The sequence below is a fragment of the Epinephelus fuscoguttatus genome, linkage group LG7 (assembly GCF_011397635.1).
Source record: "Epinephelus fuscoguttatus linkage group LG7, E.fuscoguttatus.final_Chr_v1".
Taxonomy (NCBI): Eukaryota; Metazoa; Chordata; class Actinopteri; order Perciformes; family Serranidae; genus Epinephelus; species Epinephelus fuscoguttatus.
Genome location: NC_064758.1, coordinates 13,081,839 through 13,370,196, shown reverse-complemented (window position 1 = coordinate 13,370,196; position 288,358 = coordinate 13,081,839). Strand labels below are relative to the sequence as shown.

At 41.4% G+C, this 288,358-nt stretch overlaps 13 protein-coding genes across 23 annotated transcripts; 9 read left to right on the top strand and 4 right to left on the bottom strand.

Annotated features, from left to right (window-relative positions):
• Window positions 1-3,119: 3,119 nt before the first annotated feature.
• On the top strand, window positions 3,120-7,278 carry pim1 (Pim-1 proto-oncogene, serine/threonine kinase). The gene is made up of 6 exons (XM_049581090.1): window positions 3,120-3,503; window positions 3,779-3,885; window positions 4,004-4,054; window positions 4,175-4,538; window positions 5,130-5,306; window positions 5,417-7,278. The coding sequence occupies exons 1-6, from the start codon at window positions 3,422-3,424 to the stop codon at window positions 5,629-5,631; spliced, it is 996 nt and encodes a 331-aa protein (XP_049437047.1). The 5' UTR covers window positions 3,120-3,421; the 3' UTR covers window positions 5,632-7,278.
• A 28,039-nt stretch (window positions 7,279-35,317) lies between these two features.
• On the bottom strand, window positions 35,318-54,572 carry LOC125891574 (glutathione synthetase-like). The gene is made up of 13 exons (XM_049580951.1): window positions 54,486-54,572; window positions 51,208-51,389; window positions 48,398-48,543; window positions 48,150-48,225; window positions 45,557-45,696; window positions 42,825-42,941; window positions 42,434-42,514; window positions 40,880-40,957; window positions 40,500-40,566; window positions 38,631-38,825; window positions 36,383-36,464; window positions 36,054-36,243; window positions 35,318-35,921 (listed from the first exon to the last, which is right to left on the bottom strand). The coding sequence occupies exons 2-13, from the start codon at window positions 51,340-51,342 to the stop codon at window positions 35,798-35,800; spliced, it is 1,431 nt and encodes a 476-aa protein (XP_049436908.1). The 5' UTR covers window positions 51,343-51,389; window positions 54,486-54,572; the 3' UTR covers window positions 35,318-35,797.
• Window positions 54,573-56,412: 1,840 nt separating this feature from the next.
• LOC125891572 (glutathione synthetase-like) lies at window positions 56,413-75,467 on the bottom strand. Of its 3 annotated transcripts, XM_049580947.1 has the most exons (13): window positions 75,395-75,467; window positions 71,335-71,537; window positions 64,363-64,508; window positions 64,122-64,197; window positions 63,470-63,609; window positions 61,983-62,099; window positions 61,586-61,666; window positions 61,409-61,486; window positions 60,946-61,012; window positions 59,339-59,533; window positions 57,859-57,940; window positions 57,530-57,719; window positions 56,413-57,411 (listed from the first exon to the last, which is right to left on the bottom strand). In XM_049580947.1, the coding sequence occupies exons 2-13, from the start codon at window positions 71,467-71,469 to the stop codon at window positions 57,288-57,290; spliced, it is 1,431 nt and encodes a 476-aa protein (XP_049436904.1). In that variant the 5' UTR covers window positions 71,470-71,537; window positions 75,395-75,467; the 3' UTR covers window positions 56,413-57,287. The 3 variants fall into 3 exon arrangements, with proteins under 3 accessions (XP_049436904.1, XP_049436903.1, XP_049436905.1); XM_049580946.1 differs by having other exon boundaries at window positions 61,409-61,666; window positions 71,335-71,486; window positions 75,395-75,452; XM_049580948.1 differs by lacking the exons at window positions 63,470-63,609; window positions 64,122-64,197; window positions 64,363-64,508; window positions 71,335-71,537; window positions 75,395-75,467 and adding an exon at window positions 62,389-63,266 and having other exon boundaries at window positions 56,415-57,411; window positions 61,409-61,666.
• A 3,011-nt stretch (window positions 75,468-78,478) lies between these two features.
• On the bottom strand, window positions 78,479-94,366 carry gss (glutathione synthetase). The gene is made up of 13 exons (XM_049580950.1): window positions 94,103-94,366; window positions 93,168-93,309; window positions 91,483-91,628; window positions 91,298-91,373; window positions 89,237-89,376; window positions 88,700-88,816; window positions 88,140-88,220; window positions 87,464-87,541; window positions 87,251-87,320; window positions 85,612-85,806; window positions 85,362-85,443; window positions 83,583-83,772; window positions 78,479-80,411 (listed from the first exon to the last, which is right to left on the bottom strand). Exons 2-13 carry the CDS (start codon window positions 93,297-93,299, stop codon window positions 80,288-80,290), a joined length of 1,431 nt encoding a protein of 476 aa, XP_049436907.1. The 5' UTR covers window positions 93,300-93,309; window positions 94,103-94,366; the 3' UTR covers window positions 78,479-80,287.
• Window positions 94,367-94,497: 131 nt separating this feature from the next.
• Window positions 94,498-102,834, top strand: zgc:103759 (U8 snoRNA-decapping enzyme). Of its 2 annotated transcripts, none has more exons than XM_049580321.1 (5): window positions 94,498-94,566; window positions 96,542-96,673; window positions 97,150-97,190; window positions 101,900-102,140; window positions 102,270-102,834. In XM_049580321.1, the coding sequence occupies exons 1-5, from the start codon at window positions 94,504-94,506 to the stop codon at window positions 102,510-102,512; spliced, it is 720 nt and encodes a 239-aa protein (XP_049436278.1). In that variant the 5' UTR covers window positions 94,498-94,503; the 3' UTR covers window positions 102,513-102,834. The 2 variants fall into 2 exon arrangements, with proteins under 2 accessions (XP_049436278.1, XP_049436279.1); XM_049580322.1 differs by lacking the exon at window positions 94,498-94,566 and adding an exon at window positions 96,299-96,381.
• Window positions 102,835-102,959: 125 nt separating this feature from the next.
• arhgap4b (Rho GTPase activating protein 4b) lies at window positions 102,960-146,220 on the top strand. Of its 3 annotated transcripts, XM_049580319.1 has the most exons (25): window positions 102,960-103,984; window positions 104,643-104,718; window positions 114,822-115,176; window positions 117,606-117,777; window positions 117,888-118,050; window positions 120,965-121,027; window positions 121,127-121,300; window positions 121,550-121,678; window positions 122,045-122,266; window positions 122,618-122,719; window positions 125,616-125,801; window positions 126,268-126,352; window positions 127,640-127,667; window positions 127,946-128,042; window positions 131,226-131,286; window positions 131,463-131,540; window positions 132,869-132,997; window positions 133,740-133,845; window positions 133,955-134,182; window positions 136,333-136,388; window positions 136,596-136,767; window positions 139,059-139,154; window positions 139,387-139,494; window positions 141,442-141,544; window positions 143,416-146,220. In XM_049580319.1, the coding sequence occupies exons 3-25, from the start codon at window positions 115,107-115,109 to the stop codon at window positions 143,614-143,616; spliced, it is 2,829 nt and encodes a 942-aa protein (XP_049436276.1). In that variant the 5' UTR covers window positions 102,960-103,984; window positions 104,643-104,718; window positions 114,822-115,106; the 3' UTR covers window positions 143,617-146,220. The 3 variants fall into 3 exon arrangements, with proteins under 3 accessions (XP_049436276.1, XP_049436277.1, XP_049436274.1); XM_049580320.1 differs by lacking the exons at window positions 102,960-103,984; window positions 127,946-128,042 and adding an exon at window positions 128,556-128,583 and having other exon boundaries at window positions 104,461-104,718; XM_049580317.1 differs by lacking the exon at window positions 102,960-103,984 and having other exon boundaries at window positions 104,462-104,718.
• A 1,096-nt stretch (window positions 146,221-147,316) lies between these two features.
• On the top strand, window positions 147,317-151,873 carry cav4b (caveolin 4b). Its single transcript, XM_049580923.1, has 4 exons — window positions 147,317-147,565; window positions 148,122-148,375; window positions 149,535-149,722; window positions 151,357-151,873. The coding sequence occupies exons 2-4, from the start codon at window positions 148,127-148,129 to the stop codon at window positions 151,538-151,540; spliced, it is 621 nt and encodes a 206-aa protein (XP_049436880.1). The 5' UTR covers window positions 147,317-147,565; window positions 148,122-148,126; the 3' UTR covers window positions 151,541-151,873.
• A 628-nt stretch (window positions 151,874-152,501) lies between these two features.
• On the top strand, window positions 152,502-166,621 carry fam50a (family with sequence similarity 50 member A). Its single transcript, XM_049581940.1, has 13 exons — window positions 152,502-152,762; window positions 153,120-153,204; window positions 153,400-153,499; window positions 155,891-156,012; window positions 159,256-159,332; window positions 159,530-159,596; window positions 159,872-159,933; window positions 160,149-160,225; window positions 161,504-161,558; window positions 162,516-162,564; window positions 162,711-162,781; window positions 163,168-163,278; window positions 166,364-166,621. The coding sequence occupies exons 1-13, from the start codon at window positions 152,652-152,654 to the stop codon at window positions 166,370-166,372; spliced, it is 996 nt and encodes a 331-aa protein (XP_049437897.1). The 5' UTR covers window positions 152,502-152,651; the 3' UTR covers window positions 166,373-166,621.
• A 130-nt stretch (window positions 166,622-166,751) lies between these two features.
• si:ch211-207e14.4 (interleukin-17 receptor D) lies at window positions 166,752-182,709 on the top strand. Its single transcript, XM_049582151.1, has 12 exons — window positions 166,752-167,202; window positions 171,694-171,778; window positions 176,237-176,395; window positions 176,838-176,956; window positions 178,810-178,933; window positions 179,717-179,755; window positions 179,876-180,021; window positions 180,156-180,230; window positions 180,752-180,818; window positions 181,152-181,298; window positions 181,463-181,635; window positions 181,860-182,709. The coding sequence occupies exons 1-12, from the start codon at window positions 167,080-167,082 to the stop codon at window positions 182,403-182,405; spliced, it is 1,803 nt and encodes a 600-aa protein (XP_049438108.1). The 5' UTR covers window positions 166,752-167,079; the 3' UTR covers window positions 182,406-182,709.
• A 1,212-nt stretch (window positions 182,710-183,921) lies between these two features.
• On the top strand, window positions 183,922-194,179 carry sars1 (seryl-tRNA synthetase 1). Its single transcript, XM_049581004.1, has 11 exons — window positions 183,922-184,109; window positions 185,161-185,231; window positions 185,352-185,432; window positions 185,591-185,749; window positions 187,009-187,152; window positions 187,350-187,505; window positions 189,576-189,797; window positions 189,990-190,119; window positions 190,270-190,427; window positions 190,566-190,695; window positions 193,104-194,179. Exons 1-11 carry the CDS (start codon window positions 183,974-183,976, stop codon window positions 193,262-193,264), a joined length of 1,548 nt encoding a protein of 515 aa, XP_049436961.1. The 5' UTR covers window positions 183,922-183,973; the 3' UTR covers window positions 193,265-194,179.
• A 1,698-nt stretch (window positions 194,180-195,877) lies between these two features.
• LOC125891802 (PTB domain-containing engulfment adapter protein 1-like) lies at window positions 195,878-198,829 on the top strand. Its single transcript, XM_049581321.1, has 7 exons — window positions 195,878-195,958; window positions 196,039-196,121; window positions 196,252-196,323; window positions 197,428-197,526; window positions 197,634-197,771; window positions 197,878-197,982; window positions 198,224-198,829. The coding sequence occupies exons 2-7, from the start codon at window positions 196,074-196,076 to the stop codon at window positions 198,296-198,298; spliced, it is 537 nt and encodes a 178-aa protein (XP_049437278.1). The 5' UTR covers window positions 195,878-195,958; window positions 196,039-196,073; the 3' UTR covers window positions 198,299-198,829.
• Window positions 198,830-199,336: 507 nt separating this feature from the next.
• tmem106c (transmembrane protein 106C) lies at window positions 199,337-208,106 on the top strand. Of its 2 annotated transcripts, none has more exons than XM_049581319.1 (8): window positions 199,337-199,391; window positions 200,827-201,098; window positions 203,234-203,297; window positions 203,462-203,621; window positions 203,771-203,911; window positions 204,482-204,531; window positions 205,193-205,246; window positions 206,456-208,106. In XM_049581319.1, exons 2-8 carry the CDS (start codon window positions 200,885-200,887, stop codon window positions 206,583-206,585), a joined length of 813 nt encoding a protein of 270 aa, XP_049437276.1. In that variant the 5' UTR covers window positions 199,337-199,391; window positions 200,827-200,884; the 3' UTR covers window positions 206,586-208,106. The 2 variants fall into 2 exon arrangements, with proteins under 2 accessions (XP_049437276.1, XP_049437277.1); XM_049581320.1 differs by lacking the exon at window positions 199,337-199,391 and adding an exon at window positions 200,414-200,543.
• A 14,853-nt stretch (window positions 208,107-222,959) lies between these two features.
• On the bottom strand, window positions 222,960-288,117 carry tns2a (tensin 2a). 5 transcript variants are annotated; one of them, XM_049582483.1, is made up of 28 exons: window positions 287,342-288,117; window positions 264,682-264,787; window positions 263,928-263,965; window positions 246,610-246,648; window positions 246,159-246,200; window positions 244,633-244,682; window positions 243,922-244,105; window positions 243,563-243,613; window positions 243,337-243,459; window positions 240,817-240,881; window positions 240,236-240,319; window positions 237,910-238,022; window positions 236,175-236,235; window positions 235,692-235,767; window positions 235,203-235,332; window positions 233,278-233,343; window positions 233,051-233,167; window positions 230,776-232,350; window positions 230,318-230,483; window positions 228,513-229,753; window positions 228,246-228,377; window positions 227,964-228,059; window positions 227,730-227,807; window positions 226,746-226,823; window positions 226,480-226,648; window positions 226,285-226,353; window positions 225,938-225,967; window positions 222,960-225,585 (listed from the first exon to the last, which is right to left on the bottom strand). In XM_049582483.1, exons 1-28 carry the CDS (start codon window positions 287,468-287,470, stop codon window positions 225,447-225,449), a joined length of 5,247 nt encoding a protein of 1,748 aa, XP_049438440.1. In that variant the 5' UTR covers window positions 287,471-288,117; the 3' UTR covers window positions 222,960-225,446. The 5 variants fall into 5 exon arrangements, with proteins under 5 accessions (XP_049438440.1, XP_049438441.1, XP_049438443.1 ...); XM_049582484.1 differs by having other exon boundaries at window positions 246,159-246,197; XM_049582486.1 differs by lacking the exon at window positions 287,342-288,117 and adding an exon at window positions 274,701-274,814.
• Between the last annotated feature and the right edge of the window lie 241 nt (window positions 288,118-288,358).

The window sequence follows — 288,358 nt, the reverse complement described above, 5'->3', positions numbered from 1 at the left end:
AGTACAGGTCTTAACAGGAATCTGCTTTGCCACATGGGGAAAGTGAATCATCTCCCAAGAATAAACTGTGTGCAGAGGTGGTTAATGTATTACATGTGAAGTGTTATGACTTTGTCATCAAGGGTGGAGGTGGAGTGCCAGGTCAAGGGTGTGCTGAAGGGTCAGGGAGATAACAGAGTTTATGGGAAGCTTCACTTGGCATTGCAACATCAGTTAAGTCACAATGTTGCATAAAAGGGAAACCAAATTACACTATCATGATCAAGTGGAACAAGAATTGCATAGAGTGGACAATATCAGTGGTGTAGTGGAGGGTATATGGGGCATACCCACCTCTTTACCGATCAGCTGAAAAGTCATAGGAATATACAGGCGAGTGTACCCACTTCCTCCTCAGTAATAGATTCATCTTCCCAGTGGACCAGCCTCAGCAACTACCTCTACACCACTGGAGAATGTGTGTGTGTGTGTGTGTGTGTGTGTGTGTGTGTGTGTGTGTGTGTGTGTGTTTTAAAGTCACAATTTATGCAACCATCAAATTTGCTTTCATGCAATAAGCACAAATAGACATTACAATGCAAAAGTCCATCACAACCCAGCAGAGTATTATAAAGTCAAAATAATAATAATAATAATAATGGTCTCATAAACATTGTCAGTATTTATCAAATTAGCAAAAATGTGAATAAATAAATAAATATGATATAATAAAGGAATAAAAAATAAATAATGTCTCAAATTCATGGATTGTATTGTGCACATATTGATTATAGTCCCACAGTCTACATTGAGAAACTTAATGTGGTGTTGTGAAAGCTTCCTGTGGGCAGAGTTTCTATTTATCTAGAAAGAGGAAGTAATTCATAGAACTATTATGTAAGCCAAATCTTTTGCCCCGTTGCTATTTTCCCTTGTGGCCTCTAAAGTTTCAGCGTGCAGTACACTGCAGGACCGATACCTAAAAGAAAAGGTAGCAAAAACTTGAGTGACTGTGGCAAAAGCTCATCAGATACGGGGTCGCACTGTGGATCTCTTCTGCGCTCACTGACGTAAATTGTGATGCCCTGCTTTACAGTAAGAACCTGTTGCCCTCTCCTCGGAGGAAACTGAGACTTCCAGAGATTGGAACGAGCAGCTGGCCCCGAGGAGAGGGGTGCAACTAATAATCTGTCCTTCTGACAGATGGGGTTGGATAGCTGTCATTTGAGCCCTGCTGATCATGCAGGCAGGGATATCTGCAGCCCCACGGAGAGATGCGCTCACTGGTGGCATTTCACAGGCCTGCGGTCAGTGTCACACTCATTGCTTTAGACCTCTCCGATTTCACACACCTCTCCTGTGCTTCTGACTGAGCCTGAACTTGCGCACGCTCCTCTCCGGAACCTTCAGGACACTAATTAATCGCTCATGCTTAAACTACTATTACTATAGTGTTACTCCTGCAACTTAACAATATCAGAGATGTTTTGCATACTAAGATGTAAAGTCAGTAACATGAAGAGCAATAAGACACTCCTTTACTTTTACACACACATACACAAAATTAGAAACTAGAAAAACAGGGTGTGCTTTTCAGTGTGCAGTCTTTTTCATTTACTTTAACAAACACTTTCAGTCTTGATGACTGATGTGTTATGTAGTTCAGCAACTTTGCATATTGCCTTCAAACATTTCAGAGGCATTAGAGGAATTTGCCCAGGGCACAGAGAAAGCAAGTAGGAACACTCCCATGCTGTCATTTTCATTCCAGTCAGCCGTGGTGACCTGCAAGCAGTTTGCAAAATCAACAGGTTCCTCTTTTATAACCAAGATATAGGTTAATATTAAACTTTTGTTTTTGTTTGCAGATCTCATTGGCCCAGTTGCATTTTAATACTTAAACATGCATGCAAAAGGATTTAAACATTGGACTACTGAATCTTAATTTATCTTAATCTTTATCTATTTTATTGGATTTCAGTCAGCTGCACATTTAATAATAAATATGCATTAATGAACTTTTCCCTACTAATCCCATTTTCCTCCAGTTTGACGGAGAGGCATTGCCACATTGCACATTTGTAAAACCCATCAGCACTATGATGGTTTACAACTTACCATGAAATTTTAAGTAAAACAAAACTGCGTTTAGGCATGGAGGGAGAGGTAGAGGGAGAGCATGCCATTCAGACAATAACGTGCGCGGGAAAAGGAGGGCGGAGAGAGGAGGTGCAGAGAGAGGAGGAGGGGGAGGAGAAAGGGGGGGTAAATGGAAGTCTTTTTATCTCCAGTTTCCCACATCCTGTGAACGGCTGCAAACGCGGCCACCCAATTTGAAAGAATGAGAGGAATGCGCCTATTCTCCCCAGCGCGCTTTGATGCGCAGCCAGTGGAGAGGCATTGTCAGGCAACTCAAATAAAGCCCATAGTCCTGGACTTCACTTCAGCCAATAAACCTCTGTGTTTAATGTGAAAATAATCAGGTAAATGGCAGAGGGGGAGAGTGGCTGGAATGTGATTGATGAACTGCTCTCAGGTTGTGTGTGATCTCCTCCTGTAGACAACGTCTTTATTAAGCCATGTGGTCGTGGATGCTTTAGTGCAGCCAGCAGCAACAGTGTGTTTCTGTTCTCACATGTAGACACAAGTTGAGAACAATTAAAAAGCACCATAACAGAGACGTTAATATCAAATATGGCCACACTGTATCTTTAGGAAGCGAACAGAATAGAGTAGCTGTGCATCCACTTTCAGTAACTTGATGCACTCTTCCAGTTATGTGCAGCCTATTAATAATAGTCTGATCAGATCTTCTCTTCCCTGAGTCAGTTTCCCGCGAAGAGAGGAAACAGGGGGGAGGCACTTGGCTTTGAATTTGCATTTCCCTCCAACTTGAATTCATAATTACTACTTTGTCTCCCCCCTTTTTAGCGCGTTTTTATTCCCGCCACGTCTGTGTCTGGCCCAGCCGGTTATGAGGTTGGCTGTATTTTCATCCGGTGATTGACGTGCGTTTGGAACGCGTATCTGCGCTCCTATTGGTGCAGAGAGCGGAAGGAGGCGGTGAAACGCAGACGTCAGACCGCGCTGCCCCGCCCCTTACTACTGCCTTATAACCGTCCTCCCCCACATTACTCCTTGTTTCCAAGAGCCGGTGTCTGACAGAGGTATTGCCCTGCACCGCCGTCCTCTCTCTGTTTATATTGCTTAACTGTTTACAAAACATTGCGGGGGAATATCCGTGGTCTCTTCTATCCGGATGAGAGGATTCTTACCGCCTTTTTGTTCCTGCTACGTGGACTTTAAGCTCTTCGCCGGAGACGGGAGAGTCGCACTAACGGGATAAAAAACTGCCATTATAAACCAAAACAACAAAAACGAAGAACACGTCCTCGTCGTCTCGTCGCCTGCCTGTGGTGGATATATATACACACCCAAAGGAATGCTGCTGTCTAAGCTCAATTCTCTGGCCCACATCTCCACCGTAGACATGCCGGCGAAGATCCAGCTCCAAGTTCATCAAGGTTAGACGCCCTTTTTCCACCGTGTCGTCATGGAGGACGGGGCTGCAGCAATGGCTGGCAGCCCGCTTATCGTGCCTCCGTCCGCACATGCTACTACTTGCTAATGTCTCAAGGACGGCGGCTCATTTAAAGCTTTATTACATTTAATAACCAGATTATTATGTTCAGATATCTTCACACTGCCTGTATTTGCTGTGCTACATGAGCCGGTGTGTACAGAGGGACTAGCTTAGTGAGTTTCCCGTATTTACCGGCTGTGTTTATGTGTCTCACAGTGAAGGAGAGGGAGCCTTTCGAGAAGCTGTATCAGGTCGGCGCGGTGCTGGGCAGCGGCGGCTTCGGCACCGTGTACTCCGGGACGAGGATATCCGACGGAGCTCCGGTTAGTATACTTTATGTGTTATTATTATTATTATTATAGGACATGTTGCATGTTGAAGCAGCTGCTTTGTATTTTATTGTACATGTCATTTGACGCGGTGTCGCCTTTGCTTTGCTAGGTTGCTGTCAAACATGTGGCCAAGGACAGAATCTCCGAGTGGGGGGACCTGGTAAGAAACCATTTATACTCCTAACTATATCAAGGAAACATTGAATTTTTGAAAGTATTTGGGCATTATTTGAGCTTGTATTTATGTAATAAAAGCTAATATTTATCATGGTGTCTCCAGAATGGCTCCCGGGTCCCAATGGAGATCGTGCTGTTAAAGAAAGTCGGGACAGGCTTCCGTGGCGTTATCAAAATGCTGGACTGGTTTGAGCGGCCGGACAGCTTCATCATCGTGATGGAGAGGCCCGAAAACGTCAAGGACCTGTTCGACTTCATCACGGAGAAAGGTGCCTTACCGGAGGAGCTGGCGCGGAGCTTTTTCCGCCAGGTGCTGGAGGCTGTGCGGCACTGCCACAGCTGCGGCGTAGTGCACCGGGACATCAAGGACGAGAATATACTCATCGACCTCCGCACCGGGGAGATGAAGCTCATCGACTTCGGGTCCGGAGCCCTGCTGAAGGACACCATATACACAGACTTTGATGGTGAGTCATCGATGCTCCAAACAGGCTCTGATGTGTTATAATCTGTTATTTCACTGGGTGTAATAGAGAGGGGGGATTTTTACCGTCATAGCCACATGAATAGCCAGGTGAAGGTGTTTTATGATTTGTGCCCACACACCCCAGCAGGAATTCCTAGGTTGTGTCATCTCTAACACCCCCCCTCCAACACACACACATACACACAGCAGCCTATTAATACTGGCTGAGCAGCATTGCCGTTGCTTTGGCGCCCCCTATGGGAGGGAAGCTGCATTTTTACAACTCAAAGTTTGTAAACAAAGTCACATGTCCACTCCCCCTCCCACACACACACACTCCTCTCTCACACACACACTGCCTGTCACGCTCCCTGGCACCTGAGCCCAGATAATAGCCTCGGAAACAGCTCAGCTGATAAAACTGAACTCTGTTAATCGCTTCGCCCCGCCTGCAGTGCTTTCATTTTCAGTTTGACCGCATAATACAATAACAGATGGAAGATATCTCTGATAGTTGTGTTCATTTGTGCATTGTTATTAAACATGGAAGCAGTTTTTAAAGATATTCTTTTTCTTCCCTCCCACCTGACAGGCACAAGAGTGTACAGCCCGCCAGAGTGGATCAAATATCATCGCTATCATGGACGCTCTGCCACAGTTTGGTCCCTGGGTGTCTTGCTGTATGACATGGTGTGTGGGGACATTCCGTTTGAGCACGATGAGGAGATCACAAGGGGGCAGGTCCTCTTCCGGAGGAGAATCTCCACAGGTAAATTCACATGGCAATGCATGCTGTAGCTTCTGGGTGACAGGTGTGTAATATTTCATGCTCAGTTTATTGCTCCAGACTTATTGGTTCTCCTCCCCCTCCTCCACCAGAATGCCAGCAGCTGATCAAGTGGTGTCTGTCTCTGCGGCCAGCTGACCGTCCATCCTTCGAGGACATCATCAATCACTCGTGGATGCAGAGCACACCCTCCTCTTTAATCCCATCCACAGTGCAGACGGAGAAGACGACCACAGAGATCAGGCTGCACAGCATCAGCCACGAGCCCACAGCCTTCACACCCACCCCTGTGGCCGTGGCTCAGTGATGGAGACGAACAGTTCGCTCTGGGCTGCTGGGTCCGAACTGGACTGCACTGACATAAGAGACTATTAATAAAGACTTATGTAACAGACTTGAAGCAGAGAGGAGGGGAGGGCAGCGCACAGGCCGGCGGTCCTGACACAAGCGAGAGCAAGGTGTAAAGGACTAAACACAGAGGAGACCAAGGTCACGACAAAACTATCACACCTCGGTTTCAGCCTGGCAGGCCAGACCCTCTCCGCCCTCACCACCCCAACTACTTGATTTCCCCAGCTGTTGACCCACGTCGGTGTCACAACAACATCCTCGCTGGATCTAGACAACGGGTGTTTATCAGTCTGTAGGGGGCATGCTCTGTATGCACGGACACCTGCAAATACAGTACACAAGCTCGCTGTTCTGCTGAATGACAAGCAGACATTCTGTGTTATGTAACCTCTCGCTGCACTGTACTCTGCTCCCTCCTTGTGCTCTCTGTGTCACAGCAGAGTGGGAAGAGCAGAGGTGTTGGCGACGAGGAGCGCGGTTTTCAAAAAGTGCCTTCTGTGAGATTGTTGGGGGACCCTGAAAATACTTGAATTTGTGAAAGCAGAGAAGGCTCTTCTTCTCTGAGACCTTTCTGCTCCTTACTCTGTACAAGGCTTTATATTGTTTATTGCTGTTTTTTCCTCTCATGGGCCTAGATCAGTAAAGCCTATGCCATCTACAACCACTACTATCACAACTTCTACTACTCCAATGTCATTAGCAACCAGACAACCTCATACCTCTGGCAGCAACCTGTGCAAACACATCATAAAGGAAACACTGGACTTACCTCACACTCTTTACTACAGCATCCACCTCTACTCTACAACCTCCGCTTCCTCTTCTTCTCATGTTGTATACAGACATGAGGCCTAGGCAACCGCTCGTTCACATCCACCTGAATGCACACCACAATGCAAACCATACCGAAATACAACATCCTCTGCTCTTCACTTCAATTTTTTTTATTTTATGTTTAAACAGTGCCTCACACAAGTCTTAAAATTTGGTGGGGACAAGAATTGTAAATAATGATGATATTTATTATTGTTGTGACTTCTTTCTCACACTCAATGAGCTCAGAATTTATTTATTTATTTATGAGAGAATTTCGGCTGTTTGTGTGTATTTCATTCCACAGTCACTGAAGGGCCCACAGATTATTTAAAGAGACGAACAAAGACGAGATGAATCTTTTCTGACCATATTTATGGCTTGAAATTTAAAAAAAAAAAGAAAAAAGAGCAGATGCGTGTGTGTATGTTTGTGTATGTCCTGTAAATAACGTGTAAATAGTCCCCGAAAGCACTTCCATCTTAATGTATCTGAACATGAACGTCTACTGATGGTAACTGGTTTTGTGTAACTGGTCGCTGTTGTCTGCTGTGGGAGCAAATGAATTCTGAATGTTGGATGTTTGTGTGTAAGAGTGTATGAATGTATTTGTGTGTGTGTGTGTGTGTGTGTGTGTGTGTGTGTGTGTGTGTGCGTGAGAGAGAATGAGAAAACTGTTCTGGTTTCATGATTGCAGCTTGGATTGTTTTTTCATCCATTCAAATTAGAATTGTAAATTATGTTAGAAACTATTTTTATACAATTTCAATAAATATTTTTTTAACTATGACACGTGACTCCTTTGTATTGCTTCAAGTAGCACAGTGGGTTGCTGTGACCCCGTGTAGCTCAACATAATCACGTTAAAAATGGTACTGTTGGTGCTGCAACACACATCACATCAAGGTGAAAGCAAATGTCATATATGTGTTAGAGTAAGAAAACATGCTAGGATAAATTCTTATTGAGAGAGAATTTACTTATAAGGGAAGTAAAAACAACAGCAACAGCAGTGCACAGAGTATGTTAACACAAATAGAATTTACTAGGTCAGAGGGCTTTACTGTTTTTTTCCATTCAGTTTCCTGTTTGACACCTTTATAGAAAAGCAGAGCAGATGAAGAGATAAGAGCAGACGGGCGAAGGCAGATGGCAACAAAAAGGGGCAGGGGTGCTTACATATAGAGAGGAAAATGGGCTTAAAACATTCCCAGAATTTACTTTCAACTACAAATTCGGATATATAGCAACAGCACTAACTTCGTTATTCGTAGAAAATCATTCATTCATGCAGAACATGAAGGCCGAGAAGGTACTCGATTTAGAAGAGTTAATATACTTACAGTATATGAGTTAAATTTTGTCAAGGTGATCTAACTGTACACACATATCCCACAAAGTGATATTAGATATCAGGATTTCAGCTTTATTAAACCACTGCTAAATGCTTAAATGGGTATTTGTCGATGTGTCTCTGAATTACACATGGCAATATATTTAGTGTATTATTATGGGTTTAAATAACCAAGCAGCACAGTTGGATTAACCTGATGGGGGGCGCAGGGGGGGTGGGGGAGTTGAGGTGGGGGCATAGGTGTAGATTTTGGGGGGATGCAGGAGACACAACCCCCTCAGTATTAAGCACATGTGCACTATTCCCCCTCCCCCCAATAAATGACATCAATGAGGGCTTTTATGTGACAAAATTCAAGACAATTACATCATAAATTGATGTAGAAAAGCCACAAACTGGAACATACAAATTACCAGAATACAGTAAATTAAGTGTTTGATGCTCAATTTTTTTTTTTTTTTTCGGAGGACCTCCAAACCCCATCTATATAAATGAAAAGCCAAGCCCTTGGGTGGGTGGGTGGGTGGGTGGGGCTGGGGGATGAATTTTGGGCCTCTGTTGCCTCCCTCCCCCATTAGACCCAGAGACCAGCCAGTACTAATACACTGGAGTGTGACCTGATCTCAAGTGAGCGCTGTGTAACATTAAGTCTTAAAATTAGATTTTGACTCATGGCCACAAAGATGAGGTAATAATGTGGGATGCCTTAGTGGATTTTGTACATCTTGAAGAAGTTTACAGTGAATCAAATTACGTATAGGAGTCCCAGGCAGTCTCCTTTTTGCCCCATAAGTAAGTAAGTGAGCATAATGTAGTGAAAAAAGCTCTATCTAGTCCAATTATGACATTAAATCTTACATATTTATGTATAATTTCACTGGAACTGTACCATATATGATGTGACAAATAAATTCATTAATTGATCGATTGATCAGTAATAATACACACCCCACAACCAATAGCATAAGGCATAAAAAACACTTTTAGTTTTGATACTTTAAGTATATTTGCTGGTAATTATGAACTTCAGTAACGTAAAATGTTTAAAGGAGCTGTAGACAACATTCAGAGCATATCAATGATTCAGCATCTTTGCTGGGATTGCCTGCACATGGCTCTCAACATGGAGGTGGCTGAGTCGGCAGTTAACAGTGCTGACAGAGTTAATGGTGTTAACCTTGCAGGGAAGCTGGGCATTACGCTTCCACACCGCCATTGTTTCGCCTAGTCCGAAACATGCTTGGGAGAAAAAATGTGCATCCCATTGGCTAGCTTCGCCCCACCTTACCTCTGATAACACTGTCCTGACCCAAAAACATAACAACAGTGAGATATACACAGAGACTCACATGCATGCCCGGCTAGCACAACATAGAACAGGGAAGCTTAAATTAAAACACACATAGAGAGAGTGTGTAATGTAATGTTTTCACTTAAGTAAAGGATATAAGTACATCTTCTTGCATCAATTGTAAGCCATAATCACCCTCTGCCAATTCACATCCAGAATGTGGACCACTGCTTGTCTTTATCCGTTTATTCCCTGTAACAACTTGCAGATGTTCTTAAGGGTTAATCTTGACATTTTAGTGGTGATAGTGACCAGCAGGCAGCAGCCCATCATGGATCTGCTCTCTCGGATAGATAAGAGTTGTAGGTTTAATCAGTTGTGATGCTCCCGAGAGACACTTGGCCTCACAGCTAATCTTCCTTGAGACAGCGCTTCTGCAACCCCACCTACAGCGAAACAAAGATTTACACAACAGCAAATTACATGGAGGCTGGGCACGCTGCTGCTCCCATCAGCCTCTGTCAGGTGAATACAATGCGTGTTTAGCAGCTGGGATTTGAGCGGATGGACGGGGACTGAAATTAAGGGATGCAGATGGAAGCCATAATACCCGTCTTTATTCTCAGACATGCACGTTTCAAGTCATAAATATACCAAATCAAAGTGCTGAAGTGGCTCTGTGCAACTCACTGTGTGTATTTTTGTATCAGATAATAATAGGCAGAGGCCATCAAAGGAAACCAGCCCTAAAAATAAAATGCCATCTCCAGCATGAATTCAGACTGTAGTGTCAGTCATCAGTAATCCCTCTGATCTGCTGCTGGCTTTCTTCTGCAGGTTCTCAGACAACTCAAAATTTCCCTGAAGAGATTACAGTGTATCAGCGACCACAGGTAGTTTCCGCGAATGACATCGCCGTTCATTTCCCTTCTCGTTCTAAGAACCACATGCCACATCAGACTCTGCATGTCGGCCGCTGGTGTTATGAGCATCCTAAAATGCAGCCAAGTAGCTGTGCTGTTCCAAATGTTCCAAGTATTTCAGCTGGAGAGCAGGAGTTCTTAAGGTGACCTGCCTCTTCTGCCTTTATTCAGTTGAAGATGCAAAGTGAGAAAACTAAAGATAGGATCTATTTTTGTCTTGTTTGTAATGATGGTTGTCACAACTGAGAAGTTAAAGAGGGTATAATCTTTTATTCAGAGTATTAGGACTGGGAATGGGTGATGCTTTAATAGCTCGGGATAATTTACTTACCAATGAGCCTGTGTTTTTGTTTATTAAAAGAAGGTATGCATATCCATGTCTGTGTTTAAATATGTGTATTGAGACATGTGATTATGTCTTGATATGTATATGTGTAGACATCTAAGGGGACTTCTTTATATGTTTGAATGTTCTTTCATGCTTTTAGGTTGAAGAAAGTCGCCTTTACAAAAAGGTCTTCTTTAGTATTAAGGCTTGGTTCGTACGTAGAAAACAAAACACTGTCACAGGAAGAGACGAAGATGCCTCTGATCAACATTTCAGTAGGAGTAGAAGGAATCACCAGTCATTTGTAAAAACAAAACTGGAAGTATTATTGACCTGGTTCCTGTTTCAGTGTCAGGTGTACAATAATGCCTTTGACAAGTTGGGATTAACAGACGTGTTGCTTTAGCAAAGCTGTTCTCCAAACTGCAGAGGTTAGTCTAGGGCAGGGATACTCAACTAGCTTTTCATCAGTATGCATAATAAATTATTGTTTTCAACATTTCGGTGTTTGCTGTCCCCACTCATCTTTGTCAAGAGGCAAATGGAGGCCCAACAGTCTTGGATAGGTCAGGTGTATGCAGGGGCATTTCTAGGGTTCAAGGAAATTCGGGGCTTGGCCCGGACCTCTAGCACCTTTGTTTTTTTTTATTTGTTTGTTCAGATAAACAAGCTCTATTTTGATACTTTATCTGTGCACCTCATTTACATTCAAAGAACAAAAATAATTCACAATTACTTTTTTTTTTTCCCATTTTGAATTGGAGAATGGTCGGTGGGCCACCTGGCACCGTATCTCAAGCCAGATTTGGCCCACAGACTGTAGGTTGAGTATCACCGGTCTAGGGTTAGCACAGGAATTTTTTCTTCTACGCTCCACCAGCGAGATATGTTGCCTCACAGTGCTGAACTTAAACACACAACAAGAGCACTCTGAATATCTTTATATCATATTTGCCTAGTTTATGTTCGAGGGGGAGTGTGTCTATGTTCCCTCACCATATGTTCCCTGAATCTTGTGTTCCCTGAACAGGACCTACCTACAGGAGAATGGCATTATCGAAACATTTCAAATAATTTCCTTAGAAAAGGAAAGAGGGTGTTAACACATACATAAGATTAAGTACAGTTTAGAGCCTCTCTTGCATTGAGGCTGACCTTGGCAAGGGACTTTTCTCAGTGTCAGCTGCCCCTGATATTCCTTGATTTTATCAAATTTTAATGAACTTGTGAGACTTAGGGATGGGTATCGGTACTCGATACCTTTAAGGTACCGACCAAAATAATCCAGCATGAAGTAGTCTCAAGAATTCTCTAGCCAAATAATACCTGCAATCAATCCATTTCCTTCACAAATCTATATAGAAATGACTATTTGTATGGTTTTCCTCACAGCTAATCAGTAAAAGTGTTCTTCTATTTAATATGGCATGTGACTGACCCACTACTGAGCAGCTACAAACCATACTGTCCGTGGTGTGGTGAAGTGGGGCACAGTGTATTTGATGGAGTTGGCAGTCCAGATGCCACCAAAACATTTGAAAGTATATCAATACTACACACCTGTAGCGTCTGGTAGCAATTTACACAACTGATTCGCATGATAGGCATCGAATGAAGTAGAAAAAAGAAGGTATCAAATGAAGTACTCTGTAGGTATCACTTCATTTTTGTTCATTTTATTGCATATGAATGATTGAAGCCTTCTCTGTGGACACACTGTTCAAGATGTAGTGAGAAGAAAACAAGTGTCATTTGATATAACGATTAAATGAGACTGAGGTTGGTAAATTGAAATCACTGCAATGTGCGTCATTTGTTTTGATCACATCACAGAGGTTGTGTTGTAATATGTTCTCAGCTACACTCTACTCACCCTCAGTGGGTGTTAATGACCTGAGACTACCGCCTCACCAGTAAGAGCCGATTGGCTCATCTTTGACTTGTTCCTGTAAGTCTCGGGCTACACTTTCTTACGAAGAAAAAACAGAAAGCCCAGCTGTTGCATAATCACCCTCCTCCCTGTTCTAACTGATAGACAGACTCGAAGCTGTTGGGCAATGCTGTCAGAAGCTTCCTGCAGTACCATACACCCACCACATCCACCACACCCAACTCTCACAGTGTCAGTGTCTCCATCTCCCTATTTGCCATCTTGACAAATACACTACAGGCAGTGACACATTCTTACGCACACAGGGGCAGGGTTTGCAGCATTATGTTCATAAAATAACAGAGGAAGTCAGAAGAAGAAAATGAGTTTATTATGTTTTAGGACCTTCATCTTGTCCATAGGCATAGTAACACTTCTTAAGACAGCAGCTGGCTAGCTTGACCACGGTTTACGGCTCAGTACCACAGTGGTAGTTCTCAGCAGAACACTAACGTTTTTATCTTTTTTTTTACACTTATCAATTTTTTTCCTCCTTCATGTCCCCTTAAGGCTTCCGCAGAAATCATTGCACTTGTTTTTCTGTAAATTATTGATGTTGAGAAATGGTCCGACACACACGGACTATACACTTACCAATAATAGAGAATGGGACTGGTTGTCACATTCATAAAATCTCACTCTCTATAAGGGGCTTTAGAAAAATGTTGATACTGAAATTTTCAGAACTGGGGTCAGAGGTCACCTCAGAGGTCATGTCAAAATGTAGATATTCAGTTCTACTGTGTTTCTCGTCTAGGCTTATACACAGTGGGTCAATGATAAAACAGTATTATGATTAAAAAGTATGAAAGGGGAGATAGTTGAGATGTTTTTTTTCTTAGCTAGGCTACAACATGTGGTTGTTAGCTTAGTCACTGTCAAAAAAATTGCAGATGTGGATGCTTATCATATTGTCTTCAGGGTTGGCTGTCACATGAATTGTTCTTTCTTTGTTCTTTATAATGTTATATAAAAATGAAAAATGCACTTATTTTCCTGCTTATGCTCTTTTGTTGTGTGACTTAGTTAGGTTGTTGTATTTCAATGAAAAGTTTCGATGTCGTAGTCAAGTATTCATTCATTCATTTTCCATAACCGCTTATCCTGTTAGGGGTCATGGGGGAGCTGGAGTCTATCCCAGCTTTCACTGGGCAAGAGGTGGGGTACACCCTGGACAGGTCACCAGACTATCACAGAGCTGACACATGGAGACAGACAACAACAGCTACAGCCAATTTAGAGTCACCAATTAACCAAAACTGCCTGTCTTTGGATTGTGGGAGGAAGCTGGAGTACCCAGAGAAATCCCACACTGACATGGGTTTGAACCAGGAACACCCTGTAATACAACAGTGCTAACCACTGCACCACTTTGCCACCTTGTAGTCAAGTATTTTAACCTTAATGCTTCTTACACCACTGCTTAATCTAAAGGGGTATTCCAACATTTTAAAATGGGGAACTTCGGCAGACAGAATCAAGAAAGAATGTCTGGAATCAAATTCATCCCTAATATGAGTCAAACTCAAAAAAAACCCTGGATCATACAGTTCCACCAGTGCAACTCAAGAGGGTCTTTCATTGGTTCCTCCTTGGCTGCTTAAGTACCCGCATCATTCAAACATCATACCTCCAGTTTATAATTAAGCCGAGAAGACATTAAACAACTGTTTTCAGACTGAGCAGTCTCTGATCTTCTTGTATAGAAAATTGGTGGACTGTCTCTTTAACTTCCCACACAGCTTTAAACCTAAACTAATCCTCAGTAGAGCAAGGAGCAGCAAAGTTTCCCTCATCCTCCTGTCTTGATGAGGTCACTACAACCTCATAAAGGCATGAGTGCATGAATACACCCAGACTCACACACACATTAAGTGTGTAATGGCTGCTGGCCAGCTGTGTCTGTGTCACTCCTTCCAGCAGAACCAAGGGTGCGATGCTCCAGTAAAGGTCGAGCTGAGCTGCCTCCTTACGGAGCAACACTGTCTTCCAGATGTCACGGTTTGGCTCCGACCCTGCTCTTCTTCACTGCTCGTCTAACAGACTGTCTGTGTGAGTGTGTGTGTGGTAGGGAGGAGGATTTTGGGCACCAGACTGTCGGGCCGTCCTGGCTGCTATGCTCAATCAAATTTAGCCTCTAAGGAGTATTTATCTGTTGCCAGAGTTAAAAAATGACTCTCCACAGATCAGCTCACAGTTTCCATCTCTTCACTGTGGGGTGATTCACACAGTGATGTAGCGGTAAAGGTGGGTAAAACTACGGCCACCAGCTGCTGATTGTCGCAGGGACACAGTCACCAAAACTTCAACTTATTCCTTTGTCCTTTATTTGTTATTATGTACACAGTCTGTTCTTATTATGGAAGAGACAAGGGGTAAACACTACTCTTTTTTTACTGTATTTAGTAGTGCTGTAGTCAAGACCAACTAAACTGAGACAAGATCATGACTAAGACCAGAGTGTATTAAGATCATCAAGACTGAGACATTACCAAGACTCTGCGGGGTTGAGACTGAGTCAAGGCCAAGACCAGACCTGTGTGAGTCTCACACCTCATGACACACTCAGGATCAAATGTGGAAAATGGAAACCATATGCACTCCTCAAATTAATCTGAAAGATCCACATTCCCATAACAACTAAGAAGCTGAAATTATCTTAACCATCTTTATGTAGTACCAATTTTTGCACAGACACTTCAGTGATATCCCTGCAGCTGTGGTCTTGGAATAAAATCTAGAGCCTTCTTTTTTCTGAGGCGAGTAAAAATGCAGTCAAGTCCAAGACAAAGCCGAATCCTTCAAAAAGTGATCTTGAGACCAATCTCGTGTACTACAAGATTTTTGTTGTCTACATGGTCTCTTTTGTGAAGGGGACAGAGGTTACCTACAGACTCCTGTTTAATATTAATAATTATGTTATACATTGCGGCTTTTTGTTTGTTTGTTTGTTTTGTTTGTTGTGGGTTTGGATAGGTATGGATGTCAGGATGGAGGGCAGTGATATTCAGCTTACGGCTTGTGGGCCAAATCTTGCCGACGATAGGGAGCTGTGTTTTCTAATTCACATAATAATGGTAATAATTTATTCACACTTGGATTGTTTTAGGACTTTGAATGTAAACAAGGTGGCAGAGGGCATTGAAAAACATCCAAATAGAGCTTGTTTATTTAAAAAAAAAAAGGCCCAGGGGAGGATCACCCAGATGCCCCAACAGAGGTCCAAGCCAAGCCCCGAATGTCCTGGATTCTAGAAACGCCCCTGCGTACACCTGACCTGTGCAGGGCTGCTATGACTGGATTTACCTCTTGGCAAAGATGAGTGAGGACACTGGACGTTCAAAGGTTGTAAACACGCAATTCATAGGTTATGTACTGATCTTCTTCTTGTCTTTTGGCTGCTCCCTTCAGGGGTCACCACATCGAATCATCTGCTTCCTGATGGTCTTCGACCAACAGTCATCCAATTTCCACCGGCACCCTGCTGGTCAACAGCACCGGAGGCAGTCTTTCTTAACCCGGGCCTCGACCTATCCAGTATGGCAGACATGTTTGTTTTCTGCAAGACTGTTTTGACGCAAGTTTTATGGCAGATGCCCTTCCTGATGCAACCCTCACCATTTATCCGGGCTTGGAACCCGCATCAGGAGTACACAGAAAGTGGCCCCCCAGTGGTCCCTGGGCAAAGTAAGTTGAGTATTCCTGATGACTGAAAAGCTACAGATGAAATATTCCACTTATGTATTCAATGGAACTGCATCACTAAGCGCTAAAAAATGGCAAATGGTAATGGTAAAGTAAACACACAGTGATCTAAAGGCAATTTGACTTCTGTAAACAATTTTTTTATGCAAATTTCAAATTAATTTTACCTGTCTGCATGTACATTGCTGTTGTTGTTCTTAAGGAATACAAACAATGTCGTCATTTTGTCTGTCAGCCCTGTCTCTTTCAAAGGGTGCACATCTCTTTAATAAAGAGGCTTCTCCTCTTACAGTAGATCACAATACAACACCAGCATAATACACTGTACTAGGACGCAGTCGGTTATCCCCGCCCATCTGCTACTTTAAGTAGGATACAACAAATGAACACAAAAAGACAACAGCATGTACAGTCAGCAAATTAAAAAACTATGATTTACAGAAGGTACAGAAGGACATGCAGTAGGCCTATCTGTCCTGTCGTCAATTATTGTGTGTTTATGATGATACATCTGTAGATTCATCACTGTTCAGTTTAATCTGCATGAGACGACAGCCAGCAGTCATTCTCTCTCTCTCTCAACTTGTAGTCACATGAAGGCAGTTATGCTGGTGACTTTGTTTTCACATTTTTATGAATGACTCAGAGCTCATAATAAGACAGAAAGAGCGAGAGGGCGGACAGCTCCCTGCCCCACCTCAGCACTCTCTCAACAGCTACGCTGGATCCCACGGATTGTGGCTATCCCGGGCCATGTTACACCTGCATGACTAACAAGCCTGGACACGGTGGGAGCGGGGAGGCTAAAGGTATGAGAAGGTTTGGCTTGGGTAAACTACATAAACACACAGGTGCCGCCATGTTGTGCAACCTGCAGCCTTTTTCCCACCCAAACTGTCAACAGTTGAAGTTCCAAGGAAAAAATACCAGAATTGCTGAACTTCTGCATTTGGATAGCAATGTGGGAAACTGCAAGATTGTAGGTGCACAGTTTTATCTCTGTCAGACTGACAGTTAAGTTCTTTCTCAGTTTCTTACCTCTTATAATATTCATGCCCCAGATCAGACAATCCCCTTTATCCAATTGGTTTAACATTTGAGCATTTTGCAACAATGATATCATTTGACTAAAAGGGCATCTCTGATTTAATATAACTTGGCTCTTAGTTTTGGCCATGATATAACTCAGTTATAACATAAATCAACATCCCTACGACAAACCCCCACACTGCAAGAAACACAAGCAGTCAGAAGATCAGACAAGATGCTAACAAGCTAACAGTTTAAATGGGACCTATTATATGCTTTTATTTTGTGTCTTATATATTATGTTACAATAAAGGATGTTCATATTAAACGTGGCCGAAGCTTCAAATAATGAGGTAAAGTAATCCCTGTGAGGTAAACCTTAGGTTTCCTACCGTTTTGAGCACTCCGTTTCTGACAGTTTTTTTTCTACTCCGGCTACAGTAGGACATCAGAGTGTTCCAGATTTCTTTATATGGTCACCTGCTTCAGACACACCACTACAAGTATTTACGTTACATAGCGTACACTGTTAAATGTAAGATAGCTACATGCTATTGAAAGGAAAACATGCCGGTGTTGTAAATTTCTCCACAATTTCGGACCAGATTGAACATATCCGTTACTACTTTTTTTTAAAGATATTTTTTGGGCATTTTTAGCCTTTATTTGATAGGACAGAGAAGTGTGAAAGGGGGAGAGAGAGAGAGGGAGCGACACGCAGCAAAGGGCCACAGGCTGGATTCGAGCCGGGGCCGCCGCGGCAACAGCCTTGTACATGGGGCGCCTGCTCCACCACTAAGCCACTGACGCCCCTGCATTACTACTTTTAATGAAAGATCTGTACCTCTTCCACCTCTGCATTAGTTTAAAATCAGGTGTGGACACCCACTAATTACACTTGATGTCTCACCTAAAGAGCCATTCTCCAGAGCTATGACTCGCCAGGCAATGTCTTATTGGCTATGGTCTTTATAATGACTGGTTTATGGATCATTTAGCTCGGGATATTTTTCAAACTTAACAAATCTCTCCTCACCTATTCTCCGTCACAAACGAGACAGCAACAGCAAGAGTTCTCTTTATGCATCAAAAGTGAGGAGAGGAGTCGAGCTGCCATAGGAGCAGAGAAAGAGAGCTGCTACAGGAGCTGGTATGCACAAGGAGAGAGAGCGAATGGGGGAAAAATGCATTTAATTGCAGGGGCAACGAGGCTGGAAATTGAACAGTGGCATAAAGTGCCACGGGGCGGTGGTCCAGGAGCACCAACATGCGTCTTGCTGCCACCGGTTTTGTACATTGAAAATAATAGGAGCGTATTTTTCGATGCGTGGCAGTCACCGCCGCGTGTTTTTGTTAAAAGACAGGCGCTAAAACACATAATGCAGGTGAAATACAGGTGTTGCAGCACAGACGGCAGGTCATGACAACAAATTCCGGGTCCTATGAATAAGCAGTCTCTGTTGGCCCCCCGCTCTTTGTCTCTTGATCCATGTCTCTGTCCCTACCTTTTTATTTTACAAAGTCAGTTTGCTTACTTTGCCCAATTTCCCTTTCTTAGGGGAAGATGCTGGATGCTCCAGCAGCATAAGCAGTCACTCACTTGACTCTTGCTGCATTTTGCACAGGGGCGGACTAAACCATTTTGCTCCTTATGTAAAAATAATGAGTTTAAAGATGCTATAAGAGTCAGGTGATAATTCTCTGTAAGCCCATCAAATCATATATAGTCATCTGTCCTATCAACAATGTAAAAAACTTTATCTTTATTACAGAAGCTTTAACATACTGACAGGCAGTGTACCACTGAGCTGGGAGGAAATGCATTTGGATCGGGGCCAGAAGGACAAATAAGTATTCAAGCATCTAAAGATGAGCTAAACTTCCCTCCTCTATCCACACAGAGGAAACAACAGAGAGGGCATTCAAGCTGAGGAAGAAATTAGGAGTCCTGAGCTGACACAGGCCAGTTGGAGCTTCTCACCAAACACACTTGAACAGCCTCTTCTCTTTTATTTGCCTTAGTTAAAACATTTTCAGTGCGTATTTTTCCCATGACTGACTGGGAACTGTGGGAGTGAAGGAACTCACTGTGGTAGCTCAGTGGCTCTGTGTTTGTCTCCAGGATGCCTGTTGGGTTTCCAGGGTAGTGGGAGTAAGCTGTCCGAGCAAGGGGTGACCCTGACTTTCTCTTCGGCTAATTCCCTGAGCAGCTGATAGGCTGTGGGAGGGGGAGGCAGCAGATCCTTGAATCTGAAAGGTTATGGGAAGGGGAGGTTGAGGAAGCTTGGAAGAATGGATTTGGACAAAATCGCCCAAAGAGGGTTCTGCTCTGCATTCATGATGGTGTGTGTTTGAGTTTGTGTCATGACCTGCCCCATGTCATCCTTTTTCTTGACCCTATAAATGTCCTGTTAGTTCACTCTGTCACCATAAAGAAATAGTGATTAACATTTTAGGGAACACACTTATCTGCTTCCCTGTAGAGAGTTAAATCAAGTCACGTCTCTTTTATCTAAATACTCCAAAATCACACATTTGCCCAGAGCAAGAAGACTCTAGCGTCTGTGCTGGGGCAAGGAGCGAGTTAGCTTAGCTCAGCACAAAGACAAGAAGCAGGCGGAAACAGCCATGCTGCATTCAAAACCACATACTATACACTACATACTCAGTGTGTGTACTACCATTCAGCATATTGTTCTGTAAATAAACAGTAGTGCGTGTCTTTTCGGACACGCTGAGCTGTAAGTACCACATCAGCTAGCTGCAAACATGGCATTAGCTAATGCGTTTTCAAACTAAAACATAATAGTGTGTATGTAGCCTTAGAGTTCACCTATACATGTGAGAGTGGCATCAATCTTCTCATCGAACTCAGAGTGTAACTATTATACAAACTATTTTGGAAATCAATAAATAAAGCAGCGCATCTCAGTATCACTTGCACACTGGCTGCATTGATGCAGAAATATTCAGACAGGAACTCCTCCTTTGAGCTCCACTGAGTTTCAGCGTAATCATCACGATTGTTTGCCTCAACAGAAGCTAAGCTGCCGTTGGTATTTGGTTCCTGACTTGCAGAATGAGGTTAGACCTGACGTTAAGGGAACGGCAATAGCTGAAGGGCTAAACAAGCAGGCCTCCGACCAGGTCGACCAGGTTAGTCAGGTTCAAATTTCTCATCAGTTGGGGGAATCTCAGTGCAGCTACTGAGTTTCATCTTGAACAGTGATTATATTCAGTGATGATATTAAATGCCTTTTGGACAAACAGGACATGGACTGTGTTAGTTCAAAATGGAGAGAATACAGAGTGTGTTTGCTGAAGGTGCTTTTTAGTTTTGGGTGATTGCTGATCTTCTACAAGGAGAGAAGAACACAGAAAAAACGCTTCTACAGACATTTAGCAGGAAGACATCACCAGATGAGTCTAAGAAGAGAAAAATGGGTTATGACAGAGTCACTGTCTAAACTCTCCATCTCTCTGTGAGAACCTGTGCAGGGTTTCCAGGAGATGCCATGCTGTGGGAGAGCAGCATTGGCTGACTCACCGGCTCACACATTGCGCCGGCTGCTGCCACGTCCTCTGAAAGAAAAGGTCAGCCTGTTCTCCCTCTCTGTCAGTGAGTGAGAAAATGAGCACAGTAACACCAGATATGGACCTAAAACTACAGTCACACACACACTGCAATGCAAAGCAGAGTTCTAACCATGCAGTTGCACAAAATGAAAAAACACAGCCCTGGTACGCCGATCAATAAGGTGGTGCAAACACGTGCATGTCACTGACTTGTGAGTCACGCTCCTTTATCTGTATTCACAGTGTGTTTTCTACTACCTTGTTGTTGGTGTGTGTGTGTGTGTGTGTGTGTGTGTGTGTGCACTGTCTGTCTACATATGCTTTCTTTTAGCTGGAACACATTTCACCAACTTTTCGGGACATTGTGAAAGAGAACACAGTGTATCATTGCCCCAGGCTAACATAATTCCCTCTTTGTATAATCCTACAGTTTGCCAAAGAAGACTCTGGTATGAAATTTTCTTTCACAATAACCACCACCTTTGCCAAGAAGTTGCAAGTAGTAACAGAGAAACAATGATAATTCAAAGGCTGGGTTGGCACAAAGAGACCGACAGTGTCAGATGAGAAACGTGATTATCCAGCATAAAATATAATTAAAATGCTTTCCACCTTTGCCCTTTGTCTTACTTCTCATCCCTCTCTTCCTGTCTAACTTAAATATTTGTCATACCCTCCCCTCCTACATGCATTCCCATTAGCCCCTCCCACACACACTGCCTTCCCGTAAAGATGCTGCCTCACACTTCCTCATTCCTGAAAAACCAATAAAGAACACTGATGTGGCAACGCTCAAGCTTCTGCTTGTTAGTACTGGCTTCAGGGGCTTTGATCCTCAGTGAGTGTGTGTTTGGAGATCAGATACTTAGAGGTGATGATGATACACTGCATTTCTTAACTGTTTTGTTTTGGATCATCACTTGCAGGTGACTATTCTGTGATGATTTATGATGAACACTGCTGCATGAGAGTAATGTGGGTGCAGTAAACAGGTTTTATTGAGTTACTACTGAATGTGTCACAGTGTGTTAGGACTGGCTTGACAAGTAATGGAGGACAGACACAAGGAGGCAGGGATATAATCTTCACCTGGTGTAGGGCTTTGTTTGCTCTTTTTACCAAACAGAAACAAGACAGTTCAAGCAGATTTGGTGTGGTTGTGAAATATTATGAAAAAAAGCCAAAACAGAAAAATATATAGCCGTTTTTTGAGTCAAAAGTGGCCACATGTGGACAAGAGGGTGGAGCTGTGAAGGAGTCAAGGATGGATCTGACTGAGAACCGGAATACGCCATGCACGCCCACCAACACCAGCCCAACAACCTGACTGCACTCTGTGAAAAGGTCAAATATCTAAGAGAAAAACACTGACGACAACCAAAAAAGGGTTCATGTTTGTTTAAATGTGAACCATTGATATGCACTACTATGCCTCTTGCCGAACTGACTTGTCAATCACAAGGTAGCCATGCCCCAAAGTATACCCTGCTTTAGTGTCTGTTTTACTCTAAACTGGACCATATTTTAAGACTTGATACAAGTGATTAACATGATAAACTCATTAGGAAAATGTTTACTGAGGTGAAGCAGGGTCATTTTCTCATAGTACAGAGTTCTGTACAATCTTATTTTTGCAAACAGTGGAGTTACCCCCTGCTGGCCATTAGAAAGAATGCAGGTTTAATGCATTTCCACACTGGCTTCACTTTTCAGACTCATAGGCTACGTCCACTTCCTTTATACAGCCTATGGACTGGGTCCAAGGTTACTGAGCATGAAAGCATGCTGCCTCCAGCAGGAATGCAGCTAACCTGACTGAATTAACCTTATACCTCAACAAGCAGTCATGAGAGTTATTAGCTACTTCAAATTTCTGAAAATTGGAAAACAAAACAAAAAAAGTATACCACAAATACTTTGAATAGTTATATTATCTTTTATTGCATATATTTAATCATATATAAAATTTGAATTCTATCTTTGCACAACACACTGTTGAGAAAGGCTCTATTTCAGGGCTGTATTTTTAGTTGTTTTCATCATTACGAATGTCAATAGGATTTTGAGTGCCATTTTGTTACTTCCGGAACAGAACTCTAAAATTACAGGTTCACTTCGAATCTGCATTGCTAACTTTATATCAGCACAATTTTGCTTTAAAGCCTCTGGAATCCACAATTCAAAGGTCAAGTGTGTAGGATTTAGTGGCATCTAGCAGCGAGGATGCAGAACTAAAACTTCCTCTGTGTGCCAAAGAGGAGAATTACAGTGGCCGATGCCAAAACAGTCCTATCTAGAGCCAGTGCTTGGTCTGTGCACTCTGGGCTACTCTTGAAATAACATGGCGGACTCTGTGGAAGGGAACCCACACAGATCCTTTTAAGATTATGAAAACACAACGATTGTTAGTTTCAGGTGATTATAAACTAATGAAGACATAGTTATGAATGTTATATACCATCTCTGCCAATAGATGCCCCTAAATCCTACACACTGGACATTTAATGAAAGAGTGGTGTAGCAACAATTTAGCCCAACAGAACTAGACTAGGGCAGCATGGTGGTACCAATTCCTGGTTCTTAAGGTGGTTTGCATGTTCTCCCCGTGTCAGCGCGGGCTTTCTCCGGGTACTCCGGCTTCCTCCCACAGTCCAAAGACGTGCAGGCTAGGTTAATTGGTGACTCTAACTTGCCCATAGGTGTGAATGTGAGTGTGAATGGTTGTCTGTCTCTGTGTGTCAGCCCTGTGATAGTATGGTGACCTGTCCAGGGTGTACCCTGCCTCTCACCCATTGTCAGCTGGAATAGGCCCCTGCCCACCGCGACCCTTAATAGGATAAGCTGATCAACTGAATAAATGAAACAACTAGACTACAACCTTATGGAGTCGGCAAGAGGGAATATAATACATAGAAATGTGGTAAGTCGTGTTTTGGCATGTGTTCATCCTACTCTAGAGGGCATGGGTTATCACACTTCCAATCATCTTCCACACAACCCTCTCAATGTTGCTGGCATTTGCACACTGTCTTAACCTTTAAATGAGCTGTATGAACAAGCACATTTTAAACACCTTTTGTTCCCCTCTTTAAATGGCTCATTTTCCAGCAGTGAATAAAATAATGTAATGAATTTCCCGCTCTGGCACTGTTGGTGAGTACAGGCTTTCCGGCTCCAGCCTGGCTGATAGTAACTGCTGAGTAGGGAGAGCCTGTCAGTAGCCACTGACCATCCATTACATAAAGCTCCCCTGACTGCACTCCCTGAACTTTCCATTGGGCTGTTTGTTAATCACTCATTAATAGCAAAGGAAACTGGGGATTATGCGGTCTGCAGTTTATAGTAATGAAGAACTCTAAAAGGTACAAAAACAGGAACTGACCTTGACTCTTCCTGCAGGCTGTTTGTGTGAGTGAGGCTTTACACTTCTGCTTCCTGTGAGCCAACTCAGGTGGACAAAGCTTTGTGTGTGTTGTATTTGGAATGTACACGGGAGTCATGGGAGTTCCTATGTGTTGAAATTGTCTGTCACTGCCTTGACTGGTACTGGCTCCATTCACAACAGTAGACAGGATATTATCATCATGCAGTGGTGACAGAGCAGAAGGTGATAATTAACAACAAACCATGCAAATAGGCCTAGTGATGATATAATCACTACAAATATGAATGTTTGCACACTGTACTGTCAGACACCGGGAACAGTGAATGCAGACACACACACTGTGCATGCAGACAGTGATAATGAGAGACAGATATAGAAGTGAAATACTCAGACCTTTATTCTGATAGAAGGCTGAAATGAATAGTATTATCAGTGCACAGTAATGTCTCCACTGAGCACATGAACACAACAGTCTCATCTGGCAGAGCACAAATAAAACACAAATGCAGATTATACAGGAAAAGTGCTCGTTTTCAAGCAAATCAAACACATGTAATTATTTGAAAATACTTTCAGGCTCAAATGTTAAACAGGAAAATTAACCAATAACCCACACCCTTTTTTTCATATTTTATATGTTTTTTCCTCTGACACTGATGAATCATAACTGACACATGAAGTAGTCATTTTTTAATTTGCTGCCACTGCAGATGTGGCCTTTGATGTGGAGAGTCAAAGTACAGTTCTGAGTATATCAGTGGTGTTGTTAGGCCTGGGCGCTTGAGACTTCAGCCTCGAATGTTTTATGAATATCCCCGGATCTAAATATGTAGGCTTTATGCCTATATATGTTTGAAAAATAATAATATTTCAAAAAGAACCCTGCATCTATTCATCTGTCATTCCACTTATGTATCTGTATTTATATGAGGCTGTACTTATGGTGCGTTCATTTGAACTAGGAAGTTGGAATATCCAAGTCTGAAGTTCAAAATTTCAACTGGGGCGCCCCCCTCAGTCAGACTTCTGACTTGGAAAGTCTTATTTGTGTCTCATTAAATCTATTGTGCACACAGTCCTGTCCAACCTCTATCTGTGGACATGCTGCTACTATGTTTGTATCCACAAAATACCGCATAATGTGTTGTTATCAATGCCAAGCGAACATTTGCACTCAAAGATATCAGTAACACTTTCTATGAAGACCATAATGCATTATAAGGCCATTCATAGTGAATTATAATTCTCTACTACGACTACACTGATAAACACACATAATGCTTCATGATCCACTGTATCAACAGTCATAAAACATTATAGCTGTGACCTATGATGAATCATAAGTGTCAAGTTTTTTTTATGGATGCTCCTGACTAGTTATAAACTAGAGGTTGACTGAAGGGGCTTATAATGCATTATGAAGACCTTAACTCACCTACACACACCTCAAAAATCAGCTGTAGTAAGGACTGTATGTTATAATAGTCCATGCAGTATCATAAGTCATCATTAAGTAAAGTGAAGTACATATTGATGCATCTATAATAATGCATGTTTCATCATAATGCTTCATTGTTTTTGTTAAGTGTGATGCATTTTCATGTATTTTATAGAATCTACACTTCATCATAAACGATTATACACTAGAATACTTTGACCTGATGTGACTTTTGAATTTGGCAGGCTTCAGCTTAAACATCAGTCACATCAAAGTGACATCAAAGTCACATTAGGTAACCATTTATATGAGAGAAGCTAGAGATCATCAGCTGACAGTTAGCCTGACAGTTACAGTTAGGCCATTGCAAACATTTCAGTAGCTAATGTTAGCTTACAGGCAGCACTGTTTGGAGAAAGTTGTGAGCTAGCCAACTAGCTATAGCATAAAGCACATAGTATTATATTAGCTATTATAGCATACTAGTCCTTACTACAAATGGTTGTTGTGTGTAGGCAAGTATAGGTATTCCTAATGCATTATAAGCCCCATCAGTCATCTTCTAGTTTCTGACTAGTCAAGAGCATCCATAAGACACTTGACACTTATAATTCATTTTAAGTCACATCTATAATGTTTTATGACTGTTGAATGCACCAGGAAGCATTATGTGTGTTTATGAGTGCAGTCATGGAGCATTATAATTCACTATGAATGGCCTCATAACGCTTTATATGTGTGGTCTTCATACAAAGTGTTCCCAAGATATTTATAGCTAAGTCAAGAAAAAGAAGACTCGCTTTAGATTGTTGTAGTTTTTAATATATTTAGTGTTAGGTGAAAAGTCAGGAGCTCATTAAAGTTATGACAGTTTGTCCTGAGGGAAACATGTAAGTGTGTAACAAATTCCATGGCGATCCATCCAATAGTTGTTTGAGTTAGGCCCAATCCCAACACCCCCCCTTGTCCACTACCCCTTAGCCCTTGGCCCTACCCCTAGCTCTTGCCCCCTACCCCTTGGCCCTAAAAATGAAGCAACGAGGGGTAGGGGTAGAGATCTTTCCCTAGGAACTGGGACACCACTCACTACGTCACCGTGTCGGTTACGTTCACGCATGCGTAACTATTTTAAACAGGAAGCTGCGAGCCATCTACATTTCCAACCGGCATCTACAATGCAGTGTCATTCATCCTACCAATCACATTTGCCTCATTCATTATGCTTCCTTTGATGAACGACAGATGACAGGGGACTTCTGCTAGCTAGCTAACCAGCTAACATTACGAGGCAGCAAAGTTATACTAGCTGGCGTGTTATCGTAATGTGAAGAGTCTGACAATTTTGCAGAACAGGACAGATGACAGACGCCAGAGAGTGCGAGCTAGCTAGCTAACAAGCAACCTGACGACGGTAACATTAGCTATGTATGAACTTTTTCCCCGTCTCTTGCTCGGTGGGAGCCATGGTGACGTCTACCCCTCGCTGGCAATCAGTAAGCAGCATCTGAAATCCCTCGCTCCAAAGGGCTAGTTTCATACCCACTACCCCTCGTTATGCCCCCTACATGCAAAAAGGACTTGGGACAGCACTAAAATGTAAGGGTAGGGCAAAGGGGTAGGGCTAAGGGTGGGTATTGGGACGGGCCCTTAAAGTCAGGGGATTGCCGCTTGTTGGGCTTCATCATCTGGAGATCATAAATGTCTGTACAACACGTAATATCAAGCAGTCCAACGGATGCTGAGATATTTCAGTATGGACCAAAGTGGTGGACTTACCGAACAACTGACTGACACAACAACATCCCAGCAGCCTGGTCACTAGCATGGCGGAAAACAGGTTTATTTTTGTTTCGATTATTTTTAGTATTTCCTTGTCGCGATTTAATTTTAGCAATCAATCACTTCAGTGAGTGTTTGTTCAACTTAAGGGAGTGAGGTTTATTTTAGCACAGTTATGAGTGTCATGCCAGTAATTCGGCATGTTCCTGGACGGAAGTTAATAAAGGTAAACTGACACCAGCTGTTGGCTTGATTCATCAGTGTTTTCTAGTGCTCGGGGAGGAAAACCAACACTGACACCACAATAGGAAATTGGGAGTTGTTGTCTTAGCAGAGGATGTAAAAAGCAAAAGGACAATGAGAGTCAGGGGGCACGTTTCAGCCACTGACAGCGGTGCTTTTCCTTCCAGCTATTCTTGTTAATAGGATGTAGTGTATATGGTGAAAAAAAAAAAACTCTTGCATGCTGCAAATCGTCTCTGTGTCTCATCATATAGAGCCAGATGATAAGTCCACACACATACCCTACACAGAGTCATGCATTTTACAAGGAGCTGTTTTTGATTAACTTCATCAACACACATAAATATCCAAATCTTGCTGATGTCGGAGCCGGAGCAGAGAAGTGCAGGGTGACTCTGACCCATTTCCACCCTGCTATGACCCACTTCCTGACTCTCTTCCCCTGTCCTATGCTTGTGCAACACACACTCTAATCCACACACTCCCTACTCGCACTTAAGAGAGAGAGGTCACTGGCTAAGTGGGCCAACGCTTGCATAACTGGCTTATTACACTGCAAATGTTTGGTCTGGAGCTGGATCGTGAGCAGTTAGAGCTGTGTTTTGGGATTTCAACAAAAAACACAACAGGGATTTGCTGGTTTCACTGAATTTCTGCTGAACTGCCCTATCCTAACTGTAAATCTAATAAAATGTAAATCAGGAGGAACATTATTCAATCCATGAGCTTTAAGCTTTTACCATCATTGTCCTAGCTTGCTATCCTCATACAATCGTATGATAACCTACAAACCAGCACTCCATGAATGATGTTACATACTTAGCAAAAAGTTACGCACTTATGGTAAAGTTAAGAAGATTACGTTTAGGAAAAAAACATGGCGAGGACTTATCTTAAAATGACTCAGAGTTTACTCAAAGTCTGGTTACGAACATCAGTCTCCCGGGGAAAGTCCTGTGTTTTGTGACCCATCCACCTCCCCAACTGACTTCCTTTTGAGACCACTTCCTGCTTTCCCGGCACGTGAATCACAGCCTTCCATAGCTGAGTGAGTTATGCAGAAATTACTGGCTCCTCGTGTATGTGGGATATGTACAAATTTTGGTGCGTTAACTTTATAGGGAAACATATGACCATATATTGTGAACAATTCTATGGGAACAAAGTAAATAGTGACAATCATGTGAACAATCATATGGGAACAGAGTAAATAGTGACAATCATGACAGATATTCAAGTGGATATTGGTTTAAATATTCCATAATATTCATGTAACACTGCACATAGAAAAAAAGGATTGAGGCGATCCTAATTTGACAAATGTAAACTAGGCTAATTGCCAACTTCACATCCGTAACCTCACATTCACCCTCTCCCCGGGACAACAGCTTCAGGGAACAAAACACTGAGGTATTTTTCTTTAGCTGTTCTGGCAGTAAAACAACGAGTGCTGGAAAGTTTCCTGTGGGAGATTCTCTGGTGCCGACGGTCGTCACTGACAATGACCCCGTCTCTGTTTTATGACTCAGGCCACTTACTGGAATGTGTCACATTTGCAAGTCAGCACCAAAGATTGCAGGAACAAAAACAGGAGGTGAACAAAATGATAGAACTTTTAGTTAAAAATAAATGGTAGTGTTTGAGGCTGGAGTGTACTGTATTGGATGTTATGTAAGAGATAATGTTTTCCATGATGATGCAAAGTAAGATTCTTTACTACTGACAATTCTCGATCAGCCGAAAGATTTGGATCCATTTTAACTAACCAGACAGTATAACCACACACCTATGATGCAGGTGTTTCCATTCCAAATGAATTTGACCATATTAAACTGTAGGTAATCATGGCAGCAGCACTGAAGCTTCAGTACAACTTAGACAATTCTTTTTTTAACACTTTGGAACAAACAAACATTTAATCTGTATGGTGCACCTGGAACTTCTGAAGAACGTAAAATAAATAGGAGTACTAAAAAAGTTACAAATCATGGTGTCAAAACAATAGAGTGTGCGAGTAAACCCGGAACTTCATTAGCGCTTTTAGCACTTCCGGTTCTCTCGTCCAAAAGTCAATACGTTTTTTGAATGGGATTTTGGTAAAATGCCTCAAATAAGGTCTGTGGTTAACAAGGGAACTGCCCATTGGTTTGACAGCCCATTGGTTCGACATCCCATTGTTCCGCCCATATTAAACTCATTGTTCCGAAGTCGCGTTGTTCCGAAATCATCATGATGCCCTGTGGTTAAGGTCTGGTTAGGTTTAGGCACAAAAACCACTTGGTTAGGGTCAGGAAAAGATCATGGTGTGGGTTAAAATGAAAAAGAAAGTGACAAACACATAAGCCGTGAGCCTGCTCCGCCTCAAGCCGGTCGCAGCGCACCATACGCCCGCCGCGAGCCATTCAGCACCGCGGACAGTCGGACTAATGGGATGTCGAACCAATGGGTTGTCGAACCAATGACATGGACCCGGTTAACAAAAGCTTAAGCGAATTTCAGGTTTTGTTCTACGACATAAAACACGTAAGTAAATACCCTACTTGTGAATTTTGAAACTTTTACGTGTCGTAAAAAAGGCGGTTGCTAACAAGTTGCTAAATATGACTGCAAACCCTGTCGGGGACATTAAACGTCATCACCCCCGAACAGGCGAGAGTGCTGGCAGTCCACCATTACAGCTTCTTATTTAGCTTAAACAGTCCGATTTCCCCATAATGTTTTTAAAATAAAGCAGCCAAAATCAGTTGAAAGCTTCGTGGCGGTGACATCAAGAGTCATGTGACCGTGGAGTAGTCATGTAGTCCGTTAAAGCCTAACGTTAGCTTTTTACTTCTGGCGATCGCATTTAAGCTTCAAATACGGTATGAAAGGTGTTCATATGTGAAGATTATCTCGCTGAACAAAACCTGTAAGTATCATAAACTTGTGTTAGCCACAGAGCTTATTTTCTATCATAATCCAAAACGCAATGCAAAAATCACATTCACTTTCTCTTCCGGGAACCAATAATAATAATGGATAATGGATTTTCTTAAGGGGAAAAAACACAGACCTGCAATACTGTCTGGTTCCTAAAAATTAATCCACAGTTTAAGGCCCAAATGCACTGAAAGCGACATGCCCCATTTGACGCAGTAGAGGACTATTAAGTGTAGGCCTACTTCAACCAGCAGTATTTCAGGAAAATGTCGCTATTTATACGTGGCTGGCACAAGTTCGTATGCTTTACAGACACCTCACATAAATTTTATTTACATTCAACTTCAAAGTGGGTGAAGGTCATGTAAAGCAAAGCTAATCATAACTTTATACCACCTTAATTAATTGCTGTTGTTGGGGTTATGTAGCAAGTTAAGTTTTATGCGCAGTAGATGTCAGTAAAAGTGTCATGATAGATGACAAGGGGTGGGTCTTTTATGCTAACGTTACTACCAAAGGTCTAAGCTTTTGTTCTTATTTTTTGTAGGCTATCTGTGAAAACACAAGTTAAGATCAATAGTAGTGTAGCTGTTGGCAATGGTAGTTGTTTTCGTTTAATATTGAAGAATTACAATTGAATAATTGTTCACAAGATTTGAACTAAGCTAACCGAGCTAACGTCAGCTGTCGCCCAAAACTGGTGTGTGCTCCCGCTACCTGTCTTCCTCTCTGCCTCACTGACTTTGGTTGCTGGGTCCACATACAATTTGTATTATATCCTACAAAAATGCACACGCAACAGTTCATGAGTACCGTGGTTAGGTTTAGGAAAAGAAACATGTTGAAGATGTACCTTAAAATGACTCATATTACACATGGTTCCAAACTCCAAGTCTCAGAGCAAAGTCCCGTGTTTTGTGACCTATCCACCATCTCGACCTGCCTCCTAACTGGATCGTTAAATTACTGGCTCATCATTATGCAGTATAGCTATGTACCAATTTTGGTGCATTGCTTTTTGTAGGACAACATACCAACAGTGCATGAGTATAGCTGGCCTCATGACACAAAATTGAAACAAGGTCGAATTGGGGTGTCAAAGCAATTTGGCACACCTCTGCTTGTTCAACCATTTTAAAACAATAGTGTATTTCAAAACATGTGCATCAGATGCTTTCAGTGTATTTGGGCCATTACAGCCAAATAAGATTCTAGAATTATTGGTGGCCATGATATAACGCAAGAGAAACTGTGCTTTTTGTTCATACAGGACATGCACAAAGTGTAAACTGTAAACTGTATTGCCTCACAGTAAGAGGGTTTTGGGTTCAAACCTGTATGTTTTCTCTGTGTACGTGTGGGTTTCCTCCCATTTGGGTTCATTGGTGACTCTAAATTGGCTGTAGGGGATTGTGAATGGTGTTCTGTCTCTATGTATCAGACCTGTCTGGCAACCTGACCACGGTGTACAACGCCTCTCTCAATGTCGACAGGGATTGGCAGTGATATCATATTAATCATAATGATCACATATTGATTCAGTAAGGGATACTGCAATTTATTTTTCACTATGGGATGATCCTGTGTTATGCCTTAAAAGTAGTGTTTTAAGTTAAGTATTCCACCTGCGATGAAGAGCAGTGCACCGCCCTAAACTCTTCCAGAGAGAGTCCCTAACAGGATTCTGAGTCTGTCAGACAGTGTGAAGGGGATACTACCATATCAGCAGAGCAATTATGTCATGCGCAGCGACTTATAGGGCAGGTAGATTTTTTCCGATACATTATCCATGTTTATTTTCATAATATTCCAACTTTTTTCACTCAAAATATTATAACATATTCTCGACTTCTCAGAGAACACATGTGGGAAATGTTTTTAATTAAACATGAGCAGAAATCTCTCTGAAACACATGAGGTATTAAAGTTCAAGGGTTTATTCATTCATTTAAATTAATTAATTTATCACTGGTGTATACGTGCCATGTTGCCATTCGAAGAGGTAAGTAAGTAAGTAAGTAAATTTTATTTATATAGCACTTCTCACAGAGAGGACTCACAAAGTGCTTCACAAGATAAAATACAAAAAATACAATAACAGAAACAATGCAAAATACACAAAGACAAATAAAAAGTAAAGTGCAGTGAAATACAGAGATGATACAATGGACAATTAATGGAACGCAAGCCTAAACAGATGTGTTTTTAACTGCTTTTTAAAAATGTCCACGGAAGAGGCCGCTCTCAGCTCATGAGGTAGTGCATTCCACCATTTCGGTGCAACTCCCTCAAACAAAAGACACAAGGAAGAATGGAAAAGTAAACTGTGCCTAGATGTGTGTTGACTCAGCAGAAATAACATTAAACGAGAGAAACTGATCTGCAGGCGGCATGGTGGTGTGGTGGTTAGCACTCTCGCCTCACAGCAATAGGTCTCCTGGCTCGATCCCGGGTGTGAGAGCCCTTCTGTGTGGAGTTTGCATGTTCTCCCTGTGTCAGCGTGGGTTCTCTCCGGGCACTCCGACTTCCTCCCACAGTCCAAAGACATGCAGACTGGGGACTAGGTTAATTGATAACTCTAAATTGTCCGTAGGTGTGAATGTGAGCGTGAATGGTTGTCTGTCTCTATGTGTCAGCCCTGTGATAGTCTGGCGACCTGTCCAGGGTGTACCCTGCCTCTCGCCCAATGTCAGCTGGGATAGGCTCCAGCCTCCCCGCGACCCTCAAGAGGATGAAGCGGTTAGAAGATGGATGGATGGAAGTTGATCTGCAGGAGAATAAATATCTGATAAAGAATGCCTGAGAGCCTCACTGCTTTAGCATAGTTTTATATTTTGAACTGTCACCCATTGCTTGAATTTTGAGTTTTTCTTTACATAAATAAAGATATTTGCAACAAACACTGGTGCTTAAAACTCCAAACCCCCCCCAATAAATATCTGTGCCCACCTACGTTGATATAGACACTTGTTCAACTGCTTATTAATGCAAATAGCTAATCAGCCAATCATGTGGCAGCAACTCAATACATTTAGGCATGTAGACATGGTCAAGACAACCTGCTGAAGTTCAAACTGAGCATCAGAATGGGAAAGAAAGGTGATTTAAGTGACTTTGAACGTGGCATGGTTGTTGGTGCCAGACAGGCTGGTCTGAGTATTTCAGAAACTGCTGATCTACTGGGATTTTCACAGAACCATCTCTTGATGCCAGAGGTCAGAGGAGAATGGCCAGACTGGTTCAAGATGATAGAAAGGCAACAGGAACTCAAATAACCACTCGTTACAACCAAGGTCTGCAGAAGACCATCTCTGAATGGACAACACGTGGAACCTTGAAGCAGATGGGCTACAGCAGCAGAGGACCACACCAGGTGTCACTCCTGTCAGCTAACAACAGGAAACTGAGGCTACAATTCACACAGGCTCACCAAAACTGGACAATAGAAGATTGGAAAAATGTTGCCTGGTCTGATGAGTCTTGATTTCTGCTGCGACATTCAGATGGTAGGGTCAGAATTTGGTATAAACAACATGTAAGCAGCGATCAATCTTGCCTTGTATCAACGGTTCAGGCTGGTGGTGGTGATATAATTGGCCACTTTGGACCCCTTAGCACCAACTGAGCATCATTTAAACACCACAGCCTACCTGAGTATTGTTGCTGACCGTGTCCATCCCTTTATGACCACAGTGCACCCATCTTCTGATGGCTACTTCCAACAGGATAACGCACCATGTCACAAAACTCAAATCATCTCAAACTGGTTTCTTGAACATGACAATGAGGTCACTGTACTCCACTGGCCTCCACAGTCACCAGATCTCTATCCAATAGAGCACCTTTGGGGTGTGGTGGAACGGGAGATTCACATCATGAATGTGCAGCTGACAAAGCTGCAGCAGCTGTGTGATGCTATCATGGACCAAATTAAGACAGTTCTGAAGGAAAAAGGGGGTCCAACCCGGTACTAGCACAGTGTACCTGATATATATATATGTATATCTTGATGATCTGTTGAATGGAAACATCTGAGAAGTTCATAGAGGACATCAATATTTATAGGAACAGCTCATTGTGAGCTCTTTTTATTCACTGAGTATACTGTCAGATTTTTCTGTAAAAAAAGAAATTCACTTCTGCCCCTCTGGTTCTCATCCCTCAGTGCAGTGTAGACAAACTCTGTAGCCTTGGTTACCTGAAATGAACTCTGCAGATCTGCTGGTGTTTTACAGTTTTTCTCAATTGTTTACATGCAATTTTGAAAACAGGGCTCCTTTCTTCAAAATATTCACACAATTATCCAAACACCACACTCAATTTGCATAACTCCTAGATTGTTTGCAAAATGACACACTTCAGTCAAAACATATACACTTCAGTCAAAACATATACACATATTTATAAAAATGCTGTTTTGTTTTCATCTCACTAACACAGTCTTCAAATGATCAGACACTATTGCAGTCAGTTACACACTACAGTGATCAATACAAAATACATTTGTAAAAAACCCTATTTTAGGAAATAGCTGGTCTAGTGCTAGACTTTTTTGCCAGACATTTTTATGTAAGGGATAATTAGATGACAAAAAGATATTGTCAAACCCACAACATTCTTCATGATTACTTTGAGGTATACAGAGAAAGTACACAAATACAACAAACAAACACAACACTGATTGCAGACTGCTGCAGAATGAAAATATTTATTTCTTACCATACTCAGTTACAGTAACAGATCAACAATGAAAATCAGAACAAAATAGTAGTTTTTCTTACTACTGTAAAGTGTAGACAGATAAAAATTCCTCTATTGGGTTTAGGAATGGGGAGTATGGTGGAAGGTATAAGACTGCAAATTCAGGGTGCTCATGGAACCAGTTGTGGACCAGAGCAGATCAATGGAAAGATACATTGTCCCAAACGACAATGTACTGCATGTGGTCCACTTGGTTTACACTAAGCACCTGTGTGCTTCCACACCAGGTGGATGTGATTATCCAATTCGTTCATTAGTGTGGTCGTTGGCAAGCAGGGGCTTTGTAATGAGAAGGAAGTAACCTCACAATCCTTATCTGTGTCTAAGGTGTGACAATGCGTGTAGAGTTTTGCAAATCACTGTGTGTAATGTTTTGCAAAAAGTGTGAAGCTGTGAGTCTGTGCTTACTGTTGTGCATCTATGGACAGGTGTTTTGCTTCTTGAGTGTAAAGAGCTGTTAATTGTGTGAAAATTTTCATTTTAGTTTGTAAACAACTGTAAAAAAAAACTGTAACTGTATTTGAGAAACATGCCTTTGGTTTTACTGCCACCTAGTGTTCAGCCTGTGGAACTGCAAACTGCAGCAAAAAAATAATATTAACTTCCTTGCAATAGATCAGGGGCCTCCATAGATACCAGGAGGAGAGTTCAGATGACAAACGGACTGTCATATGTGGTAACTCCACGGAAAGTCCCTGCATCATTGTGCTCGGTGCTCTTTGTCCTCAACATGTGTCCAGCAGCCTCATTGAGGACCATTTTTCCTCCGTGCCTGTGCATGGAGATACAGATACATCATGATAAATGCAAATAAGAATTCATGATTATCAAACAATCTATAAATGTATGATTTTCATTTTCATTTTCACCACGTGCATGCTGTACAGCTCTGTGTATACTGTACCTCACATAGGCTCCATAAACTCCTATTTCACTACAAACAGTGGAGAGTTTGAGAGGAAGTCCTCTCCTCAGCAGGATGTTTTGTTCTGTTCTGGGTCGGATTCTGTCCATCAGAATATAAGCAGCTCTCCTTTTATCGCCTTTAACCTCCTGTAGTACTCTGACCATGTCCTCTCCAAAATAATTGTTCCCTGAAGTGGTGAAGCAGAGACATATGAGGTCATGTAGTCTTAATTTTGGCAATAATAACTGACACATTGTAACATTAGGAGAAATACCAATGCAACTCCTAAGCTAACTTTTTCGGGGGGTATGCCAATGTCATCTTACCTCCTCCTTCTCTCTGAGGCTTCAGGACAAACTTATCTGGATTGGCCAAAGCCATGGCCACTGTCTGGTCACCCTCTGCACCCTGGAGCCCAGAGGAGTTTCAAAAATTATTCTCTAATTATTCTCATTTTTATTCTGGGATAAATAGAGACATTCAGAAAAACTACAGTAACAAATACACCTAGCTAAAACTGATGTGGTTTAATACAGCCATCTGCGATAAATCTACTGACACTAAAGTTATAATGTCCAGTTTTTTAACATATTTGAAATTTACAGAATGTATTAACAATAACGAGAAGAACTTCTGTGAAGTAAATTAAGTATTTTATGAGCTATAGCGACATAAATTCTCATAGTCTCAGTTTTATTTGACCTAATTACATAAATTGTTCGTATTTAGTTTATGCCAGAAATACTTGATTCAGTTGAAATACGTAAACCTGACTAAATAGGCCACAACAGAAACAAAAAACAAAACAACTGTAAAAAATTCAACGGCACAACAAACTGCAGCTGCAGATCATAAAGGTAAGTTGACATCTCTGTAAAACAGTCTGAAATAAGATGTTATTTAGATCATGTATAACTGATTTCAGGCTTTTTTAAAAAAAAATGTTCTGTATAAAATTTCCTATGTGAAGTAATGCACTAATATTCGTACATGTCCCACATAATCATGAGCCAGTTATTCATGTGTAACCCACTATTTGGGAAGGCTGCAATCACATGATCAATGCACTGATGAAATAAAGAAGGAAGGGATCCACTTAAGGAGAGAGATTGGTGTGGTGGATGGGTCAAAAAACACAGGACTTTCCCCAGGAGACCAGTGTTCACAGACATGTTAAAGTTACAGTTTTTCTCGATTGTTTACACACATTTTCTGAAAGCATGCCTCATACTGTCAGAACTCTACACACAAATCAAAAAACACACACACAATGGGCAAAACCCCTCAATTCTCCTGTAAAATGAAACTTTACATTCAAAACAATGTTATTTCTTTTCAAAATGGTATTTTGTTTTCAAATGACACACACAAACCATCATATGAATAGACATTTGTAAGAACCAGTTGAACACTGATGTGCTCAATGTAAAACACTATGATGAATGGAAAACACTTCTTCTCCATTCATCATAATGACTTAGGCCTTTTTTTTGTTCATTGTTATACTTATTACAGACAGTACATACATAAGTGTGTTGTAAAATATTTTAGAATATTGTTTTTATACTTAGAAAACACAAATATATGGTAACAAATATATTTTATTTTTCCCACAAAAACAATGTACACAGTGTACATTCTAACCAACACAAAGTTGCACCTACAGTGGTCTACATACAAAACAACAGAAGAATTTACTGTGTACAGTTACAGTAAAAAAACAAAACTATGCTGCATCCTCTCTTCTGTTTCGGTCTGGCCACAGCACCTCATCCACATCACAAGCAATGTTTTTCCTGGCCAAGCAGTGGGGGAAATATCGCCTAGCATGGCGAATCCAGCCATGAAAAGCATCAACTGCTATATCTCCACATGCGTCTTCCATAGCTTGGAGAAGGGGTATACACGTGTGTGGATTTCGGTCATGCACTTTCCATCTCCAGGCAGAAAAAGTGGCTCGGATCTCATCAGAGATTACGGTCCTTGGCCTTTCTCGTCCTCGTTTTCCCCGTCCTCCTCCTCTTACTCTCACTCCTCTGGCTCTGGCTCTGCCTCTGTTTCCAATGTTGGCATCCATTGCTCCAAAACAGAAAAGCTCACCTGTTGCCCTTTTATGCTAAAGCTCTGATTGCTAATTGTAAAACTGTGTGACAGGTGTTTGCCAATGTGATGAGTCAGTGTGCATAGTAGGGCAATTAACTTTAGAATTTTGAATGACAATGTGTTCTTTGTGAACACAAGAGCTTTTCTTCATGAAAACTGAGCCAAATGCAGAGAATTGTGTGTAGTGTTTTGGAAAAAAATGTGTTTTAGAACTGCAATTTGAGTGTAAAGCAGGAATTGTGCTTATAGTTTAGCAGAATTGGTTCAGGGGGTTGGTGCATGAGTTACATGTTGTGGTCATTGTGTCTCAAGTACCAGTATTTGTGTGTAAACAATTGAGAAAAACTGTATTATAAGGTAGGTCGATGAATAAAATGCATTCATGACATTTGTTAGGCCTTAAGGATAATGTGTGTCAGTGACACACTTAAAGAAAACTCATTTACAGCTTTGCAGTATGTTTTTTCTCACCATGTCTAGAGTATAGAGGCCAGCGAACGTTGCTCTGATCTGCTCCACTACTTGGGGCTGGTCTGGGAAGAACTTCTCCAGAACACCAGGTCTGGCGAGCACCTGCTGGACCTTCTTGGTTCCAGCCAGGTGAGTGCTGATATCTGGACATTTCACAGCCAGAGAGCGCTCCATCAGAAGACGAGCATCCCAAGTCTACACCGTACATGAAATCTGTGTTAGAAATGATTCACAACTGGAAATATTCTTTTCCATTAATTCTATTCAATTCAATTGTTGTTTTTAAGAAGTAAGAACTGTTAATCAAGAAACACACTAAGTCATTAACAAATATTGAAAGTTATATGACTGGATATTTCTGTGATGCATCCTGAAAATACTGTACATGAAAATGAAAAGTCCTTTTTTTCCCTCCATATAGTGTTTTGAAGACTTTCTACCCATTTGTAGTCAAAATGGTTTAATGCAACTTTGAAGCTGCTCTGATTAAAAAAAAAAAATAAAAATTACACTAACAATTGATGCGTAATGTGAAAGTAGTCAGTGGTAGTGAAAGCCTACAAATAATTATCACTCAGCTTTGCAGTTCCACTCAGCACTTTAGTGTCTTTTAACTTGTACTGATTTTCCAGCCCACAACTTTACCATTTCAGTTCATTCTGAGCACTCTCATTATCAGTGAGCGCATTTACATGCACACTAATAAACCGATCATTATCTGATTTCTGGAGTTATCTGATTATTAAAGTGGTCATGTAAACAGCATAATCCGATAGGCTTTATCAGATAAAAGCCATTATCTGATTATGAGAAATCAGATAAACACACCTAGCTTTTTCCCCAATAGTCAGATTATTCGGTGCATGTGTACCCTTTGATCTGGTTTCTTTCGGGTTTTGTTATTTTATACTCCCACTCCACTACATTTTAGAGGGAAATATTGTACTTTCTACTCCACTACGTTAATCTGACATCTTTTGTTTCCTTTCAGATAAAGATGTTACATAAAATAATATGTTTTTATATTCTCAAATACATGCTCTCACATGTATTTGTTAATGATAAAAACAAACAGTACTGTAAGAATAAAAGCTGTCAGCATGATGAGTGCTTTATTTTGCAAATATATGACTTGCGTACTTTTCAAGGTTTTTCAAGGATATGAGTACCTACTGTAACAGGAAGTTTGAGTTATATGTCATGTACTTGAGGGGAAATCCAACTGAAGGACTGAATCATGTAAACCAGGTTTTTCTGATTATCAGATTATTGAAGTGCACGTAAACGCGTCAAATCGGATTATTACCATTACCTGATAATTCCCAGTTATCTGATTATTGTGCGCATGTAACCGTGCTCAGTGTGCTGTTCAGTAAAAAAAAAGCTCTGACAAAACGACTGTACGTCACTTGGCCAGCAGCACACAACAGTCAGACAGAGTTAGCCACTAGCTGATGAACACAGTGGAGCATTTAGAAGCTAAAGAGCCAGATATCACCTGGTTCGAATGGTGCCCCTAGGTTAAATGGCCATTGGTAGTGGTTATCAGTGTTATAGCTATGAGTTAGTAAGGTCCTGCTACAGCAACTGCATATTCAGAATGCCATAATCAGCATGTTAGATGGTCGTATTTATTGTTATGCTGCGACAGAGGAAGTCAGGTGACGGAATGGTAGTCGGGTATATATATTGATCAGGGTGACAAATGGCCAACATTGGTGTCCCATGTGAAACCAGAGGTTGAGTTAACAGTGAACCATTTAAGGTGATCGTTTGTAGATTTTGTGTTTACAGCTTGTCTCTGCTGCCTCCAAGTGGCCAAATGAGGTATTGCAGTTTTCAATTAACGTAAGAATATTAATTTCTTACCTGTTCAGTGTAGTTACCTGGCATGTAGCCATAGCGGTAGTACACTACAGCTACCTCCAGCCCATCTCTGCAGAGTTACAGTTAGACAGCATTAACTGAATTAAAAGAACTTACATATTATCACTTGACCAAAAGAATGTCATAAATACTGTGAGGTTTCAAACGTGATCAGCCACCCTAGCTAGTAAAATTATCGCAGGTAAAATAATAGTTCCAGTATGTTGTGAAATATCCCAAATAAATAAATATGAATAACAATTTCATGTATGTGCATTAACATTACATCATTACATTTTTGCCCTCTACATACCACAATCACTCTCCATCGTTTACAATTCAACTACAAATTTTACAGATATAAATACTAAATGAATACTTACACAAACAGGTTTTGGTTGGCATCTAGAAATCCTCTTCTGGACACCTCCTCAAACTTTCTGCGGATAACAGGAATATTCCTGCATGGAGAGAAAATAATCTTCATACCAAAAAAAACATGTTTTTTTACTTATGTTATTTAACCCATATTCAAGTCCCATTGAGATCAACAATCTCTTTTACAAGGGAAACCTGGCCAAGACAGCAGCACACAAAAAGTTATAGCCAAACAACAACACAATAAGGAAACATAAAAGATATAAAGTAACATGCAGAATTATTAGAACACCTAAGCACAATGACAAGAACCAACTGATTCATTCATCCTTGTACTTGTACTTCATCCTTGTACTGTACAGTTTGGCTTTAAAGTCAGGCAGAGAGACCAATTCACTCTTTCTGAAGGTTATACCAGCTGAGAGGAGCACAGCACATAAAAGTTTTCTTTCCCAGCTCAGTCCAAGCACCAGGAACAGACAACTAAACTAAATCTAAAGATCTCAGACTACAGCTACAATCAGATCTCTGTTCTAGCAAAGTATAAATGTACAAAGGAAGCCTAATACAAAGATGTTTGTAACAAGTGACAACCTCTAACTTCTGTCCCTAAGCAGTAATAACACAGTGGGTAATAATAATCACAGGCTTCTTCCTAGCATTGAGAAATCCATAACCTTGGTTTCATCTGCATTTGATAACATTGAAAACAGCCTGCACTTAGGCCACAGCCTCTGTGATGGATGAGCTGGCACAATATATCAGTGTCATCGGCATAAAAATGAAAACTGGCACCAACCATATTTTGACCAAGACTATCAATTTAAAAATAAAAAAAATCGGGCCTAACACAGAACCCTGGGGTACACCATTGCCAGTGTTGAGCCAGTTAGAGGTGAGTCCATCAAACTAAACACACTGAGACCTTTCTGAGAAGTAATTCACAAAGCAGCCCACCGCCTGATCAGATATACCAATAATAGTCAACCTCTGTTTATATAATAAGATGGTCAACAGTATCAAAGGCTTTGGACAGGTCAATAAATAGAGCTGCACTGCACAGCTCTGCTTCATGTCAAAAACGCCAATGATACCACTTGCCAGCTTCATGGTTGCGGTAATGGTGCTATGTTGCTTTCTGAAGCCAGAATGATGTTTAGATAGAATGGAGTTATTACAGAAAAACACCTTCAACTGCACTCATTAATCATTCAAGATCTTTGCTAGAACTGACACCTTTGAAGTGGGCCTATCAGCAGTGGGGGAACATACTAGGCTGACTTTCATATTTTTGGAGTCACCTTAGAGCTTAGAGAGAGGTTGAAAATATAGGTCAAGGGTTGAGCAATAAAATCTGCAGCTAATGTTAAGAAAATGGTTCAGAGTTGTCTATACCAGCAGGTTCTTTACTAACTTGACAAAGTCTTCATGCACTTCACAAACAGAAAAAGGAAAGAAACAGAAAAGTTGATGTATACCAGGTCTGCGTCTGAAGGTTGATGCAAAGTTTCTGTTTAAGAAATTCAGTTTTTACATATCTTTAAACCCTTTGCCCTTACCTGTTCCAAAGCTCCTTTTCAATGGAACGATGATTGAGTTTGGAAGTCTGGACATCCTCAACCAGAAACAGGATTACTGCCCTGCAGAAGGCGAATCAAGTTTATTACCAATTGCTTATTATTCAGTCAGTGTAAAACGTAGTAATCAAAGGTTTTTCTTGTAGGATAAATTCTGCACCAAATCAAGTTAAAAGAAATTGTGAAAAACATGAGAAAAATTCTGATTCCTTCATATTTTTACAAGCTTTACACAAAACAAAACTGTTATGATATGTATTTATCATATGTAATCAACCAAAACTTGCCATTCATAATGTCCAGGAGATCTTCTTTCCTTATAAATTTTTTATTGATACTACATTATGTTGACCTCCACCATCACTACACTTACTTCTGTTGGCCGTAGAGCTCCCAGGCCTTGGCGAGAGCAGCCATCATTCCAGAAGTCCTGTTGGTATCCTGAACACACTGGCTCTCTTCCAAAAGACCAACTGACCTCAGTACGTGCCTGACAAATCAGAGAGAGCCATCTGCTATTTTGCATGAATTGACGTTACAGATGTAGCAAAAACCGAGCAAGATAAGTTGTGAAAGTGAATGTTTGTGCCAAATTTGAAAAAAAATCCTCAAGGCGTTCTTGACATATCACGTTCACAAGAATGAGACAGACAAAGTCACAGTTACCTGACTTTGACCAATGACCACCAAAATCTAACCATTTCATTGTTGGGTTGAAGTGGAAATTTGAACCAAATTTGGCGAACTTCCCTTGAGGATTTACTGAGATATCACGCCCACAGGAATAGCACCGATGAACAGAAAGATAACCTGAAAACATAATGCCCCCTGCCATGGCTATTACTGGCGCCGATTATACAAGTCATGTCTGGTGCACGGGAGTGACCGCAGCTGCTAATCATCTTTCAATCAATTCTGCTTCATATACCAAGCTCCAAGTTCAGAACGCCACCAGATTGTAGACTCTGCTTACCAGTCAGTCATGGTCAAGCCACCTTGTTAATCCTGTACTTTTGACTTGCTTACTAATACCTGTTTCTCTGTGCCTGCAGCTTTATCCCAGCCTGACTCCTGCCTCCTGCTCCACTCCTTCTCCCCCTGTTAACCAACTGTCGTCACTTCAGCTTTCCACCTGCACGGAAACTCCTGCTCAACTCAGTAACCACCTGAACCTCATCTGCTCCTTTCACCTCACTGCTCTGGAACCTCTTGGCTAGTCTCTATACAGACTCTACATTCAGTGAATGTAACCCTGGAGATCTTGCCACCGGAAGAAGAGCAGAAGAGCCCTGGTATAATTGGCGTCACTGCAAACTCTGAATCCATCGCAATGGTTCAGCATATTTACTTAAATGGAAGTCGGAAAGGGAAATTCGCATCTTCCGCCCAAATCAAACCGGAATGCCAAAAAATCGGGGGTCTGCCCTCAGAGGCTGTATCGCCGTCTGCCAGAAGTCAGACGCCAAATAAAGCCGATGGGTTCCGAGAATGCCTCTTGGCCAGCTTCCCCAGTCAGCTCCCCTGCTTCACTCCCCAACCTCAGACTTTAGCCTCCCAGTACTCCTCCACTCATTTTTATTGATAATAAATCACATACTAGAAACTGCTCCTGATCTATGTTTTTGTCTGATTTTGGGTTCACTTGTCTAGTCACAGTCTCTCTGGTTAATTTAGCGGTGGTTAATAATCTTCTTGAGAGAAATATTTACTGCAATCACCAAGCTGTGTCAGTTTTCAAGGTGAAGTGTCGATGTATTCAGTGTAAGTAACCACAGCTGTTTTCATGTCTTTAGAAAAGTGAAGTTTCCTTAAGCTGAATTGCACAGAAGCACTTTCTGACCCCAACAGCTGAGTTGGGCGTTTTTGCGTAGGAATATGGAGGTTGTATGGCTGAGAAAATGTAGCATTAAAGGAAAGGGCTGGCTGATGGCAAGGTAAAGCAGAAAAAATAAATATAGCATCCACTTGATTTTTTTGTTTTGTTTTGTTTTTTAAGGTAGGCTTTTTTGAAGTTGCTAAAAAACATTTTGCTGCTAACCACAGTCCATAGCAATGCAGTGCTAATTGTCTGGGGCACTAGTCCCATCTGGTTCTCCAAACAAGAAGCACACTGCCATCCACTGTATGTAATACACTGACGGTAGAAAAGTATCTCATACAGCCCCACTTCAAAAACCTGAACTATCTCTTTAAGCCTGAGCAGTAATCCCCTGCTTAAACTGATGAAAAGTTAAAGCTCTATCTGTTAACTTATACGAATGTCATATTTGCTGAAACACTAGACAATATCCACGCAGTAGTGCATGAGAGAGTCTGTGAAACAAATCATGTTCCTCTGCCATCACATAGTGCTTCTGATGGCATTAGCAAAAATTCACTGTGGCTGAAGGAAAACAACTCATCAGAGCCCAGGAGTCTCTAACGCAGTTATCAATCATGTCAGTTGCTGCTCCCGAACTGTGATCAAACTGTCAAACTAGGGAGTGCTGATCAAGATTCTGCATTGCCCATTTCTTGCCCCAAATGTTTTCAGAAACATTTTTTAGTGTACTGATTAGCTGTAAAATGAGAAAGCTTGTGACTAAGCTGCCATGTTGAAAACAGTCGAGCCATAATGAAGCACAGCCCACCAGCCGAAACAAACAAATCCAGAGATCCAATCAGTGCCGCCTGTGTGACATCAGTCTTCGTCTGAATGTCAAATTAGTTTCCTTTTCTCTGGATTTGCACTTGTTTTTACAATTTCATCACCTGATGCTCTTTACTGTTTTTTGTTCAGCCATAATAAGTGCTTGCTCATGTTAGCAGCAAAACAATACACCGCTTAACACTCAAGTGAGTTAAAAAGTAAATCTGCTGTGTTAGCTCCTTCTATTCTCTCTGGTTGACCAACCACTGTTGGGTGGCGGAAAATGCATCACTAGCTGAGTGTCGCTTGTGATTTTTCCTGTGAATGTCACCATAGACACCTGTAACACTGCAAATGCAAGGGCTTTCATCAGTGGACCATAGACTCTACACCATTGTGTTGCCTCATTCAGCAATAGATAGTGACTTCACAGAAAATCTTCGATATTATTACTACTCCTACATGTTCTCAGATACCTGTGCACCACAGGGAGACAGTCAGACACGCCAAAAGCACCAGCAGCAATAGTGTTGATCTCTATCTGCTTCAGGGAAGGAGTCCCATCCTCCCCCTGATCCACCATGTAGTCACACCGGTTTAAACCCACCACTATGGACTGGAAAGAAAATACATAGTTTAAATTTCACTAATTTCCACATACTAAAATCAACCACAACAGACCCACCTGTAGAAATAATCATGTCACTACAAATATAACATAGCACATTATAATAATCACTAAATCACACAAACCTGTATCACCTCATCTTCATCACTAGGGAGTGTCTTAGTTTAGTTTCACTTAGTTTGACAAATAATCTTGCACTCATTTTATTTATGTTTTTTAATATATGGCTTACCTGAAAAAAAACTTGTATAGATATTTAAATAATACAATATATATAATACAGTATATAGACCAACTTTCTCATTTTATAAAAATAAATGCCTTATGCTTTAAGAGTGCAAATAGACCTGTTCTTAGTGGACAGTTGCACGTGCACACTGGTGGCAGAAAAACAGCAGACACAAATGTGAAACGGTTGAGACACCCAGAATGGAAATTTTAAAAAATTTACAAATTACAAAAAAAAGATAACCTTTAGTTTTATTGAAAACCGTCGCTGAGGATGCCATTTGAAGCTAAACGAAGACCTTAATGGGTGCTAGAATTTATTGTAAACAAAAAATCTACATAATATTCACATACGCAATTCATAGAGCCCTACAGTTACAGCATGAAATTATATTTAGGCTTATATTCGCATACACCTAGTGGCAGCAGTATTTACATTGTCCTAAAATGCATTAAAAAAATTAAAACAAGTTAATGTTAACTGAGCCATGAAGTGCAGTTTGCCGTCAGCAGCCTATAGCTGCCTGACTTGTTTAAATGTCTTATAGCTATAGCTTCGTTTTATGTCCTTGTCGCTTGCTCTGCAGCACGTCTGTCCATAGTAAACAAAAATCATTTGACAGATCTCGGCATTAAACATCCTGGACGTCACCGCAAAGTACAAAACTGTATGCATCGAGAGGTTTATGTCTTGAGTTATTCTTTCGTATGGATGCTGGGTTTTTCCACAAGGTAGGCTATAAAGATGTCCGACCACTGTAACGTTGCATTGCTCAGGGTTAGTTTGTTAGTGCGAGACCATATGTATACACATACATACATCTACGTGTAGAAAATAAAGTTTTGTCTCCAGTTAATTAGAATCTTGATATTTAGGCTATAATCACTGTTGGACGCTCAATAGAGGAGTGTGTGTTTGGCTTACATGAACTGACTTCCTGACATGGTGAAAGATAATTCATCATCATAAGGAACTGCAAAAACTCACATTTGTCAAGTATGGATTTGTCTTATTGTCCCTGGTTAATACTTGTAGAGACGCCCTCATGTAATAAAATTTAATGTGAAAGTAACATTAGACAACTTTTCAACTAGCTAGCTGATGCCGTCTGTTTATCAGCTCCTTGATTATAACAGAGTAGTAACTTTCACCACTGCTCATCCTAGAAAGGACACCACAATGTATGTTATTTGTTTGGATTATTAAACGTATGATGGATCATGGATGTTTGTTTCTACCAGTCAGCTATCAGCTATAGCACATTAGCTACATCGCTAACATTAGCAAGCCTTTAATTTTTAGGAACTGCCCATTGGTTCGACATCCCATTGTTCCGACCATATTAAACACATTGTTCCGAAGTCTGTTCCGAAATCATCATGATGCCCTGTGGTTAAGGTCTGGTTAGGTTTAGGCACAAAAACCACTTGGTTAGGGTCAGGAAAAGATCATGGTGTGGGTTAAAATGAAAAAGAAAGTGACAAACACATAAGCTGTGAGCCTGCTCCGCCTCAAGCCGGTCGCGGTCCACCATACGCCCGCCGCGAGCCGTTCAGCACCGTGGGCAGTCGGACTAATGGGATGTCGAACCAATGGGCTGTCGAACCAATGACATGGACCCTAATTTTCCCTGCCTGGATGCAGATGGGAACCGATCTAAACACACATTCTAGTCTCTACGTTGACATAAACAAAGAATGTGTTTTCTTGTGGCAAAGAGTACTTTGTTATGATCAAGGTGTTGATAAGCAGGCAGCATTAGCTAGCTAACGCACTAGCAAGTCAAGTTGAACTTCCACATTTAATTATATTATATGGGGAAGTCTCCACAACTATTAATTAAGGAATAAGCCAAATCCATGCTTGACGATGATGATATATCTTTCACCACATAAAGGATTCAGTTCATATGAGCCTAACACACTCATTTACTAAGCATTGAGCAGCACTGATTAGCCTAGATATCCAGGGACAACACTTTATTTTTTTACTACATGTAGATCATACACCCATGGATATAAAAACAACTCATTGCAATTGGTTGAGAAATATAAACGTGCTTTTTACATTTTACTCAGCACTCACACTGAAACCACTACTGTCCCTTTCTGCCACCAGTTTGGCTCCACCCACTAAATAGCCTACATCATCTCTGTTAACAAATACAAAAAGGGTCTATCCTGTTTCACAGCAGGTTATCTACATCACTAACCTGTTTCCGACCTTCCTGCTGCACTTGTCTGTATATGCCAAACAACTTAGCTGTAAAATCATCTGCCTGGATAGTTCTGTGATGTTGAAAAAGACAAATCATTAAACCTTATCAGTGATGGAGCCCTTTTGAGCTTCATTCTGTTACACTGTGCTCCCGTCAAAAAAATTTCACAGGGTTTTATAGAAAATAAAAACTTAATCATTAACAAAATGTTGTCATCCATGTGACCAACATTCCCTTTGTACCCTGCAAGAGCCTCTTCTAGAAAGTCTGGGTCCTGGCTGATCTTGTCCACCAATGTGTTGAGGTGAGTCTGCACATCCAGAGCCTGGAGGAGGGCGGCTCTGGGCACAGGAGTGGGGAAGAGTGTAAATGGGGCGTAGGTGACGACCTGAAAGCAGAATACAAATGTGGTGACTGGCTGCTGTTAGAAAAACCAAGAAAGATAAAGATATCACCAGTGCATTCTAGAAAAACCTTTCATTTGCACACAAAATGTACATAATGATATTTTTGTGTGTGGCAGCTCTCCTTTTAAGATGAATGCTATATGGTGGAAGGGCAGTGGCACACAATGTTTTCTTTATACCAAGACACCCCTTCTTTGTTTTGTTTTTTTCCCCTTTTATTTAAGGCAACACCACTCCCCCATAACATGCACACATAATTCACACATTTTTTACAGGCCAAAAAATAATACTGATGTAACATACTATGATATTTGAACTAATATCAGTTTAAAGTGAAGTAATTAAGGCCTGCTCTCCACTCAGGAAAAGAAGTCATCTGATTTAAGGCCAGGACACATGTGAAGTCTTAAACACTTTTGTGATGCTACGGGGGCTGATTGCCGACGATCAGCTGTTAGTGTGGTAGGACGCAGTGCTGAAGGACTGTATTCTCACACACAGTACGGTGCACCTAGTAATCCATTGTTAATATAAATATATTGATTATAGCCTTCTTGGTATAAAATGTTCCTGTAAATATTGCTTTGTTTTTTTAACGTCGTATAACATTATCGAAAATGCAATACAAAATGTAAATGAATAAATCTTGCATCACCCTCGACCCCTTCATAAAGCATCCACTCTTTAATCACAGATTTATGGGACACTCAACGTTTGTGGCCAACAGAGTGTAATGTAAAATAATTAATCCACCTTTTATCCCAAGATTTTAATGAAATATGTAATGAAACCAGGCCTAGATACCTCAGAGAATTACTACAGTGGGTCCTCCTCGCTGCCTTCACCCTGTCAGACCTCATCCAGAAGTCGGGACTTTGATCTTTCTTTTTGTACATCTGGGGTCACAACAGTTGTAAGAATCTTGCAAGAATCCTAGTTATGTATTATATTATATTATATAATATTATATTATATTATATTATATTATATTATATTATATTATATTATACTTAGGTGGCCTTCAAATGATTGAATGTGACAGATGCTATCTGTCTCATGTAGTTGCTGTGTGCAGGTACCAGTTGAGGACACTTCTAAATATGTGGCTGCACTGAAACTTGAAGTATCAGTCTCTTTAGAAATAATACATGTTGTATTCACAGACATTTTATTGAAACTATGCACATTTTCAAATTCATAGATGTTATTTCTATGGTCTAAGACAGTCCAAAAATATTAGTAAACACAAACAACTGTCCCCCAAATCCCAGAACTAAAGAAACTCAAATTTGCTGCTGAAACTTTGTGATGCCATCAAGTATAAAGTCTGGAGCTGCTGTATAGACAATGACTTGGAAACTGGAAAAGATGTTCTGAGATCACTACAATAGAGTAAAGCTCATTTGGGTATAAAATAGAAAGCAAACATTCTATGGGTCCACAAAATCGGGCTCCCATTCATTGTCTATGGAGCAGCTCCAGACTTTATACCCTATGACATCACAAGTTTGAGACTTACTTCCCTGGTTTCTGGCTTTGAGAGAGATGAGCTCATGTTAACAATTATTGACTGAACTTTCCTCAGCCATGGAAATAACATTTGGAATTCTTAAAGCCTTTGGAAACACAGCTTGAAATAGTAAAAATGCATATATTATATCAAAGTCGAGTGTCTCATTAATCATCCACAAAAGAGTGAAAATAACCATTAATAACTATTAGAAAACCTGGTTTAAAAACAGCTCATTTTGCTGTTTAAACCACTTGCTAGGACAGAGTGGGCGTGGCAGATAACGCTCTGATTGACAACTCCCTCGTTTTGATTGACATCTCCCTGGCTCAGCAATGGCTGCCACAAATTTAATCCAGCCGTACATGTTTGAGCCCTCTGATGACGAAGCAGAAGCCCTGCCAACTGAAAATGATTCCTTTCAGGTGGTCACTGAATGGTAAGTTTCAAAATGTTTTGTGATTCATATTAATGTTACTTTGTAAAATAGCATAACTTTTACATGCAATGTTAGCTGAGATGAATGACAACAGGAGGCTAACGCTTTGCAAAGCTAACTGCTTGGGGTTGGGGTTAGAGGTGAGGAAGGGTGCACATTACATCCCCTCCCCACATGCCGACACCGGCACCGGGCCCAGGGGGGAAGCCCAGCCGCTGACAAGCCGCATCTTCCTGCAGCTCCATAAGCTGCAAAGGCTCGGATTGTCCGGGCTCTGGAGCCAGTCAACCTGATTTGAGTGCTGCTGGGAACCCGCCGGAGGCAGAGCCTCCGCTGGGTCACAGCCGAGCGGTTCAGCCAGTTTACGATCTGTATTTTCTAAACATCAGACTAGAAAGAGGAGTTGGCTCAGACTCAAAGAGGCAGATTTAGCTGGAGCAGAAAGGTTTTGTTGCGCTATTGTTGGGTTACTAATTTTAAAAAAAAATGCATGGATGCAGATGGCTTTGTAACCAATAATTGCATCAGTGTTATCTTGACTTGATTTTCAGCATGTAAATTCCTCCCAATCTCTAAGGGACCCAAGGGTCCCATGGGATTCTCCATTTTATGTCAGCCTCTAATGGAAACCACTCAGGGAAAAGGGGTTCAAAACATATACAAACAATTAAAACAAATCTGTGTGGTTGTTCCTACCTCAGATGAATTGGGGGTCTCGAGTGTGCGCATAAGAAGCCCATGTTGAAAAGCCAACTCTTTTGCTTCTTCCACTAAACAGTTTAGTCTGTCAGGATTTGAGATCAGCTGCTGGAGAAATACTTCTCTTGCCATCACAAAAACACAGCAGCCTTTCAGGAAGCAAATGGACTTTATAGCTGCTGTGTAGCCGTGAGTCAGGGCCGGGCATTTTGAGAAGAAAGAAAAAGGAGGAAGAGCAGGAAGATGAAAACAGAAAGAGCAGAAAGACAAATGAGAAATACAGGATGGGCTGTCAGCAGAAATGCCCCAACAAAAACTTTTTAAACTTCTTAAATCAAAACTATGTTAGAAACCATGTGTCTCTAAAACACACAGTACAATAGGTCGTTGTCATTTTGACATGTCACAGAGGAAACAACAAAGGTGTAAATAAAGAAATCAAGAAATCAATAATGGCTAAATAGCAAATTATCGCAAAATGAAAAGTCAAAATGTCTGCTGTGAGAAAGACCTACAGTACAGGCCAAAAGTTTGGACACACCTTCTCATTCAATGCGTTTTCTTTATTTTCATGACTATTTACATTGTAGATTCTCACTGAAGGCATCAAAACTATGAATGAACACATGTGGAGTTATGTACTTAACAAAAAAAGGTGAAATAACTGAAAACATGTTTTATATTCTAGTTTCTTCAAAATAGCCACCCTTTGCTCTGATTACTGCTTTGCACACTCTTGGCATTCTCTCCATGAGCTTCAAGAGGTAGTCACCTGAAATGGTTTCCACTTCACAGGTGTGCCTTATCAGGGTTAAGTAGTGGAATTTCTTGCTTTATCAATGGGGTTGGGACCATCAGTTGTGTTGTGCAGAAGTCAGGTTAATACACAGCCGACAGCCCTATTGGACAACTGTTAAAATTCATATTATGGCAAGAACCAATCAGCTAACTAAAGAAAAACGAGTGGCCATCATTACTTTAAGAAATGAAGGTCAGTCAGTCCGAAAAATTGCAAACTTTAAATGTGTCCCCAAGTGGAGTCGCAAAAACCATCAAGCGCTACAACGAAACTGGCACACATGAGGACCGACCCAGGAAAGGAAGACCAAGAGTCACCTCTGCTTCTGAGGATAAGTTCATCTGAGTCACCAGCCTCAGAAATCGCAAGTTAACAGCAGCTCAGATTAGAGACCAGATGAATGCCACACAGAGTTCTAGCAGCAGACCCATCTCTAGAACAACTGTTAAGAGGAGACTGCGCGAATCAGGCCTTCATGGTCAAATAGCTGCTAGGAAACCACTGCTAAGGAGAGGCAACAAGCAGAAGAGATTTGTTTGGGCCAAGAAACACAAGGAATGGACATTAGACCAGTGGAAATCTGTGCTTTGGTCTGATGAGTCCAAATTTGAGATCTTTGGTTCCAACCACCGTGTCTTTGTGAGACGCAGAAAAGGTGAACGGATGGATTCCACATGCCTGGTTCCCACTGTGAAGCATGGAGGAGGTGTGATGGTGTGGGGGTGTTTTGCTGGTGACACTGTTGGGGATTTATTCAAAATTGAAGGCACACTGAACCAGCATGGCTACCACAGCATCCTGCAGCGACATGCCATCCCATCCGGTTTGCGTTTAGTTGGACGATCATTTATTTTTCAACAGGACAATGACCCCAAACACACCTCCAGGCTGTGTAAGGGCTATTTGACCAAGAAGGAGAGTGATGGAGTGCTGCGGCAGATGACCTGGCCTCCACAGTCACCGGACCTGAACCCAATGGAGATGGTTTGGGGTGAGCTGGACCGCAGAGTGAAGGCAAAGGGGCCAACAAGTGCTAAACACCTCTGGGAACTCCTTCAAGACTGTTGGAAAACCATTTCAGGTGACTACCTCTTGAAGCTCATGGAGAGAATGCCGAGAGTGTGCAAAGCAGTAATCAGAGCAAAGGGTGGCTATTTTGAAGAAACTAGAATATGAAACATGTTTTCAGTTATTTCACCTTTTTTTCTTAAGTACATAACTCCACATGTGTTCATTCATAGTTTTGATGCCTTCAGTGAGAATCTACAATGTAAATAGTCATGAAAATAAAGAAAACGCATTGAATGAGAAGGTGTGTCCAAACTTTTGGCCTGTACTGTATGTCTGATTAGGCATTAGAAACTCACAACCTTAGACACCAAGGACAAGTCATGATCCTGTTGAACTACCTGCCAAGTGAGACACCTTAGACTGCCTTCATACTATGACTTCAGCTATCAGTGTCGCATGATTTTTTGAAAATTTGAGATTTTTGTACGTCATCTAGACAACATATAGATTTTTCATTGACTGCAATGGTTTACAGTAAGATGGAAATCAAAATATTGTCAAAAGTTCTGTTTTTGACATACAATGAGGCAAAGCTGTCCGGCATCTTATAATAATAACACTGGCAGCAACAAAAGAGACAGTCAGCAGAGCTGTCCGGCCCCTGAAATTGAAGACATTCCACAAAAGAAATTGACAGAGCAGGAAACACAACATATCGAATCGGTGACAGTGACTGGATGTAATGCCTCAAACTTGTCTTTTCCATGTACATCGAGGAAGAAATTGTAGTAGAAAAAATGCAAGTTCACCTATAAGTCCTTTCATTGATTCAGTCAACCAAAATTTATTTGAACTGAAAGCTCTGCTTATTGTGTCAAATGTTGCTATTTGCTAAAAATGTGATTAATCAAGATTAATTGATTACAAAGCCACTGATTAATTTTTTTTTTTAATCGTGTCCCACCACTAATTTAAATAACTTTGCCTTGTTTGCTCTCAGACAATAAGATAGTCAAAGCATAATGTCTGCCCTTACCTGTGAGAAAATGTCGCTGCAGAGGCACGGTATTGGAGAAAGATCTTCAACAATGTGGAACTACTCTAAGATAGCATGGTTTTGTCTGCTTAGACTCACAGGCCTTCGTCAAGGGTCCAGTCTTAACCTGTTGAAGCCACACCCTATGACCATTTAACTTTGCATAACTTTGAGGGGGTGGGCATTTGGGAAAGGTTTTACTGGACTACAGACTTCATGGAGATGCAATGTCCAAGATGGTTTTTGTGAGTGTTTCACAAGCCTTTATTATTAGCAAAAATGTACCTAACCAAACTAGTCCATCAGTGACATTCCTCCTTGTGTGAGTATCAAGGATTTGAGTGACACTTGTTAAAGAAGTTGATTTGTCTTGTGTCAGAAGTTATCTAAGACAATGATTTTGCTCAGACAGACAAACTCAATGCTCACCTCGAAGTGATGGCACACACAAGGAAAGAAGGACTGCGGCGTAGACTGCCCTCTCCAATCACTGCAGATCCTCAAAGATCTCCAAACATGAGCGATGCAGCTGGCCAGCCGTCGAGGGGTTTCTTTATAACAGAAAGACAGGAAGAGCCTGCTCTCCAGGGACTTCCATCAGTATGTCTAAGCCAAGCATGTCCAAAGTCTGGCCCGCGGGCCAATTGTGGCAGGAGGACTGATTTTAAATGGCTTGCAGACTGTCTTTCAAAATGTATTATATTTTTCCTATACCACACATTATTTGTCAATCCAGTCAGGGGTGGGGGCAAACACTGTTCATCTGCACAAACTGCGGTGCCACACAGCTGGTTCAATGTCCGACAAGTTTCCCTTTATATTTATTGTCTTCTGAGTCGATCACCATTGATGCGGTGGTTCACTTTTACACTGTGATCTGTCGCCTGTAGTTCGGCTTTAGCTTCTAACCATCTTTGTCTTTTTAACCTGTTTTTGCTGCTGGATGAGTTTGACATCCTGGATATACCCTTCAAACACATACTGTAGACCCCTCTGTCTGCTCCTCTCTAGAATCACTTTTTCATTTTTTTTCAAATATGATAATATTTCTTCAGGTAGTGCAGTTAGTTGCAGTGTGGGCTCCATGCTAGCTCCAACAGCTTGATGGGCCATCACAAAGGGGCGGAGCTTAGTGAAGGGTCTACCGTTCTGAAAACTGAAAACAGTGGTGCAAGAAGTAGTCAGAACCTTCACCTTAATAAAAAATAACAGTACAACAATGTAATTAAGGCCGCAACTGGCATTTATTAGGGTCCAAAGCATTTGAATGTTTGTTACTTTTTTAACTGACAAGATCCAAAACATTTGATGTTGCGTTCACTGATTTATTTATTTTTTTGCTTGACTACATTTGTATTGCATTTTGATTTCATTTAAGAGCTGGAATACATCTAATGTCTATTAATTCATACACAAATAGTGCCACTATGTGAAAAGTGTCAAACGTTAACCTGAAAAGACTGAGACCACCTGCAGGATGCAACAGCAGAATTTGAACTCTAAAGCTTTGCATCATAAGTTAACCTTACCACTCAACTACTGAGGAAACAGCAGACTGTTGTGGGTCATGGTTGGTTTCAAAATAATGAATTGTGATTTGAATGAAATTCTTTTTACTTGAGTTTAATATTTGGGATATTCAAGATTTGTCAAAGGATATTGGTAATTTTAGGGGTGTTGGCTGGCCTTTATAGTCTTAAAGCACTTACAACAGTCAAAGCATTTGGTTAAAACTGAGATCAAATAGAAAATACTGCACATACAGTACAGTAAAAATTAGATCAAGGTATTGAATATCACTGCGGCCTCACTGTTGAACCAATTTGAGCACCACTTGAAACATGTAATATCTAGTATCCAAAGAATCTCTGTGTCAGCTTTGGTTTGGAAATTTGGAATGTAAAATGTCCTGAAATTTAGATTTATTGTAATAAGCCACGCAAATTTTATACATCAAATGAAACGTGACCCTAGAGAGTGCAAAAAGTAATTTCGTATTAGTACCTGTACTTTATTATGAAATAAAAAGTTTTCACATTTGTGGCGCCCTCTAGTGGCAGAATATCCGATCACTGCGTAGGAAAACTACTTTTTGTTCATTGAGTATACTTTCATGTTTCTGTAAAAAAAGAAATTCACTTCTGCCCCTCTGGTTCTCATCCCTCAGTGCAGTGTAGACAAACACAGACTCACGTAAACTCTGTAGCCTTGGTTACCTGGAATGAACTCTGCAGATTTACTGGTGTTTTTTGTTTGTTTTTTTTTAACTTTATTTTTTCAAAATGTGAAACACCATTGTGACATATTGATCATATCCTTACAACAGAGGAAGAAAAACAAGACAAGAACAGAAAGAAACGCCAGGAAAAATAAAACAGCAGCGTCAATCAATACACACACACAAAAAAACCCCCAAAAAACAAAAAAACAATCAAACAAAGAATCTACCCTTGAGACTATCAAAAATAATAAAGGATAAGAATACTAAATACACAAAATTTATGTACCCTCCATCCCCTGCTCTTCTCACCCCACATCATTACAACAATCATCCACTTTTACACTGAAGTTCATATAATCCAACTCATTTCTGAAGACACATACAGTAATACACGATAAATGTTGAATTAACTTTCCTGAATATCGTATAGCTGGAAGGAGGTAAACATATCATAAACAAAAAAATACCTAAATATTGGTATTTAAAATGATAATTAAGAAAGGTTGGTTGTTGACTTTAACAATCTATAACCATAACAATCTATTGGCGGTCTGGATGTCTGGTTAAATTGTTGTTTTTTTAATATTAAGCTGAGGTGCAAGATCTTAATGTTATGTCATTTCTCCCCTACTTTTTGTGTAGCTCTCCCATTTAGTCCACAGTATGCGTCCCATTCCTGGATTTCCTCTAATGATATATGTTAACTACTCCATTTCTTTTACTTCTTCCATTAGTTCCCTCCATTTCTCTACACTGGGAATTAGTTTCTGAAGCCAGTTTTTAAATCTGCTGGTGTTTTTAACTATATTTGAGAAACATGCCTTTGGTTTTACTGCCACCCAGTGTTCAGCCTGTGGAACTGCAAGCTGCATTTTGGTGAAAAATATTGACTTCCTGTTTCAGGTTGGTGCTCTACAGTGGCCCTGAGAGCTCAATGCACTGCAACTAAGAAAACACATGCAAACAGACATGAAATAGATCAGGGCCTCCATAGATATCAGGAGGAGAGTTCAGATGACAAATGCACTGTCAAGCACAGTAACCCCACTGTAAATGCCTGCATCACTGTGCTCAGTGCTCTTTGTCCTCAAAATGTGACCAGCAGCCTCATTGAGGACCATTTCTCCTTCATGCCTGTGCATGGAGACAAATGACACAGATTTTTTTCATGATTATCAAACAATCTATAAATGTATGATTTTCATTTTCATTTTCACCACGTGCATGCTGTACAGCTCTGTGTATACTGTACCTCACATAGGCTCCATAAACTCCTATTTCACTACAAACAGTGGAGAGTTTGAGAGGAAGTCCTCTCCTCAGCAGGATGTTTCGTTCTGTTCTGGGTCGGATTCTGTCCATCAGAATATAAGCAGCTCTCCTTTTGTCACCTTTAACCTCCTGTAGTACTCTGACAATCTCTTCTCCAAAATAATTGTTCCCTGAAGTGGTGAAGCAGAGGCATATGAGGTCATGTAGTCTTAATTTTGGCAATAATAACTGACACATTGTTACATTAGGGGAAATACCAATGCATGTCCTGAGCTATCTTTTTCAGGGGGTATGCCAATGTCATCTTACCTCCTCCTTCTCTCTGAGGCTTCAGGACAAACTCATCTGGATTGGCCAAAGCCATGGCCACTGTCTGGTCACCCTCTGCACCCTGGAGCCCAGAAGAGTTTCAAAAATTATTCTCTGATTATTATTCTCATTTTTATTCTGGGATAAATACAGACAAAAGAATACACCTTGTTAAAACTAATGTGGTTTAATACAGCCATCTGCAATGAATCCTACTGTCATTAAAGTTAAAGTGTTCCATTTTAGAGAAGTGTTAATACAACTGTTGAACCCCCTTCATTCAAATGTTTTGATTTGTCAGGTTTACATATTTCAATGACATGTTCAAGTTCTACCCAATTCAGTCAAGTTATTTTAACATGAATGAAAAATACCACATATGTAATTAAATATAACTGAATAAAACTGAGATAATTAGAGTGAGAATGAATGTAACTATAGCTCATGGAATATGCCTAATTTACTTTAATAAACTTAAGTACATTTAACATATTTGAAATACACAGAATTTATTAACAATAACTAGAAAAACTTGAATAAAGTAAATTAGTTTAATTGTATGAGTTATAGCTACATAAATTCTCATAGTCTCAGTTTTATTTGATCAAAATACATAAATTCTTTGTGTTTGGTTTATATCAATTGGATGTAAATTCTATATGTGACTGAAAAACGTAAACCTGACAAAATGCACTGAATCATTTCTGAGTGAATCTGAGCTAAAAAAAACAAAAAAAAACTCCGTATAATGCAAAAAAATTCAACAGCACCACAAACTGTAGCTGCAGATCATAAAGGTAAGCTGACACCTCTGTAAAACAGTCTGAAATAAGATGTTATTTAGATCATGTATAACTGATTTCAGGCTTTATTAAAATGCTCTATATACATTTTTCTATGCAAAGTAATGCACCAAGATTCGTACATACAGATTGGGGTGGTAGATGGGTCAAAAACACAGGACTTTCCCCGGGAGACCTGAACTTTGAGTGAAGTTAAAGTCATTATAACGTATGTCTTCACCATGTCTCTTTTCCTAAACCAAACCTATGTAACTTTATGTTGAATATTTAACTTCATATGAGGTACATAAAGACATTTGTGGGGTGCTAACTGGTAGGATATCATACAAACTGGTGTGTGATGATACACTGCTGATTTCATGGCTCCTTCCAGTCCGTTCTGGTAACATATTTGAACTGTCTATTTGTTTTTCTTCTTTCAGTCACATTCTGTGATACCGTGATGCAGCAGTGGATCTATAATCAGAGTCATCAGGCACCATGTGTTTCTTTGAAACTGGAAAGCACTTATGGATGTGAACAATGCAGCATTCAAAATATTTAAAAAGACTGGCTTTGCAAATGTTTTATGATGAATAAAAGGTATTCATGACATTTGTTAGGCCTTAAGGATAATGTGTGTCAGTGACACACTTAAAGAAAACTCATTTACAGCTTTGCAGTATGTTTTTTCTCACCATGTCTAGAGTATAGAGGCCAGCGAACGTTGCTCTGATCTGCTCCACTACTTGGGGCTGGTCTGGGAAGAACTTCTCCAGAACGCCAGGTCTGGCGAGCGCCTGCTGGACCTTCTTGGTTCCAGCCAGGTGAGTGCTGATATCTGGACATTTCACAGCCAGAGAGCGCTCCACCAAAAGACGAGTATCCCAACTCTACACCGTACATGAAATCTGTGTTAGAAATGATTCACAACTGGAAATATTCTTTTCCATTAATTCAATTCGATTGTTGTTTTTAAGACAGAAGGAACTGATAATCTAGAAACACATTAAGTCATCAGGTGTCAACAAATATTGAAAGTTATGTGACTGGATATTTCTGTGATGCATCCCGAAAATATTGTACATGGCAATGGAAAGTAGGTCCTGGTAAATGCAATGACATTACTATTACTTTTTTTTCCCCAAAAGGTGAACCTGATGTCCAGCCCAACATCTGTCTCACTTTTATGACTTTGTTTTGAAGACTTTCTCCCCCTTTGTAGTCAAAAATGGTTTATGCAGCTTTGAAGCTGCTCTGATAATTTTAATTACACTAGCAATTGATGCGTAATGTGAAAGTAGTCACTGGTACTGACAGCCTACAAATAATTGTCACTCAGCTTCCACTCAGCGCTTTAGTGTCTTTTAACTTGTTTTGATTTTCCAGCCCACTACTTTACTATTTCAGTTCATCATGAGCACTTTCATCATCAGTGTCCTGTTCAGTAAAAAAAAAGCTCTGACAAACCGACTGTATGTCACTTGGCCAGCAGCACACAATAGTCAGACAGAATTAGCCACTACCTGGTGAACTCAATCAAACATTGATACATAAGCTAAAGAGCCAGAAATCATCCAGTTCAGATGTTATCACTCAATTAAATGGGCATTAGTAGTGGGTATTAGTATCACAGCTATGAATAAGGTTGTGCTGCAGCAGTATGTTCACATTGCCATCATCTGCTGTGTTAATTGTTATGCAGTGCCGGAGAAAGTCAGGTAACTTTCGGTAGTATAAAGCGAGAGAAAGAAAAGAAGGTTGTCAGGGTGGCAGACAGAACAAATGCAGGACTCTGATTCAGGAGTCCAGAATTCATGTCCCTAAGTATATGAGGTATTGTCGAGTGAAATCTGTGATTTATGTCATATGACATACGTAATTTAATATACTTCTTTTTAAGCCAAACCATGATATTTTTTCTAAACTTGACCATGTAGTCTTTGTGCCTAAACCTCATGAAAGTGTAAGTGAAATGTAATAAAACTGCTCCTGGTGCCAAAGGGCATTTCTTGCGCTGCTAATAGCATTCTGAACAGACCAGTTGTACCAGAGGATTTCTACCTATGTAAAAATGACAATACAGAGCTAAAAGAGGAGTGAATATTGGACTACTGGACATTCATCAGGTGGACACAAAATAATTGTTACATATGCTGGATATGCAAATAAATGACTGTTGACCCGCTCAACCTCATAAGGTGATAATTCGTCAATACTGTGTAAACAGTTTGTTTCTCCTGCCAGCAAGTTGCCAAATTAAGTACTGCAGTTTTCAATTAACTCTGGAGTAGTAATATCCTACCTGTTCAGTGTAGTTATCTGGCATGTAGCCATAGCGGTAGTACACTACAGCTACCTCCAGCCCATCTCTGCAGAGTTACAGTTAAAAAGCATTAGGACATGTCCAAAATATCTTCAACAAGATTAAAGGAACTGATGTATTATTGCTTGACCGAAAAAATGTCATAAATACTGTGAGGGTCAAAACATGTGATCAGCCATCCTTGCTAGTAAAATTTTTCACAACCAGTCACAGGTAAAATAATATCCTTAATGCATCAAGATGAACAACAATTTTACATGTGCTCATAACAGCAGGGCTAGAGCCAGCTTAGCTTAGGACAAAGACTGGAAGCAGCTAGCCTGGCTCTTTCAGAGGGTTAAACAAATCTCCAACCAGCACCTCTAAAGCTCTCCATTTATATCCCAACCTTGCCCTCTACATCTCTAAGTTTCACAGTAATAAAAAGTAAATGAATACTTACATAAAGAAGTTTTTGTTGCCATCAAGAGATCCTCCTCTGGACACCTCCTCAAACTTTCTGCGGATAACTGGAATATTCCTGCACAGAAAGAGAATCATCTTCTTCAAAAAAGAAAGTCTATAAAGTTTCTGTTTAAGTAATGTGGTTTCCTTGATCTCTTGAGCCCATTGCCCCGACCTGTTCCAGAGCTCTTTCTCAATGTAACGATGATCAAGTTTGGAAGTCTGGACATCCTCAACCAGAAACAGGATTACTGCCCTGCAGAAGGGGAATCAAGCTCATTACCAATTATTTAGTGAGTGTGAAACAACAGAAAATGTAAGCAAATGTAGTGTAAGTTCAAATGCTTTTACACTTTGCTCTAGAGCTTTCATTTAGGATAAATTTTGCACCAAATCAAAGTAAAATGTATTGGGGGAAAACACTAAAAAAATTGTTATATTACATGTTTATAGAAAAAAATGATACGTTTATCAACCAAAACCTGCCATTTTTAATGTCCATGACATCTTCTTTCCTTCGAAATATTTTGATGATACTATGTTTTGTTGACCTCCACCATCACTACACTTACTTCTGTTGGCCGTAGAGCTCCCATGCCTTGGCGAGAGCAGCCATCATTCCAGGAGTGGTGTTGGTATCCTGAATGCACTCACTCTCTTCCAAAAGACCAGCTGACCTCAGTATGTGCCTGACAAATCAGAGAGAGCCGTAGTTTTACATAAAATGAAATTACAGGTGTGGGGAGGAATCAGCATGATCTGTTGTTTGTATGACACCATTCTCATTGTAACTTTTAATTCATCTGTACAACAAACACCGAGGTGAAGAGATGAGCAGAGCTGTCAACTGATCAACACCTGTTGGTGAGTTGAATCAGATGGTGGGGGAGGCTGCTGGTCAGACCTGGTAAACCCAAACAGGTAGTGAAGATGAACTGGGAATGTCTGGCCCCTATCGACAAGGTCTTCAACACCCACCTCAGACAGAGATTTCCGTGCATCCCAGGGAGGTTGGGGACCTGGAATCCAAGTGGTCCATGTTCAAAGCCTCCATTGTAAAGGTGGCTGCCAAGAGTTGTGGTCAGGAGGTCACTGGTGTCTGTCATGGCCGCAACTTAAGAACCCAGGCCGTCAGCCTGAAGAAGGAGGCCTTTTGGGCTTGGTTGGCCTAGGGGTCTCCTGAAACAATGGAAGGGTATCAGCTGGCCAGAGGGGCTACAGGTGTGGCAGTCGTCAAAGCGAAAACCTGGATGTAGTTCAGTTAGACTATAGAGAATGACTCTTAGTTGGCCTCATGAAGTTCTGGCAAACGGTGAGACGCCTCAGGAAGGGAAAACAGGGCTTGTCTCAGGCTGTGTTCAGCAGGGGAGGAAAACTGCTGACCCGAACTAGGGATATTGTCAAGTGGCGGAAAGAGCACTCCGAGGAACTTCTGAACCTGGTCAATATGTCTTCTGTGGAGGAGGCAGATTCTGAAGATTTGTGGTAAGCCTTATCCATATCCTGCAGAAGTCACTGAGGTAGTCAAGAAGCTTCACAACAGCAAGGTGCCACGTGTGGATGAGATTCGCCCTGAGATGCTGAAGGCCCTGGATATTGTATTGGCTAACACACCTTTTCAGTGTCACATGGAGGTCGGGCACAGTGCCTGTAGAGTGGCAGACCATGGTGGTGGTTCCCATTTTTTTAGATTACACTCAGTATCACACTGTTCAGCCTCCCTAGAAAAGTTTACTACTGGGGGCTGGAAAGGAGGCTCCGACCAATTGTCGAACCTCGGATTCAGGAGGAACAATGCGGATTCTGTTCGAACAGTGGAACAGTATCATCCCAACTGATCACTGGGAAGCAGCAGACTGATCTGTACCATCTTTATCTGACCAAAATGAATGCATCACTAATTGTGCGCTGCTTGTGATTTTTTTCGGGGAATGCCGTAACAGACACCCGTAACACTGCAAATACGAGGGCTTTCATAGGTGAGCCAGGGGCTTGTGTTCCCTCATTAGGCAATAAAATATTTTCAGTATTATTACTTCTCCTACATGTTCTCAGATACCTGTGCACTACAGGGAGACAGTCACCCATGCCAAAAGCACCAGCAGCAATAGTGTTGATCTCTATCTGTTTCAGGGAAGGAGTCCCATCCTCCCTCTGATCCACCATGTAGTCACACCGGTTTAAACCCACCACTATGGACTGGAAAGAAAATACATAGTTTAAATTTCACTCATAAAATCATCCACGACAGACCCACATGTAGAAATAATCATGTCACTACAAACACAGCATAGCATATTACAAGAATCTCTAAATCACATAAACCTGTATCACCTCATCTTCACCACTGGGTAATGTTTTGTTCAGTTTCAGTTAGCTCACACTGTTAAAATTAAGACTCACATGTGCATCAGGTGTAACATCAGATAGCGTACCCTTTTGGTTTGACTCATCATGCACTTTTCTCTACTGAAAAACTTGTGATAGCAGACACATGTAGGTCATGTGCCTGAAAATATTTCAGAGGTAGAAAAATCTCTGAGTAATAGAGTGGAAAGTGAAAAATGTCACAATTATGGCAATCTCCCCCTACTGTTAAGCTATAAAATAAGGATGTGTTGTAAACAGTCGAGTGAATCCCCAAACACTGCCCACCAGCCGCAGCAAACTATCTCATTTTATAGAAAAATGCCTTATGCTTTCTTTCTTACCTGTCTCCGACCTTCCTGCTGCACTTGTCTGTATATGCCAAACAACTTAGCTGTAAAATCATCTGCCTGGATAGTTCTGTGATGTTGAAGGAGACAAATCATCAAACCTTGCACATCAGCGATGAAGCCCTTTGTGCTTCATTCTGTTACATCAGAAACATTTGAACAAGGTTTTAAAGAAAAATAAACTTTAACCATTAACTAAAAATTCTGGTCCATGCAACCAGCATTCCCTTTGTACCCTGCAAGAGCCTCTTCTAGAAAGTCTGGGTCCTGGCTGATCTTGTCCACCAATGTGTTGAGGTGAGTCTGCACATCCAGAGCCTGGAGGAGGGCGGCTCTGGGCACAGGAGTGGGGAAGAGTGTAAATGGGGCATAGGTGACGACCTGAAAGCAGAATACAAATGTGGTGACTGGCTGCTGTTAAATATATATATATATATAAATAAATAAATAAATAAATAAATAAATAAATAAGGGGCGGCACGGTGGTGTGGTGGTTAGCACTCTCGCCTCACAGCAAGAGGGTTGCCGGTTCGATCCCAGACGTGGGAGCCCCTCTGTGTGGAGTTTGCATGTTCTCCCCGTGTCAGCGTGGGTTCTCTCCGGGCACTCCGGCTTCCTCCCACAGTCCAAAGACATGCAGATTGGTAACTCTAAATTGTCCGTAGGTGTGAATGTGAGCGTGAATGCTTGTTTGTCTCTATGTGTCAGCCCTGCGATAGTCTGGCGACCTGTCCAGGGTGTACCCCGCCTCTCGCCCGATGTAGCTGGGATAGGCTCCAGCCCCCCCCCCGCAACCCTCAAGAGGATGAAGTGGTTAGAAGATGAATGAATGAATGAAATGAATAAATATATATATATATACAGTACAGGCCAAAAGTTTGGACACACAATGCGTTTTCTTTATTTTTATTTATTTGTAGATTCTCACTGAAGGCATCAAAACTATGAATGAACACATGTGGAGTTATGTACTTAACAAAAAAAGGTGAAATAACCGAAAACATGTTTTATATTCTAGTTTCTTCAAAATAGCCACCCTTTGCTCTGATTACTGCTTTGCACACTCTTGGCATTCTCTCCATGAGCTTCAAGAGGTAGTCACCTGAAATGGTTTTCCAACAGTCTTGAAGGAGTTCCCAGAGGTGTTTAGCACTTGTTGGCCCCTTTGCCTTCACTCTGCGGTCCAGCTCACCCCAAACCATCTCCATTGGGTTCAGGTCCGGTGACTGTGGAGGCCAGGTCATCTGCCGCAGCACTCCATCACTCTCCTTCTTGGACAAATAGCCCTTACACAGCCTGGAGGTGTGTTTGGGGTCATTGTCCTGTTGAAAAATAAATGATCGTCCAACTAAACGCAAACCGGATGGGATGGCATGTCGCTGCAGGATGCTGTGGTAGCCATGCTGGTTCAGTGTGCCTTCAATTTTGAATAAATCCCCAACAGTGTCACCAGCAAAATACCCCACACCATCACACCTCCTCCTCCATGCTTCACAGTGGGAACCAGGCATGTGGAATCCATCCATTCACCTTTTCTCGTCTCACAAAGACACGGCGGTTGGAACCAAAGATCTCAAATTTGGACTCATCAGACCAAAGCACAGATTTCCACTGGTCTAATGTCCATTCCTTGTGTTTCTTGGCCCAAACAAATCTCTTCTGCTTGTTGCCTCTCCTAGCAGTGGTTTCCTAGCAGCTATTTGACCATGAAGGCCTGATTCACGCAGTCTCCTCTTAACAGTTGTTCTAGAGATGGGTCTGCTGCTAGAACTCTGTGTGGCATTCATCTGGTCTCTGATCTGAGCTGCTGTTAACTTGCGATTTCTGAGGCTGGTGACTTGGATGAACTTATCCTCAGAAGCAGAGGTGACTCTTGGTCTTCCTTTCCTGGGTCGGTCCTCATGTGTGCCAGTTTTGTTGTAGCGCTTGATGGTTTTTGCGACTCCACTTGGGGACACATTTAAAGTTTTTGCAATTTTCCGGACTGACTGACCTTCATTTCTTAAAGTAATGATGGCTACTTGTTTTTCTTTAGTTAGCTGATTGGTTCTTGCCATAATATGAATTTTAACAGTTGTCCAATAGGGCTGTCGGCTGTGTATTAACCTGACTTCTGCACAACACAACTGATGGTCCCAACCCCATTGATAAAGCAAGAAATTCCACTAATTAACCCTGATAAGGCACACCTGTGAAGTGGAAACCATTTCAGGTGACTACCTCTTGAAGCTCATGGAGAGAATGCCAAGAGTGTGCAAAGCAGTAATCAGAGCAAAGGGTGGCTATTTTGAAGAAACTAGAATATAAAACATGTTTTCAGTTATTTCACCTTTTTTTGTAAAGTACATAACTCCACGTGTTCATTCATAGTTTTGATGCCTTCAGTGAGAACCTACAATGTAAATAGTCATGAAGATAAAGAAAACGCATTGAATGAGAAGGTGTGTCCAAACTTTTGGCCTGTACTGTATATATATATATATATATCTATATATACACACACACTTTACACACTGTAATTATTATAATATTATTACTTTGAAGAGGCAACAGATAGCATATTTTCCTAAATATATCATTATGAAAATAATGTGAGTTGCACAGGTAGTGGCCACAGTAAAATTAGACTATCAGCGTTTACATAGGTTACTTAGTGGCTTTGCAATATTTGTAATAAGCTTCTGCCACCGGCGCCGAAATTTCACGGAAAAAATCTGCTTTACGGCAGGAAATGCGTCATGTATTGCGAAACTGGTCAGTCAGCCAATCAGGGACTATAGCTGGTCCTTATGAGGAGCTGGGCATGAGATAGTTGAGTCACGAGCACAATGGCAGAAGTTTGGAGACAAGTGAAAATGGCCTAGCGAAAGAAAAGGAGCTCCTCTGTCTGAGGAGGCAAAGAAGAGCAAAAAGTAGAGTGATAAAAGAAGAGGAAAAACAAGAGTAAACCTCAGTCAGGCGTTCAAGAGATGGAGGGAGCTCCATGACCAAAGAGGCTTCAAAACCGATGTCTAGCTAGCTTTCTTTCTAATGGATCAGTAAGTAACACAGCTAAATGTTAGCTAGACGAGAGAGGACTGTACTGTACTGGCTGCTAGTTAATTCCTAGCTGGCCAGCATCGCAAATCGCCGGGTAGCGAGTGTTGGTCGGCTGACATCCTTGTTGCCATTCTTCGGCAGCCCTCAGACAGTGATACCCCCCTCCCTTCCTTCTGTTCTGTTCTCACGGAGGCAGCTATCGACGGACATCGCCCAGCTAAGTTACGCCCAGCTAAGTGAACACTGGACTTTGTTTCCCATTCAATTTGAGCTCCAACAAGCCCCATGTGAGGGCAGCCGTCGCAGCTACTGGGCACCCAGCATCTCCGACCGGGAGAAGTGGAGTAAAATCCTCTCCTCCACTCCCGTTTGTCTGGCGAACGCCTCTCCTCTGTCAATAGTGTCCACACACCTTCTCATTCTACATATACACAGAGGTATACTGGTGGCTTTACAGCCTACATTTTATTGATTATCTCTGATCCCCATGGCCAATTTGGTCGTTGTGACAGTGCGACGCAACACCACTGACGCTAGGTGGCGCCAAGCTAAAAAAAAAACCAGAATCTTATCTGTTGCCTCTTTAATTAATGTTGTTGTAAGCTATTATTATTACCGTCTGTCCTGCATCTCTCTCCGTCTCTCTTTCTGTCTCATTGTGTCATACGGATTACTGTTAATTTATCATGTTGATCTGTTCAGTATGACATCTATTGCACGTCTACACACATATACATAGGTGCATGTCATTTTAAAAGTTACATGCACCAGTGCATGTAGTGAAACAAATAATACAATATGTAACATCATGATATATTAATCACTCAGAAGTCAGCTGATTTAGGGCCAGGACACACGCAGCATCTTAGCAGTCTGGAAAACGTTACATTGGGCACCAGGTACTCTGTTCCTATTCTGTGGCAACTTTCAAGGACGAGGAGACAGGTTGCATCTGAGGTTGCTAAGTGACCATAACAAGCACTGATCATAGCCTGCTAACCAGAAATGTTGAGTTCGGAGCTGATCTTCCATCCTGTGTTTTAGGTGTGTATTAGGCCTAAAATGTTGTTCCTGGTTAGATGTAAAGTCCTTGTTAGCCCTGCACTAAAATGATCAACTTCTTCTCTATTTTTATCATAGACTGATATTTATGAAAGAAAGAGAAGAAGTCTTGCTGCTGTAATTGATCGTTTCTCTGCTACGCCGACGACATCCAACTGTATATCTCCACCAAGGCCATCACCAACACCACCCACTCTACACTCACCAACCGTCTCACTGAAATAAAATCATGGATGCAAACATACTATCTCCAACTGAACAGTGACAAATCGGACATATTCATCATTGACCCCACATCCCGCACCAAAGCCACCCACAACCTCTGCCTCACCTTCGATAACTGCACTCTGTCTCCCTCACCACACACCCGCAACCTAGGAATCATCTTCGACAGCCAGCTAAGGTTTGACCACTACATCAATCACATCACCAGGACTGCCTTCTTCCACCTCAAGAACATTGCCTGTCTCCGCCCCTCACTCACCTTCTCTGCTGCAGAAACCCTGCACCCTTGCTGTATGGATTTTACTACAGTGATTTATGTCTTCTGTTTTGACATCTTTGAAAAGTTAAAGCTGCATTAACTGATTTTTTGGCCACATGGGGGCAGCAAAACTAAGTTGTAATCACAACACTTACATATCATCTCCTTTAAAGTTGATACAATAAACTTTTTACAGTTGCTAATTTCAACATATAGCAGATACAGACCAACAGTTTCATTTGGTTGTCTGAAAATGCCTTGTGGTGCTGAGGGGAACTGCAGACTTGGGTGGTTATTGACTCTGAGTGAATCCTTTCACATTGCACATGAACTATTATCGAATTTTGACCACAGGGAGGCAGAAAGTTGGACAACAGCAAAGATGAAATGTGATATAAAATGCTCATGTAAAAATTGCTTTGTTTTTTAATGCGGCATAACATTGAAAATGCAGTACAAAATGGAAATAAATAAATCGCCCTCAGCCCCCCTGTTACACCCGCAAACATAATAACAGCCCACAAACGTAATAAACCACAAACGTAATACAAATCTGCAGCTTTGAATGTAATAATCCCGCAAATGTAATAAATTTCCCACAAACATAACAGCAGCTGCCTACTACAAATGTAACACACAATTTTCCGCAAATGTAATAACTATTACATTTGCAGGAAATTATTACGTATGTGGGAAGGTGAAAATCTAAACTGTAATAACTTCCCACAAATGTAATATGAGACTGAATAATGATCTTTGTGGTTGTTGTTGTTTTTTTTTTTACTTATACACCTGCCAATAGTGATGCGTGTGTTGACAAGCAACCCGCAGGTTGGGTGGGGCGGGTCAGAAAGTGACAGAGCAGCGTTCTGAGTAAGTTAGAAATAACTTACAGAAACACACACATACACACACACACACACACACACACACACACACAAACACACACACACACACACACACACACACACACACTGGTCATTCCTTGTCAGTTCACAGAATTACTCTGTGGCAGCAAATATGTCGTTTAATTGGATTTATTTTATTTTATTCTGCCTCTTGTTAATACGGATTTCTCTGCAGCATCTGGCCTACAGTACCTGTTCAGCACCTCGGATAGTGGCGCTGCGGGATGGGTTGGCTCTCATAGGGGGTCAGGTGCAGGTTGTAAGGTTTTAAAAACCATGGTTTACAATAACATAATCCTCCTCCAATCAAAAATGTGTTTTCTTCTTGGTCCTACAGATGAATGTTTGAGCCTTACTGTGCAGAATGATGTATGTGCAGAGCTTGACACTTGAAGGCTGTTTTCACATTTATCTGCTGAAAATGCTCATATGATTTTTTTTTTTTTTAAGATATTTTTTGGGGCATTTTTAGCCTTTATTTGATAGGACAGACAAGCGTGAAAGGGGGAGCGAGAGAGGGAGTGACATGCAGCAAAGGGCCACAGGCTGTAGTCGAACCTGGGCCGCTGCGGCAATAGCCTTATACATGGGGTGCCTGCTCTACCACTAAGCCACCGATGCCCCATGCTCTTATGATTTTAAGGGCTAGGGCTATGAGCCTATGTTGGTGGCTTATGTAGCCTATGTTTGAACCATTTAATCAAAATTTGTCTGCATATCAAAAGCCAAGGCAGGTGTATAAGTAAACAAACAAACAAACAACAACAACAACCACAAAGATCATTATTCAGTCTCATATTACATTTGTGGGAAGTTATTACAGTTTAGATTTTCACCTTCCCACATATGTAATGATTTCCTGCAAATGTAATAGTTATTACATTTGCGGAAAATTGCGTGTTACGTTTGTAGTAGGCAGCTGCTGTTATGTTTGTGGGAAATTTATTACATTTGCGGGATTATTACATTCAAAGCTGCAGATTTGTATTACGTTTGTGGTTTGTTACGTTTGTGGGCTGTTATTACGTTTGCGGGTGTAACACCCCGCCTATAAAGCATTCACTCTGCAGATCACTGGTTTACAGGCCACTCAACCTTTGTGACCAATTTGTAGCAATTTTTATACATTAATTTACCTTTTATCCCATGACTTTCATAAAGTGTGTTCAGAAACCAGGCTTAGATACCTCAGAGAGTTACTACAGTGGGTCCTCCTCACTGCCTTCACCATGTCAGACCTGACAGACCTCATTCAGACTTAGATTTTTACTTCTGATACATGTACATGCTGGGGCACAACAACTTTTGGGATCTTAAAGATTCTGTCTATCAGAAGGCATACAGTGCTTTAATAGCATGCTAAAGGGATGACATTTTTTTGTAGGCTGTAACACATTTTGTTTAGCAAGATAATTTTCACAAATTAATACCACTTATATGATTTTTCAAACGTAAATAAAATCACCTAAAGTAAAAAGCTATTGTGAAGCTATAAACTAACTACACCATCGTCACGACTTGATGAATGATGAATTGATGTGTTTTGTAACCAATTATTGCATCAGTGTTATCTTGACTTGATTTTCAGCAAGCTAATTCCCAAGGGTCCCATGGGATTCTCCATTTTATGTCAGCCTCTAATGGAAATCACTCAGGGAAAATGGATTAAAAACATATACAAACAATTAAAACAAGACTGTGTGGTTGTTCCTACCTCAGATGAATTGGGGGTCTTGAGTGTGCGCATAAGAACCCCATGTTGAAAAGCCAACTCTTTCGCTTCTTCCGCTAAACAGTTTAGTCTGTCAGGATTTGAGATCAGCTGCTGGAGAAATACTTCTCTTGCCATCACGGAAACACAGCAACCTTTCAGGAAACAAATGGTTATGATAGCTGCTGTGCCACCGTGAGTCAGGGCTGGGCATTTTGAGGAGGAAGGAAAAAAACATATACGGAAAAAAGAGGACGATGAAAATAGAAAGAGGAGAAAGACAAATGAGAAATACAGGATGGGCTGTCAGCAGAAAAGCATTGACAAAAACTTAAACTTCATAAATCAAAACTATGTTGAAAACAATGTGTCTCTAAAACACACAGTGCAATAGGTCTTTCTCATGGGAGACATTTTGACATGTCACAGAGGAAACAACAAAGGTGTAAATAAAGAAATTAATTGTGGCTAAATTACATACAGCTGCTTTGATTTCAGGACCATTATATCCTGCATGCTAGCTCCCTCTCACTGAAGCACTTGAATAGAGTTGGGCCATCATTAGTGTTATTAGCAACACCAGTGCTCCTCAATATGACAAGTCAGAATGTTTACTGTGAAAAAGACCTTCCCCTCAGTACTGTAGGCATTAGCATGTTTTTTGTGCATCACCCAGAACTTAAACTCACAACCTTAGAAACCAAGGACAAGTCATGATCCTGTTGAACTACCTGCCAAGTGAGAAAACTTATATCGGCTTCACACAATGGGCTCTAGTTTCGCAGACCGGGCGCGGCGGAGGCGCAGCGCACGTGCGCTTCGCCAACTGGGTGGGGCCAGGCGGATTTTGCAAGTTTGGCACACTGTGCGCCCTGGCGCAGCTACTTCTCTTTCCCACTTCTGTCCCTCCTACCTGCGCAAGTCAGAAAGAGGTAGGAGAGAAGGCGTGGAGTGGGTTTTACACACATCACACCAATCAAATGAGCCCCTCTCCTCGCCCTTAAATGCGCGAGAGTTTACTCAATTCGCCATGGCAGAAGAGAGCAGCAGCGTCAGACAGCCAGACCTCTTCCAGGAGGAAACTGATGTTTTGGTCTGGGAGGTCCAAGCTCGCAGTGTCCGAATATACGGAACTGCGAGCAGACCTCCACGGGCTGATGATGCAAAGGTAGCCTGGGAGGAGGTCACCACAATTGTAAATCAATGTTGCGTTTCTCTCGTGCGCGCGTGCTCTCTCTTTCTCTCTCGCAGTCTCACTCTGTTTCTTTTCTTTTGACTTTTCTAAGATGACAGATGCTGAATATATACTCCCTATCTGATGCTGTGACTGTTTGTGGCTGAGAGGGATGTGAACTCATTAGTTTTGTTAATCAAATCAGGTTGGGTTTCTGTTAGGCGTACCAAACGTGCCAAACGGTGCCAATCCCCTTTGATCTGACATCAGATGTGACGGGACAGTCGATATAGAGATACATTTATGTGCTGATAGCAGTTGTTGCATTGAATAGTGGTTTTGGATATTTCTTGCATTGTTAATGTGCCTGATATTCTGGAAACCTGCCTGTGAGGTTTTGGTGATGTGTGCGCACTGTCCGCTGGTCAGCCAAACTTCGGCTTACACCGGCTGTGCTCCGCCTGCGCTGACAGTAGACCTGGTTTCAGCTGGCGAGCTTTTAGTGCACCTTCGGCGAAGCCTTTTGGCACGAAACTGTCACTGCGCCAAATGGCTGCAGACTGGAGCCTCTCGTCTTATGGCTCTCGTCTCATGACCTCTCGTGTCATGACTTGGGCGTGTACAACAGCAAGTCTACAGGGTCAAAAATGCAAATTCGCGATTTCTTGACACTAGCGATTTCTTGACTAAAGAAATAAAAAAAAAGCTGCATTCCTTAAAAAACTCGTTTTATTTATATATTTTATATATACATTATATATTCCTTTCACACATCACAGGGAAATTGTTACAAGTGCTTATCCTGTAGTGTGAATGTGCGTGCATGTATGTGTGCATATGTGTGTGTCAACTAACACATGAACAGGACAAGCAGCAGTGCCAGGCAGATATCTACAGAGCCTGCAAGCTGAGACACACAATAACACTGAGGCAAGGCGAGGCAAGTTTATTTGTATAGCACATTTCAGACAAAATGCAACTCAAAGTGCTTCACATAAAAAATAAAATGATTTTATGAAAGGACAACATGTAAAAGCAACACAAAGCAACAGTACATCGAAGAGGATTCAGTACTATGTATAAAACAACTTTTCAACCAGGATTCCTAAAATACAATAGCAGAGGTCGTGAGACGAGAGGCTCCAGGCTGCAGTCATATGTATAACACAGGAGAAGTCACGAGACGAGAGGCTCCAGGCTGCGGTCATATGTTTAACACAGGAGAGGTCGTGAGACGAGAGGCTCCAGGCTGCGGTCATATGTTTAACACAGGAGAAGTCACGAGACGAGAGGCTCCAGGCTGCGGTCATATGTTTAACACAGGAGAAGTCACGAGAGGAGAGGCTCCAGGCTGCGGTCATATGTTTAACACAGGAGAAGTCACGAGACGAGAGGCTCCAGGCTGCAGTCCTATGTTTAACACAGGAGAAGTCACGAGACGAGAGGCTCCAGGCTGCGGTCATATGTTTAACACAGGAGAAGTCACGAGACGAGAGGCTCCAGGCTGCGGTCATATGTTTAACACAGCAGAGGTCGTGAGACGAGAGGCTCCAGGCTGCAGTCCTATGTTTAACACAGGAGAAGTCACGAGACGAGAGGCTCCAGGCTGCAGTCATATGTTTAAAACAACTTTCCTACCAGAAATCTACCAGGATTCCTAAAATACATTACAAAATACAATATTATGTTTGAAACAACTATAGTGTCAGGCGCGAGCTTTTATTCTGAAATTTAGAAGCTTGGGGGGCGTGGCTTCTTTATCACCAGACGAGAGGTCATGATACGAGAGCCATGAGACGGGAGGCTCCAGACTGCAGCCATACAGTCTTGTGGGATCTGTTGGCACCTCTGCCACCCTGCTGTGCCGCCACACCCATCTCAGCACACCTCGGTCTGCCAAACTACCAAACTGAGCGCGCCTCGGGTTGCGCTGCTCGAAACTAGCTCTGCGCGGGGTTCGCCACCCTGAAACATGTATAAACATAACGTTTCAGTTTGGAAATTCAACTCATCTCGAGGAAACACTCTTTATGAGTTTAAATGAAGGCAATCAAAGAAAGATCTCCCATGGATAAGCTTGTGAAGGTCACTGCATACTGACAGCCAGCCAGCTAAGCTAGCAGTTTGTTACTTATCATATTGTATGTAGCATGATTCAACAGATGTAAAGTGGCCATAGTCAAAGCCATAAGACCAAGACCCCAAGATACCAGTCTGTCATAGTGTCATTTATGCACAGACTGACCTCGGCATTTATGGCCACCAATCAGAGGCAATGAATCTGCATTGCAGTCAAATCCCACCCTGAGGAGCTGAGGTGCAGCAGTCACAGTGACTGGATGTGATGACTCAAAACGTACTTCTCTTTTTCATGTACATAAATGAAGAAGTTGCAGCTATCCTATTAAACTCTGAGCTTTTACAGGGCAGCATCTAGTAGCTATTACAAGTGCATGTAAAAGGGCAAAAGTACTGATACTGCAATAACTGGTAATAAGAACATTATTGCTGTACAATTATTAAAAATAAAATTATCAAAGTAAAGTTTTAGTTACAATAAAACATGCAGACACACATTGAACTTTCTTTGGGAGCTGGATGTATGATGTATATCACAAAAAACTAAAACATAATCATCACAATACATATGGTGTGGACTGAAATTCCAGTGTTACTACAACAAATATCTAAATTAATTAAATTACCATTTAAAAGGTGATTTGAAATAAAAAAGAAATTATGTTGATGGTTTATGATACTGACTGGCATTTTTACAGCATTTATAACTTAAATAGAACATTAAAAGTTAACATCAACCACAGAAACCTTATCGGTGAACACAAAAGAGAGAGCCATAATTCAACAACAGTTTGCTGCTCAGCTTAATACCTGGACAGTGGAAGAAGCCGAGGTGTTAGTTGCCCTCTCCAATCGCTGCAGATCCTAACAGATCTCCAAACATAAGAGTGAGGCATGATCCAGCAAACAGGAAGACCCTGATCCCCAGACCTTCATCGGTAACTCCCATTGGAACGTTTCCAGGAGCACATGTGTCAGCATGTCTCCAATACACTGACAGCTTTTGTGACTGAAGCAGAGCATTTAAGAGTAGTCTTATCAGCAAGGCGCCGGCCTGGAGATAATACTGGGCGGGGTCAAGAAAATGTAACGTCTGATGATGTCATCACGACGAGACTGTGCTTTAACTGAGTTTGGGATGTTATCGCTGCAGTAACCTGCAGATGCTGGGAAGGGTTCTTTCCAACGTCTTAATGTTATCACTCATGTTCTCTGGTGCGCTTTAGGGCTATATACTGATGGCCCTCCTTTACACTGGTGACTCCGATCCGAAGCTGTTCTTGTTCCATTTTTAGTGTATGTGCATGCATGGTCTTATTCGAAAGGTAACACATTTAAGTCCCCCAAAAACTCCATCTGTATATATAACAACTTAACCTTAAGCTCAGAGAGACACAATTACACAACCAGGTAAGCAACAGGAGGAAATTTCACACTACCCAGAGCAAGAACCAATGCAATAAAACAGACAATAATGTACCGTGCAATACAAGAATGGAACTCTATACCAAGTCATATCAAGCAAGAGAACAGCAAAATCAGGTTTAAATTTTTATTAAAACAAACTTTTAACAAAGAATACTTTATAAATAATTTTAATAGTTTATGGTAAACTGCTGGGTAGTGAAAGCATGTGTTTGATTAGCCATTGATATGTATGAGTGTGAGAGTGCTGGATGCATGCAATGGTATGGGATTTCCTGCCTTTGAGATGAGGACTGGTGTTGGCTGTATGCATGTGCAAAAGTGAGCAAATGTCATATCAATGGGAAATCAACTGGAAAATTATTGTGTCACTCTTACGTTTCTGTGGATAGTAAAGAAATTTTGTAGGTTATGTATTGGTTATGTACATTCTTATATCTGTCATGAAATGAAACTCAAACTTGGGAGCTTGTCCTGTCTGTATTTTGTGGTCTGATGTTTGTTTATTTGTATTTGTTTTCTTTTGTTTCTGTGGCATCATGTAATGTTATGTTGTATGTTGTATGTACAGTAACAAAAATGTATGTGTGATGGCTGTGGACCCCAGGAAGAATAGCTACGGTTTCCGTGCTAATGGGGATCTAAATAAACCTTAACCTTAACCTTCAAGCTCTCTTGTCATCCAGGCATCCTGAGAACTAGAGATATTCTGCAGCAGCACTTCTCGTGGGCCACCCTAGAGGAAGACACACAAGAGTTGTCAACGCCTGCCCTCTCTGCAGTCAACACAAGCCCTCACCTCATCAACTGTGGTCCCACATCTCCCTGGACTTTGTCACTGGTCTGCCACCGTCAGATAGGAACACTGTTATTCCAATGGTGGTGGATTGGTTCAGAAGATGGCGCACTTAATACTCCTTCCCAAGTCGCAGTAGGCCACAGAGACTGTCATCCTCCTTCTGCAGCATGTTTTCTGGCTCCATGGAATCCCCGCTGATGTGGTCTCTGACCGAGGGCCCCCAGTTCGTGTCCTTCTTCTGCAGGGAGATCTGCACACTGCTCAGGGCCACGGCCAGCCTGACCTCTGGGTTTCACCCCAATCCAACAGCCAGACAGAACACACACCTATGTTGTGATGATGCTGTTTATTCAGCATCTTGATACGCCACACTTGACAGGAGGATGGATTGTCTTGGAAAAAAGAGAAGTGCTCACCAACATGAACGTGTTACTATTAAATATTTTGTTCGGTATATACACACACACATACATATATATATATATATATATATATATATATACATATATATGTGTATATATATATATATATATGTATGTGCGTGTATGAATACACGTATGTATATATATTCATATATGCATACATATATACATTATATACATATATATATTATTATATATATATGCACACAATGGTAAAAAAAATATTAATTTAAATAATTTATTTTTCACACAAGAACAAAAATGATCTGCAAAAGAATCTCAATGATGAATTGATCAAGGTTGATACATGGTTAAAATGCAATAAATTATCTCTAAATATAAACAAGACAAACTTTATAATTTTTCAATCAAACAGAAATCGGAGCAACCTTGAACTTACTGATATTAAAATAAATGACACTCCTATTGAGAGAGTGAAGTCCACTAGATTCCTGGGAGCTCATATGGATGAGTTCTTGCTTGTACTATGTTTTGTGTTTTAATAAGCTCAACGAAAGACTTGTGACCTGATTCCAATTTCCTTTCCTCCGCATTCATATCAGACTAGGAAGAAGCATTTTATTAGGGGAAAAAAAAACGGAAACTCAAATGTACCAGCCTCAGTATTGTTCGTAAAGGTCCACAGGTATGGAACAATTTTGATAAAGACTTGCAAATGTCCCCATCTATACTTGTTTTTATTGTTTTTTTTTTATGTTTTATTGTATTGGATATTGCATTTTGTGCCTGGGCCCCTCTTAAAAAGCTTTTTAAGCTTCCTAGGGTGTCCCATTTCACAGAAGGAAAGAAAGAAAGAAAAAGAAAGAAAGAAAGAAAGAAAGAAAGAAAGAAAAAGAATTTAAATGGATGTAAATTGACGGGACGAACTTGCGCTGACTAGTTCCATTGCAGCCTCTTATCGGTCTCATGTACTTATTTCAGAATATGGTGTCAGTTTCAGCAAATATGACACAAGTTGTTTTCAGAGAAGTTAATAACTGTAGCTTTAAGCAGCCCTGTGATCCATTTTAGATGTGCTTTTGTCATTTAACTTTCTTATAGCATCAGACATTTCATTAAACCTCACTGCCACTACAGTCTTCAACTGTAAACTGCCTGGTACAAGTCCACGTCTTTCAAACTTCAAATCCCCAGTTTGAAGCACAGACCTGATTATCTCCAAGCCCTCACTGGTGACCTCAGAGCCTGCTTGTACTCAGTTAATTCAATAAGCAGAGAAAAAAAACGAACAAGTATAAAAACAGTTTATTTTCTGGTTGAGCAGGTTAAGCAGTATTTTTTGTCCCAACAGCTCTGACAGTTGGTTCTTAATCCTCAAGCATTATATGACAGGATATTTCAGTCAGTGTGTTTCTGTATTACACAATCACAGTATCAACCCTAGAACACATCCTGTGAGGTGAAAATCACTGTGTGGCGAATTACCTGCAAATGACCTACAGTTTGTCCTCATACAAATACCGTTTATGTTCTGCTGTTCTGTGTACATCTCATGTTGGTGAAATCAAATATCTCCTGCATGTTTCACATCAAAAGCATTTTTTCGTAACATTTTTAACCGTAAAAAAATAACCCCAACCTTAATATAACCCTGACAGACAAAATGGAGAACAAGATCTTAAAATAGCCATCACAACATTGTATCACAGCAGTTTGATTGCAGTTGGCAGCTGAGTTGTTTTCCCTCAACTATTAGCTTTTGTCTTAAAGGTGCTACAAAAATAATAATCATATTTGTATTATTACTGGAATAATTATTTGTAGTAATAATTGTAGTAGTTATCGCAGCAGTAGAATTACTACTTTCTGCATAAACATAATTTTACTCCATATTTCAAGAGAGCAGTAGAAGTGAGATGTTTTAGAACAGACTCTTGCAGCTGGGAGATTGAAACCTCTAGCAGCTTCACCACTTATTCCAGGGTTAAGAAATCACAGCAAATTTCACAGTATAAAATAAATGTTTTGTTAATTCCTTGTCCCACTAGACTTTCTTTTCACAGCAGACATTTTGACTTGTCACAGTAGGAGAAGCACAGGTGTTAATAGCAGCACTGCAATGGCTCTGTTCTACTCTGGTGTCCCAGTGAGAGTGACAGTGAGCCAGCATGCAGGATACGAGGCTCCTGAAATCAAAGCAGCAAAATGAAAATAAGCTGTCGTTAATTTGATTATTTACACCTCAGCTTTTCAGTCAAAAATGTCTTCTGAGAAAAGGGCCTATCATAAAAACAAGCAGCACTCAGCAGAGTTCAAGTGATAAAAATAATAAAATAAAGGCCATCAGTTGAGGGTAAATAGCAAAAAGAAACAAGAGAAACAGCTGTCTAAGGGCACTTGATTCTTTTTAACTCATTGCCTTCTTTTGTAAACCTCAGACAGTCAAGAGATTCAACCTATTAGTCCTGTTCAACCTTGGCTTTACCTTTCTGGATTTTGGAATCATTGATTTTTGTCAAGAGTTGTGCATACTTCACACACGCAGGGCAAACTGCTCCCTAGAAGTCCTACAGTCAAAGTGTAGCAACCATAAACCAAACATTTTAAAAACCTATCGTTACAGAGCCTAATGAAATCCAATGTTCCCATTACATATAGTCAAAAACTTTACAGTACATTTTGTGCCTAAACTTGCCTTGAGAGTGTATTTGAGAGCAGCACTCCACTTAATCGAAATCATCATAACAAAAACTGCTAACAAACATGGTCCTCATAAACCGTTTTGGAACCACTGACACTGGTAATGTAGGCAAACAACACCCAGCTACACCAGAGATAACACAAAGACATGTGTCTACTGCATCGCCTCTAACAGCAGGAGGAGTCCTGGAGGAACGGAGGCTTCATCTTGAGCTTACACTGCTAGTATGTCTGTCCGCCCAGTGTTGAGTAAGTTACACTTTGGTTGCTAGAGCTCACTTTCAAGCTGTAGCAACCAAAGTGTGTGACTGAAAAGTGCCACATTGATATCATTGTTTCATTGTTATCCGTTTGTGTGTTTGGTGTTGAAAGCCCAGCAGGTAGGAATGTAACTTCTTAGACGAGGAGAGGATTGTCCAGCACGGCCACTCCTGCTGCTACGCCTCCGTCTGAGTGTTCTGAACTCTTGGTCCTCAGCAGATGACCCACGCACTCGTTCATCACCATGTCTGTACCTTGCCTGTGAGGACATAAAGAGAGGTGATAGATGAGACTAGTAAATGCTGAAATATGTCATGTTAACTTGACAGGATTACAAGTGTACACTCTCCTGACCGATGGTAATAGGTCTTAATTATAAACTTAACTTGTACTTATAAAAGTGTTTGAGGCAGGGCTCTGTTCATTCCTATGAAAGTTGCTCAGTGGAGCATTAAGCCAAAAAACTTTGACCTATACCCACAAACAAATTCGACCCACGCACGTGTTCCACATCGTTGGGCCCACAGAGCAAACGCACTTCAGACTTTTGCAAGCCAAGTGGCTAACTTTCAGTTAGCCCTCCGATAACTTGAAAGGGATAAAATGATTTAATCATGCAGCGCTTCTGTACTCTAGCAATGTTACTGGACCTAATGAATCAAATCCTAATGGTGAAACAAGTCATTTTATGGTGGTTGTGACAGGCATTTTTATTCCCCCTGACTTACATATGTCTATTTACCAAATTAAGTCTATTGGAAAATGTCTTTTTGGGCCCCATGGCATCAAGTTACAGACCCTTAAGTTGTAATTTCATGTTTGACCACTACATAAATTACCTTTAAAGCCCGCTGCACTTCCTGCTGGCCTGTTGGCATGTGTATTGGTGGGGTTCCAAGAACATACAGGGTCAAAATTTGGTGCAATCTGAACATGCAACTAATTCAAAATGAATAAACACTGAATAAAACAGCGAACAGTGCCCTCTACAGCAGTGGTGGCGGGGCTTCCCAACACAAGCAGTGCTAGGGGACACAACCAGGGCACTACAAGTTATTGCTCAGGACCCAAGGAAGCGTAGTGTCGAGTGTGAAGCTGTTTGTGTGAGCGGTTCTGGAGAAAGCTGCTAGCAGCCATACCACAGGCCAAGCAATTGGCCTGTTTCGAACAGCATCTGTTGAATGGGCACTGTACTAGCTACTTAAACTGGCAATATCAGATTTTTTTTGGCCACTTGAGGGCTTTTTAAGTTTATATGGTGAACTTGTTAGCAAGTTGCTAAGTGTGATATTCACTCATTCTCTTTAAGCTCAGTTTTTTTTGTGTCTACCATCTCCTGAGGGAAATATCTGACTCTCTAGCAGCTAAATGCTCCACCATGTTCATCAGCTAGTGACTGACTGTGTCTGTCTGCTGTCTGGTGCTGAGCAGGTAGTGTACAGTGGGCCAGATCCACAAAGAATGGATTGCTCCTGCTAATAGCGCCATTATTTGCGCAGAACTAGCTCACGCAATCTGCCCTGTTTTAGCGCCTTATCCTCAAAAGAATTTGCTCTAATCATATGCCGGCGCTAACACGCCCACAAAGTTTGGCAGCTGAGCGCAATTTGCGGCACATGGCCCTGCTGATGGATGACTGTGAGAGCCCTGAGACGCCTGCAATGGGGTTCTGGAAAGAGCCAGATGCAAGAACCTGTAGTGTAGACACTAGAGATGCGCGGATGGCAGTTATAACCGCCAGGTCGATCGGGTGATAAAAATGAACAATCTGATTAATGGCAGATGGGTTATGAGCGGGTGAAAATAATAGCCTAATAGTAACTTTTATTTAAATCGCACCCTTTAAAAACAAAGTTTACAAATTGCTTTGACAAACATTAATGAGGGGGAAATGTATTGCATGCTCTAAAATGTGAAATGAGCCTACTTGTGTCGTGTGCAATACAATAGGCCCTCTATATCATCATGCTTATATCCCGCTGATAAATAATGTATGATTGGCTGGGCAAGCATGCTCTTTAAATGTGTCATGTTGAAGGGTTTATTTAACACAGTGATCCCCGCAGCAGCAGAAATGAGTGTCTCCTCATTAAGAGTGCCAATGTGCGCCTTTACGCACGGAGTAACGGCGCCATTTTATTGATTATTTTGTCAGTCAGCTGACGGGATCGGTCAGGATCTAATCTTTCCTGATAATATAAACATGCGGGTGCGGGTGGATGCGGATCTGTAATTACAGAAAATTAATTTGCTCGTATGGGTGGTGGATGGATGATTGATGGATAGATGCGGATTCGGGTGCCGTCAGAGCCCATCTGCGCATCACTAGTAGACACTAATTTGACAATGCCAGGTAAAGCATGGGATCTCTGGGTGGCAGGCTCAATGTCATCCTTGATGTCATCTAGTAGCGCAAGGATCATGCGGCCTGGCAACCGGTATCTGCAAATGATTTCATTGTCACTTAAATCAAAAAGTGATACTCTCTTCCGATAAATCCTTTCTGGTGCACGCCTGCCATTACGGTGCCTTCGCCTGGCTACAATCACTGCTGCCATGATTACCGGAGTCCTGGCATGACAGCCCTTATATAGGCTATGCTCCACAGTTACCACCAACTGAGTGAAATTTGCAATCATTTTGCGTGAGAGAGAGTGAGAGAGGGAGAAAGAGAAATTGCGCGGATTTAATACACGGGTCTCACTGGCGTTAAATAGCACCGCTTTACTGCCTGTGGCAATTAGCGCTGGTCTTTGTGGATTAGGTGGTATTTGCAATGAGGCTTATTTGCATAAGAAGGGGGCAATTTGTGCAGAATTTATGAATATTCCCTAATTTACATGCATGCAAATTGGACCGGCGCAGCTAGGAGTGGAAGTGCAGTTTGTGTTCAGTTTGCGTGCATTTCACCCTTTGCGTGTGCTTTGTGAATTGCACGCTATTTTTTTCTCTCATTTGCACAGGTTTAGCGGTCGCAAAAGCAGTGCAATCCTTTTGAGGATCTGGCCCAGTGGGTTTATCAAAGCTTGTTTGCTGAAAACTGCTGCCTGCTGCTGCTGCTGCTGCTGCTGCTGGAAACATCATGTTGAGAGCGGGAAGAATGAATCAAAACAGTAAAGATGTGAGCCAGACAGCTATACAGTGTACTGAAAGACACTTACACTGGGCTGAGGAGCTAATGCTGTAGAGAAGATGAATAATAACCGAGATTCCTCTGTTTACTTATTGGTGGTGATAAATGTAATGATCCTACATGTATCCTTTCATAAACGGTGAATTATACAGCTGCTCTTTCTGCTCGCAGATAATGAGCAGCAGTGAAAGCTAAATGAATTAATTCATCCTGACGGTACGCACGTTTTTATTTAAATATCTTTTTTTTCCCTCAAGACAAAATGCATTATTTACCAGTGAAACACTGATTACATACCTGACATATACTCCAAACACCCCCAATTCACTGAGACAGTTACTGATTTGAAGAGGACCTTCTCGTCGCAGCAGGCAGTTCTGTACCGGGGCGGGCTGGATTTTATCCATTAGAATATAGGCCATCCTCTCTGTGTTCTCCTTCACTCCCTGCAGGACCTGACAGATCTCTGATCCATAGATGTTGTTACCTAGAAAAATGATGACAGATTTCAAACAAACAGTTCATGTACTGCAAAAACAGCCGTGTCATGTTATTAGTCAGCATTCACAACCCTTAAAGTTGGCAAATACTGAATATTACCTTCATCATTTGTAGTTTTCAAACAAAACTGACAACAGTGTTCGCAGTAGTTACAGAAGTATATGTCACTGCTGGAAAGATGGTCTTCTGTTTAACTGGGTTAACTTTTTTTGAACTCTGTGCAGTAACTAGTGGTCTTCGCAAATACTTTAGGAATTGGTGCTACATGAGCAGACAAAACAGTGAAAAAGGACTGTGGTATTGCTTTTGCTCAAGAGGTAAGAAAACCTACAACTACCAGAATGCTGCGGCCGTGTTGACTGCTCTCTCCGGTTTTACGCCAGGCTCGGCTCCTTTCAAAGACTCCTTGCGAGTTGGACCTAATTGTATTGCAGAGTTTTGCACAGCGGCGACCGGATCTTTGCTCTCAAACCACAAAAAAATGTGATGGCAGAACAGTCTCCTTCAGTACATCATTCTATGCTTTCTTTTGATTTTCACATTGGCTAGTCATCCTGTTTAATTTGTCTTCTGATTAAATCGGAACCACTGAAACAAGATGTAGGAAGCCTCTGCAAGTAATTGGTTGCTGGCAGACACTCTATGCTGCAATAAAATGGTTAATCAGCAGTGCCGTGCACTGTAGAGCCGATGCGCTGCTGGTTCTGCTGGCCTGCATAGAATATAATGTCTATAGCCTTACTGTTGTGTATACAGCCTTTATAGGCTGAGCTGAGTAGTGATGCGCGGGTCGACCCGTAACCTGCGGGACCCGCAAATGGACCTGCGGGTCGGGCAGCAGTGATCGTCTGTTAAATCGGTCTGTAAATGATATTTTGACATTATTGGTTATTACTGTCATGGCATCTGAAGGTACATTTTCAAAACACACTTGTGTCACGCACTCCAGAAGAAACTTGTTGAAACTTTAAAGAATAATTTATTGTACAAAATGGGGGAAACAAACGTTGACAAAAGCGGTTCCATAATTCATATTAAATTCAAAAGATAACGAAAAAACAGCTATAAGTTAGAGGGAATAGTGATAAAGTGGTAAAACTTGGCATTGATCCACAGCCTCGGACAGATGCGCTCAAGTGTGCCGTGCACACAAGCTCAGTTGGTGGGCGATATTATATTTTCACATTTTTAACAATGCAATTTAAAAGTTTTGATTTTTATTGATAACCTACATTTACCAACAATGAAAAGACTACATTTAGCACCAAAAAAACATGTTCAAAAAAAGTTAAAAAAAAAAAAAATCCAAAAAAACAAATATCGAATACCAAATTTTCATTACGAATACCTACCCATAGAAACGAATATTCGAATATCCGAATATTTGGGTACAGCCCTACTGTTATGATCCAAAGTTGGTTGTAAATATGCATGCCATTAAGTGTGGCATACATTACCATGACGTTATTGACATTCTAAACTCTCTAGGTCTAAGAAATGGTGACTAATGTGTTAGTGGTTTTAGAATTTTCTGCATGGGGAAATTAATTTCTTAAAATATTTCTTGTATTGTACCTCCTCCCTCTCGCTGAGGCTTCAGAACAAACCGGTCTGGTGCTGCCAAAGCCATTGCTACCGTTTTGTCACCCTCTGGTCCCTACAGACAGAGACAACAAATAAATAAAATGGGAACATAAAGCATGCCAAAACATTTTGTATATTAAAACATTTTTTCTTGTTGATACTGTGATGTAGTCATGTGCGGCTGATATACAGCTCCTCAACAAAAACACTGGAACAACTGTGCAGTCTGTTATTTTCTCACCATGTCTAGAGTATAGAGGCCAGCGAACGTTGCTCTGATCTGCTCCACTACTTGGGGCTGGCCGGGGAAGAACCTCTCCAGAACGCCAGGTCTGGCGAGCACCTGCTGGACTTTCTTAGTTCCAGCCAGGTGGGTGCTGATATCTGGACATTTCACAGCCAGAGAGCACTCCATCAGAAGACGAGCATCCCAAGTCTACAATTGAAAAAAAAAACAACAACAATGTTTTTCTCTTCTTTTGATACATCAGTACATTTTAACTGCCCAATAATTCAATACAACTGGATTCAGATCTGCCTCAATACACTAAAATGCCGTATGATTCAATATCATGTATTTAATTTCCATTTATAACTAAATTTGTTCAGTGAATATAACATCATCCTTTCCGGTGTAGAAAAATTGGTTTGCTATGCCAAACACCAGACCGGACCAGTGTACCGAATTTGACTACAAGGTGTCGCACTTGACTCAGCAGAAGCTCCCGAGTGGAACATGAGACTAACGCTGCTTTTAATTGGCAGTTCACCTTCTCCCCAATCACCTGCCCTCAGGCCTTGGTGTTACATAACATACATGGCAAAGAGGCCATTTTTAAAGCAGAGGGAAAGCAGGTGACGGAGGAGCTGGGGACTGAAATGGAACACACCTGCCCTTGTACATTTTCAGCCCACACTATCATTATCGACCACCAGTTGCAGGCTTAGCCCTATACTGCTTTTTATAAACATTCAGAAACACCTGGACTTGATCATTTCAATGACACGAAGGACCCACTTGTGAATAATTGCAAAACATCAGCAGGAACTTGGTACTGACTGTATTAACTATTATTGCAAAAGGTTTATGATATCTTGTAAAACAGCTATTTTTCCATGCATTTACAGATAATGCTGGGGATACAGAACTGTGACTATAGTCTACTTGATGGTGGTAATGCACCTCTAAGCTGGTTTGTCAGCGCCCAGTAAACACTAAATGGGAAAAAGAAGCAGAGAGTGAAGTGGCACCAATATCGGCAGAGACATTTTATTTCACATCTTGCCTCTTTTTTACTTTAATAATCCCTAACAATACAAATATGAACTTTCTACCAAACAAACACAAGGTGTGTCGCTTTTGAATGCCCATTTCTATTTCTTTTTTATTATTATAAATGTATACACACACATGTACATAACCACCCTTAGAAACAACACATTGTTTGCAAATTGATAACAATAATATTGTTACATCTGTTTTGTTTTTGTTTGTTTTGGTTAATTGTTTTGTTCTGTTTTATTTTCCTGTGTATTATATATTGCTACCTGCTTTGTGTTCATGTACTGCCCCTGCATCCAAAATAAATATATAACTTTTAAAACCTATATCGCCTAATGAGAGAATTGATTACTCTGCCATGTTGGACATACAATGGCAGAATAATCAATATGTGTCAGCACAGAAGAAGAAGAAGAACAAAGTTTTGTCTGTCTCCTTGTAACACCTCCAAGAAGTCATATTTTACACTTCAATGTCCACTTCCAACAAAATTCTCAAGATGGTAGTGTTTGCATAAAAAGATTATCCATCCTGACTGCACTTCACGTAGTCAGTAACTAAAAACACTCAGATTAGGAATAGAAATTTAAGTGAAGACCTGTTCGGAAGTGTAGTTCTGAGGCATGTAGCCATTCCTGAAGTACACAACAGCCACCTCTTTGCCATCACTGAAAAGAGAATGATATAAATGCACAGTAAGTCACCTGATCATGACTGTATCATATAGCTATGTGTAACATGTAGCTTTAATGTATGAGTAATACATTGTATGCCATTTATTAATTTGACAGACTGACAGAAACAAACTTACACAAACAGCCTCTTGTCGTGATCAAGGGATCCTGTTTTACAAACATCGTCGAACCGCTTTCTCATTGTAGGAATGTTTCTGAAACACAGTGACAACAGTGTGCTGCTTACAGAGAGCACCATTTCTCACACCATTAGAATACAAGCCAACTACCTGAATGTGCATACATCAAACTGGATGATGGATTCATTTTTCACATGATTAAAAATGTCTAATTTATTCAGACATCACCATCCTATCTACATGGGTTGCTGTGGTGACGAAGTAGGTGTTAGTAACTACGTAACTACACAAGTGATGGTCACTCTGGTTATTACGTCGTCATTGTGTTGCGTTGCAAGTGACAACACTGACCAATCCGATTTAAGCGGCCAGAGCATCAGGACTAAAATGCATCTGTAGAAATTTGATTGGAATCGCATTTCAAACCCTCTCCAAATGTGGTTTGAATCTGATTTGATTGATCTGATTTTAAAATCAATCTAGAAACAATCTGGATGACAGAGAACAGATTTGGGTTGGCAGTTTAAACAAGGTATAAATGTGAATCCACATATTCTACTTTGTCATGTTTGTTCCTTTAAAACTGCATCACTTCCACACAAAAAAAAGTCAGCTAAAGCTATTGTGGAGTGACTTGCTGCTTCAAAACCAGCTCCTCTGTACTCATACATACCTCTTCCACAGTTCATTCTCAATGTATCGTTGATCAAAGATGTTCCTTTGGCTCTCTTCCACCAAGAACATGACGAATGCTCTGTAATGACAACAACAGCTCCTGTTAAACACTCTCACTGCTCCTTTTAAGACATTATTCTGGACATTTGGTCACTCTGAATAATCCATGGATCTCACTGGTGACTGTTTTGATTAAGTAATTTCTACCAATAGTCAACACTGCTGACGATTACATACCGTATAAGCCTATGCTTCCAGCTACACAATGTCAAGCACATCATTCCAGTGGTAAAGTTATACCAACATCAGCAGAGATTTTATAATACTGGACAGACTTGCTCATCTATTAGTTTATGGTATTGGTATGATGCAGCTGGAATTTATATATAAGAGTCTACATGTTCCACCAGAAGATCCAAATGTGGTTTTATTCGAGACTCTCTGTAAGATGAATTCATTTATCCGGCACAAGTAGATGGAACAGTTAGTGAGTTAAGTCAGGACATTCATTAAGCAATGACATGTAGTGTCAAAGGCTCAGGGTGACTTCACTGCTACCTCTCTGATCCATAGAGCTCCCAGGCTTTGGCAATTGCCCTGGCCAGACCAGCTGCAGGGTTGTTGTCTAGGATCCGCTGGCTCTCCTCCAGTTGCCCAGCCACCCTAAGGATGTGTCTGTCGAACAAGATGAAGAACACTTACTGCAAATGTTAATCCCAGAAAATCATATAAATCACTTTCTGACTCCACTCTCTGCCAGTTATTCCTTCATCTTACAGGGGAACATCGCCTAAATTAAGAATTCTGATATGGTATTTCTATGGCCTAAGAAAGGTCAGTCCATATTTTTGAACATGAGCTACTCTATCTCTCAAAATCAGGGAAGACTTTGTGAACCTAGATGATTTTGTTGTCTTTTTCAAACGCAGATGAGCTTTATTTCAATGTTGAGTTTTCAGTCCTGAAACAGAAAATGTATCCATATACTCAGAATATTCTCCTGGCTGCTCTCAGTGTGATTTTTATCACATTTCAGAATCCCTCACTTAAAAATAAAAGCACAGTCTATGGGTTATTTGCTAATAATTGACTTACCTGTGTACATCAGGCGTGCGTGATGAGAGACCTCCGAAACTGGCAGCAAAGGTGTTGATTTCTATCTGCTTCAGAGACGACGACCCGTCCTCTCCCTGGTCTAGCATGTAGTCAGACCGATTGAGACCCAAAACAATTGACTGGAGAGAAGGCAAAGAATTCCCAGTTAGACTACTTTAATCACTAAAAGGTAATAATAAAAGGCACTCAGCTGAACATTCAGCGCAGACTGCTGTGAGCAGGCTCCACATTTGAGCCATTTGGCCCATCATATTATTTAGAGCTTAACAATAAGTCAATTAATCGAGAGAAAGGAAGTAACTGGAAACAATTTGAATAAGTGATTAAGAACTTATTACTTTTCAAGCATAAGTACCAAACATTCCCAAGCTGAAGCCTCACAGTTGTAAGAATGATATTTGTTAGACCAGGCAATTAATCAATGAAAAGAGAAATACATCAGCAGATTAATCAATTGTGAAAATTATTGTTAGTGATATTGTGTTAATTCAATGATGAGCCCAGTGTGGTCACACCAACTGAAAGGTCACCATGGCTGAAATCTGAGGAAGAAGTGGCAACAGAAAGGAAGAGACACACTAAAAACTCACAGCTGCATACACAGTTAAATCAGGGAGATTTCCAACTACTAATAAACTGGTTTATAACTTCATTTGGATGAAAAAAATCATCTGACAAGGCCTCCTTTCATGTATTGAAAGTCCAAGGTTAGGTAGTTTGTGCATATTGTGTCTCCATTAATCCATTTATTGATGCATATTACATTATCGTACTTGAAGGCTATAATGTGTAAAAATTGTAAAATCACAGAAAGCGAGACCTTCATTGCTTAACTGGCTTTCAAAACTTAAAATAAAAAACACTTTGCAAAACAGAGATCACTGTTCATCCTGAATTATCTTACTATATAATGACGAAAACTCTGTCTGTGGGTGTGTGTCTGTTCCACGTTTTTCTCCTCACTGACTTGGTCAATCCATGTGAAATTTGGCACAGTGGTAGAGGGTCATGGGAGGATGCGAATGAAGCAATATTACATCAATTGGCCAAAGGGGGGCGCTATAGCAACTGATTGAAATTGCAAACTTTGAATGGGCATATCTCATGCCCGGTATGTCGTAGAGACATGAAACTGTGCACAGAGATGCCTCTCCTCATGAGGAACACATTTGCCTCAAGAACCCATAACTTCCAGTTATATAGATTTTCTGCCATTTTGAATTTTAAATCGAATTTTAAAATCGATCTCTTCCTAGGAAGTTTGACCGATCTGCATGAAACTCAGTGAACATAATCTAGGGCCCAATATCTAAAGTTCCCTCTTGGCAAAAGTTGGAAAACTTACTAAAACTGAGCTTCTATAAGGCAATGAATATTGCGGAGGGCGTGGCTCATCACATAAAGGTGTATAACATCTCAAGGGTTTCACCAATCACCACGCAGCTTTGTAGGCATATGACCACACATAATCTGAGGGGACCCCTCCATTATTGACCCCATCAAACAAAATGGGGGTGCTAGAGAGCTAATTTCTTATCTAGGCCTAACCGCCATATCGATTTTTACTTAACTTGGTAGATATGTAGAACAGGACGCCTCAAGGTGACTGGAGAAATTTAACTCTAATTGGCAACTGGGTGGCGCTATAACAACAGAAAAATGCCTAAAAATGGCTAAAATGCGACCGATCGCTGTGGCTCCCCCTGTGGCCGAATGTTTTGGGGGGGGGTTTCTAATTTTTGGTATGACTAAGTCATGGTATGGTATGCTGTACATAATCACGGAAACTGTCAGTGTGTCATTCTGTCAGTCAGTCATTCTGTCTGTCTCACGGTTTTCTACTCACTGACATGGTCAATCTATGTGAAACTGCACATAGGCATTGAGGATTGGCATAGGTAGAAGGTGACAAAGCTACCAATGGGTATGGACTAGTAATAAATACATAACAAATGTAATTTGTCTCCAAGCAACATCATATTTTGTTTGCTATGTAAGGCCTGTAATTTGAAAGATTGAGTTTCAAAATAACAGACATACCTGAGACCTTCCTTCTTTTAGGATTTGTTGGTGGATCCTGAACAACCTTGCAGTGAAATCATCCACTGCAATGGTGCTATAAACAAAAAAATGTCAACCTGTTATATCAGTTGTCACATATTCACCTGGAGAAGATAACTACGTATATCTAACTACGTCATTGTTATTGTTGGCTCATGAGCTACCTAGAGAGAGCCTCTTGCAGAAAGTCTGGATCCTGGCTGATCTTGTCCACCAGTGTGTTGTAGTGAGTTTGCACTGCCAGAGCCTGGTGGAACACAGCCTTGGGCACAGGTGTGGGGAAGAGTGTGAACGGAGCGTAGGTCACCAACTGAAAAAACAAGTTATAAAATGTAAGACAAGAATGCTGACATCCAAAATCTATTCATCACAAAACACAAGCACTGGACACGGCATGTGAGGAATGAAAACAAGCTAAAAATCCCTGAAATTGCAAACACAGGCTTAATCAAGATCTGTCCCAAAGCCTGTGCCCTAAAGCCGGACAAATTCCTAACATGACTTCACATTGAACACGCCTGTTTAAACAGCCCACTGGTATGGAATCATGTCCTCTCTTACTGGCCGTGGCTCACCGTGTCGCATCACATAAATACATTTTCACATCTATATGCTTTGGATTTTTTAAAGAAATTCAAAAACTGACAAAGCAAAGCATCCTCTTTTGTTAAATATACAATGACTTCAACAAGAACTGCACAACTACACTGTAGATACAGAGTGCTATAAATTCTCGCATTATCAACTAACTGCACAGTGTATGTAAAGCATTGTGTTGGATATTGATTCATTCAGCCATGCAGTTTGCATGAATGAAAATTGAAAATATAGAGACAGAGAGCTGGTCTGATAACTACTGTGGTTGTACACATGTTTTTCCCTGCACTGTCGGAGAAAAAAATAATACTGAGCGATCTGATATCAAAGGAATTGCTTCAGCAACTATAAATTGGCATATTTATTGTGTTTGCTAGTTTTTTGAATTGCTTTTATTCCCTTTTATTCATACACAAAGACAAACAAATGGATCAAGATGCACATTCTTAATCACTCTGTGTATTTAACCATGTCATCCTGCAGCCTTTATGTTAAGCTGACAGCAAATATGGTTAAGAAGCAGCAGGGTTTAAGAGTTTGTAGTGATTATTGCCAGCAGTTACAAAGTAACAGTGACAAGGTTAAGGAATTATGGTCTGGTAGAACTCTGCTTCTTCACAATAGTCTATTGTCTAATGGAATTAAGTGTTAACAAATGATATCTCACTTGGATGTAAATGATTTTCTAACCCTGACACAGGTCATCTGTTTGTCTTCTCTCTTCTGGTTTCTTTTTATTTGGCTCTTCCACTGTCTGACTGTTATCTGATTAATCATCAGAGGAGTTTAAAAGGGCCAGTATTGCGTCCAAGATGAGGGACAAACCAATTAAAAAATATGCATATGTATGCATGCCTCACTGAGCTTCTTATTTTTACACAAATTACATGAAACATAAATGCACATGCAACCTAGACCAAGCTCTTAACTAACTCAATTAACTAACAAGATGCATCTTCCCTCCGTGATCTGTCACAACTCCAATGTAGGTGATGTAGCAGCTTTGACCTTTCAAAGTAACCAGTTCTTTACTTTGCTTATAACAATCTACTGATATCTAAACTGTTTTTATGGCTGAATAGGTTTGATCACACGAGAGACAGCATCATAAGATGTACTGTATTATGCAGAGACAGTTTCTGTACTGGCAGATGCCAGTGCCAGGCAGTGCTTTTTGTAATATAATGTTACATATTATATTATGATAGTCTGTGCAGGTCAGCTAAGAAGTATCTCTGTTTTCACATCCTACCTCAGATGAGTTGGGGCTCTCCTGAATCCTCATTAAGGCTCCCTGCAGAAGTGCTGCATCTTTTGCCACGTCCGCCAAGTCTTTTATCAGCGCAGTGTTCATCATTATCTCGTCTGGTATGCCCTGGGCCATTTTGATTCACCTGTAGTATGAAAAATAGTTATAGTATGTGGCAGAACAGAACAAGGAATGAAGAAACAAGTTTTCCTTAAAGGAATACCTCACCCACGTTACCTTGAATTTGCAAAGGAAATTACAAACTCTCATGCAACTCATACAGTGAAATAAAAGTCAAACTTATCTATGCTATCTTTGAAGTTAGACTAACACTAAGGCTTCAATGCATGTGTTAGGGAAGTACTGAGCAAATGACTGGATAAATGATACTTCGATTACACTGCACAAGTTGCATGAGAGTTTGTGCGCATATGTTGTGTTATAGTTTCAATGTTATTATGTAATCTGTTAATCATCATGTTCACCTTTTACCATGAAGAAATGTGAGAGAAAGGTCAAAGTAGATTCCATTTCTGTACTGAGTTTTGTTTGTGAGGTTATCTTCCTGTTTAAGGTTACATAATCTGCCACTTACGTTTTTAACATGCCTGTCAAAAACTAACAGGACAATATTATAACTGGATTAATGCTACAACAACTATTAAAACGATAATAACAACAATAATAACCTATATATAACATTAATTTACTGTTATCGTTGTTGCTGTGTAGCAGCCTGTAGCACTTACTCAGCACGACTTTACAGAGACAGAAAAAGCTACAAATATGCATTCATTCAACACTGATAAACAATTAAGAGTTTCGACAGAATTATTGTTATGTAACTATAATAACACTAAACAGTGCATAGAGTTGCTTCTTGTGTAATAACTGCGTTACAGGTCCGTGTATTCTAGTACAACAACACCTTAACTTACCTACCGCTACCTGGGTTTACCAGGAGGCACACGTTACATACGTTGAACACCGTGGTCGTTACGAGTCAGCTACCTTCAAGCTAGCAATTGTTTCCAGCCGGTGTTTTGTGTCCTGCTCGACAGGTCTCACTACCTGAACGTGTCGGCCTCCGCTGACCGGATAATGTCACTTTCTGAGTTGTACAATCCTTGGCAACGCTACCAAAACGATTTCACTGATATATCACCATGACCTCCTCTTATGTATGAGAGTCCGGATCTGCTGAATGCGTATGTCATTTGCCACTGCTGATTGGTCAGTGGGGTGATGCTATTGGCTGTCCAGTACCACATGCTTTCTTCAGCCAATCAGTGCTCAAAACGTCACCAAAATACTTGGAGGCGGTGCTGGTGAATACAATATGTTCAAAATGCTGACCGAAGACAGCACTTCAGTTACCCGGGAAAGGACAATTGTCAAGCAGGTAATATGTGTCACTCATAAGATGATAAAGAGGTTTACAGTGAAGTACTAGTTATGTTCTGAACTGAAAAAACATGACAAATGGACAGAAATGTGACAACGAATATATCTGGCAAAATGTTTCACACAGTAACGCCTGAGGAAAGCTATGAAACAAGTAACGTTATGTCTAGTCCGAGCAGAAATTTTAAACATCTGTCAGTTCGATTCAATTAAGTATCTCGAAGAAAATGCCCACTGGGTATTTGAGACACGCTGAATGATATCATTCAAAGACAAAAAAAAGAACAGGTCGTTGAGCTACAACTTTAGATAACACCATTACACCCCCTAGGAATGACATTCATTAACATAGCAAAATATTTTTGGGGTGATAGAAGACTATAAACAGACACAAATTCAGGATAAAGTGTCTTTTTATATATACATAAAATTACCGACAAGGTGGGCACCAAAGATGAGTTTCACCAATTCAATATCTGACCAAATGTCTCCCCATTTGTTCCTGTGTTTTTGCAGAACATTGTGATGTCAAACTGAAGTCATCACTTCATTATTTTATCCAATTAGACATTTGTGTAAAATGTCTTCAAAATTAGTGAATGAATTCTTGAGTTATAGGCCCAAAAACATATTTTGTAAGGTCACAGTTACCTTGACCTTTGACCTTTGACCATCAAAATCTAATCAGTTAATCCTTGAATCCAAGTGGACTTTTGCATCAAATTTGAGGTAAGTCCTTAAAGGCCTTTTTAAGATATTGCCTTCCTGTGAATAACATGGTTGCAACAGTGATCTTGACCTTTGACCACCAAAGTCTATGCAGTTTATTGTCGAGTCCAAGTGGAGGTTTGTGCCAAATAAAAACAAAAAAAATTCTCAAGGTGTTCTTGAGATATCACGTTCACAAGAATGCAAAGGATATGGTCACAGTGATCTTGACCTTTGACCACCAAATTTTAATCAGTTCATCCTTGAACCAAAGTAGACAGTTGTGTCAAATTTGAAGAGATCCCCCCAAAGTGTTCTTAAAATATGTTCACAAGAATGAGAGGGATGCAAGGTCACAGTGACCTTGACTTTCGACCACCAAAACCAAATCAGTTCATTGTTGAGTCCAAATAAATGTTTGTGTCAAATTTTAAAAAATAAAATTGCCTATAGATGTTCTTGAGATATCGCATTCGCCAGAATGACACGGACAAGGTCACAGTGACCTTGACCTTTTACCACCAAAATCTAATCAGTTCATTATTGAGTCCAAGTGAACATTCGTGCCAAATTTGAAGAAATTCTCTCAAAGCGTTCTTGAGAAACTGCATTTATGAGAATGGACAGCTGAAAACAAAATGCCTCTGGCCACGGCTATGGCGCAGAGGCAAAAAGTCACTGTCAAAACTATTCAATAAAAATATAGATTTGTTTTGGAATATTAAGCAATATGATGGTTGTCCCAAAATACATACTGACCACTAACTAATCACATTAGTTTAACGTAGAATTATGTCAATAGTCATTAGACATTAGAATAAGAAAAGACGAAATTGTTAATATATTCAAACAATATAAACATTTTTACACTAAAGTATAAAATCTCTGAATTATTGTAAAAGATATATGCAATAGGCTACGCTAATGCCCATGAAAAGTTCAGTCCAGGGCAGGGATTCCCCAGTTGTCAGGCCTACTCCACACCAACAGAGGGAGCTAAAGCTTCTTAGATACAAGTCACAAGATCTCCCTCCAAGCTTCCTGATTTTGAATAGCCTGCCATAAGATTTTCCACATACGAACCCACAGGACTTAAAGCTAATCAGTAGGTTTCAGTTGGGGGGGGGGGGTAAATAAACACAACAAGTGTATTTGGATGATGTCACACTAGCAGCACATGACAAGGGGGCAGCCATGCATAGTGATAGGTAAGAACTGAACTGTGACTGTGTAATTTTGCACTGTGTTTGTCTGTATACTTGTAGATGGCGAGTGGACAGCTGTCGAGGGCAGAGGCATTGGAGTGCTCACGCTGCAGGCATGCCTGTCATGTGATGCTCTACTGTGACACGAAATCTCAGCTGTTTGGGAGGTTTCCCCTAAGACATATCATACTGGTGAGGAAGAGCACTGTGTGTGAACATTTGTAAGTTGTCTTGTGAAAATTTTCTGAGAATAACTGTGTACTCTGTGCCATAAAATCGATCTGATCTGATGCTACTACGAGTTGGATTTTTAACTGCTGCCCCGGCAAGAAGTAACTTTTAATGGCACTTTTCTAAGGGATATTTTGGCATCAGTAATCTCCAGACTTTGTGGAATATGTGCAGAATTAAATGACAGAAAAAAAGAAGTTTGCAATATTTTGTCTGTGTGTATGTGCACGCGTGTGTGTGCACGCGCACACATGCATGTGTTTGTGTCTGAATAGAACTGACTGAGTCCCTGCATGCACAAGTGATGCACACTTCTGCTTTCAGTGTTTCTGCCTGTTTGCATAAAAACACACTGCTGTTTGTTAGTGAGCATCTCTGCCTCCGTGTGTGGATGCATCAGCGTGTGAGTGTATAACAGCCTCTGTCACTTCCCACAGATGCAGATGCGCTTTGACGGTCTGCTGGGTTTCCCTGGCGGGTGAGTCTTTCCTGGTGCTGCTTTTGTTTTATCCTTTTATGTGCACAGCACAGGTACGTTTAGCTGAGGTTTGTAAGTCTCTCTGTTTCTTCACAGATGAGCCCGTTCAAAAGATATAAACCTGTGTGGCACAGAACAACTATTCACACGCTTGTCACTGGAATACATAAACTACAAGGATGAACAGTGAAACATGACATGACAGGTTCTTCTGTAAGGTACCTTGTCTTGCCATAAAAATAAAAAACAGTTTCAAACAACTGTAACTGCCAGACACGTACTGCTTAATTAGTATTCAACTTAAAATGAATCACTTGTTTCTTTGTGTCTGGGATTTACAGTAGTCACTGCCAAGATTTCTGCGGCATCATTTGCTAACAGTGAATTTATGTAATGCAGCAAGAAGAAAAGTCTGACAAATCATGATAACATTGCAAAAGAAAGGGAAACTGCATTAGCAAATGGTAGCAGTGGTCAGAAGCAGCACTGTCCCAGTTTACATACAGTAGGCATACTTATTGTACACAGTATCTTTTTCTATTACTATTGTGTTTGCAGTTAGTGTACAAATTTAACTGTTTTATAAAACAACAGGAACTGAGACAATTTCTGCTCCAATGCATGTTAATCAAACTGCAGTTGTGGAATGTCACTTCAAATAAAACTTCAAAATAGATTGCAACATATTTATGATTTAATAGTTATTAGCTGAGCAGATCAGCAAAACAATCTTTCAAATCTGGAAAGAAGCACCAAAATTTGACTGAGTGTACCTCTTGGGTCATTCTTTTGAAAAATCCCATTAGCCACGTAAATTTCAAGATGGCTGCCATTTCAACCATCTTTTACGACAGAACTTAATTTTCTGGGCCAATTTCAATGATTCTGGTGTCAAATTATAGTATTATTCAAGTTTCTTGTGTAAATAAATACTTACCACTTCTCCTATGTACTTCTCTCCATCACAGCCAGATAGAAATGATGGGTGCTTTGTGAATTTATGGTCACATGACAACAAATTGCACAGTAGCAGAGAAGCTGCAGAGACTGCAGATGTAAATTAGCTATATAGCTAACTCGGGCTGAACGGTTGTGTTGTGGGTTAGGGTTAGGGTTATAAACTAATTTAAAGGCGCTGTATGTAAGAATGTGGCCAAAACGGTTACTGCACTCAAATTCAAAATACTGCCGCAAGTCATGTCTGCCCCCCCTCCCCTCCAGATTCGAGGTTGCTGGACAGCGGCACGCTGGAGACTGATTTGTATGCCCACGGGCGGCTGCCGTGGCAGGGCCATGTCGCCGCATCCTTGATCTTCGGATTTCCAGTGGACCGTTCGAGCAAGTCCGGCTTCTCTGCTGCTAACGCTGCTGCCGGGATACAGCTCATGAGGAGCTGGCTGCTAATGCTGTGTACTGGGACACTGCTAATGCTGCTGCTGGGATACAGCTCATGAGGAGCTGGCTGCTAATGCTGTGTACTGGGACACTGCTAATGCTGCTGCTGGGATACAGCTCATGAGGAGCCGGCTGCTAATGCTATGTACTAGGACACTGCTAATGCTGCTGCCGGGATACAGCTGAGGAGAAACCGGCTGCTAATGCTATGTACCAGGACACTGCTAATACTGCTTGCCGTGCTACTGTAGCTCAGTCGTAACTGTAACTGATGCTGAGACTGAGACTCTACTGACTGCATGACTGGTAGACGGCGGTGGGTGGCGCAACAGGCCAAAACACAAATTCAAAACGTAAACATGATTTGCGGACCGTAATTTTTTTTTAAAAATGTGAATATTCTGGCTGTACTATTGTTGTCGGTGAGATCGGTATGTTACATGAACATTATTCCTTAGTCTCTGTGACATATTAGGAGGATTTTACGACTATTTGTTTTAGATTTCTTACATATAGTTCCTTTAAAAATAGTGTGTAGGTCAACTTACCCACTGGCTCATCTTAAGCCACTCTCCCCTACGCCATGTGTAGCCCAGAGATCAGTAAGCATAATATTTTCTTTCAATGGCTGAAATATGGTAGAAGGAAGCTTCTAGGCCTCTCCAATACAATAAATCTGGCCTCTCTGTGGTCAAAAATGTATGATTAGATATCAAGATTTTACTTATTGGACAATTTTACACAAAGTTGCCCCCAAAATAGCATTTCTGGGATTAAATTGGGGGCCATCTTGGAAAAAATAGCGGCCATCTTGATTTTTGCGTGGCTAATGGGTTTTATCAAAAGAACAACCACCAAGGAGTATTTGTGCCAATTTTGGTGCTTCTTTCCGCTTGTGAAAGATTTTACTGAAAAAATGCAATTAGCTGCTTAGCTATATTTTTTGTTTTCTAGGGTATTTACAAAGCCCCAGCTTCTGCATGTCCTTTGTACAATGCATCATGGGAAAATATTGTTCATCAGTTTACTGAAAAATTGGATGGCTTGTTATAAAATTTAGTACAGATGGTACCCAAAGCTCAAAACCTTATCACCTTGGTGATCCTCTTTTTTTTATTAGCAGGTTAAAGTATTTTTTGTCTGGTGAGAAATCTCTCTATCCACTCAATGGATTGCCACAACATTTTGTGGTTTTAAGTAAAATATCCCCAACAACCATTGGATTGATTATCAAGAAATGTGATTCAGACTTTCATGTTTCCCTCAGGATATAATTTTTAACTATGGTGATCCCCGCTTTTCATCGGGTCAAAATTTAAATTTGTCCAGTACTTTGGCTCATGATCAAATTGGCTACCTGCAAAACTAATGACGTTCATGACATCAGCCTCAGCTAAACCTTGTGTTTAGCACTAGAGCCAACAAATGAGGGCAAATATTAACATGCTAACATGCTAAACTAACATGGTAACGTGGTAGTAAACATAATTGCAGAACATCAGCACGTAAGCCTGCCAATGTTAGCATTTAGCTAAAACACAGCTGTGTCTGCATACAGCCTCACAAAAGTGCTAGCATGGCTGTAGACTCTTGTTACTTTTACATCATTTGTTTTCATATCTTTTACCTCTTTTACATCTTTTACCTACCTTCTTATCTTTCTACCAAATGTTTCTAATGGCATTTACGAGAATCCACCACGCCTGAACGAAAACAGCCAGTCAGAGCAGAGATGTCTCAGATTGAAAGATCCAATGACTTTTGACTTTATTGTAACTTGAGCAAGGGGTTCCCCATCCATTCATCCATCCATTTTCATCTGCTTATCCGGGGCTGGGTCGCGGGGGCAGCAGGCCAAGCAAAGCACCCCAGGCATCCTTCTCCCCAGCAACACTTGCCAGCTCGTCCTGGGGGACCCCAAGGCGTTCCCAGGCCAGACGGGATATGTAATCCCTCCAGCGTGTTCTGGGTCTGCCCCAGGGCCTCCTACCAGTGGGACGTGCCTGGAACACCTCCAGCGGGAGGCACCCAGGAGGCATCCTGATCAGATGCCCGAGCCACCTCAACTGACCACTTTCAACGCGAAGGAGCAGCGGCTCTACTCCGAGCTCCCTCCGGATGTCCGAGCTCCTCACCCTATCTCTAAGGGTGAGGAGATACTACTGTATCTCGGGGTCTGAAAAGTGTCTTACACCTGTATTCTTTCTAATGGCCAGCAGGGGGCGACTTCACTGGTTGCTAAAAGAAGTCCAATAGTATAAAAGTCAGCGAGAAATCCTTCTTCTCATGTGATTCATTATTGCAGTAAACTTTTTCCTGATAGGTTTATAATCCCAATTGCTAGTTTCAAGTCTTCTTCAATATGGCATGATGTTCATTTTTTAAGTTATGGTCCTATTTAGTAATAGATGATACAGCAGGGTATGCACTTGGGCATGGCTATTTTGTGATTTACAAGTCTGTACCATGGTGGTGTCCAGATCCACCCCTCACTCCTCCACAGCTCCACCCTCTAGTCTATAATGCAAAAAAATCCTCCTCAGGGATGACGTTTTTCTTTAGGCTGACGCGGAAGTTAGCTTCGCCCTGGTTCCCTTGTCAAAAAGCCTATGGGATTTTTGTATTGGATTCTTGACTATTGCAGAAAATAAGGTATAAGAAAAATGTTTTGTTTAGCAAGGTAATCTTCACAAATGAACACTCCTTATGATTTTTGAAGTAATTTTTTTTAAGTAAAATCTAATGTTAGGCTATAAACAAACTGCACTACAGTTGCATGTCTTAACGTTGCCCCGTTCGGCCTGATGGTGGTCTGTAGTCTTATTTAGCAACTTGTTAGCATCCACCGTTTTAAAGACACATAAAAGCTTCTAGGTTCACAAGTGGGGTATTAACTGACGTATTTTACGTTGTAGAACAAAACAGGAAAGTCTCTTAAGCTCGTGATAAGACCTTATTTCAGGCATCCAACCAAAAATCCATTAAAAAAACCCATCGACTTTGAGACGCAGGAACTGGGAGTGCTAAAATGCTAATTTTCGGGTTTTAGGACTCATTTCTGGGGCACTCTGTGGTAGTCGACAAATTCATGGGGGACGTCACATTGGCTACGTCCACTTCCTTTACACAGTCTATGGACTTGAGGCGGGAGCAGCTCAGCAAACTAGTTTTGTTGTTTTAAATTGAGTGAGCTTTTCATTCAGCTTGATTTATTTACTTCCGCACTGAGGAGTCTCGGGAGAGCAGTACAGCTGAAATTGTTTATCTGCTTTCATATCTGATCCTGACCTTTGCCCCCACCTCCTACACTTCAGGCTCGTTAATCCATCGGAGGAGACCCTGGAAGCAGGGCTTAGCAGGGAATTGTTGGAGGAGCTGGGCGTGGCAGTGCCAATATCGGTAGAAGATCATGTGGACTCCCGATTTGCCCCTGCTTCCTCTCCCTCCCGCTCCTCCCGCCTTATCCTTCACTTCTACGTGAAGAAGATGGAGGAGGAGCAGATTAGGGAGGTGGAGAGAGCGGCTGTATCCACTGCAACAGATTATGGACAGGAGGTACCGTGTGTGTGTGTGTGTGTGTGTGTGTATTTTTCTGTCTAGAATGACTGATTGCAGCCATTTACCCGATCTCATGCTCCGTTCCTTATCACCTGTTCTGTGTGTGTGTGTGTGTCTCTCTCTCAGGTTCTAGGAACGGTCAGAGTCCCTCTCTACACCATGAAAGCCGGGGGAGGCCTTGCGCCTTTCCTCTCGCACTCGTTCATCGGCAGCGCTCGCTCCCAGCTGGTCGACTCTCTGCTGCGCTTCAACCTGGTCGCCCCTGAGGACTTGCACAAAGCCCTCGCACACTCGCTGAAGATAAACACACAAAATGCAGAGGACCTGCATGGGGCCCTTGCGCTAACAGAGGCGAGGAAACGGTTTTGAAACACACCTGCACGTGCATCAGCACATCCTCTCAAGCACGCACTTACATTTTGGCCATCAGCAGTGCTCAACACAATCTTTCACTCACACACTTAATCCTACACACACACACAAACACACTGTGATACTGATTCTGAGCTGGTGACTCATAATTGCCTCATGCATCAAACAGTTTGGAGAAAACATTGTCAACTGCTCCACCATTAATGCAAATAAAATCATTTAACCGTCCATGATATTCCCACTTCCTCTGTCATTTTACTCCTGTTGTTGATTTTAAACTGAAAACTTGAAAAAACTAATTAAATGACGTGAAAGCAACTGCCATAGCAAACGACTTTCCTTCATCAAACCTTTTTGTATTTTTATGTTACGATGATGATATCATATTAATGATTCTATCAGGATATTAGACATGTCAAAATATTGCAAGCTGGTGCCAGTGCATGCAAAACAACAGACAAAAGGAGGCAACACATGACTCTGAAAAGCAACCAGAACCATACAAGTCATTACACGGGGCTGTGCTACCTTATATGGCAATGCACAGGCACCCTGTGGTACTCTATATCTACCAAGATCAAAAGGGGCAGCATAAAAAAACATTCTTTCCATTCAGGTAGAATTCTTTGTCTTTGTCCTACTCACAGTTTTGGTGGTTTCATTTATGAAGTTATTGCGGCGGCGCTGGTGCAATCCAAGGATTAATTACGTCCGTGACATACTATATAGCCTACAGGCGAAGATTTGATTCCGTTTAAGTGTACCCTCGGTGCGCATAACGTGCCTGCACCAGATGTTAGTAACCTCATTCCCAGACAATATTGCTGGCAGTGAGCAAGAACAGAGACATGATGCTGCCTAATGTTCATGATACCTACTGTAAATGCACAATCTATCCATTGTTTTTTTGCAGGTGAATCCGCCTGACATGTTGGATATATTACGTGTACTTACTGTATAGTGCAGGAGTACATGCTGAGAGCATAAAACAAAACACAGAGTTTATGTTTGATTCATTACACTGCCGTCAGTGTGATAAACCAACCTCTGTGTTTGATAAATCGGATACAAAATGCACCTAAAAGATGGAGTGAGGGGATGAAGGATGCTGACAGAAACACACTGATTCACTCATGTTTTATTCAGTCTTTTATACAATATATTTATTGCAGAGTCATTTTACATGGACAGGCACATCAATTAATCATAACTATATTCAGATTGACTCATCTTTGTTCAGGTGTGGATAGAATTAGTGATGCAAGTTGGACTTCTTTGTGACGGAGTGAGTGAAGCATGATGTGATCTGCTGTCAATACATGTCTCTCAATCAGCGTGTTTTTCTCAGCTGTCAAGAGGAAAAAATGCACCACATCCGGTGCAACAGACAGGAAACACAGGAGACGAGTCGTACGAAACACTGTTGTCTACAGTCGCGTCTGTGCAAGTCTGTGGCTCCTTTTGTGCTTGTATGTGTGAACACAGCTGCTTGATGACATGCCTTTCTGAAGCATGCACGTGTATGTGCATGCATGCATGGAAACGGTTGCATCCTGCATGAGAGTGCGCGAAGGGGAAAGGATGCTGTCATGTGATGGCGTTGTAAGGGCGAATAATACAAGGTCATCAGAAAAACAATTCGACAGAGAAAGGGATGGAGGGCTGGAGCGGGAGAGGGAGGGAGGGCAGTGCAGGCGAGGGATGGATGGATGGAGGTGGGGGGGAGAGCTGGAGCGAGGGATGCTGAGGGAGAAAGGCAGTATATTCATAGCAGCAGCGGTATTTATAGCCGCCCAGAGGAGAGGAGAGAGCACGGGGCGTGGCTTGGGTTGTGGCTTTCACACTGCTTCACAAGGCAGAGAGGGAGAGAGGGAGGGAATGGGAGGAGAGAAGCAGCTCTGGAGTGAGAGAGAGAGAGACAGAGAGAGAGGAGGGGGGGGAGGCTATTTGGCATATTTGGCAGGAGAGGGAAGAAAGAAAGGAGGGAGGGCTGCTTTTGAGAGAGTGTGTGTGTGCCTGAGAAATGAGAGAGAGAGAGAGAGAGAGGGAGGAGGGTACTGAGCTGAGAGAAATCTGTCAGATTCAAACACACTGCTCTGTGTGTGTGTGTGTGTGTGTGTGTGATAGAGAGAACGAGAGATGAGAAGAGAGGAGGAGAGCTGAGGAACAGATAGAAAGAGACAGCAGAGGACCACAAAGTGAGGTATGTACGGCTGTCACGCTGCACATGAATCCAATAACAACCTGTGTGTTTGCATATACTATATATATATGTGTGTGTGTGAGTGTGTAAAAGTGTGTGCATGCTTGTGTGCATGCGTGACTAAAGTGAATGTCTGTGTGTTTATATATAGTTTAGTGTTTTAAAGGCACACTGTATTCACTTGGGGGTTTCTAAGTGGACAAATGGATGTAGGCTACTGGCTGTTGGGGGTATCAATTATGTAATATGTGTGCACCATTTGCAGTGTTGATGCTCTGTGTGTGTGTGTGTGTGTGTGTGTTTACATGCGTGTGTAATTATGCTGGGGTGTTTATGTGGCCATTGTGTGGAGCACTGCTACAGTGCCTTGACCATATGGGGTGATTTACGGCCATTGTAAATATAACTCAACACCCCTGTGCCGCGAGAGCTGGGGGGACCTTAATTCCCCCCGCTCAGCTTATCACCTACACCACTGACAGCTAATTCACGTTCTGTTATTATATAATGAAGATAAGCAAATGGTTCAAACAGCCCTCTCTGATGCATCTACAAAGTGGCATTTCCTTTGTGCTGTTGCTTTTACAGTGCAACAACAAAGATTGTGATGGTAATGTGGCAGAACAGCCTTGCCTGGGAAAATTGTAACGTTAAAAAGCGCTTGTAGCTTTCAGATATGATGAGCTGAAGTTCAACTAACCTAATCCAGCGCCAGTATCTTAAACATACAATATGGGCATGCTGAGATTGTGATCGTGGTTGATTTGAATCGTGGAAATGCATGCTTACAGGTTGATACAGTGCTTAAAATCAAGATGCAACTCCCTCAAACATCAAACAGCATGATGGTTGACCATCTTGCCTTCACTGCATTTAATCAACAAAGAAACAGGTTTCACACTGATTCGAAACATGCAGAATACTCTTTGCACCATGTGACAACTGACAAATTATATATTTAATGTGCATTTACTGTGCTTGCACGAGCATAAGGTGCACAAAGTGACCCTGATTCTGATCTACTCCACTTCCTAAGGTTGTGCTTACCTCTGAGCTGTGGTAGCCAACATCACTTAAGAAACATATAACATTAAATTCTACCTCCAAATCTGAAAGAGTATGAGCAGAGATATGAGATTGTATCATCCAGTATTGGAAAAAAACGCTTCTTTTATTAAGTTAAAAAAAAAAAAAAATAAGTTGCGTTCAAATTCTGCTAAAATTTTCCTTAAGTAACACTACAACTTATTGCCATCACAATATATTGTATGTATCTGAAGTGAACGTACCTATTATGCAGAATGGCCCATTTCAGTATAATATATGCTGCACTATTGTTTTATAATCATTGATCATTACTATCTAAGTGTAAACATGAATTTAACGTAACTAATCTGATTTTGTATCTTTAAGTAAAGCTGTCAGATGAATGTCATGGAGCAGAGGTATAACTTACAATAAAATGGAATCACTTAGGTGAAGTTCAAGTACCTCAAAATTGTATTTAAGTACAGTACTTTGAGCTAATGCACCAGTTACTTCCCACTTCTTTAAGTTTCACACTGAGATTCACTTATGCAGCCTGTAGTATAGAAAGAACCTCAGATTAAAGACCCGAATCTGAATTGACCTCTAATGAGCGCTGTCAGAGAGTGCCCCAGGGAAAGTCCTGCTGGAGCAGTAGCGGCTTCAGCAGGGCCAGAGGAGCGGATGTGGCCAGCCTGACAGCCTCTTGGCCCTCACAGTGCCCGACTGTCCGAAACAGTTTTCATTTCACTTTCTTATTCATGCTCTCTGCCAGGACACACAGGTATGCATTCCGCAAACATTACCTGTAAATGATCTACATTAAACCAGACCAGGGCAGGTCTTGAGAAGTATAGACGGCAGTGGAAATTCTTCTGCGGCCTTTGGCTTTAATTTTGCAGGCCTGTCTGATATAAAACTGCTCTCAGTGCTGCTGCAATTAGCTACCTTGCCAAAATCTGAAAGGCACCTTATACTCTGTGTAAAATATATTCACTAGGCTGCATTGCCAAAGACCCTTTTATTGTAAATGTCACAAGTAGTGGTGGCCACACTTTCTTTTCTGTGATGCATTATGTGCAGCTCTCCGCTGCCACCTTGAAACTAACTGTTCCTGTGCTGTGTGCTTTGGCAGTGATGAGAGCCAGGATTAAGCTGCTGCTGAAAACTTTCTGTGAGATTTGCAGGTACAGAGTAATTCTCTACAGATGGTGCGAGAGTAAAAACCTGTGGTAGCGTACTATGATATGGTTTCCTGTTTGCTACGGCAGCTGCTGCACAAGCAGCAGTTGAGAGGGATACAGAAGAGTGCAGAGAGACTCTGGCAAGAAGCAAACTTTGTCAGTGATATGATGAATTTGGATTTTGCTACTTTGCATAGCTAATCTTGCATCAGCCTAAATCTCATGACACGTTCTAAATGAAACCCGGGGCCACAGCCAGTATGAGGGCGCTCTACCTGTTGTAGTGCAATCAGGTTGGCTCTGTGAGCTGCTTTCAGATTTGCCTTGCAATCTAGCAGCCAATGAATGAGCTGACATGTCAGGTAGCTTCCAGGGGTTCAGAGTGGATCAGCTTCAGTGTTTTACGGTAGCATGCCTGTGAGAAAGCACAGGCTTAGAATCTGATTGGATACTCCATCTTAAAGTGAGACTGTGGAACTTTTTAAATAACACTTTCTAGCTTTTACAAATAAAAAATAAAATCTATAAGCCATTTTCACTCAATCGACCCATTGCAAAGCCCCACCTCCTTGGTTACTGTCAAACTTTCACACCTAACATGTCAATATGAATTATCAGGTGAGAGACAGTGAGAGATAATCCAAAGGAAATAATCACACATTTCTGAAATAACACTAAAGTATCAGAAAGAAATAGACAGAAAGGACTACAACATGCATTTAAAAGTAACATTCAGAATATGATCTATTGACGGTCAGTGTGAATAAAGAGGACATTAAAACTGTGGGTAAACATATGTAGGAACAATAATGTTCTTACACAGCAGGGTAATTCAATGTATTGTTTTGTTTTAGGCTAGCGTTTATGACTCCCTACACCTTTCATTATCTAGCTAATATCTGTTTTAGCCCATTGCTAGCAAAACTAAATTATCCCACTTCTCCATTTGTTTACGGTGCCAACAGCCTCAAACGGTAAACAACTGCCTAACTTAAAACACAAGTAATTTACGATGAATATTAATCTGTCTTTGTTAGCCAACGTGCTAAGCTAGCTAGTGTCTTACCTTGAGAAAACAAATAAGTTTTTGTTGAATGTTTAATGGATTCAGCTGTGAGTGAGGTCATTTTTCTTCTTGAGATTTCAGTTTCAGAAAAGCAAAAAATACGACACCCACCCCTAAATTTTGAGGATATTTGCTGTCGGACTTGTGGGCTTCATATGAGCAATGTTTCGGCATTTTCCCTTGTCCTGAAAGCTTGACAGGCCTCCTGTACCTAGTTATGGTTGCCAATTTAGGATTGGCTTGCTCACTGACTATCTCAGCCTGCGTGTACCTGGTATTAATACATGTCTTGGGTGATCTGATCACTATTGGACCACACTAAATTCAAGTGTAAACAACCACCAGGATGTGATCCATCATGATCCAATCACTCAAACCACATGTTGAAGTGGACACATTTGAACACATATCTTTTGTAGTGTAAATGCTAGCGTGTCCTGATGTGTCCCGAATAAGGACTACGTCATCAGTGCATCAGTATTGGTTGTTTTGGCAACAGTGCTACGAGCGGTGAGACTCAAGATGATGTTGTAAAATGTCATAACCTCCTATTTAAATTGGCGATATGCATCTCCGTTTGCGTTTGTACCATTTACAGCCTAAACGTAAACAAAGATGATGCCTCCAAGAAAGCAGTCGTTGCTATTGCAGTAGTGGAGCCTTTTATATTAGCAACCCTGCTAGCTACTTTCACCAACACCAATGGATAAACAACACATAAACGACATTCCATGCACAACAACACATCATAAGTCATTCCCATAAGGCATTATAATGTGTACGAGTAGTTAAAATGAAGACTCAAATTTGCTAAACAGTAAAAATAATAGTAAAGAGCAGAGCCACTTATGGTAAATATAGGGCGCAGCCATCTTTGCTTACGTCAGTCTTTCAAAACTCGTAGTCCTCTGAGTACATACGAGACCGCTACTGGTAGAACGGCCTCAAAGAGGCATGTCATGACACGTTGCTGCGTAATTTTGCGCAGCTTCCTGTCTTTCCTACCACCTTACTAGCAGTAAGATCTATATGGAACGGACCATTATGCTCCATTTGGTCCATTTACGTTGCTACAAGCGCTGAGACTCAAGAGGATGTCGTAAAATGTCGTAACTTCCTGTTTAAATTGCCGATATGCATCCCCATTTGCGTTTGTACCATTTACGACCTAGACATAAACAAGCGTTAAGATCTATATGGAACGCACCATTACCCATTTTACGACCAGTTGGACAAAGTGTTGCGTGACCATCCATCGTTTTGCCCAATGGAAGGACATGTGCCAAATTCTACTAACAGCGATGTCTCCAGCCATATAGACACAACCGCTAACATGACACATGACTAGCAAGCATGTTGGCGAGAGTGGGAACTTAATAACCATGCACAGGGCCCTTTGACCTTCCAGCATATGGGACGTAGGCAATAAAGATATCCAAACACAGGTGGTCAGCTGGACAATAGACACAGGTGTGAACGGCAATGTGTCTCAGCTGTCCACTTGTGTTCAGATTAACAAAATGCATGTTCATACCAGGTATAAACAAGCTCGATGACTCATCTCATCTTGTACTACTGTCACGCTGAGTTAGGCCTATAACATCCAGCGTTATCCTGGAATTGTCATTCTACTGAAGCTATTTAGTGTCGCTCTTTCATAAAATTTGGGTGCTCACAAGAGACAGATTTTAAAAGGAATGATAAACATCGATGCAGCAGAGGCCAAGATATCCTGACTTTAAATATCCAGTATCAGTCAAAGAACACTGCATTCTATTTTAACAACTGGAGTGGTACTTCTCAAGACAAGTAAACTGACCTTGATTTTTAAAATAGGTGGAGAGCGCTTTTAAGCTGCCTTTCACTAGTAAGACTTGCAGCAAGATTGCCAGACACTGTCGGTCCATCTAAATAACATAATTTTAAAAAAAGGAAAGACATGCTGTGGCGCTACCGTAAACTGAAACACACCTGTCTCCTGCTAAAACTACTTCAGGTCATGACGAGGTCTGTACCACAAAAAGCTGCTGTAAGCTGTGACAGCATAGGTCGTGTCTGCTGCTGATTATATGAGTTAATTCCATTACGCTTCATGTCGGTGCTACACCTACAGTAGACCCTGCACAATAAGAAAACACAGTGCACGTGCAGCATGAATCATTCTTATTTTGTTGTATGCTTGAATATAGTTTAAAACCATTTTGTCTATCCATTCTATTGTTTAACATTATATTTTCCAAGTGTTGTTTGTCTCCCTGCTTCCTCCTGCAGCATAAATTGCAACACGCGTCGTCTCCTAATCATGTTTGTGTCTGTAAGAGCCTCTCCAATCAGTCTGTCAGACAGACGAGTGTCACACCTGACTCTACCTGACTTGTGTTCAGAGCGGTGAATGTACAGCTGTAGCACAAATCAGCATAATATCATGTTCGACACGTGTGCACCCTTTTAACAGTTCAGTGCTTATCTGTGATCATACTGCGCCGATAAGGATGATAATTCAACGTCTGTGCACGCTGTTACAGTTCAGCTTAAAAACCTCATATTTCCCAAAAGTCAGCTTTTCAGGAAGTGAGATCATCTGGCCGAGGGTCCTGCTGACACCCATGTGTTTTGTTTTTGACATTTTACTCTGCATTAGTAATGGTTTGGCTTTGTCCCACGTTTGCAGGGATCAGGGACCATTTTACTGCTCACAGGAAGCAGCCGTTGAGACACAATGCAGCTGTAAGAATTTTGGAAATATTTCTGCAAAAGACATAACATGAGATGAAGTTCTGTACAGTAACAGGGTCAACGTCGCTCAGTGTGGTTGGCTGTCAGCGATGTCAGGAAAGCCCCATACAGTATCTTTCATAATATCAAACACAATATGCCGCTTGTATTACTTCTGCTTAGTGCTTCATTTTTTTCCCTCAGAAGAAATTAGCAGAAAATCCCCTCAGTAGCAATAAGGATCTATCACACTGCACCACATGTATCCTCTCTTGTCTTCAATCTACTTTATATTCACTGCGTGTACCACATGACCTCCTTCTTTCATTGACTTTGACTTTAAGTATGAAACACTGTTTCCAGATAACCTCCGTCTCTCTGCCCCCACTGCCCTTTTTGCGTCTCTCCCCCTCAGCCAGTCGGGTTCTCTCTTTTCCCCAGCCTTTTGCTGGATCTCTCGCAACCCCCTCTTCCCTCTTTCCCAGATCATTTACATTCGCTTTGTTCTGTGCAGATTAAGGTCGCACGCTGATGAAGGCCTCCGGAGCCTCCAAGGTCTCGGGGCCCTCACAGTCTCATTTTCAGAAAAATCTATCTGCTACACTTCTCCATTTGGTCTCCATTTCTTTCTGAAACCGTTGCTGAAGTGTGTCTGCCTCACATCCACCACACGGTTTTGGCAAGAGGAAACGAGAGTCTGACTGCATTTTTTTTTAGTTCTGAGTAATGGGCTTCAGTTAAATGCAACATGTTAGAACAATCAAGAGCAATATAAAGTTTTCCCACAGCACTGTGACTTACAGGAGACCGCCTGAAACCAGGTCAGTATTAGGTCACATTAGATGTGGTTTCTGTTGGAGTTCACAGTTTGGGTTTTATCAAAATACAAATTATTACTTGAGGCTGATTGAGGAACAATGTTTCCAGTGAAAGCAGCACACTTTGGCACCCATTGCAGAGTGCTGAAACCTGTTGAGAAACTGACACAGGATGTGGGAAGTGAAGTTGCCTCTGTGTGTGTGTGTATGTGTGTGTGTGTGTGTGTGTGTGTTTGTGTGCTTGCCGGCCTGTGTGAAAGTAAAAGGCAAGACACAGTGAGTGTGTGAACTCATCTTCTCAGTACAGATTACGCTGACTAATAAACATCCATGCAAATGTCTGTGTCTAATGCAATGTAAGCATTTAATCATGTGCACGTAGGACTAATTTGGTAGCGGCTACCTGGACTTTTAATTTCTACTGTACAAACAGAACAACTCCAGAAGCTGATTTTTTATTGTCTTCCAATGTTTCTCATTCAACAGCATCTAACAGTTTTAGACATTTAAAACATGCCAAAACTGCCTTTAAAGGGGTACTCCAGTAGTTTAGTATTGCACATCCATGAAGTTGGATGACTTGCATGAGGCAACTTTATAAAAGAACATTCAAAAACTATGCAGCAGAGGCTCAGATATCCTTATTTTCAGTCCCTAGTGTACTCTCACAAGTGCTTGATCCTACACTTCCCATAATGCATCTCAGTGCATATCTTCATTAATCCCTGGTAACCAACCATGTCTTTTAAATTGATTCCTAACGCTCATCACTTATGTTTTCCATTTAAAAAGCCCAAAACTGTTGTAAAATGGGAGGAGCTATTCTGAGAAAAAAAAGTCCAGCATACAAGACTGTATCAATAAAAACTACAACTCCCAGGGTGATTCAGGAAGAAACATCCTCAGCATCACAGAACAGAGAAAATACAATTTGCAGCTTATGAATGAATGTGACTCTAGGTCAGTTTCAAATGAATGTAGGAGCTATGTGTTTTGTTCACAACTCAAGAACAAAGGTTATAACATTGTAACCCTAGTTGTGTTAGCAGAGGCAAAGCCCTCCAATAGATATCTCCATCAATCACGAGCACGCATTTGCCCACTGAAATTTGCATGAACGTAGCCAGCCAATCAGGACGTGCCTACCGAAATACATGTAAGGCATATAAAACTATCACTATGAGGTAGAGGGTTCCACCTGTGCTAATAGAACTAGGGTTACAATATCACAACCTTCGTGCTTTCTCACACAGGCTTGCCCTCTACTGGACCCTATAGGTACAGTGAGTGGAGCCTGATGAATGTAGCCCTCCCGTGACATAACATTCACCCAGCTAAACTGATTCTGACTGGCTAAACCTAGGCTGCCACAGCAGAGAAGTAGGAGGCCCCAGCCAACCCTGGTGGTAAGCAACCACACTGGGTTGAGCCATCGTCTAACCTTGCAAGCAATGGAAAGCAATAGAAACCCTGCACACCACCTTACCGAGGTCATCAAGGAGCACGAAAACATGTGGGTATATTGTGCCCACAGAGGAGTTAGTTGCAGCACAACTGATGGGAACTGCCCAATGGTCCAACATCCCATTGTTCCGACCATATTAAACCCATTGTTCCGAAGTCCCGTTGTTCCGAAATCATCATGATGCCCTGTGGTTAAGGTCTGGTTAGGTTTAGGCACAAAAACCACTTGGTTAGGGTCAGGAAAAGATCATGGTGTGGGTTAAAATGAAAAAGAAAGTGGCAAACACATAAGCCGTGAGCCTGCTTCGCCTCAAGCCTTTCCCAGCTGACCCAGAGCCGGTCGCGGCGCACCATCAAGGCAGAAATACGCCCGCCGGGAGCTGTTCAGCACCGCAGAGAGCTCCCCACCCAACCCGGACCCCAGAGTTAACAACAGGAGGTTATGGTGTTTCATTCTCTCCTCTCTATGACACTTGTATCTCGACCAGTAGCCTACTTTTGTTGCATTTGCTGATCCTCTATGGTACGCAAATACAGTATAACCTAGCATAATCACATATTGGAACAACGGGACGTTGGACTAATGGGATGTCGGACCAATAGGCTGTCAGACCGATGACACACATCCAACCCTTTTCACCAGTCGTGTCGTTCAAGCGAGTACAAACCTTGAAAAGGAGAAGAGACAGAACCGTGGACAGGCAGGACATAGACTACGACACCGATGGCTAAATACTCCTGCTTTACACTGTGGGTTCTGCATGTATTTTGATAGGTATGTCTTGATTGGCAAGCTACATTTACGCAAATTTCATTGGGCAAATTCGTCCTTTTGATTGGAGGAGAGCATTATCCCGAGAGTCCAGTAGAGGGTGGAGCCTGTGTAGACAGAACAAAGTGTTTTGAACTCACAGCAGCTCTGAATCACACGAGCTTCTGCTCCACAGAAACAGTAGCTGAGACTCATGGGTATCGAAGTATTTATACTGTCTTTCATTTAAATAAAACTTTGAAATAGGAATTCAAAGTGATCAAATGTACTTCTGACGCTAGCGACCTCTCCCACTGCTCTTGATGAGACGACCCTGATGACATCACTAGGGTTAGTTTTTCAAACTTGTGAAAGCTTCTTCAGAATCGCAAAAGACATCAAACAACTGTTTTCTCATGATGAGTAAACTGACTTTGATGTGTACAGTTGGTGGAGCTTCCCTTTAATGCATGTGAACAACAATGGCAACCCACAAAATGAATGCTACAGTTTGTGAAAACATCAAAACAAGAGTCGAGACCCAAAGTAGATCCCAGTTTCTCCAGAGAGTATTTACTTTATCCTACTGTGACTCTAGATTCTCTTCTTGACCTTTTTCCTCCAAGAATCGTGTTGAACTTGGTACAGTATGTGACAAAAAAATGATTGAAGACAGTTGCTTGTGTATTTGACCATTACCTTTATGGACATTGCCAACCCTCGACCTCAAGGCCTTGAATGTCTTTCATTACTGCTGTTACTCATCACCTCTCATCTTCCCATCCCCCATCCTTCCTCCCTCACATCCCCATCACTTTGCTCTCTTACTGTCCATTCAGCGCTCTGCCCCCCACCCTCGCTGTCCTTCCTATTAAATCTCCCTTCTCCGGTGTCACTGTCCCTTTCTGTCTTGTTGCCCTCGCCTCATTTGTCCTCTGGATCTCTCATTTTCTTATTCTGGTCTCAGTAAATCTGCATTTCTTGCCCCCTGTTGTCCTCTTGTCATCCATATCCACTGTTTCTCTAACCGTTATCCTCTCTTCCTCCACTCTCTTTTTATCCCTCTGTCCGCTGCTCAGGCCCGTTCACCTATGGATCAGCATTCATATCGGAAACCTAAGGGATTCCATGAGCACATCGACCCAACTGACATCCCCGCAGAGCGCAGCACATCGACACTGATGCTGATGCTCTGCACGCAGCTGTAGAACAGCAAGGCCAAGGGGGTCAGAGGTGGAAGGTCACAGACTACAGAGCCGGAGCAGGAACTAAGGTTGAAAGGTGCCAGGAGGCGTGACTGAGAGGCTACAAGAAGAATCAGAGATCACGAAGGAAGGTCTCAGTGACAGAGTCAAGGGTCAAAGATGATGACATCACATGGAAAGCTAAGGAAGGAGAAGGGGAGTCTGGCCGAGTACGAATCGCAGATGAAAGGTAAGACGCTCCGGATCTGCATATGTATGTGTGTGTGAGTGTGTGTGCATCTGTGCCCTTTATTACACTTCTGTTTGTGCACTTACCTGCATGCATGAATGCATATAAGATAGCACAAGTGCATCCATGCATGAATGTGTGCAGTTGCTCTGCCCAGTCATCTAGACACAGACTCTCACTGAATGCCTTTGTGCATATGTTTACATGTGTACTCAAAAATACCTAAAGTGATTAAATCCCTCTTGTTTTTAACTCAGTGACGATCCATGCAGAGTGAGAGTGAGCCAACATGAGAGCACAGAATCCCTTAATGAAAGTAAAAACATGAGCATGACAAATTTTGGCATTACAGGATTTTCACATGACAACAGTAACGTGTGTGTGTGTGTGTGTGTGTGTGTGTGTGTGTCATGTGCTATGTTTTGGAGGGTGCATGCCGTAGCTGGGTGGCTCTCTGTACTGTACTACAAGGGTGTATTTATAGCCAGTATTAGTGATGCTGTCTCCTCACATCCAGTCAGCCCCGGGCTGTGTACTCACACAGAGACGGAGAAAAAGAGGAAAGAGGGGAAAGAAAGAGCGGGCTGGGCAGAGGGTGGGGGGGGGGGGGGTGGGGGGGGGTCTGTCTGAGTGAGGAAAAGAAAAAGAGAGACAAGAACAGGTAAGGATAGAAGAGAGAGAGAGAGAGAGAGAGAGAGAGAAGTGGGAGGGCAAAGCTAAGGCGGGGTTATTTGAGAGAATGATGTTTGTATTAGTCTTTTCACAGCAAAGTGCTGCGCTGGGCCACATCGCTACTGGCTTGCTTGTGTTTACATACAAGCTTGTGTGTATAACAACCTTGTATTATGCACACAAGCTTGTATGCATGTACACTGGGGTTATTACAAGGGAGCTGTGTGTAATAATCTGTGTCAAATTACTCAGTAATTCTCTAGTGATTGCACCTCCGAATGACAGCATGGACAGCTTTTTATATCTTCTCATTCACTAGTGGAGATGTGGAATTAGCAAAGACATTGTTGTATCTTCTGTAATTTCTTTCGTAATCATTTCTTATTAGTTCAATTATTGTGTGAATGAACTATTCCTCATAGAGCCATGGGTGTCCCCAGGCACCATCAAATTAATCACAGGTGTAAAGCCAGCGCTGATTGTGTATGCATGTATTAGTTTTATGTGTATACTTTAGACAGACACTGCATAAATCTTCCCTGTGCACTTTATGCCTGTGTGTGCATGCATCTGCTAGCAGGATCTTCGCACCCCGTGGACTTCAACTTTGGTGAACTCACAGCAAAGTTACAGCCCCAAAAAATAGCAAAGAAGTACAGTATGTTTGGAGGAGACATTGTTTGTGTCTCTGTCTAACCAGCTCATATTGTATAATATTGGCAGGAAGTGTAAGATGGAAAATACACCAATATCATCATATTTCATGGTATTTGTTAGCCAGCTAGCTATGAGCTAGCAAGCTGTCTTTCTGTGTTTGTTATCAGCTCAGTAGGCACTGCTCACTCGCATGCAGTCGCTCATGTGTGACCATAAGCTTAACCTGAGGGGTAAGTGGAGGGTGGGAGTTACGCCTCCACAACCACACTGTTCAACCACTATGGGTCAGGAAGGCCGTTATCTGTAGTAACTCCTGTAACCAGTGGTGAGGGGAAATCACTCTTTGGTTTAACTGCTAACACCACATACTGTGTGTATCAGAAATGTGAGAAGAAGACTCCAAACAGACACAGCTCTTTGGTAAGGCACAAGACAAAAAGGTTGGAAAAGGTTGTATTTTAAAGGATTAACATGTGGAGCTTAATGCTAAGGGTTAATATGTTACTATAGCTGTTAAATAAATGTAGTAGAGTAAAGTATAAGTACTTCAAAATGGCACTTGAGTACAGTAAGTAAATGTACTTTCCAAAACAAAGACACTTCTTGGCATTACTGAACCATAGAGATAATACATCCTGATAAAACCACTACACTGTTATCATAGACGGTATATAAAGATGGACGATGTGTCTCCACTTTCCCCTACTGCACAAAAGTAAAGCCAAAATATCCAAGACATGGTCGCTACCATCTTGTGCTGATGACTTCATTTGGAGTCAGAGTCTGCGCAGTAGCAATCCTCACTGGTATGGAGTTCCTGCCCAGACACCTGTCTGACCTATCGCGGTCAGCATCAGTCATAGCGAGCATACCAATTGGCACACACAGCTATCAATCAAGACCTCAATCCCTCATTTCTTAAACATCAATTTACAAGTTATAACCAAACCTATAAGAAAAATTAACACTTGAAAACACAGCACCATGTTAAGAACTATCTAAAATGACTATACCTTAAATAACTGTCCTCTTTCTCTCCATGTCTGTCCGTCTCTCTCTGTGTCCCTCCACTTCTGTCTGTCTGTGTGTGTTTGTGTCAGACCTGCGGGCCCAGCTGACAGACCAGATAAAGATTTTAGACTCTCAGGTGGAGGTGAAACAACAGCAGCTCTCAGACCTCTCTGAGTTTCTCCGGCGCCGAGGAGACATTGAGGCTGAATATGCGCGCGCCCTCGACAAACTCACTGAGCGGTTCACCCACAAGACTAAGAAGTAAGTGTGTGTGCAGTATGTGAGTGCACATGTGTCCTGTCCATTCCTCAGGTGATTCTTCAGTGTTTTATTTATCCGTAATTCAGTAAGGATGTCTGTTTTTCCTCCAGGAAGGAGCAGTGGGGTCAGTCTGTGTGTCAGGTCTGGTCTGTTTTGCTGACTCAGACTCGTCTGGAGAGCCGGGAACATGCAGCACTGGGTGACACCTGCTGCAACACACTCACACAGCGGTTGGCGCACAGCACGGAGGATACACACCGTCTGCACAAACGAGTGAGTGCATCTTTGGTGTTAGGTCACATTCACGCAGAAACAAACACAGTAGACATGCAAACCCTATCCTTGGAGGTCATCCTCCCATCATTCCTCTGTTAATGTAACATGTTACTGATGATATTCAATGCAGAGATACAGAGATGTGGTAAAACTTCTGGATGCACTTTTAAGCAGCAGATTCTTTCTTTTATAAGTCCTTGTATAAGTACTGCCATATACAAGTCTTGTGTTTTTAAAGGTCCAGTGTGTAGGATTTAGTGGCATCTAGGCGGTAAGGCTGCAGATTGCAACCAACTGAAACTTCTGCCGTGTTTCAAGCATAGATATATAATAATGACAGGACACTTGACGCCATGACGGTACCTATAGGATAATGGAATTGCTCACCTGGCACATATGGCCCAAAAAGTTTCTAGCTTCCAGATTTGCTTCCATAGTATGCCTCCCACTGAATATGCGTAGTAATGTTTCTCCCACTTGTCTCATAGATTTAACATTGGGATGACTTCACAGATTTTTAAATTGCTCTTCTAGGCTCAAGGAAATTTTTAGAAACATAAAACCGCCATAGATCAAAAATTTATAATAGAAAGAGTCATAATTTGCCCTGTTTGTGATTTGAGGTGTCAACAGTTTTACAGGCGTTTCTTTGATAATGGTGGCTTAGGGGGAAAATGCCTCTGGGTACCACAGGGTTTTTTTTGTGTGTGTGTTTGCCATGACACAGCAAGGGGCTATTGGGAATTGGGGATTCGAAGTAAGGCTGAGTGGCATTCCTGGAGCGCCTGGTGCCATGTGTGTACTGTAGGAGAACTATGGTGGCGAGTGGCTCTATAGAGCCAGTGTTTGGTTTGTCTGTTCTGGGCTACTGCAGAAACAGCATGGCGGGCTCCGTGGAAGAGGGCCCGCTCTGTATGTAGATATAAACGGGTCATTCTAAGGTAACAAAAACACACAGATTCTTTGTTTCAGGTGATTATACACTTACGAAAGCATAGTTATAAATAGTATACTTCATTTCTGCCCTAAATATATGACCCTAAATCCTTCACACTGGACCTTTAAATTAAGTAGAAATGACTGCACTTAATTTCAAAAATGTTATCTTGACCGTCAGTGTCTGGAGCAGAGCAGAATAAGCTCATCACTACACTAACATCATGTTGCAAACAACTGAAATGACTCCACAGTCAAGTCCAAGACTCAGTGCATAAAGTCATCAAGATGGCTTTTTTTCATTGCTGCCACATTCAATTTTTAATATATTTTCGTAGTACGTTGACACTCACTAAACACATTGAAAGTCCTCTAAATCCCCTCCTCATGTACTTGTCCTGTTATCTGTCTTGGTGCTGCAGTGGCATCTGCAGTCTCATTCATTTTGTAAAGCACACAGACTCATCTTGCTCAAATTACTAGTTGTCAGACACACTTTCCCTACCTTCTCATAGTTGAAAAGTGAGCAGAATTTTAATTAAGCCACTACAGTCATTTCAGAGCAGCTAAGAGGTGTTGTCAGGCCCAACGCCAAGCACAGCAAGACCCTTTTAGCTTTTCTAAAATCACTGTCAACACTATTGAGTCTCTTATTGCTACCATCATAGTAGCTGTACAAAGTAACTGCACATATGGTAAAAGCTAAATTAGAATAAAGGTGAACAACTGTTCCTTAGTTGAGTGATACTTTATAATTGTTGTGTAGTGCTCTTAATGTATTTATTGAGTTTTAGTTTTAATTTTCACTAAGTTCATTTGTAATTCAGAGAACAGTTTGAACATTTTGGGAGGTGAAAAGCTTGATGCCACACTAATTTCTGCATGTTAAAAGGTAGAGTTAACAGGCAATTAGCTTAGCTAAGCATAAAGACTGGAATCAGGGGCAAACAGCTAGCCTGGCTCTGTCCAAAGGTACAAAAATATACCTACCAGCACCTCTAGAGCTTTCTAATTAACACAGTAGCCTATGTGTTGTTTGTTTAAAAAAGAACCTGTAATGTTAAAATGTCAAGCTCTGGTTGAACAAGGGCTCATTTGCTGGAGTCTTGTGCTGCCTTCAAATGGAAAAAGCTTGTGGTTACGACATGGGAAACTGTGTACACAACATGCTTGGTGTTCAAGTGGTTAAAACGTGAGAACACTTTTGCAAGACAACAGCAACATGGATGTCAAGGGGCCACCTAGGCTGGTGATTTAGCAAGCTAGCAAGTGGGTCATGTAATGCAGGAAATGCAAAGGTGTAATGACGGAGGAAAAACATGAGGCTGTTGGAAATATCTTCAGACATAGAAAATTATGAAGAACAGCTCTATGCAAGTAAAATTACAGTATATTAATATCCGCCATGCTCTGACCATTTCAGAAGACATCAGTAAACACATCACAACTCGTGAAATTTCCACTTGCGTGATCGTGAATACCACAAGAGGGGCGTGCATTGAACACAACCCCATTCAAAGGAAGCACTGTTGTCACTTTCAAGTCAGGCAACTAGTCTCTTAAGCTTGCGTTAACCACAGACCTTATTTCAGTCATCTAGCAAAAAACTCATTCAAAAAACCCCATTGACTTTGAGACGAGGGAGCAGAGTGCAAATATGCTAACTCATTTACGGGTTTTAGGACTCATTCCTGCACCACCACTATCAGAAAATTAATTAGTGGATGTTAGAGGTGATGGAGATGTATTTTGAACTTCGGACACAGCCAGGCTAGCTGTTTCTTCTCATTTCCAGTCTTCGTGCTAAGCTAAGCTAATCGCATGCAGCTTTATCTTAATATCCAGCTTACAGACATGAAAGTGACATCAATGTTCTCATCTAACTCCCCACAATAAAGTATATCCCAAAATGTTCAACTCTTGCTTCAAAGTTAATCAAATGATTTGGTAAATGATCTACTTTTGCAAATTGCAGAGCAAAGAAGTTGGCATCCAGATGCAAGATGAGTTGCTTAAGGTCACCACTGAACTGCAGACGGTGAGCACTTTATTGGCATGCAGTAATGCTAAATAAGGTAATAATGCACTGAGGATGCTGATGTGGAGTTTCCCGTATGTGACATGTGCATTGATGAAGGCTCTGAAGACGTACAACCAGTACCACACAGACTGCCTGATAGCTGAAGGGAAGCTGAAGGAAGCTGAGCGGTTGGAGGAGAGACACACCGGCAAGTCAGCTGAGCTCGGGCCCGGCCAATCAGGGGGGCAGAGGCGGAGCTCGGTCAAGAAGATGGAGAGATTAATGGAGAAAGTAAGTGTGTGTCTGCAGTGCTTGTGTGTGTGAGTCACAGGAAGTCTTGAACTAGGTTTTCCACTAAACAAACCATTTCCTGTTCCTGTTGTTTTGTCTGTGTTTGAGTGTAAAAAAATGTATAAATGCATATCTCCTTTATGCACATGGTTTTATGAGGGAGATGGCAACTTTTTTTTTATCAAGACATGGTTTTGTGTTCTTATCTTCTCTTATTTGATTTGTGTGCGTATGTGTGTGCGTGCACAGAGGCATGGCAGAGTGCAGGAGACCCAGCTGAAGTGTACCAAAGCTCGTAATGACTACCTGCTGAATCTAGCAGCAGCCAACGCCGCCATGAACAAGTACTACCTGCAGGATATCAGCACTCTCATCGACGTAAGAAACATATAATTTGTGTTGTGTGATTGTCTGTGTGTGCTTGGAACACTGAGAGCACTCAGTGGTTTTCAGTCACCATTTTGTGTGCCACTCTTTCCTGTCATTATCTGAAGAAAAGCTGAGATATTATGAGGAAAAAGAATAGCTTTGATTTATAAAGAACTCCCTGTCAACACATAAAAAACCTCCTTTCTTCCACACCACAATCACCTCATTATTAATTCTTTCTCCCCTTTCCCTTTCCTTTTTACCTCCCCTGCTCCATTATTGCCTCCCCATCTCACCATTTCCTGTCTTTCTCTATCCCTAATCCTCCTTCACCACCTCCTTCCATCTATCTCTTCCTCCCCTCCTCCCTGGCAGTGCTGTGACTTGGGTTTCCATCTGTCCGTGGAGAGGGCGATGAAGTGCTACCTGGCCAGTAGGTGGCGCATCCAGAAAACAGAGGAGACAGGTCTCAAGCAGCTGGAGGCTGCCGTGACTTCCCTGGACCAGGGCGGAGACAGGGATGCGTTGCTACAGCAACACGACGCCGCCTTCTGCCTTCCATTCAGATTTAACTACCATCCGCACGAGGGAGACCAGGTGAAGAATAAGAATTACTATGCAGCAACCACAGACTGAAACTTTAATCAGCATCAGTGGGAAAACACTGGGTTGGATTAAGTGCACCTGTTTTCTGTTGTACCACAGTATCATATAACCCTACCTTGTCACATTTACAACGTCAACCTTACCTGTCCCACACTGTGACATTGCTCCTTATCTCATTTGTCTTTTTAAAGTTGATCTAAAATGAAGAATTAAGGGGAAAATCCTTGTACTGAAGGCAGATTTTTTATGACTCCCGCTTTCTGCCCCTCCCATCTTTCTTCAAACAGTATCCCAGTAGTCTGAGCTTATTGATCCCTCAGTGTTATATCTTGTGTCTTCCAGGTGTGTGAGGTGAGCGCGGAGAGCCAGGTGAGGTACGAGCTGGAGACCAGGTTCCAGCAACTTCAGTCTCGACTTGCTGCCGTTACCTTGGAAACAGAGGAGGTCAGCTAATTATTCTCACTGCCTGTTTCTTCAATGGTCTGTCTGTCTGTCCCTATCTGTCCGCCATTCATTCACTCACTCACTTACTCACTCACTGCAGCAAGCACCAATGTTCAACTTTACAGTATGAACATTAAATGAAACAAGATTAGATGAAAGCCTTGAATATGGCTGTGTATGAAAGGCTGGAGGGCTTTAATCTGAAAACAGGGAGTGGTGGCATTCACTCAGTCATGCACTTTGCCCCACTTTTGTGGTTGAGCCCAAATATTCATGTAAATACATCTTAGAATGGAAAGCAATACACTGATACACACTTACACACCAGAAGAGACCTGCTTTCTCTGGAGCTGTACCCACTGATCAGTTAACACAGCCCTCCCCTCTTCAGCTCCAGCTGGTGATGTATGCTACGTCTCTGCATCACGAATGGAGGCTGTGCAGACATCGGCCACTATTTTAGCCGAATAATGATTGATTGTCAAACTGATAAATTGTTTCAACCTCTAGTTATGGGTTGTTACTAAGATGGCGGCACCTGTTATGACATCTTATTTCCACTTTTTCTTTGTGATGGTGGCAGCACCCCACTCTGACATTGTGATAGGGTGACCATATTTTGATTTCCAAAAAAGAGGACACTCGGCCGGCCACAACATAGCCTACTTAAATGATACTCGCAGTTTACTCAAAGATGTCTTTTTAGATCCACACTAAGATCATTTTAATATATTTAAAATTTATATGTATGGATAGAAAATTCAGTTATATTTCAAAATAATATCTCTCAAAGACAGAAATTCAGATAGGCCCCAACAGGGGACACATACACACACTGGAGTGTGGCGATCCGAGCCCGATGGTACCCGACGGGTCGGGCTGGGTTTGGTCAGAAAAGTAGCTATAAATTGTATTCGGGCTCGGGTCGGATTCGGTCAGCTTTCAGTGAAAATGTAGTGTAAAATAAATAAAATCCTATTGTCTGTCCTGTTTATTGCTTGGGCACTGTTATTTACGTGACAACACCTGAACATAACACACACAGACACACATTGGCTGTTTGTTTCTATTGCTCCCCTCGCTGGAAGTCTCGGACCTCCAGCCGCCCACCTTAGCCTTGATTAAACGCTGAAAATAAAATAAAAGAGGGAGACAGGTTTTTCCTATTTTATCTTATTTTGTTTTATGTCTCCCTCTCCTCTCGCTAGAAGCGTCGGACCTCCCGCCTCCCGCTCCCGTCTCAAACACGGAGGTAGTCTGGGGCCGTTAGTGGCCGTTTTGGTAAGGAAACGGAACCAGGGCGAGTGAGACAGGATCTGGAATTCGGTGGATGTGCCTTTCCGTAAAAATAAAAGCACCAAGCTAATAAAAATGCGGTGAAACTTTTAATTTAAAGAATATAATTTACAAGAAAAGCCCCAAGCCATTAAGTTAATCGATTTTCTTACACCCCTCATCACCCCAAATCGATGGTGCGCCAGAATTTAAAGTTTTACTATGGTGAACACTTTTAGTTTGGTGAATTTGGTGAATACCGCATCCGCTCCCTAGACCGGAACCAGAATCCAGACAAAATTCAGAGTGAATAGACACCAGGCTCTTCGCTTGAAAAGCCTGGTGACGCGAGGCTAGACGGAGGTCTCCCTCTCCGCAGCTGAGCACCCACGGCGCACGCCCGGCCTGTGAAATAGCCTCAACCATAACTGTGTGACACAAACTCAGTGCTTTGGTTATAAATAATGTCGGGCTCAGTTCGGGTTCAGACAGAAATATGCTGCCCGTGCCGCACTCTAGCACACACACACACACACACAAACACACGGAAAACCGGACATTATCATCAGTTTATAAAATCCCCCCGGATGCCCCGGACGGGACGTGAAAAGTGGACATGTCCGGGCAAAAGAGGACGTTTGGTCAGCCTACATTGTGACACGTAATATTCAATAATGGTTACTCATAGATTTTAAGCCACTTGTTTCAAACAGACACAGCTGTTCTCCAAGCAAATTGATGAAATGATCCTCTCTTTATGCCATACAAAACAGCCATTAGGCCACAACTGTGGCTCGCTAGTTAGCTAGCTAGCTAGCTTGCAAATTCCACCAAATTCCTCCAAATTACATCACAGTGACTACAAAAAAATGAGCCAAACTAAGTTATCACTCATCTAATGATAGCAATGTGTCTTTCTATGCTGTGACAAGTGTTTAGGGATAAAGCATTAGGTTGTTAAATTTTGGTCATTTAGCAGCTAACTAGTTAGCTAGCTTGCAAATTCCACCAAATTCCTCCAAATTACATCACAGTGGCAACAAAAAAATGAGCCAAACTAAGTTATCACTCATCTAATGATAGCAATGTGTCTTTCTACGCTGTGACAAGTGTTTAGGGATAAAGCATTAGGTTGTTAAATTTTGGTCATTTAGCAGCTAACTAGTTAGCTAGTTAGCTAGCTTGCAAATTCCACCAAATTCCTCCAAATTACATCACAGTGGCAACAAAAAAATGAGTCAAACTAAGTTATCACTCACCTAATTATAGCAATGTGTCTTTCTACGCTGTGACAAGTGTTTAGGGATAAAGCATTAGGTTGATAAATTTTGATCATTTAGCAGCTAACTAGTTAGCTAGCTAGCTTGCCAATTCCACCATGCCATTATGCCACACTGGTTACAGACAATGATGACCACACGAATACAGGACTGTCAGGGCCCCCAGCTCTGTTAGTGCGTCATCATTTACTCAGTCACTCACAAAAACACTCACAGACTATAGGCAGACAGTTTATGGGACTGGCTTCACATGCTTCAGTTCAGCCAAAAAATACATTGATACATTATCTAGGAAATGTGGAAATTGAATTAACCAGTCAACATTTCTTTCCCTTTCTCAGGTCAGTAAAACACTTAAAGCCACGCTCACAGCCCTGCTGGACAATATGTGTGAAAGCGACTGTAACCCCTCCCCCGACGTGCCAAGCAGCCTATCACACGAGCCCCCTGGAGGAAACACCGCCCAAAAACTTACCCTTGCAAAGCGTCGAGCCAATCAGCAGGAGACAGAGACCTACTATTTTACAGTAAGTTACTGCACTTGGCTCAATGTGGACATATTGCTGTTTAAATATCTTCAAAAGTACATATGAGGCTTAAAGTTTCTTTTAATTACAACTTGGTATTGGCCAACTACTGTGGCCTCTGACATGATTTAGTTTCAACATAAATTTGAAAGAAACACATTTTCAGTGTCTTGTGTTGCACAGACTCAGCTCTGTAAACAGCTGACTGTCTTAGCTGAAGCAGTGATAAAGTGAAATGTAATTTTGTTGGCAGTGACGCATTCATTGATTTATTCATTCACTCCTGGCACGAGTTAAATAATAAGAGTGAGTAATGGCCTTCTGAAGGACAAAAGAGAAATTATTGTGATGACTGTGATAAATTTTGAGAATTCCAGCAGAGTTATAGAAGCTGTGATTAAGCTCTGAAGGAAAAACTGCAACACTGAGTCAGTTTGTTTTATTTTCTTACATTTTTTTGTCTTAGAAAGTGAAGGAGTTCCTCATCAGCAGTTCTCTGACCTTCAAACTTCAAGCCAAACATGACATTCTACATGATGCCATACAGAAAGGTACTCTACAATGTTATATGATGCGTTTGGCAATTTCATCTAATGTTGCTGCTGTGTGAATCAGTGATGGATCAGTTTTTACAAATGCATTAGCACTCACTCCACTGATTTTCTGTACTCCTGTAACTGTCAGACTCACGATGGCTAGCTTACTCTACATACAGTATCAAAATTGATGCAGCTTTTCCTTTTTATTCCACTCCCCTGGCACCTTCATTACCCACAATGTAACTCAGTGGCCCACAGTTTGATTCAGAGGTGCTTGACTCGAGTCACATGACTTGACTTGACTTGAGACAGACTTGAGTCTCAAATTTGAGACTCAAGTCTGACCCAAGTCAAGGCATGTGTCAGACTTGAGTCTCAAATTTGAGGAATGAGACTTGAAAAGAGTCGACTTGACTTTGACTTGATATTCATGACTTGAGACAAATGTCTGAAAAGGACTTTTTTTTAAATTAAATATTTGCATTTTTCTCGATATATAAGTTATGTTTTTATCTTTGAAACATGATTAGGCCTGGGAGGCTGCAGACCAGAAGAGGCCAATGCAGCTTTCATGAAGGGGGCTAGTCCAAAAAACATTACAACATTTAGATTCAAGGGTGCCTATGTTGTCATTGACGATAGTCAGAAGACAACAGTAGTGTTCGAGGTCTGCAGCTCAAAATTCAGTCTCAAACACACAAAGAAAAGTACGTGAATGTGTCTTTTTAGCTAATTTATTAGCTCATTGGCTGGTCAAACGTCATCTGGGAAATGTAACCAGATGTTGAATATAACGTTTTGTGATTTACATGAGGAAACTGGGATAGATCATCAGAACTTCATATGACTCGATTTGTGACTTGCTTGATTTATAGCAGGGACTCGACTTGACTTGATTGATTCTCACCACAGCAACTTGCTTGAGACTTTAAGGTTAAGACTTGAGACATACTTTTGACTCACTCCCATCTCTGATTTGATCAGACACATGAGTTTGTTATAGCACTGACTGCTACCTCGAACCAATACCCAGATTTAAATTTTTAAATGTTAAAACTTGTAGTCTGATGCTGACTCAAGTGACATCACTTGCGGTAATTTACCAAATGTTGCACAGCTTCCTGTGGAGCCATAAAAGGCCTATACAACTTCTTTCGTATATGCAGTAGTACTTCTCAACACCTGTAAAGAGACTTTGATGTTTAAAGTGGATGGAGTTCCCTTTTAATAATGCTGCACATTGTTTGCACCAGGACCCTAAACTAACTCTTTCACTTGTTTTCTGTCTCTCTCTTCCAGCTGAGGCTGTCGACAGTGACCCTTCCAGGTAAACAGTGGTTTACACAGCTAAGAGTAAAGAGAGTATGATTGAGAGGCATAGAGACACGGAGAGAGCAGAGAGGACAAGGATAAGAGGAAAGAGATTCACCAAATTTCAACCAAATTGCCCCATTTGGCAATTTCCTACTATGTATTAAAGGTGTTATTTGGAGGGGAGGGAATGTGTAGTGTAACTGATAATGGAGATTAGCAAACATCTTTAGAATTTGAGTTTAATACCCACATGTAAAATGGCATTATGCATTTTATTATTATATTTCCCAGAATGCAATGTGCTCGGTCAGTGCGTGTACGGAAGTCCAGACCTGTTTCCCAATTCTGCCACACACTCTTCACCACAGACATAATCTCCTACATACAGGTAACACTCATACACACACACACATGCAAATAAGAAAAGAAACATTCCTTTGAAACACATCCTTGTTTTTACCTCCTTTTTATTTGCTCGCTGCACCGCACTGCACTGCACTGCTCTTCAACCCTCCAAAGGGAATGATTTAGAAAATCCTGTCACACTAAAGCAGAAGAATTGGTGGGGGCTTCTTGCACATGCACATGCACACACTGACAGTCCATCCCCCCAGTGTACTTACTGCTGCCTTCGTGTGTATGGTGATGCTTATAGTTTATTGCTGGCTTTCTCTCCTTTCAATCCATTCCCCCCCTTTTATCTCTTCCTCTCTTGTGAAAGGGATTAAAATGCACTGGCCTCTTTGTTGCCTCCTCTCTCGGCTCCTCTTTTGAGAGTGTGTGTGCTTATGTGCGCCTCTTCCCACTGCTTCTAAATCTTTATTCCTCGTATTTCTTACTCTGCCTTTTCTAATCTGTGCTTTTTCTCTGTCTCCTCTCCGCTGTGCTTGGCTTGGTGCAGACGAAGAAGGAGAATGTCTCGGACTCAGGTACCAAACCCCGTCTGTGACTGCTACTACTGCGCATGCAGGCCGTTAGGCATTTTCCTGCAGCAACCAGGGCCTTAGCTACCATTGAGGACACTGAGGTCATGTCCCTGGGTTTTTTTTTGGAAACGCTGGGTCTGACAACCCTGGAAGGAGGTTTACATTCCACTGTAAAAACTCCATGACTAGTTGAGTTGCTTTCTTGCTGCAAGTTAGATAAGATGATAGATACCACTCTCATATCTGTACAATAAATAAGCCATTTAGCTAAGCTTAGCGCAGAGGACACACATTTTGGAAGCTAGGGAAACAGCAAGCCCGCCTCTATCCAAAGGCAACAACATTTTGTTCCAGCAAGAAACTCACCGTAAAACCACAACTTAACTCATATTATTTTATAATTTATATTATTTATATATATTTAATTCTCCAGTTTTGTATGGACTAAACAAACAGAGGACTGAACCAGACTACCTGTATAAGCAGACTGCTGGCTCTGTAACATTACATATAAAGCAGCTACAAGGTGCCTTTATAGGACCTACGTAAGCAAACAAGTCCATCTGCTCTCTAGTTATTCTTAATGCCTGTTCCCAGGTCTGATTCCCCATGAAAACAAACAAAACAAGGTATGGCAAGCAAACCCGAAGACCCTATATTTAATATTCCCAGGCAAAGTTTCACAGTGAGTAATACGTTGGCAAGTTTAAAGAAAGCAGGAGATTCTGCTTTAGATAATTTTATTTTGGATTTTTTATTTTGTGGTTATGGCTGATACTGGGGCAGGACCAGCAAAAGAAAAAGTATTGTCCAAAGAACAAAAAAAAAAAAAAAAAAATTAATTATAATAATTATTAATATGGTGGCGAAAAGAAAGTTTACCTTGTTTCACTATCATCTTATTACCATTGTTAACCTTACAGCGCCACAAATAGATACATTGCCTCATCTCTACGCATCCTGCAAACAGTTGTGTTTAAAAAAGGGTAATAGCATCAAAAATAAGTTGCATCTTTCTTTCACTCACTTCCAAAATTAAAGCATGTGCTAACCAGATCAAGATCTTTATAACACAAAGAGGTGGTGCTTATGAGATAATCACACAAAATGAAATTTTCTTGTAGTTTGCAGTTTGCTTGTACATTTTGGACAGGCTTTTTCGCTTTCTTGCCAAGTTACATGACAAGCTTGATACCACTCTTTTATCTGTTCTTTAAAGGAATAGTGCACTCAAAAATGAAAATTCAGCCATTATCTACTCACCCATATGCCGAGGGAGGCTCAGGTGAAGTTATAGGGCTCTAGTTTCCCGGCGCAGCGCAGGGTGGCGCAGGGTGGCGAACTCCATGCAGAGCTAGTTTCGAGCAGCGCAACCCGAGGCGCGCTCAGTTTGGTAGTTTGGCAGACCTAGGTGCGCTGAGATGGGTGTGGCGGCGCAGCAGGGGGAAGTGTCAGCAGATCCAGCTTGGCGCAGTGACAGTTTCGTGCCAAAAGGCTTCGCCGAAGGTGCGCTAAAAGCTCGCCATCTGAAACCAGGTCTACTGTCAGTGCAGGGGGAGCGCAGCCGGTGTAAGCTGAAGTTTGGCTGACCAGCGGACAGTGCGCACACGTCACCAAAACCTCACAGGCAGGTTTCCAGAATATCAGGCACATTAACAATGCAATAAATACCCACAAAAACACTATTCAATGCAACTATCTGCAATCAGCACATAAATGTATCTCTATATCGACTGTCCTGTCACATCTGATGTCAGATCAAAGGGGACTGGCACCGTTTGGCACGCGTAATGGAAACCCAACCTGATTTGATTAACACAGCAAACTAATGAGTTCACACCCCTCTCAGCCAACCACAAACAGCCACAGCATCAGATAGAGAGTATATATTCAGTATCTGTCATCTTAGAAAAGTCAAAAGAAAAGAAACAGAGTGAGACTGCGAGAGAGAAAGAGAGAGCGCACACGCACGAGAGAAACACAACATTGATTTACAATTGTGGTGACCTCCTCCCAGGCTACCTTTGCTGATCTGAGCATTATTTTAGGTCAGGTTTACTAAATTTAGTTTACAATTCCAGAAGAATTTTCCTAAAAGAACTCTTATTATGTTATATTGATATTGAACTTTAACAAAACATTCAACTGATGCATGTGAATAAAATGTGTAAAACCAGAATAATTTATGTATTTTTTTAAAAACATAATGGTGTGTTTGTCTCATGACCTCAGTATTTCAATAATCCTTACGGTTACGGCCCTGGCAGTGACATCTGTGTTATTCCTCAGCTGTCTTTGTCTGTTTAATCAGTATTTCTCTCGCCTTGTACATATTCCTCTCTTCCTCTTATCGCTGTTATTTCTTATCATAAGCCAGCTCACATCATTATCATTATTTTTGCACTTACAAATAATACCTGTATCATAATGAGTACAGCTTTCCTTGCTTTTTTACTTTTTTTTTTTTTTTTTTTTGTTTATTTTTATATTGTGTTACCTATTTTATGTGCCTCTGCAAACTGGACAAAAAAAGTGTTTTGAACTGAACTGAATTGATTTCTATGTGGACCCTGTCCTCTTCCTTTGCATCTCTATCTGCATTCTCTGTCTGTCTCTAACACTCTCCTCTCAACTTTCTCCTCCAGAGCTCTGGGCAGCAGATTCCTGTGGTGGTTGAAAGCTGCATCCGTTTCATAAACCTTCACGGTGAGTCCGTCTCTATGGTATAGCAATGAGCCATGCTGAGAGAGCTTTGATCGCTGAGAATGAGAGGGTGAGAGTGCTTGCTTGTGTATGTGTGTGTATCCTGGATGTTCTTGTATGAAACATCTTGAATCTATGAACATGTAATATGTGACTGTGTATGTGTGTGTGTTTGTCAGGCCTCCACCACGAAGGAATATTCAGAGTTCCTGGGTCACAGCGGGAGGTTAACCTCATCAGAGATGCATTTGAGAGAGGTAAATGAGCTTCTGATATTGCGTCACTTTTTCCACCAATGGAAGTAAAATCATTTTTTCATTATTATTATCCTTTTAACCACGTTTAAGGTCCTGTGTGCAACATTCAGAACATTAATAAAGCAGCAAACCACTATTTGCTATGTAAAGATATAGTGGAGTAATCAGGTCCCGTGCAGAAAATGAAGTCACATTCTGTCTGTGTGTGTTGTAATCTGAGCTTCTCTGTGGTTTATTTTGGTAAGCCAGTCTGGCCGCACGTGTATGTAAGTGCATGTGTGTGTCCCAGCTCATCACTGTCGCTCTGCACCGCGCTCATATAATGGTTACCACTGATAGCAAATGGCGGCATTGCGGAAGCATGGTGCCCACCCTGTGGCTCCCCCATGGTTAACACTAGACCGAACCCGACCCGAGTTCAAGACAGTTATAACCAAGCCTGGCCCAAAATCGACGGACAATCTGATTTTTAAGTCCAAACCCAACCAGAGCCCAACCCGAGCCTGACAGGACCTGTATCCACACTCTGGTTAACACCATTAACTCTCTGTTAGCACCGTTGTTTAGCACTGTTTATGGATTTAACTCCGTTGGCTTTTTTTGGCTACTTGAAGCTGTAAACACAACACTGACATATTATAGCCTCATAAAGTTGATATTGGCAACGTGTCAGGAAACAGTTGCCTTCCACATTCACCAGATACAGAGCAACATTAGCATTCATTTTGATTCATATACATCCCATTGTCACTTTTTGCTCTATTTGACACTCCACCAACTCCTGATTTAATTATCTGGCTCTTTAGCTGCTAGGTGCATCACTAGCTAATTGCTAGTTTTGTCTGTCTGCCTTTTAACACTGGACAAGTAGTGTACTGTGAGTTTTTAGAGCTTTTTTTTTTTTTTTTTTTTACCAAAAACAGATGCTTCCTGCTGCCAAAAATAGTGAACTGAAACACTGAACTGAAAGATGCTAAAAAGCTCTGTAGAGCTGAGGGTCATAATTCACATTACACACAGTCATTTAATCCATTATTATTATAAAAAATATAGATTTTAGCTGCTTTAAAGAGAATTAAAGAATAATTTAGATTAAATTGCCTCTGTTTTCCAATATTGCTGATTATGCCTATGATGTTTTCGGCTAAAATGCTAATTACAATAGCCTAATTCAACTTGTATATCCCCTGAAATAATTAGGCATTTTGAGGTACACAGTTTGACATCTTACAACTATTTCAACCGCATTTAACTGTATCGCTTGTTCTTGCATGAAAATGTGTACATAAGCTACAGTGACACATTGATCTGTGGTTCACTCCCTGTAGGAGAGGATCCTCTGTCAGACAGTGAGTGTGACCTGGACTCTGTGGCCGGTGTGTTGAAGCTTTACTTCAGGGGCCTTGAGCCTCCTCTCTTCCCTTACGACAGCTACTCTCAGCTGCTGGAGTGTGTCCGTAAGTCTCCCTTATAACCCCTAAATGTCTGTGTGTGTGTATGTGTGTGTGTGTGTGTTTTTTCAGTTTTCTGATCCTGCAGGCTTTCATGTCTGCTTTCGGTTACTCACTTATTTAGGTATCATGTGGTTTCTAGATGCTTATTCCACCTCGATTTAGCTGATTCACCCCCTCATGTACAGTAGAATGAGGGTAAACCTTTAGTAGTTGCCTTACACGGCGGTTGCCTCTTTACTGATGCCCTGCACACAAAGTAACTTGTTTCGGGAATCCTCCCCCCGCCCCCATATACACACACACACTGTTGATGCAAGGTAGTGCAACTTCTAGTCTCTCTCTCCTGGTGCATCTCACTGTTTTGTTTGCTCTCTGTTGTTATCTCTCTCACAGTCTACTTGTTATTCCTGTAGGGCCAATTCTGTTTTTCCAAAACCAAAACTCTGAGTCACAATTTGCACAGCTAATCAAGGTTGTGAACCTGCCTGCAGGTTGTTTACTCCCCATAAATACTTGAATTTTCCATCAGAGGCATAATAAATCAACCGAGCCATGGCACCTCAGTAGTTTAAATACTTGCCACAGCATTTCTTTATGTCAGAATTTTGATTGATTTATGCATCTGACACAGCTCTTAACTGCTGCAGGCGTGGATAAACTGTAACTGCAACATTTCAGACTTGTCATAATAGTTCAATCTTTGCTCACATTGATCCTTTTCTCTTTCCTTTTGGGTCATGATCAGAAATTGAGGGGGTGACAGAGAAAGCTGCCCAGATTAAAGCGATTGTCTCCACCTTCCCACGGCCTCTCCTCATCGTGATGCGCTACCTGTTCGCCTTCCTCAATCAGTAAGCTACAACGTAACTCAGTGTGGGACATCTTATCGCTTGTCATATCTGCTTTGGTCAGTTAATACTTAAAACAACTGTGTGTGTGTGTGTGTGTGTGTGTTCCCAGTGTGTCTCAGTACAGTGATGAAAACATGATGCAGCCCTACAACCTGGCCGTTTGCTTCGGTCCCAGCCTGCTGAGGGGTTTGGACTCTGATGACGCTGTTGCTCGGCAGCCACAGGTCAACGATCTTGTCAAAACCATGATCCTCCAACATGACATCATCTACCCCAGCCAGTCAGAACTGCCGGGCCCCGTCTATGAGAAGCACATGACTCTCGAGCAGGAGTACTGGTGAGAGATGAGTAGTCATTGATATAAATGTGGTATTAGTTGAGATAAAATGCTGTTAACATCAATATATAATTGTTGAAAATTAGGTCTTGACAATATTTCTGTTATATTGATATTGTCATATGAGGCTAGATATCTTAGGTTTTTGATATCATGATATTATAAGTGTTTTCTTTTCCTGGTATTTAAGGCTGTATTATAGTAAGGTGGTGACGTTTTCTGAACTTACCAGACTGTTAAAGCTGTTCTATTATTTCTCTTTACCCACTTAGTCATTATATCAATATTACTGTTGATTGTATATCAAAAATATCGTGTAAATATATGTGAAAGCTCCAATAGTCAGCTACAAAAATATTGTCACATTATTAATATTGAAGTATTTGGCAAAAAATATTGTGATATTGTATATTCTCCACATTGCTCAGCCCTATAACAAATACTTGTCTAAAAAATATGGAGCCCCAAAACTGAAAAGAAAGTATAGTAAATAAATAATTAAAATGGAGGTAAAATAAAACTTGAAAACTTAGATTAGTTTGACTAATCAACTGATGAAATAAATTATAACACTATTAAAATACATGAATAAAATGCTTAAACTACTAAGTATTTTAGGTGGCAAGCTAATGCTAACAACGTTAGCCATCTAACGCTATTTTTAAGCCTCCATGCTGGTGATACCCTACATCTGTCCCATTTTTTTTATGAACATGATATGTTGAGAACGCCTTGAAGAATTTATTTTCAAATTTGACACAACTGTCCACTTGGACCTAGTGATGAACCGATTACATTTTGGTGGTTGTAGGTCAAAGGTCAGTGTCACTGTGACCTCATCTGTCTCATTCACTTGAGCGCAAAATCTCAAGAATACCTTCAGGGAATTTCCTTAAATTCAGCACAGCTGCCCACTTGATTTGCACAATGAACTGATTAGAATTTGGATGGTCAAAGGATAAAGGTCAAAGCCACTGTGACCACACTTTTTGGGCCATTCCTCAACACCATACCTCAGGGGCACAAGAGGTCACATTTGGTCAGATACCGGTGACAATAATCTTGGGTGTCCACTTTGAAACTGTGCTGATTGTACAGATCTTCTGTGCTGTTGTGGGAAGATGTGTGTGGAGCATACATGTTTTCACAGACAAACTGTAACTGCAACTTGGTGTGCGGAGGCGTACAACTGTGAGGCAGTATTTCTAGTTAAGGTTTTCTTTTATTTTAGCAACTAATGAGAAAAAAATTTGAAGCTTTTTGCTTTTTTTATCATCTTATTGGAGGTTAAAATTAAAGTGTAAAGCTTTCAATTTTTTTATAAAATCCACTGTTTTTATTGATCTGTCAGTATTAGTGTTAGTATATTTGTATTTGTGTTTTTATGTTTTTGACTTGTTTGGTAATGTTTTACTTCACTATGTCAGGGCCTGGAATGAAAATGGTTTTGATGCTTCGTCAAATCTGGTTGAATGGCTGAACTAATCTAACTTGAATATGTGATTAAACTGGCTTTCAGTACTCATGCTTAAACATAATACCATCTTCACTTATTTTTGTCCTCTTGTAGTAATTGAATGACTGGGCAACAGCCCCACATTGCCGCAGAGATTTGCCGGTCATGTTAGAGTTTAAGACTCAGTCTGAGTTGGTTCCAAGTATGTAGAGCCGCTTCCCCCTCAGCCCCTTTTTCATGGCTCATCCTCTTGAAACAGAATTTCATGCCATGCCAGAGGCATTTCTGTGCAGCTTGCAATTCTTTGTGTAAAAACTGCTTAATGCTATTAAGCTGATTGCTCACTAAAATTGAACACAAGCCTCGAGCCTATCGGCAGTGTCCATGGAAACCTCTAACACCCCAGAATCAGCTCTTGGGTAATTCACTAAAACTGTGTTTCCTTCAAGAACATTTATATAATATACTTTGACATTTGACAGAGCACCATCAGTAATTCTGTTTTGGGTTTTCCGAGGTTTTCTGAGGTTTTGGGGTCATTTGAGAAATCTCACAGCAGAATGTAGTATTGTGTGAATTTGCAAAGGCGAAGTGAGGAGTAAAAAAAAAGCCTGTGGTAAACAGTTGGTCTGTGTGTCAGACAGAAGAGGAACTGTGCATGCCCACTGACTTTTATTTGTCTGTTTGTCCGCAGTGAACCAATCACAGAGGAAGGAGATGGAGAGACTGAGCATCTGCCCAGTGAGGATGGTGAGTACATGCAATACACACTCATACACATACACACACCAGAGGCCAGCTTTCATTAGACACAGGCTTTGCATCACTTACTATCCTTCACATGAAAACACCACAAACTGCAGTTACATTTTGAATAAAGATTTTAGATTATGATTCATACACACACACGAATTGGATTAGTGCCTGAGTGGACTGTAACCGTGCATGTGTGTACAGAGTGGGAGGCAGTGGCTATGTTTGACTACACGGCGAGATCTCCTGCAGAGCTGTCCTTCAAGCAGGGAGAGCTTCTCATCCTTCACAGCAAGGCCTCCTGTGACTGGTGGAGAGGCGAAGTGGGAGGGGTCAAGGGTCTCATTCCTCACAAGTACATCAGCGTGCTGGACGGGTGAGTAACATTTTCTGCTTCAAAACCATTCAAGTAAACACTGCAGTCATATCCAGAGCCATTGCCAGGATGATGACAGAATGGATCTTGGAGGCCTCTATCGCAGTTTGAGATGGTACATTTTGTTTCCCACTTGGCTCCTTGCTTTATTGCCTCTCAGTCTGTTGTCTATACATATAAATATATATATTTACATATATGTGTATGTATATATATGCACATATATATTTATATGAGCCCCAAAAACGTGTGTGATGGCTGGGTGCCATTTAAAAAGTTTTATATTCTATTCTTGTGTGTGTACATGTTTAAACTGCATATGTAATTTACATTGCCATAAACAGTTCCACAGTTAAAGCGACAAATTAAATATACATATTTTTTTTCCTCTTATCTGTAGTGCTATTCATTAATTTAGATTGTTTTGGTGTGAGTTGCTGAGTGCTGGAGATATCAGTTGTAGAGATGTCTGCCTTCTCTTAAGTATTATGGAGCTAGGTGGCACTCAGCTTGTGGTGCTCAAAGTGGCAAAAAAAAAAAATACATTTGAAAAACTCAACAGCAATGTCTCTTTCCAGAAATCATGACCCAGTTACTCAAGATAATCCAAAAACCTCGTTGTGAGCAGTTTCATGTAGGAACTATTTTCTTTATACCGAACTACACCCACCGACAGAAGGAAGCGTGCATCTACTCATGGATGGCCGTGCTTTGGACAGTACAAGACTTAAACATTAATGGTGTCCTCCTTTGCTGAGCTTTAACATTAGCTAACTTAGTGGTGCTAGGTAAGCTAGCAGTGGATGCACGCTTCCTTCTGCACAGTGATTAGGGGCGTGAATCTCCAGGCACCTCAAAATTCGATTATGATTCAGAGGGCAACAATTTCATGATAAAACAATTATTGATGCATCGGAAATTTTTGATTTCTCTCCATGGTTTCTTTTTCTGTCTTGCTACTTTAAAACATGCAATCTGTATTTGTAGTGATCCATATTAAACAGAGAAATTTACTTGCCTACAATGTAGCGCTTGTCTTGGTCCCTTTTCCTTCAACCCTATACCCAAAATGCTTCCATATCTGAGCTTTTGAACCAGGCAGAGGCAGTCGGATTTTATGCATCTACGGCTGTTCATGCTAACCCACTGTGGGATGGTTTTGCCAACAGAGCATCCAGTGTTTACATACTGTAATATTCTGCCATAAATAGTATGCAATTGATGTACTGTTGAATAATAAATGGTCTTTCTATTTTTAAATGTTAACTGCAGTAATTAATGAATTGATTAATGTGAGAACACCTTACAGTCTCTTTCTTATGTGACAATAACAAAATGAGGGGGAGGCAATGTGCTCCACTGTGTTGTTGTTGATGTCTCCAGCAGTTGAGAGCAGTTCCTCTGCTGCACATTAGTTCCAGGAAAAGCCAAGATGCTAAACAGGCCAGGTGCTGTGTTTTTTAGGTGAGCAGACAGTTATTTTCTTCAACACAGAGTTGGTTCAAATTGTTTGGTGCTGCAGTGAGTGTTGGTCAGCCAGTCTCGTTTGCTGCTCCGCTCCATTAATTTTCTTCTCTGGGCGATGGCCTATAAAGTATTTACACTATATTTCACTTCTCCCCTCACAAATGTAATTATTTAGATATTAAATTAAAACATGCTTGCAACCACATGTCTTTTGTCAAGATAATGGGATCTGGGTGCTCACTGTCCTCACAGTGGAGTTCTGCCTCTTTTGTTCCAACAACACCATTATTAAAAACATTTAGATAATAGATTATTGACATTTGTGAATCAATGCTGAATCATCCACGTCCGCATATTGATGCATCTAAGAATCGATTATTTTCCCCACCCCTAGCAGTGATACAGTTAGTGGGAGTAGTTTGGCAGACAGAAAATAGTTCCTAAATGAAACTGCTCACAACAAGGTCTGTGGATTATCTTGAGTAACCAGGTCATGATTTCTGGAAAGAGACATTGCTGTTTAATTTTTCAAATATATTTTTTTGGCACTTTGAGCACCACAAGCCAAGTACCATCTAGCCATAAATTTAAATTGAACATCGACACAGGCTCACTGTGCTATAGATTTCTGCCTCGTCTTTAAATTTTTCCATATAAAAAAAAAAAAAAAAATCTAGTCACATGTAATATCACTCCTGCTTCTGCTCCCTCCTACAGTTGTTTTGTCGCTCAACCTTTATCCCATATTTAAACTTGTACTGGTTGTACTTTCTGTAGTGAAACATATTCCTAATATATCTCTCTCTCTTCTTCTCCTCCCTCAGGTCAGAGCGAGGGAAAAGAGAGGACGGAGGAGGAGGAGGAGGAGGCAGCACTGGAAACCTGACAGCAGAAGATCCACAGACGGAGAACACAACTCGGTATACACACACACACACACACACACACACACACAGACATGCACACACATGTAGTTGGTGCACACTGCAATATAAGACTGCATTCACGCCAACGAACACAACAGATGTAGACAGGAAAATACACACACAGACAGAAATACTCACTTTCACATTATTGCACACAGTTCTACACAAGAACAAACGCTTGCACATAAATGCACATAATACAAAGTTTCCATGTACATTTTGACAGGATGCGGGTGAACAGCGACAGTGCTTCGTTGCCTGGGAGACAGAGAGGAAGTGAGGGGAGCCCCAATCGAAAGCCGCCAACCTCTCCTGCCACACGACACCTGCCAGTGTAAGACTGACACGCACCTCGGACACAGTACATGCTGTGCTGGACTCATCACTCACATACATAGAGGTTTATAGTCTCTTCTATATACGGGTATAGGATTATGATGTTATACAGAGAGATAAAGGGATCAATATTATTCATGTAGAAACATTCAAGAGAAATCACAGCGGAACAACACACAAAATTACCATTAACGTACTTTAGAGCGGCTACAATCTACATTATCAGCTGAATGTGCAACTGTTCAGCTCTATGTATCTGTTTAGTGCAGAGTCCTGCACTGGGGTTGGGTATCTGTGAGGTAACCAGCAAAAAGGTTGTGTGACTGGTAAATAATATGTATATATTTATATATATTCATGGGCAAATTATGCGGAATGAATCCTTGGCACAGATAGGCAAAATGGCCCACCACCTCTCCTAAGCGCAAGTCCAAGACTTTGTGGTAATTTAGTCTCTTTTTTGTTGTTGTTGTCATTATGCATGTTTTTGTCGTCATTTTGTGTTTCTTTGTGGTTGCTTTGCTCCTTCTTATAGTTAATTTGTGTGTCTTTGTGGTCTTTTTTTGCCTTTTTTTGTGGCCATTTTGAGATGATTACTGCAAAATCGGTTATCTTTTTGTCACTTTGCATTACATCAAAAACGAGGAGCTTCGAATGGGATAGTAAATTATGCAAAACAGGTCCAGATTTGACTTGGAGATAAGTGACAGGTCAGTTCCGGCATTAAGCTTTGCAGGTGCGGGTGCAAAACTGGACCTGAGCCTGACTCTGGTTTAGTCTTTTTCAGCTCATTGTTTTGGTTTTATAACCCGCAACATTACTGCTTTTGATTTTGGTGAAAAAGCCCTGATAAACTTAGCGTTCACTACCTTCTCAGTACCAAACAACAAACAGTCTAAGTCAGGGATTTGGTGGTGAACATAGTCGAGCATTTGGCAGCTGAAGAGACAGATATTTCACTCAGGAGTTGGTGGTCTCCATATATGGCTAAAGCAGAGTGCATATTACACGAACTGGATGGACAGAAACATGATGTGACATGACAAACGAATACTCACGTCTGCTGAATGTGCAAACAGACAATGGTTTACTGCGAAGTTCATGATATCAACTTTGTCGGTTGATAATATGTCAGTGTTCACAGCTGGTTTCTGCAGTCCAAAAGAGACCAACAAATCAAATATGTCTGGTTTAGAATAAAAGGGTGTTATTGGTAATTACATACTGTACACACCAGCTAATGAAAGGCAACCTCACCAACATTAGGAGGATGGTCTTTGTTGTCCTAGCAAGTCCTAATTAGGGGTGTAAATCACCAGCTTTATCACGATACGATATTATATCGATTTGTTTGGATGACGATACAATGTTTTCCAATATCACAAAGTCTGTCACGATATGATTTCGATTCGATTCAATTCAGGAGCCTGCGATTGATATGACTTGATATCATATGCCCATCTAACACAAACATTTTCATCAACTCACAAAAACAGCTAGAATATGATTTGACCATTTTATTTCTGAGCTCTTCCAGGTATCAGGCATTTAAATGAAAAACAGTATTCTTTTGTAACAAAAAATAATAAAAATAGACCTGTTCACATTTCTCATTTTTAAGTGAATTTCAAAATAAAGGTGTATCTTTAAGATGACGATATGGATCGATGTTTTCATTTTGCATTGATGTAATCGGATCATTAATCAATGAATCGATGTATCGTTACACCCCTAGTGCTAACGTAGTTATTAGTGAGGAACAAGCACCACAAAGAGACTATTTTTGACTAGAATTTGTACAGTCGTTATGATCTGATGTGACATATCTTGAAATTCACAAACTAAAATCTGGTTAACATCTATTATATCTACAGTATATCTGTCTGTTATCTCTATTTATCTTCAGTTATGTTTTGACTTACTTGTGTTACCTTTTGTCTTTTAGGTCTCAGGAGCGAAGACACACTTTGGACACTGTGAGACAGGGCGGCTTCAGACCCCCAGACAGACCTCCATTTGGTCAGGCAGACAGACCAGTAGTGGACAAGGTTGGTAGTTCGCCCTGGTTGATATATCACACCTGTGAGCCCCTCAGCTCCTGCGAGACTATAAATGGTGTTGGCCATCAAATTCTGGAATGTTTTTGATGATTCTAGAAACTCACTTATTTTCTGTTCCCAAAATCAGATTTCATCAATTTACTAGATAACTCTTCTGAGTGAGCTGCTTTGCTGAATTGACCTGCTTCCTGAAAAGCTAGCTAACATTCCTAGATATCAACAGTTTGCACTGGTGAAGCTACATCCTGCAGTGGTTTGACGTCTAATGGCTAAAGATAAGACACTTATGACACAATAACCCCAGTTCAAAAGGAAATCTAACTGGACTTTTTGTACTAAATGTCTCTTTCTGTCAGTGACTAATTTGTGCACACTGTTAGTTTTCCACTGACAGCTGCTCAGCTAAATTAGTAACATGTTATACAGAACATTTATGCTCAGTGACCAGATAAATATAGACCTTGTCTCTGCAGAAATCTCCCTTCACTTCCACTTGTATATGTGTGGCTACTTAAACATACCATTCAAAATATGCATAAATATTTAAAACTGTTCTGACTATGTGATCTAACTGACTGATGGTTTGGGCATTGCCCAGACTGTAGAGTTTGCTTTTCAAATGCAGAAATTTTAAATATTCACAATGAAAAATGCTTAATCCGTAGTTGATAAATGGTGGGAAATGTCATGTGACTGTGGCTATACCAAAACTAGTTTTTATAAGACAGCAAACCCTTGAATAGAAAATCTAGCCCATGACAGAACACTTAGGCCAATCACAGCTCATTTCAGAGACAGAGTGTTCCTATTGACTGTTCTCCAAATGCAGATGCATGTGCACATCCCTTCAGTGAAAGCCTAATTCAGAGAACCCTCTAGAGAAAGTTGCTATTCCAGCATTGGCGACAACTACCTACACTGCAAAGCAACCCAAAAAAAAGGAAGACAGACTGATCAAAAAGACAGTCTAAAAAGGAGTCTGACAATAAACTAAATAAAAAAGGTGTCAACACTGGCAAACCATTACAGAGATGGAAAGAAAATGTTGCTTATAGTTTAGCTTTCTGCTAACCAGGGCTTCAACTTCACATTCATGTAGCTAACATTACAGTAGCTAGAGCCTCAAATCACAGTGTGTCCTCCACTACACTCCCCGCCACTATAGACTCCCTCACTGGGAGGAGAGCAGGCAGCAGCTCTGGAGGCTGACCCCCAGTCAGCAGCTGCAGTTACCTGAATCCAGCCAGTGCAAACCCCAGCTCCAGGAGGCTGAACAGCCCAGACTCCCTGTTGGACCAGAAAACTTTATGTTGCTGCCATTACACAGGTTAGACCTGGCACTGTGGGTTTGCGCTGGACTAATTCAAGCTGCTACAGCTGCCGACCGACTCCCAGGGAAGCAGAGAGGCAGTGGGGCAGCTTGTTAGCTAATTCTTGTCTCATTTCTGTTCTAATAAACACTGAGAGATGATTAAATAAATCAGTGTATGGGAAGCACTGGATGAAGCCCATGCATATGCCCATGGTCATCTGGTGTGAGGGGCTTAGGACAAAGAGGGGAGAGCTGCAGGAGAAGGGTATATTTTCAAATGCTGTCATTTTCTTTTTTGCCTTTTCCAAATTTCTGCCTACCCCAGATTTAATGAGAAAATACACAATCAGGCCACAGTCACCTGATATCAGTCCTAACGATCACCTTCTGGATGAACTCCAATGCAGCATCCATGCAGCATCATGTGCAGTTGATAGTTCTCACTGGTCGTAGGTCTATTGTTCTACTTTTTCTTTTTTGTGCTACATTTTCATTATCCTCCATGTCTCTTCCTTGCTGTTTGCCTCTCCACCTTTTGCTCTCTCAGGAGATGATCAGTCGTCAGATGAACTCAGTGTTCAAAGAGCTCCTGTCTCGCCAGCCTGCCGTGCCGCCGTCCACCCTCAACGCCCCTGCTCCCTCCTCCGCCTCCTCCTCCTCCTCCTCCACTCTTCCTCAAGCTGCCCCCGCTGCCAAAAAAGTAGGATTTGGCCTCAGAGGAAGGGCCCTTTTCAGACCGGTGGACTGAGAGAGAGGAGAGCCGATGAGTGGAATTATTGATTTATTGTTTGACCATGATGATTATGCTGATGCATTTGGTGGAGATCTTGATTCATTTTTTCGACACATGTATAATATTTGCGTCTCTGCCATCTCATAGTGCCACTAGTCTCGGTGCCGTGTTACTGTACGTCCAGTGTGTCTGTTTTCCGGCTGGTTTTGGTCTCTTTATGTTCTGGTCTATTTTTGTTCTCCAAGCTTTTGTAATTTTTTTGGAGAATCAGGGATGTGACATCACGAGACTGACTTTTTAAAAGTAGTTGCCATAATACTTACAACAACAAAATACTTACACTGCCCCCTAGTGGCAGGTCTGAGATCCGCCCACCCTTATAATGTCTGCTTCATTTTAAAACAAATACTGATCCGGGGCCTGAGTGCCTTCACATTTTTTACTTGTCACATTTATTTCACCTGAATAAATCTGATAGGTTTGAACTCTGCATATTATGTTATATAAAAGTCATTTTGATGAAGGAAGGTGTTTATGGAACCCTGAAGTGTTCACCATTAAATAAGACGTTATGAAATAAATAAACATATGAAGAAACTGTGTAAACTACATAAATGAACTAACATTTTTATGAAATAATGGAGGAAGTTGTTAAAACTCAACTCATTATTTTGAAATGTTATGCTTATAAGGTCATTAAGTCACTAAGTAACTTAGATTTTGTAATCGTTTGTTTCTTTGCCTCTGGTGAGAGCTTCTATATATGAGCATTTGTCTTTTGCATGTCTTTATACATTTCTGATGATGAATGCTTGACAGAAGACAGATGATTAGACTGGCAGCTACCATACCTACAGACAGCGGTGCTGCCCCAGAATACTCCACAATTACCTATACTACTTACAATGAAATAACATTTCATAATAGTGAACAGGGTTTTAATAATTTCTCAATCTTTGTTTTGCAAATCATTGTTAATGTTACACAATTTATCCATGTGAATATTTATTTTATAATTATTTATTTATTTATTCATTGAAAATTGAACATTTCCGAACCCCATAAATGTTAGCTGGGAAGACTGTAAGCAGTGGGGTCAGTACTTTATAGCAGCATGCAGCATTAGCACACACACACGCACACACACAAAAATGGAAACACATTCCCCTTCATATGTGACACATGGCCTGATACACAGGCTAAAACTCAGGGCTTTTGCAGAGTTAGAGCCGGGCTAACTCAGGTTTGGCTTCAAAGGAATAAGTAAGAGTTTCTCACTCAGGGCTGTGGTTGACTTACTCTTCAACTGGAAACTGTGCCCTAGCCTCAAGAGCCAAAATGTTCCCCACATCAGAGAGGATTCAGTGACTTCCTCTGGTTTAAACTGTGAATGCAACGGCGACGTTTTGGAGCCACGATGGAAACTCTTGTCTCATTCATCCACACATTTTGGCCCCCCTCTGACTATATCTAGCACCATCCACAGGTCCCATTGTTTCAGGATTTATTTTGCAGTGAGGTGTACAATTATTTTGACTCCAAAAGCATTAGAAATGTTCTTACATATGGCATCTCCCCTCTGTCGTGTTTCAGTATTGGAAACATAGAAGCGGAATCCTTTTTCAATTGATTCTGCTTCTATGATGAAAACACCCTGTTATTCTGGATCACTGTTTGATAATGTCACTAAATTTACTGTGTCCAGTTGTATATGTGGTAAAAAAAAAAAAAAAAGAAGAAGAATTCAATAAAGATGATTAAGTGATGAATGATAAAGGGGGTGTCAGTGTATTGCATGGATGACTGTATTCCAGGGGCAGATCCACAGAGGGCCATGTGGGGGCAGCTGCCACAGCTACTACGGGGCTTTCCCCTAAAGCTTTCTAGCTCCTAAAAGTTTAATTGGAACCTAATGCAATATTCAGTCATCATCTATGTGTCCCTAAGCTGTCAGGAGCACCAGAATAGGCATTAAGCAGTAGGCACAGCACTGTGCTGGACTTGCATTGTCAAATTCCCTCAGTGAGTCAGCCCGAAGTGTTGCTGCATCTGAGGTGAAGTCAGTTTCTCTGTGTAAAGTTCAACTAAAACCAAGAAAGAGCATAATGCAACAGCATCAGTTTCCTGTTGTAAAGGGCATTCTGAAAAAAATGCTGTGCAGAGAGGCCAAGGCTGTGCAAGAGGATATGGCCGGCGGGTAAGGATTTGGCACTGGACCTTATCCACAATGCATGCTGGTACATGTAGGCACTGCTGGCACAGCTCCACGAGCAGTAGAACTCCACTTTCTCGATCAATATAGCATGCACTGAGAAATGTATTGCTTCAATTGACTACATTTACCACCAACACCAATTGGAAATCTATATAAAATGAGTTGAATATTCCCATTAACTCTTTTGTGTTCATTACTAGACATGATTTGGAACAATCTGTATCATTTACTGATTTCTGATATCAGTTAATACCATCGAACTGCAGGTGTACAGTCGCAATAGGTAACAATAGTTATTGCGTCCTCATGTTTGAACTGTTGATTTTTAGGGCAGTGATTCCCAACATGCAAGTCACAGCCCTTAAGGGTAAATTGGAGGGGTGTCAAGATGAGTAAGTGTGAAAATAAAGATATTTTGCCATGACTTTTCTCTCATCTAAGCTTCTTTATTATGAAAAATTGGAATATTTCACTTCTTAATATTTCTAAAAACTCTTCAGATGAAACAAACAAAGCTTGCATGCATGCTTTGCAACCTGTGGGAAGACCATAGTGCCACGAGTGGACATAGCTTTGTTTTAAAGGGTCATAGACCAAAAAGGTCAGTAACCTCTGTAAGGGAATGTTAAGCTCAGTGGTTTATTCTTAGGGAATGGATTTTGGGAAAGATCTTGTTTGGACTACAGCCTTAAAACTATGTCAGGGCCAGAAGATTAATTATTTTAAGAAAAAGAAAATTTCAGAAAATAAAAACTTAGAAATGGCTGTCCACCAACATCCACCTGTTCATCTGAACACAACACAACAGCCTGCATCCTGAGACTGGAAATATTTTTGCCATGATCTAATTATCACTTGCTGTTTTATTAATTTGATTGTCTGACTGTGGCTTACTAACAATGTGGTCCGACAATATGAAACACAGATTTTTGCCAAGAGATCACTTCACATTTTACTGTTATGCAGTAAGCCAGCATTAGAGAGCAGCATGCAACATTAGCACACACACAAAAAGAAGTAGCTGAATTGGCCTTCTGATGGAAATAAAAATGAAAGGAAACTGTGAGGATATTTCAAGCTTTAAATGCTGAAGACTGCAGGAAGAAGAGATGGCAAGATTTTACTTATTGGCAGTTTTCTGCTGTCTTTTACCTGCAGTATATATATTCATGTGGGGAATCCCCCAACTCCCATTACACCCTGCCAAAACCTCATGCCCCCCCCATATGAACATTTCTGGATCTGCAACTTCTGTTTTCTGACGTATCGCTCTGTAAATCTAAGTTTCCATTCAGAGTCTGAATTTACACTTGTTTGTTGTATTGTTGGTGTGTGTGTGTGATTGTTTCCATCTCAGTGTCACAACGACAACCAAGTGCTGTAACGCGATCTTTAAGGCCCATCCACTCCTCCTCCTAAAATAACCTTGTTCACACAGTCACCCAACACACATACACACACACACACACACACACACACACACACACACAAGGAATAAGAGGCAATGTACCACATTAGCACTTCTGCTGCTCTAAGTCAAAGACTGTGGGTGTCTGTGTGTGTGTGCGTGTGTGTGTGCCTCTGTATGAGTTCTCATAAGCCAGCTCAGCTCTGAGGGACATTGTGATTAAGCGGTTGAACTGATCTCATTGACATTTTAGATTAGCACTCTCTGCAGGGCTCCCCTGCCTTGTCTCTCTGCAAGGGTCTCTGTCACTGATACAGGATTAAGATAGCACTTTACGGAAGGTAAGTCAGACATGATTCATCCTTTCTACTGTGTCTGTCCCTGTCTTTGATCTGCTGCCATGATTCCTCAACAAGGATATGAGTTATAACGTTGTTTTTTTTAACCTCATAGCACGTTTCATTTAAATATTGAAATTCATATCTTATACATGCAACTTAATTAAAAGTATTTTAATCAGTTTATTAAAAGTCTTTTCAGACTATTAATCATACTTGAATATTTAAATGGCACAGTTTTGCTTTTACTGTACGTGCTCTATTTTAAAAATATAATTTTAAAATTATCAGCTGCTATTTACAGATTTGGGTATGGCGTCTTTTTTGGGGGCTAAAGAACAGGTGGTAGTGCCAGGGCTCAGCTCGCTGTTACACACAACATGCCTGCAATGTGCAGCAGGGGTGTATCTGTGGGTGTGTGTGTGTATGTGTGTGAACTAGTTTGCAGCATAAATGTGTGTATATTAATGTTCGATAAAATCAAAAGAGGGCAACTGCACATATCCCACATGTAATGAATTGTGGTCATCTATTTTAATGCATGCGCCTCTTCCTTCAGTGAGGATGATGATGGTGAGCGATGACTGTCTGGTGGAGTGTAAGATTGATGATGACAGTGATGAGGACGATGGAGTAGAAGAACAGATAAACACACCTCCACCTCCTCCAGAGTTTGCATCCAAAGCCTCAACTCCAGCACCCAAATCTCCCACTCCAGTACCCAAACCTCCGACTCCTCCCACAGCCCCTGCTACACCAACACCCACCCATCCTGTCAACAGGGACCCTTATGGCATCAACCAGCACCTAAAGGTTTGCTTGTCCCCTCTCTATAAATCTATGATGTTTGCCATAGCAGTGTTAGCAGTTGATTTGATGTATTAAATAGAACATTTGTCATTCTCTTCTACTGCTATCTCATGTGGTGTACCCCAAGGTTCCAGTTTGGGCCCTATGTTATTTTTTATTATATATGCTTCCACTGCAGTCTCTTTTTAGACAATATAACATCCCATATGATTGTTAAGCCTAAGCTTTACGAAACAGAAACTGGATCCACAATGCAGATTCAAACAAACAGTCTTTATTGTCCAAGTCCAAGGGTGAGGAGAGGGGGAAAAACTCAGGGCTGGGGAAACTTCCAGGGAGGAAAAGGTGGCTGGCAGAGCGTGGCAAAAACGGAACTGAGGATATGGCAGGGCACTGAGGACAACGAAAGAGAGACACAGGTTAGCAAAAATCAGGTTGGTTCAAAGATTGAATGTACGAGTTCCAAAAACACAGCAAAAAAGGGCAGAGCTGGTACCGCTGGAATCCTCCAACGAACTGGCGATGAGTGGAGAATGAGACCAGGTATTTGTACTGCAGCAGAGGTGAGTGGCAATCAGTGGTGATACAGTTCAGGTGGTGGAGGAGGAGATGCAGCAGAGAAGTAGGTCAGCCACACCCAGCCAGTAACAGACAGGGAAGACAAAACAAACACAAAAACAAGCAGGGAGGGGAACAGAGAGAACACACACCCCGCATCCCAACAATGATTGCTATGTTTATGACAGGCAGGTGTCCTATTTCATCTTTAAACCAAGCAAAAAGCATGATCTTCAATTACTCTCAAGATCTTTGAAATATTAAATACTGAATGGCTGCATTTTAAGACCAAGGTGCTTATCACAAGTCCTACAGATTTCACTAGTGGTATGGGGAATTTTCGTGGGCCTCTGTCTTAAAAAATTCTGTACACAAATAGGTATCATTTCTTATTCAGCTCTAGAATTTGACAATTTCTATCATTTAATTGTGCTTTTATCTCTTCACATCTTTACTGCAACTCTCTTTGTGTGTGAGTCACTCAGTAATCCCTGTCTTATCTAAAGCTATAAAGTATTTCAGTCAACACTTGTTTTTTTCTTATATGCTCCTTAAATAAACTGCCATGACTCGTACCTCCCACTCTCTTGTTCCTTGTCTGTAGGTGGAGGTCAGTGATGTACTTGCAGAGCCTGACAGACCTCGTAGCATAGACCAAGTGTGGCTTTACAGTGTCGTTGGCTTTGAGAAGGCTCGTATCTGGACGTATCAGTGCCTCTCCTTGCTGTTAGCTGTGCCCTTCGCTTTCCTCTGTGGTATTTTCCTGGCCATTCTCGCCTGTCTACACGTCTGGTATGCTGGCGTAATGGAAATGCTCCCTAATGTAGTCATGCACATTAGTGACAGAGTTGTGTGCTCACTTCATCAAATACAGCAGAAGATTCTCTTTGATAACAGTTGCTCTAAACATGTGGTTCTCAGTGTCTTTTAAGCAATGTCTACTTGCAGTTACATATCTAGGTTATGAGTAGGGCTTATCTTCAATAATATGCCCAATGCTTTTAGCATTTAGACAATATAGTGTCAAAAAATAGTGAAAACTCCCATCCCAGATCCCATGTGTCATCTGTAATAATTTTGTTTGAACCATTTTAAACCCAAAGCTGCTTAGTTACAATGATACAAGACTGGGGAAATTAGGAAATCTTAACACATTTTCTTTCAATATAAACACATCATACTTGACTCAAAATAAGGTTTTCTTTTAATCACCATTTCTTGCATCCAGACTTTGGGCTCAGACGCTTCTCTCTAATAACTTTAAAGCATGTTGCACACATCTGGCTAATCCCTAAACAGTGATATCACTGCAGGCATGTGACTGGATGCCTGCTGGGGCATCATTGATTAGAGTTCTTGAAGCATCAGCATCTATCAAATATCTCTTGTTCGTGTCCATAAGAGAGAATAGTTTCAATACATGGCAATATTCAGCATACAACATGGCAACTTTGTGAAATCTTTCAGATGAAAAATGATGATGGTGAAACATTTGAAGGATAATCAGCTGCCAGTTTTATCTCCTTAGGTGACATGTACAGGGTAACATTAAGCTTGTTGGTAAACCAACAGTTAACGTCATCACGGAAGTATTTTTTTTCCAATAATGATCCTAATTTAGTCTACACAAAAAGACAGCACAGTTTTCTAAAGCAGCATTTCTTTTAAAACTGTATTCATCACAGCCGTGTTTTTATAATGTGTCTGAAGGTCGGTGACTTAAAAATGACTTCTTGCAGAAAATTAGATTAAAACATCACTACCACTCTCATACAGTAAATTTATGATAAATATAAAGCTACAGCCAACAGGTGGTTGGCTTAGCTTGTCACAGAGCCTTAATTCAGAGGGAAACAACTAGCCTGGCTCTGTCCAAAGGTAAAAAAAAAAACCAAAACTGTCTATCTCTATTTATGTGAAATAGCCCATTTAGTGATTAACACTGGAAAAAATAATTAGTTGTCTAATCCTAACCCTAACCTAAACCTAATTCTAACCTGAACCTTAAAACCAAGCCTTAATCCTCAAACAGATCTTTGAAAAAGTGAGGACCGGCAAAAATGTCCTCACTTTTAAAAAATGTCCTCACTCTGTAGCTAAAATATTGTTTTTGGTCCTCACTGTGTAGCATGCACAAGTATAGAAACACACACACACACACACACACACACTCAACTCAACTTACACGACTTCCTTCTCTCTACCTGACTTTAGGTGACAACGGCTTCACATGATTTACACTCCTAATTGTTTCCAAAGTGATACCTTTCTACTTGCATGATAAATCTCTCTATTTGCTCAAGTAATAAATCTTTTTTATTTACTCACATAATAAATCTTTCCATATTCTCTCCCTCCATCTGTCCTGACATGGGAGAGTTTATGAAAACAGTCAGTTGAGTTATTCTCTTTCTCTCTCCCTCTAGGTTTTTTGTGCCTTGCATACAGCTGAGCAACACCTTCCTTCCATGCCTGCGGTCTTTATGTATGTGCACTGTGAATGTTATCATCGCTCCCTTCTGTACGTCTCTCGCTCTCTGCTGCAGTCAAATTGCCATTTCACTGTCGAACAAGGACTGGCATCAAATGAGAGACAAAGATACTGTATGAATGTGATACATGACAAGTGACTGAGTGACTGAATGATTGAGTGAGCGAGTGAGTGTCAGAGAATTTTATTTAAATTTGTCTTTTTTAGTTTTTTAATTGGCGTAGTTCTGCAACCTGGTAATGTGATTGCTATTTGATATGTTTTGTATGTAAAGCCAATTCATACAAGTTACTATTATTATTATAACTATTATATTATTATTATTATTATTATTATTATTGTTATTATTATTATCATTAGTAGTAGTAGTAGCAGTAGTCGTAGTACTAGTGGACATAGTATCATTATCATTATTATAATTATTAAAAAATTTATTCTGATTAAATTGTAACTGTGTCGAGCTATCAATAAAATAAATGTCAAAAATATCTTGTTTCTGTTTTCTTTCACCAAATAGACTATGTAAATGAATGTTACAGTTATGTGCACAGATGAATGCAGAATGAAGTTGAATTAATCAGTCATCAGTCATTTATCAAGCGACAAAAAAAGGGTTACTGTGTTATTATGTCACCAAAAAAGCAACACAGTACCATAGAGAGTAAATAACATTTGCTGCTCTGTCTTCCTAGGTTTGAAGATTTTCTACATTTATTTGAAAAGTGATCCCAAAAAAATGTTACAGTGTTATTTTCACTATTGTCTAACATTTCATAGATCAACATTAATCAAGTCATTGTAAAAAAAAAAAGGTTTTTGATTAATTTATCAATAATAAATGAGGAGAATGATAATTAGTTGCAGGCAACCTTATAAATGATATGGCTTTCTTTTCGTTGCTTATTGCATTGGTGATTTGAATAAAGAAAACATCCCCATATTTCTTTCTTTCTCCATTTTACATCAAAACACTATAATATTCCCTTAATCAGATGTTGTTGTGTGTTTTCATAAGTCCGAGGTTTTCTGAGGTACCTGAAAGCAACACATATATTCCCTCACTACCCAGCATGCATTTCGGCGTCGCCATTTTTCTTGTTGTGGTGCGGTGGGAGGTTTGTCTCACAGTTGAAGAAAACAAATCCGTTTTAATTCAGAATTTAACCTCTGTTTTTGTTAACTGCGGAGTGTAATTTCACATAAGCGAGCGTCGAGAGCAAAGACGGCAACATGGCGCAGTACAAAGGAGCTGCCAGTGAGGCTGGGAGAGCCATGCAGCTGATGAAGAAACGAGAAAAAGAGAGAGAACAGCTTGAACAGCTGAAACAGAAGATTGCAGAGGTTTGTAACGTTTCATCCAACACTATAACGTGTTAATTTATTAAATATTATAATTCAGCCCCATATCCTTCGTCTAAAACCTGTATGTGTAATAGTAACGTTAAGGTTAAAGCCCTGAGGGCCAGCGACCTGCGGGGTCAGTGAAGGGGACACCGTTACAGTGTTTTAAAGTCCTATCTATGTTACACTTTAGTCAAGTTGAGTACTATACCAGAATGTTAACCTGTTTGTGATAAAGAGCCTATATGACATTACAGTACAGTCTCTTAACTGCACACTGTCACTCAAAATGCTTCACAGACATAGAAATGTAATTCACCTGTATGTCTGCCCTCTGCTGTGTGTGTTTTCTCACAGGACAACATGGTCAAGTCCAATATCGATAAGAAATTCTCAGCTCACTATGATGCTGTAGAGGCAGAGCTGAAGTCCAGCACAGTCGGTGAGGATCTTTGTTCTTACACATGAACCCCTCCTGTAACACCACAACCTGTCACCTGTCTGGACCAGCTGAGAATGTGATCCAAAGCGTCACAGCTGAGCTGACATGCAGGGTTATTAAAAGATTTAGTAAAAATATAGCCGACAATATCCATGTGATTCTTGTTTACCTTGTTTGTGTTTATGTCTTGATCAGGTCTGGTGACACTGAATGATATGAAGGCCAAGCAGGAGGCGCTGGTGAAGGAGAGGGAGAAACAGCTGGCCAAGAAGGAGCAGTCCAAAGAGCTCCAGCTGTGAGTCATTACTGCCCCTCTGGCTAGGTGTTACACTGTAGCTTTGGTTGATGATAAAGAGCACATGGCTCTGCAGTGGTCAGTCACTCAACTGTTAGTTACAGCTGTTATAAACACTTTTCATGAAAGAAAAACATCCTCTGGTGCACATTTCTCGCCACTGATTACTGCTCTCAGCAATTCTACATATATCAGACAAAACAGTGGCACCAAAACAACTACAACACAAGTCTTGCAGAGAATGTGGACAGGGTTGTTGTTATGTGTACTTTTGCTCTCTGGGCTTTTTTCATGGCTTAAGCTGGGGCCCTTTAAGGGAAGTCCTGATGCTACTGCAGCATGCAGTATCTTAGACCAGTGGTTTCAAACCCTGATGCTGGCAACCCCCAAAATATTTCTGAGGCATCACCATAGTTAAGGAGAAGGAAAATTATCTGTTTATTGGACTTTCTCAAACTGTTGCTTTTTTGTGAAGTATCACCTCTTCAGGCCTGTAAGACCATTTAAATGACACAGTTCAAGAGGGAAAATGTATCTCAGTGGGAGTTCACAAACATATCCTAAGGAAGTCCAGAATCTGTGATGAATGATCACAAGCATTCAATTTAAAGGGATACTTCTGTAATTGTCAATCTGGACCCTGTTTTCCTATGTTTTTGTGTCTAAGGGACAACAATTTTTGAAATTGCTCCAACATTAAGAGAGAGAGAGACTGCTGTAGCCACAACAGCAAATCACGCTGCAGTGTAATCCCTATAGGCGATTGTACACCCTCAATTTACATCCATTAAAAGTGCTTGCCACTAACAGGCTCCAGTTGTCATTGTGAGTTTCGTATGACGTTATGGAAATGACCCTGCTTTCTTCACTTTTGCCGTTCTGTTTGTCATTATGTATCATCAAGTCTCGCAGTTTTGTGTGGAGAAGCTTGACTAGCCTGCACGCAGCTCTGACTTCAGCCACATCCAGGAACTTTTGGGCCTACTGGTGCACCAACTGTGAGCCAAGCCTTATCACTTACCCAGCATCGGTGCTGGACCTTGCTAATGCACTTGTGGCTGAATGAAAGCAGCCAACATGCAGCAGGAAGCCTGTAACAGCAGCATATTAAGGGTTGGAGTAGACTCGATCAAACTTTTCGTTATGTCACAAGTTATTATCATGTCCCCAAAAGTGCAGAAGTAGGACCTTGTTTAACCAAACCTCTTGGGATTACAAACATGCATAAAACTCACCAGACTTTTTGGAAAATGTTTGTTATCAACAAAAACAAGACAAACAATACTGTAGAATAATAGAATCCTCAAAATGTTATGCCTGTCTATCTCATGGATACCATGTAATTTAGATTAACATTATCACCCCCGAACACGGCTGAGCTTCAAATATTCGCTGTCGGTTACTACTGGAGGACCACCTTAACTGTTGGACAGTCTCTCTCTGAAGATGTAGATAGTGCTGCACTTGATTGATTACATGAAATGTGATGCAAATAATTGTGTCAACAATGTCAAAAGAGAGCTATAAACAGGTGTGAAACAGTGCTGCTTCAGTGTGAAACTGAAGCAGCTTGTTTCATGGCCTATTAAGTGATTTCTACTAATAGTTCTTCTTATGTAAATAACCCGATGTGTGACTGAGAAGGAGACTGAATTAATCCCATGACCTTTATTTGCATCTTCTTCTCTTTCCATGTTGCCTGAGACTTCATAATTGTAACCTTACAAAGCAGATGGTGTTGTCAGTTTCTGATTTGTCATAGGCAGTTCTCAATTTTCAAAACACAAGTTTTCCTCAGCTGCACTGAAGCAAAACAATGAGCCATACAGAAAGCTTTGTGGCTAAAGCTCTCCATTTTTCTATTTTCCCGATACATGAGACAAAATGGCAGACTGTCAGCTGGCTGATTTTCCATCTGTGATTTATAGTTTTAACCAATTGTTGACAGTTATTGTGTGTGCTTAAAAACAAACTTCATCCCCTGTAGCTGGAACAGGATTGATTAATGTTCTGGCGTGTGTGGAAACAATCATATCCACGAAAGGAAACAAGCTTTGTCCAAAGGGTTTGTACTTGTAGACCTGTTGTGAATTAAAACTCTAGGTGCTGTCCAACCCGACCTGTCACAACCAGCGTAACAGGGTAAAGATGACAGACGCAGCTTGCCGGCAGATGCAAACAGTTAAACCAAAATTGCTGTTTTTCTGGCACTTACTCAATTTGACTACTAACAACACAGCTGCAAATTTAAGAACCTATGTTCTGTATATTGAAAACACATTTTAAATAAAGCACAAAGAAGCACTGATGATTATATGGCCATCACTCCCGTCTGTGGGATGGCAATCTTTTGATTTTGTTTCTGCATTATTTATGCTTCTCTGTTTCCAGTAAACTTGAGAAACAGAAAGAGAAGAAAAGAAAGGAGGAGCAGAAGAGGAAAATAGCCAGTTTATCGTTCAACCCAGAGGACGAAGGAGAAGAGGACGAGGAGAATGAAGAGGAAGAGGATTGTAAGTATTGTGTGTGTGTAAAGCACAAAGTAAAAAGAAAACACAGAGAATTAGTTTTAGCAGTAAACTGTGCATCCTCTGCCATTTGTTTGTCATCTGTTAAATCCATCAGTCTGATTTGTTCAAAGTCATAGCTTCAGTAGTGAGTTTAAGTTAAAGTTTGATTATATTGTTATTTATTGTGTGATGCTTTAAGCAGTACTAATGACCCCATTAGGCCCCAGTCACAGAAAGCATTATGCAGGTTGCAAAACACGAGGCGTGCCACACTTCCTTCTTTTAAAAAATTGAATGGCACTAGTGGGAAAAAACACTTGCTGCGCCTTTTTACTGTTGCCAGGCAACCACAGACTCACCTCCTTATTCTAACCTTCCTGTGTAATCAATCAACCGTTTATTTATTGTAGTTATTTGACAGTAATCAGTATCTCGTTCCTAAAATGGACAGACAGAGGGTACTTGCTGTAGCTGACTGGTTGAGGGTGAGAAGCTGTCAGCAAGTAGTTTGTAGGACACAGAGAAACAGAGATCTGTGTAGGTACATGAGACCCTAAAAAAAGAGGGTGGATCACAGGGAGCTTCGTCTCCATTTCCAGGCATATTTTAGGATGACTCAGGGGCAGTTTGACAACCTGCTGTCAGCAGGCCCTATAGCTCCGGATATTCAGCAACCGCTACCATTAGTTTCTCCTCCAATCTTTACCTTCTGTAAACTTGTTGTCTTGACCACCACTAAGGGCCCGCCTCTCAAAGCATCAGATTGGACAGTGTGGGGAGAAAAAAAAGCCAAAAAAAGAGATGATGTGGAGAGTTTTTCTGCTCTGAGTTGAAGTTCAACACGAGGAGTTCAGAGCACTCCGGTAAAAACAGCATACCCTTAGAGTGCAGAAACGCGAGGTGCATCGCTGGAAAAAAACCCGAGCAAAAAGCTTAATTCTCATTAAAAACAATTACAAAAAGACTCCCTCAGCTGCTTAAACACTCTGTGAGGTCAGGGCCTTAAACTATACACTGTACAATATATATATTTAGTCTTAGAACAAGAGAGTGATGACTGGTTGCTCTGTGTAAACAAAAGTAGATCAAAACTATGTGTCGGGTACTCGTGGAGAATGGGAAACAACAGGATCGACAGGAAGGCGATCCAGGCATTCCAAAAAGTATAGAAAACGAGAAAGGAAGTATTAAAAAGCTTTTATTGTAGTAGCAAAATCATTAAAAGAGCCAACATGTCTCAACCACTGCAGGTTTACTTCTCATCAGGGCTTTTCTATATTTTTGTAGTGCCCAGATTGCCCTCCTGTCATTATATATTTAGTCTATTGTGGCTCTGTAATAGTATTTTAAGGCAAGACTTAGATCTTTAAGGTATACCATGAATGATTATCAGTTACTGTTTGTAAACACACTTGTCATTGAAAGTAAAACCAACCCCAGATTCACTCTTATTTGGAGTTTGGCCTCGCTATATACCTATATCTTGAATACCTGTTGATTATAGTCTGGCTACTTTTTTTATAAAGCCCTGACCTCACCTGGGCTCTGTAGGGGGGATGCCCATAAATGTCCTGCTCACAGCCTGTATTTTCTTAGAAGAAACTAAGAAAATACAGGCAGAGGGCAGAGTCTCTGCAGAAAGATATACACCACACACTTCTCATGGGTCATATGAGATGATTGAGAGACTCTATTTCTGTGTGAGTCTATATAGTTTTTAGGAAGATCCTGCAGTTTGACATTTTGGGTAAGCTTATTTGCTTCCGTGCAGATGGTTAGATGAGAGGATTGACACCACTCTTATGTCTGTACACTAAATATCAGGAGACAGCAGGGTTCAACGCTAAGGTTTTTTTTCATTTGCCCGGTCGGGCAAGTTGGTCAGAGATCTACTTGCCCGAAGTCAGTTTTTACTTGCCCTATAAAAATTGTTTAATTTAAGCAGCTAACAATTAACAAAGACTGCAGTTATTTTTAAGTTATGTTCTCTGTCAGTTCTGCTGTATTAACACCGCGTTTAATATATTTTGCTTCCATCTCTCTGCCCTGCTCTACTCTACTTTAACGAGACTTAGCTCTCTCTCTACTCTACCAGTAGACTACCACATCCACCTGTTGCACAAAACGCACACAGCAGTGTTTCCCCTAGGACGGAGTTGTAGCAGCGGAGGTGAAGCACATGCATGAAAAATAATTTTCACATGCGTGAAACTTTTTTGTATGCTTGCAAAGCACAGCCTGCTGGGATGTTTCTGTGTATCTACTGGCACCAGAAGGACTCTTTAGGACTAAGTACATACAGTACGTTTGTTTGTGCACAGTAATGAGCAGGTGAAATGTCTGTCTAGCTTACATATGAGGTGTCTCAAGATTTAGGAACATACAGTTTTATTGAATATAATAAAGTAAAAAGTCACTTGACATGCTGCTGTTTTGTGCTATGACCTATTTAAGTGCTGGAAGTTGTTATTTACGTGACAACGCTTGAACGCAACACAAGCTCAGCATGAGTCCCATGCTGCGCTGATGGTTATTACACACTGTATTACACACTCGGGGTCAGGTTTGGTCAGGAAAATGTGGCCCGAGCTGCTCTAGCGTGCTCACCTGTGTGTGTGGCGGAACTCCACCATGTGCGATACAGAGAGCAGAGGAGAATTGTTAACGCATGACCATGTAGAGACAGAAATGACACGATGACATAACACCACAAATAGTATATTGTTCTGTTATTATATGGAGTGTCTGTCGTGCAAAATAATATCAATGGGGGCTGTGGGCAGGACATTGTTACACAGCTGTGCCTGTGACTTCAGGCACAGCTGCATCAGAGCCGAGGGAGCACGTTTTAAAATACATTTATTTTATCAACTAGTTATTAACTTTTACTATTTTTAGCAACTTGCCCGATCGGGCAAGTGAGTTGTTAGTTTACATGCCCGACCTTGAGTTTTACTTGCCCCGGGCAGTCGGGCAATCCTTATTGTTGAGCCCTGAGACATTTAGCTTAACTTAGCATAAAGACCGGAAACAAAGAGAAACGGCTTGCATGGCTGTGTTTAAAGGTAATAAAATTCATCCAGCCGCACCTGGAGTCTTGTTGTCATCGACATCAGACCCCACAAAGTCTGGCCCCTGCAAAATAACAGCTTGTTGTTTTTTCACTTTGGTTTTTATGCGTATTAAACAAGATGCAACATGTTAGTTAGGATATGTATCTAATAGATGTTTGACTTTGTCTCATAGACTCTCCTGTTAAGAAGAAGAAACTGGGGAAAAATCCAGACGTGGACACAAGTTTCCTTCCTGATAGAGACAGAGAAGTAAGGAAAATAGAAATGACTCTTGTTGGAGGCTGTTTTTAAGAGGCAGAAAACCCTATTTAACAGGTTGTACACTGTGTCATTTTTATACTGTGACATACTCATTTGTTGTGATACCAGTCTTCAATGTTATGTTAATGCAACATGGCCGCCTTCCGAAAACCTTACCATCGGCTTTGTCTGCTTCTTGTGTTCAGGAGGAGGAGAACCGCCTCAGAGAGGAACTCAGGCAGGAGTGGGAGCTCAAGCAGGAGAAGATTAAGAGTAAGTGGGAGAATTACCTGCTGCACACACACACACACACACACACACACACACACACACAAACACAAACACCCCTTGTTATTACTTAAATTCAGTAGTGTATCCATGTATCTTTAACTCTGAACACAAGAACACAGTTTGTCCACAATGTCTAATTTTAGGCAAAGGTCTCAGATATGGGAGTCTTTTCCCTGCTATACATACAAAACATACATACATGCACACTTGCACACACGTTTTCAGTCCAAAACAATGGTGTGTATCTATGTTGGCAGGTGAGGAGATTGAGATTACGTTCAGCTACTGGGATGGCTCCGGACATCGTAAGACTGTCAAGGTAAAGCATGATAAGCTGCAGCACTGGTTCACTGTTTTCAGTTTCTGTAAAGAGACAGACCTAGATGCAAACCCTATGAAGAGCATTGATAACAGGCTACTTCTGGGGCAGTAACAGTACACATACCCATCGTTACTTTGGTCAAACAACATGCTCAACATAGGGATTGCTCTCATCATGTTTGCTCTGTGTCTTTGTGTGTGTTTTGCCTGCAGATGAAGAAGGGTAATACCATCCAGAACTTTCTGCAGAGGGCCCTGGAGGTCCTCAGAAAGGACTTCAGTGAGCTCAGGTGAGACCTTAAAGACAAAAGGAGTCTCAACCAAACTATTAATGAATTGAATGAATACACTCTCTTCTCCTCGTTTGTCAAAGCCATTATAATGACTGGCCATCTTCCTCACACGATTTCTTTTGTCCCATATTTCCTCCTGTTGTTTGACAGTGCAGGCCGACTATATTACCTTAGAGAAAAATATTGAGCTGACAAAACTTACTTCAGAGAAGGAAAGTGTGTTACACTGTAATCTTTCAGTCAAGGTTCCAAAGGTAGTCTGGCCAGTGGGTGGTGCTATTTATTTTGGTTACCTGGATATAACATGGTGGCCTGGTCTCATTTTACAGCTAAACAGTACACTAAAATATGTTTCTCAAGCATTTGGTGGAAATAGGCAACACAGTAACAGAGTCTTGAGTCACATATAATCAGTGCTGCCTAATTCGACAGTTTGACCGCAGTTCATGAGCAGTGACTGACATGTTTTACAGCTGTGTCAAAGACGCCTCGCCTCTGACTGGTTATTTTCCCTCAGGGTGGTTGATTCTTGCAAAGCACTATGAGAAGTAGGAGGAACATGATTTTCTTAGGGGGGCGGGAACCAGGGTTTAGTGATGTGACGTTCGCGAACGAGCCGAGTCTTTGAACCGGCTCTTTGAAGTGAACGAGTGAACTTGCTCTTTAGAGTGAACGAGCCAGTTCCTAATTCACGTTGTGTTGATGACCCCCCTCGGTTAGAAACGAAAGGTAGGAAGCTAACCCACTATCAGCACTTGCTTGTATTGGCAGGCTTGTTGTTTATAAAGGGCAGGGTCTATTCTGGGTCCACATTACAATATCCAGATCATGTGATGTGATAAATCATCACCCGCCCTCCACACACACACAGCAATAACCCCCCCGAACCCCCCCCAACTGCATCTTTTAACCGGCTCTTCAAAGTGAACGAGAGCCAAAGAACTGGCTCTCACAAGTGAATGAGAAATCCCATCACTACCAGGGTTGCAGTTGAAAGCTCATAATCTCTGATAAATAAACCGTGATAGATGAACACATACAATAGACCGAACACACTTGACTACACACACACACACTTTACGTCTCCCTACTCAGCCTGTTTAATTTTAAACATTGCAGTGATAACATCAATCATCGTTATCTGCCACAGATATATTCAGATGCCACACATAGAGGCGTTAAACACGACACGACAAATGTAATCAGTTTTCCATCTTACATTTTCCTTACTTGTCAAAAATAATTTTTATTGGACTCAATGTCTTCCTCGTGCAGGTCTGCAGGAGTAGAGCAGCTGATGTACATCAAAGAGGATCTGATAATCCCACATGTAAGTACTGACACGCCTATGAAAACCGCAGCTCAGTTGGATTTGGTTTGTTTCATTTAATAAGTGCTGCCGCAGATTCAACACCTCTGATGCGTGTCTGTCTTTACGCTCCAAGAATAACTCTAGTGACACTGGTAAAATTAATATTCCATTAAAATTATAAAAATTCTCAAACTGATCCAACTGTAAAAATCTAGAGTTGGATTTTATTCCTATGTTTGTGTTCTTGACTCGGTGTGAGTTCAAAGGTTAGTGTACTTCCTATCTTCTTTCTAAAGTTTGAAGGTGGAAGTGAAAGGATATTAAAGAAACACTGTATGAAACGATTTGTATTCATGCCACGTCACATGTTGTGACTGCCACATATTATATATCCTCATGTACATGGCTATATTTAGATGCTCATTCAAATTGCAAATATCTGTATAACAATACAGTAAACCGAAAGGTAGGCTGACCCAAAATATGAGATGGATAATTATATAGTATTATAAAGTGGAAACAGGCAACTCCCCTCTGCTTAATGTTACCATGTGACAGTGTTGTTTGCCTGCTGGCGCAAAGAAAACTGGATCGCTATACTCTCCTCAGAGCTTTGCAGCTGCCAACAAAACAGGACACACTGCATTTTGTTTCCCACAGTCACTTTGATTCCACCATCCACTGTTTCCTGTAACTGCAAGAACTATTTACATTGATATTCTTTGGTTTCTGGGCATAGCTACTGGGGAAAACTAAAGGCCCTAACCTCTTCCTGTTTTGGTAGCACAAGGGGTGCAGGGAGAGGAGTTGCTTCACAGGATGGAGGGTGATATCATGACCACCCAGTAACAAAACTGGAAATAAGGGGTTAGGGAATCTAGAGATTTTAAAAGGATTTTGGGACAATATAGGTGCTGTATAAGGAACAGCTGTGGCACTGAAGTTTATCATACTTTCTCTGTTTGTCTCATTCAGCACCACAGTTTTTACGACTTCATTGTGACCAAAGCCAGAGGCAAATCTGGTAAGTGAACACCAACAGCTTTCAGCCCATTCATACAGAATATCTTAATTAGTTTTTACAAACCATATTTGTTTCTGCACAATACATGGAACAGTATGAGTCTGTGTTTCCTGCCTTTGCACACAGTTTCATCGTTTTCCCCACAGGTCCTCTTTTCAGCTTTGACGTCCACGATGATATTCGACTGGTGAACGACGCCACTGTCGAGAAAGATGAGGTGATGATTTTATTTTAAAGCAAAAACAACAGTATTTCTGTTTATTGATGTGTGAAATTCTAAAATCAATAGATGAATTTGGTTATGCTTTCAAATCCCATGATCAGCTGCCACACCTCTTTCTTCATGATCCAAGATGTTTTTTTCCAATGTAATTTTCTTGCTAAACTAGCTGTTACTGTCCATATTCATAGCACAGGTACTGATATTACTATGAAGCTAAACAGGCAACGAAGAATACTGTGATTGTCCACATGATGGATACTTTCTTGCTCATTTCAGTCTTCATACAAAGCAAGCAGTCATATCCTGTAACTTTTATTTACATATGCACAGCATTTAAAATCAATGTCAAAGTGAACTCAATCGTGCTATTTTGTCTGAAGTCTCATGCAGGTAAAGTGGTGCTGAGGAGCTGGTATGAGAAGAACAAACACATCTTCCCTGCGAGTCGCTGGGAGCCTTATGATCCTGAGAAGAAATGGGACAAATACACGGTGAGTTGGTTTAGCCAGATGTTAGCGTACATCACCCAGTTTCCCTCTCAGGGATCATTCAAGGTTAATCTAATCCTAAATCTGATTCTTTCAAACAAGTAAAAAGGCTGACACACATTTTGATATTGATAACAAGAGACTCACAATGTGTTCATATTTAGTTGCAAGTCAGCAGCAATTATTGTGTTGTATGAAGTTGCTCATACATCAGACATCAACAGGTCTTCCTAGTTTTCTGGAATTTAATCTCTCTGGGTGATTCTGACCTCAGTGTGATCTCACCGTCATGCTCCTCTATTGGGATAAAACTGCCAGAAAATCTTTGAAAGTTTGATGCTATTCAGGTTAAGAGTTTGTCTAGACAGAAGCTGGATCTCCAGACTGAGAGACAGAGGAGAAACAACATCCATGCTGTCATTTACTAGGGTCCATAGTAGGACCTTTATTATTTCTTATTTATAAGGATGATGCCATTCCTCTTTGCAGATGACACCAGCATTTTTGTCCCAAATAGAAATTTAACAACTCTTATCATCATCACTCTTTTCTTTATGTGATCCCCTGTTTGGATGTCTTCTTGTTCCCAGAGGTGTGTTTATATGAAAGATACCATTTCATCTTGCTCATATTGACAGACTGAAGTCAGTATAAGCAAAATTTCTCACCAGTCTGTGCAGTTTTTTTGTGTTTGATTTTGAGTTGCTGCCAAGTGCGTTTGGGCCCAGGTGAATAGGATGATATAGCAAATTATTTAAGATATATTAACATTGGTAATATATAAAAATGTTTCTATATTTGTTGTATATTAGATATGCATTAACGCATCACATTATATAACATCATTTCACTTCACCTATTAACACACACTGCAATCGTTTTCCCATGCCACCTCACCCTGTTTAGCCGCAGCTGCTGTAATAGATTTTTAGTACTGGACATGTTTGAAGTCCATACACGCAGTCATTAAAATCTCCAGTTCAGTTGAGGTGACATTAGTGGTTTTGGTCCTCACCGTGAACACGCTTCCCTCAGGCTGAACATATTCAGAGTTGATTAAGTTAATCCTGATCATCTGTTCTGGAACCGAAAACTCGGAGATCCCCGGCTCAGGCTTAATCAACTTGGAGATTGGGATTAGGCTCAGAGTTTGTTGAGCCCGCCTTCTGAAATAGGGCCCTGGTGGTTAACATTTATAATCAGTTAAATCTGTCACAGCTCGAGATCTGAATGTTGATCTCTGTGTTGTTTCTGTTGGAGATCATTTCCTCCATCCAGCCTGCCATGTAGTATAATTACAAAATATTATATTAAAGTTAACACACATCAACATGTACAAATTTAAATACATTTTTAAAAAGTGAATATTTGTTGAAAATTATAGAATTTGATTCTAGTGAAGTAGTTTATAGCATATGATCATGAATACTACAGTTAATACTATTGTAACAGTTTTTAAAGTGGCATCTAGTAGCATCTCCATGAAAATAACTTGTTAATTTTGAATGAAGTTTGTCTCAGGTATAAATTATATTTGAGTTGATTTTGGTATCATATTAAACCTCTAAACGCAGTCACATTAAGCCATTATCAGGGCCTGAATTTCAGCATGGTACCCGCGGTGCCGATTTTGCGCATCATTTCATTGAGTCTTGTAAATCGAGCAGTTATAATGAGGGAAATTCCCACACACATTTACAGCGATATCTAATCATTTTTACCCAAGATTTGCGCTGGTGTGAAATGCAGCCTGCGGGCAGACTGGTCAGAACACCAGAATGCTGCATCAGACAGACCGACTCCCACCTCCTGGGCAACGGACCTGGTCCGCTCTTTTTACAAGGCTACAAGCCCCCTCTCGGCTGCTGCTCAGCTGCGGCACATTTAGAAAATATGAGTTTTGCCTGTTTCTTTCAGGTGATGCACACAGTTTCAGCAATATTAAAGTAGTGAAAATAGTCCTTTGATGATCATATTGAGGTTCTGTCACCTTGCACTACAGTTTCAATGTCTTTGTCCGTCACAGACATGAAAAATATAAATACTGTGCACTGTGCCTCTTAACAGCTGATGTTACAAAACGTTACCTTCAAGTTGCCACTCAGACTCGCTCTCCAGACAGCAGGGAAAGAATAGATCATGGGGACAGGAGAGAAGAATGAGCCACCAGAAGAAAGACTAAGGACAGTGATGCAGCGTAAAGAGATGACCTCTAGAGAGGAGGAGATAGAGACAACTAAATGTGACAATGTATAGAGTTCAGAGAATTCAGAGGAGAGCAACTAAGTGCAATCTGAGGTAAGGAATAATAGAACATAGGAATAGGTGTAGTTAAACTCCCCACAACCCATGCATTATGATTTCATGCCTTATGGGTGATCTTTGCTCTGTGGAGAGATGTAGCCCATCTGTACATGAATTGTGTGAGTGCAGTTGTACGGACCACTGCAATTTCTCTTAAGTCCCTCATGGGTGCAATATTAGAACACATCTGTTTGTGCAAGGCTTTGTACTTTTTAAAGGGTGGTATTGGAAGGAAATTAAAAGTTTTGTGGTGCTGGATGTTAGCAGCGAGAGCATATTTTCCGAACAATGGCTTTTTCAAGTCCTATGCTGGAAAAAAATGTACACTCACAACCTGTGAGTGTGTTCCAAATACATACAAGTGTTGAAAGTATAAACTTGAGCCATTCTGTCAGGGAAACAGGATAAACAGCTCTTTGTGTGGCTAATAACCACTGTGTCTGTATGATTGTTCTGCGAGGAGAAACCTCTCCAGCATGGTGGGCCTGCCAACTTTTTCTTGCATGGGCACGCTACAACATACCAGTGCTCTATCTAGATGCCTGGCACAGACTGTAAACTGGTGCTTGATGATAAAGAAGGAGCTGCTGTCATTTAGTAACACACAACAGATTGGATGAGATTGTTTCCAGAGGAGGGTGGAGGTTAGGATTAAACAGAAATACTGTAACATCATATGTAAGTTATTTGAGGTTGATGTAATAGTTTGATTTACTGTTTAATTACACTGTGATGTGTTTCAACCTCTTGGAGTAACTTCGTTTTGTGTTTGTTTGCTTTTCAGATCCGGTGAAACAGCCGTCTTCTCTCTCTGGAATCCTTGGTTGTCAATTTCCATTAACGTCTTTCATCAATGCTTTATTAAGATTTGATGAACTATTGATTAATTGTTTTACTTGGTATTTAAAATACTAATTTCCTAAAATGTATTTGAATAGCCATCGCAATGTTTCCTGTGAAAACAACCCCACATTCATTTGTGTATAGCTCATAAACATGTTGTAGCATCTAAGCTTAATAAAGTGAACCTGGTTATGACTCAGTGGGCTTCAGAGTCATTTGGCACCTACACTTGGATGCTTGTGCCTTTTGTTGGAAAGATGTTCATCATTCCTGCGTGTTTATGCCGCATGTCAACAGGCTTTTCTTGGCTACGGCTGCAAACTGTAAATTGCATGCGACAGCCAAACCTGCTGTCTGCCTCCATGCTCTTACAGCACAAAATGAACTAGTCTGGCAACGCAACTGTTAAAACATGTACAGTGAGCTAGCTGGTTGCACCTCCACCCCCGTAGCCTTAAGACACCACTCCCCTCCTCGTCTCACTCCGTCGTTCCTGTCAACACTCTCACGCACCACTGAGGACACTTTAACATTAGATTTACTTTCCACACTTCTTACAGCCATTTAGTCCACTGAGTGCGTTTGTTTCCTCGTGCGGGTTGGTTGGTCTGAGGTCTGGTGCTCACAGTTGGACCATGTCATGCTGGCTATAGCAGCATGTTGAAGGGAGCTCTTGTTTTGTACTATTTCTTTGCACTTGGTCAGCCACTCTGGGCTCAGGATGATGTCACAGCTGCTGCCATCACTCCTCAGGACTGCAGTCTGGACTGTATACGACAGGTAAACCGGCTTTCCAATCTACTGTGTATTTACACAAGCTCTGCTTTGGGTCTTTGTTTTGTGTTGACATATAAACAGGCTCGCCTTCTGTTGTAGCTACTTTAATATCCTTATTTCATTTTGTGGTTTCTAATCCAGGTGGATATTTTTATGTCAATCTACTAAAACATGACAGCTGACCTGAGGTACACCCTGGTTAGGTTTGCTTTGCTGTTAAACAGGCTGCCTCCCCTCCAGCTGCAACTCTTGGTGTTTTGGCTGCCGTGAACAGCAGAGGACCTGCTCTTCTGCTCAAACAACAAATGTTTGTGTTGAAGCTTAATCGGGAAAGTCTTAGAACATTTCTGAAACTGTACAGACATTAGGTTCATTTGTGGTCACACTGTCTGGTTTATATTATAACAGGCTCTTATCTTTTGTCAATACACATGACTTAACATAAAGGCTTGATCTCTATCATGTGTGTCCTGTGATGTCAACAACACGAGCCTCGGAGTGTTTTCTCCCTCTGACGCAGAGTTTTGGCAAGTTGGGATATAAAATATGTCCAGAAACCTAAAAAAAAACAAAAAAAAACGTCTTTAATCTGACAATGGGCAGATGCATGTTTTGAGATGTTCTTCAAACCTGCATTTATGTGAACTGCCAGAAAATTCAACCTGACTTATATAAGTAAAACTGACAGAGAGGGGAGAAAATACCTCTCATTGACTTGGTCATGACCTAAAGCAGTGGTTCCCAACCTGGGGGTCGGGGCCCCACGTGGGATTGCAAGTTCAATTTGAGGGGTCACGTGAACAGATTTGGAGAGCAGAACTAAAATATTTCTGCTGACACATTATTTTTCTGACTTTATTCTAAACAGTGTTTTTGCTCTTGAATCACTGGATGATTTTACGTCTTAAAGATTTCATAATCTGAGAAGGAAAAATGGCTCTTTGGTTGAACAGGGTATGTCACATGAGGGTAACTTTATCTAAGAGGTCCTAAGTGAAAAAGGTCAGAATCTACTGTCCTAGAAAAGAGAGAACTACATTTTTAATTAAAAATAAAATAAAATAAAAAAGAAACTAACATTTTTAATTAGAAGACTCAAGTTTTTCCAGCTAAAAACATTAAGTGTCAAATGTCATCTGCTTCTTAATATTGTCCTTCTTTTCTGAACGAATGAAGACACGTCTTTTCCACGGATATTTTGAAAACCTGAATATAATTATTAACATACATGTGCATTTGTCCCCCCAATAAAAACATGAAAGTAGCAGAACGCCTTTATTTTCACAAAATTAAAGACACTTAAACCCTTAATTGATGCATAAAAATTAATCAGAATGTAGGGAGTGTCTGATGCTCAAAATTTTCTCGCAGAGGACCCCCAAACCACCTGTTTCAAATGTGTCGTCCCCCCCAAGTGTTGACACGAAACCCATGCCCTAGACTATAAATACTGTATCTCCCAGCAGCTTCACAGCAGTCCAGTAAACTGTAATTTCCTTATATCTCCAATGAAAAAACCTCCACTGAAAACTCTTTAAACCAGACGAAATGCCTCTCTCCTGTATGTGTTCTAGCCTGGACCGGCCTGCGTCACTTCTGTGTGAAATGTCAGTAATACTGTACACATGGTCTCAAATTGGTAGCTCAAGGCAACGGGTTGCTGTCAGAAGTTTCAGCCTCTGTGCGAGAGTTGTTTACGTTCATAAAGAGTAAATGGACAAAGGAAGAATGCCAGGTTTTCAACATGAGCCGAGCTCTAGTCCCAGTGTGAGTTACACAACAAGTATCAAATTTCTTTCGTCTTGTGTGATCACAAAAAGTTTTATATTCAAAACCTTTTGCTGGTGTTGACTTAAGTGATCCTCTTTGTTTTGTATCATTTTCAGCTTTTCTAAAATGGAGGATCACACTTTTACCTTTATTGACAGTGTACGTATTGTGTGTCAGCCACGTGTCCTGTGTGTGTATTGGAAAGTCCACCCACATTGTGAAGGTGTCAATTGAGGATGTGTCATTTGTGGCATCCATGCTAAGAACACTGATTATGTTCTCAACCTGCGTGCAAGTAAATATCCATACTACAAAGACTTTTTGATGGCCATTACCCAACCTGACAGTTTAATTGTGTGAACCACCACACACACTCTTTCTTTCTCTTGCCTTTGTCATTATTTCTTCCTCTCTAATTTTCTCCACCTGTTTGTCTAGTTATGGTCTCTAAACCTGCAGAGCAGTCAGTAATATGAATGTGCGCTTCTGGTAAGACAGACACTAGCAGCATGTGATACAATAGCTACTGTGAATCATTACTATGGATTGTTATTCCCCATAATCGAACACCATTTTTTGGGTCTGTACTTGGCTCACTATTTAGGACATTTCTCCTGAGCCCCTGAACATCTGGCTTTTGTTTTTAATGGGAAAGTCTACAATCAGATTTCTTCCTCTCTAATTTTCTCCACCTGTTTGTCTAGTTATGGTCTCTAAACCTGCAGAGCAGTCAGTAATATGAATGTGCGCTTCTGGTAAGACAGACACTAGCAGCATGTGATACAATAGCTACTGTGAATCATTACTATGGATTGTTATTCCCCATAATCGAACACCATTTTTTGGGTCTGTACTTGGCTCACTATTTAGGACATTTCTCCTGAGCCCCTGAACATCTGGCTTTTGTTTTTAATGGGAAAGTCTACAATCAGCATTCATTCCCAGGACAAATGACCCTGCAGTAACCACGGGTGTTTATTGGCTTCAGTTCCATGGATGTATGAAGAAAATTAGATACAGGTTGGATGAAGGGTCCTATTCATTCTGAAAGGTGCTCAGTGGCGCAGGAAGCCAAAAAACTACCCAGACATTTCACATCATCAGGCCCATAGAGGAAGCGCACTGGAAACTCTGCTAGCCAAGCGGCTAACGTCCAGTTTAGCCTTCTGCTAACTTCATTCATTCATTCATCTTCTAACCGCTTCATCCTCTTGAGGGTCGCAGGGGGGCTGGAGCCTATCCCAGCTGACATCGGGCGAGAGGCAGGGTACACCCTGGACAGGTCGCCAGGCTATCGCAGGGCTGACACATAGAGACAGACCCTTCTGCTAACTTGAAAAGGGATAAAATTATTAAATCATGCGGCTCTTCTAAACTTTCAAAATGTTACCAGACTGAATGGATCAAATTCTGATAATCATAGTCATAATCAAAGTCATTTTGTGGGGGTTGTGATGCTCAAAAAAACATTAGTCACTGATGCACAGACCTGTCTTTCCCAATGTAAGTCAATGGGAAAAAGCATTTTTGGACCTAATGGCATCATGTGATGGAGCCAGAAGTTGCACGATTTGACCACTATTTCAAGTTGGCTTCAAAGTTCGGCACACATCCAATTTTCGCACCTTTTCTGGTGCAATGCAGTGGCACGCTGCTACAAAATACCATCCGTCTCCGTCGGGACTCGAGTCACATGACTTGACTCGAGTCAGACTCGAGTGGCAAATATGATGACTTGAGACTTGCTTGACTAACGTTGATAAAAGACTTGACTTGACTTTGACTTTGTATTCATGACTTGAGACAGATGACTCGAAAGGACTTAAACCCTTTTAGATTACCCTGAGCATATTGTTCACCTATTATATGTAGGTCTACCAGTCACCTATCATACATACATGTCCAAAAAATCCATGTCTTCTTACATCAAATTCATGATTCATGATCATGTTTTCTTCTTGTAAAAGCAAATATGACATGTTTGCCTAAGTTTGTACTGACCAATTTCATGACACCAACCCATCAATCAATCTGCACAGAACTAAGATTAGCGAAGCTAAGATAAGCCTACACAGCCCTCGTCTGAGATTTGGTAATCGTGGGGTTGTAGGTTTGTATCTGACAAGCATTTCAGCTGAAGCTTACTGGCCTTATCAGAGAATGTCAGGTTTCTGGCACAGTGATGTGGGGACAGAGCTTGTTCAACTCTGTAGCTAACATGGAACCAATTTAGGGAGGCGAGAATTGCAACACGATTTAACAATACTACAAACGACAGCCTGCAAATCCTCTGTAAATCATTTACATACAAATTTATTTAATGGTGTTATTCACAGTTTATTTCTAACACTTTTTATATTGCTTTTTATTTTGTTTATTTCTTGTCTCTGTTGCCAATTCCTTATTTCTCACTTGGTAAGCAGAGTGCGGTCTTTTACATTTCTTGCCTCTGACCCAATCCTCCTCTTGGCAGGTTAACACAGACCATGAGTAATCAAATGTGATTTTTAATTTAGGTCAACAACAATTGGCCTGTGTTGGCATGTAAAACTGTGTGCACATATCTGTTGTTGTGCTGTGTTTCCTCTACATTGTTTTGTGTTGTTCATTTTTCCAGTCTGTTCACCTGATTGCAAAATGGCACAATTTGCAAACAACATTCAATATGCACAGTTACAAATGCAGCTGAGAGTGTTGGATTCATTATTGCTTTCTCCTCTGCAGGGTGGACCTGGATGTGAATACTGCAGAATAACCAGAGCTGATGTCAAAAAGGCTCTGGGATTTAACTCCCTTCAAGCATTTGGAAGTAAGTCTGATTGTGAACCTACAATTAACTGCATTCTGCGTGACTATAAAGAATTACCCTGACAAACTTTGTTAAACATTGAATGCACTAACACAGTAATTGCGCAAACATGCACTGCTCAAAAAAAATTAAGGGAACACTTAATGGTCACAGTATAGCACCAAGTCAGTTCAACTTCAGGGATATCAATCTGTTCATTTAGGAAGAGATTGTAAATCAGTCTCACCTACTTAGGTGCAAAAAGAAGTGACAACAGGTGCAATGGAGAGGCAAAAGCAAGACAACATGGTGGCCACAGACAGTTGCTCTCTCCTTATCTTTCCTGACTGATTCTTCTCTAGTTTTGTCTTCTGCTAGTGTCCTTGTCACTACTGGTAGCATGAAGCGGTACCTGCAGCCCAATCAGGTTGCACAGGTAGTCCAGGATGGCACATCTATACATGCAGTCGCAAGAAGGTTTGCTTCAACAAATTATATAATGTACATCAGTAAAGACTTTACACTTGAATAATTCGTTCATCAAAATGTGATGTGTGATTTATGTGTTCCCCTAATCTTTTTGAGCAGTGTATTTTGGCAGCAGTGAGATATTGTACCCTTAAGGTCTATATCTAGCATGTCCTAAACCTAAAGGATATTCCTGGTAAACCCATGTAAAATATTTATCAAACTTGTTGCTGCTGGCAACAGTGCTAATATTTTATTTTGATGAAAAATTCAACAATGTTTGACCCAACTGGATTAATGTCAAAAAAAGGAAAATCCATCGCACTCTTATTTAAATGTATAGAAAGCCTTTATTCAAAAAATGGCTTCATTTAGAAAAAGTTAAAACACGATGAAAGTGGGTTACAGCCCATGCGTTTTGGCACAAAAGCCTTCCTCAGGGTGTGATTAATGTCAGTCTTGGGAAGGTTACTTTTGAAATGTAATAGCCTACAGATAAAGCTATGAGTTACCCTGTTAAAAATGTAATGAGTTATGTATTTCAAATATGCCATCAAAGGAAAGTAACTTATTGCATTTTATTGCTTTCTGTACAAATGGGCAATAGCTGATTGGCTTTATTAAAAAGACATAGGGTGGTGCACATTTAAACAAGAGAACCAGCCAAAAACAATGGCATGAATGGAGCCCGAATGGGCAGAGACACAACTGTAAGCCATCTGACTTGATGATATTGTATTCAAATTAGTTCTAATGGATTTGCTTATCCATGCTGTTCGCAAATATGCCAACAGATGGCATTCCTGCACACCAAAAAAAAAAAAAAAAGCAACTGAATTAATGTGAAATTCTACATATAGCCTAAACTTAAATTGGATTACAATTTTTTGTAAGTAAGGGGCTGTTCTTTATCAGAGAAGGGGGTGCCTGGGGTGTGACTTAGTTTTTGTTTGTTTGTTTGTTTTATTGTCTCTCCCTGAAGATACAAATATTTTTCCTTGAGCCTCCTTGAGTGACTGGTGGAAACTGCATGACTCTTCCTCAATCATAAACTAGTCATTAGATTTTTAAAACTTACCCGCTGCTGTTTGAAAGTTAATAGTTAAAAGTTGAAGACAAAATCAAGGAGTTGAAAAAAGCCTCAGCTTTTCACTCTTGTCGTGCATGCTGGTGAGCTACGGGGCACAGGCCCGGGGGCCAAGGTCTAAAGCCTGATTTATGGTCCTGCGTTAAATCAACGACGTCGCTACGTCATAGGGTACGTGGCTACGCAGAAGGCTCGCCATAGCCCCCAGCGTAGCCTGATGTGCACCTCCCCAAAAATGTAACTACACGTCGAGGTGACGCAGACCCAGCACAGACCGAGAGGGCTGTGATTGGTTTGCTTGGTAGCAACGCATTTCTGGTTCCGTATTTCCAGATTTCGCCATCCCCACCATCTCTAAACATCTTCTGTTGCAATGTAGATGTTGCAGTATTGAGGCCCATTTATGCTCAACGTTCAATACGGATACGGACGGAGCCGTCTGTCCATGCTCCGCGTTCATTTCTCTGTGACCGGAAAAGCCGGAAGCTAAACAAAGAATCAACTAGAGATGACGATAACCATTCAGGAAAGGAACGCAGCCTCCTACCGCTCTGGCTCTGTACGCCGCAGGACCATAAATCAGGCTTAAGGAGGGGCACCTGGCCCTGTGCCTGCAAAATGGCACTAAAATTAACACGGAAGAAGCTTCAAAATTACCACATGGAGATGCAAAGGAACTGCAAAGAGACACAAAATAACTACAAGAAGGTGCAAGACAACCACCAAGAGACATAAAATGACAAAAAAAGACACAATTATGAAAGAGACCTCTTAAAAATACACCTCTTAAACTACAAAGAGATGCAAAACCACAAAAAGAGGCATTTCGACTACAAAGAGATGCAAATCAACAACACAAGAAGAGGCTAAACAGCTATAAAAGCATGTGTCTTGCTCCAGTGTAGGAGAGGTAGGGGGCCTTTTGCATATCTTTGCCCAGGGGCCCACTGTTTGCTAATACACCCCTGCTAGTTAATGCACACAGTTTATTTTTTGGCCAAATTTTTAATCAGATATAAAGAGATTTTAACAAAATATCATGATTTAAAGCTCAGATTTTAGATTGTTTTTTTTCTGATGGAAGCATTTGTCACACAGAAAGTGTCCAAGGACCGTTGGAAATTTGAAAATCCAATGATAATTTCTGTTTTTACAATTTCTGGCCATGATAAATGGTAAAATTTAAAATTTTGGCGGCAGGTTTGGAAGGCATGTTGTCTTTTAAAATTGTTGGTAAAATAAATACACAATACAACCATGTGAATTTGTATGCCCCTCCCCTAAACCAAAATAGAAAATATAAGGCCTTCCCTAGTGTTTAAAAAAATATTTGACATGCGTCCCCATTTGTGCACCACCCCCTGCCCCCTCATAAATAACAAACACTCCCAAATTGTCATGGATTACATGCATTCATTTTCCATAACTGCTTATTCTGTTAGGGGTTGCAGGGGGGACTGGAGCCTATCCCAGATGACACTGGGTGAGAGGCAGGGTACACCCTGGACAGGTCACCAGACTATAGGGTTGACACAAAGACAGACAACCATTCACACTGACATTCACACCTACGTCCAATTTAGAGTCATGAACCTAACCTGCATGTCTTTGGAAAAAGTTGACACGGAGAGAACATGCAAGCTCCACACAGAAGGGCTCCCCCACCCTGGGTTTCGAATCCTCTTGCTGTGAGGTGACAATCCTAACCACTGTATCACTGTGCGGGCCATTACATTCATTCATTTTCTGTGACCGCTTATCCTGTTAGGGGTTACGGGGGAGCTGGAGCCTATTCCAGCTGACATTGGGCAGTAATTACCATATTTTGATATTTAATTACATTACAACTTTACATGTAACTAGTTACACCCTTCCTTATTTATAAAATAAATATTTATACATTAATCTTTATCCCTGCTTTATTTACAGTCTATGCTTACACCCCAGCACTTATTAACTTTAACTAACCACACAATTATTTTTAACCAAGCTAGCGCTGTAGTTCAGACGGATAGCAATGTCCGTTATTTGCTTGGTCAACTGCTTTAGTTCAGACTTTAATATCTCAACAACTATTAGATGAAATTCAGTTCACAATTATGTTCCAAAGGATAAACAGAACAACTGTGGCTTTATTGATCCTCAGACTTTTAATCTAGCTAATTATGCTACCTAGCCATGTTCAGGTCAAAATTTTTCCTTGTATAATACTTTGTTTTATGAACAAATAGGCCTACTGGCAAAACTATTGACATGCCCTACAACCTCAAACCTACTTTGTGTTGAAGCAAAATAGCAAATGTTAGTATGCTAACATACTAGGTAGATGTAATAGCCTATTTCCTGCTAAACATTAGCATTTTAGCATTGTGACTGTGGGCAGACTAGTCTTTCTTAAACATCCTTTGTTCTTTTACATTAAATATCCAGAAATGTATAGAGGGTTGCAGGGATGATATTTTTATGAAGGCCAACCCCAAAGTTAGCGTCACCCTGGTTCCCTTAATATAAAGCCTATGGTTGTTGGATTATGCAATCGCTTAAGTAAAAAGCTAATGTTAGGCTATAAACAAACTTGTCAAATGATTTAACATTGCAACAAGGCTGTAAAGCCATGCTTGGCGTGATGACACTGTGGTTTCATTTAGCTACTTGTTAGCAACAGCATTTCTGAAGGCATGTAAAAGCTTCAGAATTTACGAGTGGCGTATTTATGATGTTCTGAACAAAATATGAAAATCTTAAACCTGTGTTAACCGAATGACTCTGAGACGAGGGAACTGAAAGTGCAAAGGTGCTAACTCATTCCCCCATTTTAGGACTCAATCTGGCAACACTATGTTGATTCTGACTAGAGATCATAACGTGCTGAGAATATCTAAGACACTTTGACATTCTTTGTTTCTATTGTTATTTCTCCTCAGGTTGTATTCCCTGGCCATGTTTCAAGTTGCTTGGGGAGGAGGACCCTAAAATCTGTCAGCACTACGTCCAAGCACCAAATGATGTAAAGGTTGAGTTTGTCAATGAGCTAAACCCCAAATCTGACACCATTGTTGTCTCCTGGAAGCCAAGCTACTATGGTATGCTGAAATGGACTGACAAAGCCAATTTCTGTATGCAGTTGTTGTATGATCTTTACATTGGGTGGAGGTCACAAAGTGGTTTGGTTGGTTTTTGAGTCTCGAGGCAGTTTTGAAACTAATACAAGATGTCAGACAGACACAAGCTCCCCAAAGTAATTTCTCCTATCAGGGTTTGACATAAAAAAGATTTATTTCACTTGACACTTGACAGTGAATCATTACTGGAAGGTGAAAATGTTGTCAGGCATTATAAGAATGTATGAGAGATGCTTGTTTGATTATTCCGTGTATGACTGGGCCTTTGACAGGTGACAGCGTAACAGATGTTGGAGAACATGCAGCACACATTTGACTTTGAAGTATATCTGCAACTTGGATGTTGGATTGCCACTGAGTCTGTGACACTGACTTCACTCTGTCTGTTTTGTGTTTGCTGCAGGAATTGCCTTCCTGCGAGGCTTTCAGGTATCCCTGCAGGCTTTGGGAGGGTCAAGTGTTGCCTGTCAGCTCTTTCTCTTTCACCGTAACCTCTCCCTCCCAGCTTCACATGCTGAAATGGTAGGAGGGCCTTTGGCCTTTTTCAGTCAAGAATGTTGTTTTTGACAACCCAAAATTTATTTGTGTTACAAGTATTGAATTCTCACAGCTTTTGCTTAAAGGAACGCTCACAGCTAATTTCAAGTTTAAACAATGAAACAGCACTTTTCATATAAATGTGTTTCTATGTAGTTTTTATTTTTTTCAGTGAGTGAATCCTAAATCTCTCCTTCGTACAAAAGAAACAAAACATACTGGCACAAAGTGTCTTTTAGTACTCATAAATTATGACCTAGTGATTGTGAAATGAATTATGCTATATTTTAAGTGAGCTCACAGTGACATCATCCCCCAAAAAACAGAAAGTATGTCCTAAGAGGAAACAGCTGCACATTTTACGCTCAAGATCTTTCAAAAGCAATAAACCTCACAAGGCAAGCCTATTATTTATGTCGCCTTTTGTTATGCGAATGTCCTGGAGGACTGTACATACCATATCTTATATGAGAACATGCGCCACTGGATATGCTCTTAACTTTGGGAGCTGCATACTTTTGATCAGTGATCAGAATCCCACACTCTCCATAGTAGCAGCTGATAGTGATGACAATTTAAATGAATGTGTTTTATGTCTGACAGGTGTTTGTCCCAGCTTTGACGATGAGGGAAATATATTATTGCACAGTATTGTGTCAGTGCTAGGCAAAAACATTTCTGTTTCTGACATGTAACTACAGTACCAGTCAAAAGTTTGGACACACTTTCCCATTTACTTGAATGTGTGTGTCCAACAGTGAACAGTGTGTCCAAACTTTTGACTGGTACTGTATGTCTATGTACGTCCTTGAGGGGTCATCATAGAAGAGAAAGAAGGACGGAATAAAAGGTGTAATGAGATTTTAACCAACAAGCGACCTTTCAGAAATGCAGTACATTAACACCACGGTGTCTTCAAGATAGAGACACTATCTCATGAAAGTGACCTCCATGTTATAGTTAACTAAAAGGGCTTTTTATACAGCTTTACTACACAGTATTCATCTAATAAAAACTTACAAGGGACTTTACAACAGAAAAATAAAGTGTTGTCTAATGCACACCTGGAAGACAGATGCCTCACATTCCCACAAAGAAAAAGTTACATTCTTGCACAGCGCTAGCGCAGAGATGCAATATGTCAGTTGCAGGCATCAGTTGCACAATATGAAACCACATGAAACATGTTTATACTAGAGCTGCAGGATCATAACCAAGTCATCTTTATAACCCTAAATAAAAACAAATTCTACAAAAACAAGTGGGAATTCGCAATAGCGGCAACTGCTGTATGTGCACGCATGTATCCATGTGTTCATGCATTCACACAAACACATACCACCCATCTTGTCACTAGTCCATTGAAGTCTCCCTACAACAAGCGGTTCATGAGTTATGAAAGGGGTTATGGCAAAATGATATGTTTGTACGTGTGTGTGCACACACACACACACACACACACACACACACACACACACACACACACACACACACACACACACTTTTTTTGCCCCTTATATCATTTGGCTCATGACCAATTTTTCCACTAAATCTTGTGCAAGTCTTTGAATCCATTTGGGAGTTATGTAACGTTTAAAGATATCAGACAGGTGGAAATACTTTTTTGAAAAGTAGAAATTAAGAAAACAATACTCATGCTGAATATCTTAAAAACAGAAAGAAAATCATAAAGTTGAAAAAGGCGAAGATAACATGAAAGCTGTTTTCTTTAACCATTAATAAAGCCTATGTCAAAAACTCTTATCACACCTTATCAGTTAAAAGTGTGCAATGTGTTTAAAGAAAACCAAGGTCATGTTTGCCGCTGTATTCCGCAGGTGTACAAGTCAGATCCTTTCCCCGGCCTCCCCCTTGGGTCCCAGTATGCTGTAACTGTCATGGCTCTGCCAGTGCCTGAGGAGTGGGAGAGGTTCTACCGCAGCAAGATCTTCTCCACACGCTGTAAGACCTCTTTAAGCTCTACACCAGCCATTTCCAACATCCGGCCCACGGGCTAATCGTTGCCCATGGACCAAGTTTAAGTGCCCCACAGCTTGTTGTTCAAAATATACATTATGTGGCCCACTACACAATGTTGGTTTAATAAAGCAAGATCACTTTTATTTTTCCATTCAACTCATGATAGCAAGACTATCATACAGTTGTAGATATGCACCACGTAGGAACTGCGCAGGTGGAGCTGATGTAATTTCCTAAACAGATGATAAACCAGCAAACCTTACAGCAGATATTTCCTACTAGGTAGCAGACATGGCCACAGTGAAGAAGCGTAATGTCTACAGCGACAGCTGTCACTTTCAGGAGCGATGAAAAGTTGAATATTTTCTCACAAAGAGATGAAACAGTTGCGTCTGTCTCATTCGTATGGGATTCATTTTTTCTTATTCATAATAACCCATATGATGCAAGAAGCAGCTGTTCCCCAGGTATTTTCACATTATGTGATTGGGCCCCATTTAAAGTATTTTGGACACACCTGCTCTGAGCTAAATATAATCTTATAAGGTACACACACATACACACACACACACACACACACACACACACACACACACACAAACGCTTCAGGGTATCCTTTACAATTTAACTATGTTCTTCTTATTCGCAGTGCACATACCACAGTAATAGTTACATCTAATGCTCTGTCATCAGGAAGCTCGTCTGCCCTTTGAACATTGCTGTCTTCTTCATATATATAATAATGTATTCATTATGATTTTGCAGCATGTGCAGAGAAGAATGGTCTTGAGCAGTGCAAAAAAGGTGAGAGAAAATGTTCCTCAAAGCTACCAAACAAACTCCAGTCTGGTACAGTTACGCCACATTGTGATTACATGCTTCTTTTTATGATCAGCTTTACTTTATTTCATGGTCTGCTTGTAGACTGGTACCCCAAACATATTGAGGTCCAGCAGGAAGGGACTGCCATCACCGTGACATTTAACCTGGCTCCCCCAAACCTGGGCATCAGAAGCTACTTCTCACTGTGTTACGCGAACGGCAAGAAGAAATACACAGACATCACGCCTGTTAGTGGTTTCAACCTCTGCATCTTTATATTTTGTTTTCATTCAGTGCATTAACACCTTGCTTCTGTTATTTGTTCTGTAGAAACATTTGACAATCAAGTAAACTTAATAATTGTACTATTTCATTTCCTTAGAATTTCAGCAAAAACAAAACTCACCACAGCTACCAGCTGGATGATCTTCAAGAAGGAACCAATTACACATGCGAGGTAAAATAAAAAATGGATTATAATTAAGACATGAAACAGATTGCATAATATCTGAAAGTACTATAGTTTATAGCAAAAACAAAAAACTCTGGGGGCTTCGTGTTTAATAAGTAATATTAAAATACCAGCCTGGAAACTTTATGTTATATGGGACTCTATTAGTGTTCCTTCATTTACTTTGTCTTGAAATGAAATTGGATGCACTATCCCTTTAAGTAGCTATATGTTAAATTTTCCATCATGAGTAGGTGGAGACCAAAACAGAGCTAAAAGAAGAGAGAATATCGGACTTATGATCATCAGGTGGCCAGATACACAAGTCCAAATAAGTGCTTATGTTGCTCCCTTTCTACTGAATAAATAGGCAGCTGTTTGCTGACACGTTCACGACATCAACTTTATAAGGTGTTACTATGTCAATGTTCTGTTTACAGCTTGCTATGCTGCCCCCAAGTGGCCAAAAAATAACAATTACAATTTTCCAAGGTCAAGAATAACTTTCAGCATTTCTTGTGTCACAGATTGCAGCCAATGAAGTGGATGCAGTGAGGAAAACATTCAGTGTTCAGGTCATGCACATTCAAAATGGTAAGAGAAGCTGTTTTGCTGCTGCTGCTGCTGCTGCTGCTGACATACGATATATCATAGCAGATGTTATACTAACCTCATCTTACTTTTTGTGGTAGAGATTTGACAGACACAGTATTTTCTACATGTCTGAACAGCCCCATCAGTCTTTCATCCTTTAGAGAAAATGTGGAGAATATCTTTTGCATTTCTGTCCGGAGTTAGATGAGAGATTCACGATCATCAAAGACATGATCGATCTTCTTGGCTAACTCTCTGCAGTTATGCAAATAAGCTCATTTCCCAATTTGTAACTGAATTGTCATGTATAGTAACTACTCCCCACATCCTCAGGAGGTTCTTCAACACGCTCTGTCACCCCCTCATTGGCTCTGATGATTCCACTGTGCCTGGCTGTGGTAGCCATACTTGTAGTCTTACTGGCTGCTCTCATCAGGAGGAGGACCAGGCTACAGATAACGAATCTTGACATAAAACCAGGTGCGAAAACAAACCGAGCACTTTATGTAAAATCACAGTTTGAAGCTAATTTGATAATTCATAATTGTTATTTTTACACCATTTGACAAAGACCTCCCATCTGTCTTTGCTGTTACCAACATCGTGTGAAACATTAACAGATTATTTCTCTGTCATCTGTTCAGATCTTATCAAGCAGCATCAAGAGAGCGGGACTCAGGAGGAAGTGACATCACTGCAAAGAAACAGGCTGACCCCTCCTCGTCTTCTGATTTGCTACAGCAGCACTGATGGCCCCGCTCATGTCAAAGCTGTCATGCAGTTAGGGGCCTTCATACAACAGCACATGGCCACTCAGGTAGTGGAAGTGACATCCCATAGCTCTAATGCATTTTGCTACATGTTGTCTGTCTTAGTCAAATCAGAAGGGCAGAGACAAATTAAAAATACAAAAGGATAATCTTACAAAGATAATGAATATGTTGTCCATTTTTTTGTTTCGTCTTAAATGAGAGATAGGAGCAGGGCTAAATATGTTATTAGATCAGTTTGTTGTGACACTACTCTTTTTTTTCTCTCCAGGTGTGCCTGGACCTGTGGAACTCTCTGAGCGTGGCTGAGGAGGGCAGTATGGCCTGGCACTGCCGACAGATTAGGGAGAGCGACTTTATCTTGGTGATCTGTTCCCAAGGCCTCAACCACAGACCGCAGCCTCCACAGGATGGTGATGATGGCGAGGAAGCAGACAGAGAGCTTGTCTTTGGGTCCAACACCTTTAGCTCCAACGCAGCCGTCCAACTTATCGGAGAGGAGGTGGGCCGAGCCAAAACCAGGGGCCAGGACCTATCCAAATACATGGCAGCCATTTTTGAGTACTCTAAGGAAACGGACATCCCCACTGAGCTGAGGCTGGTATCTCACTACATGTTGCCAAGAGACTTACAGCTGCTCTTCTCTCACCTCCACGGAGTGGCTCTGCACAGGCCGGGCTGTTACCTGAAGGTAAACCATATCTCAGAGGAAGGCTTTACTGAGTTACCGGCCGGAGCAGCTCTGCAGTGGGCTATCTATGAGGCTCGGATGGCAATGACGGCAAAAAGGCATCACTATGCAGAGGCAGGGGACTAAGCAGTAAAAAAAAAGAATCCATACTCCCTGACTTAATTATAGTTCTCAACCCAGTGTAGGAGAAAGATAGGCCTGAAGAAAACTACCAGAAAACTGGCCAGACAAGAGAAGCTGTGAGCTCACAGCTGGAACATCTACATCCTTGCTGCCCTGACCTTAAGAAATTGACTAACCACCTATGCCTCAGTTGTGCTGCAGTGGCAGCCACCGTGCACTTTGACCTCTTAAATGTGTTACATGCCACGTATGTGTGTGTACAATAAGGATTTTTTTAAAAAAAAAAAAAAAAAAAAAAAGGAAAGAAGGAAGCTATCTTTGTCTTAGAAATGTATTTGGCAAATATATATTATTTGTTTTCTTGCAATGTCATGTCAAGTATATTTGTAATATAGGCCTGTACATAAATTAACTATTAATCTACACATTGTGTAAATGCATGTTTAAATTATTGTTCATAGTTTATTTATGCATGTGCATATCTCATATACATAAGAATGGATTGATAGGTCTTATCAATTTAATTTCGTGCTGATGCAAGGTTACACATGTGGATAAATGAGTCGTCTTGCATTTTGTATTTATTCTTGTGAAATATGGATTTTCTATTGTGCATCTAATCATCTGATTAAAATATAAGACTAAAACAAATGTTCTCTGGCTCATCAAATACATGTGATGTGTTCAGTGTTGGGGACGCTACTTTGGAAGCAGGGCTTTGCAAGCTGCTTCACACTGGAAGAAGTTGCACTACAGCAAAACTACCCTTGAGAGAAATGTAGTTTGGTTAACTATAGCTACTTAGAAAAAGTAGTTGAGATTACTTTGGAAAATTTGATCAAATTGACAACAAAATATAATAGAAAAAAAGTCACATGACAGCAAAAAGCCACAACTTATGCAACAACTTATGTGAATATTTGTTGATGAATAGCAATAATCAATATTTCTGTCTAGTTGTGGTCAAATGGGCTCAAATACAGTAATGAGGAAATGGTAATATAAAAATAAAAGTCATTTCTTTCCTTTTATGATCCAAAATTGTTTGTACTTTCGGAAGTTAACTACACAAAAAGTGATTTTAAAAGTGATTTAACCACTAGAATCACTATGCAATTATAAAACTACCAGCAATCTACTGCAAAGTGTAGTTAAACTACTGGTTTAATTATATAATATCAAAACCCTATTGTCTAGTAACAGAATTTAAATATATGAGAGCAATTAGCCTACACCTGGTTCACTACTTCCCAACACTGGGAACATTTATTCACAATCCTGTTGATGACTGACTGAGATTTGCAGGTGTTGCTGATGCTGAAGGTTGCCAGACCGGCGGACAAACCTCTAATATTTTTGTCTCTAAAATAGTATCTTAAAGCATCTGAATGAAATCGATTAAATGGCGTTTTAAACCGTTTTTAAACACCAGTAAATGATTGGTTGTAATTAAGTCACAAATCAAATTGTGAATACGATTTAGTGACTTGACCAACAAGACCTGGCAACCCGGTTTGAGTCGTCATCGTTGTGAGCGCATTCAAGCTCTCTCTGACAGACAGCGTGGAAAGATGGTGCTCGACTTGGACCTGTTTCGGACCGACAAAGGTGGCGATCCAGAGATCGTCCGCGAAACTCAAAGGAAGAGGTTTAAAGATGTCACGCTCGTGGATAAACTGGTCGCCGCGGACACAGAGTGGAGAAAATGTAAGCGCCCTTTCACTTTTGTTTCAGTCATGGTAGCTAACGTTAGCGCGGTGGCTAATGATGCTAATGTGTCCACTGGCGGAGAGCTAACGCCCAACTCCATTACAAAAAGCTAGGGTTTTATAGTCAGTGTGCGAATACAGCTATGTGTTACATCCTGTGTGAGACACTTAAAGACCTCACGCATGTACAGGACAAAGTCTCAAATTCGGCACCTTGAAATGTGTAAAACAGATCTAAATAATATATTTTTTACAATGATTTCGCTTGTTGACTCTTTCGCTTTGCCACCGCAGTAACTTGGGTGAACGTAATGTTAACGTAATGTTCATTGCAGTGGTCTGCGAACCTTTTCAGACAGTCAACTCAACTATTGAAGTATTTAACGTTTTACTTGGTACATTGTATTTGTGCCGAACGTACCGGTGGACATTATTTTAACAGGCTGTGAAAAATTTACCTTGTACAAGACGTGAGAGTGTCTCAGTAAGGGTGGCAACAATTTGTACAGTCATATTTGAAGGAGGTCTGGTGTGGTGTAATCACAGAGGAAGAGAAAACCACGCAATGTGGCTAATGTTAGCGCAGCTAGCACCATTTAACGAGTGAGCCATATGGTTATACCCCACATATTTCACTGTAGGTACTTAATGTCAGATTTTAATAGATTTATGCTAAGCTCTACTCATTCGCACATAAGTTTATCGGCAGATATGATAGTGTTAAATGCTAATGCTAGGTTAGCTTAGCGATGCCGGGTAGTAACGTGCAATCTGATGCAATCCCAGCCACGAACAGGACAAGTCAACCTCGCCCTGCAGTGTAGCTACAGTCTGACCCAGCATGATGACGTGACTGGTTTTTGCAGTACATTAGTGTCACTGTTAAAGAGACTAAGGTTGTTATCATTGTATCGTTGTTTTTGAATGCATGAGGGTGAGCTACAAGTGACAGCAACACCTGTCACCAGGTTAATAGTCCTGCTGCTGCGACTCACATACTCATAAGTGCAGTCCCATTCACTGACTTACTGTGATTTACCCCCTGACAGGCCGCTTCACTGCAGACAACCTGAACAAAGCTAAGAACCTATGCAGCAAGAGCATTGGGGAGAAAATGAAGGTACGGCAGCATCATTGACTGAACAGGTTAATGTAGAGTGAGACAGGAGACATCTCTGTCAGCATGAGAAGAAGCTTTAAACTTTGTCTTCTTTAACATGTGTTTATATTGGGATTGCAGAAGAAGGAACCAGTTGGGGAAGATGATTCTCTACCTGAAGAAGCACAGAATGTCGAGTCCCTAACAGCTGAAACACTCTCGGTATGACCGTCTGGGCTTTTAGCGCTTATCCCAGCCTGTATGGCAGCTTTTCTGCATGTTGTCACACAAATCTCTGACAGATATAACATAAAGCACACACACACTGCCTACTCTCTGCTTCTTCTCACTTGTTTGCATTTTACATTTTTCTGTGTCAGGGCCTGACGGTAACGCAGATCAAGAAGGTGCGTTTGTTAGTGGACGAGGCGGTGGAGAAAACTGACAGCGAGAGGGTGAAGCTGGAGGCAGAGCGCTTTGAGTACCTGAGGGAGATCGGCAACCTTCTGCACCCGTCTGTGCCCATCAGTAATGATGAGGTGAGTGGTTTCATCATGTAAACAAACCACATACCTATCAGTTGTGCGCTCGAGATCAGACTGGAGACATAACCACTTAGAAAATGGGTGACTAGCCTACTTGCTATCTTCATATATTTGTAGTTTTTAAAAAGAAAACACGTTTTATATGGTGAGATTTACTGGAAATGACATACTCCTACTATAGCCAACAGCAAGTAACCTAGCGTTCTAGCAATATCTCTACAGTCATTGCTTCAGTTGGTCTTTTTGTAGTGAAATGAGGTATCAGATAATTCCTCATTTCATCTTCACAAATCAGCTGTGTCCTTGTCCGTCGCTGAGCTTTCGAAGTTAGCAACAGGAATAAATAGAAAAGGGGAGTCCAATAAAAGTTAAGCTCAAAGCGGCAGTGCTGCATTGCTCATGGCCTGTTAGGACACATCATTCATCAGCTTCAAATCCAGATTTTTGATCTAGATTTTTGAGAGATTAAAGTTGCCATGTCTTGTCTCGTCACCCCAAAAAACGCATGACTTTTTAATCAAACAAATGCAACATTCACACTCGTTCCCGCCTCCTCTGAAATTTGATTTCCTTTATGTTGCTGGTGCTCGGCTCAGCAGTAAATTCCACGTGTCCTGGCAAATACTATTGGCTCCATTAGTCTGTTTATAAACAAGCATAATTATATGTTAATCACATTGTCATACTGTGATGTAGGCTACTTTATAATTTGCCAGAAAGGGTCATAAGGACAAATGCTGGTTCAACCAGTTGCATGAAATCTTGTCTTGTCATGAGGTCGCACACCGGACCAGACCGGCAAAACCAGTAATCGACCCAACCATAGTGGCTGCCATTTAAAGTGTATGCCACCACACCCTAGATTTTTATCTAGAGTGTGGTGGCTTTATAAAAAGTTGTTGTTATGAGGAAGACAACTATATAACTACACTCATAGGGAGTACTCAGGGTTTTTGAGTTTTTAAAGGAATGGTTCACCCACAAAATGACCATTTGTAAATGAGTTAGTCATGCTGTGTTACTTTGAATTCATAAAGAAAACTTTGTGTTTCTTGCACGCCTCCATGAAAAATGGCGAACACACTGATTTATTGATTGATTTGGGACCACGTCTAACAACAGCAAATTATATCAAAACATCTGTCTCACACAACTCACGCAGTATAATCCAAGTCTCATTTGTCCAGTCGTATGCTCAGTACCTCCCAGACAGTCATCTTAATGTAACATGTCCTCTGTTCTCCTCCTGACAGGATGCAGACAACAAGGTGGAGCGTACCTGGGGCGACTGCAGCACCCAGAAGAAGTACTCTCACGTTGACCTGGTGGTCATGATCGATGGCTATGATGGGGAGAGGGGAGCTGTTGTGGCTGGGAGCAGAGGTTACTTTCTGAAGGTGAGTGCAGATAATAATATCCAACACATGCAGGGCATAAAGTGACCTTGCAGACAGACCAACAGCATTTTCCTTTTCAAGCTTTTTTTCTCCACTAAAATAAGAAATTTAATTTGCACTCAAAGAAGAAGCGTGACTGGCCTTCTGCTTTCTGAAACCAGCTGTTAAGTTGTTTTCCTCTCCTTTGTTGTGTTCAGGGCCCGCTGGTGTTCCTGGAGCAGGCGCTCATCAATTACGCCTTAAGGATCCTCCACAGCAAGAATTACACCATGCTCTACACACCCTTCTTCATGAGGAAAGAGGTCATGCAGGAAGTCGCCCAGCTCAGCCAGTTTGATGAAGAGCTTTACAAGGTACAGAAGCTTTTACTGGATTCCTCAGCTTTTTCTCTCAACTTGTGTTTAACTTAATAAGGTGTTGTCGTGGATCTGACTGGAGGTAAACCTCAGCTGCTGGAGGGACATTCTGTCCTGCAGAGTCCCGTTTATTGCAACTTCAAGCGGAATGAAAATGTGGTGACGTCATTTGATGTAATTGAAAAATCAAACACCACCCGCATTTTAACCATGAGTTTGGAGTGAGATGTTCAGGTGTCCATATAGTGTAGTTGTGGAAGTGCCACCTTGAGGCCCAAACAAAGAGCTGCAGTCAGAGCAAAATAGCTGACTCGAGTCCAGCTGGCTACTTCAATATGCTGTATATTAATTTTTAATTCTAATAAAACAGTTTTAATGAAGTTGCCATTTGCTGTGGGTAAACATTTGATGACCATTAGACTCCACTTCACACCATTTATCAGTCTGTTATCTGTTATCAGTTCCGCTACAACATGCTCTATATTAATGTGTGTACTCAACTCAGAGGCCGAGTAAAGAGCCGGGAGTCGGTCCAGTGTTTGATAAATATCAGCAAAATAATTAATGACAAAACACATTAAGAGTTGCATTGATTGCACAGACAGGGCACATCCTCATTAGACAGTCTACACCAGCATTAAACTGAAGGCGCTGCATTTTCCATGTACACCTCACTGATGTTTATGAGCTTTATGAAAGATAACCAAGTTGAGTCAGATTAGTAGATTCACACGACTTGAGTCAAGTGATTCACAGGTTAGTTATTTTTGGCAAAGGGTTATTTCATAAATAAGTTAATTTAAAACAAATGCAAAGGCTAGATAGACATGGAATTAAAAACATGTCCCCCTGAATATAACCTTGTTTATTTTTCTCAAAAGGAGAGTGCATTTATGTTTGCAGTAAAACAGTACATTCACTATAATTGTGGTATGTCTAATTAAACCTTACACTGAAGGTGTGAATAAATAAATACAATCTAATAAGGTCTAATGATTATTAATGTCACAGGTTTTGATCAGTCAGGAATAGGTCTCGTTTAAAATATTAACTGTTTGAGCTAAAATGCAAAAGAAGCTTAATTCTCCTTTACAGAGGCCACTGACTTTGGGCTGTTATGGCCAACAAGCCCCTTGAACCCATCTAGCTGGTTACTTTTTCCTACTGACTGGTTACTCCATGTCCTTGTGGAAAGCCTTGGCTGCACATTATTAGATAGCTGTTGTACACTCAGTGTCATTTTACATATCATGTTGCGATGAGCAATAGTTTCATATTTCACCCTCTTTAGAAGTAACTGGGCATCAAGATGTTTAAACGTGTTCAAGAAGTAAAGGTTTAAAGTAGAGGCCTGGGTTCATTTGTACACATATTGGCCAGTGGATCTCCACGACCTTTCAGTAACTTAAAAATAATTTTCATGAACAAACATTCTGACTTAACTTAATGAATGAGAGGTTAAAAAAGCCCTACTACTACAAAACTACGAAACTAGGTTTTGTTTTCTGTACTTGAAGAGTTTTGTATGATGAAAAGCAGCACAGTGGAAAACAGTTCACTGCACTGAAAATCAGTCAGATTTTGCATTTATTGTCTTCACATCATGATGGATACTGCATATGTGAAACTGTTCTTATTGATAATGTTAACTATATCACCCAGCCTTTAGCTTCTTTGACATATATTGCTATGGACACAGGATATAGCACTGTTGTAAATACATATTTTTTCACAGTGTTAAGATTTTTTTAAAATTGTCTTTTTAAACAAATACACAGGTCATGTTTAAAAGTGATTTTCATCAAACTGCGGAATATTTCTAAAAAATGTTTTCTATGTCTTTTCCAAAAACTCAATTATTTCATTTTCATCCAAAACTTTCTTAGGTCTTGAGAAAAATAGACTTTTAAATTCAGTGACCTTTTCAGGTTGTCTCATGACCGCGCAAACCCTGGAAATTGATTTCCGTCCATTGTTCCACCTCCTTAACCCGTGTGTGTGTGTGTGTGTGTGTGTGTGTGTGTGTGTGTGTGTTTGTGTGTGTGTGTGTGTGTGTATTTACACCAGGTCATCGGTAAGAGCAGCGAGAAGTCGGACGACAGCGCCATAGATGAGAAGTACCTCATCGCCACCTCCGAGCAGCCCATCGCAGCCTTCCTGAGGGAGGAGTGGCTCAAACCTGAGGACCTGCCCATCCGCTACGCCGGCTTCTCCACCTGCTTTAGACAGGAAGTGGGCTCCCATGGACGAGACACCCGCGGCATCTTCAGGGTGCACCAGTTTGAGAAGGTCAGCTGTGGGAAACACCACACTCAAATAAATGGCCACTCTTTGTTAACACCCATCAAATTATTAGTGTCATTAAATCATTCGAAAACTATACAGCAGATACACACTCAAGTAGTTTAAATGAGAATAGGCCTAATTTTGTTTTGGTATTTTTGTGAAAACAATCTAATGACCTTATGGGTTTCTTTGTAGATTGAGCAGTTCGTCTATGCCTCTCCACATGACGGCAAGTCATGGGAGATGTTCGATGAGATGATCGGGACAGCAGAAGAGTTCTACCAGTCACTGGGAATTCCTTATCGCATCGTCAACATTGTCTCTGGTAGGTCTGACACACCTGCACATTCACACGAGGGTCTTTAGCAGTTTGCTTCATGTGTAACAACATGTCAACTGCTCAGCTGCAGTTTGTAGTTGCATGAAGATCAGAGCATGATATCCGCTAACTTCTTGCTCCTGTATGTCATCATAGGTGCCCTTAATCATGCAGCCAGTAAGAAGCTGGATCTGGAGGCCTGGTTCCCCGGCTCTGGTGCCTTCAGAGAGCTGGTCTCCTGCTCAAACTGCACCGACTACCAGGCCAGGCGTCTCCGCATCCGCTATGGACAGACCAAAAAGATGATGGACAAGGTGAGTGCTCTGTTTCCCTGCAGCTGTGTGGCTCGACAAAGATCAGTTTGATAATGCAACATGGCTGCTGCTCATCTATCTCCAGAATATGGACAATGTTTTATCCTAAAAACAACCTCCTCTCTGTTTGTTTTATAGGCCGAGTTCGTGCACATGTTGAATGCAACCATGTGCGCCACCACTCGAGTGATGTGCGCCATTCTGGAGAATTACCAAACTGAAGAAGGCATCGTTATTCCAGAGAAGCTCAGGGACTTCATGCCTCCTGGTAAGATGCGCTGAGTGCTTTGTGTTGTGTTGTGTTGTGTTGTGTTTATATAAAAAGACAACAAAACAGATGCTATAAAGCATTTTGGTCAATGAAGAAATGTAAGACGAATGAATAATGAGGCAGAAGGTGTTTTACAAGCTACATATGACTAGTGATGGTGAAACACACTGCTTCGAAGCATTTCATACAGTCAGAAGAGTGACATCTGCTGGCTGTGTGTCAGAACTGCATCTAAGTGGAAGACCTGGAAAAGCCTCAAGACTGCCTGTAAGGAGGCCTCGCTCCCGGTAGTCACTTGATTGTGGGTGTGCCGAAGCAGGGGTCGAAACACTGCCTCGGAACACTTGCGCTGCAAAAGATCAACACTGTGTCGAGCAAACTGGTTCGAGAGTAACATCACTACATATGACTAGACTTACCATGGGGAGGTTCGTGTATCGGCTCAGTTTATCACTGATGTGTCGTACATGTCAGTTGGTAAGTAACAAGAAATTGCAGAAGAGAAATGAGTGTGTCTTAGTCTCAATAAAAAAAGAAAAACTCTAAGGGATCCGTGTCAAGATAGATTTCTTATGTTATGTGTTCATTTTTAAAAGTGACATATCATTATCGGGTGTTTCAAACTCCCAAATATCTATATCAATATGGGCCTCAAAAATCCAGTATCATTTGGGCTTATATTGACTTCAGTTTGGTGCCTTTGTTCATTTCTCCTGCTGAGGCTTTAATATTGCACTTTAAAAATCTATTTCTGTCCGACTGTCTGAATCAGTTAAATCTATCTTTTAGCTGAAGAAGTACAGAGCACAGAGGACAAGAATTGAAATTTACAGTTGCAGTCTGACATCTGTTATACGGTGAAACATGCTGTAAGCTCAGAATAATAAAGTGTTCTGACATACTGATGGAATTACGTTGATTCTCATAGTCAAAGACGTGATGAATCGGTTTGAGACGTGTAACAAATTGCTTGATTTAATAGTGAATAGTGATGTAATACATGTGGGAGAAATAAACCTTCAGCTACAAAAGAGTTGTGTTACACAGCTCCGTTCAGCAATGGAATGTCTCTTCTTTCAGTGGAGAAAACAAGATGGGTGCCCTTACAAAGGACTAGGGCTGTCAGTTTAGGTTCATTCTTCTTTTGCTTGCCCGTCACCCATTAACTTTTAAGAAAGCGGGAGTAAGTAAGTAATTTTTAAGGGGAAAAAACAGCAAAATGACGTGAAATACAACAGGCCTTTCCTTAAAGTCCAGCGCTCCATTGACTCAGTGAGTGGGTTGGGTGGGAGCTAGCTAGCACTCTTTCGGCAATTACAGCTGGTAATGTCATTCTGGTGGTGGAATGGCATCACTGATGAAACATGGTGAAACAAAATGCCGTCTACCTACTTTTGTTTATACAGAATGTGCCTTTTTCGGGGCAATGGGGGGCATGAGCAGGTAACAAAACGACATAGGGAAGCTGCGGCTGGTCAGTCCTTCGGCCATTCTCTCGTAAGTCGGCCCGTTCTTCACTGTTCCCGTCATCTAACAGTTAATGGCCTCTTCGTTTGCGAGGGCAGGGAGGGCGTGCAATTCCTTGTCTCCCCAGCTGCTCATCTTTACAGTGTCTGTCAGGTTTGCGTTTCCCTCTTGCTACTAGCTGCTCGCTAATTCCTGCTATCGGCTGTTTCCTGTTTATCCACCGCCAGTGGCTCGCAAGTGCGGCGTCATCAACAGCTCCTCCCGTTGCGGAAGGCCGCCTCGGTCTAAGGGTTCCGGCAATGTGTCTACCCTACAAGGTGGAAAATTGGGCCCCTCGGATCAACACGCCAATCCGGCTCTGTGTGTCTAAACGCTCGCAGCTTGCCAGCAAAACGGCCCAACATTCGCGGAAAATCATGGCTCAAAATGAAGCTGCTTGTACTTGTGACGCTGCTAACGGTGCTAACAGTGTTAACAGTGATAACATAGTTACAATGCTAAAGGGAGTTTGCCACTCAAAATTTAGCCGCTTACTAACTGGGATGGCGTTACTTGCAGTAATCACCTATTGAGCAACGCCACTAGCTAACAATACCTCCCACTATACCCAGTCGGTGCGCAGTGCAGGAAACTGAAGGGAAGCAATATTTACCTTAGTCAGACTTGAGTAATGGGTCGACATCTCTACAACTGACAAACTTCAATGCACTGCCAACGAGGCTGCTTTACATGAAGAAAACTTTCTGCATGCTGGTGCACCACCTCTGTATTGAAGCATTCCTTTAAGCGCGGTCACAGTTCAACTGTGGTGTTTCCTCTGCTCAGTTTTCTGTGATGTTTTCTTTGTCTTATATGGTAGACCTTCTGTGTCATGCTTTTTGATTGTTTTACTCATTTGTTTGTTTGAAGGGTTAAATGTATTTTTTTTCCACCTCCAGGTTTGACAGAGATCATTAAGTTCGTCAAGCCCGCTCCTATCGATCAGGAGATGTCTAAGAAAGCAAAGAAACAGCAGGATGGAGGGAAGAAGAAGAAGCAGGGAGGAGGGGACCAGAACCTGCCCAATGCCATGGAGACCATGTCCGTCAACGACTCATAAACTCCAGCCCATGACGCCTGTGTCGCTTCACCAGCCCACACAGACAGACACTGATGGGACAGAGCCTCGTGTGTAACGATCAGAGGCCACTGTAACTGTTTGAGAATGTGGAAACCATCCTCTCTGTGTAATGTTGTTCTTATAATGAAACTAGCTCTGTCCCATCTGCGTCTCTCTGAGTGGATGGTGTGTTACTCATCTCAGCTGTTGCTTCTCCAATTCACATAAAGCACACAAACAAAAATATCTCTGTGCTCTCATCTCCGTCTGCAGTTTACTTCAGAGTCCACTGGCCACCTGTCTGTCTGTCCGTCCCTCTCTCACAGCTACAGCAACACTGAGCCTAAAACAAACAGATGAGACCACTTGAGCTGTTTGTGGGACACATGTTGATGCATTCAGATCCAGCAGCTACGTGTCTGGCTTCATTTTCACGGCAGTTAGTAGAGAAACCACAGGTTATATACAGACATGTTTGTTTCCAGGTTTTTGGGATCTGTAACTGGTGTTCAAAGGGATTTTTTGTATAACTGATCAGTAATGGAAATCTTGATTCATCTGCTGTGTTAAACAAAACCTGCGTCTCTTCTGTAAAATGCAGTTGATTACTTCACGTCTGAAATGATCTTAACGTTGCGTCTAAGTCGTATGATTCAGAAATCAATCTTGTGAACACGATCAGGTATCTGTGCTGTCTGTTTTAGGCTTCCCTTCATGACGTCTCTGACCACTGTCATCAACTCCGACCAGCGTTACGTGACGTCATCATTGACCATAATGCTTTTCACTGGCTTCTGATTGAGACATTGGCATCGCCTGTATGAACTCGCTAATATAAAGATAAATATATATATGATTGAGCATTGATGAAGTGGCACTCACTGAAAACAAATATTAAAAACAGTTGATACGGAAGTGATTTTGTGTCTGTGTATGTTTTTCCATCGAGTCTTATGTTGAAATGTGATTCTCAAAGCAAGACATAACAGCTTAACATGTTGTAACATGCCTTGTTTTGGCAAAATAATGTCAGAATTACCAAATGCTGTCTCCATGTAAGGTCCAAGGTATCAGTGGGAACTCCCCATAACCATGTTTTCATTTAAAGGAGCAGTGTGCAGGATTTAGGGGGGCTGCAAGCAGAGATTGAGTTTAAAATTACTATGTTTTTATTAGTTTATAATCACCTGAACATAAGAACAGTTGTATTTTTGTTACCTCAAAATAAGCTGTTTATATCTACATACAGAGTGGGTCCTCTTCCATGGAATCCACAGATGTTGCTCCACCATGTTGTTCTACAGGAGCCCACAACAGACAAACCAATACGTAATCAAGAGAGACTTACGTGTTTTTATGTTACCTGAAGGCCACTGTAGGGAGGGGTGAAGGTAGGGGTATTCATCTGGCTGCAATCTGCAACCTCACTGCTAAATGCCACCAAATCCTACACACTGCTACTTTAAAGTGGAAATCATCCTTTAACTTATCATAATGAAGTAAATGTTGACTGCACAGTGTAATAGCTATAGAATAATGGCACCATCGCTGTTTAGATTGGTTCCTTATAGCCTTGCTTCCATTGCCGGACCCCAGGAAGACTAGCTGATGTCAGGGTGTTGGCCAGTGGGCTCCTAATAATTTTAACTAAACTACCAGTATGCATTTCAGTCTGCCGCCAGGTATGATCACCCAGAAAAAATAGGGCTCCTCAACCATTGCCCAACCAAAACAGAAAGAGGACAGGGCTTTTGTTTTTCCCTGGTAGATTTCAATAATGGCACAAATGGCTGTGACAGTGGAAATAATGAGGTAACTGTGAAAACTGTGGTATTTGCCAGCTCTTGGGAAAACAAAAAGCAATCTGGTAGTCTGTGTGCCAATGGCGCCAACAATAATACCACACGAAAAATGCTGGGGTGGGGCGGGGGTCAAATGTGTCTGTGTCCACTTTAATTTCATACACATCTGAACCTTTTTAATGTTAGAAATTGCTTCTTACAGCATCTGTCCAGACATAACAGGTTAACTTAAGATGCTCAAAATAGCCTGATTAGTTGACAGTAGCTCAGTCCATGGGACTTTGGGTTGGGAACTGTAGGGTTGCATCTAGACCAAATATGGAGTGTAGACTGGTAGCTGGAGAGGTGCCAGTTTGCCTCCTGGGCACTGCCGAGGCACCCCCAAGCAAGGCACCAAACCTCCAACTGGTCAGGGCGCATGTCCAAGGTAGCACCCTTGCTCTGACATCTAATTTAATGCATGTATAGGTCCTGTTAGGGCAGGTGTGTGTATTACAACAGAGTGAAAAAAATGAACTGCTCTCTCCAATCACAGTATCAATGGACACAAAAAACATGTCACGATTTAAGGTCATGCAATCCTGAACCATTGTAATGGAGGAATTTCTTTCTCAAACCATGTAGCAAGCCTCAAGTCTGAAAATCAACTTGAGAGCTCTTGAACATGTTACATGCAATACACGACATTGATTTTAATTCTCACATCCTTGTGCTGAACGCCTTCCATGAATCATCAGATGCATTGATGAAATTTCCAGGCACCTTGGATGTCTGATAAAGAGCAATAAGGAAGACATGACAGTTATTCATTAACTCCAACAGACTTTACACCCACCCGTTTGTCCTGCAATAAGAAGCCGAGTCTGTGTGGTTTAAGTACATTTACGCAGAGGTAAGATGAATTTACTGTATTTATTTCATGATTTACACATTTATGTACCTCTGAATGTCTGAGACTTGTCTTTACGGTAGCCTGCAGGGTTCAGTTTGGCACCAGGCGTGTGAAAATGAGTGACATTTCGGATGATGATAATGAGATCTCCTTTCCAGTGAAGGTGAAAATACTGATTCATGACTGTCAGAAATCTCATTCTTTTCTTATTGTGACGTGTCATGATATTCAACCTAGTTTCAAACACACATGTTCCCTTTTGCTTCATGTGTATTTCTTTCTTTAAACTATAGTTTCTTGGCCGGGTCGAGGTGGTCCGCCCTGATGGACTACAGGTCCTGTCTGAAGCAGCTCAGGGCCTAAAGGTCAGCAGCTACCACTCCCACCCTGTCTTAGTTGCTGTTATTCCCCCCCATGGGGAAACAGTCTTTCCCTTTATATCATGTCCGTACTGATGTTCATGTAGCTCTTCCAATGTGGCAGCCAAAGCCATTGTTGTTGGTTTTGTGTGTGTGTGTGTGTGTGTGTGTGTGTGTGTGTGTGTGTGTGTGTGTGTGTGTGTGCGCACAAGACAAACTGGCACAGTGCAATGTGGATTTCTCAATGTGTTGTGTTTTTCCTGCAAGAATATTTTGAAAGCTATGATTTCAAAATAAAAAAAAATGTTGACTTGCTTGCTTGGATATTTCTGCACTGTGAGAAGACTTGTATTGTTGTGGGAGAGTTTGTATCCACTGTGTGAGCTCTATTTGAACTTGTTAAAGGGACAGTTTACCCCAGAATCAAAAATACATATTTTATCTCTTACCTGTAGCACCAGAAATCATGACCCGGTTACTCAAGATAATCCACAGACCTTGTTGTGAGCAGTTTCATATAGGAACTATTTTCTTACTAACGAACTACACCCACCAACCGTTTCACTGCACAGGAGGAAGTGTGCATCTACTGCTAGCTCACCTAGCTCCACTGAGCTAGCTAACGTTACAGCTCAGCTGAGGAGGACGCCATTAATATTAACATCTCATGCTGTCATGAGCATGAGCCTGTAATCCATGAGTAGATGCACGCTTCCTTCTGCGCAGTGACAAGGTTGGCAGACAGAAAATAGTTCCTACATGAAACTTCTTCCAACAAAGTCTGTGGATTATCTTGAGTAACCAGGTCATGATTTCTAGAAAGAGACATCGCTGTTGAGTTTTTCAAATGTATTTTTTTGGTGCTTTGAGCACCACAAGCTGAGTGCCATCTAGTTCCATTATATTCAAGAGAAGGCAGACATCTCTACGCCCGATATCTCCAACACTCAGCAGCTCACACCAAAACAATCTAGACTAATAAATAGCACTACAGGTATGAGGAAAAATATGTATGTTTTGATTTCAGGATGAACTCTCCCTTTAACTCAATATGTTGGCTTTAAAGATGTAGTAACAAACATGATGTAATCCAGCCCCTCTTCTTCCTAGACATCAGATAAATATTCCTCAGAGAAGGCAGCAAAGAAGAGCAAGGTCCACCTCTTCCTGTCACTGAGTGGGATAGACATTTTGGAAAACAAAACTAAGGTGTGTGACAAAAGCGTACAGTCCAAGGATGCATATGGTTCGATTATTTGATGTCTTTTGCCTTGAATTGTTACTCTTTATCTTCTCGTTGTCTTTCCGACCCTCAGTTTTTGTTGTACTCGTGCCCTCTGTCCACCATTTCCTTCTGTGCCGTCCTGCCATCTTCACCCAAAGTCTTTGGATTTGTGGCGAGACACCCTGCAGCAGACATGAACCACTGTTATCTGTTCCAAAGCAAGAAGTTTGTGAGTATTCAACAGCTAAGCATTTCCAAAGGAACATATTAACGGTTTGTTTTTTTTATTTGAGCAGGAGATCACTAATATTAATATTGGTGATATGATTTTTCAGTCTCACGTGCTGGTCTCAGTTATCGGGGATACCTTCCAGGCTTCAAAAAAAGAGGAGAGCATCAGGGGAGGACGAGACCTGATAGTGGAGGCCCTCAGACACAAGGTTACAACTGTGCATTTTTCACTGTCAGGGCTGGGGTCACTTTTTTCTCTTCAGTTCAGGTGTTTCACTTTATTTTGTCATAGTGCAGAACTTATATTAATCTCTTGCAAGTAGGTTCTTAGTTTAGCTTCATGGGGAGCTTAATTCATAGGGAACTGATACCAACTCTCATTAGCTATAAATATTTATGTTCAGTCGTGCATTTTTTAACACTTACCTAATCTTTTTCTTTTTTTTCCAGAATAAAATGCTGCAAAGAGAAAATGCTGAGCTGAGGAAGCTGCTTGCAGGACAGACTGCTGGCAACCCCTTCTGATATATACTATTGCTCTTATACACACACACACACACACACACACACAGACTTACCACAACACTTGTAACACATGAACTACTGACCCTGTTATACACTGTTAACCCTCAGGAAAACCTTCCAATAAAATGGTGGAACACAGAAAATGAAGATAAGAGTGGAGGAATTATATGAATGACTGCTGGAGGTGAAAAACACTGTCGATAATAATAATCTTGATAATAAAACAGTCTGATGTTGTGTTATTGCCCCTTTTCATGTTAAATCAACTGTAGGTGCGTTCGCTGTACACACCAGCAGAGGGCAGCAGTAAGCAGCCAAGAACTAGGTGGGTGCGTTCAGCTGCTGCCTTCACAGTGTCGGAAATCTTAAAAGTACTTTCATAAAGAACCCAAGGAAGTCAAATACTACAGAGGAAGATGAAATTAGATATGACAGCAGACTCTTGCTGTGTGACTTGTACTGACTCATGACTAAGAATGTATTTAGTGTCAGTGACAACAACTAGACAATAAATCATACTTGCATACCTGGCTTCTTGTATTTCATTGCTCGACTTCTGAAATATGTTAACACACCTGAAGCTAAATACACCACTTGGATGCAGCAAGGAGTCATATTGAATTATTGGATATTGGATTGGGGAATTCGTCGAAGGCATCAGCTTGTCAGCTGTCTGAGGGGGTTAGAGATAAGTCATCCAACAACAGGTCAATATGACGGGAGAAGCAAAGGACATAACAACAAGTTTTGGAACAAGTAGGCTACATTTCTTTTTTATTATAGGAACATCCAACAGGTCACTGCAGTCAGTGTCCTGAAGGAGAGACAGTGGAGCAGGCAGAAGGACAGAGGACTGACAAGTGATGAGAAGAGGCCAGAATGAAAAGTGTATCAGAGTGTGGAGGGCAGAAAGTGGTTAAAAAGTACACACTGTTCCATGACATACTACTTTCTCATAGGCTAACATGACACCCTAAACTTTGACCCTCTTCCTCATACACCCGTTACCATGGTGATAAAACAAAACAGCGTTCACCAAGCTCACCAGAGACTGAGGTCAACCTGGAGAGTTCTGCTGTTGTTTCTTTGCAAGGTATATAGTTTTAACTTTTAACTTGTAACTGCACACATTGATTCTAACATATAATCACAACAATGAAATTACGCATTTCTCTATTGTTGGTATTTTTATTGTCTTTTTATTGTTGGCAATAATCTTTATGATTATTTTGTTCACTTAAACAATTAATATTCACATGGGGCGGCAGTAGCTCAGTCCATAGGGACTTGGGTTGGGAACCGGAGGGTCGCCTGTTCAAGTCCCCGTCTGGACCAAAAACATGGCGCATGGACTGGTAGCTGGAGAGGTGCCAGTTCACCTCCTGGGCACTGCTGAGGTGCCCCTGAGCAAGGCACCGAACCCCCCAACTGCTCAGAGCGCCTGTCATGGGCAGCCCACTCTGACATCTCTCCACTTAGTGCATGCATAGGTCCTGTTTGTGCATGTGTGTGTCTTTCGGAATTGACAACAGAGTGAAAAATTGAATTTCCCCTCAGGGATTAATAAAGTATATCAAATTTAAAAAATTAAATTAAGTTACTATTCCAGTGGTCATCTGTCACTGGCACTTCTGAGAGCTGTCAGGGTAAGCCATTATTGTTTATCATAAACTGAATAAATCACCTTAAAGTGGAAATGTTTGTTTATTTTTAGTATTCCAAGAGTGAGGAAGAGGGTTACTTACAGAGGGGCTCCCCACAAACAAAACTTGATAAATGTTCTTTGATAAATAATTCTAAATAAAGAAACTATGATGAAATAAATAATATTATAATATTATTGTGCTACTTAATTAGTTTAAATTAGTATATTTTTAACATGTTGCAACTGTCCCTTTGGTTGGGATCAGTTGGAATGTCTGACGTCTTACATTCAAATAAATATTGTGAACAATAAGTGATATGTAATCATGTTTAAATGGTTTAATATCAGATAGATGCAAGTTTAATGTATAAAAATGTAGTTAGTCCAGACCAAATAGTCTCTGAGTGACTGAGAGAAATGCAAAGAGTGTTGCAACCGTCCCCAGTCTCCCCTATAACCTATAAGAAAGGAAGAAGTTACGCAGGGTCCTTGAATGCAACACAACATGAAGGTATAGCCTGCAGTGACAGAAGGCACACAGTGTGCGCTGGAGTAAATCCAACTTTATGATGGCGGCGTTTAGTTATTTTGGTGTAAAAGGTGAGTGAAGTTTGTGTAACTAAGCTAACTTTTGTTACAGACGGCTGCAGTCACTGTGAACTAGCAGCTAACATGTAGCACACCTCTGTTAGCAAACAAGCTAGCTCCGGGACGCCACGCCTGAACAACACGGAATTCTGCCAACGTTACATTTTGACTCTGTCAGCTGATTTAACAAAGTTGGCCACAGTTATTACTGACACAGAGGCGTTCCGCTGACCTGTCCTGAGGCAGGCTGCTGGCACATGTCGTGGCTGACTGGTTTGTTCTCTCCCTCCTGCAGACGGGCAGTAGTCGGTGGGAAACTCTGGCTTGACCATCCCGACGTGAGTTGAGCCATCATGGGGACACGGTGGTCTCGTAGCGAGAGCAGCCTGTCGCTGCTCCCGGAGAGGCAGAGCTCTGTGCGGCGGGGAGAGGACAGAGACACCGATAACGAGTCTCTGGATGGGCACGTCAGGCGGGAGGACATAGCTCAGTTCCCCTACGTGGAGTTCACCGGCAGGGACAGCATAACGTGTCCGACATGCCAAGGCTCGGGGCGGATACCCTCAGGTGAGTGGCGTTAATACTTAAAGGGACAGTTCACCTGAAAATATAAAAATACACATTAGTCCTCTTACCCTTAGTGGTATTTATCTGTCTAGAAAGTTTTGGTGTGAGTTGCCGAGTTCTGGAGATATCGGCCATAGAGATGTCTGCCTTCTCTCCAATATAATGAAACTATATGGCACTCAGCTTGTGGTGCTCAAACAGCTGAAAAATTACATTAGGAAAAAAAACACAACATCAATGTCTCTTCCCAGAAATCATGACCTGGTTACTCAAGATAATACATAGACCTTGTTGTGAGCAGTTTCACTCAGGAACTTTTTTTTCTACCTAAGTAAACCCGCCAATTGAATCACTGGGCAAAAGGAAGCGTGCATCTACTCATTGATGTGATGCTCATGCTCTTGACATCACAGTATGTAAATATTAGTGGCATTCTCCTTGACTGAGCTGTGACAAGGATACTCTATAACAGAGGATACCCCATTACTGTGCCAATGGAAGCAAAGGGTATACTACTACTTTACTTCCTGTCTCCTAAGTGGGTGGGGTTGTCTCTTTGCTGCAAACTCCCACCTCCTTTGGAAGTGTAGTAAATGTTGGGTAGATGGATGAAATCAGATTCAAAACAACACAACACTATACAGTACAAATTCAATGTTTGATGCTTATTTTGCTGCTTGTTTTTATCTGCCAGTCTGATATCAGCGTCACTTGTCACCTGGGGTTTCATTAATAAAAGAATGTATAGGATACATACTAAAAATGTACTTACAGACAAAATCCAAAAAAGGCTTGTGCCAAAAAGATATGAGTTTCTACAATCAGGCTTCCTCCTCACCATCTGTGTCGCCAATTTCCTGTTTCCAAAATGTTGTAGGCATAGGTCAAGTGGTGTATCCCTGTTTTAGGCCTTGTTTTGTGCGTACACAATGTTTTTAAATGAGACCCCAGATCTTTTGAGAGTATTTTGCTAAAGCAGAGACATGTCTCCCTACAAAGTTAATTTTCTCCTGATTTGTTTATCTGAAATGCGATTTCAGTGTCTGGATGTCTAGAAGGGGTGGGGCTTGTGAAAAATGGGTCCAATATTTACTTCAGTGACAATGGAGCGAAGGGAACGGTCACAATATGTACTCAAGTTCACTTCTCCCATTATAATGAATGGACTCAGGACCGCTGCTAGTCTCCTAAAGGGGCAGGACAGTGGTGAAACTCGTGTGACACAGACAGGAAATAAATCTAAAGTGGGCCATTTTGGTTCATCAGCAGTCTCTGGCTGTATCGTTAGCTAGCTCAGTGGTGCTAGGTGAGCTAGGAGTGGAAGCACAGTTTGCGGTGATTCTGTGCGGTGATTGGTTGGCGGGTATTGTTTAGCAGAAAATAAATAGTTCCTACATGAAACTGCTCACAACAATGTCTGTAGATGATCTTGAATATCTGAGTCATGATCTCTGGAAAGAGACATTGCTTTTGAGTTTTTCAAATGTATTTTGTCAGCCCATTTAGTTGCATTATATTGGAGAGAAGGCAGACATTTCTATGGCTGATATCTCCAACACTCGACAACTCACACCAAAACAATCTAGATTGATAAATAACACTATGGGTGAGAGGAGAAATATGTATTGTTAATTTTTGGGTGAACTGTCCCTGTAACTTACTGAAGATGGACTCTGTCCTGGTAAAAAGTTTGGAAAATGAACTAAGACAAAGCCCTAAAGGGTATTTAATGTTGTCACAGTTTGAGTAAATGTAATTTCCTTTTCAATTTCTGGTCTTACAATTCAGTCTCAGATGTGTTGAAACTTTTTTAGTTCTGCAGTTTGTGTGCATTAGCTCCTCATGCATGCAGTGACATTATATCCAAATGCCTCATACAGTAAATAGCACCAGATAAATGTCCGCATGTTTCTGTGTTGTGAAACGGATATTGAAGAGCCTCAAGCGATGTTGCTTAGTGAAACTGATGAGCAAACAAAAACTTCTTCAAGCATAGCCTTACGTGTGTTGTGTTTTTTTTAAGATAAGGAAGAGGCTGTCATTATGCAATTTCAGAGGTTTTGCCGTCTAAAAATACATGTCATGGGGAAACACTGATCAATAGGTTAAAAGGCTTGTTATCGCTTCCCTGATAGATCAAGTGAATGAACTGGTTGCATTGATCCCATACAGCGACCAAAGGCTGCGCCCCCAAAGAACGTAAGTAACCAAAATTAGTGTGCCTGAAAAGATTGTATTTCTGTGTCCACTTTACATTTATTTTTGTTCCACTAATGCCATTCAAAAAATGGATCCAGGTGTGAACAAGCGTTGGTGTGTATGTATTGTGCACACAGAGAGTACATTTATTTTTTGTATCGTAGGAAGCTGTATGTGGTCCTGTCAGTTGTGTTGTGCCTCCTGGCGTCTTCGCTTGTGGCCTTCTTCCTCTTCCCTCGCTCCGTGATTGTGGTGGATGATGGGATACACTCGGTGACGGTGCGCTTTGACCACACCAACACGAAGGTTCAAATGAACATGACGGTAGGTTTAATCTCACTTCATGAAAATTGTAGTTTTTATGCTGAATTTTAACCTGTAATCCAAGACAGTGTTACTGCAGTATCCTTTTGTGGATTTTCCCTCTTGTTTATTTCCCTGTGTACTTTCTCCTATTACTTTCTATTTGCCAGAGCACTCTGAACCTCAGCAACCCAAACTTCTTCTCCGTGCTGGTGCAGAGTGTGAACTGCCAGGTCCTTTACATGAAGACGGTGATCGGCACTCAGCAGCTAAACAACGTCACCAACATCCTGCCGCTGAGTCAGAGACAGGTAAAGCAGAAACAGACATCACATTTCAGTAAAAAACACAACCTGCAGACAATGTGAGTCATGTAAGAGGCTTATATATATTTTAAAATGCAATGTTTGTTTTATATCTTAGTAGATATAGTTTTGTGTACATAATAAACACCATCACTGGTTGGGCCACTGCATCCTGGTACAAAGTTCAGTACGCAAACAAAGCTGTCATCACTGTAAATGTGATGTGGGAGTACCTGCTTCAGGATGTGGTCTCTGCTTGATAAACTGTTATGCATACAAGCTCGTGACTTTACTGCACAAACTCCTGCTTAAGGGTTTAATACGTGGAGACAATAGTGCAAGAACAACACACACTGTCAGCGACTGTACACTGAAATAATAAGGCTAATGTTAATCTGTTACTAACAATGACCTAATCTCACCACAAACAGTTTTACACAGTATTTGCTGTGTAGCCAAAGCCTGTTGTATCTTGTTCCTCCACACTGTTGATTACAATGAACATCCGCATCCTCATCAGCTCTAGATATCAACATGTTGAGCTCTGATGTTGAATAAAGTATCTGTCTCCTGCAGGTGAACTACACAGTCAGTGTGGAGATTGGAAGCAGTGCACCCTACGTCTAGTAAGTGTCTCTGCCTCAACTCATCTGAAACTGTCCAAACAGCTTGTCAGTGTCATGTAGAAATGTAACATTTTTTCGCCATAAAGTCTGCTTTGAGCAGTAAGGTCTCATTGGCCTAAAGGGGTACTCTGAGGTTTTAAATGTAGACTTCCATAAAGAAGGGAGACTTGGCCAACTAGCCTGTCCTGTCGGTCTGTGAGTTTCCCTTTTTAAATGACAAATACAGACTGTTGCCGCCTGCTGCTATGGAGAGCTATTTCCTCTCATGCAAGTGCAGAACATACGTGCTGATTGGCCGTTGGCTGTAGTCCTTGTGATGTTTATGTGTAACCCTTAGCCGAGACACAGGCGATGTGAGGAGAAGGAACAGTTAGTTTTGGTTGCTGCTAGTTCGGTTTGATGTCTTGGCCTTAAGTACTACGTATGGGTCAAGTTCCACACCAGATCCTACATTTCTTATTATGCAACACAATAGCATCTTTTGTAGAAACGCCTACCCATTTGTACAAGATGGGCGAACTGAATTTGATGCGACAAGTGTGTGGAATGCCCCTTTAACTCTATGGCAATAAAGCTGCATTTGAATGACTCAGAGAAAATGAGTGGAATAATGATCCAGCTCTGTATTCCAGTTTAACAATCTAACCCTTTTCTTTTTCAGTGCCTTCTGCACCATGCCCAGCATTAAGGTCCACAACATTGTTGTATATATGCAGTAAGTATCTCTTTACCTACCTCAAAAACATTGCGAAAAATGCTCATTAAAATCTCCCAGAGCCTAAAAAGACATCTTTAAATTGCCAACCAACAGTCCAAAACCCAATGATTCTTCATTTATTGCCATAAATAACAAAGAAAAGCAGCAAATTCTCACAATTAAGGAGCTGGAACCAGCAGGTGCTTGACATTTGTGCTTGGAAAATGACTGCAACAATTCATAAATGATCAGAATAGGTAGTAATTATTTTTCTTTTGACAGAATTAATTAATTGTCTAATTGTTGCAGCACTAAGATCCTGTACTTAAGTAAAAATACTGATACAAAAGTGTTAAATACCCCATTACAAGCACAGAACAACTGGCAGCAAAATACTGTATACTTAAAGCAGTAAAAGTAAAAGTTCAATACTTGTTGACTACTTTAAAAAGTTAGGGGCTATTTAATGATGAAAAACTTCAACCTGTTTTGAATTTAGATGAACCTATCTTAAAATATTGTAGACAACAATATATTTTTAAATGTAGAAAAGTGATAGAATATGGCAGGTCACAGTGCCAGAATAATGAAAAAGTTGTTTTCAAACAGTCGATCACACATTTTGTACCCTTTATATTAAAAGAAATCTTAAAGGACTCAATTCCAGATTAAAAAAAAAAAAAAAGATACAAAACTCCGCATCCTACATTTTAGGAGCAATATTTTTCAGAAGAAAATTATTTGCAAAATCTGCAATGTTCCTAAAGCAGTCAGATAAATATAGTGGAGTAAACACACAATATTCCTCTAAAATGTACTACAATAGAAGTGCTTAAGTAAAAAAACATGTTCTTCAAAAATGTGTTTAGGTACAATACTTGAGTAATTGTACTTCGTTACTCTCCACTACCGCACTGTCATAACCTTTTGCTTATCAGCCTACAGTCATGATGCAGCTGTGTTTATCATGCAAAGTAACAGGGAGAGATGATGTTGCCACATAAGCCACTTCCGCAGGGTTATTGCCTCTGATAGTTACATAAACACTTAACAGACTTATTATTGTGGCTTTGTAGTTCAAGTTCAGACATAATAACCATAATTTCATCTTCTGTAAATGACCTGAAGCATTCTCTCTGCTGGTGCACTCTTCCCTGATCATGCATCCTGTCTGGAGCTAATTTATTGTGAGAAATATAAATTGATAAAGTTCTTGCTTGTTTTCAGAACCTCGGTGAAAACCTCATACATGGTGCGAACATCCCAGAACAGCCTGGAGGCCTATCGCTACATAGACTGTGGCTCCAACAGCACACGGCACCTCTCCTCTGCCCATCACAGCACCGCTCTGCTGTGAGAGGAACACACCACTTCTCTGGACGAGGTGACGGAGATGTCAGCGCACACTCCAGGATTTTGCCGACATGACCACCAGCAAAATACCAAATGGTGCTTTCCTGTAAGCTGACACAGAACAGGGAACATACTTAGCTGTTCACTCGTGCCTTTGGATGACGAAGCTGGAGAACAGACAGGAAAAAGGCAACAGCTATTTTTTTTTAACTGCACATTGGTCTTTATTGGCAGCAGATAAAGGTTTTGTTGCAGTTGTTGTTGTGCAGAGAATTTGTTGCCTGAGCAGCCACTTATGGTTTGTACTTTGGGCCTGATGATAGCCTCAACTCATCACGACTAAAATCCAAGTCTAAAAAGGCAGTCTTGCTATGTCAAACTTGCTGACAGAACGAGTCACATGTTCTACTGGTGAGAACGGAGTGACAAATTAAATGAGTCATTCCCAACGAGCGCTCGGCGGCTCCAGATTTCGGACTCGAGACAAATGTCAGAGAAGGCTTTTCTCTGTGAGGGGAATGGCCGACATTCCAAGCTCACAATGACAGCGACGTGCCAGAGCAGCGATAGCATTCTATTTTGCTCTCGCTTTAATTAACGCTGCAGAGCTCTGTCTGTGTCAACTGCTGATGTAACATCAGGCGAGCTTTCTTCAGCATTCTTCAGCGTAGCTTGAATGACTTTTGGTTTTGTAACACTGTGTCGGACTGAAGGCAGCTGACTTCACGAAAAGGAGAAGTGAAGTAGCTGGCATGCTGTTTTCTATTTTGAGGGATAATTTAACGAGTGTTTTTGCACCTTGAAACTAGGACAAACTGTTGAACATATTGCTTTTTCCTGTGTTATTTAACTGTTGCTGAAGTTGGGAATGGCATTGACACGTTTAACATGTCGCAGATGTTTTAAATGAACCGATAAGTTATTTTTGGTAGCTCTCATCGCAACAAGACTAAGCACACTGATTTTAGATTCAGGGTATTTCATCCAAAGAAGTGTCATAAAGAGGAATACTGTTCTCAGACCAGGGTTTCTTCAAGTATCAGTAAAGCTCATGGGTTGATATTAACTAGGTCACTGTGGAGTTAGTTACAGAGTCAGTCAGGTCCAAAGGTCTGTATTGTTCACACTCCTGGCTGAGACACTGAAAGAGAAATGTAATAAGTGCTGTTAAACATCTGTATGCACCATCCTGTCCACTGGGGCCTTAAAAATCCAGATGTGCAACAGCAAACAGCATTTAAATATCATGTGTGTTTGTCAGACTGTAGTAGACCTACACTGTGACTTCCTCTGCCTTATCCTTCATCTGTGTGTTTTAATCAGCTCCTCCCCCATCTGTTCTCTACAGACGTGTGTGATAAGGTTGATTTCACATTTCACTTCATTTTTAAAGGGACAGTTGTTTGTAAATTTTGAATGAAAGGTTTTACTAGTTTGGGTTTTTTTTTAAATTCAGTATATATTGTCTTGCTAAACGAAATATTAAAGGGACGTGTGATTAAATAAAACTAATTATGAACCAGTATATTTTGTTTCAGAGTCTTCTTATGCCTCAGGGCTGACGAAACTGTGACAATGGGGCATTATGTTTTTTAGGGCGTCCACCTATCAGTCCCATTTCAGTGCTCCTTGAGGACATTTTTCTTCAGATTTGTCATAAATATCCACTCTGCAATGAATTAGAATTTGGTTGTTAAAATTCACTGTGACCTCACATTCATCCCATTCTTGTGAAGGCTTTATCTCAGGAACAGCTTGAGGAAATGCATTCAAATTTGGCACAAATGCAGTTTCTTTCTATGTTGTACAGACCGCAACACTCATTCACTCGTTTACTGAGTGTGTGTGTGTGTGTACTGAAAAACTGCACCATACTTTAATCCTTGTAATAATGAATATGGTTCAAACCTGGGGCCGATGATAGTTGTTCCTGTCAATCGTACAGAGTGAATGGAAGCTTCAGAAACTCTGATTTGTGATATGCAGTGATATTCACTAAAATGCAATTTATGTGTTTAATTGCAATGAAGAGTTTTGTCAAAAAACAGAAGAGTTGATTATTCTAAAAAGGAAAAAATATGATTTATCTATGGATAAGATGTTTCATAACAAATCTATTTCTTTTGAATTGATTTTGATCAGAGGAATTACCCACAATGCAAAGGTTAAAATGGCAATGATGTAATTCCCTGTTGTAAACTAGAATTATTGCCTTGCGGTTGTATGCCAGTCAAGTTTCAGTTACAGTTTGTATCCATGTTAATTCAGACTTACATGTAACCATGACAGCAAACAATAATTTAAATAAAGATGATGAAAGCCATGTATTCTAAAGTGTGGATGCTTCACACACATCTTCTTCCAGCAGCAAAGGCAATCTATACAATGAGCACAGTTTCAAGTTTGGCACTCAAGATTAGTGTCACCAATTCAGTACCTGACCAAATGTCTCCCCTTTTGTTCGTGAGATATGACGTTGAATAATGGCCAGAAAAATGTTTTTGCAAAGATTATGATGTCACACTAAAGTTTGACCTTTGACCTTTTGGACATATAATGGCATCACTGCATCATTTTATTCTGTGAGGTGTTTGTGTGAAATTTGTCATAGTTTGTCATATGAATTCCTGAGTTATGGCCAAAATCTCTAGTGACATTTTGGACGTTTGTGCAAAATTGGAGGATATTTCCTCATGGCGTTCTTGAGATATCATGTTCACGAGACTGAGATGGATGCGAGGTCACAGTCCCCTTGACTTTTGACCCTTGACTACCAAAATCTAAATAGGTCATCATTGAGTCCAAGGGGACATTTGTGCCAAATTTGAAGAGATTCCCTCACGGTATTCTTGAGCTACTGGGTTCATGAGAATGGAATGTAAATAATGCCTCCACAGCTATCACTGGCACGACGGCATAAAAAATACTTTTTTTTCAGTATAAAGACTGGGTGGGGGGAAAAAAAATCAATACTTGCATCGCAGTTCTCTCTTGAAAGTTTGTAGAAAAGTCAACAATGAGAAATGTAAAACCCAATTCTTAACATTATGATTTTCTGTAACAAGACTGGGCTTTATGTTCCCTTTGGCTTTTATTTGACCATGAGGCGATCTGAAGAGAGATAAGAAGTGGACGCTCCTTTGTCAGCAAAATGACCTAACTGCATCCCCCTTGTTAACCTTCCATCCCTCTCCATCTCTCAGTTCCAGACCCAGACGCTGTCCTATCCAGACCCAGACCTATCATCAATAAACCACTGAGAATTATTTAATATTAACAGAGATTTTCTTTTTGAATCAGCGCATCTTTGGAACACTGTTTAAGCAACTACGAAACTCACAGACCAGTTGCAGGTGTTAAATCATCTTTCGTGATTCTTCTTAGCCAGTCAAATCTGTGCATTCTGATAAGCGTTTTGTCTCAAGTGAGTGAGATACAGAGCCTTAGTAGTAGAGCAGGTGCCCCATGTACAAGGCTGTTGCCGCAGCGGCCCGGGTTCGACTCCAGCCTGCGGCCCCCTTCACGCTCATCTGTCCTATCAATTAAAGGCTTAAAAATGCCCAAAAAATATCTTTAAAAAAAAGTGAGTGAGATACACACACACACACACACACACACACACACACACACACACACAGAGTAAAGACGAGAGACAACAGTCAAAGAAGAGTCGAAGAGTCAGAAAAGTAATTTTACATGGCATGTTCTACAAATCCCATGGGCAGTTCAAATCCAGTTGAGCAAACATACCTACTCAAATCCACACTGAGGATGGTCACAGATAATGGTTCATCCCTCATGTTAGAAATTAAAAAATTACCTACTGAGGTCAGGCAAGCACCCAAAAGTAACAAAAATGAAGGCTACCACTGATGTCTCTCTTCAATATTTTGACCGTTAGGTACAAACAACTACTTTCTTTAGATTGCACAGTTACACACTGTTTATGTCTTCATCTTGCTTTTGTTGGCCGCATTAAACCTCTCCCCTAGATGCCTATGAACTTTTCATTTTCCACTGTCAGTGTCAACATTGAAATTAGAATCAATCAATAATCCACTCTATGTTGTAAACAAGAAGTCTTAACAGAATAAGCAACACAATAAATTCCCACAATGAACTGCCGTATCTTACACTCTTACCCAGTAGTTAGAGCTCAGCTCTGTTTAATAAACACCTCAGTGCTTTGTGTAAGAAACAATATGCAGAATAACCAGAACAAACAGTTCTAGGTGTCACCATGGAAGCCCCACCCCTGTTTTCAGTGTCTGGTAGATTGGGAATGAAATGATCCAGATTCTTAGTCTGGTTAGATATTAAAGTATTCAGTCTGAGTAAACCATTAACACTGGCTAGTCTCCTATTTATTTTGAATTGGAAAGAATTAGAGATTACAGGTGGTAATTTAATTGTTAAATCGACTAAAGCATCAGGATATGATTAGGAAATGGGAATAAAAGAACTGATGTTTTATCACCAATCACTCAAATACAAAAAAAAAAAAAATCCTCCAGAGATTTCTATGCAGAAAAATGCAGCTATTACAATTTTGAAAAACTTATTTGAAAGAGACAGTATGATGTCATTTGACCAACTAATTGAAACATAAACTACCTAAAACACATTTTTTTAGGTTCCAAAAAGTTAAAAGGTTTTTACAGTTTAATAAAAGGCAAAGCAATAAGTTTACAGTAAGGCGATGTTATGACACCCTGTACAAGTCCAGCAAAGTGAACTGTGCAATCTTACAAACATGGGCTCAGGACATTGGGGTGCAGATCATAGATGAAGCTACAAGGATAGATGTTTAATAATAATAATAATAATAATAATAATAATAATAATACATTTTATTTGTATAGCGCTTTTTAAAACACTCAAAGACACTTTACAAAAAACAGAAAGAACAAATTAAAAACAACAACATAAGAGCAGTAAAACACAGTTTAGAGCAAGTATGGGTATTGAATGCAAGCCTGAACAGGTGGGTTTTGAGCAAAGATTTGAAGGAGTTGAAAACAGTTAGGGATGTGTTGGGGGAGAGAGTATCAGAGGGAGGGGGCAGCAGTGGAGAAGGCTGTATCCCCTCAGGTTTTGTGCTTGGTCCTGTGTGGTAGAGAGAGGAGATTTGCATCAGAGGAGCGGAGACTGCAGAGGGGGTGTGACGGTGCAACAGGTCAGTGAGGTAAGATGGGGACTGGTTATGGAGGGCTTTGAAGGTGTGGAAAGGACTAAAGAGTATAAATAAAGAAAGAGAAATGCTAATGAAAATCAGAGACAAGTAGCCTGAAAGTAAAATTGAGATATGAACAAATGTGAAAATATAGGCCTAACTGAATAGTGCCAGTCTTTCTGTCTCTGTCACTCGCACGCGCGTTGTTTCTATGACATCAGATGTCATAGAAACAGAACGGTGACCCGGCCGAGGTCACGTTTATAAGGCCTTCAGATCATTGTGATCTCTCACTTTGCACTTGGATTTGGACCAGAACCAACCTGTGGAAAGATTACACTCTGAGATTTGAGCAGAAAGCAGAAGTTTTTGGAAAACACTTTTCAACCTTTCGGACCACTCAACTTTGTGGAAAACCCGAAGATGGCCCCCAGGGACTTACAGCTACCAGGTAAGACAACTTGTAGATTTATTTTAGCATTTTACTGGTTGACACGACCTCTGAAATTGTTAAAGGGTTTATCAGTGAAGAAATTAGTGTCAGTGTTTGGGTTTAAAAGTTGAACAGTTCACAGCATGTTATTAGGTCCGTCAGAAACTCCAGATTTGGTGAAAACAGACACTAATTTGTACTGATCACATTCTAGTTATCACATTAATGCACGGTTTGTCGAGTAAGTTGATGTTTTTGAGGGACAGGATGTGTTAAATCTACAGGGACAGGTGCGGAATGTGTTAATAATTAATGTAGTGATTTGAAAACACTGCTTATTTGAGGGTATCAAAATATCAACATTTGACAATGTGTGATCAGTTCTACTACTAAAAAAGATGGCGACCGGGTCGAATTTTAAAAAATATAAAAAAATGTTATCATGTTGTGCGCCATGGCAACGATGGCACTATTAGGAGCGAACGTGAGGACGTGAGGACGCACAGGTGTAATCAGACCAGGGCACGGTGTCCTGAGTTCGTTTGTTTTGATTGTTGAAGCATTTTGTATCTGGTTCTCTTAGTGTCAAAGTAGGCTATATCATATTAAATACACATATTTTCATTATTTAATATTGAAATGCGCTTCGCTCGTTAGTATGGTATTGTGTTTGAAACTTGTAGTTGGGTCTGCACAGAGCTCACTGAGGTATTTTTTGGATTTATGTAGCCATGGTGCACTGTACGTGATGACGCATGTAGTGTGACGCATGTGAAATACATTTGCGCTGTTTATTGCAAACCATGGGGCGTTTTGTCATCACTGAAGTGATGTGGATTGATCACATTGTTGCTGCAGCTTTATTTGATGCTATATAATGCAGCATTAATTGATTGTCATGCTGTCATCTGTTCAAACTGGAGGCTGAGCTGCACAGTATTTGATATTACTGTTAGAAGTGCAATGCAATGCAACCATGCCAAGTGTCTTTTCTTTAAGCGGATTTATGGTTGTGCATAGACCATACGCGCCATGACCCATGCCGTTGTGAGCATTTTTACTTCTGCAGTGGTGTGTCTGTGTCACTCTGCAGTTACACCTCCAAAACACTAGTCAGCGGTGGAGGTTTCTGTGAAGTGCTGTAAAGTTTAGATGATTTAGAACACATTAAATATGGCTTAATAGAGACGATTTGAAAAACAAGTACACAAATCAGCTTCACTATAACTTGAAGCATTCACAGACAAACACTTGTCTTTATCTGGACACATTTTCCCCACAAATAGCATGCTAACGTACTAGCACAAGTCTATGGCATTTTACATTGTATAGATTAGCCTGGTGGCCGGCAATGTTTTCCTCTTTCATATAATGCCAGGGACGACAGCAACATTTAACAAAGGTGACGACACACAACTTGGCTCCATTACAACTCAAAAGATTTACCGACAAAACAACTGTCATACTAAACAGGTTTTCCAAAACAAATACAAAATGCTAACGTTATTAGCACAAGCCTTTGCCATTTTACATTGTATAAATTAGCCTAGTGACAAGTGGAGATTTCCTCTGCTCATATGAAACCTATAAATCCCGAAGTATAAATCCCTGAAGGATAAGTCACACACAAGACTTAAAATGCTATTTTAGTGGAGGCTTTACTTTCTTCACGATTTATAGTTTCTTATCTGTGAAATAAGAGTAAATACAAGCTTTGTTTCCACTGAGGGAAATGGTTTCAGTATACAGAAACAGACAGGAGGTCTGCGTCAGTTAGGTTTTTTGTACATGCAAAGTTTGTTGTCACACGTCATACAGGGGAGAAAATAGCCCAGCTAAGAGGCCAAGGCTAAGAATAAGAATAAGAATAAGAATAATCTTTATTGTCATTGCACAAAACAATGAAATTCTGTTGGAGCAGTCCTCCAGCTGCCCAGGCTTATAAATATAAAGATAAAAATAAGTAAAAACAAAGAGACATATACAGGAGGGCACAATATCAAGAATATAAAATATAAAACTTGTGCAAGAAAAGTCCAAGTCCTTAAAGTGCCATTAGTACTGTGTGTATGTCTGTGTGTGTGTGTGTGTGTGTGTATTGATGTGAAGAAAGGGAAGAGGGCAATGGGGGCTCCTGGGGTGTGTGAGAGAGCGGGGAGAGGGGTAGAGTTCAGGATTTATTTATACTGGGGTGCAAATAGTCACTCCGATATTATAATTTGAGTATTTGATTTTCTCCCCGCCTCAGATGGTGTGTCCGTTGTCGTCGAGCGCCCGGCAGATGGCTTCCCTGAAGTCATCTGGATCTTCAACGATGATGATGATGAAGGTGAGTTTCAGGTAGGTGATGTACGGTTAGATGCCTTCATTCCCCTAGTTTCCTCTGATGAAGAGGATGAGGCTGAGGCTGAAGAGGACAACGATGAAGACACTGACATTGAAGACACTGACGAGGAAGACTTTGACGATGAGGACTGGAGAGCCCTGGAGAGTGAAGAAGATTCCGGGTACGGGTCCATGAGCGAGGAGGAAGAGGAGGACGTAGAGGATGAAGAGGAGCTTCCTGCACAGCCAGTGGAGCGTCCTGAAGATCTGCCACCAGCCTCTCCTCGGTCTGAAGACTCTGCTTCCCCAACCTCCGGCCTCAGCTCATCCTCCAAGAGAAGCAGGGAGGACAGCGACACACTTCAGGTAAGTGTGAAGAGGCAAAGGTGGATCTGTGAGGACTGCGACTGTGAGCCAAGACCCTCCACTTCAGGCCTCAGCTCTGCCACAAAGAGAAGCAGGGAGGACAGCGATACACCTCAGGTAAGTGGGAAGAGGCAGAGGAAGACCTGTGAGGACTGTGATGAAGAGCCAAGACCCTCCACTTCAGGCCACAGCTCCTCCACACACAGAAGCGGAGAAGAGGACTACAGGAACTCTGCACCCTCCACTTCCGGCTCCAGCTCCTCCATGCCCAGAAGATATTGGCCGAGTTCTTTCCAGTACCTGAGGAGGCCCGATGACAGCGACTCCGATGAAGACTGACGGCCCTGATTGGGAAACCTTTGTGTCTGGAAGGACTGATAAAGGCCCATGCAGCCTTTGCGTCTGGCAAGGCTAGCACCGCCCTCGGTAGCATCTTGCACCAGGGCTTTTTATTTACATTTTACTCTTTAATTATCGTTGATATTGCTGGATGCATTTACCAGTGATTGGGAAACCTTTGTGCCTGGTGTGTCTGGCGAGGCTAACACAGCCCTTGGTAGCGCCTTGCGCCAGAGCTGGTTAATTACATTTTACTTTTGAGTAATAGTTGATGGTGGTGGATGTGTTTACCAGTGATTGGGTAAAGCCCCATGCAGCCTTTCCGTCTGGCGAGGCTAACACAGCCCTCGGTAGCGTCTTGCACCAGGGCTTTTTATTTACATTTTACTTTTTCCATTATAGTTGATGACACTGGATGGGTGTTCCAATGCACTCAGAGAAGATTTACAAATTCAGGGACAAAACAACAACAAAAAAAGGCAAGGAACAAACAAGAGAACAAATAAGGGATGAGGAGAAGAAACTGTCAGCGATTTAATAAAAGCAGCGTTAAACAGGTGAGGCTTGAGTGATTTTTTTGAATATGGAGAGAGAGGGGGAGTCTTGGATGGATTTGGGGAGTGAGTTCCAGAGGATGGGAGCAGCGATGGAGAAGGCCCTGTCCCCCTCAGGATTTGTGCTTTGTTCCTGATGGAAGAGGAACAGGAGGTTGGCATCGGCAGAGCGGAGTGTGCCGTTGGAATGTGATAGTGGAGGAGCTCAGACAGCTATTTGTATGTAATAAGGAGAGTTTTGAAGTCCTGCAGCTGAGGAAGAGAGGGATGGACAGAGGCGGGCAATGTTCCTGAGGTGAAAGAAGGCTGATTTGGTAATGTGTTTGATGTGCCAGTTGAAGGTCAGGAATTAATTGAAAATGACGCTAAGATTTCAGATGTGAGTGAGGTGGATACTGTGGAGCCATCGATGTTGAGGGTGAAGTTATGGGTGGATTTGGTGAGTGCTTTTGGTCCAGTGATGATAATTTCAGATGGGTTGCAGTTTAATTGAAGGAAATTGGTTTGAAGCCAGGATTTTATTTCAGTGATGCAGTTTGTCAGGGTTGAGTGGGTGGCAGTGGAGATTGTCTTGGTGGAGATTAGGAGCTGGATATCATCACGATATCACGATGCAATGGAACTGGACACCATGACGGCGGATTATGTGACCAAGGGTGGAAAGGTACAGGATGAAGAGGAGGGGACCAAATTGAACCTTGGGGGACACCTTGAAGAAGGAGAGCAGTGGGGGATTTGCAGTTATTGATTGAGATGAACTGTCTGAGGATGGAGGGATTGATGGTGTCGAAGGCGGCACTGAGGTTGAGGAGGATGAGGATGTTGAGGTTTCTGACATCAGAGGAGAGAAAGAGGTCGTTTGTAATTTTAAGCAGGGCAATTTCAGTACTATGGTTTATCAAAATCAGGATTGGAATGTTTCATACATGTCATTGACAGAGAGGTGGTGTTTCAGTTGGGAGGTTACAGCACATTTCAGTAGTCTGGACAGAAAGGGTAGGTTGGAGATTGGCCTGAAGTTACTTGGGATGTCAGGGTTGAGTCCAGTTAAAAGGTGAAGCATGCTATTGTTATCTATTTTCCTTTATAAAGTATAGGTGGCTATACCAGAGAAAGGTGAGTCTATACTTCATGACAACATCGACACAAGTATTTCTGTCACTGACCAGTATAATAATATCACATTGTCTTTTTTGCCCACTCTGCTGCATTGTCCTGTGTTTTCAGGTGGAGGTGGATACAACAAACAGAGGGAAAGTAATTATTACTAACAGAAAGAAAAGTCTCCAAGTTTCTTTTACTTAGGCATTTATAGGTGTACCAGATCCCCCCCCCCCACACAAGATGCAACAGTGCGAAAGACCAAGACAGGACCAGATGAGAAGGATGGATGACTCCAGGAGCAGATGAGAAGGATGGACGACTCCAGGACCAGATGGAGAGTGATGGGCGTCTTTCATTCAGTGGGCTCAGTAAGTAATCCCCTCACTAAGACTACAAAAGTACCAGTGACATAAAGCGGTGCTGAGATAACGTTAACTATGTATATGTGAATTATTTTTATTACAGGAACCTTGTTGAATATTATTCATTGATTATAATATCATTCCATGTATAGTTGAGTTCAAAAGTCTTCATTACTTGTGTTTCTGTTTTATAAGACAGGAGGACTCCTCTGAGGTTTTGGTGCTCCTGGGGCAGCTGAGAGTGGACGTCAATCATCTCAGATAGACCCCACGCCACAGCAGACCACTGACCCACTCTCAGCACTCGAGTGAGTCCAGAATGTCCCTGCACCTCCACCTCAACCCAGGAGACCACCCTCTTCACCCACCAGACTCAACAAGTGTCCTGTCCCCACCAGCTCAGAGGATGCTGTCAGTGACTGCTCCCTCTGTACTGGTGGATTCATGACGCTCCTCACATGCACCTACAAACACACAGAAATAGCTATAATAATAAAAGTAATAATAATATTAATAGTAATAATAGCAATAGTAATATTGATAGTAATAATAATAACAGTTAAAATAGTAATAGTGATAATAATAATAACAGTTAAAATAGTAATAGTGATAATAATAATAATAATAATAATAATAATAGTAATATTAATAATAATAATAACAATAATTATAACAGTAATTATAGTAATAGTAATGATAATAATAGTAATATTACTACTAATAATATTAATATTAATAATAATAATAATAACAATAATTATAACAGTAATTATAATAATAGTAATGTTAATAGTAATAATAACAATAGCAATATTATAACAGTAATAATAGTAATATTAATAATAATAATAACAATAATTATAACAGTAATTATAGTAATAGTAATGATAATAATAGTAATATTACTACTAATAATATTAATATTAATAATAATAATAATAACAATAATTATAACAGTAATTATAATAATAGTAATGTTAATAGTAATAATAACAATAGCAATATTATAACAGTAATAATAGTAATATTAATAATAATAATAATAGCAATAATAATGACAGTAATAATAGAAATAGCAATAGTAATAATTATAATAGATATATTAATAATAATAATAATAATAGCAATAATAATAGGCCTACTCCTCCAAGAACCGTCACCTTATCGTGGTGGAGGAGTTTGAGTGCCCTAATGACCCTAGGAGCTATGCTGTTGGGGGCATTTTGCCCCTGGTAGGGTTTCCCATAGCAGATTGGTTCTGGGCGAAGGGTCAGACGAAGAACGGTTCAAAAGACCCTTCATGATGGATAACAATAGGAGAACGTGTACCCCGAGCGGAGGGTTATGGCATGGTCCTCCTAGCCCCATCGAACACTGACCTCCAGCTCTTGCTGGGACGGTTTGCAGCCGAGTGTGAAGCGGCTGGGATAAGATTGGGGCGGCGTCAGCAGTGATGCAGGCGCTTAACCGGTCCGTTGTGGTGAAGAGGGAGCTTAGCCAGAAAGCGAAGCTCTCGATTTAAGGCCCATTTATGCTCCCTTTATGTACCAAAATGTATACGTCCGTTTCAAACAATGTTACCATCACTACCCACATACTTCCATGCGCCCTTTATGTTGGCATGGATGTTAACCAATATATCCACCAGGATGCAGCCCAGCGTCAAAAGTTTATGACAACAACAAACTCAAAAACAAACATGGCGACTGTGGAGGAGATATTGATAATGTACCTCTCGCATAAAAGACAAAAACAGAGGCAGCGTTGTAGGAGGCGGTGGTCAGTGAGGCCGTTAAATACATCGCGACTGGAGGACGGAGAATTATTTTCTCTAGTACTGCTGATGAGAGAAATTGAATTGTTATTTCTTCTTCGTGTCTCACTAGAGCTACGTATCGGTTAGTGATAGTAACACTGCCCCCACGGTTCCCGGTGGTACTGCTCCGTTTGGCCCGTATCCGTAAAGGCCCATTTATGCTCAACGTTAAATACGGATCCGGATACGGACGGAGCCTTCTGTCCGTGCTACGCGTTCATTTCGTCCGTATTTCTGCACGTTTCCATAAAGCTTACGGATACGGGCCGGAGCAGTACCACCGGGAACCATGTAACAGTTATAATAGTAATAGTGATAATAATAATAATAGTAATTTTATTTGTATAGCACTTATCTGAACAAGGTTACAAGGTGCTTCACAAAGTGCATGAAAATAACAATTATTATAACAATTAACAATTACAATAAAATGTTTAAAAAACATCATGTAACTGTGTGTGTGTTGTAAAGTGGGCCTATCAACAGTATGGGGTACACCAGTGTACAGGTTTCTGTGGATTTACAAAGAGTGATGTTCACCTCAGTTTTTCTCAGACCACACTGTGCCGTCTCTTCCTGCAGACCTCCATCCAACTATAAGAGAATGAGGACTGTCAGTAATGTCCGACTGGCTCCTCCTCCATCAAACACCAATCATAATCTTTTGTTCTCAGATAAAATCTGTGACTAACAAAAGTAAGAAAAAGATTTACCTGGACAGTAGGATTCACGCTGTGAACTGCACATTTTTCACAAATATAGAATGTTTCTCAAAGTTATTTTTGGACAGTAATGGTCCTTCAGAAACAATTAAATATGAAAAAAAAGATCCTGTGCAATGGGCAGACCTTCAAGCCTTGTAGAAATGAATTTGGAGGGGATGTGACAAAAGGTGTATGGCACACATCTGAAAACCCTTCTGTCAAAAAGAAACCTTAGTGTAGGATGAGGGTCTTTGAATAGCTTGAGCTGGATTCTTCTGGAGTTAAAGGCACTGAAGGATTTGAGATCACCATGAGCTTTTGACATCTCCCAAGAGAACATGAGAGCATAGCAGGAAATGCAGACGATATCTACCCTTAGTGCATGACAGTGAACGACATTTGTGACTTCTTGTGAAGCTGTCCAGGCTCTTCTGAAGTTTCTATCCATCTTTCGTGTCCTGCATGATCGTTTTCACAGCAGACTCGCCGCATGTTGTTGACCTGAAAATAGTCAGAGGGTTGTCTGAAATTAGATTCACATCACCAGGGGCCATATGTTGGTTGTGTGCAGTTAGTGTTCATTGGTATTATTAATGTTAAACAAAGATAGTCCATAATCATTCAGATCTTCATGTTATTTTAATTTGATGTGGTATGTGAAAATATTTTGTAGGATGAATACTGAAAGGTAGCCACGGCTCAACAAAGATGAATAAAAGAAATAATGGTGGGATTTAGTAGTTGCTGAGTCCTTTCATGCATAATTTGTTGGAAATTGAGAGAGATGTTTTGCTTCATGGTTTTTAGCTGCGACCAGCAGTTCTACAGTTCACTCTGTCAGCTGGTTCAGTCACTCAGTCTGTGAGACCATTATCAGATTGGCTTAATCCTGACTCTGTTAGCCTGCTTGTTGGAAACCTATAGAGAGTAATTTAGCATACCCATATATATTTATTCCCCTAACCCTCTGAAACAAAATAAACTACAGCTTGGCCCCATAAAGAGTTTCCTTTTGTCAGTACGGCATCTTGGTCTGAAGGAATCTAATAGTACATGTAAATGGCTTTTATAACTATTCTCTTCTCACTGTTATATTTCTGGTAGATTACAGGTGACAGTAGTTCCAGATTTTAAAAATAAAGGATTTGAAAGTAAAACTGCAGAGTTTACTTAACATTAAGAATAAAAATGAAATGAAAAAATTATAGCTGCTGCACAGCAATGGGTCGGGGCCCGGCATTTTCAAGAGTAGGAAGAAGAAAAAGGGTCAATCAGAACAACTTTCTTATGTCATTGTGAGCTTTTATACCTGTGCAGTGATGTGTCTGTGTCGCTCTGCAGTTACACCTCTAAAACACTATTCGGCAATGGAGTATCTGTGAAGTGCTGTGAAGTTTAATTGTTTCAAACACACACATTAAACATTGTTTAATAGCAACAATTTCAAACACAAGTACACAAATCGGCTCAATTATAACTCACAGCATTCACAGACAAACATTTGTCTTTCTGTGGACACATTTTCCCCACAAATACGCCATGTTAATGTTATTAGCGCAAGCCTATGACATTTTACATTGTATAAATTAGCCTAGAGGCTGGAGTAGATTTCCTCTCCTCACATGAAGCAGGGACAACAGCAACATTTTAATAAATAGTCCAGTTCCTAATGTAGTTTCGTTCAAAACTCGTAGGGAGTCTATAAACTATACATTTTTGGAATTGTTAGAACATGAGGAATATAAAAACTGATGTTTCCATTGTTTTCAAACTCACTCTGGTGGCCATTTTGGATTTTAAAAATGGCAAACATTCAAAACACCTTTAAAAAAAAAAAAAAAAAAAAAGTCAAGCTCAAAGCTATGCAGGTGTTTACTTTCATGGCTTAATATACAATTTATTTATTCAGATATTCACATTAACTAAGAACAATCACTTGGACATTAATTAATTTAATTTGGTGGTCGAAGGTCAAAGGTCAAGGTCACTTGACCTCATAAAACATCTTCGTAGCTGTAACGCAAGAATTAATTTGCTAACATTTTACACAAATATCTAATGGGATAAAATGATGAAGTGATGACATTTTCTATCCAAATGGTCAACATTACTGTGACGCTATGCTGCTCTGCAAAAGCACTTTTCTGGCCATTATTCAGCATCATATCTCGGGAAGAGAAGGGGAGACATTTGGTCAGATACTGAATTGGTGACTCTAATCTTGAAACAGTGCTGATAGTATAGATCTTCAGTGTGTGGAGCATCCATATTTTCACACACTGTCTGTGAATTCATAATGTAAAACCTGTTTTTTTGGCCATTACTCAACACCGTATCTCAGAAACAGAAGGGGAGACGTTTGGTGACACTAATCCTCGGTGTCCATCTTGAAACTGTGCTGACTGTGTAGATCTGAGCTGTTTGGCTGAAGATGTGTGTGAAGCATCCACTTATAAGAATTTATAGCTTCTTTGCAGCAACATCTATATTTGATATACTGTCTGCTGTCATGGCTACAGCTGTCCCCTTCCTCGGGTCTTCCACAACCATTTAGAGCTGTAAAAAAAATCATAAATAAATTAATTTACAGGGAATTTATCAGCAACTATAGATAACTGATTAATCATTTGAGTAATTTTCAAGCAAAAATGTCTCACATTTCCTGCTTCTAATGTGAAAAAATGTGTTACTTTCTCCATTAAATATCATTGAAACTGAATATCTTGTTTAGAGAATGATCGGCAGGCTAATGTCTGATGGACAAAAATCATTATTTGCAGCCCTGCAACCAACCCCCCCCCAAAAACACTCTAACAAAAGCACTTTAGGTACCACATCATTTCAGTTTAATTCTATTCTTCATTTGTTTTGCATACAAAATAGCATAATGTCCTTTTCAAACAAACAAACATTTCCTTTTTTTATGTCTCATACGCTGTCCTATAGCTGCATGTGAAAATATATTACTACATAATATAGAGATCAACAAGAAAACAGACCACAATATATTATCGCTGTAATACAAGTAGTGTTTTTCTAGGTGTTGTTTTTTTATTTTACCAACAAGGCAACACACTAAATAAATGCATAGTAAAAACACAAGAAGCAATAAGTACAAAAATATAGCTGGATAAAAAGCTTATTAATACAAGAGTGCTTCGTCTTTGGTTAAGTACGTCTGTCTTGAGGCCACTGCCTTGCTTGTGTGTGTGTGTGTGTGTGTGTGTGTGTGTGTGTTTACCAGTCTTCTCTTTGTTAACTTAATATACTGTATGTGTGAAGAAGATGTGAAGCAGTGAATGAACACCAAACATTTCACGGCAACGGTGTGGCTGAACGCTGTACGTCCTTCCCCATCGAGCTTGTTCCCCGTTTCACATACTTGTCTTTACAAACGGACGTTAACCCAATACCAACAGATTTACCTTTATACCCTCAACACACACGCAAGCCACTCCCTCGCACACACACACTCGTTAAAAGTTATAAATCTCACATTCATGTTTACTTTCGTCAGAGAGTTCTTCCTCTCGCTCGCTCTGATTATTAAGTGTACGTGAGTGGGAAACGAAACAAAAAACATGATTGTCGATAATGATTAAACGTGTTATAAAGGTGCTGTTGTGAGGTTGAAGGCAAGAGTGGCTGTAAATATGCTGTACATACATCTGGATACCTGAACATCTGTGGATATAGAGACTAAATTACATCATCAGGGCTTTGGTCATTTTTTTGAAGCAAAGAAAAATAAGGGATTTGGTAACTACACAAAATATAAACACCTGCTGTTTTTCATGGCAGTTATTACGTCTAAGTGTTGAGCATTACAGGGCGCTGTTGCCCTAAACAGTGCAAGGAAAGGTCCTCTTTGTTACTGTGCCACACAGTCTGCTGTGTGTGTCCTTAAAGCTGCTTTTAGCACTTCTGTCTGGGGCTGGGCAATATATTGATTTTATATCCATATCATGATATGAGACAAGATATGGTAATAGATTTTGTGATATCATGAGTGTTGTCTTCCTGATTTTAAAGGCTGCAATAATGTAAAGTGATGCAATTTCCTGAACAAACCCGACTGTTCTAGCTGTACTATCCTTTGCCTTTACCCACTTAGTCATTAAATCCACATAACGGATGGTTATTTATCAAAAATTTCATTGTGAAAGTATTTTGTAAAAGCACCAATACTCAAACCTACAATTGCAATATCGATATTTGGTCAAAAATATTGTGATATTTACTTTCCTCCATATCGGCCAGCCCTACTTTTATCACTGTTACACTGAACGCCGGTAGCATAGAAGTTGCATTTGACCGTCATCTAACCAGGGGCCGCCTCATGAAGTGACTTCAACTTAGTCTGGAACTCTTGATGACTCGTATCATGAAGCTGGAACATCATCAAAACCATGAAGTGAGTATTTGAAGCTTCTGGAAACTTGGTTTTGATTCACGAATATTGCTCTGTAACATTAAATATTTAGGATTAAAGGACTACCTGTGTGGGGTGTTGTTTGGTCAGATTTGACTCGCTGCAACCAAATAATCCACTAGCAGTCATCAGATTTTGATTGAAATGTTAGTAATCCTAATTGCTGCATGGAACCACATGATATTACCTTTTTAGTCCCACTCATTTCCAGTTTCTGAGAATCAGAAATACTTATATCTCTCAATTGAAATACTGTTACTTAGGCCTGTTCCACGGTCCATTCATTTTCCATAGTCATATTTTCTGGCTTTTTTGTCTCATGACGAGCAATGTAATATGAACAAGTTATTCTTAAAAGTGAGGTACAGATAGTTAAAAAAGGTCTAAAAAAGACAACTGAATGATTGATAAGACCTATCCGACCAGAATGTTGTATTTATTATTTACTGAGCTTTTTAATGGCGTGCACAACAGTGTTCACAATTAATATGCATCTATATTTATCACTGATTATTGTGTTAATGTGTTAAACTACTAACAGAGCTGTTTTAAACCTAGAGTGGACACAAAATGCTTCTATCTCTGACACAATGATTATAGTAGGCAAAGTGACTGCACTGATCTACAAAACAAGTCTGCTGTTATCTATTACATGTCACTTCATTGGAAACTCATTATTTTTTATCTTCTGCAGGATCTTGCAGGAATGGTGACTCCATGTTGACAGGTTACTGAACCTGCTCTGCAGCAGGTTGCCATGGTGATCTACCCTGGTTAAAAGTGAGCCAGCTTCATGACACCAGAAAATCTGAGTTCTGCTCAAAGGCAGCTAAAAACACACTCATCGTTCTTCATGATACAGGCCCCTGGTTGATGTAGAAGAATTCTTTTTTTTCTTGGAAAGCTACTGTGGATTGCTTTAGTGTCCTCTGAAGCCTTCCCGTCCTTGGAGGAGTTGTAACACTACACATCATGGCTTTGCTTCAACACTGCTTTGTTTCTTTTCATCCAATAATACTTGATTAGAAAATTGAAATGTAGTGTAATATTGTCGACCAGATTGACTGTAAGGAGCAGACAGAGTGGAAGATGAACACCATCAGTAGGGATCATGGACTAAGATTTTCAATTGTCTTCAAAATGTCTTACACAAGCACTGACTTCAGGCCATAACTGTACAACAAAAGCCTTGTCAGTTCTGTTTGCTGTGTGCCGCTCTTTGTCCGCTTTGCTTTGGTTTCCTCTCTTTGTCTCCTTCTATCGGCGCTGCGACAACATGACCTTGTTGATAAAGTTGACGATGGCAGAGGCGGGCTGTTCTGGGTCCAACTCGGCAAACAGGTGGCAAACGTTCTCTGCCAAGCTGCCTGGCTTCTTGGCTACGAAACCAAACACCCTGAGAGAGGAAGGGTTGGGAAAGAGAGAGAGGATGTAGGATACAAGATAGTGAATATGAGGAAGTGAAAGGAGGGTCATTTTTTGTCTCTTTGTGACAGCCTACAGGCTCAAGTACAATGACACAATTAGTATTATGTAATATGGGTTGATGTCAGACTTGATTTTCATAGTTAAATCATGTTTGCTGGAATGATTTTGCCAAGGCTCACACAATCTGATGCCATGCAGAGGTTCAAATATTGCTGACTTCTCAGCCATGGGTGAACCTACACTTTTTTTAACAATACACACAACGCGCATGCGTATGCCTGTACTTTCTCTCTGCCATCAAACACAAACAGAGCACTTACTTAACGGTGGTGTTGTCTGAGTTAGTCCACCTAAAGCCAAGAGAGAGAGAGAGAGAGAGACCAGTCTCAGACACACACACACAGGCAGAGCTGCCAAACAAGCTGATGCAGCTGCAGCCTCAGCCACAGTCAGCATGCTAACAAACATCTGCTCTCATGCACACTAACGAATGCACGCACGAAACAGTCATACAAATCCATGCGAGGGCTCACAGCAACAAATGCAGTGACTGATCATGGGTGATCGTGGTGACGTGTCTATGGCGTCTGCTGATTTTAGGTTAGTTATGGTTCAAACTACAGCTACAAGAATCAGCTACGATCCTTATTATCTATTAACTGCGTACCTCCTGTCCTTAGGGTCGATGCTGCTGAAGGTCACACTGTTCACAGGGTAATGTCTCCTGAAGAAAAGCCTAGAAGAAGAAAGATACAAACAGAGTGACACATGGACAAGGATGGATGAAGTGAAAGGACAATTACTGTTTAGTGACTACTGTGTGGCAGGCAAACTGTGTCATTTTACTAAAGACATCTCTTACCTGCGCTGGCTGTCGGTCAGTGTGATACCCTGCGATGTCACCTTGAACTGGACCACGGTGGCGGAGGGACGCGGATTACGACCCAGGGAAGCATCTGTCGCCTTGGCGATAGCCTGGGGGCCTGTTAGAGACTCTGTTTCCACTGAGTTCAGGTAAAGGACGTTACAGGCTGAGGACAATGAGACAGACATCGAGAAGTGAGCACCATGACCACACTCAGAGGTTTCTCTGTATTTCAGAAAGAGACAGGAGGATGAAGAGGTCACCTGCTCCTTGTTTCAGCAGGTCAGCAGCCGTGCTGATGTTATTCACCGGTTGAACCTCAGGCACCTCTCCGATCAGATCTGACAACATGGAGATGAATAAAATCAGAGTCAGTTATGTTAAATAAAAAGACATTTTCTGTAAAATATGTAAAAGTACATCTCCCAACACATAGAGCTTCTCGCTGTGAGGTTTACAGGAGCATCAAATTTGATTGATCTAAAACTCTTGGTAGATCAACAGAAACCTAATCAATCCATTCATGTTTTTTTCCACAGAAAAATGTATACATTTATGGACAAAAGGATTGATCAGGAATATGATTGGGAAATTAACTGATAATGAGAGTATGCAGCTTCTTAAAAAATACAATCACACAGAGTTACAAGGTCTCACCTATTTTTCTCAGCATAAATACACACTAAAATTGATCTGTTGACTCATACTGACATCATACCAGCAACATTACATCCTTTACAACCATTTCAGTGTCACAGACAGGAAACAAATTATACTATAATAACCTAATAATATATAATTTAATTTATATGTTTAACTTAACACAGCCCTCTAGCATTTCTGTAGACAGATTGCCTTTATTGGTTAACACAAGGCTTTAATTGTAAAATACTAACGGTCGTTATCACTGGCAAACTTTTTTTTTAAAGATATGTTTTTGGGCATTTTTGCATTTAATGGATAGGACAGCCAAGTGTGAAAGGGGGAGAGAGAGAGGGGGGGATGACATGCAGCAAAGGGCCACAGGCTGGACTCGAACCCAGGCTGCTGCGGCAACAGCCTTGTATGTGGGGTGCCTGCTCTACCAATAATCCACCGACGCCCCATCACTGGCAAACTTAATGCAGAAAGACGGGGCTACGCTGCAGCAGCAATGCTGTCTGTGTGAACACCACTGAAGTTAAACAAGGTAGCTGTCATGCACAAGTAGAGGTAGGCAGTGTGGTCTGGGCAAAAGGAGTACCAACCTTTTTCCGGGATCTTCAGAGCGCAGGGCAAAGAGATGGGCGTGATTGAGTGTTGGTAGACTAATGCAGACAGACTCCCTGTGGACAGACAGCAGTAGAAATCTCTTACATTCCTTAAAGGTAAGAAGATGGTTAAAAATGATCTTTTTAAGGTGCCTCATTTGTGCTTCTAAAAATATTTTTCTTGAAACACAGATGTGAGAGGCCTCGTGAAGCCGGAGAAGGAAAACGTACCAAAGTAGGGCTCATTCTGACACCCTTTAATCTTGACTCCTCGGGGGCCTGTTTCTATTAGGAAGTGTCTGACCAGCTGCTCCAGAGGATCGCTCACTGTAACAACAGAGATTCACTGTAAACAAGCTGCAAGTATCTTGTCTCCCAAGGACAAAGCAGCTGCTGATGGACTAAAATGTCACATAAAACAGACTGAATGGCCACATTGTGCTGCTGTTGATGAACAGAAGACATAAAAATGTGAAAAATGTGATATTTAAAGATGTTAAGTGTCATTCTCACCCTTGCTGCTGTGGTTGTTGACATTGGGAGGAGGTGTAGCCACCTTCAGGGCCAGGCCATAGGCCCCCTGGAAAGAGTTACTGTCCCTGATCAGGAAGGTTCCTGGCTCTCTCTCCTTCAGAGCTGCGATTGCTGCAGACAAACACAACCAAAATGTTAGGAATACTTTTTACGAAAATGTGTTTGATCATAGCAAACAATATTTTTCATTAAAATTAGTAAAAAGAGCACCAAAGGAATTAGAGAGCATCACCCTCTGAGGCCTACCTTGCTCTCTGGAGATGCCGGGCTTGTACCAGAATCTTGAACTGTCCTGTACAAACTTGACACTGACCCTATTCGCATTCTCACTCTCCACAGACGCCACTCCATCATTTTTGCCTGCAGGAGGTGCAATTTCCCCCACAGTGGGAGAGAACGTGACATGCAGCTGATGCTGGCTGTTGCTGGCGGTGGAGGGAGGCACATGGCCTACAGCTGGCCGCAAAGTTCCCGCCCCATCGCTGGGTTGACCTGACTGCACGGGAGGGTGGCGCTTCTCTGGCAAAGGTGGCTGGGGGTGAGGAAGGGGGATGGAGATGGTGGAGTAATTGGAGTAGGAGGATGGATAGAGCTGAGGGGTGTGAGCAGAGTAGCAGGGCCTCTTGTTAGCATCCAGAGGAGAAGTGTGTCCAGCAGCGCTGTGCTCCATGCCTGGGTGGTGGTGGTGTGGGGGTCCGTGCTGCTGGATGTGGTTAGGATGGTGGGAGTCAGGCCCACTCAACATCAATCTCCTGCCCAAAGTGGCAAAGCCAGGAACTGGGGCGTCAGAGACTGGGGAGCCCTCCATGCTGCTGGAGGCAGGCTGGGGGGATAATGGTGAAGATGAGGTGGGAGATGCAGGGGCACATGTGGAGTTAGGGACGGGACTGATCGTGGGTTTTGCTGAGTCAGGGTGAGGTTCCCCAGTTGGAGAAGATCCAATGACCTGTGTCAGGGATGTCAGTGCAGCAGCTTGGGTTTGAGTCGGGCTCTGAGGTTGGGGCACTGCCTGTGCCACATTGGAAGGCAGAGCAGCAGCTTCTGATGGATGAGGGGTCTGGATAGGGAGAGAGCTAGGTTGGGGGTGTGTATCTGGTGCAGAGGAAGCACGGATCGGGGATGAAGGAGCCTGGCAGAGTCCCTGGTTTGATGTGTTTGGTGTTGCAGAATCAAAAGAAGAAGTGTTCTGCGTTGTAGAGGCTGAGGGTGTATTTGGGCTACAGTGCTGCTGTTGGGGAGTGGTAGGGGACGGGTCTGTTGGTGCAGTGCAGTGGTTGTGGGGTTCTGTTTGGATAGGTGTGTGTGATTGTGTGTCTTTGGTCGCCTGTGGCAGGGATTGCGGCTCTGTGCTGCTTCTTTGGCTTCCCAGGGTTTCCTGGGGGATGACATCAGCACGGTAGTGTTCGTCCTGGGGCTGGGAAGTCTCGTAGTCACTGCTGAGGATGTCTGTGGTCCGGATCTCATACTCTCTCCCTGCTGGACTGGGGCTTAAATGGACAGACATGAATGTTACTGTCACAGACCTGCTTGTGATGCTGTGAAACGTTTCTAAATGTCCTACACAGACCTCCTTATTGAATCTTTGTCATTATACCCCATTTTCATGTAATTGCATTGGCTTTGCTGTAACATGTTTGCATCTGTATCAGGATATCTCATCTGGATTAGGAACATCTGATGATGCAACGTGATTAAAATGCAAATGGATCATATCTGGAGGTGTTCTGACTGAGGTGTAAATGCAGTCCGATCACATTTTTAAAGAAACAGTTTACCCCCAAATTAAAAAATACATAATGTCTTTATTAATGTTTCCAGATACAGATCATGTGTTCATACCAAGTGTAAACTGGGTCCACAAAGGCCTAATTATTAATATTTTTCCCAGCTCAAATGCTGCCAACATAGAGTGGCCAACTCTCTTAAATAACTACAATTTATGGTGGCCTCCGCTGGAACGTTAAGTGCCACATTTTTCATGTTTCTTTCCACCCTGGCAGAGAGGAGCGCTCCAACAGACACCACGGTGCCTCTTAGGAAAAGAGTAGTACCTTTCCTGTGTGCGTAGAGGGCTGCTGGTGTGGACAGGAGTAGGCGGTCCAGACATGTCAGACGGGGTGGAACATGCAGCATGTCCGTCTCTGTGGACCCTCTTAAAGGAACCGTGGGTAATGTGATCCCTCCAGCCAACACTTTCACCAGAGCTCCGGAGGCCATCTGAATGGGAAGGGGACAAATGATCACACTTAAAAAAAACTCAGTTGATACATTATCTGTGGGGTCATAACATATAGTTTTCTGCCAATGTTTATTCTGCTTTTTGGGTGTTAAGCCATGTAAAGGTCAAGAGGAAGTGGCGAGATGAGAACATTTGTGAGCAACGTGTACGGCGTCCGTCTAGTTAAGCATAAATTATTCAGTGCATGCTGCTGTGGATTACGGCTCATTCATACATGCTGTTAAGGGAAAACACATTTCTGAGTGTTTCTGTTTTTTTAATGTGACTCACCAGTGTGTGAGTCAGAGCCGTATGACTGCTGTGAGTCTGGGTGGTGATGGTGGTGGTTGTGGTTATGCTCTGCTGACCCGTTGCTATGGCTGCAAGGCCCCGTCATAGAAGATGCCGGGGGCAGCGGGGACGTAGACTCAGACTGGTAGCCCGAGGCGTAGCCTCTGCTTTCAGACGGCGAGGGCTGGTAGGGCGAGCAGGGGCACACCTGACGGGGCGTTTGGTAACCGCTGCTACTGCTGCTGTACTTTAGGTCCAGGTGGGAATGAGCATGGGACCTCGATGCTTCTGGATAAGCTGGGTGACCTGATGGCAAAGGGTCAAATGTGAAGGCTGGAAGATCATGACCCTGTGGGCCATAGGAGGCTACGGTGGCCCTCCTGTGCCAATATTCAGCCTCTCTGTCCCTCTCCCACTGCAGCTCAGCCTCCCTGTCTCTCTCCCAGTGGAGGGACAACTCTCTGCCTCGTCTCAGCCCAGGATCCCTCTCCCAGTGGAGCTCTGACCCTCTGGGTAGCTCTGCCTCCCTGGCTCTCCTGAGCCCCACCTCCCTCTGCTGAAGCTCCACCTCTCTGTCCCAGTGGAAGCCGTCACCTTGGTCCAGCCTCAGGCTGTGATAGGCCGCCGAGTCTTCTCTTCTGATGCTGCAGTCTCTGCATGGGCAGCCAGTGGGTGGCAGACCATCCATTAGCATTATATCATGATAGGTAGGGCTGGTGGAGGGTTTGGAGTGGTGTGGGTGGGGATGATGGTGGCTGTGAGGAGGAGGAGGGTGGTGATAGGGGTAGTCATCTTCTCGACAGCAGAGCCGACCTGGGGCAGACAGAGGGTGGTGATGTGGGTGGTTGTGTGGATGAGGGGTGAGGTCTGGTGACGGGTATGGGCAGACATGACGAGATGAGGAAGCCTCTGAGCAGGAGCGGTGTAGATAGTGTGGCGGGCCACTCTGGCGGTCCCACACCAGATCTGGCGGTGGGAGGGACTGGTGGGAGTGGGGGCTGTAGTGCTGGCACAGATCCATGTGTGACGGAGGAGCAGCAGGGTTGGGGCTGGCAGAAGGCGTTGCCCCATGATGCCCGTTGGTGCCTGGAGCCCTGTCGAGGCAGTAACCATTAGGCATGAGGAGGGTGCGGTCGCAGCCAGGCTCGGCACAGCGCTGGGATCGGTAACCATCCCGGCAGGAACAGGACCGACTGAGCCTCAGCGTCCCAGTTCTCTCAGAGGGCAAAGAATCTCCATCATCCAAGATGGCTGTCTCTCTCTCCCCATCCTGGTTTCCCTCTATGCCTCCGAGAAGACGTTGAAGCTCCTCTCTCTCCTGTCTGGTTGGGGGCAGCGGGCGAATGGCCTCCTCCTGGCGCTCGGGGTGGATAGATGATTGGTTTAAATGGACGGAATGGGCAGAGAGGGCGGAGTCAGAACCTTGGGTGATAAGATGATCTGGCCTATCTTCTCCAAGGCCTGTTGCTGGGCTGCTGCCATTGGTTGAACTGAGAGAACCAGAGCCGGGACCTCGGCGCTTCTTTATCTGTGCGTAGAGACTGCCATCTAGAGGACCTCTGGTGTGGGCAATATCTAAGAGAAGAAGACAGATCAGGTCAGCTCACAACTGGCAGTGCTCACTGGCTTTGCATATAATCACAAGTGGTGCTAAACACTACCTACAAGTCTTTCTTTGGCTTGTAACCATAAGGAAACTTCTTCTGGTGCTATATAGCACCTAGGTGCACATTAGCACTTCACTGTTTTTAAATGTTTGAGCCTGAAGGGCCATTGAATGATGCCAGTTAATACCATGGATGAGTCAATATGCTTCTAAATTATACTTTTACTTAAAATATGAATGAAAATTAATCATTTCTTAAGAATTGTTGGCTTAAAAGATTCAGAATCCTGCTCTCAATGCTCACTGAGGAACACAATATGTTATCTTTTCAATCTCATGAAGACAAAAAGTTGAGAGCCATTGCTTTAATGTTTTATCCCCTGGAAAAATTAGTTTGCAGGCTATTTTAATGTAGTGGGTTTTTTTTCCTTTCCCCAATAAACTAAACTAAGCTGCAGACCCAGTAGAGATTCTCTTAAGAACCATAAAGGGGCTTAGAAAGTTCTTTGTGTGGCAGTAGCACTGTATAGCAGCTCAACTCGTGCCAAAGAACTGCTGAGGAACCAACATCTTCTGTGTATAGCATAAACATTCTTGTAGATATCCCTCATTCGTGATTACTTAAAATCAAGCTGATACTGGATATGAAGAGAACAGTTAGTGTGTTACCCTCCAGGCTGTCCTGGTATCGCTGGTTGAAGTTCTCATAGGAATCCCAGCGAACCACTGGGTCAGCAGTGTTGTAGTCGACTGTGACAGCCGGGTCGTTCTTCTGGTACTCACGGCCTGAGGGGAAACACATCAGAATTACATCAATTGTCTTTTACACATCTGACAAATATGAACTAAACTTTTGAAGTAGAAAAGACATCAAGGAGAATCTGAAGTGAACCAACCTTTGATTTTCTCAGGTCCAGAGGAGAAGACAAACTCAACTGTGGCGTCTGATGGAAAACGCTCATCTGGGGAGAAGAAAAGGAAAAACAAAACATGGAGGGAATGATGTTAAAATTCTCACAGATCTCACTATATCGTCACATAGCTCTTCAAACATAAAAACATACTTTTTAAATTATTTCTACATCACAGTCTTTAAATATAAATGTAATCTCCTCATGAGACAGCGGTTTATAAAAGCATACCAGCTCTTCACTGATGAGCGGAACCCACAGAAAAGAATCAAACAGTTTTTCTCCTCCAATATATCAAATATACTAATACCTTCCACAGATGTGTTCTGAGTTGAATAAACCTACAATGGCGTGTTTATGTACATTTGTAATGCTTCATTTAGTGTAATGGATTGACGACCACAGGCACAACAGACCTGCTTCTCAGCTGCACATATTCTATCATTTTTGGGAAAGTGAAATCGAGGAGGAAATGAGGTAATGAGCATAATCATTATGGACTCAAACAACAGACCAGTGCTCACCAGGCCTCCTTTACACTGTCTGAGGGATAATTAGAGGCACTCCCTGCATACAGTACAATGTATTCTCCATGTACTCACCTCCAGGGAGCTGTTATTATGTACAGGATGGGGATTAAGCTACTACTATTAAGGGATTTATTCAGCCACAGTATTGTGAGGCCATTTTAGGAAGCAAACCACTGTGAACACACTCCCTCAATAGTTATCTCAAAAGATTATGTCAATTAGCTGTACATTAAGTGATGATAATCCTACAGCAATTAACAAATTGTGCCTGAATGTCAATTTGAGAGAATCTAAGGAAGCAAAATCAGGCAAAATCCAGTCTGGCCTTTAGGGTACTACAGTCTTTACTACAGTATTTTAAATGAGACTGTGTAAGTTTTTAAAGAAGAATCTTAATTTTATAAATTAAAAGTTGAACTTAAAAGCAATAAAAAAACAACCTTAATTCAATACACTGGGATTTTCAAGCAATCTCCATTCACACATCATTCACACAGTCATTTTTCTTGTTTTTATTCCCTGTGTAAATCCAACATTCCCTCCTCTTTTAGCTCTAATTTTGGTCGTCACAAATTTCTGAGAAACACATCTGGCTGTTGGCTGCTAAATGTTCACCAGCTAATCGTCAACTCTGTCAGCTGTTTTGTTACTGGGCAGGTTGTGTGCTGAGCTTTTTCTCTGAAAACAGCTTCCTGCTGCAGACGAAGAACAATGCTGATGACAGCGGTGAGAGTTAATCAAAGTTGTGTGTTGGAGAACAAAAAAACACTGAGCTGAAAGAGTCCATTAGAGCTGAAGAGAGCTGCAGAGTCAGGCAATAATTCTCTGTGGGTTCATCGATACGTGCAACCGTGTTCATGTAAAAGTAGATGTTTGATACATTGTGAATGGAGGGAGAGTGGGTTGTCCACTCATTGAGAGATCAGTCATTTGATTCCAGGCTCCTCCAGTCTGCATGTTGTATTCTTGGACGAGATAATGAACCTCAAAATAGCTGTGGCTGTTCCATTGTTGTGTAAGTGAGTGTGAATGTCTTAGCTGGGTAGCAGCTGAGTTATGGCACATAACATGTTTTGTAAAGAGACCTTGACCTTTGACCTACAAGTTCTAATCAGTTCATTCTTGAGTCCGCAGATGTTTGTAACAAATTTGAGGAAACTCCCTCAGACCATTCTGGAGATATCCTGTTCTCGAGAATGGAAAGGACGGACAACCCAAAAGCATAATGCCTTTGGTCAAGGCTGTTGCTGGCGCAGAGGCATAAAAATATTGATTACAGAGGCTTTGAGGTGATGCTGATACAATTGTAGCCATGGCACATGTCCCATACACAAGATACCTGTACTTCCCATACGAGGAAATGCTGTAGTACCAACTTACCAGTACAAGCTTCATCCAGCTCCCCTTTGCCAAACCAGAGCTGGGATCCATGGATGGTGCAGGTGTGGAACTGCAACCTGAACACAGTGTCTCTGTCAGCGCTCTGGGCTCGTCTGTGGTAGCATTTGACCTGCAGAGGGCGGCAGAGAGGGGAGATGAGCCGCAGCTTAAAATGCATGTGGGATAATGAATTGTTTGAACAGTAAATTTAAGGCTTCATGCTCCAAAAATGAGTGACACCTACACTTTCAAAATGACTGACTACACAAAAGAGACAAATTGTGATTCCTTGTTAACAAAGTGACAAAACCTTTTTCTAGACCAACATCTATATTTCAGAGATGAGATATGGCAATATCATGTCAGTATATGTCCTATTTGCACAGTATTTCTTCTGTCTGTTAGAGCTTAAAAGCTATTAAGTTATTATTACGACCCCACCCAGATCAGAGGCCCTCTGTTTGTCATTTCCTTCCCATGTGAACTCACCATGATGTCACCCTTTAGCAGCAGTGCCGGTTCGATGGTCACACACAGCCGCCTGCCTCCAGTGCCTTGAAGGTCACTGTGGACAACACAATGTACACAAACAAGCCTTTCAGATAACTAAAAAAAGACAAGGAATGCCAGCAGATACAGTATGTGACCAAACATGGACAATCTGACACACGATTAACTTGTTTGTATCATGTCACAGAATACTGTGATTAATTTTTAGCACCATTTTGAACATGTTTTCACTTGACAGTGGCTATATTGACATTCCTAATTTGAAAAAGGCCTTGGGGTAAAAAATAAAGTTACAAGATAAGAGTTAAATGCTTGATTGAAGAATAGAGCTCTTTATGTAATTTTCTCCACTTCTATCTCTGTGACGGTGTTGAAACCTCAGCTCATGACAGACAAAAAACACCCCAGAGCTATCAAATACTTCCCAGCTTATCTGGCCGTATGACAGCAAGAGAGACTCACTATATGCCTGAAGTGTAGACCAACTGCATGGACTGGTAGATCTTCAAGAAGGGGTAGTAACCTAGGCAGGAGGAGGAGAGAAATTCAGACACAGAAAGCACTATCAACACCAAGATAGAGGAATGTGCCGTCTGCCACCCACTCCTTCTGGACTTGATCAACAGATTAAAGATAAACAGACTAGTTTGTGTGGGAGGAGGGTGAATGTGGCCACTCATGAGAGCTGCAGTCAGCAACATTGCTGTGATTCAGCAGGGAAAGACTGTCACAGCACAATGCCAAGGCATGCATCACAACATATATATAAATTTTATCAGCAGTCACATCAGACAGGAGAACAGATGGTACATCTCAGTTCACTTAATTGTGTTCACGTTTTCGTCTGTCATGTCTTAATCCTTTCTAATGAAGACATGCGAGAGATATGTGGGATAAGATTCAAGGAAAAAGGAAGAACATTAACTGTCTTTTAGAGGCTGTAGTGGGCTGAGTTTTAAAGCTATAGTGAAGATACTGGTATCATATGAAACTACAAGACCAAGGGAATCCATTCCCACCAACTAAGTGATGCTAGAAAAACTGACAAGGCCATTTTCAAAGGGGCTCCTTGATCTCTCACCTCAGGATATCTGGATGAAAATGTGTTCTATTGGTACCCACAAGTACAGACATGCCCACTTCATGTTAGCCCCATAGACTTCTGGGCATAAACTATGCAGTTTTATTTCCGCCTTTTGTATTTGAATATTTCTGCATTCTAGAATCCCTAAAAATATTTGAATTGCATGAATTGGGTATGACTGGAAAGTGAAGACTCTTGTTGAGTCAATGTGCCCAATTTTATTCATTTGTGATGATGTTATTCCCTGCAATAGCCATTTCATTGTAATGAGATAATTTTTTAACTTAATATTACTGTATAAAATAACCTATTGTGACCTCTAAGATAATCACAGCCTCATGAAACTTTACATCCACAAGCTACAGACCTCGGGCATACAGATGATGGATGGCTTTCATAGGTATATTGACAATAAGGGTTTTTGCAGCAGTTTCCAGAACAGAAGTGCTCACCATCCAGTTGGAGAAAAATGCATTTTTCATAGAAATCTTCAAATGTCAAAAGTTTTTGATACCAAATCATAGCATGAATTTTTCTATGGTGTTCCTCAGGGTCTTGTTATTGTAATTCTGTACTTTGGGGGGAAATTTTGACCATTTCTATCAATTCTTGAGTGGTAAAAAAATGCTCAAATTTAGCACCAAATCTATGGAACAAATGGTATCAACCCAAAAATTGCTGTGAGACATGATTAAGCATTGATGACCATCACACACTTTGATCATAATGTTGTAAGCCCCTAAATTGACACACAGTGCTGAGTTACAACTGAAATATCCAGGCTTCAAACTTTTGGACAATGTATACCACTTTTATGTGGCATACATTGTTGACCTGCTATCTAAGATCCCCTGTCCCCTAAAAAAAGACAAAAATGTGTCTATGGTAGGGAGGGGAGTAGAAGGGGTTAATAATCCAGTCTGTGATTAAAAGGTCCCATAAGTTGTAGAAATAATAGGTCACAGGTGCAGTAATAGTAGGCTAAAGTGGCTATTATGTAACTATATTTCACATCAAAATACAGAGAAGTGAGGAATGATCAAATAAGGGAATAGCGATGTAACCACAACGACATGCTTTGGTGATTTCACTAAAAAGACTAAACAAACACACCTCCTTCTCCCTGGAAGTTGGGGAGGGACGGGATGAGAACCTGGTGGAGGAAGAGAGGGCTGCTGTTCATCTTGATGGCCCCGGAGAGAAGGCCCCCGAAGTAATAGATATACCTGGAACAGACAGATTGTTGTGATATCATTCAAGTGAGATTAAAAAAAAAGGGGAATAACAGTAACACATGGAGATCGTGGACAAGTATCTTTAAAAGAGAGCAGAAGAATGCAAACCGCCCTGGAGCAGACGATGCTGTTGTCAGATAGCCAACAGCGGTTTCTTCAAAGGAGGAAGAGAGGCAGGTAAAAAGAAAGGAAAACACATCTTCCTGAGTCTAAATATTCCACTTTTCCTAAAACGATCTGCCTGTCGATCAAGAAAATATTTCTTCCGTCTGTTACAGTTAAACTTCACTCAGGAACAGTCTTAAATCAGTTTTCCACCTTTAATATCACTATGAGATTACTGTAAATGTATAAGTGTGTATGCATTTTGTTGTTTGAAGGAGCTATCCAAGGAATCATTTAATGTTTTGGAAAATAAGCAAACTTTGTTTGGTGCTGAGTCAGATGAGATAATGCACACTATGGCGGCTGACCCCAAAAATGTGCTTTGGATTCCAACCCTCTTAAAGGAATAGCTGAAATTCTGGATATATGTTTTCTTGCCAAGAGTTAGATGAGTGGATTGATACTTTTCTTAGACTCGAGAGCTGTGTTGATCTTCCCATATAACTCATATTTAAGATTTTTATTTTCATGTGCATGAAAATTTTGGAGAAGCAGTCGCTGGCAACAAAAATCTTACATATCAGGCTCCCTTCAATGATGCTCATTAAAGGGACGGTTCACCCCCAATGAAATATACATATTTCCACTTACCTGTAGTGCTATTTATCAGTCTAGACTGTTCTGGTGTGAGTTGCTGAATGTTGGCGATATCGGCTGTAGAGATGTCTGTCCTCTCTCCAGTATAATGGAACTAGATGGCATTCAGCTTGTGGTGCTCAAAACGCCAAAAAAATACATCAACAAAACTCAACAGCAATGTCTTTATCCAGATATAATGACCTGGTTACTCAAGATAATCCACAGACCTTGTTGTGAGCAGTTCCATGAAGGAACTATTTTCCTCCTACTAAACTACATCTGTCAATCATATCACCACCTAGAAAAAAGCTTGCATCTGTTCATGGATGATAAGATATAAACATTAATGGTATCCTCCTTGTAAATTTGCAAATCCTAGAATAGTGAAGGATAGGCCTGCCTTATTCTGCCTCTGATTGGTTTACCCTAAACAATCCTGTTCCTCTTGCCTAAACATAACCAATCCAACCAACAAAGGCAACAACCACTAGTCGGTGTAGTAGGGTGGGTCATTTCTTCGCTATCCCAGGATTTGTAAATCTGTGTCCTCCTCAGCTGAGCTATAACATTAGCTAGCTTGGTGGTGCTCGGTTAGTAAGCTGTAGATGCATGCTTCCTTCTCTGCAGAACTAGTAATATCTAGTTCCATTATATTAGATAAAAGGCAGACATCTTTACGGCTGATATCTCCAACACTCTGCAACTCCTACCAAAACAATCTAGATCGATACATAGCACTATAGATCAGAAGATAAATGTATTCTTGATTTTAAGGTGAACTGTCCCTTTGATATGTAAAAAAGAAAAAAAAACAAGCAAGAGAGACAAAAATTGTTGTACAAAGAAAAATTTAAGACATAAAATATTGCACTACACTAGAAAGCAAGTAAACGTACTCCCTAAAATGTTGAAACCATTCCCTTAGCTATTATTATTAAGAATGAAAATGTATTGTTATGTATCTATTGCTCTTCTCTACGTCAATTATACATTTTTTGCAGTAAATGAAACAATGACTGTTGTGCACACTACCCCACTTTGACCTTAATTTCATTATCATTCTTTCATCATATTTTAATCACTTTCTTAAAACTCAAAGGCTAACCTACACAGCTTCTTTATCTTTATTCTAACTGTTTATATGCCTGTTTCAATGCAGACATTTTGACTTGTCATAGCAGGTCAGCACAGGTCTAACTAATGACATTAATAATGGCTCTGTTCTATTCAAGTGTCCCAGTAAGCCATGGCAGTGACTGTGAGTCAGCAGTCAGCATGAACAATACCAGGACCCTGAAACTGGAGAGCTTGAGGGTAAAAGCTGTTTTCTCTTTCCCTTAAATAGGACACTAAAAAGAGATGTGTTTAATAAGCTCTGCTGTGATGTGGGATACCCTTAACTACGCCCCCCACCCTTTACCCTCGGCCAATTTCCCCTCATTTCATCCTGTAGTCGCTACCTGTTTTGGGACGGCTGAAGGGAAGAGGACACCTTATCTTCACAGAACTTCCTCATGGCGAGAGTACTGAGAGCCTGGTCCGCCCTGCACATGAATGCACGCAAACACAAGCAGACAGACAGACAGACAGACAGACAGACACACACACACACACACACACACGCACACACACGCTTTTAGCAAACAGTTTCCATCATGGGACTTGCACCAGACCCTCTAGATGCCAGAAAGTACATGGAGAGGATACAGCTGGCATTGGCCACAGGATAAACCAGTTTCCACTGTTCCTGCGCAAAATCCTCTGGGCTTAATTTATCAAACAACTTATCAACAAAGTCTGAATGGAAATCATTGTGCTGCACTTGAATTAGAACACATCAGCCACTTGATATACAGTTGCAGTAAATTTTAAACATATTTGGCATGCACATGTGAATAGCTGAATTTAAATCCAGTGTGTATTTGCACGTCAGTTCAATAATGTTTAATGAGTTCCATGTGTGGATATTCTGATGAACAAGAAAATGTCAAATTGTGGCTTTGGATGTCTCCAACACACACACACAGACACACACACTCACCCTGCAGAGATCTTGCTGTAGTGCATGTAGGCAGCAATGATGACGCCTGTTTTACCTTTGTTGCCCTGTAGGAAAAAGAGGGAACAAGGGGAGAGTCACAACGTGCTGATTTTATCCTCAGGTGTTGTGGTTTGTTCTAAAACAGCTGTTTCTCAGAGCTTTAAAGACCTGATGGTTTTTTTTACCTCTGGTTTGATTTTTGGATAGCGAGACACACTTAGGCAGAGCCAAGAGACGGAGAGAAGCCAGGGACATATAAAGATGTGGAGTAGCAGTTTGAGTTCAAATTAAAAAGCTCCCTGTGGTGTGTTTTTTCACACCGGGTGCTCCATCCTTCCTGACACATTCCAAAGACATTCCAGCCTCGAATTCCTAATGCGACCCCTCCAGATACCAATAAGACAACTGCGCCTAAACTGTGAGCGCAAATTAAAGCTTGTTTTGCTCAGTGCATCTGTCAATGGAAGATTCTTCATTGACAAAAACGTTGTTCATTCCCGTCCCTGGCGTGATGTGCAGCTGGGAAAGAATCGCCTGTAGCTGGAATGTTCTGGAGAGTCAGCAGACCACAGAAGTAGTCTGGTTTTAGTATTTAAATTCTCTTGACCAAAACCAATAAATAAAAACATCCAGACAAGCCGTGGGAGCTCGGTCGCCCTCAGTGTTAGTTGGTCACTGCTTGGTAGCGGTGGAAAAGTTCAAATCACCACCACTTTCCTGAAAGGATGACGCGAATGAATCACTAAACGAAGTTAAACAGCGAGTTGACAGAGTCTGATGTTGATTGTAGGGTTAATTTTCTGGCTTACTGAATTACATGGTGCACTCTGCAATTTTGGTTTTAGTCAAGTTATATTTGAACTGCAATATCTAACTTAATTTATTGCACTTTACATCAGAAACAGTAATGGAGAGATTGAGGCTGATTAAAAGCACAAGCAAGTGAAGGAAACTACATACATGCTGATATTTATTCATCATAGCTGCTGCAGCATGTAACTAGATACATTTTTTGCACCATTACTCCATTACATTCATTTGGTAGCTATGCAGTTACTAGTCACTTCATAGATTGTTGTAGATTGAACTGCCTGACAAAACTAGCTTAATAATCCAATTATATAACATATTGTACAAAATGTTGCATAAAGAGTCCTGTAATTTTAAATGCAGGACCTCTCTCCAAAGGATTTTTCTACAGTCTGATATCACTACCTTTACTTAAGTAGAGGATCTGAATACTTCTTCCAACACTGCCACTCGGTTAAAGAACAGCGAGTGATGGTCAACAGGTAGTCTCTCATAGCATAGACCTTTCAAAAAGTCTGGCTGAACGTATCATAATTCTGTACTAAAGGAACAAAATGCTCTGGGTTGTTTGTATCAGAGACAATTTGGAAACCAGACAGCGCACTTTTGAGTCATTTCCTGTGTCTGTGTCACATGGTTTTCTGCGTTGCCTCGCCCCCTAGGAGACTAGCGGTGATCCTGACGGAAGACGTGAACATGAGCACAGATTATGTCGGATTCTTTCACCTAAAAGTCACTGAAGCAAATATTAAACCACTTTCTCACAAGCCACATATCTTCTGATCACTGTGATACAAAATGACATTTTTCAAACAGATAAAGCAGGAGAAAATTACCTTTGTTGGAGACCTTTTTCTGTCTCAGCAACACTCTCTCTCAAGATCTGCGAACGACTAGCTAGCTAGCAGATAAAAATGAGCTGCAAAATAAGGAGCAAACATAAAATCTGTCCTGTATCTAGTGGTGTTTTGAAACATTTACAAGACTTTGAGGGATGTGGGGAAAACATGACCGGGCTCACTTAGGAGACTGGACGTGTATACCATTTTATACCATTGGCGCAGATTGTAATGCATTATCTTTTGTGTTGGGAGGGAACTTGTTTGGGAGCTAACATGAAACTGGCTCCATGCTCGCAAAAGAAAAAGCCACATAAAACATTAACAGATATTTTGGCATGCAGGTTGCTAACTCAGAGGATGTTGTTTTACACACAGCAATAAAACAAAGTCAGGAGATAGATATGGCTATGCAAGTCTAGTTTCATGGGCATGGGGGGCAACAGGGATTTTGAAAACAGTCAAAGGACAAGAAGCATGTTACCATCTGAGATAGGTTGCCAATGACAGGTGTTACACCCACAGTCTACAAGCTGTGAGTCAGTCCAATAAATTTGCAACATGGCTGATGGTAATGTTATTGAGGTTTGTTTACAATAAATTTGAAATCATATTTTTTAAATTCTAAAATTTTTCTGTGTGCTATAATTCTGCTGTGAACCTTTTTTATCTCCATGTAAACAGTGCATATTTTTAACACCATTCATTTGAAATTATTGTCAGTAGAACCTAGCAAATAAGCACTATTTACAATTCAGTATATGTTGCTACAAAACCCATAACTTCATCTCAAAACATCTGCCTGTTTCAGAGCCTGGGAAACAGTGGGATGTCCAGTTGGAAAAACCCTGCCGGCCCCCTGAACTCTGACCTTGCAGTGTAGGACCACCACGTGCTGGGGGTCAGAGGTCAGCCACGTCTCCATGGCCTTACATATGGCACAGATCTTATCCAGCGGTGGGGCGTGGAGGTCGGGCCAGCCGAAGTCGTGAACCTGATGGTTAAGATGGAGAGAAGGATCATGTGGTATGAGGAGATTAAACCAAAGGCTGTTGACTGAACTCTCGACATGAGAATTACAATGACAAAGATTCTACCTTTGTGTTTAGTCGGGTGATATCGTGGCGCCTCTCGGAAAGGTTCAGGAGCTGAAACACAAAAGATGTACCACTGTATCACTGTAGCCATGTATCATTTCAATTGTTTTATCATGGGTGTAACCAAAGGAAATAAATAGACTGCTAATTTGTGGGTTGCCAAGTGTATTTTGCAGCTTCCTGTGGCTATGTGTCAAAACATATCGTCTCTATTGTGCAACAAGCATCTTCAGCTGAAAGGAAGTGAATACTCTGTGGAGGGAGGTGAAATCACAGCTGTAACAAATACCACAGAACAACTATGTGACACCGTGTGAAAGCTTCTGTAATAACTGTGTGCTGCATTTCTGTTCACTCACCAGAAATTTGTCCTGGTGTTTGGACTTGAGCATGGCAGCCACCTCCTTCAGGTTGAGACGGTATCTCTGCTCCTCCAGCTTTGGGGGGAAGAAAACAGAGATGATCCTCTCTGTGATGTAGGTCAGGTCGAAGTCATAGTGGCGCTCCATCACTCGCTCCATCACGCGGTCCACACTGAAGCTCCTGGAGGAACAGAGAAGGAAAAAGAGAAGAGGAGAAGAGAGAGCAGGGGATGGGTGGTCACGCAGAGAGACACAGAGAGAAAAGCAGACACGGGTCAAAATGTGAGCGTTACTACAGGTTGTTTGTGGCAACATGAATTTGCCCCTTCACACACACAGTCTGATGAAACTTCTGTCTGTCTGGATAGATGGATGGAGAGAAATAGATAACAGAGAATGAAAAAAAGAGAGAAACTGGACACTCTTTGTGACAAGTAGGTCAGATCAGAAGCCAACTTGTTCCACCACATGACTGACACTAAATCTCCCTGAAAGAGTGAAGGAGGTGGCCATGAGTGTGAGGAGCAAGTGAAAGATGACAGAAACAAAAAGGAAAGTGGTTACAGCACAGTACAGAGCAGTGTAGATGTGGAAACCCATAATAAACACTGTTAACATTAAACGATTTCTGTAGAAATTCCCTCTTTGGAACAGAGCAACAAGCACTTCAGTAACATGTATTATTAGAAATAATGAGATGACCTTTACCTTGGCAGGGTGTTTCTCTGTTTGGCATAGGTCAGTGACTTGGTGGACCCCTGTGGAAAAAAATATGGCTAGTTAATGAGGGCATGCCATGACCAAAATACATGGCCCAGTCAAGCAGTATTTGCCTACAGTTATGATCAGATAGAAAAGCAAGAAAGGAGTCGAGAGTAGTGATAAAGCGTTAAAATTCTGAACATAACACAGATGTATTTGAAAGGTTTTTGGTCTGATATAATTTTTTAGGAAAGGGACATATTCCTCAAAATCACTGCTAGAATAATGCGATATTCAATATAAATGTTTACAGTGTTAGATATTTGGTTTTATTCTTATCAAACTCTGAAGAGTTGATGACAAAAATACACAGAAACCCTCAGTTTGAGAGGCTTTGCTCTTGATCGATATATGTCACGTCATTATTTAGTGTCATTTAAAGGGATAGTTTGAATTTTTTGAATTGGCTTTGTTTGAGGTACCTCGTCATAGTCAGTGTATGACCTACACTACATGGGTGTCGGCGAGCCCCCAGTTTGGAGAAGCAGGCAGAAGTGCCGACACAGAAGCTCAGCAATGTACTGCTGTGGATGGGGGTCAGCAGCAAAACGTATTTTGGCCACATAAAAAAAAGGCCCAGCTAAAAATACATTATCAGTTTAACTGGCCACTAAATCATGAATATTTTCATTGCTTTATCTAGCCCCTTATATTTGGCAATACATCTTCTTAACAGTAGAACTTCTGCATTCCTACACATATGTGCAACTCTAAGAAAATGTAGTGCCAGAGGAGAGGGCTGTCTAACAGCAATGTAAAGCAATGACAACATTCTATATGTAATGTCCAATTAAACTGATAGAATTTTTTAGGCGTTTTGACATTTGTCTAAGTGGCTGTAATTCGTTTGGCTGCTAACCCCTCGTCCCCAGCAGTACACTGTTTTCCTTCTGAGGCAGCTCTCCTGTCTGCCTCCAAACAGGGAGCGTGCCGACTGTACAACCCTGCTTCGAAAAACCTGAACAAACCCTTTAAACAATGATGTCCACATTTATGTCCCCGAGGAGTGAAGTCATACATTATTGGTAACCACCAGGACAAATCTTCCACTTTGACACACAAAATATCAGATCTGATGGGTTGATTACTTGAAAAGTGCTCTCCCAATGATGCAACATCAGGAAAAGACATGATGACTTCATGGCCTTTCCTTTAGCACAACCCTCACAAGAAACCTTTCTGTCTTGTTATGGCGTGTAATGAACATTGCAGCCTTTAGGAGTCACCAGCTTTAAGTTTTGTTTCTTATTTTCACGGATACTCTTACTGTATCTGGCATTACTCTCACTTTGGTTTGTTTAGTATGTCCTAAATCAAATTCATTGAAGCCACACGTGGTTGCTTCCTGACAGGTTTGGAAATTTCCAAGATAGATAGCATGACACTGGGGACGTGGGGGGAAGACAGAGGAAAAGGAAAGATGCAGAGAAAATGTATGACATGAGGAGGATGGTAGGTTAAAGTGTGCTCACCAGGTGCTGGATGTGTCGAGAAGGAGCAGTCCCTCTGCGCTGCTGGAGGTGAGGAGGGAGCGGTAAGAGAGGAAAGAAGGGTGTGAAGGGAGGGATGGTAAAAGAGGAAGTGGGGCAAAGGGAGAAGGTCAAAAGGAGGAGAGAAGAGGAGGGGGAGACAGAGGAAGGAAAGGAGAGTTAATTAAACAAACAGACTCTCTAATGGATAAACATTACTACTTCCTGTAGCAACATCAGCTATTTTTTTTTCTTCTAGACTGGAATCCTGCAGTGCTCCAGGAATGAACTGAGCTCAAACTGGGTTGAGGGCTCGGCTTCCCAAAAGGAATTCAGCAGGAGGAAAACCATACAGTGGTTTTGGGAAGCCATGCCTTGTAACTAAGGCCAGACAGAGGGAAAACTGGTCTTGCAAACAGAATGCTATTGAGAAAAAGAAATGAAGGAGACTCACCAGATCATTGGAGGGAGCTGGGATGCATGCCGAGGTCACCTTGAACACACAAGGACAGCCACATGTGAATACAAGGTCCACACACACAGGAAAAAACAAACAAGCATCCTCTTTGCCTGAGGGTAGGAGTCACAGTTGGTAGATGATTAAGAACAAATGCTCCCTTAGACAAAAAGATAAAGACTGAAAAATCCACAAATAAACACTAAAATCTGGGTAAGTATGAACCTAAAGCCGAGAGAGAGACGAAAACATTGAAACCACTCTCATATCTTTCAGTTACATATGGTGCTGGAGCCAAGAGACCGTTAGCCTCAGCTAATTAGGCTATGCTGTTCTCTTTGCTAACGAAACATTTAGAGACTAGCATGCCGTGGTAGACAGGTAATAATGACACTAAACGTCAAGTAATGTGAGAACGCGTTTTGGATTCTGCATAATGGATGGGAAAATAATGGATAACAGTAACGCTGTAACTGCCTCACAGTAATCCTAGCTAGTGCTAGCTTAGCTTGCCTGGCCAAGGATAAGTTTCTAGCTGTACAAGTTAAACAAAAGAGACATAATGGGTTAATAAGTGACCTTTAGAGGTGTTGGTAACTTAGGTGTTTCTTTTTTACCTTTTTTTTTTTTTTTACCTTTAGGCTAACTATTTACCCTGCTAACAGCCTGAGCTAAGCTAATTGTCTCCTGACTCCATATTAAACAGACGTAAGAGTAGCACAATCGTCTCATTTAACATTTGACAAGAAAATAAATAGGGGTATTTCCCCAAATGTTGAACAATTACAATTATTAATATTTGATAGCTAATTATAATGAATTATTATTAACATTTTCTACATTAGCATTGAGATTCATATTTCTCATTGCCGAGATTTCACCGAGCTTGCCTGCTCACCCTTACTTAAGGTTTTTAGTGCAAAAAATTATTTCTTTACAAAAAACAACTCCAGACGCAGCTGTAGAGTATATTTATGTTGTTGTTTTTTTCTTTTCTTTTCTTTTTTTTTTAAAATAGATCTAATTTCAACATTATTTTCCTACACATTCATTCACTGGTGTCGCTAACTTGCTAAGCTGCTCTTTAAGATTTTAAGTCTGGCAAATCATAATTTTGCTTTTTTGGGGGCATATTTTTCACAGATATGTATATTTGTATTGCTTTTTATATTATGATATTATATTTTGTTTTTATTATATCTTTTTTAGCCTATTTTCTTTAGTTGAGCATCCCAGCAAAAGTCTACTTCACAACTTCTTATTTAATTGGAGTGACAAATTAGTAACTACTTTAGTAATGTGTATTAATGGTATTCATTTTGTCCATCAAACAATGTAGGGGACCAAATTTTGTGCACAGAGAAGAAATAATAACATTAACTGCCTCTGTTTTGTTGAACAGGAATGTGTAATTGAAATAAAAACAAAAATCTTGACATTTTCACCTTCTATCACAATTTGTCAACTACTGCTGGGAACACTGCCCATCTAAAATTAAGATCATATTTCACCACTATCAGACAGCTCAGCAGTGCAACTTGTTGAGGCCAGACTGGGGGAGGAATACATAGAGACCGACACTTTTATGACGATGAATGGAATACAGACGCTGTCTGCAAAACTACTTAGATGCACTTAAGTGCCACGTAAATACAAGTACAGCTGATGTTTGAGGGCATGTTTAGAAAATGTAAAGTATGTGCTAAAGTGAAGCCAAACACAGCTACACAGCTGGAGGAGCACTGGGACAGAAACACACACATACAGAATGACGCATCCAAATCCCATGTCTGTTATGGGACTACAGGTCAATGAACTGAGACCAAAGGAAGCAGGAGCTGAACAGCAGCCCTAATGAAGGGGGTTGAGGGCCACAGTCAAGCTTACATAACACACACATGGACACACACATGCCCAAACACACACACACTCATAAAGCAGTGTTCCTGCTACATGGCCCTTTTTGGACTGTTTATTTGGATACAGGAAAAGGGCAAGGGCTTGTGTATATCTCATTGTGCACACAAGGGAAGTTGCGCAGGCCCTGAACCTGTGGGTGTGTCACCAAAGTGTGTGTGTGTGTGTGTTTGAGTGTGTATTAACAGTTTGTGTTAATCTTTCTTTCTTCCCTTCTTTCTTAAGCATCAAGTTCAGTCTCTTACTGTTGCTTGTACACAACTATAGACATCAACAGGAAAGCGGAGGAACAGATTATGAGCTAAATCAAGACTCAGCTGGTTTGACAGAAGTCGCAGGAAACAGGTTCAGGTTCAGCTATCAAATGACAAACAGGACCATGTTCCTGTATGACTCAATCTGAGAATTTACGTGTGTCCCCCCCCCCCCGCCAATCTCCATGGGGAAATGAATCTCAAATCTTATCCTGTGTTGTGGTTCCTTTTTATTCCCTGCCTGAACCCAATTCATTACCAGATACGTGTGAGATGGGCCCGGCTCTAATTTCTCTTAGTTCCCTCTGGCTAAGGTAGATCAGTTTCATTCTATTTCTGTTTTCTTTTTTTCTTAAATCAGAGCATGTGAAACAAAGCATTGTGTTTGGACAGCACATCTAAAAATCCCCATTTAAAAAGTGACTCTTGACTCTGCAGCGACATATGAAACTCATCTGCCATGATGAAAAAGTTGCCCTCAATCAGGCCCAATAGATTCTGTAAATAATACAAATCTGAGCCAGATTTTTGGGCTATTTGCATGTTGTATCCTACTTCTGTCATTCTGCTAAACTTAACTCCCAGCTACCACGACAGGCAAGTAATTACCTCCTTCCTGCCCCGGTCAAATATCTCTTGCCCTTTCTTTTTTTCTCCCCTACTGTCTGCTCTCGTCTGAACTCCCAGTCTTTCAATTGTTCTACTTTCATTTTACATTTCAGGCATTTGGCCAACAGTTTTGGGCAGAGCAGATAGGTGTTTAGTGTCTTTGTGAGCAACATTGTTATTTTTCTGTATGTTGCACATCTAATGTTGGGTTTGAACTATTCTAGCCAAATCTGTTTGCCTTTCCCAGGATAAATACCCCTGTGATCCTGGGATTTTTACAATGTATGTGCTTGTTTGTGTGCCTGCATCCACATAGTGAAGATTATATGGACTGAAACACAGGCAACTTCTCCAACCCTCACTGATGCTTTCATGTGACTGTGATAGATATAGCCTGACCTTAAAATGCACATATTTCAGTAATAAAACTAGATTGACTTTTTAGCTTCTTTCTGTTTTTAGTTTTCAGTACAGCTGTGTAAATAATATAAAATATGCTTCATGTCTTTGGTAATCCAATCACAATTGGACAGGCCAAATACAAGTGTAAAAGACCACCATGACACATTAGCTCTTTTACACTGCCTGTTCAAGGCAAGAATATCATGCCATTATGCCTCCTTGCCATTCTGTATTTTAGGTATGATCGTAGAATGAGTGAGTTGTTTCGCTTAGCCTTTAAGCCAGCAGCAGCGGTAGTAAAAGCCCTGAATCTGCATCTCTGCAAATAGGACAGCCAGCAGAATGAGACCATACATGAGATAGGTGGGATATTTTTACAATGTCTTATGTGTGCAACCCACCATAGGAGATTTAAAAAGCAGCTTGCAGCAGTTAGCAGCTAACTCAAAGAAGAAGCACAGTGGCAGGAAATGTCTGCAAGTTCAGAAAACGATGAGGTGGGGAGCTCTTTACCGTCCGAGCAGAGGGTGAGATCAGCTGCCATATAAAAGGGACAGTAAATGACTGTTGTTGCCAGATTATGACATTGTTACTGTTTTAGAAAAAGTGGAGCCAACTGCTGATGCTGTTGTGTTAAACATCATGCCTGTCATACCTCTTTTGCTTACGGAAGCAGGCATGCTACATAAAATTACACACTGGAACAGTATGATGCCACCATTGTTTGGTTCTATGAAACAATGCAATGGCAGCATAGAGCAGGGACTTCTTAGTGGCCCTATGGTGCAATCTTTGTGCGCAAAAAGGTGGTCTGGGACGCATTTAGTCACATAACTTTTGACGTATAAATGCTAATGCACTCTGCCGCGTCCCTAATAGGGCTGTCAAAAATGCTCAAAAATGACATTCGAATATTCCTTCTAAAAATAACTCATAGGTTCGAACCATTCGAATATTTTTTTTTCCGCATTATGTCCACAAGAGGGCAAACTAATACAAGGAAACTTGTATATGAAACATAACTACCTGTAGGTATTTTTATTTCAACATAAAGGTCTTTGAAAACATGTACATACCTACACATTAAAACACATAAAACAATTATTTATAACATTACGTTATAAACGACGCGGACCTCTCGCTCGCCCCCCCTCTCTGACCCGTGACCACACCACCCGCAGAAGCGCTGCAAATAGCCTCGAAGCACCGGACCATGACCGGCTCGTGCCCCGCAACGATCGTTTCGGTGTCTGGTCTATTTTCTGCGCGAGCCGCAAGCGAATGTGTCAAGCCGGGTGACGGAGACAACACCCACTTGCAAAGAGGACAGCTGCGGTGGTGTTTTTTTTCTCTCTCCACAATCGAATATCAATTTTCACATTCGAAGGTCCATTTTTTTTTCAAATTTGAATTTAAATTCGAATTTAGAATATTCGTTGACAGCCCTAGTCCCTAAAAGGACAACGTCATCAATGCAACACGTGGTTGTTGTTTCTGTGACAGCGTGCTAACGCTCTGTAACTTCCCAAACAGGCTTTCAGAACATCACTTGATCAATCAGAAAGGGTAAAACTGCATGTGTACTTAATGGTCTTATAAAATTGTGACAATGGAAAAATATACTTTGCGAATATCTGCTACCCGAAGAGGGTACAGAGGAAAATGTAAATTGGGAAAGTCCTCGGAAAACTGAAAGGTTTGGCAAGTACTGCATGACACCGGGTCAACGAACGCCTCATTCTTGCTTCATGGGGTTTGATGTGCCCAACATTCGATGAAAGCCATGCCACAAAATTCATAATGAAATTTGGTGGTATTGCTGGAAAATTCAAGCAATTCAGCAATTCAACTAGCTTCTAACGAGACAAATGAAAACCTCCTGGAATCATCTAATGGTTCCAGTTTCTCTTCACTGAGCCAACCTTGGAAATAGTCCACGCTGTTTCAAATTTCCAGTTGTTATGACTACACTTACCCAATTTTGACTGTGTACCCTTAACTGCTTTTATTTCTGAAAGCTGCATGAATCAGGATTTACCTGGGTTGACAATTCTGCACTGCTCACTGACCCGTTTCTTCTACTTGTTTCTAATCTTTCCCTCTTCTCCTCTATTTATTCCTCTACATCCCTCTCTCCCAGTGCCCAGTGAAGGGGCCTGCTGAGGGCGGCCGCTAAGCCAGAGCAAACACGCCACACCAGATTCCATCTCCCCAGGCCAACACTTATGCACAAACTTCCTGCTAATAGACCTCCACCCATCTCATCTCGCTCCCTCCATTTTTCGTCCTTGTTCATGTCCCTCTTTACTCCTTTTTTGTGTTTTTGCTACCTTTATCGTCAGTTGTCATATTTCTTCCAAATTTTGTACTTTTCTGCTTCCTTGTTTTTGTCCCTACCTCTGTTGTCTCCTCCTCAATACTTTTCCTGCCCTTTTTTTTTTAACTCTACCTCTTCTTTTTATCTTTTTTTCTAATTCTGGTCTCACACTTCTATTTCTACCAACCACCCACTCTCTTCCTTTGTTTATCCTCTCCCCCTCCATTCCTCTCAATCTCAATGCTTCCTTCCCCTTTCTTCCCCTCTTTTTCTTTTCTATCGATTTCTAACAAACGCCTTCCTGTTTGTCTTCCTCTCACCTTTCCGCCTTCCTACCAAGCTTTCTTGAAATCTTTTCATTCACTGCCCCTTCCCTTTGAACCTCAAATGTTGTTCCTATGTCCTCTTGAAGTGTCTTCAAACTTGAAGGTCATAGGTTTGATCCCCAGTAACCAAATATCCCTGCAAAAGACAAAGACCCACCACTAGCTTGTTCTAACTTGCTCGGGATTCAAGTGCAGGTTACATGCCTAAAATGCTCTTAATAAATAGCAAAGTAAACACTGAGGGAGCTTGAGAAGAGTAGCATGACTCCAAATTAACCAATATGATGAAAACAATTATGCATACCTATCTATTTTTGATAGTTCAATCTTGTTCAATCTAAACAATACGCTGCCCTCAGCTGCCTCCTCTCAGGTGGGTCCAGCTAGCGCACTCAGGCAGCCGTGACCCCCATAACCCTTTCCCCTTTCTCTCCACCCCCTCCCTTCCTCCATCCCTTCCCCTGCCCTCTTCCCTCCATCTCCATCTGCCAGCCCTCTGTCTTCTTCCTCTCTGTCCGTTTTGTTTTGCTGCAGCGGCCCTGGCTACTCCAGCTCTTTACATGCTCTTTGATCCATCAAAGCCAGAAGCATAGCTAATGGATAATGCACAGCTCTCTACTCTCAACGCATGGCTTAAGAGCTGTGGGCTTCAAGGGGGATAACTAGGGGTGAGGTAGTAGCCTTGGTGTGTTGTTATTACTGTGAGAAAGGGCTGCGTTAGGGCGATGTTTGTGAGAGCCTGCGACAGTCTGTTTGAGAGTGATTCAGTGTATATGTGTAAATACAATATATGATTAAAAAAAAACAACAACCTAGGAAGTGGGTATACTCTCTTATACAGAGGTGACTGTACTCCCTACACCTGCATATACCCTAAACTACACCACTGTTTAAAATCAAACAAAAAAAAACAACCAAAAATCGAGATGTTGACATAAATCCATGCTTATCTAGAAATGTGCCGTTGTGACATCCGACTGATTTTGATAGAGCACACCACATATAATGTGAGGTGGCTAGTGTACACTGAACTTTGAACAGTATGTGTGAAAATACAAAGTAGTGGGTCACTTTTTACCTACGTAACAAAGAGATTGTGCAATGTGCAAGATGGAAAAAAAACAACATAAACAGTTGCACAATTAAACAAAGTCCTGCATCTATGCAGCGGGAATTTGTAGCTCACTAAGCGGGTACAAAGGTGCAGTAGTCATGAAAAGCAAACTGTTGCAACCAGTCGAGATCCTGATCTCGACTCTATATCTGTTCTTTAGCTAGAAATGAATGCAGCATTCATGAAGTATTTCTTCTGATGGTTAGCCTTAGGCGTAATAGCCTACCCATTCCTTTAACTCCCCTGGGGCAGCCAATCAGAGAACACTGATGAAAGCTACAACAAATCAGTGGTGAAAGGCGATGCTGGCTGTGACCCTGTGTGCTTTCATCAATACCATCATCACAGAGAGAACTAGAGAAGAATACAGAAGGCCTTGAAGTGAACCGAGAACAGTGATATCTTAGAGCAATAAGACCCCAGAGAGCAATTTCTTCTCTGAACAATGTTGATGCCACAGGTATGTCAGTATCAATGAAGCTCCTTGAGACAACTGACTCATTAAAGTGGTACAGACATATGTACAATTACATAAAGGGAAAAAAGAAAGCCAATCTGACCAGTCAGACATGTTGTTTTAATGTTTACTTCGACCACGTTAAGCTTGTCAAGAGTTTGAGCAACATGATATATCTTTATGTCTCACAGCTGTTTGTTGTCATAGTTCAAATTCCAAACAGATGAATGATACAAGGAATGTTGTTAAGATCTGTCTAGGCCAATTAAAATCATTCCAAACAGGAGGAAGAGAAGTACAAGGATGTTCTTTCCATCACGTTTTCACTCCCAGCTCATCAAATATGGCAGCTTGGTCACTGGCCCCAAGCTTTAATCTATGATGCTCTTGGTACCCCCCTAGCATCAGTTTTGGGTGTGTCAATTTCCATGTCAGTTTCAACTCGGTATGTGCTACAGTGACTTTCAAAATAAACTTCAGTCTTTACAGGAAACAGGTTTGCCACCAGAACTACCTTAGGGTTTAGGCAGCAAAACTACTTGGTTAGGTTTAGAAAAATGATCATGGTTTGGGTTAAAATAACTATGTTTTTACAGAAACTTAAGAATGTGACAACTATGACCAGTGACTACATTACATGGTTAAAAAAATGAATATTGGTTTCACAGGGGACACAAACACCAGTCTCCTGGGTGAAAGTCTGAAGTGTGTTTGACTCATCTAACACCCCTACTTGGATTTTTTTGCTCGTTCTACTATGCTATTGCCATGGACAGGATTAGACTGGAGTTAGTCAAAAGCCCGGTACATCGCATGCAAAGGCTGTAAGGTGCCTTATGTGTCAGTAACAGAAGCCGAGGGCCACTGCCCTGGCTGCCCAATTTGACACCCTGAGAATGAGAATGGGCTCACACTAATTTCAACTTGACTGAGGTTTGGCAATCACATGCTCTATTTTTGGACAATTTCACGTGCATCCACCTGTTGTCTAAAGCCCTTAATGGTTAACATGGGTGGAAAATACTTCTGTTGCTCTTGCCCACTCTGTATAACATTCTTTGTTCAAAGCTTAGAGGGGATAGGGGAATAATTTGGTTCACACAAGATGATAGAAATCCCACTTACTTGCTGACTGCAGTTGTACTGGAATGTCGCCCAAAGAAGGATCTTTTGGAAAGTTGTTTGTCATGTGGGTTATATCCAAGCTTAGGGGGACTTCTGTAATAGTTAACCACTGGAGAGTTTGTCACGCTCCAGCAATTGAGCATCTCTGTTTTAACTCCTAGCTTTAGAAGTCTAAAGGCATCTGAAGTTTTAGCAATGTGCCATCTTTTGTGAACTCCATGCACCCATGGAAATAGAAACACTGAAAGAAACTTAGGTTTAAGACTAACATTTTTCATATATGTCTGGCAGTAGAAAATGCAGATGCTCTCTCTTCTGCACAAACCTGCAGGACTCATTTATGGCAGTTCTGAGAGTTACCTGGCTTAGCTTTATGACTATCCTTCAAATGCACCCCACATGTCTAATGCCTCTTAATCATGACAAGGTGGACTTCATGAGAAAACCAGAAAGCACCCAGCCTAACATGAGGGGACTTCAAGGCCACGGCTCAGCAAAAACAACAGCTATGGTTGAAACACTTCTATCCCCTGGACTCAGTAGTCCCGTATCACACTTTTAGCGCTTTTCTGTACATGAGGCCAGCTAACAAAGCGTTTATCTGTGTTTTCTTTCTTTTTTCTTCTTCTCCTTGTTCCGCACGCTTCCCTCTCTCGTTCTTTGTCTCTTGTTCCCACACTTACTTTTGACCCCAAAAGGAAAGAAAGGGGTCTCTGTCTCGATCTGTTTCGTTTTTGCTCCAAGCAGCTGAGAGGGAGGCCGAAGATATCACAGGTCACATGGATCCCTGTGGTGGAGCTTTAATGACCGGGTGGGATGCAATTCCCTGTTATGGAGCCGGGGATCAACACTTTTGACTACACGGACTACACACACATGCACTCATAAAGCTATGCAGATGGAAAGCCCATACAGGAATGCGCACATGTTGCTTGTACGGAGGGTCTCTTGGTATACGCAGAAGGCTGAAGCTCATACACACGACAGCGGCATTCTCATGCACCCATCTTCTCCCTCCACACCAGCCAAACATGGGCTGAAACCTCTAAGCCGGACAAAAATAAACGCGAGTAAATAAACAAAGCAGGAAGACATGGGTTGGGATGAGAGTGGGAGAGATCAACAATGGAAAAAATCTTCTGTGAACCAACCATCCAACCAACACGGGGCATTATTACAGATCTCCGGTCCTTCCATTCTCTTTGCATCTCTGTCATTCATCCTGTTGATAAGTAGGCACGGATATGATTCCCACAAGCACAACTCCCCCTCCTCTTCGGCTTCAACAGTGTTTACCATATGCATTCATTCAGACAGACATTATCTACAGCTGCTTTAGGGCACATCACCCTCCGTAATACACCACAGCTCACAAACAAGATGACTGTGTGGTGAAAGTCTTTACTGTCCTCCTGTGATTCTTATGTTTTTTTTATTCAAGGAGGTGAATTTATATCAACTGGACACAAGACAAGAAGACACGAAGACAGGAAATCAAAGCCAGTACAAAACTTTACAGTGGATATCACTAAAATCTGTGACTCATGTCCTGCACCAGTGTCCGTGTCAATATTTAAAATCCCTGGTAACAGAGATATCCAAATGGGCTCTTCCTGTTAAATTCAACGCAGGCCAAAACCACTGGCCAATTAGTGCGGCTTACGCCCCTGCTGGTACACACACATGCGCGCGCACACGCACACACACACACACACACACACACACACACACACACACACACACACACACACACACAATGCAGACTGGCGGAGTCCCAACTTGGCTAACTTAGCTGTCATGCTTATGGTTTTAACTCTCATCAACATGGCTCACTCACTTGTTCATTCCCTTGCTCAACCCGTGCTTGCTGCGCGCGCGCGCACACACACACACACACACACACACACACACACACACACACACACAGCTTTAACTCAAAACATGCCAGCCTATCTCAGCAATTACCATAGCTGTCTGTGATAAAGTGGTGACTCCTTTAGTCAGGAGAGACAGTCACAGTCTCAGTAATGTTAAAAGGATACAGTTGGATCGTGTTATCCTGAATGACTCACAATAACTACATGAGTATTTGGTGAAGTACAGAGCCTGCAGGAGGGAAACCAGAGGTCTGGGCTCAAGGCCACAAAACTCCAACCAGAGATTACTCACTTATTGATGTCATTCAGATCCCCCCAAACTACTTAACTTTTTTTTTTTTGCCTTGTCGCAAGGGAAACTTATCTATGTTCCCAAGGTCCTTTGTTCCAGGTTCCCAGTTTAATATTCTGTTTACACACTCAACCCTCTTGCATTTATGCTACTTTCTTTTACTCACTGTCCCTAAATAGCTTTGGTTTACTCTGCATGTCAATACATAAGACATATCAGACAAAGAGCCGTAAGAAGATTAAAATGTATGAATTTTTTTTTTTTTATTGGGTTGCAATTAATTTAGGAACTGTTCACCTCACAAAAAAGCCAACCATATTTAGACAAAAACCTGTGCAAGAACAATTTCATCAACTCTCAAGAGTCATGATTTTAGTCTTATAACCTAACCCAAATCATAATAAACAGATGCAGAGCTGGAGAACAGTTTTCTTGGGTTTCAATTATGTGCTATATGGAGCCAAGGAACATAGGATCTGACGAACATAGGACCTTTTGTCATGTTCCCAGTATGTGCCATATAGATTTGGGGGACACTGACCCTGGGAACATAGGACCAGACCCTCTGTAATGTTCCCATTACTGTATTTGCCATATAAATCTGGAGAACATGTGACCCTGGGAACATAGAACCCTTGGGAACATTAAACCCATAGTCATGTTCCCATTAAGAGCCATATAAATCTAGGGAACATAGGACCCTGGGAACATAGAATCCTCTGTCATGTTCCCATCACTGTATATGCCACATAAATCTGGGGAACATTGGACCCTGGGGACATAGGACCAGACCCTCTGTAATAACTGTATCACCCATATAAAACTGTGGAACATGTGACCCTATACAGAGATAAGGGACATAGGACCCTAGGGAACATAGAGCCATTTGTCATGTTGCTATTATGTGCCATATAAATCTAGGGAACATAGGACCATAGGGAACACAGGACCCCTTGTCATGTTCCCATCATTGTATATGCCATATAAATCTGGGGAACATACTATTCTCTGTCATGTTCCCATTATGTGCCATATAAATCTTGGGAACACAGGACCATAGGGAACACAGTACACCTTGTCATGTTCCCATCCCTGTATATACCATATAAATCTGGGGAACACAGTACCCTCCATCATGTTCCCATTATGTGCCATAAAAATCCTGGGAACATAGGACCATAGGGAACACAGGACCCCTTGTCATGTTCCCATCCCTGTATATGCCATATAAATCTGGGGAACATAGAGCCCTCTGTCATGTTCCCATTATGTGATATATAAATCTTGAGAATATAGGACCTTGGGAACATCCCTGTTGTGATTCTTAGAGCCTTGGCACTAAAAACGTCTAAAAACTAAGCTGAGGCTGACGTGTCTGAACAGCAATAAGTGACATATTCCTATAGTAACATTACTGCAAAAACTGGGAAGAGATTTGACTGAGAGGTTCCCATTTGATAGGAAGTCTGTAGGGTGAGGGGGATGTTGGGTCAGCTGTGATGTTGAGCTGCGTGTTGGGAAAACATATGGTTCATTTTTTTTCTGCCATTACTCCATCATTCCATCTCCTCATCACTTCCTTTGTTCTGTTTCTGTAAGCCAGAGAAAAATATAAGTACCATGGCCTTCAGGAAAACAGCTCCAGCATAGGAAGAACAGGGCTTAAACAGTATCAGAGAAAGAAAAAGTAGTTTTCAGACTGTTTCCTCTACTGTTGCACTGTCATCTAGAATGCATTTTCTCTCCTAAAAATAAAGAGGGGCTGGGGAGCAGGACTCTAACCACAACTGTCCTGATGAAAAGCTTTTATGTTAGAGAAACATCAGGAGGGGTTTGTTGCTCTTCCTCTCATCCAGGCATCCTCCCCCACTTCCGCTCTATCTATCTGTACTTGATTGTACATCCTCTTCTTGTAAAGAGGGGCAGGCAGTGCAAACAGTTCACAGCTAAGTCTTGTGTAAAATGTATTTCTACATGTTCTGTGGATAAGGAGGAGAGACCAGGGGGAATCCTGATACACAGAGGGGAAGCAGGGATTGTAATTACTGTGATACACAGATCTGCTCTGCCAGCATACACCATCTGTAGGATGGCTTATCAGTCAACAATTTTTCCAGTCAGTACTCATCGGTCAGTCATTGAAGTGAAAAGTTGCACGAATAATCTGTAAGTCACTCAATGGAAATAGTTAAGTCAAGTAAATGGAAAGCTACGGAGGTAACATAATTAGAAATGATTGAACAGCTATACAAAAAGTCATAACTGCATGCGGGTAAAAAACTGGAAACCAGTCTAAAAGTTTCTAGCATTGTAACCTTGCAATCTTATCACAGTTGTAATCATCTTATGAATTTGGGTTATAAAAAAATAATAAAGTTTAAATAAAGTTTAAGCCAGCTAAATTTCCTCACCTGCAGTTAATGTTAATTCTGTAAGTTGGTAAAACAACAGAGAAACTAGAGTGGCACTCGGATATTAGCCAAGGCCAAAGTCACTAAATCTAGTGAGAAAGTGCCCAAGTAGGTAACATGGTGGTCACACTTGGTTTACTTAGGGGAAACAGTCAGCCACGTCCATCACTCTGTAAAGTCTTCTTGTCAGCCAGCCAATAAGAGTTCCAGGGTTTCAGCCATACAGTCACTGTGTGATTTCTCCTCTGTCTGTGAACTGAGCAGATATTCAGTCCAACAGTCGGTCATGGAGTTTTTATCCTGACCAGCGGAAATGCCTCTTTGCCTAATTAGACAGACAGGCCAGTCAACTCGTCACAGGCTGTATTTCACTAATTTTAATCCTTCCTCCTCCCACTGTTCCCCAACCTTCCCTCCATCTCTTTTTGTCCAGTCACTCTCCCCCCTCAATTCCCCATGGACTAAATTTTCCACTTGGGTTCAAAGATAAGGAGGAACTGTTCTCTGGAAGAAGAACATGATGAAATAAAACTGCTTTTGGCCTTCTGTTCTTGTGTGTGTGTGAGAGAGTCTCTGTGTGTTTTTAATAGAATAGAGATGGGTCAGCTAGAGGCTGTTGATCTTGTGGGCAGAGAGCAGGAAAGAAAACAACAAGAAAACATGAACTGTAAATAGACTACCTATAGTCCCCAATCGTTCTCGAGGGAGTCTGAGAATTAAATGAGGGTTTTTCCAGAGAACTGGAGCAGACCTACTGACGTGATACTGAACGGTGTGGTGATGAAATGATTTGTCACTGAGCTTACGGCGACGCCGGCCATGTGGAGATGTAAATAGAAACCTGGGGGAAGGACAGGATGGCTTACAGATGACAGGGAGCAGACCTCCAGATGTGTGAGTGCACGTAAACACACACAAACATGGTAAACAGGCCCGTGGTAGAGGGTAGAGGTGGTTGAGTCACACACAAGGTTATAGGTAATAACTGCCAAACGTGAATGGGGCGCAAGTGAGGAAACACCTTGAACTTATGAGACCTGTGACACCGGTAAGAGCAGGAGTTTAGCACAAACAAGTCACTCTCTATAGAGGGAAGGCTAAAGCTAATCAGCTAGGCAGGCAGACAGCTGGGATCTGTTATTTCAATCTCTTTCGTCACAAAATGGAGGCATGTTGGAATTCACAGTAGTACAGATTAATGCCATCCTGCCTCAGAGTCCCCCCTACATAGATAACAGCTGGGATGGACATCCCCCTCCCCTCTGCCCTGCCTTATCCGACCTCTCCCTTCCTGGGTAGCAGCGATGGATATCGCTGTTTAGCAACCAGTCAACAACCGCACATCAGACAGTCACAAAGAGGCTGATAAACAACATCCTGCTCCTTTCTGTCATCAATCTTAACAATGAATTAAGTTTATCCAGAATTTCTTTAGAACACCAATAAATCCATGTTTGCAACATTTCTAGGTTTTCTTTCCAAAAGGAGACAACAATTTGAAAAATGAGATGTTTTGATAACATGACTGAGGCCTTTTAGTGACTCACCATTTCTTGTGTCATGTAAAATAAATAAAACTATGTCTACACTTGGGGATAGAGTAACATTTCCTCTTCAGCCCTTTTTGTCTCCTCCAGAAATTGTTTAGGAGACAGGTAGCCCGGCTCCATCCAAACGTAACAAAATACGTCTACCAGGACCTCTACAGCTTACTAAGATGTATCTTTATAGTTACATGAACCAAAGTTTTAAAACAATACAGTTTAGTTTTACCTTGTACAGAGCCAGGCTACCTGCTTTCACCATCTTCCAGCTAAGTTAACCAGCTGTAGCGTCATATTTAGTATAATTAAAAGGGACAGTTCACCTCAAAATCAAAGGTAAATATTTTTCCTCTTACCATTAGTGCTATTGCTCTATCTAGATTTTTTTGGCAGGAACTGCGAAGTGTTAGAGATATCGGCTATAGAGATGTCTGCCTTCTCTCCAACATAATGGAATGAAATGGCACTCAGTCTGTGGGGCTCAAAGTGCCAAAAAATATATTTGGAAAACTAAACAGCAATGTCCTTTTCCAGAAATAAAGACCTGGTTTCTCAAGATAACCCACAGACCTTGTTGTGAGCAGTTTCATGTAGGAACTATTTTGTGTCTACCAAACCACACCCGCCAACCTGATCACTTCACAAAAGGAAACATGCATCCTCTCATGGATGAGAGGCTAGTGATTGTTCCGGTGTGAGATGTAAACATGAATGGCATCCTCCTTGGCTGAGCTGTAATGGTAGCTAGCTCAGTGGTGCTAGGTGAGGTTGAATTAGATGCACAGTTCCTTCTGTGCAGTGATACGGTTGGCAGGCATTGTTCAGTAGGAAGATAATAGTTCTGTGGATTATCTTGAGTTGTCAGGTCATGATTTTTGGAAACTGACATTGTTGAGTTTTACAAACATAAGTTTTTGGCGCATTGAGCACCACAGAGATAGAGTGCCATCTAGTGCCATTATATTTGAGGGAAGGCAGACATATCTATGGCTGGTATCTCCAACACTCAGCAACTCACTCCAAAACAATCTAACTGATTTATAACACTACAGTTAGGGGAAAAATATGTATTTTTGATTTTGCGGTGAACTGTCCCTTTAAGCATATTTTACAAAAAGTCACTCTAACATAATCTAATCTTCTAATCTTTCTTTAAATCAAACACATTGTACAAACATTGCCCTAAAGCAAACCAACTTAGGATAAAACCCTACATCACAAGCTATAGTGTCACTTTTTATTGTGTGTGCTGTTTCAAAGCCATCCTTTCATCTCTGAACTCACCCTCAGGGCTCTCCTCTGCTCAGATAAAAGACAAGAGGATGGAGAGATGAGGCTTGTCTTTGCCACATGCCTTCGCCCTTGGCTTTCTCTCCTTCGACCAGCCGCCTGCCAAGGCTCCCTGCTTCAGCCTCTACCCCCTCTTCATCACTTCGGACACGGCTGGCATTCTCCCCCTCTGCATCCCTCTGTCTATTCATTATGCCATCCCTCCATCAATGATCCTTTCACAGAGGCAGCAGTGTGGGGTTTGAGCAAGGCTTGCTTGAGGAATGCAACTGAGCAGCCTTCATATTAGCAGAGATCTCCAGACTTCTGCCCTCACAGAGCCACTGTCATGTGTCTTTTCACACCTCACTGGCAACAATCTAAACAGCTCGGATAAGCATTTAAATATTTTTCCCATAGTCCAGTGCAGTCACATGAACATACGAACAAGGATGGCTATCTCTCAGGGGCCTGTCCCGTTAAGATTAGTGGGTCAGCATCTGGGCTTAACCTTGAATTAGTCGGGTCATGGTGATGGCTGGTGATGACTGCACATTTAACACGCTGCAGAGCAGACCCTGTTTACACTGTCAACTTAAAACCATTTATATCTAACACTGATTGATTTAATTACAATTGAGTTGTATTTATTTATCTTATGTATTGTGACATGATTTACTGGACTGTGAAACTCAAACAACAAGATAAGATTGTTTCCAAAACATTTATGTCACCTCTCCTCATTTACATTATCTGTGTTTACAGATTTAATCTCTTTGTATCTTAGAGGCAGCATTATCTGTCACAGTTATGTTTTACTTTTGTCATAATTATCCAGTTCTTCTGAAGATAAAACCATAAACGTCTCTTTCCCATAGTTACCACAGTCTACTTAATGCGTTGTACATTTGGTAGAAGAGTTTTCAGTTTCCTTTAACACATATATTATTTGAGTGTTTCGACCTTGTTTCATGAGACATCCTTTGGGTCACTGATTTGATGAGTCCATGAATGCATTTCATTTAGTGGAGCTTGACAGCAGTCAGGTTTTTAATTACTGTTTCCTGTTTCCACTGCACTTTGTTGTATTTTGTTTACCTCTATACATACACCTTTCCCCGCAGCAAAGAGTAAAAACTATTTTGCAATATTCTTTTCTTTTTTTTTCAAATTTTTGGCTCCAATGTGGGTTTTTATGTGCAAATTGAAAATGTGCATGAACAGAAAATACACTTTTATAGTGGATGGAAACACACATGGTAATCAGCTACACAGAGGGTAATAAAGTCTGTTCCATAACTGACACATTTGGGTCAGACAATCCATGTCTGTATCACAACTGATTCTTCTTTTTAATTTGAGGCCACGCTCAGACAGGGTGTGTGTGAGGTGGATCCCTACCTTGGCCTCACACTTCCTGTGAGTGGCTGTCTTGCATACTAAGAGAGAAAGGAAAGAGGGAGAAAAGACACAAGAAGACAAAATGAGTATGAGTTTCGTCAACATATGAAGTCATAAGGTCTAGTATGCAATATAATCTCCATTTGATTTTACTGTATGTAGTTCTATAGCATGACACAAGTAAAAATCTTAATATCATCCTCCTGTATTACCGTACAAGTAATCTCTGCATCCTATGGTCTACATACGGTGGCCCTGATGGGCAGAGCACAAGTAAAAAAGAAAACACAACAGCAATTCCCAGAACACAACAAGAAATGAGATTCTTCTGTTGTGCTTTGCCCATCAGGGCTGCCTACAACCTAAACCAGGATTATAACATATGTGAAAACTCCAGTGCCTTTTTCACATGTGGGTAAATGCATCAGGATATGCAACTGTCCCACTTTGTGTCGACGTGTGGTACGACACTAGAAAGCAGATATTTTGACACATTCACGCCCCAGATTTGGCACCCGTGCTTCTTTTGTCACAATAGCATGTCTGGTGTGCACTACAGGGATCAAATGACACTACACTACGTGACACAGTGGGTGTGCACTACCCTTCATTCATTCATATCTGACACATCCTACATCCTGTTGCCGTTCTAGCCTGTCATGACGTTGTTTACCATGGCTTGTTCCTTTGGAGTCACTTGGCTGTGAGCAACCAGACTGTAACACCAATGACAACACATGCTTGCAATGTTTACCTCTGCAGAAGGAGCCGACGTTGTCGATGTTCTGACGGCACACGCTGCACTGCCGCTTCTTCTTAAAGGTCTTTTCCTTGAAGACGTGGGGCTCTCCCTTCCCCCCCTGCACACACACGCAAAAACACACACAAGAGAAGACGAGATTCACACTGTTAGAAACTCGATACATGACCAGACGTGGAAACGCAGTCTGTGGAGTTGCGTACTCTCAGAAACAATGAAAAAATCCCAGCTTGATTTTAATCCAAGAGTTTGATTGGGTTAACCCTATACACACATCTCACAGGATGAAAACAAGACGTACAAAGAAACTGGACTTTCCCAACTCTGTTCACAAAAAGAAAGAAGAAAACAAAGTATGAGTTAGTGGACTGTAATAATGACAGGATCTTAGTACTGTCAGCTTTAACTTATGTGTATGACAGACCAGGGTGCATAGTGTTTGTGTGCATAACTATGGCTACATCCATTCTCTACTCCCTTTGCCTCTTGAACTTCTGTTCTGGTTGTGTAACTGTCTTCCAGTAATAATCCTTGTGGTTCCCGCCCATACCACACTATAATCCGTAGTGTGTGTGTGAGAGAGAATGTTTTGGAAAGAGAAAAAAGAGCAAATATGTTAAGTCTAATTCTTAAAAACTGAGCGAAGAAAAGCGAAAGTAAAAGAAATCATTTTTCTTTCTCATGTCCATGTTTGACACGTATCACAGTGTGTGTGTGTGTGTGTGTGTGTGTGTGTGTGTGTGGTAGCCAATCCTGCCAAGTGCCTCTTTGTTTCCCAACATGGGATCACGTCCACAGATGACTGGGCCTGACGTGACTCCGGAGACTTTGAACATGAGAACCCTAACAACTCAGGGCTAAGTATGGGGATTGCTTAGCATTTTCTCCTGAATGGATACATACTGGGTGGAGGAAAATAAGTGTGTATATGTGGTGGGAGGTGGGACACACCATCAACATCATCACCATGAGAAAACAGCTACATGCAAGACAGTCATCATGTTGCAAGGGATACTCAGTGTCCACTTTTCCATAGCTTTGGATAATTAACCTGATGCATGCACATAAAGGGTTTTTTGTTTCCTCTGTGTGTGCTTTTCCTCCTTAGTTACAAAGAAAGGGTGCTGTTTACACACTTTTTCCATTATCCTGCTGTTCTGATTTTGTTCTGGGGACTGGACAGTGTTTGGACAGCTGCCTGCCTGGCATCACCCTCTGCCAGCCGTGTTAAGCGGCTGCTGGCCTGCTCCAGTACAAGTGTACTACGACCGCAGCACCCTGGATGGTGGAGGTGGACTGAGTGGGTGGCTTAGGGGGGGCTGGTGGTGGGCTGTTATGTAATGTGGTGTGGTGAAAGAATTGACGTCTCTCTGTAAAACTGTGCAGTCATTACTTTTGGAAACTGTATATTTCTAATGTTTTCCTTAATTTCTATCTGACTCTGTGTGACTTGGCCTTTCCTTGTTTCCTTTCTCGCAGTAACAAACCAAAATCCATACACACTTCATTAAAGTTTCATGTTTTCTTATCTTATCTTGATCCTGTTTTCAAGAAGCTTTGATTTGGCTCTCCTACTTACTCTAAGTCCACCCTTTCCTGAACCCTAAACATAACAAATTCTGCTTCGCCTCATGACCAATTTAACAACCTCATGTTGCTCATTATCTCTCGCACGACATTTATACCCACTGACCACTCATGTGCGATATAAACTTTGACAGACACAGTCACAAACGGACAATAGAATTCTTCTGGAGTCCGTCTATAGTATGTCCTCATTCTCATCTGTGCAATAATCTTGTGATGTATGTGTGTGTGTATCATGCATGAGTGTACACATGGGGCCCACGGTGAGTTTAAAAAAGCAACCAGTTACTGTCAGCAAACCGCAGTGGTAGTGTGGGCTTAGAGATAAACACACAGATGAGAGGTTGGCAGCATTCTTCCTGTTTCAGACACAATCAAGACCACTATATAGTCCAACCACAAGCAATCATGGTCAGACAGTGATACACCACTCTGCTACTGAATGCTTTATAAGGTCTCATATGGATTGACACCAGTATAAGCTGCTGTACTCTGGTTCATGGGAGGAGGACTGGATGGTGAGTCCGCACTGATGGCATCACTTCATATTTCATGCAACTGACAACTGTTGTGCTGGTGTGCTGCGGCATCCTGGTGGCCTAGGGGTTAAGACGCTGATCACGAACCACAACGTCCACAGTTTGTGTTCAGCCTGGGATCTTTGCTGCAAGTCATCCCCCAACTGTCCTTCTCCCCTCACTTCCTGCCACCTCTCCACTTGGTTAACCAATAAAGGGCATGACATGCTGAAAGACACAAGTATATTTAAATGTGGGCCAGGGGCGTAAGGTGAGGGGCAATGGCCCTTACCTTACTTCCCACCACCCAACTTCTGGCACCCTCGCTCAGACCACACCCATCTCCAAACTCATCCTTCACAGTGATCTCAACTACACACCTGTAAAGTTTCAAGACTGCATATTGCATCGTTTTGACACTATGGCATTCACTAATACTATCCACAGACAGAAAGACATAAGCACCTGGCAAAGTACTCAAAACTGCTTCTGTGGTAGTTTGCGTTGCAATAGGTGTCTCCAGGAGCACAGTTTGCCATGATGACACACACACAGAAAAACAAAGTGCAAACAATACCAACCACACTGTCGCGGCGGAAAAAATAACAATTGGATTGCTGCTTTTCTGTGTCAAATGCAAAATGATATGTTGGCCAAGTGGTTCATGTGACCGCTTATTTTTCCAAAAGGCTGCAGGTTTAATCTTCTCTGGATATGCAACAACCATATCCAGAGAAAGAATGCAGCTGTATAAACAAATACAGGATCTAAAATATAAAAATATAAGTACAACGTACAAGTAAACTTAAAAATATTCAGTGTTGAAGCAGGAACTTATTTTTGTTTAAAAAATAGTAATTACTTCGTTGAGGTTCAAAGCTCAATCTTTATCTTGGAAACTGTAGGCCATTTAGTAAGTCAAATTCTTTAAGCCAACATGGATGAAAAGTCTTTCAAGTACTCAGTAAAGTATAGGTTTGAACAACAATCCTATGACAACCAACTGAGATTATGGTTGGCCAAAGCTTCAGCACAGCTAACAAGTGGACTTTGTAATGAGAGTCAACTGTATTTATTTGATTTACTTTGCTGAGTGACAAGACTAGCGGATATACTATTATTGGGCTGAGAAGCAGCTTTGTGGTTCACAATATTCTGTTCAAGAGCTGTTGCCAATTTTCTTTGTAAATGTGTAGGGCTGCTGTGAAACTGTGCCTACTTAGGGCAACAAAAAAGTTTGTCTTGGGTGCGTCGGTACAATAGACAAACAAGAAAGGATGGCAGAGGAGATACCCACACACCATTATAACTGGGCTGGAAAGCCATAAAAAAAAATCCACAGGCTGAGATCAGTGCAAAAATAGTCAATTTTTTCGAGACATCTGTGCACAAAAAACAGCAAACGTTTCAGTCCTTGATTATGGTCGAGGACTGAAACATTTCCTGCTGTTTTTATTCACTCTTCATCATTTTTTTGCACTTTGAGCACCCTTTTTGTGCACAGATGTCTCTAATAAATTAACTATTTTTGCACTGATCTCAGCCTGTGGACCTTTATGTGGCTTTCTAGCCCTGTTACATTGGTGTGCCGGTATCTCCTCTGCCGCCATTGCTTTTAAAGGATTTATAAAGGGTTCAAAGACAACACCTCTTCTTTAGGCAAGTAAAATAGTAGTCAATGATAATATTTTAAGCTAGCCATTCACATACGTAGGCTAAATAATCTTTATGTTGTAAAATATGTGCTAGCCATAATGTTATGTTAGCCAGCACAGCTAGCCACTTGGCCTTACCTTAACATGAACTTATGTTACATGAAACTAAACAAAAGCATATTTCAAGCCAAACTATTTTACAAACAGTGCAGAAGTTGTGTTAGCAATGTGGCTAATTGAAATGACGGCCCAAATATTATGCTCAATGTTCTTTTCAGTCATTTTAACTTGGTTGTGCTGTAAAACGTGAAAACCTACAAATTTTAGCTTTACTGTTGAATGAGACTGTTTTGTAACCCTTTGTTGAAAAATAGGTTGCTTACATTTTAACATTCTCTTTAGCTACAGAACAGTAAGGTAGGCTATTTTACACACACAAAAAAACGAAACAATACGTTCCTTACATAACAATTACAGAAAAGCCTACAGAGGTCATTGGTTCTCGACCATGGGGAGACTTCAACTAGTAGTCATGCACAATCACCTTAACTAAGGAAAGCAAACTGAGTTGACTACCAAATCTATCAAGACACTCCACTCAGCTCAACTTAGGAGTCCAGCAAAGGAAACCTCAGTGAAGGAGGTTTACAACTCTGAGGAGGGTTACAACAGAGGAAGCAGAAAACAGCTGGTAGAGCCTGAGTGTATCAGCACTACACACAACCTGCAATGCTCAGTGCGGTCCCCAGGATAGTAATTACTGTAACCACTGTAATGGATAAAAAACATCTTCCTTGGTAAAACATGTGTTATGCCGCATTGAGTGATCCAGTAAAGATACTGGTCAGATCATTCCTGCAAGAAAAAGAGCTCAAAAACAGCATGAAACACTCAAAATAAGAAAATAATTATTATCTATTTAGCAGGAAATGAACAAATCAATTTATTCACTCATACTGTTGATGCTCAGCCACACAGTTTAACCAGACTGGATCCATCTGTCATCACTGACAAATAGTGATGGAAAAAAACCCTCACAAGCATACAGTACATGTGAGCTACAAAGCCTCCACTAGCTGGGGCCTGCCTATGTTTCCACAGAAGTGACACAAGTTGTAAACAGCTACCTGAGACCTCAGGAAGACAAACTCTACACACACAAGCTGCACACAAACACTCACTCACGTGCAGACGTGTATCCCTGAAGACAGTCAGTGGAAACAGACTGCCTTCCCCTTTCCTCTTCCCTCTTCCTGTCCCCGTGTCCCCCCTCAGTATGCCAGGACAGACCCCACCTCCCCTACAACATCTGCTGTACACAAGAAGGTCCTTTTTCTAATATTTTTAGCTTTCTGGCAGAAAAAGGAACCAGAGGTTTCTGCAGTCAAAGAAATGCTTTCTAACCAGAGATCCCTCCCCTTCCTCACAGCACGTCTGCCAGCCGTCACAGAACAGTAGCTGGATTGAACGAGGGAGGGGCTGGACACTCATACAAGAGATGCACACACAGGCAGAGATGTATGCATACAAACGTAAAAACAAATACACAGAAACAGAGAGACATTCGTGCACACGCACCCCTGGAAAATCTCTTGCTCCTTCATTGTCTCTAAAAATAGTCTTGATATTTAGACAATGATGGACATTGTATGGGAGTGGTCCATTACTGGACTACAGGACTGGACACTGTGACATCAGCTTCAGCTGCAGATGGTCAGTGAGGGCACACAGCGAAAGAAGCCTGGAGAGGAAACTCTTCATACTGACTTTGCCATTTGAATAAATGCCTGATTGTCACTCATAATGGGCGTTTGTCTTCTGATCTTTAGATCATTGCTTTCAGGCCAAGCAGTCACTTTATTTCAGTTCTTCACAACCAAATGTCTGATCATTTGATCATGCTGACCTATTTTCCATGTAATTCAATTTTAATGCTTATATTTGACTGTCTCTGGCACCATAATCACCAAGCCAAACTGCATCAAAACATTTTCATTTTGTTTTTCATTTCATCACGGACATCACTTCCCGCTGGTAATGAATTTAGACTGCAACCAACAATCATTTTCTTTATACATTACCGGTAATTAAACTGACTACTCTGCTGATTAAATAATTCCGTTACCAATTGAGAGAGTACTCCACTGATTTAGCACTGCACACATTGTCCGATATACCATGGAGCTTAAAAAAAAGCAAAATCAATATTTCACACATTTTTCCTCCTTGTCAGAAACCTAGTGCCTATTACCCACAATGCCACACAACTTGATTCACTCCACTGTACAGATTTGGGATACTACTGGGGGAGGGACATGACAATTTGGTAAAGCCTTTCACTGAACACAAAACTAACAAGTGCAAGATGGGTCATCAAATTTTCAATCATTTCCAGGAAATGACAGACTCTAAACCACCATTAAGGCTACCTGCCAAAACAACCTTTTATGTAACTGTTTGGCCAGATAGTGGCATATAGGTGATGATCAGTGCAGACATATGTGATTAAAAACTTGAACATCTATTTTGAGTTCATGACATCTTCAATAATGACTCTTTATTAACTATCAAAAGACTTGATTATTTTCTCTCAATAGACTACTCAATTAATCAATGGTCACCATAATGTGGTCGTCATAAGTGCTATATCGGAGGCATCTGGACTTTCCTGAGTTTCTTGAAGACGTTTCGCCTCTCATCTAAGAACCCCTACAGAGTCACTGAGGTCACCCTGTAAGGGTTCACACCCACACAGAGTATAAAGCCTGGGACTCCGAACTTCGCTGACTTTTTGCCGGGTCAAATAGCTTCTCGTGTGCAAATGGTGTGAGGTGAGTGCAAAGCAGGTTTTTGCAATGACAATCACATACTTAGTCTACTGCAATAAGAGGAAAATTGAGTCCTTGAAGGAATTTACACACTTGACCTTCAGTTTCATTGGAAATACCCTGACTCTCCTTTTCCTTAACAGAAAAGTTTAGGTAATGTCCATCAGAAATGGACAAAAAGCCAAAGGTTTGTGATGGCAGCTTAATACAGTGTGTTCTATGTAATACTAAATGCACAGTCATTCAGTGGTGTGTGAGACTTCTTGTGTACTTAAATCCCACCCTCCATTGAAAGCGTCTCACATGGGTCTGGGTTTCCTGGTTCCTGCATCATTTGTTGGCATCAAGGCCAGCATGTGTTAATATATTTGTGTCAATTCGTTTGTATGTGAGCGTGCACGTGTGTGTCCAAAGGGTGGGACAGGCAGTGGAGGGAACAGAGACTGCCTGTTCTCGAGGTGAGGTCAGCCTGCCGCCATGATACACTTCCGTTCACTGGGACTCCTGCTGCTAACACACACACAAACACACACACACACACACACACACACACACACACACACACACAATGGTCTCATTGCTTAATCTCTCCTTGCTTCAGCCCAGCAGCACCACCAACACCCCCTTGCTACAGTTGTTGATATTTACCGGCAAAATGCAACATCTGTTTTGCCTCAAAATGTTACCAATGCAGTGAAGTTGCCTCAGATGACATCATCCAGGGGTGATGATTAAGTGATGGTTAAGCGTGTTAGTTAGGACCAGATCTGATCCGATTGCAGCCTCAGACACATGAATCACAGGGCTTCTGTTTCAAGGAAAATCTAGATGTGAATCATTTACATCCATTCAGTTTTTACTGCTGCAGGATTTTCCAGGTGAGAGTGAATGGCTGCTACTGTAGATGTGAACTCAGTGTAACTGCATCTGGCACAAGGGAATGTGAACCAGGCTCTGTTTCAGCCTCTCAGCCTGGCAGTGAATAGGGGGGCGTCCCAGGTAAACACAGCCATCATGGACCATTTCTGGACCATCAAACCTCTCAGTTAACACCCAATAATTACAAATATAGAATACCTACTGTACACCGAGTACAACAACAGTTTTGTACGACTGGTAACTGAGCATCTCCAGTGGAGCACCTCAGTGCCTTGCCCAAAGGCAACGGTGGCCAGGTTTTCCCAGAAAAACTGACTTTTGAAATAACAAGCTCCCTTTACAATCTGCTGGGTGACTCCCACCTGTCTACATTACATATGTTTCACATAGGAGAAAAATTGCTAATGACCGCACTGTTATCGGTAAAGAAAAGGTTGGAGAGGTTGGACAATGTTATCTTGTTGTTAATGTGTAGCCGTATTTCCCCCATGTCCCAAAGCAGGATAGGGATCATGATATGGAGCCAACACTAATTGTCGGATGCATGAACCACGCAGAAGCCATTAATCAGTGTAGGCATGCATACACACACCTACAGTGTGGTTACTGCATTGAGTGTGATCGTGCACACACTTGACAGATTTGTGTTCACAGCATCCTTTTAGTGTACTTCTGCTCTTAATGCGTGCTGTTTGGAAAGCTGAACATTACACGCACATACACACACATGCATGCATAAAACCATAGCTTGTCATCACAATCTGATGAGACTGAAAGCAACAAATTGCCTCTGTAACTCAAGCCTACTTTTCTTTAACAAGGCACTTGTTTTTGACCAAACTGACTGTAACTCAGCTATTTGGGCACTTTTATATTGCACCACTTGGGAACTGCATGTTTCCGTCGCACTCCAAACTGCTCGATTTATGAGTGGTGTGTAAGACAAACACAGTAAATGAGAGTCAGTGGCAGCTGATCCAAATCACCTCTCCAGCTCTTGTCCTTGGCTTTAGCCTTTATAAATTTACAGCTAAAAAAATACAGTGAGAGTTTTACTGGAGAAACCATCCACCAACTTATCCGTACATTTACTGATTCTTACAGTGATTCCAAATATTGGCTGCTTTTAACTTATAAACAAGTTTTATACTTGCAATTATGCATTCCCAGGTGAAAAGTTTTTTTCATGCACTGGTCAATTTTGAGATAACTTTTTTGTCAGACCATCGGTGGAAAGAGAATCTTAATACAAGTAATCAGCTGGAGAAGTTTTACTGTGATATCTATCAGTTGAAATGTTGACCCTGTTCACCTGTGGTGTCTTTATTCAATCTAAAAATGTATAGAATTTTACAATACATATCTTTAAAGGCCATTTTCTCAAACGCAGAGCCAGAAGTCTTTACTTCAGCAGCACTTACATACACCAAACTGTGCAGTTGTGTTCCTACCTATATTCTGAAGGTTTCTGCAGAGGGGATTTGTCCATATTTCATTCATAGCCTGATTTATAAAACATTTTGTTCCTAAAAATGTGGCGACAATGTATTTTTTTATGCCTGATGACAGTATTTTCTAATTTATGGAGTAATAAAAAGAAAAATCTACAATTCCCTTAAATCAAATATGTCAACACACTGAAACAAGAATTTTGAACCTGGCTTTTCTCCAATGTTCAGATTTCTGTTCCGGAAATGTATGCAAATGAGCACATACTTAATTAGAAAATGTCTCATTTGCATATTTAAACATAACATTTCAGAAAACTTGTAATTCAAAAGCTAATTGTCTTACTGTAAGTTATCAGCTCGGCAAGTGTCATGGCGATATAGTTCAAAGTGTCACCCAATTCACCTAATATGAAAAACAACCTGTCACCTGGTCATCTTCCGTCATAGCCTTGCACGCGCATATGCGCTCGTGAGAGACGTTCCTCCTCTTTCTAAAATGACTTTGCGACATTAACAATAAGTGACTGTAACAGTGGGGATAGCGGGGGGCTGCTTAGTGCATCATATGACCCCATTCACAGCACTTTATGTCACTTTAATTAAGTGCGACGCTTCGAGAAACTTCTCAGAGAACAAAGTCTCCATGCTCCTCTCCGCTCCGCTATAGTCAAATAACAGTACCTTAAACATTAAGTATGTAAACGTGGGATTATTAAAGAGATATGGCGTATCTAAATTTACGTCAGGTGCGTTATAACGTCACATTAAGGCTATTTTTCTCTTAAGTGAGCCACCTCTAAAACTATGTTGTAGCCTATTAAGTAACGTTATAAATTTAAGTAACCAGTAAGCAACAGCTCATACAGGCAAAACTTTTTAAAGTTATGGCGTCTCGACAGAAAACAAATTCACAAAGTGCGCAACTGCACAGCACTTCACATGAACGAACCTCAGCATCATACATCCATCCAAAAATCCTTCATACAGACTCTTAATACTGACTATGTGGATAACCAATCACTCCAGTCCAAGTCCAAGTCAAACACAAGCAGACAGTAACTTTCTCTCCAGGCTCAGAAGACTTTGAGGTCTTACCTTGTTCATTTTCCCGCTAATCATATTCCCAGGTTTAAAAGCTGCCCCTCATTCTCAGGACGACCATCAACAACATGGCCTGCCACTGAGATAACTTGTTTTCTTTACTCCGCGCCGCCCCTCGGTACAGGGGCTGCGAGGCGGGGCTACACGCAGCCAGAAGCATGTGTGGAGTACTATTACTGGGACTGCACCCTCTGATTGGTCGGTTTCTGAAGGGAGCGTAAGGATACTCGATCTGGATTGGCTGCATTAAACCCAGTAATATTCCTAGTACAATGAATGTGCTTTACCTGATCACATTTATTACAGTAGTCTTCAATAGACTCATAATATGGCTACCCAATATTATAGTCACTTTAGTTGTTCAATGTAAAATCAAAAACTATAATTAACTGTAATTAAATGACCCCAGAACCCACCCTATCCTTCACAACAAGGTCCAAATTATGGTATGGGAGGTGGATCTGGGTGTGACTTTGTGAAAAAGAGGCATCTGAAACCTTAGCATGTAAATAAACATGAAGCTATGTAGCTTACACACACATACTGGGGCATTTTAATTATGGGCCCCATGTGCACGAGGTGGCTCTGGGCCTACTCCTCCTACGCCACAGTTTTTACATGTCTAGCAGACATTTTTGTGTCAACAAATAGCACATGGAGTTAAAGGAATGCTTAACCAATGCAATCACCATTTGAATAGCAATTTGTCATGCTGTGTTACCTTGAATTAGTTAAAAATAAAAATTTTCTGCCTCCATGAAAAATGGCGTACATGTTGGTTTATTGATTGATTGATTGGGAACTATGCCTTGAGCCAGTGTCAGCTGAGATAGGCTCCAGCCCTCCCGCGACCCTGAATAGAATAAGTGATTACGGATAATAAATGAATGAATGAGTGAATATCTACGTTTATTTTCTTAATGATATTACATAACACCCAGTTTAAAGGAACACTTCACCCACAGAATGTGTATCGTTAAGTCAAGACATACCTTGAATTTGTGAAGAAAACTTTGTTTCCATCTCACATGCCTCCACAGAAAATGGCAAATATATTGATTTATTGGAATAAAACACAATGTCTGTCCCAGCTTAGTCAGTGTGGATATACATGGTGTGGGCTGGCAGTCTAAAAAGGCATCCAAGGCACTCTGATTATGGTTGAAAATCCTTCATTCACATGGACAGACCATCTCATCTCGACTTTAGACAATCGCCATGAGGGTACTCTTTAGTGTTCAGTGTTCACAGTTACTCTTAAACACATTCTAGTCCTAGTGTTTACACGTTTCCTAAGGTTTATGGTGGCACATTTGGACAGTCTTTAGCGTACCCTGGTGAAGACTGTCTTAAGTCAGAACACATTGGTCTGTCCATGTGAGCAAAGGATTTTCAACCATAATCAGAGTGCCTCAGGCACCTTTTTAGACTGTCAGCCCACACCATGGATGTGATGTGACTATGTGCCCTGTCTTTGAAGAGCACCTGCTTTTTGACAGTTACATACACCCAGTGCCTTGACCCAGTGCAGCACTCCCCAATTTCTCCCTCAGTATTGATTTATTGATTGATTGTAAACATCTGTTTACAAACCCTCACACAACTCATGCAGTATAATCCAAGTGTCATTTATCCAGTCGTATACTTAGCACTTCCCAAACACCTGCATTTTCACTAAAACCTTACAATTTAAAGCAGAACTGAGAAACGTATCTACTTCAAGGCCAGACTCCAATTACAAAGGTTATTTAGCAAAACTGCATGTGTTTGGGAAGTACTGAGCATACATATTGCTGTTGTTAAATTTTGTCGCCGTGTCCGTGGAGGCATGTGAGAAAAACACAGTTTTCTTAACAAATTCAAGGTAACACATCATGACTAACTGATTCACAAATGGTCATTTTGTGGGTGAAGTATACCTTTAAACTGGGAGTTATCAAATATCATTAAATATATAAAAGTGGAAATTGTTACAATATTTTTTCCAAGGCTTGCTCTCTTTTTTTCAGAAGGTTCAGTCAGATTTTGTACTGGTGCTGCTACCTTGCAGCGGCAGGAGGTGGATGTTTTATTTATGCTTTGAGGGATACTGAATCAACATCTGGCAAACTGGGAGTCGCACTTATTGACCCTCTTAACACCCTTCATGTTTTCCATGAAATTATATAATATATACATATATTTCAAATAGACCTCTGATCTACTCCACAATCTTAGTACATAGCCCCTGGTAACTGCAGAAGTATCTGCTGAGCTACAGGTTACTTGGTTGGGAATCAATGTTCAGAAGTCCCTACCCCAGTCAGTACCTTTATTCTATCACTACATACCCCAACTCACACAAACACAGATGTGCGTTTGATGAACATCTGCATTGCCACTGCTGCTGAGTAGTGACTAGTGTGTTAGTAGCAGCACCTAGTGGTGAAATCACAGAACATGCACCAGGTGAGGCAGAGTTTGGGAAAATATACACATCTCCTTTTATGTTTGTTTGAACGTCACTTCTCTGTAGCGAATGAGTCTCTGGAAAATCTTCCGTCTTCAACTACAACAGTCTTTAATACAGAGACTGAATAGCTTTTTGATGCTGTGAATGTCAGTTTTTGGAATTAGACTAAAAACATAAATGCATCTTTACATTTTTACATGACATCAACCATGGTGATATAAATGTTTGATTCCTTGCCAAACTATCTGTACATGCTCATGGTTGTCATTATACTCTATGTATGCCCATGTGTGCATGGAGGTTCATTCCTTTCGCCTGTCTTAAACTGTATCCCATAATATTCCCCAGCCCCAGACTCCTAATGCACACAGCATTACTTCTGTCTGTTGCCTCAATCTCTTCCATATGTGTTAGATTGACGTGCAGGTATGAAGGCCGTACAGTATATCCCCACCAATCAGTGTGAAACGTGACCATGAGTCACGACGTATGCAGTAATCACTCCCCAAACAACACGTGCGGTAATGCAGTCAATTCCCTTCGCTCATATCCCAAGAATTTCCTGCTCATGACAGAAAAAAGGGAGGACTGATAGATTTGTGGAGGGGGGGTGGTGGTGTCTTGGGGAGTTTAATTGTTTGTGGTATTCTTGCGGCTCTCTTTCATTTGGATCGTAGAAAGGTTGAGGGGGAAAGAGGTGGATGCTGAAGAGGGGGAGAGGTGGATAAAGAAGGAGAGAACAAAGTAGTAAGGTGAAAAAGGTAATAGGAGGGGCAGGGGGCTACATGTGAGACTAGAAAAATACTGAAGGACCATGAGAGACAGGAAGCTGGTGCTTTGGACTGGAATGAGGGGTTGAGTTGGTGAGTAAAGTGGGGGAGGGTCATGTTGGAAGAAAGATGGAGATGAGGAAGGAGGGGGATGCTTTTGCAAACATATGGAATGAATCCTGAATCTAGCCTTCTGTATACACTGAATAACTGCAGTCGATAGAAGGTGCTTGATATCAGTAAACACATCATGAAATATTGCAAGGAAGCCAGGTGTGTTTTTCTTTCTAGTCTGTCTAGAAGGAAGAATTTAGAGTCTTAAGGAAGTAGAAGGACTTGGATCGCGCTTGGAGGTAAATGAGAAAGAGGGGGACAAAGTGGGAACCTGGGCCAAGAGGAAATGAGGGGAGGAGGAGGAGGAGGAGGAGGCTAGAAAAGGGGGCTGTGTAGCTTGATGAAGGATTTTGTAAGACAGCACTGTGCCAAAGACTGATAAGGTGCAGCTGTTGAAAGAGCAAAAGCGCGAGAAAGCAGTGGGTGAGCTGTAGAGATACTGATGACACAGTTAAGCACATGCTCATATTTATTGTGCCGATGAGTTCAATAAAATCCTCTCAGTCGGCCAACGCTGCAGTCCCAAAGACATTTTCAAAACTCAGGCAATAGTCACGCTAGACATTTTTGAGTGTAAGAAAAGAAAATATTCTGTGCATAGTTCACAGTGAGGTGTTTCTTTAAAGGGTGGTGCTGGGATTTTTTGGGGGGCCTTTTGCGGACTTAGTGAAGGAGGAAGTGGTTTATGTCTTTCCCTTTTCCCCTCGATCAGCTTTCATCTGCGTGCCCGCAACACACAACAACAAGCATTCCTCAAATCCTGCTCAGAGTTTGGGACAGATCATTGTTTTCAAGCCGCAGGAATCTAGTCAGCCACCCTCTGAGTCTGGAGTTTACATAGGAATTCATCTTTTTTTCTGACGTGCAAGAGTGTGAGAATCCACTCTGCTTTAAATCTGGATGCAGGGGGATGGTCTATATTTAACCCTAACCGGTCAGTGTTCCTTCCTGTGTTGGGTGTGTGTTTGTAGTGAATGCCTGTGGCTCATGGCCTCAGTATTGGCCATGACCAATCTAAACTTTGTTGCGCATGAGAAATTACAGGGAAGCTAGACAAATACAAATAAAACCACTGTCGCAATGCCAGCTCTCTATGTATTTCTAGAGTCAACAACACTCACAAAAAGAAGCAGAACTAGTATGATTACAGATTTTGCTTTCATGTTCTCTGTGGTTACAAACACTGACTTGAAAGAATAGAACAAACTTCTAGATCACTAACATTATAAACAACTACCATTAAGCTTGGCAATCTTACGGCTCAGACACAAACCAAACCAACATCAAAGAACTTGGAGTGATGACAGCCAACTCTTGGTCGCCTCATGTCCTCTGTGTCTCGGTCATTAAGTTGCACTTGAGCTCACTGCAAAGACTGCATCCAATGGCCAACTCACATCAATGTCCTACACCTGCATGAGTGGAAATAACTCTGCATAGCAGCAGGTTGCAGGAGACTGTATTCGTCATTCAAAAAGGGAAACCAAGAGACCAACAGTACAAATTTGAGAAGCTAGTTAGCCAGTTGGCACATTAACACCACAACCCAATGTTAAAAGAAGAAATGATATTTACTGTGTGTTAGCGAGCAATAACAAAATCAATTACGAACTATTTCTGCTTAAAGCCATAGTTGGTAATCCTGTTCAGAAACACGTTTTGTTATACTGGGTGAAATGGTCCTTCCATCCTGAGAGTAGTCAATACATAATGTGTTCAGAAAAAGGAACGAAAAAAACAAAAACCTCTGTGGCAGCTGCAGGCCTGTAAAAACTCTGACCAGTCCCTGCCATTCGGTGCGAGTGGAAAGAACCAATCAGATGCCTTCATGTCTCGTCCTGCCCGAGCCCCCCTCTGTCCCTCCCTCCTCCCTGCGTGCACTCATCACGTGTCACTGTTGCTGGAAATATTCAGCACACTCCTCAGCAGAAATACCGAGTTAGCAGGAGAATAAGTTTGCTGAACAATGGCAGAGAAAAGTACCAAAAGTACCACTTCCAGCGTTATTTGTAACGGCTCGCCCCGCTAAACAGGCTGAGAAAGGAAAGTTAGAGGCAGAAAAGGCTGCGACGAAAAGGCTTTTGATAAAGCAAGAGGACAAACCAGAGTCAACATCATTGCAGCTTTTGAACGGTGGAGACAACTGAGGGAGCTGAAGGGCCTGAAAAGTGATACAGAGGTTGCTGTCTTTCTGTTGGACAGGTAATTATTTGTTTGCTTTGGGGGGATTTGTTATTTTCATGAAATATGTAACGTTAGCCAACTTAGCCTCTTTTGTAGCTCGTATTAGCCCAATACTAACATTAGTTTCTCTGTCGTGTTTCTCTGCAGGATGCGTGTTCAAGTTTGGGGGGCGTGGCTTTGGGCCAGCACTAACGGGAGGGGGAGGAGGGGGTGGGGCTTAGAGGAGGTGCCACTTTCAAATCTTGCTAGCTCTCCAACATTACCAACTATAGCTTTAAGAGCTCAATGGCTGGAAAAAAAAGTCTTACCAAGTATAATTGTTTTGTTCCCTCTTGACTTTGGCTCTTTGTTTACTTTCCTCACTTTTGTTTCTCTTCTCATGCACTGAGCTGAACTGCCAATTCTCTCACTGATGGTCTCCACTGCCTCCAACACCAATTCACCCCTGAACTTGAGACTAAGGGCTCAAGTGGCAAAACCCGCGCAGAGTTAGTTTCAAGCAGCGCACCCCGAGGCGCGCTCAGTTTGGTAGTTTGGCAGACCAAGGTGCGCTGAGATGGGTGTTGCAGCGCAGCAGGGGGAGGTGTCGACAGATCCACCTTGGCGCAGTGACAGTTTTGTGCCAAAAGGCTTCGCCGAAGGCGCGCTAAAAGCTCGCCAGCTGAAATCACGTCTACTGTCAGCGCAGGCAGAGCGCAGCCGGTGTAAGCCGAAGTTTGGCTGACCAGCGGACAGTGCGCACACGTCACCAAAACCTCACAGGCAGGTTTCCAGAATATCAGGCACATTAACGATGCAATAAATACCCCAAATCCACTATTCAATGCAGCTATCTGCAATCAGCACATAAATGTATCTCTATATCGACTGTCCCGTCACATCTGCTGTCAGATCAAAGGGGATTGGCACTGTTTGGCACGTTTGGCACACGTAATGGAAACCCAACCTGATTTGATTAACACAGCTGCAAACTAATGAGTTCACATCCCTCTCAGCCAACCACAAACAGCCACAGCATCAGATAGGGAGTATATATTCAGCATCTGTCATCTTAGAAAAGTCAAAAGAAAAGAAACAGAGTGAGACTGCGAGAGAGAAAGAGAGAGCGCGCGCATGCACGAGAGAAGCACAACACTGATTTACAATTGTGGTGACCTCCTCCCAGGCTACCTTTGCATCATCAGCCCGTGGAGGTCTGCTCGCAGTTCCGTATATTCGGACACTGCGAGCTTGGACCTCCCGGACCAAAACATCAGTTTCCTCCTGGGAGAGGTCTGGCTGTCTGACGCTGCTGCTCTCTTCTGCCGTGACGAATTGAGTAAACTCTCATTACGCCTTTGCGCGGCGCATTTAAGGGCGAGGAGAGGGGCTCATTTGATTGGTGTGATGTGTGTAAAACCCACTCCATGCCTTCTCTCCTCCCTCTTTCCGACTTGCACAGGTAGGAGGGACGGAGGTGGGAAAGAGGAGTAGCTGCGCCAGGCGCACGGTGTGCCAAACTTACAAAATCTGCCTGGCCACACCCAGTTGGCGAAGCGCAGGTGAGCTGCGCCCCGGCCTCGCCCAGTCTACGAAACTAGAGCCCTAAGAGTCTACAGCTATGTTAGTGACTCTGTTACCCCTTTTTTACCAGCATGGAATAGGTTCCACTCTAGTTTTTGCTCTAATTTTGAACTGATCTGAGCATATCGACAAAAAAATAAATTGGTTTCGAGCCCAAAAAGTTGATTAAAAAAATTGCAGGTTTTCTGTGCTGACATCAGTGGGTGTGTCATAATCTACAGGTTGGAAAGAGGGGATGGAAATTGCAACAATGAAGAATTCAGGTGATAAATCGTATTCTTATCATTTTTGGACACAAATCCGTGACAACAGAACAAAAGCTTGCAGGGAATCAATGTGACCCACCACTGGTTACTTCTGTTGTGCATTGTGCATGGCCCTAACATCCATGATTATAATGGTTTGATAGCTCAATGACTCAAAACTGGTGGAAAACAAAGGCAGGCTAGTTCCAAGAGTACTAAATAACCCTAACCCTAACTCTAACCAGTTCAAGACCCAGAGCTGCTTTGGTGGAAAAGTGTAACGTGAGGCCATACTAAGGTCTAGTGTGTAGGATTTAGTGGCATGAGGTAGCAGAACTGAAGTTTCTCTCCTGTGCCAAGCTTGTTGAAGAACTATGATTTCCAACGTGAAAAAGCAAAAGGCTCTATCTAGAGTCAGTGTTTGATTTGTCCATTCTGGGCTACTGTAGAAACATTATGGTGGGCTCCGTGGGAGAGAACCCACTCTGTATGTAGACATTAAAAGCTTATTTAAAGGTATGGGAAATACGAGTCTTATTTTCATGTAATTATGAACTAAAAACACATGGTTTCGAATATTATATTCCATTTATTGCTTTGAGCTAAATGCTAAGGTAAGCCTGCCAACACGCTCACAATAGCCCTTTTTAAATAGGAATTGTGCAAATTTGCAGGAAAGCCCAATTAGTCTTCTTTCAGCATTGGCAGTATAAAAACAAAATCAATGCTGCATACCTACTTTTGTTTATACAGAATGCGCCTTTGTCAGGGCAAGTAACAAAACGTGCAGCTCAGCGCGTGATGTAAACAGTAACGTACTCCGAGGAAAGCCACAGCTGGTCACTCCTCCGGCGATTCTCTCATATGTTGGCCTGCATTCACCGTCCCCGTCATTTGATGGTTAATAGCCTCTTCATTTGCGAGGACATGGAGGGCGCGCAATTCCTTGTCTCTTTACAGTGTCTGTCAGGTTTGCGTTTCCCTCTTGCTACTAGCTGCTCATTCCTGCTATCAGCTGTATCAGTTTCACGTTTATCCACCGCCAGTGGGTCGCACGTGTGGCATCATCAACAGTCCCTCCCACAAGTCATCAACAGCCCCTCCCATTGGCAGAAAGGCGCCTCATTCTTGTTAAACCAAAAAGGTTCCGCCAATATGTCTACCCTACGAGGTGGAAAATTGGTCCCCTCGGATCAACTCGCCAGTCTGGCTCTGTGTGTCTAAATGCTCCCAGCTTGCCGGCAAAGCATGCAAATGTCTTGTTAATAGCTGTAGTTTAGTGTATTAGCACAGTAACAAGAAAATGTTATTAATTTGCAGGTAGTTGATCATAAAACCAAAGGACTGGCCAAATGAAAATTCACCAGACTTGTGACAATTCAACCTGAGAGGAATGTGCATGTCTTTAACAAATTTCAGGACAACCCATTCACTAGTTTTTGAGACATTTCAGTCAAAATCAATAATGTCAACCTCATGCTTGCACCAGAGGAAAAGTCAGAGGAACACCAAAGTCATTGGGCTTCATGCCCTGGGCACCATGGATCTTTGTAGTGACTGTCATGACAATCCATCCAATGATTGATACTTCAGTCTGGACCAGAGAGACATTGCTATCTCTAGAGCCATGCCTCTAGCGTGGCTAATAAGATCCTGCCATTTCACTACAATGGATGCTGCGTGAGAATATGTTTCATATTAAAATTCGACTGCCAAGTGGTCCATTAATGACTGTCAGACTTGAACTCTTGGCTGTGCACGTAGGTGAATTAAGTACATGTTCATTACGATGACCGCCAAGGCATTAATACATTTAACTTTCAAAGCCAATATGGTCTGTTTGTGATCATAACACACAATAGGACGGATTCTGAAAAATCATTTTATGACGAGGACATAACCTCAAGGTGGCAGTTTCATTACTTTTGTCCGAGGCTCGCCTACGTTGATTTGTCCCACAGGAATTCTGCATCAGCCCCAAGGGCTTGGAGCTTTATTTTTTAAAGAGAACCACATGAACTATTATATCTCTCTGCCAGAAACTGTTTATTTCAGGAATACATTTTTAGAAGGTTGTTTATTGATGCTCAGCCATACTCCATCAACAACTGCTCAAGAATCACTGGACAGTGAGGCAGTGAGGTGAATTCTGACAGCACAGAAGGAGAATGAGAAATCATTAAATGCTATTGGGTAATCCAGTAATTAGCTACATGTGAGAAATGAAAACTATCAATCTGTTATCAATCTGTAAAACACCAATACTCACAAAAGCTGTTAATGACACTGACGTATGTGTTTCAACCCCACCCTGCAAACTGCAAATGTTTATCTCTTCAGTAAGTGAAGAAACAGTCAGTATTCTGCATGATATTCTTTGAAAAATGTCTCAAAATGATGAATTCTCTCATATTCTCTCTCAAGACAATTTATATTAAAAAAAACATTCCTTCCTGTGTCCCTGACATAACATCAGCAAATTACGTAATCACACTCAGACCAGTATGTGGAACATCACTTTCTGTTGCCAAGTATTTCCAGTAAGTACTTGGCATGAGTCTGACTGGGTATGTATGCATACGGCATGTTCCAGGATATAAGAAATTAAAGCCATTCTGGTCAGGTTCTCGCTAACAGCTGCATCTTCTCACACCTATAATTTGCCTGCAGGTCCAAGCAAAACAACCATGACATTATTAAAAGAAGTGGAAAACAAGTTAATGAGAAAATGACCATAAATAGATAAGACAACATCTCCTCCTCAAGGATAAACAGTGGGATCTAACTTGTTCCCACAACCCTATAGTGGGGTCGGTCACTGCAGGATGACGTCGTCCAGAGGGCTCCACATTCCCACGCTGCTCAGCATGTGATATGGAGCCACTGGGACTGTGGTGCAACCAAGCATGCACACACACACACACACACGAAAAACAAGCCAGATGGAAGACGGCACTCATGCACATTTTAAAAAACACACTTCGATAATTCACACATCTGGATACAAAAGCCACAGAGACTCAAGTCTATATGTAATCCGGTGTGATGTAAACTGGTGGCCAGAGGTCAAGGTTCTCAATGTTCTCTTGATGGCTAATAGCAACTTAAACCCTCCAGCAAGCCTGCCTCTGTTTACATGATGGTAATTCCACAGCGTCACAACAGTACCATTGTGTCTGCACAGATGTGACCTCAGCTCTGAGATGCCATCGTCATCCACATCATCTTTTAAATCAGGGCCAAACAAAACACACACACACACACACACACACACACACACACACACACACACACACACAAATGCTCCTTGTAAGAATATAAACAATTACTGTTTCAACTTCAGATCTCCTGCACATGTCCATGAGAGCAGCATAACACAATATGACATTGAAATTTGCTCAAATTAAAGGAGTACAGGAGGTCCAGTTATTTCCTGGCTCTTTCTGATCACACATGGATCTGATATTGATTGACTACATGCACTTGAGTCCACTCTGACTTTGACCAGAGGGCGGCAGGGAAGAGAATTTCCCATGAGGTATTAAAAGTATAACATGACTGCAGATGTCATTACTGATTAATTAATGTCTCTTAATTAAAGTCTCCTAAAAAAGGCAAGGCATCCTTTTGTTTCAAATAAAAATATAGACAGTTCATAATACTGAACTGTATTATATTCCTTCTCATTGGTGTAAAACACGTGTGTGACAGATGTGTGAAAACAGAGTTTGTCCAATAAGTAGCACTACTGATGCATCATCACTACACCTTCAGTCAACAAAATTAATTTTTTTTTTAAATTTTTATATATGTTATTAACGCCCCTGAGGGGAAATTCAATTTTTTCACTCCGTTGTCAATTACACACAGGTCCGAAGTACACACACATGCACAAACAGGACCTATACATGCACGAAGTGGAGAGATCCCAGCAGTTGGGGGGTTCAGTGCCTTGCTCAAGTGCACCCCGGCAGTGCCCAGGAGGTGAACTGGCACCTCTCCAGCCACCAGTCCACGCTCCGCATTTGGTCCGGACGGGGACTTGAACCGGCGACCCTCCGGTTCGCAAGTCCCTATGGACTGAGGTACTGCTAGGGAAATCAAAATGTGTATACCACTAACACACGTATTCTTGGAGATCCCCATGATTATCGCAAGTGTTACAAATAATTGAACTGCCTTCAGTCCACCTAATTGCAAAACTGGATTAAGAGAGTACGCTGATTTAGCACTTCTCTAACATTGGCAGACTCACAATGGATATTTTAAAAAATGTATCAAAATTGATTTTTATTCTATGCAAATTTCTTCCTTTTTCAAAACCTGGCACCTCCATTAGCTACAATTTAGCTCGCCTGCCAATTGTTTGGTCGTAGATTTGAGTGTATTTATGCTAGTAGTGGCTGATGTAGCCTGGAGTTGCTAGCTTCAGGGCTAATGATGCAATTCACTTGCACTGGAAAGTCAGATTTTCTGAGTTCCCAGTCAGAAATTCCAAACAGGAATGACCCCTGAAGTTAGATTTCTCACTCAGGAAGTTGGAAGAACCTCACCAACCCTAATTTCAAATTCCAAGATGGCGGCTCTGCCCATCAACTGTAGTAAAAGCTGTAGTAATATATTGTTTATTAGCACTTCTGTTTTATTTGTGTCTCATTAAAATGGAATGTGAAGTATGCAAAGTACAGCATAATGCATTGTTATTAACTACTATTGCTAACAATGGCTAACCCAGCTAGAACTGGCTTTGCTAACAATGTCTAGGTTTTCCGACTTGTACTGAAACACAGTCAACTTGGTTATGACATCATTCCCAGCTCTGACCTGTGACTTTGCAGCGTAACTCCACAACTCCACATTTTTTGTTTTCATGTTCAAACTTGTCAGACCCATCTGGCACTGACTCAAGTGACATCACTCAAGGCAATTTACCAGACTTCAAGTAGCTCCCTCTAGAGCAACAAAAGGCTATATAATACTATTTTTTACATATGCAGTGCAACACCTGTAAACAGACTCCCGGGTATAAAACCTATGGAGTTCCCCTTTAAGTAAGGTATTGATGTTATTAATGTGGATGACTTCAGAGAAACACAGAGCTCTTGTAAAATCATGCCTATAATATATTTCTAAAAAATGTTGATTTCATTCTGACATGAAGTTATCGTACATTTATGTGGGTTGCAAACACAGACACTCCTCATGGATGTCCAAGGGTGTGCATATCAACATGCATACCCAGTTCTAGTGAACATGTTTATGTCTAATGTCATCACACACTCATGCCAACACTGCATGCCCACTGACCTTCGTCAGCCTCATCCTGCCGCTCTCACTCCTCTCCAGGCTCCTTCTCTTCAGAGACGAGTTTCTGACCACTGGCACCGGTTGCACCTCTTCCTCCCCACACCAATCCGTACTCAGGACGCAACCCATATAGGTGGACGGGTCCTGGCCTCGGGACTTTACGTCCTCCTCCTCTTCTCTCTCTTCTCTCCCTCTGTCCTCTGTCCTCCCCTCTTCCTCTCTGTCCTCTATACAGGCTCCAGCCCAGGCTCCTGGGCAGCTGTTTTTGTCAGCTGGAGTGGAGGACAGGGAGGCCCTTCCCCTTTTCCTGGCTCTGGTTCAGCTCTGCTACAGGGACAGAGGGAAGGATACACTCTGCATGCTCTCGCTGCCCACCCCCCTTCCTATACACACTTAAAAAACACCTCTCTCTCCAACTCAGTCACATGTGGACTCCCCATTTTTTCTGCCTCCACCCCCTCTCACTGCTCTTCTTTGTTTCACACATACTGTTACAAACACCCAAACTTTCTTAGGCACACTTTGGCTCCCTACTTTCTCTCTCTGTTTGTTTTCTTCTTGTCAATCAATCACACTCACAACATCCCCGTTGTCTGGACTCACACACGACCCTCGACTCAAACGTCAGTGCTCGGGGATCCTGTGATGCTCCTCTTTATTTCTTCTGTTTCTTTCTCTCTTCACCCTCTTGTTGCTTCTCTTCCTCTTTCCCAGTCCTCCCATCCCAAGAGCACGTCTCTCCCTTTCCTCCTCTCTCCGTTCTACCTCTCTACTGGTGTTGCCTCACTCTTACATATACAATTACCTCTCTGTTCTCACCCCCACCCATCTCTCCTCCTCAGCAGTTTCCTGCTCCCAGATACAGGCAGTCTCTCCTTAGCTCGGGCAACACATTGTTGGTATTGTCTAGAAAACAACCAAGAAAACCAAACAGTGAGGGCAGCTGTTGGGATGCTGAGCAAACCAGTGATTCAGAGTGGACTGAGCCTCCATCAGACTGAGCCTTCCCTTGTTTAC

Bases quoted from the DNA above. Each gene is read 5' to 3' on its own strand.
- pim1 (XM_049581090.1), top strand. From the start codon at position 3,422: ATGCTGCTGTCTAAGCTCAATTCTCTGGCCCACATCTCCACCGTAGAC. The intron at 3,886-4,003 runs GTTAGTATACTT...TTGCTTTGCTAG, and splicing joins GGATATCCGACGGAGCTCCG to GTTGCTGTCAAACATGTGGC. The intron at 5,307-5,416 runs GTAAATTCACAT...CTCCTCCACCAG, and splicing joins CCGGAGGAGAATCTCCACAG to AATGCCAGCAGCTGATCAAG.
- LOC125891574 (XM_049580951.1), bottom strand. From the start codon at position 51,342: ATGGCAAGAGAAGTATTTCTCCAGCAGCTGATCTCAAATCCTGACAGA. The intron at 48,226-48,397 runs GTACAAAGGGAA...TCAACATCACAG, and splicing joins CTAGAAGAGGCTCTTGCAGG to AACTATCCAGGCAGATGATT. The intron at 36,244-36,382 runs GTAAGATGACAT...TCACCACTTCAG, and splicing joins GCCTCAGAGAGAAGGAGGAG to GGAACAATTATTTTGGAGAG.
- LOC125891572 (XM_049580946.1), bottom strand. From the start codon at position 71,469: ATGGCAAGAGAAGTATTTCTCCAGCAGCTGATCTCAAATCCTGACAGA. The intron at 61,667-61,982 runs GTAAGTGTAGTG...CCCCTTCTGCAG, and splicing joins GAGCTCTACGGCCAACAGAA to GGCAGTAATCCTGTTTCTGG. The intron at 57,941-59,338 runs GTGAGAAAAAAC...TCTGGGCTCCAG, and splicing joins GCCTCTATACTCTAGACATG to GGTGCAGAGGGTGACCAGAC.
- gss (XM_049580950.1), bottom strand. From the start codon at position 93,299: ATGGCCCAGGGCATACCAGACGAGATAATGATGAACACTGCGCTGATA. The intron at 91,374-91,482 runs GTAGCTCATGAG...TTTTGTTTATAG, and splicing joins CTGCAAGAGGCTCTCTCTAG to CACCATTGCAGTGGATGATT. The intron at 88,817-89,236 runs GTAAGTCAATTA...CTTGTTCGACAG, and splicing joins CGCACGCCTGATGTACACAG to ACACATCCTTAGGGTGGCTG.
- zgc:103759 (XM_049580321.1), top strand. From the start codon at position 94,504: ATGTTCAAAATGCTGACCGAAGACAGCACTTCAGTTACCCGGGAAAGG. The intron at 97,191-101,899 runs GTGAGTCTTTCC...CCTACACTTCAG, and splicing joins CTGCTGGGTTTCCCTGGCGG to GCTCGTTAATCCATCGGAGG. The intron at 102,141-102,269 runs GTACCGTGTGTG...TCTCTCTCTCAG, and splicing joins CAACAGATTATGGACAGGAG to GTTCTAGGAACGGTCAGAGT.
- arhgap4b (XM_049580319.1), top strand. From the start codon at position 115,107: ATGATGACATCACATGGAAAGCTAAGGAAGGAGAAGGGGAGTCTGGCC. The intron at 121,301-121,549 runs GTAAGTGTGTGT...GTGCGTGCACAG, and splicing joins TGGAGAGATTAATGGAGAAA to AGGCATGGCAGAGTGCAGGA. The intron at 136,389-136,595 runs GTGAGTACATGC...ATGTGTGTACAG, and splicing joins GCATCTGCCCAGTGAGGATG to AGTGGGAGGCAGTGGCTATG.
- cav4b (XM_049580923.1), top strand. From the start codon at position 148,127: ATGATGATGGTGAGCGATGACTGTCTGGTGGAGTGTAAGATTGATGAT. The intron at 148,376-149,534 runs GTTTGCTTGTCC...CCTTGTCTGTAG, and splicing joins GCATCAACCAGCACCTAAAG to GTGGAGGTCAGTGATGTACT. The intron at 149,723-151,356 runs GTATGCTGGCGT...CTCTCCCTCTAG, and splicing joins CTCGCCTGTCTACACGTCTG to GTTTTTTGTGCCTTGCATAC.
- fam50a (XM_049581940.1), top strand. From the start codon at position 152,652: ATGGCGCAGTACAAAGGAGCTGCCAGTGAGGCTGGGAGAGCCATGCAG. The intron at 160,226-161,503 runs GTGAGACCTTAA...TTCCTCGTGCAG, and splicing joins AAGGACTTCAGTGAGCTCAG to GTCTGCAGGAGTAGAGCAGC. The intron at 161,559-162,515 runs GTAAGTACTGAC...TGTCTCATTCAG, and splicing joins AGGATCTGATAATCCCACAT to CACCACAGTTTTTACGACTT.
- si:ch211-207e14.4 (XM_049582151.1), top strand. From the start codon at position 167,080: ATGTTGAAGGGAGCTCTTGTTTTGTACTATTTCTTTGCACTTGGTCAG. The intron at 171,779-176,236 runs GTAAGTCTGATT...ATTTCTCCTCAG, and splicing joins CTCCCTTCAAGCATTTGGAA to GTTGTATTCCCTGGCCATGT. The intron at 181,636-181,859 runs GTAGTGGAAGTG...TTTTCTCTCCAG, and splicing joins AACAGCACATGGCCACTCAG to GTGTGCCTGGACCTGTGGAA.
- sars1 (XM_049581004.1), top strand. From the start codon at position 183,974: ATGGTGCTCGACTTGGACCTGTTTCGGACCGACAAAGGTGGCGATCCA. The intron at 185,433-185,590 runs GTATGACCGTCT...TTTCTGTGTCAG, and splicing joins TAACAGCTGAAACACTCTCG to GGCCTGACGGTAACGCAGAT. The intron at 187,153-187,349 runs GTGAGTGCAGAT...TGTTGTGTTCAG, and splicing joins GCAGAGGTTACTTTCTGAAG to GGCCCGCTGGTGTTCCTGGA.
- LOC125891802 (XM_049581321.1), top strand. From the start codon at position 196,074: ATGAGTGACATTTCGGATGATGATAATGAGATCTCCTTTCCAGTGAAG. The intron at 196,122-196,251 runs GTGAAAATACTG...TTTAAACTATAG, and splicing joins AGATCTCCTTTCCAGTGAAG to TTTCTTGGCCGGGTCGAGGT. The intron at 197,527-197,633 runs GTGTGTGACAAA...TCCGACCCTCAG, and splicing joins TTTTGGAAAACAAAACTAAG to TTTTTGTTGTACTCGTGCCC.
- tmem106c (XM_049581319.1), top strand. From the start codon at position 200,885: ATGGGGACACGGTGGTCTCGTAGCGAGAGCAGCCTGTCGCTGCTCCCG. The intron at 203,622-203,770 runs GTAGGTTTAATC...TCTATTTGCCAG, and splicing joins AGGTTCAAATGAACATGACG to AGCACTCTGAACCTCAGCAA. The intron at 203,912-204,481 runs GTAAAGCAGAAA...TGTCTCCTGCAG, and splicing joins TGCCGCTGAGTCAGAGACAG to GTGAACTACACAGTCAGTGT.
- tns2a (XM_049582483.1), bottom strand. From the start codon at position 287,470: ATGGGTTGCGTCCTGAGTACGGATTGGTGTGGGGAGGAAGAGGTGCAA. The intron at 240,882-243,336 runs GTCAGAGTTCAG...TTTTTCCTACAG, and splicing joins TGGTGGTCCTACACTGCAAG to GGCAACAAAGGTAAAACAGG. The intron at 238,023-240,235 runs GTAGCGACTACA...TGTCTGTTCCAG, and splicing joins CTTCAGCCGTCCCAAAACAG to GTATATCTATTACTTCGGGG.